Here is a 271,205-nt window from a genome sequence, read left to right as displayed (position 1 = left end):
TTTTTGTTTTTTAAATATAAAGAATCATATTTAATTGTTATTGAATAATAAATGAGAAATACCAGTTTCCATTGATGGAGCACCTAGCTAACGCCTTCTAGGTTTTATATTTTCTCATTTTGGTTTTTACTATTTTAAACTTTATCCTAAATATATCTGGGGTCAGCTAAATAAATTTTGCTCTCTCATTCCTCTCTATGAAGGACTATACAGATCATGAGTCATCATTTTTTTTTTCTTACTATTTTCATTCATGTCCTTTTAGAGTTTTTTACTTGAATTAAATTAGCCCTCATAACTTGTGTTGTTATAGAGCTTTTTACTTGAATTAAATTAGCCCTCAGAACTTGTGTTGTTATAAGGTGACGCTATACGTAATCATACCACTGAAAGTTATTTTTTCTCATTTTATCACCTATTAGAGTTACCTTTAAGTTTTCACGAATCTATTGATTCTCAATCTATCTTAGTAATTCATCCATTTCAACATCATCATGTCAGCTACATTCTTTTTATAAATTTGTTGTTTTGTTTATCGCACAATTTTCTATTCTATAAAGCATGGGTGGTCTTACAAAATGTCTTATAAAATTTCTCATTGAGATTCGTTGGTATGCGACCATTACATAATATTCTAGAAGCACATTTCCTTTTTGTCCATCCAACTCTAATTTTATAAGCAACATATTTTTTAATGTCTGCGGTCTTAAGGATTATCAACTCAATGTATCGAAAATAATCTCTATTATGTACTTTTTGGTCATCAATGTTAATTAATTCTTTTTGTTCCGCATTATTATTATTAAACTTGCATTTTACATGTTTTGTTTTGGTCTTGTTAATTTTAGAAGCTTAGATTCTAAAATATCTCGAAAGTTCTAACTTTGCGTTTACGTCATCTCTAGTCTCATTAATCAAAACTATATCATTTACAAATAATATATGGACATAGTTTCTATGTGGCCATCATGTATTCTAGAAATGCGGGCTTGGAAAATAGTATATTTTTTAAATATAATTTGAACCTAATTTTTAGAGGATATATAATCTTTAACATGGAGATCATGAATATGAAAAAAATTGAAAACTAAGAATAATAATTATATTAAAAAAACATTTGGACTGTTAGTTACACTTGTTTCTTGATGGACTACCTATTTGCATCCATCTTTAAGTTGAATGTTTTATTCCTTTGGACCGCATATTGTAGCAATGCGGTCCAGCCCGTATGAAACAATTTTTCATTACATATACCGTGGGATTCATCCTGTGCAAACCCAACTATTTTGTCTATCATCGAAGCAAAGAGATATAGGTTCAATGCTGACTTCTGATGTAGACTATTTTTCCACTAGTTGTCTTCACATTAGCTAGTGTTACATGGTACATACCCCTAACCACATCAATATGTTATTATGAGACTTCTTTCTTTTCTAGCACTTGTCTTATTATCTTTTTAGGTATCCTATCTTATGCTTCTCTAAATCAATGAAGAATATATATATGGAAAAGGTTTATATAAGGTTGCAACCAGTGTTTCAAAAATCGTCGATCCGATTCGGAATCAGGCGATCCGGATCGAGTATCGGTTATAATCGATTCAAATGCAGTATCAGTAAAACCGGGCGGTTCCTACTTTCTTATTTTTCAATCCAGTTTTCTTTTTATGAGCTCACCCTGGTTTTTTTTACGTGATTGCACGTTATTGACAAATTTTTGCCAGCTTAAAAAGTCTCAACGTACAATACGCACGCTTCACATGGCCAAGACAACATATAACAAACCAGCTCGTTGGGTTTTTTTATGGTATTCACTTTTCTCACATCACTTTGATGTGGGATATATATGTGAGTTGAAAAATTGCGGGCAAATATTATTAGCTTGGGATAAATTGCAGTGAGATAGTGTATGCGCGATGGTGTACGCATAACGATGTATGCCCGTCATGAATAAGAAAGTTGTATATCCGATTGTGGCAATGAAATTTGATGATAAAAAAAGAAAAAAATTATTAAAAATAGTAATTAGATGCCCATCACCCCTATCTTTCACCAAAAAAATTTAAATTTACTTAAAAAAAAAACATAAAAACTCTATTAAGCTACTATATTATGGTATTATTTCATTATATGAGTAATAATTAATTAATTAGTTAATTAGGATTAAAAAATTAGTACTAGCTCATAGGATAAAAAAAATAAAAAGTAATACAACAAGCAAAAAAAATGTAGTACATCTTCTTCTTTCGTCAAAAAAAAGAAAAAAGATAATCAACAAGTATCATATTTTTCTTGTTAAAAAAAAAAAAAAGATAACACAATAAGTATTTCTTGTCAAAAAAATAAAAGGTATTTCTTAATACAATCTAGGAATAAATGGTCTAATTATATTTTTTATTTTTATAACTTGATGGTCTTTAACATCAATTTAGTAATATTAATTTAAAGATAGGATTCATACAATGAGGCCATTTGAAATCTCTCTCTTTCTACTAATAATCTCTTCCACTAATTTATTCTAGAAACCTAAAAAATTAAAGAAAATTGGTACGCATTTTAATAATTTCTACATTGATAACCAAATCTTTTATTTTATTTATTAATTTTTGTATTATAAATCATGTAGTGTACTATTTTTCTTACAGTTGTCAATAATACATTTTAAATTAGATGATATTATAAAATATTTTGGATTTGTTATTATTTATATAATAAAATAATTATAAAATATTATTGGTATATAATATTATAATTAGTTAGGTTGTAATAATTTGGGTTTTTTTAGCGGATTAGGGTTTTCTGTCAATTCGAGATTTTAGTGGCCAATTTTTCATCGATTTAGTCAACTCTTTATTGTAATCCATATATGATTATATACTTAATCCATGATAATTCTATGATTTATTTTGTGTGATGTAAATTTAATGGTCAATATAAGTTCATACAGGGAAAGAACATCTCAATATTCATAAATTTATAAAAACAATGAAAGTTAATAATGTAATACCCTCATTTTTTATTGGATTCCTAAAAAGCAACATTTATAATGAATGTTAATACTTTTTTCGGAATTTTTTGAAACTTTAATCCAACTGATTCAGCCGATTCCCGATCCTGATCGCCGATCCGGATCGGTTTTTGAGGTGCCCGATCCGGGTCACCGATCCGCTTTTTAAACCATTGGTTGCAACCTTAAAATGTAGAACTCCGGGTACACTTCAAAAATCCATTGGAAAAGGTTGTTTTAATGTTGAAAAACCCTCTAATTGATCATAATCCTTAATATGGCTTATGGCTTATAAATAGACGGTCTAGAAAATAGATGTCCATTAAAAGGTTGTTTGAGAGGATATCCTAATTTTTAGAGGATATATAATCCATTTTTTCAAATGTATATAGATTTACTTGATTTTAACCATTTATGTAGTTTAAAATTTTATACTTGGATATGAAAATAGATTTTGAGATCATCCTAAGAATATTTACATCAAAATTATATGTTATGATAAAATTTAAAAGTGCACCTTAATTGGATTGTTTAAGGTTGGTTGCAACCTTATGGAAACACACTTTATATATATATATATATATATAAAAAAGGTTGCAACCTTAAACAATCCGATTAAGGCGCACGTTAAAATTTTATCATAACATTTAATTGTGTTATAAAAAATTCATAGTATTATCTTAAAATCTATTTCATACCTAATTAGAAAAATTTAAATTCCAAAAATAGTAAAAATCAAGTAGATCTATAAATATAAGAAAATCTTGAAAATGGACTGTCTAGATAATGTGTTGTAAGATGCATTATATTCAAAAACTTTTTTTGTTTTCATATTCATAGATTTCGATGTTGAGATGATTGATTAGAGGGCTTTTTAAACATTAAAACAACTTTTCCAATTTTGAGGTGCATCCGTGATTCTACATTTTAAGGTGGCAACCTTATATAAACTTTTCCCTATATATATATGTATATAAATGAATGCTGATTGCTACAGTGTCAGTCATTGGTTCAGATTGAATATGGGCCGATCTGACAGTCACAATTTTATTTTGTATTTGAATTTTTATTTTTTCTACAAATTCAAATCACTTGAAAATTTATGCGTACATTCTACTCATCAAGCTGTACCTAATAAAAATATAAAAATAATAATTTATAAAATACAAATTAACCAAAATACCCTCAAAATGTTTTGGGATTATTTTGATCAATTTATATTTTTTGAAATATTTTTTTAATATTTTTATTAGATTTTACTATTTTTTAATAATAGATGTTCAAATTTAATGTGATTTAGATTTGTATAAAAAAAATAAAAATTCAAATACAAATGAGGTCTTAACCATTGGATTGGGCCCATATTCAATCTAGGCCATTGGTTGACACTGTAGTTGTCATCCTGTGGGCTGACATGAGCTTCCCTATATATATACATATATATATACATATATATATATAAATTCGATTGTCTTTTTGAAGGTTGGTCTATTTTATTTCATCAGAACCATTGCATAGACCTGCTCATATGCATGCACATGTATATACATGTACGCGCACACAAGTTTTTCCATTGAGTTAATGATTATATATTAGACACAAACTCGAGTAATCTCCTCAAACAAGTTGCCAATCTCAAATAGAAAAAAGAGTTAAAATTAAATAAAAACACAAACTATGCCAACTTCACAAGTACGTGAAAAATATCGTAATATCGAATGTTGTCAATTGGATGGTCATATCTACGTTTTCAGTAACGCAAAATGATTTCTTTTTTGAAAATACTGAATTTCAAAGCGAAAACAGAAATAAATAGGGTTTTTGCTAGAGGGAGTAAGTGTTTAGTGTGCTCTTGTTGGAACAACTCTGTTTGAACGTGCATGCTTTTTGTAACTATTAGCATGCAGCACATTTATTGAAAGGATGAAAGAGAAAAGAAAAATTGTCACTGCAGCAGATTTATTTAGAGGATGAAAGGAAAAAGAAAAATAAAAAGAAAAAGGATTACTGTGAGAAGAAAAGTGTTTGGTGCATCAGAACCTATATAAGTTATTTAATGGCCACTGTTGAATTACATTGAGCAATATGGATTGCATCTGAAAATTTCCTTGTGATTTTCAAATGCAGTTCAACTATATTAAATCTTACAGATATTACAGGGCTTGCAGGTGGCAGTGAAGGATAGAGAGGCTGCATCCTTACTATTGGGTCTCTAGTCTAGGAATCGAATGTAGGCCATGAACGTGTCTATGATTTGAAAAATCAGCTGAGAATGTTTCTATTATTCCCGAAGAACACGGATATTATGCTCTCTCAGGAGCATAGTTTTCTTTTACTCGTTTGGTCAAAAGACTTACATGATTCTTCTCTAAAAAACAAATTTTGAATTTTGAATTTTTTAATGCTTAGGTCTCAACCTCTAAAATGGTTTCTATTGAATCGAGACATTATTTTTTCCAAGTGCTTAGAGGATATGATTAGGGAATTCTTATTGTTGAGGTTAATCTATGTGTTAAAGAGAGTATATCCCCAAATTTTGGTGTCCTAAAATTAATCAGAAGTGGGATTTTACCCAAAAGAGTAAATAGATAAAATACTCTTGAGGGAGTAGAAGGAGAAATTAATCAGAATTGGAACAGTGAACTTAATATTAATTGTAGTACTTAAAAGAGCACAATCTCCCACACAAACTAATTACTATTATATCTCCATTGAGGCTGGGTCAACCGCTTATCTAAGAAACCGGCATGCATCGGCGAATTAGCGATTTGGATCAATAGATTGGTCGGTTAGGGCTGACCCGGTCTTTACAAATTTCAAACACTACTGAAAAATCATTAAAATTCTTGCCTTTTGGGTTTTTATAGAAAATGTAGGTATTGCATTGATTTACCAAAACTATGTGAATGCTGAGAGTTTGTTTCCAATTTGAGTGTACTGTTGAACATTATATTATGTCAAAATGGTTTGTACAACTGTCGTCAATATGAATACATGGTCCACACTAGAGCATACAATTGTCAAGATATAACCTAATACCAAAACGAACTATGAACGGCTTCATAGTTAGTCGAATCCTGATCCTCACCACCATATTGTCGAGACAAGGAGCCTGGGGTTCAGATTCTTGAGAACTTGGATGCTATACGCACTCGAATGGTTTGTGAACTGGTGAGCTGCTTTTCTAACCCGAAATCCATAGGCTAGTTTTTATAGAAAATAAAGTTGAGAAATTTTTTTTATTTCTCAGTGATTTTGTCGTTTCTTCATACTTTATATCAAAATTATGACAAATATCTTTCATTTTTACACATTGTATTTCATCATAATTTCTATATAGAAACTATTTTTTTTAGTTTTACAATTTTATTTTTGTTCTTCATATTATACATTTTCTTTTTTATTTCGTTTTGCAAAAAATTCATTTTTCTTCATAGTATGAAGAAACAAATTTTCTTCCTCACAAAATCGTTATGAAATATCCTACTTTCCAGTATATTAAAATAAAATTTGATAAAAAAAAATAAGTATAGTTCACAAAAGCATCCACCGAAAGACCCTATAAATAAAAATCCCAAACAAAATTTCACATTGTAATATCAAAATATATGATTTATTTTAAAAAGGAATGTAATTAAAACCAGCAAGTGAAAATTAGATATAATTATAAAAGAAAGAAAAATAATAAATACCTTTGATGCTTCCAACATGAAATCAAATGAAACCTCTTATGAAAACTGTAGAACTTAATAAAAAATAATGCTTATAAAAACAATGAAAATTTCAAGAACCCTAAGAGCAAGAAAATCTCATTTTTTTTCGTCTTGGATCTACAGAAATTTACGGTTGGATCTATTAAATTGATTGAAAGCTTAAAAATGGATGCAAATTTGGTCGAAAATCGAAAAAAACAGGATGGAAAAGGTGAGTCCTATAAGAGTGAAGCTCAAATACCACAAACACTACAAATCTGAAGGATTTTTTAGCCTCATGATAGTCTTAACTTTGTGAAGAAGAAGAAGAGTTAATAAATCATTGCTATTATTACCATCAGGCCATTCCCATTTTGCATTTAGAAGCAAAATTCTCTTTTCAGTTATTTTTCTTATTATTCATGTTCCACCAATTGTTTTTTTTTTTTTAATGACATTAACACATTACTTTTATTAACTATAAACCAGTGAAGTTACAAGAGGATCCAAATACATAAAGGTACATCACACGAAATTGATAATCACTAATGAGGATTGAAAAGTACCAATTACCATCATCAAATAAAATTGTTAGGTATAGAACTTGGGAGTCCATGATTAAAGGTCAACTCATTACTTGATGATTCCTCTTTCAAGCTTGGGAAGTTTAATGGCATATTTATGGAAATGCATACCAAGAAAATCAATTTCTGTTGTGGCAAAGACGCATTTATTTTCAGAGAGCATAATTCCATATTTACAGTAGAGAGACTGGAAATTTTCTAATAAAAGTATATGACTATCAAAATCAGGGTAGAATAGGAGTATATCATCTTTGTATATCAGTGCCTGTGTTAAGATTGGTTAAAAAATGTTACTTAAAACTTTTTAAAAATATGTGGGTGCATTTTTCAAACCAAAAAAATGACTGTCCATTGAAAATGATAGTTTGTTTCCAAGAGAGCCAAACAACCAAGAGGAATATGGTATATTCGAATCATGAACAATAAAAGGATCACCTACAGGTTGGACCCAAATTTAGTGGTCCTTGGACTAGTTGGGGGTTGATTTGAAATGGGCTTTTGTAGCAGACATTGAAGCCGATTTACCTCGTGGCATGAAGCACAAATCCATGCCTAATATTCCAATTGCTTTTCTTGGGACAAATTCATAATTTTTTTCTGGAATCACATATCCTTGTTTTTGTAACTGTGCATTGCTCATGTCCCAATTTGGTTGTAGGAGAAACAATTCCCCAAGTTGAAGGGTATCAACTGCCTAGTCTGGGACAATTCTACTCCGGGGGTGGATCTTGTGGTAGCATGCACATTATGCTCTCTAATACACCCCTATGCTGATAACATCAGCTTTGGGTTAGTCGATTACCCGACTCCTCTGTATTTATATTCCTGTCGAGGTCGTGGTGCACCAAATCCACAGGTGCGATCAGACATAATATCAAGCCATTCCCATTTAGACTCGCACTCTGATTTATGCCGATCTTTACGAGAACTGATAAAATATGGATCTAACATTGTAAATCTCATCTTGTTCGATAAATATTATTGCAATATTTGTTTATTCAACAACTTTTCAACCATCTCCGTCAAGTTGCTAAGTCCTCGATATAGCTTGGCATTCCTAAGGCCATGACCTCCATGACTATCCATTATACTCATCAACTATTTTTGAACCATGCTCTAACACCAAAATGATGTGTAAACGGAGCGAGAAGCTAAATCCACCCTCTTTCGGTCCTGGAACGCGCACAACTTAGCAAACAAAGGAGAATTACAGCTGTACTCACAATAAAGAGAAGAACTCTTTCTTCCTTTTTCTTTTTTTGAAGATGAGAGAAGATTCATAGAAAAATTCTTCACCAAGAAACCAAGCCCCAAGGGTATGTCCCTCCTAAATACAAACTAAAAGAGATTAACTCCCAAATCCCTCTCACTTTTAAATACAAACTAAAAGAGATTACCTTCCTAATCTCTCTCTCTCATCCCTCATCTCCATCCAATGTTAGGCTCCTCCGAATCCCTTAAACTAGAATTCCCCTAACCGTTAAATCACGTCAAGCCCTCCACTTACTAACTTCAAACCACACCATCAAAATTGGAACCCCACGCCGCCATTTAAGGGAATAAAGAATCAGCCATCTATTTACTGTGATTTACATCATAAATCCTAGGTCTTAACCTAATCTGAAGACTTGCCATGTTCAAAGAGGCAAATGGGGGGTTGGTGATTGCCAGAACTTTTCTGGAAAATTGAATATCTCTGGTAAAAGCCCTGGTCAAGTGATGGCCTCTAATCCGGGAAAAATCCAGTCAAGAGATGATAAATTATCCGGGTCAAAGCTCTCAATATAAATTTGACAGAGAAATCATCTTCATTCCATTGGATTAAAGGCAAGAAAGAAAGCATTTACTCTTGCCATGCACACCTCAAGTCGGTCAATATAAAATTTGTACTATTTGTCCGCAAGCTCAAAAAAAAATTTCCCAGACTTTGAGTATGATCAGTGGTGAACTTCCAACACAATTTCATTCAGATCTATTCGCCAAGGGTGATTGTGACTCACTCCCATTATTGCTCTGAGAGATAGAGTTGTTCTTAAATCATTAGTCTTCCAAAATCATATAATTCATAAGACTTCTCAAAGGGGTGTCAATTCATGTCGTGCGCACAAAACCACAAACGTGATCTTGCTCTAAAGAAGGGGGTTTCGTTCAATGTACATCGCACATTCAATACAAAGTCAAAATTGCCCTAGAAATTTGTCTTAGTAATAAATTAACTAGGATCTACAAAAAGTTTATTATAATTTAAGCAGTGGTCACACGGGCTTTCACTGGCATTTGCAAATGTCTATTTAACATACTCCGAGTTTCCCCTCTGAGAATCACAATATTCCTTGAACTCACACCTGCATGGTCCTCTTCTGACCTGTCAAAAACAGGAGTTATGTTAGGCTCTTTCGAAGATTAAAGGAGAGAGAGAGAGAGAGAGGGAGAGAGAGATGTGCCATGGATTGATGGTATTGGGTTTTGACTCTCTAAACACCATAACCTGTAAGATATACCTTCGTCCATTGCTGCTCTACCTAATACTATATTCAAACTAAGATAAAGAGTCCTTAAGAATCATTAATTCAGACACGAATGCATAGTTCTCAAATGTTTTGCAGAAGCTTACTCAGTCGGTGCACTAACGGTTGGAGCAATGTTGCTCATTACCTCTCATAACCAACCATGAACTGGGTTTGGTTGGGATCTATGACTGATAAATTTAAATTGGGTAATAATAATCTAAACTCTTACGGATTTTGTTCGGTGTCCTAGCCTCTTTGCAAGGGCTTCATCTGTCTGTTTTCCTATTTAAAAATGAAAATATCATGTATCAATAATAAAACAAATAAAGAAGTCTTGACTGCATTTTACTACTGGATTTAGTAGGCAGGTACATCGAGGTTCAGATTCATGTACACTGACTAGGAAAATACAAGGGAAATTGATGTGTATCATGAGTTCATGATAGTCAATCTGATTTAACATATTTGATAACATTGCATGAAGTTCATTCATAATCTCAAAAAATGTATACTTACATGATAAAAGGATGGAAGAAGACCCCTCAAATTCTAGTTTCAAACATCCACAAGACACTGTATCCTAATGCATTTCATCAGAAATGCTCAAACAAATTGTGTTGTTCTATGATCATCTTTCTTTCTTCCTTCTTATTTTTATTTTTATTGTTTTTTGAGAATACTCAAAAATTTTAAATCAAATAGCAACAGAATATCGTTCAAAAAGTTTAAATCATATAGCAATAGGACATCGTTCAAGAGTGTAACCTTGCGAAAGGTGAAAGATACCCTCCTCGAACCTCTTTTAATCTTATTGCTATCAACAATATCAACCTGTCCAATATTCAAAAAAGAAATATCAACCTGTCCAAAGGACAAAGCTTTTCTGAAAATGATCCTATAACGATTAGAATATAGATTCATCTACAAATCCCAGGATTTGAACAACTAATATATGCAATGTGAAGCATTCAACACACTTGGGAAAAATCACATTAGGAATAATACCATGCAACTGAAAACATTAAACTGATGAGAGGAACCATCAAAAAACTTTATTAAATAAGAAATGTGCATCTTACAACAAAACCCCAGTAATATTAATTTATAAATTGGATTCTAAAGCAGAAATCTGCTTGATTAATACTATCCATTCTGATTTTCTTTTTATGGGTAATGGGTATGCAGGGTCTGCACCACAAATGCAAGAAGAAAAGCATCCTATGGACTGTTAACCAACTGAAACGGTAGTTCCTTTTGCTTTATTAAAGGAAAAGAAAATTAAAAATCCCAATGGAACTTGCTACATATATATTTCATTGGGAATTACAATCATTGAAATTATGCACAGTAATCAGGAGAGAGAGAGAGAGAGAGAGAGAGAGAGATCCACCTGAACAGAATATTTCTCAAATGGTCCATCCCACTCCATCATCACCATCATTTTAATGGATAGTTTTTTTTTTTTGGTTGTGTAAGTATTTCAATGGACAGAGATGACCCATTGGATTCTGGTCTTTCCATAGTCCGTCGGATTACAGTATACTCTCTCCCCCTTTATACTGTTCCTTTTTTATCGTTTTTTGAAAACAGTACTTTCCCCTTTTTATCATTGACTATTCTTTATAATTCAGAGGATAGATATAATTTCTATCACTGATATTTACCTCTAGCTTCAACCTAAGAAAGGCAGAGCTTAGAGTGATTCTAGATCTTCAATTTAAACTGATCCAATAAAGTTACATTATCACCCAACAAAAAAGCCAAATTTCTAGCATTAGAAGCAAGAGAAAAAAAGAAAAGAAGAGAAGAAGAACTGAAACGTTATGTATTAACTACCACCATGGAGTTCCTCAAAGCAGACTTCTACTGCAGATATAGAAAATGGAAATTTTACGGGCAAACATTTTTTTTTATGTTTGAACAACAAGGATTTCCAATTCATGTATAAGAAATGCTAATCCATTTCAGAGATATTAGTTCACATAATTATTTCAAGACTGACGACATCAACTCACCTATTGTCTCTGACCTGCTTTCAAGAGACTTCAGACATGAGATTGAGACTACACCAGCAAACATTTTGTGAAATTGATCTAGGGGCACTACCAGGTATGGTATGGTCAAGAGTGACAGATTCAATTGTACTTTACCAGAAGGATAGGAGCATCTTTTTTCCGAATACCTCAAGCATTTTATGCCTGCAAAGGAGTTATGCTTTCCCTTTGTAAAATGAACTCATTTCATATTTCTCCACACTGAAACTGTCAGCTGCTGAAAAATGCTAAGCTACAAATTTAAAGTTGACTCTCCCTCATTTTAGACAAAGTTCAACAATTTATATTATTGAAGCTCCGACATTTAATGATAAACTTTCCTTTTGGTAGAGAGATACATTACTATGTTTGGTTGAGGTCGAGGGCACCAAGTTCTTCCTGTCAACCACTTCTTCAACAGTCATTCAAAACTTTGCTCCTAGTCCTAGATTTGCCATTCAAAATGAGACATGATAGAGCATAAGCTTTGTGTGCAATAGCAAGGGAAGCAAGGAAACATATCTTAGAATAGGATGAGACCTTTACTAGAACAAAGTTGCATGCCAAAGATACTGGGTGGACGCATTTAGATATAGTTGATATCCAGCTGTTTTATGTGAGATAACTATTAGTAAACTGTCTTCTGGAGTTGGATTTGGACTGGCAGTGCTGTAGATTATAACATTGTAGTGGTGGAGGATTCACCATGTGAAGAGGTTGAGAACCTCCACAGAATAAGAAAGAAAAGCTAGAACCAATGGATTCATCCATGCTTCTTTACATGGGAGAGTTCTTGAGCTTATATCAATGCTTCCCAAGGCCCCTATAATATCTAGAAAATTGGCATTTTTACAAACAATAAATTTCTCTCTATAAATTTAACTTCCATTTTTAGAAATCTTGGTTAATATGGTTGATTTTATTCTGTGGATTTGTAATCACAATAATCAATCTATTACCTTGCATTTGAATATGTAATATGTGTATGCTATAGTAGCACTATAGAGTGAAACTCTTTTCCCAGCACAAGCACCAAGTCTCCTCTCATCTGTCACATAATTTGTCTTAATCACTATCACACAAACACATGGGGAAACAGAGTGCAACTTATGAGGATCATCATCATCATCCAATTTTTATCCCAATTATTTGGGGTCGGCTTATGAGCAATGAAGGAAAAATCGCTTGAAGCTATTATCCAGTAAAGCCATTGGGAGTGTCATGATATAAGGTCCGCCATCCTATTTCAAAACAAGAGATATAGTTTTACCTTTCGATGGGGGATGTAGTGATGCCAAGCATACCGAGCCTCGCCTGATAACAGAAGCATTGACCTTGAAGGAAGGAAAATTGCCCTCCTAATAGAATTCGACGTACAATCAATTCCATCTTTCTCCATTTGCTTACTTCCTTCCCTTGGAGGTACCCATGTAGCTTGAGAATATTTCCTCAACTCCATGATGCAAGGACCAGCTAATGACAGGCTGAAGATCGGTCCATCAAATGCTGAGTGTGTGTCAACGTGTGGAGATAACCCAACGCCTGGAGGATATTCATTGACCTGTATCATATGTAAACATTATGAATTTAGAGAAGACCAAGAATCTAAGATGCTAATACAATAGTCGGTACCGATATTAAGAGTCATAAAATATAGTTGGTACCGCTATTCAGTCCTAATATATAAGAGGGCATCGGCCACTTTATTTATGTGGACACCAATTCAAGAATCATTAACTGCAACAAATAGAAACTCAGTATCTATGAGGAACATTCACATACTTTATCCCTTGCAAGCCAAGTATACTACACCTTATTAAACACAAACACTCATAAGCAGATCCTGATATAAAACACATTATAACCAGTTTAAGGGTTTTGATTTGTGGCATTGATCTTTTTAGGTAGATTGGGGGTACTATTTTGACAAAAATACAACTTTGGAAGGATCGACCATGAAACTTTGGGTAGAGAAATAGGGTTTTTATCAATTTCAAGTCCTAAAAAAGTAATTTTTTTGGACGAATATCATTAAATATATAGAGATCTAGTCATATTTTCTTTCATCTTGTATTTTTGTTGCATTTTTTAAAAAAATCTGTAAACAAACATTTTTTTTCATTTGAATATAAATGAAAATGTTATCATACATGTCTACATGTGGGTAGTGCTTATTGGTTTTTCTTTCCAACTTGATGCCACTGGGATTTTTTTTTTTTTGGTTTTTTTTGTCTCCAGCATACTTACTTTGTTTCCAAAGTGACATTTCTCTTAAAACGAATCAGTAAATAATAATTCAGCTCGTGAAACATTTTTATACATGCCAGCATGTAGGTATCATTTATTGGTTTATTTTCTTTAAAATTAAACTTGATGATGCTAATGAGATGTTTTTGGCAAGGTTTTATGCCTCTAGCAAGCCTACTTTGTTCACTAACATGCCTCAAAAAAGTAGTAAAATATTTCTTTCCACATTTCAATGTCTGTGAAAATATATGTATACATGTCTGCATGTGGGTACTATTTGTTCGGTTTTTTTAAACTCGATGATGCTAATGTAATGTTTTTGGTTGCATTTTATGCCTCTATCATGAATTCTTTGTTTCCAAAGTAATATTTTCTCTCAAAAAATAATAAATAAACATTTTTTTAACATTTGACTGTATATGAAATTACTTTGATACATTTTTACTTATTATTAAACCTCGTACTATGTTGTGTTATTGTAGACTTAGGTTCAAAGCTGAAAGTTCAAGTAATATTAGATTCAGAACTTCAAGTTTTGGAAAATATTGAGGGAGGTTGAGGATCCAATGAGGCAGTGATGGGTGAAGGTGGATCCAAAAAGGTAGGACAAAGTTGAATATCTAATACATGGGAAAGAGATGTCTTGCAATATCAGTCACTTCAAACATCACCTAGCTAAAGTGAGTGTGAGGTTATGCCATATGGTTGAAAGTTCAAGTAATATTAGATTCGGAACTTCAAGTTTTGGAAAATGTCGAGGGAAGTTAAATATCGAGGGAGGTTGAGGATCCAATGAGGCACTGATGGGTAAAGGTGGATCCTTAAAGGTAGGACAAAGTTGAATATCTAATATGTGGGAAAGAGATGTCTTGCAATATCAGTCACTTCAAACATCACCTAGCTAAAGTGAGTGTGATGTGATGCCATGTGATAAATGTAGTATCAAGGGAATCACACAAGGTATGAAAAATAAAAATTTAAAGACCTCTTACACAAACTTTCATTTCACCTTGGGAACTCCTACTTTCTACAAACTATGTGAACAAAACTACAAGATACTTCAACAATAACAATGCCCTTATAAATTGAGCATTGCTTTTTACATCTCGAATGAAATAAAGTACATCAATATAAAGATAAAAGAAACAACGTGCATGAGTTTAAAATATACAATGGGAAGCCGACTTCCAAGTGATCAATGTGCGAACACAACGGTATAGTTACAACCCTTGACTATCACTCACTCTCGATAGTGCAAGAAAGGTCGGATTTCGATCTATACTTGGGAAGCAAATAAATCACCATATGATTAAATGTCTTTCACATAAAAGAGTCCAAAATAGGGTTAATATGGACTTGGGACTACCAAGCCAAAATGGGTGAGAAAATGGACTCCAAACAAGCTCCAAATGGTGTAATCTTGGCTCAAAGGTTTGGTACAAGGTTCCAAACAAGTATGGGGTCAAAGGGGATGAGCTAGGTGAATGAAACAAACTTAATGCTCACTCTTATGTACCATTACATGGCATTTCCAGCTGCATGAAAAGCACAACAGTTTGCATTCAATACTTTAGAAAATGCACCAACTAAATGCACAAGATCAACAGGAAATTAAAGACTATCATTACAACACATTACGAGAAGATGGGAGCATTTACCTCACTGTTATGATCAATTTCCAGCAGCATTAAAGGTCATAACAGTAGCCTCAAAACAATGGGAATGGCGTGGAAAGGTTTTAATGGACACACTTTCATCAAGGGTGAAAGGGGTGCATTGAAGAAGACAACTAACACAATATCTCAACAAGGAAGAGAGGCATTTGAGTGGGGCGTGGGGCTTTAAAGAGGAGAGGTAGGTGATTCAATTTAAAAGCATTCAAGTGCGAATTGAATGAGAGGAGGTCCTATTTATAGACATTTCATGTGGGATATAAAAATTAGATTAGATCTAAACCACCCATAGAGTGATCCAAGGGTTGAGAGAGGCTAAAGACCTAGCCTAATCAATCACCATTGATGGCTATCAAATAGATGGTGATGATTGAGTACACCCCTATCACCATACCCACATAACACCTCCACACATTTTCAATAATTTCTTAAATGCCCTTAATTTTCAAAAACAATTTCATCTTAACCATTGATTTTTCAATCATCAAATCTAAACCCTCAACAAAATATCTCCATTTCAAATTCGAATGGAGTGGCGTGCCACCCATGAGCTTCATTAATTGTGAAGCTTCCTTCACATATAAGCTTACTGTGGGGTCATTATCAAAGGGAGGGACATGACATCATCTTATGTCATGGTATGTCCCTTTATCCCCTTTACACCATTTAAAACTCTTCATTTCAAATATCTACGTGATAATCCAATCAAAAAATTAGGAGATTAATTAATTTTAAAAAATATAAAACCTCTACACTCCCACATGTGAACTCACATATGTCTCCACACATATGCTTCATACATGTGCCATAAAACACATTATATATAACAAGGTTATGTATCATATCCAAACAAAGGCTTCTACGCCAAAGGTTAGGGTTTCCATGTCATGCCCATTGGGTAATGACGTGGCTGTCCCATGGAATGCATGGCACACATTGGCCATTTGTGTGTCATATGCCACATGTGCGAGTGTCCTTAATCGGAATTTACACATAACAAAATTGTCACAGTATTTTAACTATGAAATAAAATATCCAAAAATCATCTAAAATCATGATAAATCATTTTTCATCATTTTTTTTATCAAAACATTAAGGTCTGGAACTTTTAATAAATATGGAGTGGAAAAACTCAATTCTACAGGAGGTTGAGCTGTATGGTACTCCACTGGGCCAAACCCAAAAACCCAAAATCCAATTTCTCAAACCAATCCAACAGGCCCCCTATGCATCACAGACTTCAGTCCGGACATGAGTGGACTTATCAAAACTAACAAATAGTTGGACGGACTCCAGAGTGTTCAGTGGATTACAGGTGCCCCCCAAGGACATGCATTCTTGCGGATGCGGGGGTCCTCTCTCAGCACACGTGCACAGTTCTAATAGGTGGATCTTAACTTATCATAATGGCTTCCCAAAATGTGATTGCCTGTGCACATGTTGTGAGCTAGCTACATATGTCAGGAATTTGGGCTTATGTCCTTTTACAGCCCAGCTACGCTCACATAGGGCTTCTACACAACATATCTCAAACAAACAGGATCCACTGATCCTCAAGCTCTGGCTCACACGACATGAGGCGATCTCAGTCATACCGACCCTGACTAGAGGAATACCCTAAAACCACTCAGTTCACAATGTGGTCCAAGAACCTGGCCTCAGTCAAACAGGGTTATTTTGGCTTACCCGATCCCAGTATGCAAGGTTAACAGCAGCCACCATGTTACCGGTCACTACCACTATGACTTTGAACTGTGCTGGTCGTTGCATATAAGGCCTCAAAAGGCCATATACCCAACAATAAAATACTTGTGAATGCAAGCAAGCAATGCCTGCAACCATCACATCAACAAAAGATAAGTAGGCACAAAAACACAAAATGGTGGAAGAGAGGAAGACAGTACTATGCACCTTCTTAAAAGGAGGAGGACTAGTCTAGAAGACATGTACCATCAGAGTACCACTGAGAAGCATAGTGATGTAGGGCACCCGAGAGATGGACCAAACCATGTAGTATTTAGCATTGGCGACGCACACTGAGGCTATTCACTCCAACCAGCATGTTTGAAAGGTAGAGATCTCATACTAGCTCTCAGCCTTCCCAAACTATACAACCTACCCGGCTTGCCTAGCTAACTCGGCTTGCCGAGGATCAAATTGACCTCCATTTGTCCAAGCCCCATTTTGAGTAAAGGATCCTAAAGTCGACATGGAGAAAGACAATTAGGAAGCACATTATGACGACAATTGCTATGATACTGTCATCCCATTCAATGAGGGCAATAGTAAAGATTATTAACCCATGATATCCATCGTTGCAAATGCAGGGGTGGGATTCAAGCCCCCTCCTACAAATGAGCTTGGTGGACCGCAAATGCAGGGGTGGGATTCAAGCCCCTCCTACAAATGAGCTTGGTGGACCATATTTGTGAGCTATAACGCAATGTATCATAGGGCATGGTTGACCAATGTCAGATGGCTGAAAGGAGATAAATGGAAGGACCTAATCAATTTCTTGGCATGTTGTCCATGAGGCATGGTCTTCCACTCTAGCGCAGACTTCTCCATCAAAATCAACAGCAGGAGTCTCCCAAGTTACTTGATCATGCAATGGAGGTTATTTGGGAGGAGCACATAGTACAAATAATAACTTATAATGCAAAAAACTGCATGAATGTAGGGAAGAAGCATATAAGAAAGAGAAGGATTTAGTTGGAGTCCACGAGCAACTCACTGTACTTACCTAGTGCCGAAGCAATTGGTGAAATAAATCAAGATAACGAGTATGTTGAGAAAGGGTACACAATCACAAAGTTCACATACAATCACTCATAGATCCTAAACACAATGTGCACATTAGCAGAAGGAACTTAACGAACAAGGCCAGCCATTACTAGATTTGCAACACCATAATTGAATATAGAGTCAATCCTCAAATAGTAATCAGGGTTGAAGAAGATGGTTGCCTCAGAGAAATGGGTAATGCCACCTATCTCAAGGACTTCGGCTGCAAGAGAAGTCAAAAGAGTGACTAATAACCGCAAGTTTAGGGATAAGCGTGAGCAAATTGTTAGTGCCACGAGTCTACTCGTAGCAGTTCTAAAGATAATTGATCCTCACAAGAAATCTGCCCTGGAATTTTTATATGAAGCAATGGACCATGCATAGCAAACCATTGAAGCCAAATGCTCTTACTACAAAAAAATTTGTGACATAATAGATGACAATGGAACATTCAACTGCAACAAGAATCCATGCAGTAGGTAGCATTTAATAATTGTTAAGCTGTGATTTGTGCCTTGAACTCTGTGGGGTTTGCTTTATTTCACAACTAATTTATGCTCATATTCCATTCATGGATGTATTTAGGCTTCTTCTTTAACCCTGCATACCACTATACCCTGGATCAAAGTGACCTCCCTGAGATCATGGACAAGTTAAAAAGTATTGTATATCAGAAGTAAATTATGGCTTTGAAGTAGGTGCAGTTTGATTTTATGAGAACCTGTGAACATCTTGCACTGCATAAAGCATCTTTGTGATCCATCATTCTAATATTCTTTGGTTTATTATTTTGTTCTTTTAGCTTGCTTTTAAACATGGATGCACAATGACATTTTGGATCGAGACAGCTCTCTCATATAGTCATGGACTCAAAGCATTCTTCCATTCCATTATATTCTGACTAGTGATCATACTCTTTGAGTAATTTGATTTCTCCCCTTTCAGAAAAATAGTGGGAGATTAATGGAAATGGGACCCCCCACCGGCAAAGAACTGCAATCAGAATCTTATGCCAAAAGTATTCTGCAGCAGGTAAATAAAACTAGAGTCAATTGTAGTAGATCCACAAACTGAGGATGACAGGTTTTGGCTACAGAGAAGTCCCACAAATTAGTGTACTTTGAATTTGAGGATGGCTGTCGAGGAGGGAAATGCAAGATTACAACCTTATAAATCTCGATTACATACACGCAGAAGATCTAGCAAACGAATGACCAACGAAGTGGGGAGAACCAATCCTCCACAAGAGGATGCTTGAAGAAGCAGTCGGGCCATTTGATGAGGAAGAAAAGGGGGGCGATCAGGAGAATCAACAAAAGGGATAAGGATGACAAGATGAAGATGGATAGGATGATGATTCCTCTGATAACAATGAAGAAGATGGTAATGGCACCTCCAGGGCCAAGGTGGAGAGCAAGAGAAGGTAAGCAAGAGGAAGGCAGTGGGAGTTGGATAGCTTTGGAGACTTCAGATTTGGGGCTAGCCAACCCACATATACCTAGGGCTAATATAATGGCAATAAAGACAATTATCATCTTCCACAACATTCTTTTCTACAAAATATTTTGACACCAAATTTTGAGCCACTCCTCTCTTAAACTCTCACCTATTAAAAATATAAAACAATTATTCTCAATAAAATAAAATGACCAAAATGCCCTTTAAAGTTTTAGAGGTATTTTGGTTATTTTATTTTTTAAAAATATTTTTAATATTTATTTTACGTGCATCCCCATTGACATGCTGATACCTACTAAATTTCATATTTATATAATTTGTAGAAAAAATAAAAAATAAAATACTCTAAATCGTTGGATCTAGATCAAACGGTCAGTGGATTGGACGACTGGATGGGGGGGAGTATATATCCACCATATAGTAGGGGAAGTATAGAAACCTTGCCCTTTTCTAATAGTCACAGTTTTAGTGAGAGTATCAAGCTCCATACGATTTAGAAATGTCATATTAAGCATGATCTTTGGAGTGGGCTGGCAATGTGTCTTAGTGCACCCAAGGGGACCGTTTGGATCCCTAGAAAATTTTACCAAGAAATAGTTCTCCAAGGAGATCGCTCATTCCTTCGCTCCCTATATCTACCATATTTTCATCTCTAGATATCCATTGCATTCATCCCCTTTCCATGGTAGAAATGTATCTTCCAAGGCACGTCTAGATGCTATCCAAACAACAAAAATCCACTTTATACGAAATATTTTTGCAAGAAATGTATTTCATAGGAAATAGTTTTTTCCTAACAATTTCCTCCAAGGATCCAAACATAGTCTAGGACTCTACCTTGGTTTTGGAGTCTTAAGCGTGGTTTTATAGTGTCGGATCTGCACTACAGGCATGGATTGGGCTTTTAGTTCCCAAGATGCATCTGCCGGAATGAGTTTTCAAGGGCGATCGTGTCCCATAGTAATTACGGTTTACCAACCAGTGAATGTATAGGCCACTATGTAAAGAATGACGCTTATAAAGACAAGGGTCTTAACCTCGAAACCATGATTCTCACGGCATACACACATGAATTCCGCATTATCTAGTATTGGTGGGTATTCTGGACTTGGGCATGTATATGTGTTGGAGAGAGCCCCCTTACTGCCTATTTTAGTACCTAAGACTAGTAGGCAAAAGTCATCACTGAATTTTAGCTGGATATGACTTGTCCCAGAGGGGAGCACGAGAACTTCTAGGCAAATTTATAGCCTATCTATTTCTTGGCTAGCTTTGATGACCAATCATTAGCCCCTTGCCCAAGAGAACTTGTGGGTCATGGGTCCATTAGTTTAGTTTGCAGGTAGTTATAGAATATGAGTGTTATCTAGGAGTGCCGAGTGGAAAATGAATTTTTCTTCCCAAGCATGCTCAATCTTCCAATGAAATATTTCCAAGCTTATTTAAGGCTTTTAAAGAAAAATAAAATAATTTTTGTTTTTCCAATTTCATTACCTCATTCTTGTGTAATTCGTTTATTAATTAATATCGAAAAGGACTTTTCTCTAGAAATAAACAGTTTGTTCAATGTGATGAGACTTGAGCGAGTCGACTCGGACTCAGCCTTGGCCAGATGCCTCGATTATCATGTACGCCTCCCTAAAAAATGGGAGGTTTACATTCTCTCTCTCTCTAACAGTGACAAAACTCTCCATCTCTAAATCCAGTCCATTCCTTCTCTCTCAGGCCATCCTCCCTCTTTCTAGTGCTATCCTTCCTGCACCTCCATTCCTTACAAATCTATTAATCTTCCTCTCCACGTCTACCCAAACTCTTGGGCTTCTACCTGCTCTCTCTCTCTCTCTCTCTCTTAGCTGCACTCTCTTCATTTCCTTCCTCTCTCCCTCCCTCTCTCCCTCCCTCTCTCCCTCTCTCAGCCTCTCCCTCTCTCTCTCGCTCTCTTCTCTTGCTACTTGCCCCTTCTTTTCCTCCTTTAAAGCCGCATACCCCATTTCTTTTTCCCTCTCTTGCCACCAGCCCCTTACTTTCCCCTATGGCTTACGTGGTCGATCGTGACCATATAATTTCTTTACCCCACTCTTTTCATTGTTTATCATCAGTCTTTTCCTCCTTTCTGTGAGTTTTCTGGCTCGAGAATAACTAAGTCACTCAGACTTGCTTGCGTAACTAGCCTAGGCCAAGGGGCGAGTTCCTTGGCTGCGGCAAGCTTCGACACACTGATTTTGTTTCATAAAAGAGGGCTTTTCTAATATTTTAAACATCATCATCATTATCATAGCCTTTTCCCAAATAATTGGGGTCGGATACACACATCTTGGTCCGCCATTCTGCACTATTAAAGACCATACCCTCAGTGAGGCCATAAGCCTCCATATCTTTTTGGACTACTTCCAAGTACATCCATTTGGGCCTACCCCTTGCCCTTTTCAATCCTTCCACTTGAACTAACTCGCACCTCCTAACAGGTGTTGTACTTGGTCGGCACCACACATGGTAAGCCCACCTAAGTCTACTCTCTCTCATTTGATCGCCTATTGGTGCCACACCTAAATTCTCCCGAATGAATTCATTTCGAATTATATTCCTTCTTATCCTACCACTCATCCATCTCAACATCTTCATCTCTGCTACACTCATTCTATGAGTACATTGTCTTTTGTCCCCCAACATTCAGCCCCATAGAGTAAAACTAGTCTTACAGTTGTCCTATAGAACTTGCCCTTTAGCTTCATTGATATGCAGCGATCACATAAAATTTTAAGTGCACATCTCCACTTCGCCCACCCAGCTCTAATTATGTGTACGACGTCTTCCTCAGACCTCAATCTCTCCATTTTCCTGGATTATCAACCCAAGATATCGAAAGTGCGGTCGTTTTTGTACTTTCTGACCGTCAATCTTAACTACTTCTTTGTCTCTACTCCTATTATTACTAAACTTGCATCCATATATTTTGTCTTAGTTCGGCTAATTTTAAAACCTTTGGATTCTAGAGCATCCTTCCAAAGTTCTAACCTTGTATTGATGTCATTTCAGGTCTCATCGATCAAAACTGTCATCTGCAAACAACATGCACCACAGTACCTCATCTTGTAGGTGCCTAGTTAAGTCTTCCATATTTGAGACAGAGAGGTATGAGCTCAATGCTGACCCGTGATGTAGACCTATTGTCACTTAAAACTCACTCGTCTCTCCACTAGTTGTTCGTACACTAGTTAGGGCTCCATCGTACATATCTCTCACCAAGTCGATGCAGTGTCTAGAGACTCCTTTTCCTACACCCACCAAATCAAATCTCAAGGTACTCTATCATAAGCTTTTTCTAGATCGATAAAGACCATGAGGGGGTCTTTTCCCTTCGCCCGAAACTTCTCAATCAGTTGTCTAAGTAGGAAAATAGCCTCAATTGTTGACTTTCTTGACATAAAATCAAATTGGTTTGTAGATACACTTGTTTCATGCCTTAGTCATTGCTCAATTGCTCTCTCCCCAAATGGGAAGATTGTTCGGAAGAGTCCTACAACGGATACGGTTGTGATTCCAACCGTTGCATCATGATGGCAGATCAAGGTTGACGACTAATATTTTAGATCCTCCCCTCTTAGATTTCCCACTTCTAAAGGAAGACAAATCCAGAATTCCAAACCAGTCCCTATACATGTCTATATAAAGGGATATCCACCTCTATTTGTTAATCATGATTGTTCCTTGAGAGTTTAAGACTTCAGAGAGTAAGAGAGAGGTGTGTGGAAGGCAGAGAACCTTAAGAGAGTTTTTGTGAAGATTTAAGGAGAGAAAGGTGAGGAGAGAGACGGTGGTGCATGGAGAGCAAGGAGAGTTCTATATGGGTTTAATATTCAATAATTCAAAAGATGGAGAAGAGAGAAACTTTTCTGGCCTGCAACCTCCATCTCTTTCTCTTTGGGTGTGACATTAGTCTCAGGAAACAATGAGAAGTGTAAGAAGTCCTAGGGGTTGACTGTAGGCACAAAACCAGATTTGTGTTTTTCTACAAAAATTCAGTTGTTTTGAAGCACTTCTTCAGCACGTAGTAGCAAGTTTCTCTGGAGCGACATATGCTTATTTTCTTTGTTTTTGGAGTCTACTTACTCCCTGTGAAATTTCAGAACAGGCTTGTGCATATTTTGGGAAATGTAGACACTTTATTAGAAGGTTCTGTCTGTTTTTACGCTGTAAACTGCAGAAATTTTTAATGTAGTAACTTGGGCCATCTATGATTTAGCACCCAAATGTGTCTTATTCTAGCAGATTTGGTATATGTCTTTGTCTATCTGACTCTACTAGTATATTTTGTGCATTTAATTATATGTCAAAGTTCTTCATATGGAATCAGAACTTGGAATATGGAATCACTTGAACTGAAATAGAATCATTGTTTGTTACTTATAATTTAATCCAGTGTGAGCCAAAAATGACAAAAATATCAAAGGCAACCCTACTATAATTGCAAATGAACATTTTATATTTTATTCCTTTTTCTAAACTTTCCTATTCTTTTTACTAATTTTTACTCCTTATTTTTCTTTATTGTTTTATGTTATTTTTTATGGGCAAGACTTGCCAAGTCAGCTCAGGACTTCGTGAGTTGACATGGGCAGGGCCCTGCATGGTTCATGGAGCAAGTCTAGGTTTTTTGACATGGCTTAACATAAAGAAAATCATTTAGTGACAAAATTCAAATAATTTGTGCATCCTATGACTACAATGATCAAATCTGACCGTATATTAGCAGAATTATAGCATTAAAAATAATGAGCAAGTATCTTAATGAGTAGACCTATGTAATCTAGAATGTTAAAATGGCCAATCTCTGGCTTATGTCATGCTTCTCTCACATAAAAATTCAACAGATGGTTTCAAATCTAGCATAGTTATGCACAATGTTTTAAAAATTGACGATCCGGATCAAAACCACCGATCCTGATTGAGAATCGGCCAGGCTGATCTAGACCCCACTACATATCGAGAACCAGCCGGTTCCCCCCCGTGAACCGTCCGATTCATGATAGAACCAGCCATATCAAAGAACTGGCTGATAGAACCAGCCAGTTCCACAAGGAATCCGCCAGATTCCCTACAAAAATTTTTTACTACTTTGTATTTTTCAAATTTGTATTTTATAAAAAAACACTTTGAGAAGCGCCCCTACCTCTATAGAGACATTTTTTTTTATGCCACTCTTTATTTTTTCTTTCAAACTTCATATCATATGATATACTGAACTTTATGAGAATCGGGCCCAGCACTTTAAAGAGAAGTCGTCCCACAAGCTTTCTGCACTCCCATCACTTCAATGCCCTTTTATAAAGACTTGCACCGCGGCGTCCAATATGGGATCTTTCTTTTAAGTAGTAGAAATGGTATTCGTTCCCACATAGCATGAAATGCGTTGTTGAGTTTCTTTGAGTTTCATAAGAGAAAAAAATTAGATTAAAGCATCACCTTAATTTGTATAAGAGGAGGAGCAGGAGGAGGGGGGGAGAAAAAGAGAGAGAGAGAGAGAGAGAGAGAGAGAGAGGATGAACCTAGCAAGTGCAATATAGCTAAATGATACCAAATTTGCTGTTTAATTTTGTTTTTTAGTCTTACAATATAGAAGTTTTTTTAATTATCAGATTTACTATCCTCCATATTGATATACCATTTTATTCTTAAGATGGACCATTTAGATGTCAAAACGAATATATTAATATATTATAGTTATACATTAATAATACACATCTTGTAATTTATTAATTTATGTTCTAAATTATATAATATATTATTTTTATTACAAATGTAAAAAAAAATTTATTAGAAGTTATTATAAAAAAAAAATTAAATTTATTCATATTTGTATAGTAAAATAATTATAACCTAATAATTCTAATTTTAGAATATAACATTATAGTATTATGGCATATATGCAAACGAGATTTGAAATTTTCAATATTAAGAAATAATGTGAATGTATGAATATAATGGAAATTATATTTGGAATGAAATTTTTAATGACGGTTAACTTAAATAGACCAATTTCCAAAATCAGTAAGGTGTAAGAATGGTGTCATCTTTCATTTTGGTATTAGGTTGTATTTTAATTTGTATGCTCCTTTTCTCTAGTGATGTGAATGTAGTGGTCAACAGACATCTAGTTAGGGAAATGGTGTTTCAATATTTATGTATGTTTGCAAAATAATTAAAATACATAATACATCACCCCAATTTTTTGAAAACTTTAAAAAATATATATGTAGATATTTTTAGTGATTTTTTGAAATGTGTTTTAAGGCTAGATCCAACCTATTCTCTGATCCGGACTGCCAATACACCGATCCAGCCCGGTTTTTCGAATGGACGACTTAGGTCACTGTTTTTTAAAACATTGGGTACACATGATACACTTCAGATAACCTCTTGAAGAAATGCAAAAAAGTTCTCCCACATTAAGGATTTGAAGTATGACCATAGAAATCTTGAATCCAACACTTTCAGTCAAACCATAGCAAAAGAGGCTTCTCATGGCCAAAAAGGATAGGAGAAGGGAGAGTAAAAGTTTCCAAAAAGAATTTATTTTGGAACCAATCTTGGCGTTCAGGCCATACACTACCAAACCCATAAGGCACCTGAGGTTCACCACATAAGAATACATAATCAAGAGTCCAGATTCCCATCCTTTTTTGCCAAAATACTGATTTATGTGTCGGTGAAGAGCACAGGATACTCATATTTTATTATAACTTTAGCACTTAAATGCATACTAAACAGAGGAAAGACAGAGAGTAAGCACTTCACACAATGTCAAAGAGAGAACCAACAAAAACCGAAGTCATTTTTTTTGGGGCCAGGCCTAAACAGCCTGAAGTCAATATAGGTCAAACCCCACTTAACAATTTTCAAGAGAAAAGACACAAGCGAAACAATTGTTCTCTCCAAATATGCCATTTTACAGAACAAAGTTTCAATACATTCCTAAGGAGGCCAAGCACCACCAAATTGCAACAGAACGAAGGAAATTGTCAATTAAAGTTCAGCTGCTCTTCAGTATAATTTCAGGACGCCCATCTTGTGAACCTTACAAGCATGTCAAATTGTCTTTTTGACTTTTAAGCATGTCAAATTGCCAATGCAAGGAAATTCAATAACATGCATGGGATAGTATATACAAGATAACAGCAACTGCATACAATTTGCATAAGCTAACATCATGAAACTAAATGCATAAATCAATGGCCAACATAAACATGCCATGTATACTTTAATGAGTAAATCATTCAGCAATTTTTGGTTCATCATTTTTACCTTAGAACAGTTGCCCACCTTCTAGTTAACTAACTATTAAAAGGGATTGTCTACAATGAGACCCTTTACCTTTGGAATACGGAGGTCACAATTATTTACAACCATCCGATGTGAAATCTGATAGCTTGGGTGTGTCACAAAGTTCGAGAAAAATTCTTTTGAATTTTGAGCTTGGTCAATGAAATAAATGCAGCCACTCAATCTCACATTCAATGGTCAAGCTTTATTATGACCACCTTGTACCAAAGATAAATGATCTCATTATAAACTTTCCCTTATTAAAAACAAAATGAAAATAAAAAAAATTGTCCAACTGAACACGAAAAATCTTCTACAAAGAAAAATGATTAGTTGCATACATACCGTTAGCTGATCCACATTAACCCTGTCATCCTCACTGAGATCAGGAAATGTTGCCACCTTCTCAAGTATGCGAGACACAAACGTTGGAAGCTTGCCTAGAAATTGTTTCGCATCTACATTCCTGGTCTATAAAAGGGTAAGGTAACGCAATTTTATTTGATCATGTAAAATATAGAATAAATTAATTTTCTTGAATGACCAGATACCATGAAACTCAAATTCTTCTTTTATAGAAAACGAGCAAAGACATTTTTAGCCTACTTTCTTATGCTGAATAGAAACATTTTGCAACTTTTAAAATGAATGTCACAATACAAGAATCAACAAATATTAGAACTCAATCTTGTGCCTCATTCTTGGCCAAGCCCTTGGCCATACATTGGATTCACCTTGAACCAGCTAAAAGGAGTTCTTTGGAGAGTTGGAGATCTCTATGACCACCTACAAAACATTCACCATACTTCATTCATATCCATAGTTGTCGGGTGCGGGTGCGTTCCAGGGAGTGAGAGCGGGCTTGGGTTCGCGGAACCGTGGATTGTTGGAAGCTCCTTGTGGTTGGGATCGTCGTCCGTACGATCCTATATCAAGGGAGCGGGAACCTTGTCACAAGGAAGCGCGATTCCATAGGAAAGGAATCGCAATAGTATGTTTTAAGGGATTAAAATGATGCATGGGTTCACAGTACCATTGGGCATAAAACTGAATCATTGCATATGAATCAGTGCCAATAGAGAAAAAATCATATGCACTGTCATACACTTGAGAACTGTGGTTCGAACCTGCTGGGAACGCGGATCACAATATATGGAACCGCGTTCCATCCAAGATTCCTAGCTGGAACCGCGGAATCGAGGTTCCGGAGTCTATGTTCATATCCCTAAGACCTCTGTTGATCACCTTAAGAGAATCCCTTCTAAGATTGGTGGATTTGGAAAGTCCAAAATGAAATTCCCAAACCCACTAAATAGTGCCTTGCCTCTGCTTTCATGGAGTTTATCATTAATTCAGTTCTCTAGAAGTTTGTCATGAATATTTGCTTACGCGACATGATTTGGAGGACGGCTCTACTCTGGAATAAAAGACAGCAGCAGGTTTTCCAGGATTTGAGTTATGGGGTCAATTAGGTGGAAGTTAAGGACACTTCACAACCAAAGGTAAATTGTGTGAATTCTCAATGAAAGGGCATCTTAAAATATTCAGTCAGAGAAAGTGGTGGTGAGGCTCCAAGAGTTGTGTTCCCAATGTTTTTATAGATTTGATGATGATAGGATTGCCTGGTTCTCCAAAGCTTTGAGGTTCCCTCCATTAGATCCTTCTAGTTTTCTTTTTATGGTTTTTCAATTGCATGCTACAACTGAGCCATGGAGGAGCTCCATTGCCCCCTCAAAGTACAGATTGATCCCAGTTACCATCCATGTTAGAGACGCGTATCAATTGTAACTCCAACAACAAAGGTTCCAGTTCTCAACATATGCATTGTGCATTGCAGGAAGAGAGAGAGAGAGGAAAATCCTTTAGTTCATAACTACAATACCACATGTCTATTGGGTTCCATTTATGCTTCCCGAGAACCATTCGGATAGGGTGTTCTTTCCTGGTTTTGGTGCAAGACTTGAAGGTGTTTGTCAAAGAGGAAAAAGGAGGGGGTATGCACCCTTAAAGCCTTTATGGAAGGTGATGACAAATTGCAATAATAGCATCTCAAGGAATGCCAAGAATATTGAGGCTATGCCTGAGCAGCGTATGGTGAGGATATGCGGGCACATCCACTTGCAGTTATAAGAACATCAAGCTGGGAGCCTAACGGAGACATGGAAAGATTGATGAAAATGAGCACAATCAACTTAGGAACTAATAGAATTTGCTTTCATTGAAAGTGAAAAACTAGTAGCATTTGCTTCGTTTTTCATTGTTTCTTTTTAAGAAAGGTAGGTTCGGGAGCAGTGTTGCTAGAAGCTACAGCGCCTAAAAATGGAGATCTTCATATATAAACAAACAATGGCTTACATCATAGTTGAACTCATAACCGTAGTGCTGAACTCTTCGCTTTGCCAACTTCTTCCAAGGTCTACTGTCCACTGCTGCAAGGAGTTCCTAAAGCAATAGAATAAGTCCAGTAACAAAGATTGATGATACTCAAACAGAGATTGTATGCCAAACATCGACCGAAATTGAAATCAATATTAAAGTAACAATTCACAAGTTTTTTAAAGCAAATATGCAAAAGACTACAAACAAAGTCTCTGAACCTGCTCTTCTTCATCGCTGATGAAATCGTGCATTAAGCGAAGTCCAGGAACCCCCAATTCAAAAGCCTCCAAAGATATTGGAATTGAATCACTAACCTGCATACAAAACAAGAAATAATGATGCAATACTCAAAGACATATATTCAGAAACATGTATAAAACAACTATATATATTTTTTTTAGGTAAATTATGTGAGAAACTGTATTTCTGTATATTTGGGCTTTAAGCCCCCATGGAAGATGTATTTCAGATCTTATCGAAGATGTGAACAAGAGCTCCAATTTATAGGGTTACAAAGCTGTGTACTACTAAAGAAAGTAACATATGCAATGAACCACCTTCCTAATGTAGGGTACACATAAAAAGAATGAAAATATTGCACCAAAAAGTTTCTATAATTTCCACACTCCCCCTCAAACTCAAGTTAAGTTAAGAGAGAGCAACTTGAGTTTTGACAACTGAAAGCAGGCCCTAGAAACAAAACAAGAACAGAAGAACCTCAGAAATCGACGCCTCGAACAGAGCAGTCTCCCCTCACAGCAAATCAAAGGAACAGACAGGATTGAGTAACGAAAAAAACTCGATCATCACACAGGATGGAGTAACGAAAAACTCCATCATGCAATAGGATTGAGTAACAGAAAACTCAATCATTAAACATGATAGAGTAACAGAAAACTTGATCATCAACAAGGATCGAGAAATTCGATCATCAATCAGGAGGCACTAGGAAGAGCCAACAAAAATCAACGACGGATCAACAAGCACACTTGGACCTTAGATTCGGAATTAAAAACAGTAAGTTCCAAAGCAAACCTGATAGTCGAAACACGACTCGGTGGCTATTTTGCAGATGTTGTAGATTGGTCGCTTTCAGAGGCCATTTTCAAAGGTGGATTTAGAGGCAGGTTTCAGATCTGGCTCACCAAGAGTTTGGCATCAAAGGGGAGTACAACAACAATGATTTACCTAGGTTTTGATGCCAAATGAACAAAGAGGCACAATCAGATTGAGGGCTTCACCAATCAGATAAACTAGAAACAGAGGCTCGATGCTTAAGAGACGAAATACCAAATCGTGACTATGCTATGATATGATTGAGTAACAGGACAACAAACTCGATCATACAAAGAACAGATAGGATCGAGTAACAGAAAACTCAATCATAAGAAAAGATCAAACGCCAAAAGACAATAGGCCACTAGAGATTTCAGACATATCTGGACCGTGAGATCAAGATCTAGAGGATTGATATCAAAGAGAGTTTCAGATGTGGTTTCTGATCTGGAGGAGGAACTTCAAATTGGGGTCCAGAGATTACGGAGACAAAGTGGGTTTTAGAGGCAATTTTTTGAGGCTATTTTTCATAGGCGATAGAACGACTATTCATAGTCAAGGCTTTTGTCGCTCTCTTGAAGACGTGAGCTTCACCTTTTCAAAATGGGAAAGAGAGACTAGTGCTTGACTTTTCAAAGTGAAAAGCATTTATAGAGAGAAACTTGAGAGAGGCAAAGCCTTTCAAAGCAAATGGGGGATCAAGATTGCAAGGACGCAACTCCAAAGACACGTGGGAATTACATGAAAAAATTGAAGCATGCAATTTATATAGAGGGATTGTGTAATCAGAATCAGATAGAACAAATTTTCCATATTCTTGATTTTTCCGTATTCTCCAAGAACAATAGGATAACCCAAGTTGATGGTAAGATGATGCAAGTCTCTCCTTGTTAGAAAGAGGCACCATCGATTGAGATCAGAGCTGCTAAATTCCATAGGTTCCTTCAACCGAAATCCTAGAATGGTGTGTATAGACTATGAAGAGAAAGAAGCCCTGATTAGGCCATTAGGGTGACTGCCATATAGAAGGAAACAAAGAAGAAACAGGAAGTAGCGAGGATGATAGAAGGGTTGTGGCAAAGTGAAGACTGGTGGCCTCAATCGATTGAGTCTTTACACAAGGGGTCAAATTGGGATAGAATCGAGTAATAACAGACTAACAGATTCGATCATGGATCATACAAGAATGGACACGACATGGTCTGATACCATCAGAGAAACTGTATTTCAGTATATTTGGGTCTTAAGCCCCTATGGAAGATGTATTTCGGATCTTATCGAAAATAAGCCCCCATGGAAAATGTATTTTAGATATCATCAAAGATATGAACAAGAGCCCCAATTTATAGGGTTACAAATGCGTGTACTACTCAAAAAAAGTAACATGAAATGAACCACCTTCCTGGATAGAAAGGAAGGACAATATTATACCAAAAAGTTTATATAAATTCCACAGATTAGAACCACTATACATTTGATCTCAAAGCTTCCATAATCATCATGCATGAAAAGAGAGACAGATTTGAAAAATGAAGCAAGTGTGCAAAACCTCAACCTCACCTTGCAAGGGGACCGTCGAACAGAGCAACGTATATGCAAAACACGACCACTGAAATCGGGACAGGAGCGCCCATTCCATGCTTTCAAGGCCTCTCGAGCAGCATTTTCTTCGGAATAAGAAACGATGACACGGGTTCCGCTTGCATCGGCAGGTTGGACTCCAGTAACAAGACCAAAGGTTTTGAATGCAGTTTTAATGGCATCAAATGATATCCCCACAGTTGGCCCACAATTAGCCACATAGAGGTGGCAACTTGTTTCATCTCCTGCGCGAGTAAAACCTTTTGGACGGTTTCCATGGTCCATCGACCTACAAGCATGAAGATTAAGATTACTGTTTCAAAAAAATAAAAATAGAATTCACTAAACGAACCGTGTTCTCTGTTGTTTCAAGTGAATCAAATGCCGCAGTCTGCATAAACCTCAGTGAGAACCAGACGAGATGATCCACCACATTTGATGGATTCATGAATTAAAGAATTAGAAATTGCTTTGTTGAAAGAGAGAGAGAGAGAGAGAGAGAGAGAGATTTGCTTAAATACCAAAAGGGGTTTGCAGAGAAGTAAGTAATTCCTTTCCTCTGTGTTTTGAATTGATTGCAGAGAAATAGATAGAAATTTCCTCAAATTTTTAAAATTTATCGGTATATAAATGGGGACGAGAGGCTTTAAAGTCACTCAATCACCGCCGTCCATAACACCAAAGGGCACATGATCGCCGCTGAAGTTGTTTAAGGCCAGGTGCATAGAGAATTTTATAAGACTACTAGCTTTATATTCTTTTTAAAGGGATTGAATTTTATATGACTACTAGTAGAAGAAGTAGAAGAAGATTATAATCATTTTTAGCCCTTAGATGTGAAATCTGGTATATTGAAATGTCCCACAGTGTTCAAGAAAATTTTATTTTATACTTCATTTTTAGTTGATGATACATCAATAGCCACTCGATTTCACATCTAACTGTCAATAATGATTGTGACATCTTTATACTAAAATTAAATGAGTTTTATTGTATAGGTTTCTTTTTCAAACTACCATTGATCTCGAACTTCAAGTTTCAAATAAGAATGTTGTGTTTCTTTATTTGAATTGTCACTTTGGAAATAGCTGATTTGCAAAGCAATCTGATCAAAGTTTGAAATTTTAGACTGAATATCCAATCAAATAATAGTTGTGGAATTTCATGTTTTGAACTCATGACTCGTGAAGGGTTTAGAACTTCAAATTCTGAACTAGTTAAGAACTTAATAGTTCTTAACAATTAACCAGTTTGGAACTTGAAATTCTAAACACGTGCATAAGCTTGGTTTCAAAGAATTTCATATCCGAGGCATTTTACAAATTACTAAGCATTCATGTCTACGTCTCATTTACGAATAGCGAGTTAAAAAGAAAAAAAAATAGTTCAGTTATGATGATCTTTGAAGAATTAATATGAACATTCAAAATTAAATTTTTCATACTCATGATCATGGTAGTCAAATGATGGCCTTGTCGCACTTTTTATTCAAAATCCATCTCTAGATGGATAGTGCAAAGGATGACTCACAACGAGTGCATTCCCAAACACACCTAAGGCCTGCCTCCTAAGTTAACCAGACCTATTTGGCAATCCAATTAATTGGATGCCTAAGAGTCCCCAACCTATATACCTATATTTATTGTTAAGGATAGTTGGGTTTCCATATATATAAAGGACGTTTCATTGAATAAAAATGGACCACTTTTTGTCCCCATATTGGTGCAATTAACAGGAACTCAGTTACCTTTACGTTGTACAACATAATGGGCATGCACCTGCAATCGTTTTTTTAGAATTGGACTGCCCACCTGTAGAGCCTACACCCTCAACCCCGCCTCTCGACTGAAATTTTAGCCAAGGAAATTCTCTAAAACTTGTAACCATGTATCCTAGTCATCTTTTTAGACCTAAAACGACTTAAAACCTACCTAATACGTCAAATTAGCACCTTGAATCTAAACAACACAGAAGTCTGACCCGAACACCAATTTGACACCAATATACTAAAAGCTTAGCCTTGTAGACCCCTTAAAATCAATTCAAATTGGACCGATCTTGACTCCAAATTGTAGAGGAGGTCGTAACATTTTCAACGGCCTAAGAATCACTCTAATTCAACATACAATTAAGGAGTTATGACCCGAACAAATTTGTTAAAAAAAATCCATTTTGGTCCAATTGCATGCGGCACATCATTGGCCAGCTATGCAAACTGCATCGTTGACAATTTGTCATAAAAACTATGCAAAAAATTATGGAGTGCTCTAGAGTCTCTAGAAGCTTTTGGATATTATGGGTCGACTCTTGGACAGGTTTTGACCAATAAAGTCTTAAAAATCAAATGAATATTCTTTAGAAGATATCTAGACCAAAAACCGATATAAACCTCCTGACTCTCCGCAAAAAATCATCCAAATAATCAGAAAAAAATATAGAAACTTCCTCAGAAATATGGAACCGAAAAAGCCTTTAAAAATATTAGAAAATTAGCCCAAAATCCCCATAAATTCTTAAAAATCCTTAAAAATCCCTCTAGGCTGGGAAACCCTAAGCCAAAATCTCTAAAAATTTCCCTCTAAAAATTCACTACAAATCTTGAATTTCCTAAAACCCTTTAAAGCCGATTCTTTAAAGGGGAAAGTGAATGCACAAAAGGTGTAAACAACCCTCGGCCTAATACGGATCACAACTCTTGGTTTTTCATGTAAGTTTCTCTCCTCCTTGTCCTTTCGTTTTAGTTTTTAGACAATTCCTAGTTCTTTTAGTTTATTTAGTATCTTTATTGCTTTCTTGGTTTATTTCTTTAATTTTTGTGCAATTTTCAAACCGACGCTATTAGCAATTCTCAAAAAAGGCTGATCTTTCAAGATTAGACCTATCTTTTGAATAATAATTTGATGGGCCATACCTAACTTTACTGAAATATTAATTGTTTAGTTGAAAGCATGAATCTTCTTGTGAAATTTTCGTAGATTCTGGCTATAAAAACTATCAAACCGACTATGTGACTTGTAGTTTGACCGTCTATAGAAGTATTTGGACCAAATTCGAAAAAAAATATAAAGAAACTAATTTAAAATACACAATCATCATCATTCGACCCTTATCACGACTATTTAGGATCGGTTACATGAATCATATTCCACCATTCCACTCCATCAAGGGTCAAATCTTCAGTCAAACTATAAGTCACCTTAACTATTATCACTACTCTCATTCATATCTTTTTGGGCCTTCCCATTATCTTTCTAGAGCCTTCACCTGGACCTAATCATACCTTCCTAACTAGTGTTGTTATAAGTCGATGTTGGATATGGCTAAACCATTTAAATCTACTTTTTGACATCTTATCACCTATTGGAGCTACTCATAAGTTCCCTCGGACGTACTCATTTCGAATTCTATGCTTTCTTGCCTTGTCACTCATCCACTCAACATCCTCACATTTATTCTATGGATATGTTGCTTCTCAATTAAGGTTAGTTGAGCGAAGGCAGATAGGTACTCAACCCATAGGGAATTGATTAAGAAAGGCTGGATAACTTTATTACAATATATCTTATTGTTTATGATGCAAAATAAGACAGATCCGAAAATGAAGATCGCTCGAATCTAACACTTAAATTAATGAAAATGAAATAGTAGAGAAGGTGGGACAAATTGAATTCAAATCTAAGGCTAGATCTACCTAGAAGTAAGAAGATCTACTCTCAGATCTGTGGCAAGGCCAGCATGATCCAAAAATATCCAAAATACGATTTTTGATGCAAATTAACCAAAATAGAGAATGCAAAATTAACCAAAATAGAGCATGCAAATTAACCAAAATATAGCACAATAAAAATTAAAGTAACGAAACACGAATAATTAAAAAAAAAAAAAAAAAAGAAGGAAGAAAGTGATACCGAACAGGGCTAGATGACCCGGGACGCCCAAGCCCTTTGGGGCCGCCCGTATCAGAACCGGCCATCTTTTGTCTCTCTTATTCGGATATGAGCCAGCAAGTCCCTTCAATGTAGGATGGTTGTGTCCTATTGATGGTTCTAGGTTCTCTCAGGTTTTAGGGTTGAAATTTCAGGAGGCTAGCTCTAAGGTTTCCATCTCATCTTTGAAGCTCTAGGATTTCCATCTCTATCTCTTAGGTTTTTTTTTCTCTCTCTCTCTCTCTTTTCTCCTCGAAATAATCCCGAAAAGATGTTAAAAAGGGGGCCAAAATTATTGAGAATGATATCCTCCTGCAATCAACAAATTCCCCCATTCAAAGATACTATTTTGGGGAGGCGGATGGGTGGCACAGGGCGTGTCACCCGGGTGGCACACCCTGTGTCGCCCAAGACCAGGCGGCACGTCCCTTGCTGCATAAACTAAAAATACTCTAAATTGAATTTTTTTTCTTTTCAAATGTGTTCCTCAGCCTCTTGTGAAGCTACCAGAAAAAATTTGGGTCAAAAAGGATTTTTTTTACTATTTTTAATGATTTTTTTGGTAAAACATGACATTTACAAAAATTTGGGTCAAAACAGTGCATCTGTATGGTACTGGGCAGGCAGATTGGTTCCGGGTCACAAGATGGGTTATGTGAACTATGGATTTGGGTTTACTAGGTTAAGTGTGATCCTAAAGGTTCAAGAAACCACAGAATTTGCCAGATTTAAAATGGGGTGTCTAAGTTGCCCCTCTTTGGGACTCCCTGTCCTTCAGGAGACAGGTGATTGGCAAAGAAGTAGACACTTTGGCGTTCCCTGTCCTTCAGGGGGCAGATAAATGTCAAAGATAAAACCGACATTTTAAATTTTGTCCTCAAGTCACGTGGTCAGGGGGCACACCAACTATCGCTCCAAGTCACTACGCTCACAAAACTCACCCACCTAGGGCATTTTTCCTCCTAGGGTTTCTGGCGTTGTCGGTGAGTTACATAAGCTTAAAACTCGAGTTGGATTTTATGGCTATGCCACTTTACTTCAGGGGTTTTGCAGTTTGAAATTTTTATCCATACCATTTTCTTTGATCTCCTTAAGGTTTTTTAAGACTATCTATAGGAAAAGGCCTTCTATAGGAAGAGACTTGTTTGGCCGAATCCAAAGTGAGAGACAAGGCAACAATGCGGCAAACACGGTAATCATCATATACGGGTGTCCAAGTTCCTTCGTTACCAAAGAAATTAAAGTTTTTTTAAAACGAAAGGCATATAGTGAAAATTTTGAAAAGAATAAGATGTTTCAAAAATAAGGTTGGTTTGCAGTTTTAACTCCTGCAACTATAGAGCCCTTTAAGCAGTTTAGCGTCATGCAGCAATGGACTACACACCCAATCCTTCTACGTCATACGGAGAGAGACGTTTGAATAAGGTGGTTGTGCCATGAACACATTGAACAAGGTGGTTGTGCCATGAACACATTGAACAAGGTGGTTGTACCATGAACACATTGAATAGGGTAGTTGTACCATGAACACATTGAACAGAGTGGTTGTGCTTTGAACACATTGAACAAGGTGGTTGTGCCTTGAACACATTGAACAAGGTGGTTGTGCCATGAACACATTGAACAGGGTGGTTGTGCCCTGAACACGTTTGACATTTATGTCATACAGGGCTAGACATTACCTACCTTGCTCTTTTACGTTGTACGAGTTTGACGTTGAACTGGATATACCCAACCTTTAGTGTCATACAGGGCTAGACGTTTGAACAGGGTGGTTGTGCCCTGAACACATTGAACAGGGTGGATGTGCCCTGAACACAATGAACAGGGTGGTTGTGCCCTAAACACATCTAACATTTTACGTCATACGGGGCTAGACGTTACCTGTCTCGGCCCTTTAACATCACACGAGTTTGATGTTGTCCACGTCTCGGCTCTTTAACGTCGCACGAGTTTGACGTTTTTTCATTGCAACAGGGTGGTTGTACCCTGGATTGGACTTTGGTTGGCAGTTTAGGCTCATGCCACCGAGGAGTGTTCTCTCTTGTTTATTTTTTTGAAAGTTTGGAAACTTGGTTGGCAGTTTAGGCTCATGCCACAGCGGAGCGTTTTTATTTTTTGAACTTTTTTGAAATTTTCTGGAAAATTGGTTGGCAGTTTAGGCTCATACCACAGAGAAGCATTTTATTTTAAAAGTTACTAAAGTTTTTTGAAAAGGATAATAAAAACCTTGACAAACCATGTTTGATCCTTGGAAGTCTCCAAAATTAAGTGGGGGGATTTTTGAAACTTATTTTTTTTTTTTTGAAAGTTCGGGAATAAAAAAAAAGAGGTTTTGACAAAAAAAACTTGGGCGACACCAGTGGTGTCGCTTGACACTAGGAGTGTCACCCATACACGTTGGGATTTAAATGGGATATGAGAGATGTGGGCGACACTAGGCGTGTCGCCCCAAAAAAAATACTTTATTATTGTTTTTTATTTTTTTTACTTTTGGGAGAATTTTGCCCCTGTTGGCAGGTCCTTTGCAGCCTTTTACTTGTTATGGGGAGTTTGAAAAACCCCTTCTCATTTTTAATTCCTATTTTTTTTTTTTTATTGCCCCTGTTGGGGATTCTTGTAGTAAGTGTGCATTTGATTCATTGAAGCATAATAGAACACTTTCCTTGCACACACTTCTCAAACTGAATTTCTTACAAACTCAGCCCCCCTAGTTGTAGGGTTTTTGTCTCGAATCTTCGGCTATCGAGCCGTCATACGCACATACGGGGATGAGCTTGCCTTGTTTTGCCTCAGGAGATTCAGTTGAGAGAAAAGAGCTCCCAGACTAGTCAATTTCATCATTGGCGAGATTCATCCATCTCCGATATGTGGTAGTTAGTAGTTATACTCATACAACCATGGAGTGCTTGGTTAGGTACAAGCCTTCATAACAGGCATAGGAAGTTGGCTTCGAGAGGGAGGCCAAATTGACTAACAATTTAGCCTATTGTAGTGATGGATTAAGTCCCTTATAAAAGGAGAAAGCTTTTGAAAATGGATGATTTTAACAATCAAATCGAAACAACATTTTCAAAAGGGATGGACCTTATAGTTTTTCCACCTGTGGCCCTTTTGGTGGTGATTTTTTTGGTTATATTTTACCCAGAGATGATGAAAGGATTCCTTTGCGGGATCGTGAGAACTTAGAATTCACGAATTTGTCTTTTTACCTTTGGAGCTTTCATCCTCTGCCTCGCGGATCCATAAAGAGTCCTCTGGATTCTTGTCGGGCTTTCCTCTTGGAGGGGGGCTCGACGTTTTCCAAGGTTCTTCAAAATCACTTTGGTTTTCCATTCATGTCACCCTCCTACATCTTTCTGAGTTGGTTCTGTTGAGAACCTGCAGGGTTTAGGAGGAGTCTTCATCCTTAGGGTCTGCTTGTGTAATATTATTGGAACTTGCAAGTACTTGTTTGTACTTGAGTGTTTTGCATCGAAAGCTCATTCTTGGAGATTTTATTCTCTCTTTTAACCATGATGCCTTTGCAGGTTTTTACCATGTCCATTATTATTATTATTTTTATTTTTATTTTTTTTCCTTTGTGATGCTTTTTCAGGTTTTCACCATGTTGTTTAGCCCGTTACGGGTAATATTTTCTGAGATACATCGCATTAATGGGGTCATTGAGTTCATACCCCTCCTGATTTTTTATCTTGTAAGAGTTGCCTGCATGCACTCGGGTAACCACGAATGACCCCTCCCAATTAGGTTTAAACTTGCCTAAAGGGTGTGGATTTGTAGGAGTGTGGAAGATTTTCTTGAGTACCATGTTTCCTTCTTTGAACTGTCGACGAACAACTTTTCTTTGGTATGCCCTCTCGACCCTACACTGATACGCAACGATATTTTGTGTAACTCGTAGTCGTCTTTCATCCAAATTAATGAGAGCAGAAATTCGTGCTTCGATCTTTTGTTCTTCATCTGAATTTCTTTGAATGAGCACTCGGAGAGATGTTATCTCAACTTCAATGGGTAGCACTGCTTCTATACCATACACTAACGAGTATTGGGTCATGCCAGTAGGAGTCATCTCAATTGTCCGGTAGGCCCATTGGGCGTCGTTTAGCTTTTCGTGCCAATCTTTGCCATCTTCTATTATTCTGTCTATTATTCTAAGCAGTCCTTTATTTGTGGCATCCGCTTGTCTGTTTCCTTAAAGGTAGTAAGGTGTGGAGAATTTATGCATTATCCCAAACTTTTTACACACCTTAGTGACCCTTTCATTTTTGAAATTGAATCCGTTGTCAGTAATGATTGACTCAGGAACACCAAATCTGAATACAATGTTGTTCTTTTTGAAACGGGCAACATGTTGTCCTTCTATTTTGACAAATGATGTTGTCTCTACCCATTTGGTGAAGTATTCTATAGCCGTTAATATAAAACGTTGGCCGTTTGAGGCTTTTGGTGATATCATTCCAATAATATCAAGACCCCTCATGGCGAAGGGTCATACGAGTAGTGTTGAGTTGAGTGAGTGGTGTTGAGTTGAGTGATATGGACGGTGCATGGATGAGGACTCCATAGAGTTGACATTTGGGACACTCTCAACGAACTTCCAGCAGTCTTCAGCTATGGTGGTCCAATAATAGCCCTGACGCCTGATTTTCTGAGCTAAGGCGACTGCCCCATAATGACCTCCTTTATTGTGCAACTCTGTTAGTACTTGGTCAATTTCTAGCTGATTGAGGCATCGTAAAATGATGCCATCGAAGGACTTTTTGAATAGGAGATCACTTTTTACTAAGAATCCCATAGAAAACCTTCGAAGGGCTTTTTTATCGTTTTTGACAGCTCCTTCGGGGTATAAACCATCTTTTAGCAGAGACAAAACATCGTGGAACCACCGTTTTGCTTTGACTAGCGAATCTGAAACCACAAAAGATACTTCCCTATTGTTCTCATTCTCTTGCTCTATTTCTTTTTCAATCCTCGGTGGGGAAGGGTCATGTTTGTTCCTAATATAGAATGGCAATGTGGTGATTTCTAAAGGAATATCAACCATCGAAGCAAGGGTTGCAAGGGTGTCGGCGAACTGATTATTTTCCCTAGTTACATGCTGAAAGGTGATTTTCTTAAAATATGGAATGATCTTTTCCACCTTTTCTTTATAGGGTTTGATTTTTTCTTCTTTCACCCTTCAAATCCATTGAACTTGGTTTATGACGAGTAAGGAGTTACCAATCACTCGTATTTGTTGGATTTTCATTCCCATGGCATTCTTGAGCCTAGCTATCAAGGCTTCGTATTCATTAATATTATTGGTATATGGGAAATTCAATCTGATGGTTGTTGGCATTAAGATCTTCTCGGATGAGCATAGTATGACTCCTATTCTTGACTCGTATTCGTTCTTTGCACCGTCGAAGTATAGCTCCCAAATCGAGTCCTCAATTGTAAAGAGGTTCTCATTAGGGAGATCCGTGTTAACTGGAATATTGTCTGGCAGAGCGTGTGTGGTCAGCAATGACTTGTCTTTTGACTGATTTTTAGTGACATAGTCGATCTCAAACTCACTCAATAGCATTCTCCACTTCGTCAAATGTCTGTTGAGGACTGGCCTCTCGAATAGGTACTTGAGTGGGTCAATTTTTTATATGAGTTTGATTGAATGAGATAAGACATAATGTCTTAGTTTCTGCATGGCCCACACAAGTGCTAAGCAGTGTTTCTCCACATCCATGTATCTTGTCTCATAGTCGACCATGGTTTTGCTGATATAGTATATCGTTTGTTCTTTTTCATGATCGTTATATTATCCGAACATTGCCCCCATGGTCTTGTCTTTCATTGACATGTATAGGAACAAGGGTTTATCTAGGCTAGGAGGACTAAGGATGGGAGGTTTGGTGAGGTACTCCTTGATTTGATCGAACGCTTCTTGGCATTCATTGTCCCATATGAATGGGGTGTCCTTAAGGAGGCTATTGAATGGTGCACACTTATATGCCAGTTGTGAAATAGAACGCTTTATGGCTTGTATGTGACCTTGAAGCCCACAGATTTCTCTGATGTTCCGAGGAGGATGAATTTCAATGATGGCTCATATTTTGGACGGGTCCACCTCCATGCCTCTTTGGTTTACTATAAAGCCTAGTAATTTGTCGGATTCAACTCCAAAGGCACATATTTGTGGATTGAGTTTGAGTTGATGTTTTCAGAGTCTTTCGAAAATGGTTCTCAGGTTGGTGAGATGATCAAACCTGGTCTTTGACTTGACCAGAATGTCGTCGACATAGTCTTCCATAATGGTATGCATGATCGTGGAAGATGTTAGTCATTGCCCGTTGATAGGTTGCTCTTATGTTTTTGAGACCGAAGGGCATGACTTTTTAACAGTAGGTTCCCCATTGCGTTATGAATAACGTCTTGGTTTGGTCTTCTTCTACGATAAGGATTTAGTTGTAACCCGAGAAGCCGTCCATGAATGACAAGATCTCGTGACCCGTAGTGTTATCAACCAAGGCATCTATGTTTGGTAATAGAAAATTGTCTTTGGGACATACCTTATTAAGGTATGTGTAATCGATACACACTCAGATCCTCCTGTCTTTCTTGGGTACGACCACTATGTTGACCAACCATTCTGAATAATCGATGGGAGTAATGAACCTCTCCTTGAGCAGTTTGTCAATTTCTTCTTTGATTTTGTGCTCGAGGTGGGTCATTTGACGTTGGAGTTTCGGCCTTACAGGCTTCGCCCCTTCATTGAATTTTAGGTGATGTTGCACCAATGTGGGATCTAGCCCTGACATATCATCGTATGACCAGGCGAAGACCTCGTAATATTCCTTGAGAAAGGGAATCACATTTTCCCGCTCCTTAGAAGATAAAGAGGTTCCAATCTTGGTTAACCTTGGGTCCTTCTCAGTTCCTATGTTTACGTCAATCGTCTATTCGATGATAGCCATTGGGTCACAATTGAACCTCTTCTTGAATTGCTCAACATGCGAAGTAAGTTCCTCAAGTTGAGAGATTTCTTCAGACTCTTGACTCTCGTGATCTTCATCTTGGTCGTCCAATTCATCGTCTTGGGTATTGTGCACCGTTATTGGGCTATCTTGAATGAGTGTCGTTTTTTAAAATTATTTTTCATTATTATCAGCTTTATCTTGTTTTGAATTTTCTACGATTTTTGAAATGTCGTAAGAAGTGTCCCTTATGGGACTCGCGAGAGAAATGTTGGGCACCGAACGTACAGGGTGGTTAGATGGCCACTCTGTGCCTATTCGGTTTTTGGCACTTCAGCGATTCTCGAGATAGAGGAGTGATCGACCAATTCCGTTCCTGAGTTTGAGTAGGTGGATGAGCACGCTTGGCTTTGTTTGAGCCGATTGTGCATACCTTCAAATCTAGGTTAGCGAAAAGGTCTTCAATTCCCAGTTCTTGTGTGTGCTGAGATGTAGAAGAAGAGTTATTCCATGTTGGGGAATCAAGGATCACCTTTGGCCGTTTTGAAGGATGGGCATCGAGAGGATCTAGGCTTTGAATGCCTCCAGATACAAAGCCTGGATAGCTTGAAGGCTTCATCCAGCTTTGAAATGAAGTGAGAGAACACCTGAGTCTTCTTCGATCCCCGTTTTCAGTTTTGGCTTGGGGTGATTCAGAAATCGCCTCCGTTACGCCTTGCCCATGACTCCTCAAGCCTTGACTTGGTTGGAAGCCTTGGGAGAGGAGCATGTGCCAAGCTTCGAAGGGACCCAAAACCATATCGATGTTGACATTGGATAATGTCCTCCATCAATGTAGATGTTTGCAAAATTTTAGGAACAGGGTCGCCGGCCTCCAGGCATAAGGTAGCACAATCAGCTTGCTTAAAGGAGGTGAGTGGGATTTCTTCAAGCTCGACCCCTACGCCTAGCTTCCCGTTATGTATGCTAGGATTGAGAAAAGCAGGGGGTGCATACCTTCGCAACGCTATTTTTCGTTGGAAATTTGAAGCATTGATGGAGCGTAGAGGCGACCACGAGGTTTTCGTACAGCCACAGTCTTCATAGAAGCAAGTTGAATGAAGGTTTTATGTCTAAGACATAAAACTTTATCACTTGGACGACCGAGCCGATCTTAAGTGTGAGAGGGAGTATGCCTTTAGTTTGTCTCTTAGTCCTGTCGTACGTTGATTGTGCCTTATGAAATCGTTTTCATAGGGCATATGTTTAAGGATGCCCCATTATCAATAAGCACTCTCTGTATTTCATATCCTTGCATGAAAATAGTGATGTGTAGAGGTTGGACATGAAAGCGATTGAAGCTGGGCGGGATGTCATCATCCGTGAACGCGATTGGCGGTGGTGCCATTAGTTGGTTGATCATACCGTACAACTCATCCGGTTGTGTGTTGCTCGGGATGTGTGTCTTGGCGAGGACCTTTTTTATCTAGGTCCTGTGTGCTGGTGAGTTCGCAAGTAGCTCCAAGATGGAGATTTGAGCCTGGATCTTCCCGAAATGAGCCGGTAGATTGTAGTTGTCTCAGATCCTTGAGTTTCTTGATTTGCGGCTCCTATTGATTGTTTGGCTTTTGAGGTGTTTCTCATTGTTTCATCGAGAGTGTCGGTCATCAGTTGAATGGGTTTAAACACTCGGTCTCTTATGGTTAAGGAATCAACCTCACCAGCCTGAAGCTTGATAGGGTCGGCCCTAGCAAGAGTAATGGGAGACTTTGGGGTGTTATCCTCTTGTTTAGAAGATGACATCTTTTCATTGGTCTTGACTATATCGATTTCTAGCGTATCATCTTCGTCATATTGATCCCATTTGGGCAGGTTGTCGAGATTCGGAGATGAAGGGCTTCCTCTCAAAAGGCTCAAAAGATCTTCTTCGGGCTTTTGAAAGTGATGATCACAAGTAAATATGAATTGGCTGGGATCATCTTCTTTGTCGCCATTCTCAATCATGTGAAGGACAACGTTCTCTTTTGCGTTGTCTTAAGCTCCCAATTTTTTGGTCGTTGTGACCATATTCTTAGGGAGAGGGTTTGTGAAGATACTCATCTTTTGATTAGGCTATTCGACGGGTTGATTTCTAAGTGCGACATTGATGTCCCCTCTATTGAATAACCCTTGAATCACCCGTTTCAAATACATGAAGTTTTGGGCGTCATGGGAGTTGGTGGCGGTAAATAAACCATGTTTCTTGTCAGGAGTAATTCCAGTATTTTTTCCAATGGGTCTTTGAGAGGAGTGAAATTATCCTCTCGCCTTTGGTTATTATTTCGAGTGTTGGCTCTAGGCTAACCCCTCCAGTTTTGGTTTTGATTGTTGTGCTGAGTGGCTGAACCTTGAGCCGGTGCATTAACGACAATCTCATTAACCTGACCAGACGCCTTCCCCTTGTTAGTGTTTTTTTATCTTATTTTGGGGAGTCGTTTTTAGTTTATTGTCGGGCTTGGCGCTGAGGGGTGTGCCTCTTTCCCTTTCATGTCATGTCACCCGCTCGATCATGGAGTTGAAGGAGTGGGGGATAAAATCTTAACTGAAAAAGGTCATGTATTCAGGAGCAGCATTCTCCAAGGCCATAGACATTTTGGCTGGGTCTGTCAGTGGGTATTTTACAACCAGAATTGCCGTCTCATAGAATCGACAGATGAAATCCTCGAAGGATTCTCTTGGATTTTGCTTCGTGGCATTGAGCTCGCCTAGGGAGAGAGATCTTGGTGTCGACCCACGGTAGTGAGAGACGAAGAGATTGAACATTTCGTTTGGAGTGATGTGCGGGTGAGTACATATCATTATTCGATACTAGTTCAGAGCCTCACCAAACAATGTTTGCGAAAATATGGCCTTCAGTTGATTTGGCATTTCTCACAAAGCTCTCATGGAGAGGAGATATGCATTGACGTGAGCATTTGGACCGCTCTTCCCATTAAACTTATTCTTAAATTTTGGGATAACAAATCCCAGGGGAAAGTCATCCATGCCTCCAAGGGTCTCTTGAACATAGGACTTTGGGGGTAGAATATCGTGCATGCCCATTCTTACGAGCATATCCTGCATCGCTTTTAAAGTGCCTTCTTGTTGAGTATTTGGCGTGACAGTAGGCCCACTGGTCGGTGGGTTCCCAAATGTGGATTGGTAAGTTGAGATTTGGGATAGATGTGGGCCGGTATAGGCCTGAGGTTGATGGGTCGCGGTCACCGAGAAAGTTTAATACATTTGTGCTTGAGGGTAACCCATAGGTGTCGCCACCGGTTGCGAAAATGGCACGGTTTGTTAGACCGGGTGAACTAAGGGGGCCGATTGAAGAATCGGCTGACTAGGTTGTGCTAAGGGATGACCTATACCACCAAGTTGGTTTGGCATCGACCTATGAGCTGGGGAATAAACAGTGTAACCTAGGTCAATCAGACTTTTAAGGCAGCTTAGACGCCCATCTCGCCTAAGGGTTGGCCTAGATTGACGCCTCTGCTCAGTATAATGTTAAGAACGTCATGAGCGGTACTATAATGGCTCGAGGTTGGGTTGGATCCCCTAGACCTAGGTGGGTCTTGATTCTGAGACTGCTACACCCCAGAGTTATATCGATTCGAGTTGTGGGAATTGGCATTAGATGCTGCATGAATTTCTTCCCCCACTCGACTCTTACTTTGGTTGCCTAAGACCCCCGCAGGAAAACTCTAGGTCGGACCCCTTGACTATTCAGAGTCTCTCGAGCTGAGCCAGCCTTTCGGATCATACCAATTTTTGGATTAGGAGTTGATGTTTGGGACTCTTTCTCTAACTGAAGACCTGGGCGCTGGATAATGGATTGGCCTGAGGTCTATTGATAATTTCAAGGGATTGCAACATGCTGGTCCCTAGGTTTAGGCAGGTTAGGCTTAGAGTCGGTCGTGGAGTGATCATCATAGTCGCTTTGAGTAACCGACATGGTGATTCTCTTTGACGAGGTTCTAGAATATAGACTTAGGTAAGATATAAACTCGACGATTTAAGGCAGACCTATCCTAACTCTAGGGGAAAAACCCTGACTAAGACTTAAGCTAAGATTAGACTGGAACCTAGACTCAATGGGTTCTGGTTCGAACCCTGAACTAAGGTAAACCTAGTCTAGCTCTAGCGGCAACTCTATGCTTAGACCTATGCTAAAACCTAGACTAAGATCTAAACTAGATGGTGCACGAGTCTCGGCAAGGACCAAGGGTGGGTCTAGGTTTGAACCGGGGTGTGATCTTGGTTCGGACCTAAACTAAGCTGGGTGCAAGCCTGGGCATGGACCTAGAGGGTTTTGAAACTCAGACCGGATATGGACCCAGACTAGATCAAGATTGAACTAGGAACGAGCCTTAAGCTCAGACCAAAAGGGGGCCTAGGTTCGGACCTAAGCGTGAACCTGGTTCGGACTTGGACTAGGCTGGGTATAAGTCTGAACTTGGACCCTGAGAATTTTGGTGATCAGACCAGGTGTGGACCTGGACTAGATCAAGGATGAGTTGGGAACAAGCCTTCGGCTTGGACCAAAATGGGACCTAAGTTCGGACCAAGGTGTGAACCTGGTTCGGATCTGGTCTAGGTTGGGTACAAGCCTGGACTTGGACCCAGAAGGTTCAGCTCGGACGAAAAGTGGGTCCGGTCTGAGATCTAAAATTAACCAACATAAATAAGCAAGCAAGCACAAGAAAACATTTGACCTAGTATAATGCTATAGGTAGGCTTGGCTTGAGAGTGGGTTCCTAACTATTGAAATGCGACTAGGCTGATATAGGTCCCCACATAGGTTATGACCTCCTGTTGTAGGATTTTGCTAGGTTCTACTATACACGGAGTTGCTTTGAGGCAAATGATTATGTAGGGGTGCTCACAGTTAAAGTTACGCGAATCCCAACCGCCTCGGCTCTCAATGCTAGGTTCTCCTCATGCCGTTAACGCAGATTTTGGGGGTTTTCGAAATATTTGTTTGTTGGTTTGCCAGGCATTCCCGGTCTGGTGTGTGCTGGAGTGTGTAAAGAAGCACGCAATCAAAGATAAAGTCATGCACACAATGCACGCAAAAGAAGCAAGACAATAAGTGAGCGCTTGGCACTGATCGTGCCTAGCGATGCGTGCTTCAAGGAAAAACTCGCTCGAAGCATAGTATAGATGGAGGGTTAAGCAACCCCTAAGAAGGTAAAGTCAGAAAAAATGAGACCAGGCACAGTCCGTACTAAGCCGAGCGCGGCCCAAGTCGAGAGTGGCTCGAACGGGACACAGTTCAGGGGGAAATAAGTGAGCGCTCAGCATTGATCGTGCCTAGCGATGCACACTTCGAGGTGAAACTCGCTCGAAGCACAATATAAATGAAGGGGTAAGCAACCCCTAAGAAGGTAAAGTCAGAACTATGAGACCAGGCACGGTCCGTGCTAAGTCGAGCGTGGCCCGGGTTGAGAGTGACTGGAACGAGACATGGTTCAAGACAGTGCAAGCAGCCCTCGATGTATATTTATTTATTTATTTATTTATTTTTATCTTTTTTAACCTTGGTGAATCACAGTTAAACTATAGTGAAAGCAGGGAAAACAAAACTTAGATGAAAAATAACAAACTAAAATAAAATCAGATAGCCAGAACAGAGCAAACCTATCTGAGGCAAAATATGTTTTTTTTATATTTTTAAAAAATTTATTTTGAGCCAAAATTTGATGAACAAGCAGACCAAAGGCTTTGGAATAGGTTTGTGGGGTCCCAAAATTTTTCTGGAACCTATGTGAATGGGCGGCATGGACCGTGTCGCCCCAGCGGCACGTGTCATGTCACCCAAAAAAAAATACTTTTATTTATTTTTATTATTATTATTTTTCAACCTTGAAGAAATAAGGCTACAGAAACTTGCAAAATTAGAGAAATCAAGCTTTTTGATGAAATAAAATTAAAACAAAGTGAAACAGAAGAACAGTGGATAGAACAAACTTGTATCAAGCAAAATAGTTTTTTGGTATTTTTTAAGATTTTATTTTGCTTTGAAATTTTGTGAACAGTCACAAAAGGGACCTAGGACCCAGCTTGCAAAATTATAAAAAAAACTCTGACTTGGGTGACGGGGGGCACCAGAGGGCGTGTCGCCCTAGACCTGGGTGGCATGCTTCGGTCGCACAAGGCAAACAGGGTCGCCCAAAAAAAAATTTATTTTTTTATATTTTTATCTTTTAATATTGATGAAATAAGACTATGCTAAACTTGGAAGAAGAGGGAAAAAAAATATATTTTTGATAAAATAAATTAAAACAGAGTAAATAGACAAAAGTAGATAGGAGAGATCTGTATCAGGTAAAATATTTTTTTGGTACTTTTAAAAAATATTTTTTGCTCTTTTTTTGTGAAAAGTCACAAAAAAGGCCCTAGAACAAATTTTCAAAGTTTCAGAAAATGCTGAAACTTTCAAATTTTGGGCGACACGGGGAGTGTCACCCTGGATCTGGGCGGCACTGGTGGTGTCACCCAGATTAGACAGGGTTTCGGAGCACTGAAACCCTGGATTATAATCCCCATAGATTCCTGGGACTTTTTGTGACTGATCACAGTGAAAAATAGTGAAATAAAACTGTACTTTGGCGCTTGGATCAAGCTCAAAATGCCTCACGATGGCCAAATTGTTTATGATGTAAAATCAGACAGATATTGAAATGAAGATCTCTCAGATCTGACACCTTAAACTAATGAAAATGAAATAGTAGAGTAGGTGGGACAAATCGAATTCAGATATGAGGCTAGATCTACCCAGAAGCAAGTATATCTACTCTCAGATCTGTGACAGGGCTGGCAAGATCCAAAAATATCCAAAATACGATTTTTGATGCAAATTAACCAAAACAAAGCATGCAAGTTAACCAAAATAGAGAAAAATAAAATTAAAGTAACGAAATACAAATAATAAAAAAGAAGAAGGAAGAAAGTGATACTGAACCGGGCCAAATGACCCAGGACGCCTGAGGCCTTTGGGGGCCCCGCCCGTATCATAACCAATCCTTTTTTGTCTCTCTGATTTGGATATGAGCCAGCAAGTCCCTTCAGTATAGGATGGTTGTGTCTTATCGATGGTTCTAGGTTCTCTTAGGTTTTAGGGTTGAAGTTTCAGGAGGCGAGCTCTAGGGCTTCCATCTCATCTCTGAAGCTCTAGGGTTTCCATCTCTATCTCTCTAGTTTCTCTCTCTCTCTCTCTCCTCCTCTAAATAGTCTTGAAAAGATGCTAAAAAGGGGGCCAAAATTGTTGGGAAGTATATCCTCCCGCAATAAACAAATCCTCTCAGTCAAAGATACCATTTTGGGGAGGTGGATTTGGGCACGCCTTGTGTTGTCCAAGGCTGGGCGGCACACCCCATGCCGCACAAACTAAAAATACTCCAAATTGAAATTTTTCTTTTCAAATGTGTTCCTTAGCCTCTTGTGAAGCCACAAGAAACAATTTGGGTCAAAACGGATTTTTATACTATTTTTAATGATTGTTTTGGTAAAACAGGGCATTTACAGAAATCTAGGTCAAAACAGTGCATCTGTAGGGTACTGAGCAGGCAGACTGGTTCTGGGTCACAAGATGGGTTATGTGAACTATGGATTTGGGTTTACTAGGTTAAGTGTGATCCTAAAGGTTCAAGAAACCATATAATTTACTAGACTTAAAATGGGGTGTCTACACTTATATTTTAAAATAGAATTAGAGCTAGGTGAAAATAATATCTGAGATAAAGAGGTGGAGATACTAAAGGGGGATTTTGTATTGGTGACAATGGAAGAGGAGTTTTCAAATTTATAAAGGTGTTTTTATGATAGATACGAAGAGAGGATAAAAAACAGAGATGTCTTAAAATTTAAGGGTATCGTGATGGTAGAAAGAGAGAGAAATCATAAAAAGGAGAGAAAGGAGTTTTCAAATTTAAAGGCATTTTGACGTGTGAATAAGACATAAGGATGAGGATATTGGAGAGAAAGTTCAAATTATGACTACATGATTAGGTTTTTGAGTAATGAGGGATAGAGTAGCGTCCAAAAAAGCTAAGAAAAAATAATGGTGGGTTATCTATACTACATTATTACGTCAAAATAAATAGTTGGACACTTGTAGCGAGAATAAGAAGGGAACTACCTCTAGAGAGATTGTATATATATATATATATATGGAAGATGCTACGGTATGTCGATTCGTGTACCGCCACAGTAAATTCCGAATGCCCCAGATCGAATCTGGACCGATCTGACGATCACGGATGTCTGGTAGTATTTTATTTTTCATTTTTTTTCTATAAATCAGAATGATCTGAAATTTTGAGCGTATATTCATAAAATATAGGCGAATCTATGGAAAATATCAAAAAAATATTTTACATGAAATAAATTGATCAAAATACCCCAAAAAAGTTTCAAGGGTATTTTGATCAATTTGGTTTTTTGAATTATTATTTTTTATATTTTAGTTAGGTGTGCCTCACTAAGATGTATACACACTCAAATTTCAAATTATTCTGATTTGTAGGAAAAAAAATTAAAATTCAAACACTCTCGGACAAGCGTGACCGTCAGATCGGCCCATATTCAATTTGGGTTGTTGGGCATTTACTATAGCGGTACGCACATGGGCGTATAGGAACTTTTTCCATATATATATATGAGAAATGACCTTGTGAGACCCTCCCACACCCATGTGTGTAGAACCTCAAAGGATCACCATTAAATTTGACACATATCTCTTAAAAAATCAAGTCACACACCCATGTGCTAACTTTTCCAAATATCTATGCCAAATTTAATGATTATCCTTTGGGGTTATAAGCTCAACGGCCCAAATTGAATCTGGGCCGATCTGACGAACATGGATGTTTGATAATGTTTGAATTTTAAATTTTTTTCTACACATTCAAATCACTTGAAATTTTAGGCATGTGTTCTTCTTATTAAGCCGTACCTAATAAAAATATAAAAAAAATAACTCACAAAAATAATTGATCAAAATGTCCCCAAAATATTTTGGGGGTATTTTGTTAATTTATTTCATGTAAAATATTTTTTTGATATTTTTTTAATATTCACCTATTTTTGATGTACACACGCTCCAAATTTCAAGTGATTTGGATTTGTAAAAAAAATTAAAATTTAAACAGTGCCGGACATCCGTGATCGTCAGATCGGCCCAAATTTAATATGAGCCGTTGGGCTCATTTTTTCCTGTGAGCTAGTGGGATCACCCTAGCATATATATATATATATATATATATATATATATATATATATATATATATATATATATATATATATATATATATATATATATATATATATATATATATATATATAGAGAGAGAGAGAGAGAGAGAGAGAGAAAGAGAGATTTTACAATATTTTTATGGTTCTCTTTTTCATTTTAAATTTTTTTGGTTTCGTTCCTATTTCATAAGAAAATCACATGATCTCTATTTATAGGAATTTTTTTTTTTTTTTTTTTTTTGTGATAACTTCGAGTGTTTAGAGTTTTATCTTAGAATATATTTTAATGATAACTTTATGTGAGATCTATATATTTCCCTTATTTTTTTATGAACTTTAGGTGTACATAATTTTATCGTCGCACAAGGAGGTGGCCGTGTTTTTCATGTGTTTTATAAATGAATAACATGATAATAATTAATACAATACAAATTAATATGCATTGTTCTTCTTTCTTGTATTGATTGTAGCTATTTATTTCGCTTATGACGGATTGTATGTCGTGACCTCTTGAGTTTAACCTCTTTATGATAAAAAGAAGTAACCAATTAATTTTTTAAAATAAAAGAATTTGGGGAATGATTTCATGCAACGGTTGTATAGTAGTATAATGTAATCATCATCAAAAACCATGTTAGAGACATTTGTTTGATATGAGTTTTTAAATGTACACTCTTTTCATTCTGAAGAACAATCACAAAAAAGAAAATTTTGAAAATTTTTTATAGAAATTTTTCATTTTAGCCCAATTAATATATACCGTCCATTTTATTGAAATGGTTAGATATAGGCCTCAGAAGGATTTTTTTATTCTCAAAATTTTTATATAGCGTTATCATCATTAGATTAATAATGGTAAAGAAGAAAAAAGTGATTTTGAATTTGTTAATGCCTAGATCTTGAAATTCATCAAGTGGATGGTCGAGATCAGTGTTTAAAAAAACGCCGAGTCAAACCGAACTCGCCCCGTTCGACTCGGGAATCGCCATGGACGGATCGAATCAGCGAAAAAAACGGGAATCGTCTGGTTCTAGAGAGAACCGGACGATTCTGTACAGTGACTCGCCGATTCACTGTACGGAATCGGCGAGTCCCGTAAGGATTTTTTTTTTTTTTTTTTTTTTTTTGTTTTTTTTTTTGGAATTCATGATAGATTTTTTTGCAATACTTGATCAATTTTTTTGTAATCCATGATCAAATTGTTTTTTTTTTTTTGTAATCCATGATCGAATTTTTTGTTTTTTTTTTTTTTTGTAACCCATGATAGAATTTTTTGTAATCCATGATCGAATTTTTTGTAATCCATGATCGAAATGTTTGTTTTTTTTTTCTTGTAATCCATGATCGATTTTTTTTTTTTGTTTTGTAACCTATGATAGAATTTTTTGTAATCTATGATCGAATGTTTTGTAATACATGATCGAAATGTTTGTTTTTTTTTTGTAATCCATGATCGAAGTGTTTGTTTTTTTTTTTGTAATCCATGATCGAATTTTTTGGTTTTTGCTTTTTTTTTAACCCATGATAGAGTTTTTTGTAATCCATGATTGAATTTTTTGTAATCCATGATCGAATTGTTTTTTTCTTTTTTTGCAATCCACGATTGAACTTTTTGTTTTTTTTTGTTTGTTTTTTTTTGTAATCCATGATCGAATTTTATGTAATCCATGATCAAATTTTATGTAATCCATGATCGAATTTTTTGTAATCCATGATTGAATTTTTTGAAAATTTGTGATTTTTTTTTTTAATCCATGATCGAATTTTTTTTTGTAATCCATGATAGAATTTTTTGAAAATTTGTGATTTTTTTTTTAATCCATGATTGAATTTTTTTTTGTAATCCATGATAGAATTGTTTTGAAAATTTGTGATTTTTTTTTTTAACACATGATCGATTTTTTTGAAAATTTGTTATTTATTTTTTTTAATCCATATTATTCAAAGAGAAAATGAGAGAGATGATGATTCCGAGGCCACCCTATCCCAGCCATATTATTCACATATCGAGTCCCAACATCAACAGTGTAGGGATGAGCACGACAGTACAGGTGAGCATGAAGGATGGACAATCTTCGGGGATTTTAGATTGGGAACACAACAAAACACTAACACTCAGGAATTTGGGAATAGTCAGACGCCTGCTAATATCGATGATTCGTTTTTAGATCGAATCAATGAATTGTTAAACGAATTCAATCAATGGCACCAGCGTGACCAAGAAGAACAATAACGTCGTCTATCATTTTATTTTTAGATCATATATTACTAACTTTATGCTTTATTGTAGTCCATGTATGTTGATATACTTATTCCATGATAATTATATGTTTATCCTTTTGTGTGATGTAAATTAAATGCTGAATGGCGGTTCATGCAGGGAGAGAACATATCAATATTCACATATTCATTCAAAAACATGAAAATTCTTAATGGGGTACCCTCATTTCTTATTGAATTCCTAAAAAACAATATTTATAATGAATTTTAATATTTTTTTCGGATTTTTTTTAAGTTTTATTCTGATTGATTCACCCGATTCCCGATCCGGATCGTCGATTTGCTGATCCGGATCGGTTTTTTGGAAGCCCGATCCGGGTCATCGATCCGTTTTTTAAACCATTGGTCGAGATTCATTATTGGATGGGTACTAATTTTGACCATATCTAAGATACAAAATGATTTTTTGTTTTTATAGGATTGATTCTGAGGAGGAAGAGAATGTGTATACAAATTTTAGGGTCATACAAATGCCAAAAATATAGTTTTCTAGAGGTGTGGTTGCATTATATTACTATACAACTATTGCATTAGATCATTTCCCAAAGAATTTTGGGAAAGTACGGATATTTCACTTTAGTAATGTCTATTATGTGAAAATTAAAAATAATCAAAATTGAAAAGCGTTGAATTTGAAAACATTACCAATTTAAGATTTGATTATGCGCGACTAATAACACTTTCAAATTTGTTTAGAACTTTCTGACATAACTGTGGAACTTCATAGAGTATTATTTTTCTTTCAATATGATATCTTAATGGTAATATAGTTGGTTAATTTAATGGTAAAAGCTTAATTTAAGATCTCAACCTTATATCATAGAAATAAGATATGCCTCAAGAACCCAACCCAAAAAGTTGTTATGATGTTAGAAAACCATCTAATTGATCATCTCAATCTTGAGATGTATAAATATGGAAAATAAACATAAAAATTCAAGTCCCATAAATAATGCATCTTGTAACACAGTTCATTTTCAAGATTTTCAAATATTTATAGATCTACTTGATCTGCGTCATTTTTTGAACTTTAAAATTTCATAAGATGATATGAAAATTGATTTTTCAAGCTATTGCAGTGGGCTTTAAGCAACAAACCTACATCCTTCGGCAAGGTTTGGAGGTGTGAATTACCTTATTTGTTTATCGCACTCATAATGTTATTATTCTATCAATATAAGCCCCTCTCTCTCTCCCTCCCTCACCCACGCACATATCAATGCCAAGCAATTTCTATGAGCTATTTCTTGTATAATATGATTATATGGTCATTATAATCCCATGACGATGAAGTTATTAATCGACTTAGATGATGGAGGGAGAGTTGGAATGTAAATTCCATTAGACAAATATATAATAAAAGTTCTCCATCATTTCTACCCCATCCCATTGATTTCACTACAATGAACTACATAATTAAGGTTGTTTACTGTAACCATATGGTTCATATAATATTTTTTCTTCCATAATCTTAGTTAATATTGGTTGTGTTTATACTTTAGAGGTATAGAACTATATAATTTCAGTTTCTGCATTTTAAATATCCCTTAATATTCCTAATAATAAATTATTCCATTGAGCCATTTTTATCACACATATGCTCATCCCAACCCAATGACCATGATGTTAACATTTGGTATTATCTTATGTAACATTACTTTTAGGACTAATAATCAAAAAAAGAATTTCTTATAGGTGCCTAAAAAACAATGATGTCCTAAAATTGAAAATAAAAATGAATTTGAGCTACCTCGATATCAATAACAAGAAAAAGAAGAAGATAAAGTTATCCCCTATGACTTCTATTTTTTAAAGAAAAATATCTTGTTTTACCATCTTAAACTTTTTTTTCGATAGGAATTTAGAAATTTTTATTAATAAAAAGTCAAAAGGAAATTACATAATGAGAGACATGAGTCTCAGTTAAAGCTACGCTCCCTTTGGCAAAGAGATCCACCAAAATATTGGACTCACAATAAATATGCACAAATGAAAAATTAAAAGGTCTAGAAATATCCTAAATTTATAGCAAAGCTTATCTAAACTCCCAATGCGCTTTTTGTTCCACTTTACACCATTAACATTCAAAGAATCACCTTCCACAACACAATAAGATCCTAAATTCTTTGTCACAAAAAGTTTTAAGCCATTAAGGAGAGCCAAGAATTCTGCAGGGCTTGTATAAGAGACGACTACAAATACATTCCAATCCCTTACCACTCATCCATAACCAACTAAACTCGAGTTCCCTATTGAACTGTCATCAAAATTAAGTTTAAAGACCCCCTCCACAGGCTGTGATTGTCAGATCACCCTAGATTCATCTAGAAACATTGGGCTCACACTATTCCATCGGCCCATGGGATAATAGGCAAAAATGAGCAATGTTTTTTCCTATAAGCTCAGTGCTATCCCATTTTTAGATGCCATTGATAAATCTACTACACCGAACATGTTATATCTGTTGTTGTACGGTGCGTTCGATTTTTCACTCGAAAACAAGGGAAAGCGCAATGGCTCTGCAACTTTTCAGGCAAAACCGCAAAGGCTATACGAGAGTCGTTGCGGGGCGAATCACTATTCAATTTCGTCCTATGGCATTTTTAAGTATTTTCCATTTATAGGGGGGAATCTCAAATCCGCCCACTAGTTGACAATTACAATAAGTGCCCAATGGCCCATATTGAATCTAGGCCGATCCAATAGCCATAATTGCATTTTGTATTTGAATTTTAATTTTTTATTCAAATCCAAATCACTTAAAATTTGGATCGTCTGTTTTTTAAAAATAAGATAATCTAATAAAATATTAATTTTTTTTTTTTTTGCAAAATCAAAATAGAGTTTTAGGGGTATTTTGATCACTTTAATTTTTACAAATTATTTTTTGAATAAAAGAAATAAAAGAGTGTTTAATGGGGCAAATATGCATTTTGAGAGACTTTTGGAAAAAATATTTGACTTTCGTACTCAATTACAAAAGTTGGGAAAGATAATTTAGAAATGGATGTTAGGAGAAACTTATCGAATCTTTTCCAATTGGGCTCTATTAAATGCATGCCTAAGGGGAGGGGGGTACAGCCTGTGGAGGGGCTCTTTAAACTTAATTTTATATAGCCCCTATAGATAGCCCCCTCCACAGGCTATATATATAGGGTGCAAATTGGATTTTCTATATGGTCAAACTCATGTGTATCACCTTAAACTTGTAAAACCTAACAAGTCCTATTCTAATCTTTTTCCTTCACTAAGTATCAGCGTTTTAAAAAATGCCGAGTCGAACCGGACTCGCCCAGTTCGACTCGGAATTCACAAAAAGGGACCGGATCGGTTGAAAAATCGGAAATCGTCCGGTTCTAGAGAGAACCGAACGATTCCGTACAGTGACTCGTCGATTCACTGTACGGAATTGGCGAGTCCGAACAGTGAATCGGCGAGTCCGTACGGATTTTTTTTTTTTTTTTTTTTTGGTAATCCATGATAGATTTTTTTGTAATACTTGATCGATTTTTTTGTAATCCATGATCGAATTGTTTTTGTTTTTTTGTAATCCATGATCGAATTTTTTGGTTTTTTGTAACCCATAATAGAATTTTTTGTAATCCATGATCGAAATGTTTGTTTTCTTTTCTTGTAATCCATGATCGTTTTTTTTGTTTTTTTTTTTTTTTTTTGTAACCCATGATAGAATTTTTTGTAATCCATGATCGAATGTTTTGTAATACATGATCGAAATGTTTGTTTTTTTTTTGTAATCCATGATCGAAATGTTTGTTTTTTGTTTTGTAATCCATGACTGAATTTTTTGTTTTTTGCTTTTTTTGTAACCCATGGTAGAGTTTTTTGTAATCCATGATTGAATTTTTTGTATTCCATGATCGAACTGTTTTTTTCTTTTTTTGTAATCCGCGATTGAATTTTTTGTTTTTTTTTGTTTGTTTTTTTTTGTAATCCATGATCGAATTTTATGTAATCCATGATCGAATTTTATGTAATCCATGATTGTATTTTTTGAAAATTTGTGATTTTTTTTTTTTAATCCATGATCGAATTTTTTTTTGTAATCCATGATAGAATTTTTTGAAAATTTGTGATTTTTTTTTAATCCATGATCGATTTTTTTGAAAATTTGTTTTTTTTTTTTTTAATCCATATTATTCAAAGAGAAAATGAGAGAGATGATGATTCTGAGGCCACCCTATCCCAGCCATATTATTCACATTTCGAGTCACAACAGCAACAGTGTAGGGATGAGCACGAAATACTGTAAATTAAATGATGAATAGCGGTTCATGCAGGGAAAGAACATATCAATATTCGCATATTCATTCAAAAACATGAAAATTCTTAATGGAGTACCCTCATTTTTTATTGAATTCCTAAAAAACAATATTTATAATGAATTTTAATAATTTTTTCGAATTTTTTTTAAGCTTTATTCTGACCGATTCACCCGATTCCCGATCCGGATCGCCAATTCGCCGATCCGGATCGGTTTTTTGGAAGCCCGATCCGGGTCACCGATCCGTTTTTTAAACCATTGCTAAGTATATTATCTAAATGAATGGTACTTGTTGTAAGCTTAATTATGGTTTAATATATGTAGGATATATAAATAGAATTCAAAAAATTTATAACAAAACTACGTAAATTAGGTTTTAATAATGACATTTTTTAGGAAAAAGAATAAGTTTGCATAGCCATAAACGATTTTTAAAAAATAAGTTCAAACTTATAAGTTTGGAAATTATTTTGTAGTCACAATGAATTACAATATGTTAAAAAAATCAAATTGTTTTATGGTGGCATAAATTACTTAACAATAACAGAAGCCATACTTAACTTAAGAAGTTATAATATAAAATATTTTAGCTTCTTTAAAATTTTACAAATTTTAGGAAATGAGTACTTTGTTATGATAAAAATTAATTAAGAATAAAATGAATAAAAAGTATATTTAAGAGTATAAAAGTTATAATCAAATAGCAAGTAGAGCAGTTTAATTGAAGCATTTTTGTGATCCGATAATTTGCAAGCTTATGATTCTTGAATCTCAAGGTGAACTTAGTAATCTTTTAGCATCTACGATATAAACTATTTGACATTTTTCCACTTTGTTTTGATTTAATTTGAAAAATACCTATAAAGTGTACATGATCATAAGTTGATAGTTAAAAATGGGTGAAATGTAAATAGTTAATAAGATGGGTGTAACTTGAAAAGTTTCCCTAAAATTTAATGTGCTTTTGAGTAATAATTTGAAAAGGAAATAATGAAGCTCCCCTAAATTTTAATGTGCCTTAGAGTAATAATTTGACAATGGAAATAATGGACCATCTAAATTATGAGGAAGTTTATAATGTATGCAATTTTTATCATTTTAGTTGATATGTGGAAAAGTAACTAGAAATTGATTTGAAACACATGATGCCCTTCTTTTATACATATAAAAAGAAAAACTAATTACTAATTTTATTGAAATTAAAACATTTTATTGAAGTTTATGGTAAAACAAGTTAGCTATTACAACCAAAAAAATTAACTCTTCATAATAATATTTGTAAAGAGACATCATAATTATAGATGATTAACTAAGATTCAAAGTTTAATATTTATTGTTAATTTTGTTGAAATCAAAACATTTTATTAAAGTTCATGGTAAAACAAAATAGCTATTAGAACTAAAAAAATTAACTCTTCATAATAATATTTGTAAAGAGACGTCATAATTATAGATGATTAACTAAGATTCAAAGTTTATTATTTATTGTTGAGAGTACTTTGTGGGCACTCATCTTTTTAATTATTGCTCTTGATATTGAGCTTACGTACTCTGATCACGCAAAATGATGGGTAGAAAATTCAATATCCGATTGTATACTCCTCTTAAATTCAACAGGCTTCCAAATGTGGGACTGGATAGGGACATCATTTTGATTCAATTTTGGGACAACAGCTGACATTTTTGTTTAGAGAGAGAGAGCAGGTGATCTAACCGTTAACCACCCGGTTGGATCGGAACCGGCCAGTTTAAAAATAATAATTAAAAATATATATATATAATTCCAGAATTTATATATATATATAATTCCACAATTTGATTTGTAATATATTTTTCAATATTAATATTAGAAATTGTTTTGATCATTAATACTCACTTTTATACTTTCCTATCTTTTTCCAAAATTTTTAAAAATACCCTAAAATTTTTAAAAATAACCTTACTCACCTTTAAAATCCATTTTTTTCATTAATTTTCAACTTCATTTCAATATTTTTTGGTTTAATCATTCTTTATATGCTTTTCATATTTTACAAGATTTTTTTTGTATTTCTTTTATTTTTGCAACAATTTTTTGACCGCCATGAGACTTCCCTAGTTAGAACGGTTGAATCGGCCGGTTTACCTGTAAGGCCGGTTAAACCGCTTCCGGCCCCATATCCGGTTAACCGTCCCGGTTTGATTTTGCGAGAGAGAGAGAGAGAGACAGAGATTCCCTTCCAAAACATAGAAGTATTGAGACTACCAGGTGGGCACCTTAAAACAAGTAGCGACTGAAGAAGGTCAAACAGTCAAACAGACAACAAACAGGACCATATTTCTCAAATTTATTTATTTTCCTTCCCTTTCCCGGCTGGCCCACAAAAGTACAAATTAATAATCTTGCAAACAGATAATAAAGTAAGAATCAAGAATACAATGAACTGACTCGTGCCTACCAGTTCCATGCTAGACGTCCTTAATCCACTCTCAGTGCTCGACTGATGAGAAAGAAAGCTCAAGAATACGACTCGGTAATCCCTCAAGATTCAAATACTATTCAATAAGAAAAATAGTACATGCATACAACCCCTCATAGACAGAGAATAAGCTTATCTAAATTCATGGTAGCTCTTCCTGTCTATGAAGCCAAAATAACCTGCCATTAATTGGAAAGAAAAACTACAATATTCCAAAATCTGAAAAGAAAAATCTTCCCTTTTCCAATTTATGTCATTCCTCCTTTATTTTCTTTGAATGGAATAATTGTGGGTCCAAATCTACCAAGGAAATATTTGGTGAGGGTAAAAACAAAAGGAAAAACGATATACTAAAGCCAATAAAGCTTAGGAAGGGGGCAATCAGGCACAGAGACAAGTCAAAGTGAATAAAGAACAAAGAAGCATGGAACTCGCCAAGTAATAGAAATGGCATCATTGATAACAAGTTACTAAAACAAAAGTAAAAATCTTAGGAAAATAAAGAAAAAGAAAAAGGACGATAAGACGACAACAAGAGCATGAGATACAGGTAGTAATTGTTCCAATGACAGAGAGAGAGAGAGAGAGAGAGAGAGGGGGGGGGGGGGGGGGGGGGAATTTCCTATTCGCAAAGTCAACGCATTTTAGTTGCAGGTATATTTCATTTCATTTCCGGACTATGTGCACTGACTATTGCTCCTTGAAGAAGAGTAAGCAATCTCACTACTTGAGGAAACATATCAGAATGCATAGGGATAAATTGAGTTCTAAAATCCTGGAAGGACATAAAAGACTTCAAAGATATTTCTAACGCAAATGCAACCATCTGTCGTAGTAAAAATCCATAGCTTATCATCCAAAAAGACTCATAGAAAGGAACAAAAATAGTTGGACAATAGAGAAAAGGGAAAATGAACACATCAGTACATAAAACATTTCATAGGACAAACTTCAAAGATAAAAAATCTCACAGATGCCTGGACATTGATTGAATTTTTTTGTGGCATGCCCTTAAACATTTAAATGCCTAGAGACTCTAGAAATAAATGCATATAACAGAAACTTTTTGTAACTCTTTTACATTTGACAATTTAGCTCTTTGGCATTTAATCTTTTATTGAAGAGCGTGTGATGAGGCTGACAGAAAAAGACATGAAAAGGATAAAAAACTCAAAACCTTCGATTGGTTGTAGATGACGAGGGTGAGAGGAAAAAGATAAAACCCTGGGTGGAGGAAGAACATGAAAGTCCTAACATACAATTTACCTGAACACCCCTTTTTGTAGTATACATTTTTGTTTTTATTTTTTCTCCATAAACTAATTATTAAGAGGCAACATACAATTTACCTGTAACACCCCTTTTTGTCTTAATTTTTTCTCTATAAATTAATTATTAAGGGGCAACATAGTGAATATAACAGTTTAATAAATCTGAGAACTATAGACGCTTTAAGAACTTTGTTTTGAAAATCATTTTTTGGTTCATACAATCCCATGTCCCTGCAATGAATAATATTTCTAATAGAAGATATATGGTCACTTATCCAAGCATTTGTCGGAGCTCCTATGCTTCTTGAGTACGCATGCTGTGCCAGTTTTTTCATGCACTATTGTGTCTCATTTTCCTCAAAGAAAATTAGCAAGCTTTGAAAATTAGCTATTTTGTTATCCAAGCACACATACGGTTAGTGCTTACATGAATAGAACATCTTCAAAATATGAACTTCATGAGAAAGCCAACATACCTCTCTTGCATGCCTCAAAGGTATAGACCTTGTTACTTGGTTAGCACAGAAGGCAAGAATGAGACCTCAGTCACAGTAGATAACTGTCTAGAGGCAAGATCATGGTAACACCTGTCAAACAAGGAATTATCAAAGTGTAAGATGGTAACAGACGTCTTACGTTGATCAAAATTTGTAAATGCAGAATGTTCATCAAGAATTAAACAACTAAATAGATAAGCTACAAACCTAAACAATCCTTTAAAAGACCACTATATCCCAATCTACATATTATGGCAGATAAGTTGATACTTGAAACCAAAATCCAATGGTTCACATAAGTTCTTCTTTGTCCAGATCAATGAGTCGGCGTTCAACCTGTCTATTGCAATCATTCAAATGGCCCCACTCTTGAACCACATGGAACTCCTGTTTTTCTGTTTAAATGTTAATAAAAGATCTGTAGAAAATGTTAAAAAAATTGGCTCAAAATAGTGCTATTGTTAGCATTCATAATTGTCAGAATGTGATATTATAATTTCCCTCTTTGACTTGTTTTAAAAGACACTTGATTTCACTGTTGCAACACTAAATAACAAAAACAGAACACAACAATAGAGCATAACGCACTGAGACCATAACCATTCCATTAACTTTAAGAGGCACATTGCATTAACAAGAAGAAACAAATGCCCTTTCCTAGGTGGTACAAGGCAAGGCAGATGGATCAGTGGTTACAAATTTTCAGAGCCAACAAAGAATGCAGATATTGAGGTGTGGGTGCCAAGTTGGCTGCCACATTCCTTTTCCCATTTCTTGTTCTTCCTTTTTTTTCTTTTTGTTTCTTTTCTGATTGCTTGGCACATTAAGCAATGCTTCCATGTCTATTAATGCTCCAGAGGTCACCCGCCAAATTTTTTTTTGATTGATTGCATGCACGCCACATTAAGAAATCCTTCCATATTCGTTTCTTCCGTGAGCTGTAGGTGGAATAGTGGTAATTGGATGCCCAGCTCTTCGCCCTACAACACAAGTCACTGAGAATTATGCCTCTACTACAAACTAAGTGCCAAAAAAGGCACCGAAAGGCAAAGAGATATATTTGAATTTTGAAACAAATTAAATTTTATGAGAAGCAGCTGGCCATTAGGAAAACAACCCTTTATCTTGTTACTTGAGTATGAAAAGGAAGAATTTGATGATACTGCAGAACATGATACTGGACACACTAGCCAAGTATGATATGATACTACACACATGCACGCACGTGCGCACACAAACGCATACATGTGCGCACGAACACAGGGAGAGAGAGAGAGAGAGAGAGAGAGAGAGAGAGAAGGCCAGGACAGGAAACCGCACATTTGTGATCATGTCTAAGTATCTTTGGAAAATAGTCATTAATGAATACAAAAACAAATTTTAGACAATTCTGAATATTTGACCGAGTATAAAAATATTAAAGCCTTTGGGAAGTTGTGACCTTCATAAAGGTTTAGTTAATGCTATAAAAAGCATGAGAGATGTAATCTACTCAATATATTAAAACAAGGGGCAAAAAGAAGCATTTAATTCCCAAAGCACTCGACTTAAATCGATGAAAACAACCTGTTCATATACAAGGTAAATGTCTCAAATTGAAGAACTCGTGCAATTTAGTTTGTGAAGCAATAGTTTATCTTATCACATAGAAGAAGAAATGTGCAAGTAGTTACCCCATGATGTATCGTTTGCAAAGGGACTCCTTCCAGGGGATTGTGGGCCTACAGAGGCCCAGCTTGGTGGGCCCCTTAACTGTATCCTTTCGTCAATAGCAAATGGTGGATTCAATATGGGCTGGTAATGATGGCTTGTTTGCTGTCCCAAACGGCTTGGGGAATTATGAGGAGCTAAAAGAGGCATGTGATGTAGAGGCTTTGAATTTAGATGGCCATAACCAGCTTGCATATTGTAAGGAAGTGGAGGAAAACCCTCTGCATAGCCATAAGCCTGGAAAGGTCCATTTGCTCTGACAGAAGGTAAAAAACATACAAAATATGGTAGCATTTATTAGAAAAAGAAAAAATGTCATAAAATAACAAATATTTTAAGAGACAAAGGGAGATAAAATGTGCGTCATGCTATAATCTCCTTAATAATTATCAACTCATAGATAATCATGCATATATTTGCTACAGAGATAAGCAGAGCAGGTCCGCATTCAGAATAGGACTCCTGAACAAGATCAAATGTCATGAACATTGTTGAATCGGCATATGTGCATATGATATGCACATCAGTCATCCATAATGAATGATAAACCATGCAGGGTACCAAACCTATGATCCTGGTATCTGTATCTGAGATAGCAAAAGAGACCCCAAGCTTGCTCCTAGAATTCTTCCCAAGTGTAGACATTTAAATGAACAGTTACAAAATACATAGCTGCTGAAACAATTTAGTACAAAGTTACTGGGAACAAATACATCAAGTGACACCAAGAATCACAACTCCAACAAGACAGGGGTGCATGTTTTGCTGAGTCAATCAATAATAGTCAGGGATGTTCACTGTAAGAAAATTAATAAGTCCTTTTCATTTGTAGGAAAATAAAAAATCAATGAATAATTTTAATAAGAACATACCTTTGATCAGGAAAACTGGAGCTTGTACTTGTTGGTGGGTGGTTGCCACTGCGGTGAGGCCTGATAGCTCCAGTTAGAAATGTAGAGCTCGGAGGATGGCTAGGGCGCCCACCAAAAACAGGTGCAGAGCTCAAAGAGCTTGAATCAGAACCTTCCTCTTGCAAAAGCAGATCATCACTGAACCAAAAAAAGAAACATATAAGCTGCAACAGTAGATAAAGAATATTTGTAACATTTTGCACCACTACCACACTCTGGATTTAGAAAAGAAAGTTTTACTGTTCTTGGAAAATGTGAAGACTACCGTTAAAGACAGCAATCATAAGAAGCAAAATGTTCATCTTGTTTTCTGTACAAAATTTAGGTTGTTGGGAAATACTTTTTCACATTTCAATTAAATCCAGAATAAAGTATAGCATTCAATAGAATATAAATCCCTGCAAACCCTAGAATATGCATAAGGGCAGTACCCTGAAAATTGATGGCACACCCATGTGCTGAATAGAAATCATTTACCAACATTCATGAGAAATGCAAGTTAACACTCCAAAAAAACAAAAAAAAACATACGAGTTAAAGACCGACAATAAGTCTATTTTTTCACCTTCTGTCTATTGACGTACAGCAATAACGAGGCAATTCATTATCACCACATAGGGAAAACTGGAAATAGTTCTCCTCCAAATAGACACATTCTAGCCATCCATGAAAGAAAGATACTGCTCTAATATCATGGAGATTTTCTTAAAACAGACCGATAAATAAATGCAAATTATTTCACACGCTCGCAGTTGCATGCAGGCGCAATGGTGTCCATATAGAAACCATACCACACAAAAAAACTAAATGCAAAACCCTAACATGTAGCAGTTACATTTAAGGGACTTTCACAAGAATGGAATCATAAATCGAATTGGCAGAGATGTAAAAGTCAGATAAAGACGGAACTGATATAATCAGATATATCAGAAGAAAAATCAGACGTCAGGTCTTGATAATAATCTGTATACATATAACCCGCACAGCAGAAGGGGTTCTCACATGAAAAGATACCTATCCAAATCTTGATTATGCTCATCCCTGACAAGCTTTTAGTAATTTTCCCTATTTCCTGGAACTAAACCATAAATTTTTAGGGTTCCAACTAATAGCTAATTAAACAGGAACTACATAAGCAGTGTGTGATGCGCAGGCAAACACAGAAAGAGGTTACAAGAACATGACTATTCAGTCACATTATGATCACGATCGCAAACTTACAAACAACATGAAGAGGTAGATATATTACGATAGAAAACTTATTATATTCATGGGTGTAAAGCACTCCGAGAGAGAGAGAGAGAGAGAGAGAGAGAGAGGGAGGGAGGGAGGAAGGGGGTGGGGGAGAGAGAGAGAGAGAGAGAGAGGAAGGGGGTGGGAGAGAGAGAGAGAGAGAGAGAGAGGAAGGGGGTGGGAGAGAGAGAGAGAGAGAGAGAGAGAGAGAGGGAGGGAGGAAGGAAGGGGGTGGGAGAGAGAGAGAGGGAGGGAGGAAGGGGGTGGGAGAGAGAGAGAGGGATGGAGGAAGGGGGCGAGAGAGAAAGAGAGAGAGGGAGGGAGGAAGGGGGCGGGAGAGAGAAAGAGAGAGTGAGGGAGGAAGGGGGCGGGAGAGAGAGAGAGAGAGATTGCTTTGTAAGAGTCCTAGAAAGTAGTGATAACTAAATTTTTCCTACTTTGTAAAGGGGGAAGACAGGGGGGGAGGGAGGTGAAGAGATATTACACTTCAAACTTCTTTTTGAAGAGAATGTACGTAGAGGAGTGAATTTTTGGGACAGAACAAATATGGGTTACTATTTTCTGTTCAAGAAGATAAAGATATTTGATGCCGTGCGTCAATACTATATAGCATGGAATGACATACAGACACACAGCGCTTTATAATATAGTATAGATTCCACCTGTTGCTGTAGGATTAATATAAAAAATGATTAGCCGAAATGATTGTCAATTATTTAGTGATCTGGAAACAACCAAAACAGTATAATATGGCAAAACAAACAATTTTAAAGGCAATTACATGTTCACAAACAATAACTCAGACACAAGCTTAGCTTCTAACCTGTAATTGGGATCCCAATCACCAGGATCAGGAGGTGGTGAACTGCTTTCAGGCTTATCACAAGATGCCTCTGAGGTAGGCGACAATGGCCCATGAGAGACAAAGCCACATGACAGTGGCGGATTTTGATGGCCGAAAGAAGTGTGTCCTTGGGAGAACCCATTTGCTCCTTTCTGCAGCCTCAAGCTAGAAGCAGCTTGCATGCCACGCGATGAACCTATATATGCCCTAGAAGAGTTTCCTTCCAAATGACAATTTGAACCATCACCAAGGGACATAGTTCGATGCTCTTGAGGAGACATGCCCATATTGCCCTGATAACCCAAGCTTCTTCTCCTGTTATACTGAGCAACGGCTGCTGCCTTGCCTAAAGGGGATCCATGGACACCTCCCCTTGCTGGAGAGGTGGGGCCATATCGACCAGGAGAACAAGCTGATATTTGCATTGCTTGCATTTGGGAGCTTGGTGGAGTAAACTGAGAGGGGCTCACCCCCAAAGACATTGGCCTAATATTCCCATTGCCTGGACTGATGCCCAAACCAGTCCCATGAGGAACTTGGGACATTCGCCACCTAGCATCTGGGCTGGCACCGAGGATTGCTTGCCCTCCTTGAGCCTGGTTATTCAATCCAGATGGACGAAAAGAGGAATAACCTATATATATAGCATTGTCCCCATAGCTGCCGTAACTACTACCAAGATTACCACTCTCATTATAGCTTCCGTAGCTCCCAACACTGCCATAGCTACTGGGATGGGTAAACAGTGCTGGTTGACGGTGCGGGCTGTTGTGCAGGGGACCCTTACTTAAGGTAGAGACCTGCAAGATTTAGAGTGGGACTTGTTATGATATATTCTCATGCAGATGACGTGTATATATATATATACATATATATATATATATAAAATACTGGCGTAAGCCCACTATCCCACAGCTATATATGAACCCAATAGCCCAGATTCAATGTGGGCCAATCCAATGATCATGATTGCATTTCGTATTTTAATTTTAATTTTTTTTAATATAAATCCAAATCACTTGAAATTTTGGACGCGTGTTCTTTAAAAATAGGAGAATCAAATAAAAATATCAAAAAAATATTTTGTGAAAAATAAATTAACCAAAATACCCCCGAAATGTTTCAGGGGTATTTTAATCAATTTATATTTTGCAAATTATTTTTTTACTATTTTTATTAGGTGTGCCTTGCTTAGAAGAATAGACGACTAAAATTTCACGTGATTTGGATTTGTAGAAAAAAAATTAAAATTAAAATATGAATTAAGGTCGTATTCATCAGATCGGCTCAGATTGAATCTAGGCTATTGGGCTCATATGTAGCGGTAGGCTAGTGGGCCTACGCCAGGATTTTCTATATATATATATATATAGTTTGTCTAGAGTTAACAACCCCTCAAAATATGATGGGTGTATATATCAAAACAATAATTACTTTTTCATTCAAAAATTATTTAAATAGAAAACTTTACATTAAGCAATGGCAAATTGGAAATTTTTACAAAAATAGAATGGCATTTTGGAAGTCAGTGTCCTGGAACTTTATTTGTAGAGTGCCTTTGTCTTTTAGTTAAAATTTCAATTTTACCGTTTATGGAGATGACAAAAATACCTTTTGTCTTGTAATAATATTTACAAATTTGCCCCCACAAAAGTAACTTCATTAAAAAAATAGACAACCAAATTAATAAATCCACCCTTCACAACTCACTCTATCTTGAACCCTTGTAATTTGAAGGGTTGTGAAGTTTAGAATATTCCATATATATATATATATATGGTGTGGTGCAAACCCATCAACCAGGCCTTCATTTGGGTACATGCATAAAAAGTCGTGCTTGAGAAAGCACACTACACATAACAAACTATGAAACAACCAAAAATGTGGAACCAAGCTCCAAAAGATAATATCAATCTTTGTGGTTATAGATTGATATTATTACAAAGCCCTGTTTGGTAGTGGAACATCAAAATCAAATATCTAATACTTGCAACAAAAATAGTATAAAGAGGCCATCAGTGCTTAATGTGCAAACAAAAAGGTTCTAAAAAGGAGCCGCCTGGCCGGCCTTCCTGCCCACCTAGGGGGCTAGGCAGGGTGCCTAGGCATTATGTGCCAACGAACCCGCCTAAGCACCTACCTCCAGGCAGAGTCTCATGACCTACGGAAAGAGGTAGGAAATTTGCCTCTGCCAAGGGCAAAAGGGTTTAGGGGCAGTTGCAAGCCCTCCCAAAACCTGTTTTCTTGTATTTGAGAGAGAGCTCCCAAAACATAGATTTTGAGATTTTCTTAAAGATTGAATTTTTTTTTCAAAGTTTTTGATTTCGCAGAAGTAATCAATGCAGTACTTTTTGTGGGTCAATGTGGTTGTGAAAGAAGACTTTTGGCTCTCACTGGTCACCTATTCAAGCCAAGATCTAGTGCATATTAAAAGGTTCGTAATTGAAATCCTTTTGTTTATGGTTTATATGATATTCATGAATGTTTGGCTTAGTTTTTAATTTTTTTTCTTGTTCGTTTTTTTTTCTTGTAAATTATTCCAAGTTTAGGATTGGATTTGTGGCCCATATTCTTGATTGAAAAAGGACCAATAATATGAATTTGTTTTCTGTTTTTTTTTTTTTTTTTTGGTATTTTATTTTGAGTTTATGTTTGGATTTGTGCCCCATATTCCATAGTCAGTTTTTGTTTGTGTTTAATGTCCATAGTCAGTTTTGGTTTGTGTTTAATGGCATTTTACTAAGATTCGATAAACTCAATCTTATAAAAAGCTCTGAAACTTAATTGAAATGGTTTATTTCTATTTTATTTTTTTGTTTGGGTTTTTGTTCTTGTACTCTCTTTTTTTTAAAGTTCGTGTTTCAATCTGTGCCCCATTTTACATAGATTTGGATAATTCGATCTTATTTTCAGAGTTTTTAATAAGTTTCAGAGTTTTTAAAAAGAAATACAAGAACAATCTGTGCCCCATTTTCTTTTTTTCGTTTTTTTAAGTTTATGTATGGATATGTGCCCCATTGTGGGATTTTGTTTGTGTTAGAAGCATTTCACTAAGATTAGGCAATCCAATCTTAGTAAAATCTCTGAAACTTAATGCAAATGGATTGTCGCTATTTTCAGTTTATTGGTAACCCAATCTTTTAGTTTTGTGAATTACTAATTATTTATCTACGTTTGGTGACATTAGTATTTCAAATGTCATTGATTTATTTAGTGTTTTATCCTCGACCAATTGCTTGAGTTTTGCAAATCATTGAATACTATAATTCTAAAATTATCAATTACAAAGCAATTCTATTTTAATGAAGATTCAATTTGTTTTTAGGATTTGATTATGTGAAAACGTCTTCTTCTAGTTCTACCAAATAATCTGATACGTAGAATGTTGATTTTTTTTTTTTTTTTTGCATTGGCTATGACGAACTGATAATGTTGAATGCTGATTCAGGAAATGGGCATCTTTTGATCTTAGTATTTGAATTTTAGACTCCTGAGTAATCCAATGGCAAATTCAGATTTGATATATGTATGCAATATGATGGATCATGGACTTATGTGCTCTGTTTGTATTTCTAAAAAATTATAGTTTCTAAGATCAATTGGAGGCAACCAAACCCCTTTTAAACACCTTTCATGGGGCCCAGACTCCCAAATTTCTTAGACGATCTGCCTAGGCGGCCAAATCCGCATTTTTCAGCACTGCCAACAAGAGACAAAAGCTCACCTGTGGAGAGAATGCAGAATCAAACCAATGCCCGGTTCCCTGAGTGTGCCCCATTCCCAAGGCCTGACAAACAGGCTGCAACAAATAAAGAGGGTTAGGTGTGAGAAGGAAAAACTAACATTTGTGCAATTAAGACTGGATCAGACCAGCTAGTTTAGACCGGGAACCGATGCCTCAATCAGTTGTTCGGGGGTCCCAAAAAAGTGGAATACTAAATCGGCATCGAACTAGAGAGTATCCACTTCGATGCCAACACCAATTCGATCAGTCCAGACCGAACCAGTAGCAGGTCAAAACCGGTCTGAATTCAGCCATATAGACTGGCCGTTTAGACTATTGAACCAATCAAACTGTTGTGATCTGGTCTGCTCCAACCGGTTTTGACCAAACTCTGTTAATTTTTACTTTTTTTGTTTATATTTTAGATCAGCCTGACTGGTGAATCAGCCAGTGCAACTGTTTTGGACGAGAACAATGCCCCCACTTATTCTATAACCGGTGGGTGATTCTGAAAAGTTGAGTATCAATCATTGTAAACAATCAAGAGCTTGCACAAAAACTATCTGCACCAGATGAATCTCTTATGAGGTATCATGAAAAGCAAGGCTTTCAGGGGAACGCAATTCTGCTAGACATTAAAATCTTTGCTTTCATGCAATTACATTACGGGGTAGCAAATGACTTATCCTCCCTAATACTTTAAGGAATACACAAAAGGGAAAAGGTGTCACAGATTCTATTTGCATTTTACATGAGAAAAAAAAAAAAAAAAACAAGAATGCATAAAAACAGGAAATAGAAGAATATGCAAGTAATAAGTAGTCAAGCCAATGCAAGCACACAGTAGGCTAAGAGAAACCCAAACCAAACGATTCTAAAAAATGATGGTACAGAATGCAGAAAAATGTATTATTATATACCAGAGTAAAAAATGACTCATCAATATAAACATACTATGCGAGGAGATTCTGGTGGAGGCTTGTATGGGCATGTAAAAGGTTCTTCTGTCAAGAAGGGATGTAGCACAGCCTGTGTAAACAAAACACCTCAAGCTCCAAGCAATTTTGAAAACTAATATAACTGTTTGGAAGTCAAATAGAAACACTCACCTGTAAAGGTGTCCACCGTTTGACTGGATCAAACTCAACAAGGCCCCTCAAGAAGTCGATCAGTGACAGACGTGCCAACTTTTCTGTAACATTCAGGTTGGCCAATCATAACAATTCAACAACAAATAAGACATAAATTGTTACACATCAAAAGGCCATTTACCATCATACAACTAATTTCTTTATTAGATTTTTGTAACTAACAAACTCTTTATTACACATCAAAAGCCTATCATAATCATAATAGTTCATTCTCAAGGAGGTCAACACTGAAGTCACAACCAACCTCGGGAGATATCTTCCTCAGGCATGTTCTTCCTAAGGGGGTATCTATTAACGATGTCCTTAAGCTTCACATAACTGAAGTATTGCTTCCCCAATACCGGTCTTTTAAGCTCCCTCTGAAGTAGATCCCATAAACCAAAACAGAAAAATCCATAGACAGGTAGGGGTAAATAATAGACACAAATTTCTTAATTCAATAGAGTTTCATCTGCTATGTACAACACCGCAACCAAAAGCATATTTGCCTGACAAGAAATAACTTTATAGTACAATGATACATATGGCCACACTCACTGCTTCATACTCTTCTTCAGTTAAGAGTCGATATCCACTCTGGCTTCCGTGATTGGCTTCATCATCATCGGGATAAGGAAGGCAACTGACGTACTTGAAGAGCTTGTTAGTGTTTTTTGAAACACCTAACATATGATCAGGGGGCTGTCCCCTGCATAAAAATAGTCATATAAAAATAGAGCTAAAGCAAAACTACAGCAGTTCTAAAACAAAGGAATAAATGCAACAATAGAACACAGCAGTTTCTCATTCATGACATAAAATCATAAACTCAGAACCAAGAACTTGAAGTATCAAATTACGTTAATCATTTTTGGAGTATCAAATTACATTCTTCAATTAATCATTCGTGAAGTCACATACACAGCTGCAAACTATACTTGCTTATTGATTAGGGTTGCTTAAAGTTCATTATACTTGCTTATTGATTAGGGTTAGGGTTGCTTAAAGTCATTCAGACCCAGGTACGGGTTTTCAAATTCCTTGTGCCATGAAAATAGGATTCGTAGACATGGTTATATCATAAGGAGGCAAAACAAATCTGACCTTATTTGCTAGTACTCCATTTCATGATGAGTAGTGAAAAATAATAATAAATTAGGCCATGCTTTTGCTAATCCATAAACGTTTTCAATGTTCAAACATGCCTCTAAGAAAACAAAAGAACATTACAAGTCTCTATCTAAAGTTTCCAATGGTCAGTGAAGGAGAAGAAGAACCCAGAAAATTGTAGTATGGTGTCGATGTGAGTGCAACATGGGTAACGCACCCAAATAGAAGAATCCATGTAATATAACCTGGGCTGAAGGTGAGCACATAAGGGGCATCAAAGAGTGTTTGACATGAACTTGACTTAGATATGGCGACCGGTCTTACAGGGTAGCTGGAGAGCTAAAGTGTTTGCAATGGACAATCACAAATCAAGCAATAATTAAACTGCTTATGACCAGGGAAAGTACACGAATAATTCCAATTTTCTACCTCGGTATTTATTGGGACTATAGGATTATTATTATTATCCACCCAAAGGAAAGACAAAAATTAATATCCACCACAGCCATAGCTGAGTGAAGAGATTAAGGAAAATTATCACTTTCAGCCAAGATGGATCCAGCCCAGAAACATATAAGAGTATTTCATTTAATATTTATTGCAAATATGCAAAAAAATATGATAGACAAAAAATTATCGCAAATATGAAAAAAACCAGTTAATATGTATTACAAATATGCAAAAACTTATGATACATGCAAGCACACATACGTGTCGACACACTCATGCTGACACAGATTTGCATCAGATGTATTTACAAGGCATCTCATATGTCATATCATCATGTTTGCAGTATTATACACATTTAAATTCATGCCATAACTCCACATGCACCTCCAGCCAATCACTATCAATCAGTTCATCGCTGCAGATAAAAATCACTTGGTGGTTGTTCGAGCTCAAAACTACAATACAGGAAACATTAACCAAGGGGTACAATCTTGTAGCTTATGAGTTCAGCAACCAGTTCGACTGTTAAATTTTCATCAAATGTTGATTGATTCAGGAAATAAACGAAAAACCATCTCATTTTTTGTAGAAAGAGTAAATTAAGCATCGCGGATTTCACCACAGGATTTGCCAATGAACGACGCTTTATTTCTCACATTCCACGGCAAACAACCTTGGCCAGCATTGGAAATATGTTGTAGCAAAGCACTTCAGAATGAAGACAGAGAAATGCATTACACACTTGTGTTGTAAAGCACTTTCTTCAGCACATTATACCTAATGCTTCATGCATCATTTGAAAAGTAACACAACTCTAAAACCATACATAGGACTACACACTACCAGGGGTTACTAAAGTTACAAATCATCATCATCGTCGAAGCCTATTCCCAACTAGGTCGGCTACACGAATCCTGGTCCGTCATTCTGCTCTATTAAGGGTCACAACCTCAGTGAAACCATAAGTCCCTATATCTTTTCTCACTACTTCCAACTATATTCTTTTGGGCCTTGAACTAACAAGCACCTCCTAACAGGTGTTGCACGGGGTCTACGCCACACATGGCCAGCCCACCTAATTCTACTCTCTCTCATCTTATGGTCACTAAAGTTACAAATAAAAATAAAAATTTAAGAAACTTCCAATGCAAAGAACCTATATATACACCAAAAAATTGACAAAATAATGAGCTTTTAGGCCTGAAAACTTTCAAAAGTTCAAGATATATAATATATAATATAGAAACCTTATCAAAATATTTACACGTGTTTTATTGTTTATGCCTAGCAGTTAACAACTGCGAGAATAGAGAAATCTATCTTCTTTTAACATTTAAAACAAAAAAGTATACTACACAATACAATACATTTTAAAAGAAAAAAAGCACATGGAGAGGGATTCGAACCTCAACCCTCATAGGGAAGAACAAAAGCTCCAACTACCAAAACCGTTTGTGCTTGGCGTTACTAATTCCATGCATTACTTATTAAAACTAAATGAACTGCTGATTCAGCCCAAGAACTGGAATGTTCTTGGGTGATTTCCAATCTGGATCGGAGATTTGTGATCCGGATTGGAAATTTTCTTAACAGTGGGCTCCATGAACACACTCCATCAAAAGTTTTCCCTCTAAACAATATGGACAATGTAGCCTTCAACATCTAGTAGAATTGAGACGATCAAGTACCTCAGGAAAATGATAATGAAAATCTATAGAGAAATATTTCAACCTTGAGAATGAGTATGGAAAAGCTCACAGATTAAGCCATGTTGAACCAAAATCAACCAGCCCTAGTTCTCATTTAAAATAGTTGCTAGCTGAATAAGACTGAAAACTTCATAGAAAATAAAGAAAACGACGACTGAACAAAAGAACCAATATGTCCTAAGAAAAGCATTTCTCATTCAGAAGCTCTTTGCCAAAAGAAAACTCTGGAGAAGGTATTGACGAGAAACAGGGAAACTATTCAACCAAAATCTACCACCGCATCAATCCTTGGGAGTTCTTCTCAAGCTGCAGAGTTTCCGCAGATTACCACCTTCCATGAACTGATTAGTTATTATATTGCAGCTTCTGGTCCCGACCAGCGCATGAACACTGCAGATCATGCATACCTTCGACAAAACAATCACAAAATTCCTCTAAAAGCCAAAGTCCACTTCCCTGATAGTGTAAATGAATCATTCTGAATCACAGAATGTCATGTACCATGGAAACATTAATGGTAACAAGCGGATCTTAAGACCTAACTTCCCAAGCGATAAATGAATAATGTCAGATGAAGAGCCAACCAAGTTTGATTTTGAAAAAACAAAAAAATGCAAAAACAAAAGTGTAATCACACATTTCCAATGAGTGATGGCATGATGTTGTCAAGGTCAAATAAGCATAAAATACTTTTCTAACGTTTGACTATAATTCACTCGCTAGTTTGCATAAATAAAAAAGGTAAAGACCTCTATCCAGGCATGTAAGCAGATAATATACTTACCCAAGAGTCTCTATCATTCGCTTGATAAGATCATACTCGGAAGCTCCTGGAAATAATGGCATCCCTAAGAATAATTCTGCAACTATGCAGCCAAAAGACCACATGTCAATGGCCGTAGTATATCTGAGCAACAAGAGTCAAGCATAACACAATAAAATCCCAAAAGATGGACACTACTTTTTTCTTAATAGCATATATATTAACCCAGAATTAACCAAAAATAAAGATCAGATCCACCTTTTGATATTTTCATAAAACCCGACAACAAGTTTATACTTGTGTCACTGAAGCCAAAAAGTAGGGAGAATGCATGCATCTGAAGATATACTCATAACTAAAATAAGATACCAAGTTCTAGTATCAACCAACGAATAGTGTATTAACAGATCAAAATGACTTCATTTAATGCACCAAGGATACTGATAACCAAGAAGAACTTCCGGAGATCTGTAGTAGCGGCTCTGCGAGAAATGGAGGCATTCAGTCATAAACCAACTGATCAAGAATCAAGATAACATAGGAGTGTATGAGTGTGTCACCTTAAAATTCTAGTTCAGAAGTATGGAAAGTGTATCAAAGTTATGCTAACCTGAATATAAGAGTAAACAGTCTGAGTCTCATAGCAGGCTGACCCAAAATCAATAAGTTTGATTGCTGCTTGCAAGCTGCTGCAAAGTCCAAGAGACTACCGATTCAAGTTTAAATGCACAGAAAAGGGCCCGACCACATATCCAAAATAAATATAACAAGTGACTTACGATGTTGACACAAGTATATTTTCTGGCTTCAAATCACAGTGTATGATACTAGCATCTTTCATTACAACCAGCGCTTCTAATATCTGAGCAACAAATAATAATGCATTCTCTTAAGACAATGAACAAAACTTCAATCACCGCTGCTTTCGATTATAAAAGCCAACGAGATCTCAGGCAATGAGAGCATTTATTGTACCAGGAAATGAACTAATAGAAAATGAAATACCTGTTTAGAAAACTCCCTCACAATGGTCAAAGGTAACCCTCTGTATTGGTTCATTTTGATAAGTTCAAATCTGTCAGGTCACAGTGGTATATAGGAAATCATATAATGTGGATATGTGCATAATGATAGTCCACAAATGCCAAATGGTATAAAACAATCGCATGCCATACTGGCATCCAGTGTTTTAAAACTCGGGATTGCGACCCAAATCTCCCTTCTGGTGAACTTATCTGGATCAGGACTCTGATCTGGATCAGCCATTTCTCTAGGGTCATTAAAATATTTTGATATTAAAAAAATTACAAAATTAAGTTTGGTGGGAATCGCCCAGTTATCTGACCCGGATCGCAGGTTCTTCTAACCCAATCACTAGGGTACTCTGACAGAACCAGCCAGTTTCTCCAAATTGGACCGATTAGCCAAGTCTCAATTTGCACCTATTCCTGTCCCGTAAGGGAACTGGGTCAGTTCCTTGCCAATCCCGATCAAGATCGGCAATTCACAATCCGTATTGGCGATTTTTAAAACACTGCTGGCAGGAAACAACTACATTGTAGTACTCAATTTCACTATAAAAAAACAGAAAAGCTATAAGCTGATAAGAAACTACAAGATGGTAGCTTACAGATTAACCCCAAGCATTTCAAAAGAAATGCATAAATGACTTTGATAAACAAAACAGTCAAGCATGCGAACAATATGATGCTTATCATCAGGATCATATCTGTCATTTAGCTGCAGAAGTACAAAAAGATTCCAGCCAGTGAAAAGGAAGAATTTGCTGCCACGAATAATACATGTTTGACCAATATAACATTTGAAGGACAAGTAAACATAACCATATCTTACCGATTTCAATATGGCAACCTCAACAAGTGCCTGGTGGTAATATGCAGGCTGGTTCTTAATAATCTTAACTGCAACATAGCTATTGGTCTCAGAGGCCCAGCACTTTGCAACTTGTCCAAAAGTTCCCTGGCCAAGGATTTCTTTGACTATGTACCTACTATGCAGGCAAGGGTCTTATATCATCAACTAGCAGGACCAGAAAGAAAAAGCAAGCAGACAATGTTCTTATGACTTTATTACTTCACTTTGCATGATCAAACTGAATCCATAAAAGAATGATTCTGTTCACACACAAACAGGTCAATAATTAATTTATTACTATATGAATTCATTCATAAATCAATTAATTAGTATGCAAAATTCGTCATCATGATAAACATTTGCAAAACTCAGACCAAGTTGTAGGAAGTCTATTGAAACTCATTAAACAAAATTATAATCAGATAATGTGATCTAATAGTAACAAGCCTAACAATAAAGGAGATAATGCTGCTCATACACACGCACAATCATCATGGTCAATCCATAAGAAATAAGAAGTTCAATATCACACGCAGTGAACCACACAATGTGAGACATAACTTCTTCACTAAATAAGAAAAGACCATGCGATATTCCCCGCACTCAAAGTAACGCAATACCAATCTACGGTATGATACAAGGAGACAAAATAGTCTTCCCTGTGAGAAATGTAGTTAATGTGACAAATTCATTTCACGTTAAGTACCAGGACATCTGCTTAGCTTCTGGAACAATATTTATTTCATGACACTAACCCCACCACTTCCCCATGTTAATTGTGACATGCAGGAAGGCCATGACATCTCCATAGCATCTTCTGATTCTCTAAAGTTCCAATGTTACTTTAATCATGTAAGAGTATGGCGCACAACAATATAACCTCAAGAATATATAATTAGATGGCATATTTAACAATAAATTAACACTGCAATTCAATAAACAAAGCCATGGATCCCAAGTGATCTGAAACTACTCTGTGAGGGAACCATAGTTGTTGGAAACGCCTAGGAACCCGAATCATTTTAGGAACCGGAATTGCTAAATCATGGTTGGCTAGAAGATTCCTGTTTTAGGAATCGTTGTCTGTACAATAGGAATCGCGGGGAATGAGATTCTTGGTTTTTGAGAACCGTATTTCGATCAAAATAGATCGAAGTTTCTTCCACATATGGAATCGAGATTCCGTCCTCCTTGGAATTGAGATTCCCATCCCCCTAGAATCGACACCCCAGGAGTCAAGATTCATTAATATGCGAAATCGAGTTTCCGACATCTTTGGAATTGAGTTTCTGACATTTGTTGAACATAGATATGCTATTTTGAATCATGATTCTAAAATATTTGGAATCAAGTTTATGAAGTATATGGATCAAAGATCCATGCCAGTGTGAAATAGAGATTTACAATAATATGGACTGTGGAATACGTTTGGTAACCACTACTAGGAATCAAGATTTCATTTTTATGGAGAAGGAAGCAACAAGCACATCATGAGCCTCATCAACTTTAGAATCTACATTGGATGTCTCTTATTAAAAGGTTCCCCAAATTTTAAAGTGATTGTGTTGACTATTGAACTTACGGTGATTATATACAAAGACGAGTATTTCTAAATTGTGATTTAAACTTCATTATTATAAATACAAAATAGAATTTTGTCTATGCCATGGTTTTACTTTTAATTGTATGTTTTGCATTTACCAGTTATATTTTAAATTTAAAATAAAGGTCATCCAGGGTGGCACAACTAAAAAATGAAACCTTACAACCACTAGAAGCATTTGAAGGAAGATTTCTACTCCAATTGACGTGGAATCAAGATTTAATCCTCGCTGGAATCCAGATTCGATATATTTGGGAACGTCTACCCACAATTAATGGGTTCAAGTTTCTAAAGATGTGTTGGATCGAGATTCTGAAATTAAGGAATCGAGCTTCCTTGGTTTCGATAAACGGTGTTGAATCGATATTCCAAAATTCAGGAATCGAGTTTCCTTGGTTTCGAAAAATCGTTTCCGTGGAGATTAAATGCAAGGTCGATGGAAAGATTCTGGTAACTATGGAGGGAACACTCGGTACTTAACTATGCGATGCGTAGGAGTTATGGTAAAAAATAACGCAGGTGTCATATAGGCAGCCTTAGCTCCAACTAGTCAACTTTTAATCATGTAAACATATCTGAATACCTTTTGCTGTTTTCCACAAGCTAGATGTAAACCTAGAATGAAAAACCTCTATCCCGAATTCCTAATACCACCTCATCATGATCATTGACTTCTTTTCTTGGACAATATTCAATATGTATAAAACCAGAGAAGGAACTTTACATAGTCATAGAAAAAAGGCAATCTACAGGAATACTGCACTTGACAGTCACGGATAACCGGATACCCAAGGATGGGGTCTATAAGATCCCCCAAAATCAGAAAAGATGGGTCTGGTGGTCATCTAGATAAGAAAGAAGAAAAAAAAATGGGCTATCCAGTCCCACGACTACAAAAAATGGTGGGAATATGATCCTCACAGGATGACAAAAGTAAGCAAGAGCTAAGTGACACCAGCGGGTCACCCTGAAGCGCCCTCTTTGGCTAGAGAGTCAACAATCTGGTTGGCCTCCCGCCAGTTGTGTTTGAAACTGACCGTACGTGCCAGCAAAGGTAAAATACATGCTCAAACAATGGGGTAGTCTTCAGGGACATTGGGCTCTTTTGGACATACATAGCATGACATACATTGAGCCTCCCTCCACTACATGGGAATTGCCATAGCTCCCGCTTTGCTAAAGACCCTCTACGATCCTTCGAGCAGGGCGGTGGTATTAGTCATTGCTGAATCCACAATGCCAATGTATCATAAGTAAGACAAAATTGTATTTCCATGCCTGTCTCTGAGTCTTCCATTGAAACCAGGTGGTCTAGGGTTGCTGAGGGAGAACCTGTCAACATTTAGCTTGGTGGACCCTAGTCTGGGGAGACTCCATAACCTTGATCCTGGGATAGCTGAGGATCTGAATGAGAGGATGCCCCTCCAATTTGTTGAAAGATCAGCAGCCACCAAGGCATTAGTCCAAAAAATGGATGATTTGATGCGATTTTCGATGACATGGAATCTGGACTCTTTGCCCTCGAAGTACCGCCAGTTCCTTTCCCACCATATGGTCCAAAATCATAGTTGATGGGATCTGGAATAGAATAAGGAACGGGATGGGGATTGGGATTAGGAATCAAGAAGGCTAGAAGATCCCAACAATTGAAAGCCCTCTCATACAAAGCAATTTTAGGGATCGAGAAGCGATCTCGATCCCAATCCTTTGGGGATCTCAATCCTGACCTTTTGGGACATCCATCCCAATCTTTTCCGGATCTTGTTTTTCAACTCAAAAAGTGTATGTAATAGGGGTCGCTTTATTTTTTTTTGAAGGATTTCACTTTATATTTATATATAGGTATACAAAAAATCTCGTGAATTTGAGGCAACCACACACTGATGCCTTGTACAAAATGAACAAATATGAAATGTCAAAAAACAGGGTCGGCCACCCACACATCAAGTGCTCAACCTCAAAATATCCAAAAAATCACACGTGTGGCAGCCCATAGGCCGGGTGCTCAACTCACACACTCAGGGTGGCAGCCTACAAGCATGGTGCTCTCACCCAAGAATCAAAAAATTGGTCTGCAACCAGTAGGTGGGGAAGGGAAGAGGGAGAGATGGGGAGAAGAGAGGATAGAGCAGGGCTGGGGGGACGAGGGGCAGAGAGAGAGAGTTTGAGACATTGAGAGCGGGAGAGAGAAGGCAGAGAGAAGGCAGAGAGAGAGATAGATGGGGAGAGAGAGCAAGAGAGAGGGGGATCAAGAGTGAGAGATAACAACAGAGAGAAAGATTGAGAGTGAGAGATAGCATGAGAGCGAGAGGACAGAGAAAAAAAGAGACTTTAAAGAGAAGAAAAATGGATAGGAAGAGAACAAATTTACCAAAAAAAACATAGATCAATAGACTGAACATGGGCTCTTGCTTTTCTGAAGCGGCAGGCAAAACTAGCAGCATCACCCTTCCCTTTGCCAGAACATCTGCTGTGGTATTGGCCTCCCTCCAAATATGATGAAAGCCTACTCCAATAGAACTTATTCTATACAAAAGCCACCAAGGGTCAAGAGACATCCTCTGAAACCATAGAATAACATTTTGAGTTTCCTTCCACAATCAGGTTCTGCCCCCAAGAAGGGTAAAACCTTGAGAGTCATTCCAAAACTGCCTGAGCCTCAATTAGAGTCACCATGTACGACAGGACCCTTAAATGACAACAATATATTAGCCTCTACATCTACGAAGATACCGCCAAAGCCATAGGGACCATGGTTACCCAAAGAGCGGCCATCGAAGTTCAGTTTGATATAGTCATGGACCAGGGAAGACCATGAGGAGGATCCAGACTGCCTGGTCGGTCTGAAGTTGAGAATGTCCTTCCAGTTTGTCATAAAGCCAGACCTAGAGAAGTGCTTGAGGAGCTTGTGATTGGAAGCCCAAAAGATAGTTGTGCTACAGATTTTGTCCAAGACCCCAGAAATTGGTTAGTGGATACCTTGGAAGGTCCTAGAATTACTTTCATTCCAAATATTCCATTAGGTGGCCAAAATAGTTGCTCTCCATCGAAAACTGCCCGCCTTAAGATAGGGAGTAACCCACTCCCAGCTTAAATCCCTAAGATAAGAAGCCCAAATAGTTCCAGCAAAGGAGCAGTGCAAGAAAAGATAACAATGGGATTCCTCTAACCTCTAAACAAAGGCAGTAGTAGTTTGCGAGAGAGAAACCTCTCCATTAGAGTTGATCAATGGCTAAGACTTGGTTACGATTTGTAAGCCATCCAAAGAGAGTTGAGGGTGGAAGTATTGCTAGAGTTGTTTACAAGGGCCCCACAAAAGAAGCTAACATTGAAGGTTCCTAAATAGGAGAGCGTCCATATGAGCCTGTTAAGTGCAATGGTATTTGTGTAAAAATTCAAAAGGAGCCTGTGGAGAACTAAGAATTTGTGGTTTCAATATCATTGAGGGAACCTTCGAAAAGTTGGGTTCCACAGCAGCAGTTGATTAAAGGGTTCGAAAAATTGAGCAACACGAGCTATTGGCAAGTTGGATATCAAATAAAGCTGGAGCCACCTGTCTTTAAGGGGACAATTTCCAATCCAAAGGTCACACTCAAACAAGACGCTATTTCCACGATTCACCTTGAAACTAGCATTGGAGAGAAGAAGTTGGTGAGAGTACATAGATGCTTTTATAGAAACCCGAGGACCTAGAAGTCACTCTGCTCTGCGAGAACCTGGAGACAGAGTTCGTGCGTATTTTTCCATATTGACACTCCTCCACATAGACTCTGAATTAGTAGCATAGCACCACTACCACTTCCCAAGACAAGCCAGGTTCATGAGCCTAAAGTTTCGTTTCCTTGACCACCTTGGTGTTTCGGGGTGCACACAAGATCCCAAGCCACAAGATGAATATTCCTATGATGCTTGTTACCAGACCGCAAGAAGGCTTTCATAATATTTCCAAAGAATTAACAACACTACTAGGACTGAAAAAGACAGACATGTATTAAATGGGTAAATTGGAGGGGATGGCCCTAATAAGGGCCATAAATCCCGCTAGAGATAAGAAGTGTCCTTCTATGTATGTTTTCAATGACATGGTCCCAAAGAGACTTATTAGGCTTGCCTATAAAATGGGGAGACCAAGCAGTGAGTCCATAGTGCATTGTAGCCTGGAAATGAGGGCCAAAAGGGTGTCAGGGTGCACATGGATCCCCATCAGTTTGGAATCATCTGTCTTGGTCGACATCCCTGTGGAAACCTAGAAGCATTTAAGGAATATAACCAAAGAGTGTCCACTTCTTAAGGAGAGGCATCACATAACACAAGGGTATCATCAGTGTACTCATCATTGTCAAAGTCTTTTCCCAACTAATTGGGGTCGGCTACACAAGTCCGGGTCTACTATTCTGCTCTATTAAGGGTCATACTTCAATGAGGTCATAAGCCCCCATATTTTTTCTCACTACTTCCAACAATGTCCTTTTGGGCCTACCCCTTGCCATTTTTTAGCCTTCCACTTGAACTAACTCACACCTCCTAGCAAGTGTTGTACTGGGTCTGCACCACACATGGTCAGCCCACCTAAGTCTACTCTCTCTCATCTTATCAACTATTAGTGCCACAACTAAATTGTCCCGAATGTATTCATTTTGAATTTTATCCTTTCTTGTCTTGCCACTCATCCATCTCAACATTCTCATCTCTGCTACACTCATTTTTTAGGTATATTATTTTTTGACCACCCAACATTCTACCCATTAGAGCAAAGTTGGTCTCACAGTTGTCCTATAAAATTTGCCCTTCAACTTCATTAGTATTCGACGATCACATAAAGTTCCAATTGCACATCTCTACCTCGCCCACCCAGCTCTAATTCTATGTGCTATATCTCCCTCAATCTCTACATTTTCCTAGATTATCCACCCACTTTTTCGTATTTCTTAGCCGTCAAGCTTAACTACTTCCTCGTCTCTACTCCTATTATTACTAATCTTGCATTCCAAATACTTTGTCCTAGTCCGGCTAATTTTAAAACTTTTAGATTCTAGAGCATCCATCCAAAGTTCTAAGTTTGTGTTGACTTTGTTTCGAGTCCCATCGATCAAAACCATGTGTCATTTGCGAACAACATGCACCACGGTACCTCATCTTGTAAGTGCCTAGTTAAGTCGTCCATAACTAAGGCAGAGGTACAAGCTCAATGCTAACCCTTGATGTAGACCTATTGTCACTGAAAACTCACTCGTCTCTCCATTAGTTGTTCATACACTAGTTTGCGCTCTATTGTACATATCTCTCACCAAGTTGATGTAGTATTTGGAGACTTCTTTCTTTTCCAACACCCACCAAATCAAATCTAAAGGCATTGTATTATAAGCTTTCTCTAGATCAACAAAGACCATGTGAAGGTCTTTTCCCTTCGTCCTAAACTTCTCAATCAGTTGTCTAAGTAGGAAAATAGCCTTGATTACTGACCTCCCTGGCACAAACCGAATTGGTAATGATGCATTCATTTTATGCCTTAGTCATTGCTCAATCACTCTCTCCCAGAGCTCCATTGTGTGGCTCATAAGTTTGATTCCTTACTAGTTCGCACAATTTTGTATGTCTCATTTATTCTTGTAAATAGGTACCATAGTACTTTTCCTCCATTCGTCTGGCATTTTCTTTGTTCTCAGCATCTTGTTGAACAACTTGGTCAGTTAGTCAATTTCAATCTTCCCCATGCACCTCCAAACCTCTATCTGGATACCATCTGGTTCTAAAGCCTTTCCTATCTTCATCCTTTTCAAAGCTTCTTTCACTTTTGATATCCTAATCCTACGAATGTATTTCTGACCTATGCCCTCATTTATGCCCAACAGTTCCTTCTGCTGCTATGTTCCTATTGTGTTTGTCATTTAATACTTTTTTAAAATAAACTCTCCACCTTTCGTTGACTTCTTCGTCCTTCTTCAAGACCATTTGATCATCACTCTTAATGCTTTTAATATGGTTTAGATCCTAGCAATTTTTCTCTCATTTTTGCCAATTTGAAGACATCTTTTTCACTTTTTCTTGTTCCCAGTTTACTATATAGATTATTATAGGCCTTAAGTTTAGCCTTACTATTTGTTTAGTGTTTTTCTTAGCATACTAAAGATGGGAAATGGTGCTCCCATTCCTAGAAAAGTGAAAACCCTTCAAGCGAATCCTTTCGTAAAGCCTAGAGATGGATATACTGAAGACCTCAGTTATAATGGTCAAAAGAAAGGGGAAATAGGATCCCCTTGTCAAAGCCCAACGGATGAGCTGAAGTAACCACTTGGGGGCCATTGATCACCACCAAAATAAAGCCAATGATAGTGCCATGAATCTAGCATCTGTAGGGATTTCCAAAGCCCCTGAATCCCATTACATATCAAGAACGGACCAATCGTCATGGTCATAGGCCTTTTCCCAGTCAAGTTTAAAGATAAGACCAGAGTTTTAGAGAGATTGCACAAATGGGTAATCCCATGAGCTACCAAGGCCCATTGAGGATATGACGGTTATGAATGAAGTCACTCTGATTAAGGGGAAACAATGTTGCGCAAAACCAATTTAAGTCTAGAAGTCCACACATTCGTATGGATCTTGTAAGAGGAATGGAGAAGATTGACAGGATTCTATCATGGCCTAGGTTTGAAATGGCCTTACAAATTTCCAGGATGAGGGGGACTCAAGATTATCCACTTGAGTGTGGGAAAGAGAAAGAAAAGAAAGGTGCGACATGACAGACCGAGGCCTAGATTGGGCCGAGAAAAGGCTTTAGAAATAAGAAGAGAAGGCTAAAGCAATTTTGTGGAGTTCCAAACGAGATTTTTAGTCCACGGAGATGTTATGGATGAGACTTCCATGCTGTCAAGATATGGCCACCTTATGGAAGAAGGTGGTATTCGTATCACCAGATTTGATCCATCTAAAACGTGAGCACTAGAACCAATAAAACTCTTCCTTCCTAAGAAGATCATCTAAGGATGAGTGTGCCTCAAACCTGTGGGCGACGGCCATCTCATCAAGAAACTCAGATTCTTCAAGAGAATCAAGGTTTTGGATTTCCGCCAAAAGAGAGTTCTTGGAAGTGAAGTCAGATTAATGATTTGAGCTCCAGGATTTATTGGATTTTGAGGAGTTGAAGAGTTCTTTATCATAGAAAGCCTTGCCAGCCAAACACTGAGAAGGAATTCCACCAATCCTTGAATGTGGACACAAAATCCAGTTTTTCAAGCCAAGCCAGCTTGAACCTCAAAGGCCTAAGGCCAAACATGGGTGAGTTGATTTCAAGAAGGAGGGGTTTGTGGTCAAAGGTTGATTAGAGAAAGCTCGAGAACGGTTTCTAGGGAATGACGTCTCCCATTCCTAGGAATCCAAAAAGTGATCCACCTTAGTTAGAGTTGGGTCGACAAAGTTGTTGTACCATGTGAAAGAGAAGTCCAAGAATGAGATTTTCAAGAGATTATGTCTAGCGATGAAATCTGAAAACTCTCATAGAGGGGGAAATCCTAAAGGTTCTGTTGGCTTCATGTAGACAATGAATAGTGTTGAAGTCTCGTCAAATCACATAAGGATCACGAGGCTAGGGTGCAATCTCACTAAGTACGTGGCAAAAGGATTCCCTACGAGAGGATCTATTGGGACCATAAAATGCATGAAATCTCCAATGAAAAATCATCCAACAACCGAGAGAGGAAGATGGAGACAAATGAGGTCATAACAATGACAGAGGAAAGAGAGTGCAGGGAGGGGTCCCAAATGAACCAGATACCACTGGAGACGCCAAGGGCTTCCAGTGCTTCCCATTGGCAAGGACGTCTACCCCAGACACCACGAATGAGGGGGAGATAGGGTCGGAGAATTTGGTTTCAGGATAGCCAACACCTCTGCGAAGAGTGGCATAAAAAGGAGAGGATAACCCCCTTATGTGAGGGTCTCCAGCACCCCTTATTTTCCAATTGAGGCACGTCATTGAGAAGCATTAGGGACAAGCCAAAAGTCCAAGAGAGCATCTAATTTGGTAAAAGGATGGGGTAGATTATGGGCATCTAACCTCGGAGAGGAGTTGTTGGAGACGAAGTCCGAGGAGAGGTTAAAGAGTTCACAAAAAGCTTCGATAGTTACTTACAGGCCACGGCACAGAGTTGATCAGTTGTAGCAAAGGGAAACCCAGCCAGTGTTTTAAAATGCGGGATGCGGTAAAAAGCGGTGAGGGGGCCGATGCGGCTCGATGCGGTCCGGATGCGGGTGCATCGCGACGATGCGGCCAATAAATATAAAAAAATTCTATAAAATCTACAAAAATAAGTTAATGCATAGAAAAAAAATATATAGGTGATATATGTGACAGTAGGTACTTTAGTTTAATGATTAACTCCAAAAATATTAGCGGTCAAAGATTTTGTATCCACTATCCCTTGATAGAAACTAGAAACTTGAAACTAGCTTCATAAAACATTCAACAATCAACAACCATAAGCACAAATTTGCAACCACAAGCTTTAATGTTACAAAATAATGATACCACAAACCAAAAGTCCATGTCACCATGAAGATTAAAGAGTTTTGAAGTCAAGCTCAAGAAGAGTTAATAGTTAATACAATCATCCTAGTCAATTTTTCAAATATTAATCAGAGAAGTCATCTTGAGAGTCGTCATGTGCATCATCAATATCACCATCGGCGGCCTCCACATATTATTCGTCCTTGGTCTCCTCTGAGTCAGCCTCCTCCTCCTTGACCTCTGGAGCTGATGCGTGAGTGCGACTAGACCCAACTCCTACTACTCCTCTACTCCTCTATGCTATAGTGTTAAGCCAATCTTCTTCATTAGCCCCTGTTGCTAGCGCGACATCGAGCCATGTAAGATCCTCACCCTTAAGCACTGTCCATTTATTTTGACTCCATTATGCTTTGACCATTTACTTTGACTCCATTGCTCTAAAGCAAACATGGTCCTCAAGGCACTTTTTTGTTAGGCTAGGCTTCGAAGAGTGAGAAATGACATGGCAAATCTAGTGATGCCCAGTCTCACTAACTCTCTCTTCTTTGTAAAAAATCTCATCATGCTTAGGACTATGGTGTGATTGTAAATAAATCCAACCATAAACATAGCTCTTAAAATCACTCCACTAAATAAAGATGTTGTACCCATTTACTTGAGCATAAGATTAACACAATGAGCTGCGCAAGGAGTCCAAAACATATGCGCCCTTTTCAAAGTCAAGAAATGCCCAGCTGCCGCATAATTGGTACCATTGTCAGTGACAATTTGTACCACATTTTTTGCTCCAACAAACTCAACAATCTTATCCATTAAGCCACATAAGTATGTAGTATCATGTGACTTGTCTGATGCATCAACAGACTAAACAAAAAAAGTACCTGTTGGACAATTAACCAAAAAATTAATGAATGCCCTCGACTTCCCATCGAACCAAGCATCACACATAATAGTGGCCCCATATTTCTCCCACCCCTCTCTTTGAGAAATCAAATTTTATTGACATCAAATACAACATCCTTCAACAAGGGCTCCCTAACCTCATGTAGTGAAGGAAGAACAAGTCCTGGGCCATACTGCCCAATTGCCTGGACCATAAATGCAAAACTATCGAGAATTATAGCATTAAAAGGAATGTCAACCATGTAAATCCACTTTGCAATCCACTTACATACCGACTTCCTCTGTTCTTTCTTGTATCTATTTTCAATTGTAGTTTATTTTGTTTTTCTTTCTCCCCTGAACCACAATTTCGGGGCAAGGAGTGAAAAAAACATCCATTGGCCCCTTAGAGAGAGGTGTTCTTTTCTCAACACTACCACCAATATTCATAACCCTCTTTTGAGACTGGAGTTCGAGTACCCTTTTGCCTCATTGCAACTTCAGATATATGATCATCATCATCATCAACATCATCATCAAATAATTGCATATCATCATGTAATTCTTTTCTTTTCATTTTTTTCTTCTTTTTATCTTTTTTCAATCTATCCATGTATTCTCTAATCTCCTTTTTTATTTTATCGGTAGCTTATGGGCATGCTCTTACATTCTTAGAAATTCCGGCTAAGTGTCCCTTTTATAGAAAAATACCATCCTTATAAGTATTTCCACAGAGCATGCAAATCACACAATTTCTATCTTTCAAATTCTTTAGTTTGGCATATTTTCAAGCCAAATCCTTATTATTAGAAGATTGGGAAGAGGACATTGCCCCAAAAATAAATATTACTGTACAAGGAATAAAAAGTTACCGGTTCTTGAAGCAGTGCTCGATTTCTTCACAGCCCTTGATACCCCCGATTTCTTGTCACAAATTCACCTAACCTTCCCCAATCAACAAGCAAAAGGTTCAAATCAAGATCCAAGTATCAAACAATACACAAATCCAAGATCTCCCATATTATTTTTTTTTCCTCGATTTGATCCCAAAAAAACCACTACAGTGGCTGTAAATGATCATTTAGGGGGTTTAATACCCTCCAAACTATTTCCCCCAAGTTTTGATGGTAAAAAATGACCATTTTACCCATCTTGAGGGGCACAACTGAAAAAAAAGGCGAAAAATTATGCGGGCATATGCAGTAGATGCGCTATGCGGCTCTGATGCGCTATGATGCGACCGCATAGCTCCAAACTGCATATGCAATCTTTTTCAATGCAGTGTTCACCGCATACCGAATGATGCGGCAGCATTTTAAAACACTAAACCCAACAAAGGAGAAGCCCATGTCATCCAGTATTTCACCAATGTGTGACGCTCCATGGTCGAATCTTTGTAGCTCAAAGGAGAGAGACAACTCCAACCGTGCAGCCTCAAGGTCACTGAAGATGCCTCCAGATTCCGAGTGGGTATCGCTGGTAGACTCCGAATGTGAGGAAAGCAAGCATGCCCCGAAGGACGTCGTGAAAGCGAGGAGGATGAAGGAAGGGGGTACTAAATGGTAGGAAGTGAGGCAGGATGGGGATGGGAACCAAAGGTGGTCAGTGGAGAGCAGGCGAAGATGGGCAAGGAAAAGACGAATGGGGAATAGGGATGGGGCCAAAGGAGGAGCGAGAAGATGATTAGAGGGGATTGGGCTTGGAAGTTCGTAGGGGAAGGGGGTATGGTCTAGGAAGAAGAAGAGCGAGGAGGTCTAAGAAGGGCTCAGAACATCAAGAGGTAGAAGAGGAAAGGATGGATGTATGGTGGTGATGTGGTGGAGGTGGTGGAGAGATAAGTTAGAATGTATCATTCTTGGTGACAAGAAACATTGAGCCAGGTGGAAGTTGGATATGGCAGACTTTAATTCAAGGGGGATGACGGATCAAGGAAACAAGACAAGATGATCCGATAGAGTTAAGAAAACGGGGGGGTCAAAAGGTACTGAGATGAGAACAAAATGAATCGACGTTGTGAAGGCGAGGAGGATAAATAATGGTTGGAAGTGAGGCAGGATGGGGATGCGAACCAATGGTGGTCAGTGGAGAGCAGGCGAAGATGGGCAAGGAAAAGACGAATGGGGAATAGGGATGGGGCCAAAGGAGGAGCGAGAAGATGATTAGAGGGGATTGGATTTGGAGGTTGGTAGGGGAAGGGGGTATGGTCTAGGAAGAAGAAGTGCGAGGGGCCCCAAGAAGGGCTCAGAACATCAAGAGGTGGAAGAGGAAAGGATGGATGTATGGTGGTGATGGTGGTGGTGGTGGTGGAGAGATAAGTTAGGCGGTATACTTCTTGGTGACAAGAAACCTTGATCCAGGTGGAAGTTGGATATGGCCGACTTTAATTCAGGGGGATGAGGGATCAAGGAATCAAGCCAAGATGATCTGATTGAGTTAAGAAAAGGATGGGGTTCAAACGGTACTGAGACGAGAACAAAATGAATGGCTAGTGGAAAAATACGAAGATGGAGGAAGGAGTGGGAATGGGAGGGAGGTGGAGATGGGGAGTGGAGAGGGGGCCGGGAGAATAATTTGTTGGAACGTCTAAGGAAATGGTTCCATGGTGGAGTGCGAATAGTGTGGCGGGAGTGTAGTCAGAATGGGGCAGAATGGGGTGAATGGGGGTGGGGTAAAGGGAGAGGAGGAAGCCTTTGGGACGGAAGGCGGTGGGAGAAGTAAGAGGGTTTATGACAGAGATGACGGTTGAAGTCAAGTCCTCGGGAAGCGAAATGGTCACCTCAATCTGAAAGCATGTGAACGAAATACTTGGAGAGAGAGAAGGGTGGATAAAGAGAGGAAGACAGAGAGAGAGAGAGACAGCGGGGTGAGCTAGGAGAGGGGTAGAGAGGAAGAAGGCAATGCGGAGATAGGGGGGGAGAGAGAGGAAGGTGGTGGGGTTAGAGTCTGGTCATCTCGAACCCTGTTCGAGGAATTTAATGCCTCGCACTAGGGCCTCAGGCATCAGAAAGACAACTACCTGCAAGGAACGTAGGGAGGCACATGATGGTTGCAAGATGACCTCGAGCAAAGGAAAGATGGCTGCTGACAAAGGCAAGACATCAATAAGCACAAGGAATTGAAGTGCGCCTCCAGGGCAGAAGTGGAGTAGTCATGTCGGCTAGCGTCTCGAGGCAAAGGATCACCGAGGGCATCCTCCTTGCAATGATGACTTCCTTAAGGAGGCGGCGACGGTGAATAGGTGACTCATGGGGGAGGCAATACATTGGCGGGTTGGTGCGGGAAAAAGGCCACATTGCAGGGCCTAGAGACTGAGAAGAAGGGGACTAAGTACATGGCAATTGATTAGGAGGGCTATCACTGAACGTGCAATCAGCCTCAAGAATTGAAGCCGAGGAATTCAAGGAGAGAGGAGGACAAGAGGGAGCACCCTATCTCTGCCAATCGAACAGCCCAAGGAAGCTTGAACAATGGCGCATTAGTCTAGTCCACCCCTCAGGATCATGAACATGAGTAGGATGGACCGCATTATAGTGAGCCGAAGAAAGGTTAGCTACTCCATGGTCCCTAATCGTGACACATGGGGTCGAGGTTCCACATACTGAGGATGCACAAAGACTTGTAACTAAGATCCCCAACCCTAAGGAAAGTAGACATAAGAATGCACTCAATTGAGAAAGACTGAACCAGGATGGATGTAAGCCAAGGAAAAGGACCCGAGAAGAGCGGCTCAAAAATCCCCCACACATAACCCCAATAGCCTAATACATCGTCTGGTGACAAGCATGAAATGGCATGTTATGGACATGGATCCAAAACCTAAATTGGGAGCATGACAAAATCCTAGGGCCACAAGATTTGAGAATCAATGTGGCGCTCTTGAAACAAGCTTCTCAAATGCAAGGGCTCCATCGCACAACTCTTTGGAAGTGAAAGACGGAAGATGAGTGCCATTAGAGAGATGTTGGCAAGGAATGAAGTCAGATCTCCAGAGGGACTTCGCTCATCTGAGGATATTCTTAAAGTCATGCATGGGGGGATCAAACACTATATCAAGGAGTTTTAGTTTTTGAGACGGTCTAGTCTCTCCTAAATAAAACTACCCTAAAAGTGGATCTCTTAGACTGCTTGCTCTTGGAAGAAAGAGAGTGCAGCAAGAATGGATAGGATCTAAATTTTGAAAAATGCATTGTCGCCCTGGGTAGCATGTGTTGAAACAAAAGGTTTGGAAGAGTTAAGTGAGGCTGAAGAGTTTTTACAATTTGAAAGCTGGATTGAGGTAGCAGGGGGCTTTATGCTCAAGCCAATTTAAGTGTATATAGTTATGGCATAAAGGTGGAGGGACGGAAGCAAGAAGTTGACTTAAGAGCAATATTAAGTATGATAGGTGGTTGGGCGCACCTATAATAATGGTATAAAAGAGGGGGGCAAGGCTAAGAGGGCCCGGATGAGGAATATTTCTAATAGATTGGTTATGGATCAGAGATCCACCCTCCCCCACACACCAACCCCCCCCCCCCCCCCCTCCCACTCTCCTCCAACCCCCCAACAAAACATCCTAGGGGGGGGGACGGGGGGAAGAGGCCTGCGACAATGGGAAAGAGGTAGACAACTTACCTTGAATGAAGAAGCAGAGATGAAAGAAGAGGCAGAGATTAGGTTCGTACTAGCTTAGATCAGAGATGATGTGTTAGCATACTTTTCCTACCCTACTTGGGAAAGGGCCTTAACATAGTAAGGGAACATTGTTCTTGTGAAAACTGAAAAGATCCCAAGCAGAACGTTTTACTTGAAGATGACTAGTAGGATTCTCTTTATCTATATCCAATACGAACACAACTATAATAAAATATAGTTGCATTGCTTGATGGCTATAAAATAAAGAAAATCGCAAGTATTTAAAGTGCACATCAAGACCCCAACGATGCGCATCAAGATCCACAATAGTAGGCATTGAGATCCCAAAATTTAAAAATCGAGATGCATTGAAGAACCCATGCCAAGACCATCAGAGCAAAATTTATAGCAGGATTGCCACCAAGGTTGGGAGATCCTAGCAACCATGATCCAAGTTGTAGCAAGCACTAATGCTCACTATAGGAAGGGGCCAACTGCGGCTCGTCACAGGAATGGGCCAACTGCAAGGTGGTGAGGGTGGGGGTTTTGGGTAAGCGGGATTGTAATAATTGGTGTCTCAAACTCTAACATCATCCAAACCCAACCAAAAGATTGTCAGGGTAACCCACAGTGGGGTCCCAACAATACAGTGAAAAAATTGGTGTCATTTGTTTCTTTCGACATTTTACACATGATAGAGCGGTTTTGGGAGTTGATATTCCTCCTTTGAAGGTGATGGGTGATCGGGTGTGAGTGCTCTATTAGATACCACTATACCGTTGAAAGGTTGGATTTGTTGGGGAATAGTGACAATCAGACTTTGTTTGTATCGGACAAGGGGTTTTGGTAGGGGTTAAGAACAAGGAGACTACCAAATGTTAGAGCTCACTGAGGCCCAAATTATTCCATCAAGACCCTCCCAAGGTAGAAAGAATCTTGAAGAAACTCGAGCATCGCAGCTAACTCTTGGATTTCATCATCACTTAATGGCCTTAAAAAAATGGGAATCCAAACAGTACCCCTCCAATGGCCTCAAATGAGGGGGAATTTATGACGCTAGAGTTGTTTGGACATCGAGTCCCCAACGTTAAGTCGCAAACCCATAGCTCCTTCCAAACGTGAACCATGTCAAACGCGCTCTTAACTTTGAATCTGACATTCTTCATGAATTTGGAATGGCAATGCTTTCTAATCTCCCAACACTAGGAGTTTCATTAGGGAACCAACCCTACTAATTCAATCTGTCTGTAAGGCAAACAATTGATTACCAGAGTTGGTCTTACTGCGTCGCAGAAAGCCACCACTATTTGCCCAAAAAGTGTGGTTTTACAATCTCATAGTTTCCTAATCCCCAACCCTCTATCTATTTTGGGTGTGTAAGCCTTTTCCCAACCTATGACCTTTTCCCAACCTATGAGATGGAATTTTCCACCTTGAACCAAAGGGACTTCATCATATCTTTTCTGTTAGTAGTTGACTTGTATTAATATCTATAGTATATTTAGTTAGTTATAAAACACCATTGAGTTGTACGTCTCAAAAAGGCAACCCACAAATCGGGTACTTGGCATATACAAAATCTGGGAAGTCCCGGTGCATAAAAGTACAAAGTGGAAGAGGGAGAGTTACTAAACTAGGGATGGTCCCCAACCATGGTGACGTACGAAAGATGATAGAGGGGATAGAGGAGAGAAAAGGTAGTGTGTGTAGAATAAAGAGGATGGATAGTGCATTAAAGAGGAGAGGATAAAGAAAATAGAAGCTAGCTGCTCATGGCCATCTTCGTAATAGTAGCATGGTGCTACTTCAACTGTGCTGTAGTCAGTGGTCAAAAATTCAGATCCAGCCACCTAGGTTGTTGAAGGGCAGTAGATTTCCAAGGACGCCCAAAGGTGCAGCAATGGGGTGAGGACAAAAGAAGAAGAAATGGCAAGACTACAAAGGCACTTCATTTAAAACAAAATGTTCTTTTTTTTATACATTGAGAAATTTTAGGCTTTTTTTTTTATGTTGTTAACTGTTGTATTAAAAAGACTGGAGTTACAAGAGGTATGCAGAGGAAGCCCACAGACCTGGCCCCATAGCAAAAAGAATAGACTACCCCAAAGGGGCAGCCCTATACAAATAATGGTTCGGGCCTAGTACCAAACCTGATAGGAGACGGTATCAAAAAACTAAAAGTCGGCTAATACATCTGCCCTGTACAACTAGGAAAATTAAGGAACCCAAAAAACAATCTATGAAAGACCCGCACTGCTGGATGACGCTCCCTCTTTAGCCAGTTGATCCACCAGGGTGATGGATTCCCTCTAGGTATGCCTCCATAAGACAGCCATAACCCTGCAAATGTGATTAATCTCATCAAAAATCGAAGCCAGATACCACGGTGGGGATGTCGAGCGTGCGGCCCAGGTGATAATGTTTCATGCATCTCCCTCCACAATTTGTGGTTGGGCCCACGTGGGGTCAAAGAGCTTTAGGCCGGTGAGGAGTGCCATAGACTCAACGTGTTGGGCGTCAGCGCGGCCAATGTTCTTGGAGAATGAAACCGAAAAGTTGCCAAGGTGGTCTCAAAAGACCCCACCGACTCAAGCTGAACAGGGATTTCCAAAGGAGCATCGGTCGAAGTTAAACTTTGTGAGGCCCTCTGAGAAGGAGGACCAGTTGCTTGATCTGGATACCCGAGGCGATTGGGTGTGGACGATGTCTTTGCAACGGTGAAGGAAAGTTGTGGGCGAGACGCCTCAAAAGGTCTTGTGGTTGGAGGCCCAAAAAATGAGGTGATTCTATGGAATAGGGACGGAGGTTCGCACTTGTTCCCTCGGAAGACCCTCGAATTCCTCTCCGTCCAAATCACCCAAATCGTGGCCACAACGGAGATTTTCCAGAGAAGCCTACCAGCAGTTGGCCACAGAGCGTCCCTTGAAAGAATGAAAAGTATCGATACGGAGGGAGGAGTGACCAGGAAAAGCCAAAGAGACGGAGGAGTAGACTCCAAAGCTCGTGGGCCTGTCTGCAAAGTATAAAAAGGTGGGGGTTCGTCTCTTTCTCACTGGTACACATCACACAACGATTAAAGATAGGAAATCCCCTCTGTTGGAGTTGATCCACGGTGACGGACTTTTCGAAGCATGTAATCCAATTGAAAGCTTGCACTTTAGGGGGGGGGCAATGGATGACCAAACCTGGGCTACAAGTGATTTCGAAAAATGAGGAAAACTGGGGAGTAACAAGAGTTTTTTATAGAAGGATGCCACCGAGAGGCACCCCATAAGAGAAGGGCTCCGCACTGAGCGATCGAGTCCATAGAGGGCTAGGAAGTTTGAATGCAGCAAGGAGGGTAAGGTGAGGAAGTCCGTGGTTTCGTGATCTGTAAGAGGGCGTCTAAAGGACTTGTTGGTTGCTAGGGGCATCTCATCAGCGATTGAAGAGGACTTGTTGGTTGCTAGAGTGAAAAGAGAGGAGAAGAGATCCCTGAAAGGGGTGTGGCCCAGCTAGAGGTCGAACCAAAAGCGGATCTAACAGCCTTTCCTAGGGTGGAAGCAAATATTTTTCTAAAAGAGAGTGAGAAAGGACAAGAAATATTTCCATTGCCCTGATGCTCTGCTCAAGGTGCCCCCTTCCAGCAGCCAATTGATAGAAGGGCTCTTGTATTTGCATCGAATTACTTGGGACCAAAGTAGGTCAGTTTGTGCAGCAAGGTGCCACCACCACTTGCCGAGCAAAGCGATGTTCTGTTTTCTCAAGATTCGGATGTCTAGTTGGCCTGAGTGTTTGGGTTGGCAGACTTTTTCCCAAGATATAAGGTGATATTTCTTAGCATCAGCATCTCCTGTCCACAGGAAGATCCTCATCAACTGTTCTAAGCAGCTGGTCATCGCCGTCGGCATGTGGAACAAAGACATAAGGTACACGAGAGTACTGGCCAGGGTCACCTTGATGAGTGTTGATCTACCTACAAATGAAAGGAATCTTCCTTTCCACCCGGCGAGGCGTTTATCGACTTTGTCAATAGTATGGGACCACTGCCTCTTTTTAGGTTTGCCGAGGCCCAGTGGCATGCCAAGGTAGCTGATAAGAAGGTCTTCCACTTTACAATCCCAATCAGTAATGAGAGCTCTTGTTTTTGACATAGTGAGAGCGACCCCATGATCGATTTCTCCATGTTGACTTTGCCCGTTGCAAACTTAAAGCATTTGAGAAAGAGGAGCAAAGTTTCTGTTTCTTGCGGTGCCACATTTAAGAAAACTAGGGTGTCGTCAGCGTACTATAGGTAAGAGACGATGGGACCCCTAGGGCAGCTCTTAAAACCTGTTAGGAACCCGACTGGTACATATGGGTAATTGATTGGCTAAAGACCTCTGTTGAGATTGGGAAGAGTTAAGGGGATAAGGGATCTCCTTGTCAGAGACCTCTAAACGATGGAAAATAACCTTTCAGAGTTTTGTTGATGAGCACAGGGAAGAAAGGCCAAGGATAGCAGCTTCTCATCCACCTTCTCCATCGCTCCCCAAAACCCATCCGGGTCATTGTTTCGTCTAGGATGTAATAATCGGTCGGAAGCCCTTGAGTTCTTCAGCACCTTCAATTTTGGTGACTAGGGCAATAAAGGTTGCGTTCATAGCTTTGTGGATAATTCCACGATTGAAGAATTCTTCGAAAAAGTCTAAAAAATCAGATCTGAAGGTGTCCCAGAAAACCGTGAACGGGGCCAAAGGGAACCCGTCTGGGCCCACGACTTTATCTTGACCCAGGACAGCTAAAGCCACTAGGATTTCAGGTTCATAAAATAGCCGTTCCAACCATTGAGCCCAATGGTCTGGATCAGAATGGAACTGTAGGTCAGACATCCTGGGATTGGGGGGGTCTCGAAGGAGCAATGTAGGTTTTGAAGAAGGAGAGAATGGCTTCTTCAATCTCAGAGGGCTGGTCAAGAATCCTATTTCCGACCTCGATGATAGAAATGAAATTATCCCGGCGACGGCAGTTGGCTATCCTATGAAAGAATCTCGTATTGTGGTCACCAAAACAAAGCCACTTGACCCTGGACCTTTGGGACCAGAAAATCTCATCCTTTTTAGGGTGGCTTAGTATTCCATTTTGTGATGATTTTTGGGGTTTGTTTCAGAGGTCGAGAGTGTATGGATTTCTTCAATGAGGTCAAGGGACTGAATAGCTGAGAGGTGAGAACTCTTGAGGTGGGAGACGTTGTTGGAAATGGTTTTGCTCCAGGCTTTGAGAGAGGCCTTTAGGAGCTGAACTAGTTTGTAGTTTGTACCATGCCCTACCCGAAACCAAGGGAGAGAACACTCCTCACATTTAATGTGGGACATTTAACATATTTACATCCGCTCATTCTTCTACTTTAATGTATCTCTCCTTATCTCTCTCCTAATTTAATGCATTCTCTCACCACCTCCTCTCATGCTTCTTCTTAATAATACCCCATTTCCCTCTTTCTCCTCACATTTAATGCAAGTCTTTCTCTCCAACCGTTTATAATGCAGGAGAAAACACTCTCCTCACATTTAATGTGGGGCATTAACATATTTACATCCGCCCATTCTTCCTCTTTAATGCATCTCTCCCTATCTCTCTCCTCATTTAATGCATTCTCTCACCACCTCCTCTCATGCTTCTTCTTTAATAATACCCCCATTTCCCTCTCTCTCTCCTCACATTTAATGCAAGTCTTTCTCTCCAACCATTTATAATGCAAGAGATGGACACCGACGCAGTCACCATCACTCATTCTTCTTTACCCACTATCCCAATAAGTCCCCCATAAATTGTGTACACAGGTTTCCTAAGGAACAGCTGAGTTTAACTTCCCTGGTTAGAGTGGTCGTTGTCAAGCCCTTTTTCCGTAAGCCGCATGTAGTGCATGCAGCCTGACGCACGATGTGCTGGCAGCCTGGTGCGTGCAGTGTGGAAGGCCTTGTGCGCATTGCACAAGCAGCCTGGTGTGTATGTTGCAGCTAAATGTACGGTTTGTGCATGGAGCAAGCCGACTGGCAGCACGATGCGTGTAGTGCAGGTCAAGTGGTGCATGTTGTGCCTTGATGGCTAAGGATTGGGTAACGCCTTGGTACATCATGCAGCACACATGCCATTTTGGTAGAGCAGAGCTACAACTCATGAAGGTCTTATTCTTTGTGCTTACAACCATAGTTGAGAGAAGTGTGTGACCCTCTCCCTTGACCCACGTGAGGGGCCATGGTGTGCAACACTAGGAGCATGGTGCAAGCATAGACGATTGGTTGGTCGCTAAAGACCCTTGGTGGGAGGACTTGGGCAGACGACAGCGTGGGCTGGTGTCTAAGAGGTGGCTCGACCTGACAAGACATGGCCAAGAGGGTCGTGTGCAAGAGGCAAGCCATACACCTGTAGGCAGGTGTGTGAGGCGACTATAGAAGTTCAAAATTATGTAACTGCCCAAGTATGGGCTTATCTAATGGCCATAGGCCTTAATGCGTGAGTGGTAGTGCATTTATGTGAGTGGACCCTATAACCGATGCAGGCAGGTGCATGGCCAATCAACCACTAGAGTAGTGGGGTGACTAGGCGTAACCGACCCCCTCCACTTAGGAGCTAGAGGGCATGGATTGAGGGAGTGGGGAAGGTGGGCATAACGGTCACGATGCATGGTGGGCAGTTATGCCTTGTTGGCACTACACATGGGACATGGGACATGGGCGGTCAAAGTGTAACCAACCCATGCAGTGGGCGGCCAGGTGGCTGACCCAGAGTGCATGGTGGGCAGGTGGCCTCCATGCAGCGGTCATGGTGGTGGCATGACCGCTATGGCAGTGTGCCATTTGAAATTCAAATGTAAATGAGGGGGTTATAATTACCCCTTGCCCGGCCCTCAGTGAAGGGACCGTGGCTGTATACACATTGCAATTGTATAATGAAATACACTGAACCGAGGGCCTTTAGCTATTCATAGCTATTGTGTGTGCCCTTACGTGGTTGATTGACTCTAACTCTCTCTTGCCCTTATGCTAGTAGTCCTTGAAGCAAGAACGAAAGGAGCAATTCTTGTCAGGCAATGTGGTCTAGGTGGCTAGAGAGGATTTGAGAAAGCTTCGCCAAACAGATACAATGCGCGACTACGTGAGTAAGTTCGCGTCTCAGATGCTGGACACACGGACCATGCCTGAGGGAGCCTAGACCGAGTTGAGGAGGCAAGGCGCAAGACTTGCCCACTGCTATGACGGCAGCTAAGAGCCTAGCAGATCTTAACCTTCATGGGGCAGTGGAGTCAAACCACGAAGATGGGCCATCAAGGGCGAATGACGAGAGGGTGGTGCACGAAAATGGAACTAGACCTGAGAAGGGGGTAGCCAAAGAGAAGGGGGTTGCCAAAGAGAAAGTGGCACTCCGGAAGGCTTCTCAGGTTGTTTCATATGTGGAGGCCACCACCGAGAAAGCGATTGCGGATTGCCCGCAAAAGCCAACCCTTAATGCAGTGAAGAACCTCATGCAAGAGGATGAGGACCCAGTGCAATTGAGTTTATTGCGGTTGATGAACGCCGTGCAATTGCATTCGACCAAGGCACCAGCTTGGGAGGAGGCTAGGTCGTGCACGGACTCTGAGGAGTCAAGTGATGACTCAAGTGAGGTCATCAAGAGAGTTCCATCAGTGATGATAGTGGGTCAATGGAAGACATCCTCTGACTCAATGATGGGTGAGACATCTTCAGCTAGTGGGAGGCGTGATGGAGCAGGCCATCAACCAAGCCCTAGTTGTGCCAAGACGAGGAGATTTGGCCACCGGCACGCGTATCACAGGCATGAGAGGCCAACCTCTTGATGTCGCATGAGGCAACATGAGGCATGGTGGCAGCAGCAGAACTGGCCACACACCCATGCACATGGTGGCAGCGCGAGGACCTAACCATGGCATAAACAAGGGACTTGGTGACAGCAGTGGACCTTGCCAAGTGAGTGAACAAAGTTCAGTGGCAGCAGTGGACTTGGCCAACCGAATGAGCAAGTTACTTGGTGGCAGCAGCAGACCTAGCCAAGTGAATGAACGAATGAGCAAGTTACTTGGTGGCAGCAGCAGACCTAGCCAATTGAATGAACAAAAAACTTGGTGGCAGCAAAGGACCTAGCCAAGTGGGCTAAGCGGACGCTTGGTCGAGCAAGCATCGGTGTTGTCTAGAGCTGTGGTTTTATGGAGACCCAATGAAGGGCAAACGTCCGATGAGGTCGTCAAAGTTTTAGGTAACAAACTTGGTGGCAGCAGTGGACCTGGCCAATCGAATGAGCAAGTTACTTGGTGGCAGCAGCGGACCTAGCCAAGTGAATAAGCAAAAGACTTTGTGGCAGCGAAGGACCTGGCCAAGTGGGCTAAGAAGAGGCTTGGTCGAGAGAGCATGGGTGTTGTCTAGAGCTGTGGTTTTATGGAGACCCAGCGAAGAGCAAGCGTCCAATGAGGATGTCAGAGACCCATGTGATGCATGCAGCCTGGTGCACAATGTGCAGGCAGCTTGGTGCGTGCGGTGTAGGCGGCCTCGTGCGCATGGCACAGGCAGCCTGGTGCGTATGTTGCAGCTGGATGTGCGTCTGGGGCATGGAGCAAGCCAATTGGCAGCATGATGCGCATGGTGCAGGCCAAGTGGTGCATGATGTGCCATGATGGCTACGTGTTGGGTAACCGCTTGGGGCATCATGTAACACATGTGCCACTTTGGCAAAGCGGAGATACAACTCATCAAGGTGCTGTTCTTTATGCTTATAACCATAGTTGAGAGGAGTGTGAACCTCTCCCTTGACCTGCGCAAGAGGCCATGGGTGCAGCACTAGGAGCATGGTGCATGCACAAGCGGGTTGGCTGGTGGCCAAAGACCCTTTGTGGGAGGACTTGGGCAGAGGACAACATAGGCTGGTGGCTAAGAGGTGGCTTGACCTGATGTTACATGGTCAAGAGGGCCATGTGCAAGAGGCGAGCCATACACCTGGCTGGGCAACTGTGTGAGACGGCTATACGGGGTTCAGAATATGTAACTGCCCAAACATGGGCTTGTGTAACGGTCATAGGCCTTAATGCATGAGTGGTAGTGCACGTGTGTGAGTGGATCCTGTAACCGTTGCATGCAGGTGAATGGTAAGTCGACCGCTACCGTAATGTGGCAACTAGGCGTAACCGACCCCCTCCACTCAGGAGCCAGAAGGTGTGGATCGAGGGAGTGGGGAAGGTGGGCGTAAGCCACCATGCATGGTGGACAGTTACGCCTTGCTGGCACTAAACGTGAGACATGGGTCGTCAAAGTGTAACCAACCCATTGTGGTGGGTGGCCAGGTGGCCGACCAAGAGTGCATGGTGGCAGGTGGCCTCCAGGCAGCGGTCATGGTGGTAGCATGACTGTTGTGACAGTGTGTAATGCAGTCATTGACCACTTGCACTAATTCATCTCTTGAAAGCTCAACAATTTCTCTCAATCAGGAATTCTCCGTCAATGCCTTACTCAAAATTTGCCCATTCAGAACAAAGGCACTCTGATTGGGGGAGATGACATGTTTGAGTACCCTAAGTCAAGAAGTTAGGCCCTTGACGATCAGTTATGGGAGTTGTTCAGGAGGCAGATGGGGCATACGCCATGGCTTCTCCACACCTTCAACTTTGTGGAGCAAGATCAGGAATGTGGAGTTCATTTATTCGGCAAACTCATCAAAGAAAGCGAAGATATGTGGGGCTAGTTCTTCCCAGAACCCATTGAAGATGGCCACTGGGACTCCACCTGACCGGTGCTTGCTATATTTCTTTAATAAAGAAAGGTCTTTCAATCCATACCACCACGTATGGAATGAGAGATTGGAAAGAGAGGTCGGCCATAAGTTGATCCAATTGTCTATATATTCTAGCAGGTCCAAGGTTTTACGAAATATGCTATTAGAGCGATAAGAGCTTCTAGCTTTGCCAACATACAAATGTTTTCGTATTCTAAATGTGTTGTAAATTGAGATATTAGTGAGAAATTTGGCCTCCTTTTATAGTTAACAATCTCATTGATATGGAAAAAGCACTAATCAAGTTGTGATCAAATGGCATATATCAATATACATCACATACAGCAATATGAAGCCTGCCACGCCTTTGCATTTGCCTCCCTATGCACAACGTCCAAAAGAACTTCGCGCAAGGGGATAATATCTTCCATAATTTCAGTGTCATGCCATGGATATAGGGACTCCCCTGATGCCCAACAGATGATATTAATTTTGGCCTCCTCAGTCAATGTCCTCTGAGATCATGAAAAGAAGGCATTAGTCCCTGAGGATTATGAGATCTTTATGCTTCATAGGATGGACACAGTAACAGCTGAACCAAATGAAGTCAACACTGGAGTGCCTTAAATCTCACTCCAATGACATTGCAACCTTTGATTATGTTGGAGGAATGGTATTAGTCCAACTACTACAGGATTCAAATAGTGCTGTGAGCAATAATGCAAGGCCTTTAAGATGAGATGGCATGAGCCAAAATACTGAGAAGCACGATAGATAAGATTCTCCCCATCCATTGATCTCAGGATCAGGCCCACCATTTCTGACTTCTTTCCTGATGTATGGCTTCAAGCTCAGCTGGAATCAGCAATAGGAAAGATCAGCCTTTAGTACAGAGAGACTAATGAGGTGGAAAAGATTGCACACAGAAAACTACAGCAGTTTTCTCTCAAAAAAAAAAAGATTGCACATAGCAGTATTCAAGCTGCAGCAACACTAGCTCATCCAACTTAAAATATATTAGCATTTCAGACTATCCAATCTTAAGGGGAGCAAGCAGTCAGCCTCGGAGTTCGCTTCCTGGACACATGAGAGAAAGCAATGAATCCTTCCTCAGAACATACAATATCCCTTCCATGAGTTTAGCGATTTCCCATAGATACTACCTTTCTGGCCTAATCTGTTGTACGACCATGAGCTAATGAACCTTCACCAACATGGCACTGAGACATGATAGGACTCCCACTTCTGTTTTTGTACAGTCAGAAAACTCAATAGGACCAGCAAAAATTCAAGTGCACTGACTTTGATAATCTCAAAGTCAACCCCCCACTCCTGCTGATTTATGCCCAAATTATTGAAGTTGCGTTCCAAGGGATCATCCAATGTCTTGACCCGCATGGCATGATTGTCTAGAACAACTGTCTCTGCAAGGATAAATTCATGGTTATCCAGAAGCAGTGAACAATCTCTATGTAAGTTCTGTGGTTTTCAAGCAAGTCGTTGAATGTGAAAGTTCCTTTCTCAGCTTGAGGGATTGATTTTCATGATGATAAATTGATATCAAAAAGGGCAACCTTGCCCCTTGCCCCTTGCCCCTTGCCCCTTGCCCCTTGCCCAGGCATTTACTCCACAAGTTACTTTCATTTTAAGCCCTCATAAAAATGGCATTAGCAACTCTAACACGCAATCCTTCACATTCCAATCCCCATTTTTCCCAATATCACACAAAGCGACAGTGATTGGGTTTGGCCATCTTGCCCTGCTTGTATGCTTACTGCAACAATCTGCAAGTGCAAGTGCAGTTAAATATCTTAATGTACACATGCACATAGCATACTTCTAGTTTCTCCTTCACAAGAAGTGCTTTAAAATGTCGGATGCAGCCCAAAGTGGTTGGGGGGCCGATGCCGCTCAATTCTGTCCGGATGCAGGTGCATCACGACGATGGGGTCAATAAATACAAAAAAAATCTAAAAAATTGAAAAAAAATAGGTTAACGCATAGCAAAAATATGGAGGTGATATATGTGATAGTAGGTACTTAATTTTAATGATTAACTTCAAAAATATTAGTTGTCGGTGATTATGTATCCACTATCCCTTGATAGAAACTAGAAACTTGAAACTAGATTCGTAAAACATTCAACAACCATAAGCACAAATTTGCAACCACAAATTTGAAACCCCCGATTTCTTGTCACAAATTCACCTAAACTTCCCCAAATCAACAACCAAAAGGTTCAAATCAAGATCCAAGTATCAAACAACCCCCAAATCCAAGATCTCAATGAAAAACAATTTCCACCTTTTTTTTTTTTTTTGCTCGATTTGATCCCAAAAAAGCCACAAAAGTGACTGTAAATGTTTGTTTAGGGGGGTTTAATACCCCCAAACTATTTTCCCCAATTTTTGATGGTCAAAAAGATCATTTTGCCCATCCCTGAGGGGCACAATCGAAAATAACATCGCGGAACAGTATGCAGGCAGATGCGCTATGCGGCTTTGATGCACTCTAATGCGGCGCATATGCCCCCGCATACCTCCAAACCACATATGCGGTCCTTTCCAATGCGGTGCCCACCGCATATCGCCTGATGCGGCCGCATTTTAAAACACTGTTCACAAGCCTTTATAATTTGCTCAATACAAACTTTTCGTGAGTCAAGATTACTCTGCATAGCAAATTGCATGGCAAATTTAAATTCGCATGCATGAACACCAACCAATGAAATCTGCATAATTTTTACAGACTCATCTAGAAGACCAAGTACCCACAAAAGCTCATTGAGAATGCAAGTGTGTTTCCATAAGAAATGTCATCTTAAAGTACATATTCCAGTATGTTGTGTAACAATGAATATCTAATTTGCCTCTACAAGAATCACTGTAGTAATCTCTCTCCATCCTACAGTGTATGAGAGTGACTATGCATGTTGCCCTTTCACCACTCTTGTTCATCCTGCAAGTGGCAGATAACTTTTCCTAATAATAGAAACTTTCCTATTTAGAACTTGTTAAGCTTCATCATGAAAGTTTCATGCAGTGGTCTATAATACAAGAAATTTCCATTTAGAGGTTGGTAAGCATGGTTGTTATATATACGCATGAATGTTATCCACGTTACCCCCTTTTTTTTTGGAAAATTTAAGGTTACCATTATTTAGTGCTACGATTATACATAATCAAGTTTTTCAAGCTTGAAAAATTCATTTTTCCCTTCTTGAGCAATCTCTCAAATACTGTCAATATGAAAAGAACTGAGACATATGCCAAGCCATCTCTGGGTATAAACGTAAGAAAATATATATTGATTTTAAGAAATAGTAAATGGTACCACCAAGTTACTGAATCAAACCTTCTAGACTCTGAATTGATCAGCACCAAATTCACGAACAATATTAGATCAGAATTTGCATTATCAAAGCCATCATTGAGAACTCCAGTTGACGGATTTGTAAGGTACCGTTTCAGATTGAATGATACACAATATTTGAACGTAGGATTACATAGTTGATAAGTCTCAACTAAGTCCTTGGTCAACCTGACAACCAACTGTAGTGCCCAAAAGTCAAAACATGCCAGCCAGCAATGGAACTCCAAATCAGAATATACAAAAGTCATTTTTCACAATTCAGAATACACAGAACTTGAGGATTATATTATGTCATCTTCGTAGAAAAACACTAGCAATGGCCTCAACATCATAAAGAATCCAATGGCTATTAACAACACTTTCAACAAATTGATTGCAGCATGAAGCTAGTTTATTGATAGAAGGTGCATAAATTTGAATAAAGTGGAGGGGACAACAATGTCAGTATTCATTTACTCAAAAAAAAAAACAAAAAATGTCATCATTCAAATTGTTTTGTTCATCTACAAAAAGCATACAGATTCATATAAGAGTGAATCTTGAGAAGTTGTTACCTACATCTCTTTGTACTCTTGGCTATTTTTCTTATTCCCCCAAGTGTTGCCAGATTCAAGCAATTCAATTTTCAGAGGGAAAGGGGCTTTACAAACTGTGATAAACGTAAAATTTATGTGACAAAATGAGAGCTAAAAGAGTCCATGTTCAGCAACTCTAGAAAAACACCATTAAGAAAATATCAGTTTAACCAAATCCAAACACTCAAAATTAGGACCTCAGCTTTGCTACTAGCATTACAATGAAATTCTATGAATCGTGATGAGCTTCTGGGTCAGATTCTTTAGGATTTTTGTTGTCGTATGTGTTAATGCCGCTAAACTATCAGTTCATGTGTAGCTGAAACATGTACTGAGAAAAGAGGGTTGGTACAGTATATGGGCCCCTTGCCAATCTAGAGCATAAGAGAAACAATAGGATTCTCATTAAGGTAACATGGTGACAATGATTGTCATAGGAATTATGCAAGCTTCCACCCTTAGGGCAATGATAAGCATAGAGCTTCCAGGGAAGAACTGAGAATTAACAACTTGAAGAACCAGAAAACGTATTTTGTTTACCTTCTATTTTGATAGATAGCCACATGTTCATTTCTTGGGAAACATCTACATCAAGCTGTATTAAGAAGTGTGATCAAAATCAGTCCAGACTGGCCAATCCAATAGAGATTGACAGAACCCAACCTAAATTCATCTGGTCCTCTAACACTGAACACAGTTAATAAACAGTCAGACATGATCAAAATCAGGTCTGACTGGTCGGCTCAGCCAGTTCACCCCGTTCATTGTGAACCAGAACAGGATGAACTAACAGGTCAAATTCACTTTTTCTTGACCTTTATGGGCAACTTTTTTGTTTTTGGCTCTCCTTTGTCTATTGGGAAATTTCAGCCAAGCTGCACATCTGTCAATAAAAGGCTACATAATTAATTTTCACAAGTCAAATTTGAAGTTTTACATTGTGGACTTCATTGAAATGCAAGCCATACGGCTGAATCCCTCTACCTCCTATTTCCCTCTCTTCCACATGCAAGTGTAATATATCTGTCCCTTTCCCCATATTCATGATCTCCATCTCTCACTAGAATGGTTAAGAACCGTCTCTTATCTCCAGTTTCCTTTTTTCAAAAGTATTTATATTTTTTCTACTCTAGCTTGCTTTCCATTTTTATTCCATTTTTTAAGATTTTTAATATTATTTTGCTGTTATGTGCCTTTAATTTTTATCAAATTTTGCTTACTTTGTCAATGAAAAGTAAGCCTGGCTTGACTGGTTATAACAATGTATTAAGAACAAAGATAAACAAAGATGTATAGAACATGAAAACGTGAGAGAGAGAGACACACACAAAGATGTAAAGAACATGAAGACATGAAGTATAGAATATGAAAGACATGAAAGAGGGAGAGAGAGAGAGAGAGAGAGACAAACACACACGCACATGTATAGAACATGCAGACATTAAAGAAAGAGAGAGAGAGAGAGAGAGAAACATTTATAACGCCCAGATTGGACACTTTTCCAGTTCAATGTTCGGTTCCAATAACAACGTATTAAGAACGAAGACAACACACGCACATATTTATAACGACCACATTGGACACTTTTCCAGTTCCATATTTGATTCCAATAACAAAGTATTAAGAACAAAGACAAACAAAGATGTATAGAAAAATATATAATAAACACACACACACACGCACAGACACACGCACACGCACACGCACACGCACATGCACACACACACCATACAACCAGATTGGACACTTTACCAATTCAATGTTTGGTTCAATAACAGATTAAGAACAAAGACAACCCTCATGGAACTAAATAACACTACTCTCATCCCTCTCACAAGATATCTACTATTTGTATTCATACTCCTTAAGTCAATTAAGACCTGTATATAACTCAGATTAAGGATGGGGAAGCTCCCCGTAATACGAGTACTCTTAACATTCAGTAAGGGCAAGTAAGACCTCTGAGTCTTGCCTTATGGAGGAGCAGCTAAGAGCTTCTGGAAATTGAAAATGTAGGGATCGTTCGTTGGGCTTTGAGGGACATCTAATTTTTCCCTTATCAAGCAAGTCACAAGCCGTAGGCCTTTACTGTTATGGCCTCCATGTTCAGACCCTCAGTATCAGTCAGCGAGCACAGTTGATAAACGAACTACTTAGCAAAAACGCCTGCAAGTAGGTTGAGAACTACACAAGCTCTTTTGAGAGTGAAACGTCCTTCGTCCTCCACTTGTCAGAGACTATGGGATTTGGAATTGGAGAACACTGACTGACGACACTCAACTAACGGGACGTTGAGGCAAGTATTTGACCGTATACCTATATTGACGAAACAAAGGCACGAGGCCAAGACAGAGACCACAACTTGAGCTAGTACGAACTATACCACAAGCCATTAAGCATTGAGAAGGCCAAGGAGCTCTCTCAAATAGGGAAAAACTCGAAACCGTACCCTAACACCAGCTTCCTAAAAACCAAGTTTTTTTGCCCCTTACAACTCAAATAGGAAGTAGAATTCCTATATCGACAGTGAAAGCACTCGTTTATGTAGGCTCGCTACTTAAGAAGCACCATGCCGCCTAGAAAATGAAAAGCCCATTTTCAAAAGCCTCAGCCCAAAAGCGTGTTCCACTCAAACAGTCCTCAAACCGAAAGCTCAATCCCTATCTCAAAAGTCCGAGAACTCAGAGGCCAAGGAGAACTACAGAAAGCACACTCGTTGAAGGACAGCGGCTTGAACTTTAAGCAGAGAGAGATTGGGCCAAGAACTTGAAACCCTAATGGCCCTATCACCTAGAAACTAGAAAGCCATAGAACAAATATATCCTCCAAAGCCAAGGAGGCTAAAAGGCCTTCAAAGGGAAGGAACCTAAAGTCTATTAGCAACCATCCGTAGATGGCTTGGCGCTGCTATCACACAAAAGGTTTTGTGTGAAGCAACTATTCCTTACCTTAAATGCAGGTTTGCCTATCCCGGAACATTGTCCGACACCGGCACCCTGGCCAGTAAAGAAAATGACCTTAGAGTTGCGACCTCCGTATGATCCAGTCTGCACACACTCCTTTCTATCCGTTTTGCCTTTGCAAACAAAAGGACACTTGTTCCTCTAATGTATCACTTTATAACCTCTTGCATTAGAATGTCTGCTCTTTATATACTTACTGGCTTCTTGTTTTTCATACACCATTGCGTCATGCAGTATTCAATGAATCATTGCCCTCTTATGTCACTTGCTTGCCCCTACAACAATCCTCAAAAAGGAAGCTCAATCCCTATCTCAAAAGTCCAAGAGATCAAAGACCAAGGAGAACTACAGAAAGCACACTCGTTGAAGAGCAGCGGCTTGAACTTTAAGCACCGAGAGACTAGGCCAAGAACTTGAAAGCCTGATGGCCCTATCACCTAGAAACTAGAAAGCCATAGAACAAATATATGCTCCAAAGCCAAGGAGGCTAAAAGGCCTTCAAAGGGAAGGAACCTAAAGTCTATAAGCAACCATCCGTAGATGGCTTGGCGCTGCTATCACACAAAAGGTTTTGTGTGAAGCAACTATTCCTTACCTTAAATGTGGGTTTGCCTATCCCCGAACATTGTCCGACACCGGCACTCTGGCTAGTAAAGAAAATGACCTTGGAGTAGCGACCTCCGTATGATCCAGTCTGCACACACTCCTTTCTATCCATTTTGCCTTTGCAAACAAAAGGACACTTGTTCCTCTAATGTGTCACTTTATAACCTCTTGCATTAGAATGTCTGCTCTTTATATACTTACTGGCTTCTTGTTTTTCATACTCCATTGCGTCATGCAGTATTCAATGAATCATTGCCCTCTTATGTCACTTGCTTGCCCCTATGCTGCTCACCTTCCATGACATGATCGCTTTCAATGCATTGCCCAGATCATGCTTGTCCGAATCGAGAAAGACTATCATAATATAATATGGTTCTTTCCCTTTCTTTAATTGATATTGGTTGTATAGAAATTATTTCGTGTTTGCTTGGGTTAGCGAACCGATCTTAAGCTAACGTTTCATCGTTCTATCCATTCGATTGTATAAGTTAAGTGTGTCCTAGATGACAGATTTTTGTTCTCTCAATCGTGCTCTCCTTTCCATTGGGTCGTTGTCAAAGAACACATCGGTTGCATCGCCTCTTTCAAGCATGTGGAACCACATAATTGAAGAAAAAAAAGAAATATCTATACATATTTCCTATAGAACCCTTCAGTCCCTCTCCCTCTAGTCAATAACTACTATTACTATGCAAAAGGCCCGGCAAATGCCTAGGAGGCACAGCCAAGGGGGTAACGATCCTTTATATTGTTAAAGGGTAGCAACTAGGATTTGCACATCATTACCATGTCTCCCAAGGAATTAAGGAAGTGAAGTTGGGGATGAGGAAGGAATGAGGAACAAAATGGAGAAGGATGGGAGAACAAGATAGTTGCATAATGATTCAAAATGCACCTGGTTCAGATTGCTTGAATCCTTCCATTGGAGGTAGAAGGAAGCTTTTCCATCTAATGAACAATGTAAGTAATGGAGCATATATTGACACATCTGTTTATAGTAGAAATATTGTGAAGGACGGTTAGTCTATAACTAATGAGGGTGAATCCATATACAAGGAGTTGGGTAGAGGTATTAATAGCTGCTATATTTAGAAGCCTACGAACTTCAAATTAGGAGTTGCTAACAAACACTTGAAAGTATGTAGAGTGTTTGTGCGTTACGAATCGACAAAGACTATCATAATTGTGTCAATCTGCATCAAATTCCTTCTCTTTGGTTCATCCCCTTCGTCCGTCCGGTCTCACCCATTAAAGGTTGAACAACTCCAGCTCCGAGAAAGGCCCTTGTCAGCTATTATGGTATATAAGACCTAGTAGACCAGTTGTTATTTCCATGCGGATTTATGGCCACACCATTGAGATCCTCTATTTTTTATATTATAATATGTAATTTTATTAGTATATTATAAAATATTATATTAATATATTATAATATCATAACTATAATTATATAGATTCGCATATAATTATCCATTTTTTACAATACAACTCATCGATAATAATTAATTCATAAGAATTAGTATATCCATTATATTAAGTATTAGTATTTGTATTTATGATAACATATTGGAATGAATGTAAATATAAATCTAATTATAATAATTTGATAAATAATATAAAAATTACAAAAATAACCAGAATCCTAATTGAATATTATGAGTATGTTATTTTCATAGAAGTATAATTTTAAATTATATAATAATAATAACAACATTAATAAATAGAAATAAAAATAGTAATAATAGTAATAGTAATAATAGTATTAGTAATAGTAATAATAGTAATAGTAAATGCAGGAATGTCTCTTGGTCTTCGACTAGGAGGGAGATTCAAAGGATTGGAAAAAGAAGGGTGAATCCATTAGGCATAGGGAGTCATTGTGAACCTCGAGCATCATCACCATTTCAATGGTGTCCCGCTAGTGGCTCCCCGAGTCATCAAATCTCTTCATAAACTCAGCTACCAGGCTGGGGGCACACATAAGGAAGAAAAATCACACCTATTGGGAAGGGTTAATAGGATCAACTATAATGCCCCGCACTCACTAGAGGGTTGGGTTGGATTTGATCAATCCCCCATTTAAAAGTCGTTAATAAATTATACGATAGGCTAAGACGGGTTGAATGCAACCAAGGCCATGAATCCTTCACTCCGAGATCTACCTATAGGTGATACTGCTTGGGTAGGAACTTCTAGATGTAAAAGCTCGAAATGAATAAATAACTAAATCGGCGGAAAGGGGAAAGGGGAATGGAGTAATTATAGGTCAGCTAGAAAGCTCGAATTATCCCTAAAGAGGTTCAAACTCCAAAGGTGCTCGCATTAACAAATCTTTCTTCCCAAGGGGAGTTCCCTACTCTATTTTCCAAGATAAGGGACTCCTTCTTTAGTTCTGCCTCAAATGTTAGAGCTGGCATTGGTAGCCGCCAAGAGGGGTAGCCTCCAGAAAGGGAAGAACATTATCCATCTAAGGTTGAAAGTAAAGGATTGAAAAGCTAGGTTCAACTCCTTCCATATCTCTTTGGCGGGTGAACTTCGTCGCAGGACGGGGAATTCAATCTTTAGTGAGGAGGGTAGCCCAATCACATCCATTCGGAAAGGCATGGAACTACAGCTCGAGAAAGAGAAGAGATTCAAACATCAAATCTCTCGTATCCTTGTTGAACAACTTCTTCTGAATCTCATAACCTCCACTGGATGATCTAGCTGCATAGGTTTGATTCTTTGTATTCCATGCCTCCCAAATCTATGATTAAGGTTATGACGTATAAGTGCCAAGCTCAGGCAGGTCTAAACCGGGAGCAGCAATGGCAAAGCGTCGAATCTCCTAATGATTCTTATATATAACTTGTTAAGGCTCAAGGAAGGCATTTCTTTCTTCCTATTTACTCCTCAAACCAGGAGGGGGAACATCCATCTCTCTTCAAGTATGGGGTTTCATGAATTCACTTCTGATCCAACAACAGGATTCTTGTTCGTGGGGAAGGGAGAGCTTCCCGAACAATGCCTCTAAATCCCGCATTCGACTAAGAACTTCGGAAGTCAGTAACAGCCCAAATCGAACTTCTGAGCTATAGATGGCAGCAAAGAGGATCCTTTCCCAAACAGTCTCGAGAACCACCCAATAGTTGATCTCAAACAAAAGGAACTTCATTCAGCATCTATCTCACACATCAACAATGGATTCCTCTTTCCAGGTCTATCATTCAAGAAGGATATTCTCGACCGGTTGACTGAACGACGATTGATCAAGGGGAAGAAGTTGTTGATCTATCCTCTTCTGAGTCATCCATCCCAACTGCTAACAAAGGAGTAGGGGAACCCATAAAGAGATGAGTTTGCCCCAAAATGAAGCAGCAAGGGAACCCATAAAGAGATGAATTTGCCCCAAAATGAAGAAGCTTACGAAAGGGACATGCTCTTGCCAGAATTAGGTCATGAATGGAATTTGAGATGCCTACCTTTCCTCCTCAACCTCCGAATCCTTTTCATTTACGTCGATCTCCAGGTCGACCAACTATGAAAAGGCATTCCCATCCTATCCTAGACGCGATAGGAGAGATAGCCAACCCTTAAATCGACTAGGCAGCGCCTATGGACCCTACTTACTTCAAGCATCTATTCCTAAGTCACTCCATGTCCCACCTACTTCAGGTAAGGAATGAACCACCAATCCACCCTTGACATATATGATGTATGGAATTCGTTTGCCCCCTGGTGAAATGATGCCGCCAGAAGCAGCATCCCATTCTCCCTTTGGCGATCCCCACAATATAATGTAGGTTTTCGGGCGAGGGGGGATTCCTTTTTCCATCAGGGAAGTGGAGGAGGTTAGGTACTATGTTTTGAACGACCACATTCTTAGCGATGACACTCGATTGAAAGCCATTAGCTCTAATGTAGAGCTAGGGGCTTCTAAAAGGTTCCGTACTCTCTCCTTCCAATACTATTCTATAGACTGAACTTTCAAAACTACCTTAATTAAAGAAATGATTCCTCCCCCTCCCTAAAAATGAGCTAGTTAAAGAAAACTAAACTGGAAAGGAGACGAAGTCACTTAGTTCTATTATACGAGACGAGTTGTTTAGTCAACCTCTCCTTTCTAGCGAAGCGGCCGTTTTGTTTGGAGGGCACTAGGAAAGAAACTAGCCAAACTAGGAACTTTAGGCGGGGACAAGATTCGAACTTGTAATTATCAAACAATGAGCCTGATGAGTTCACCAATTACTCCTACCTTGCGACTTCTCTTTGTTTCACTATTCCCACCACTCATTCAATCACTTGCCTTTCCTTTTCCTTCATTATTTCCTTGATTCCACATTGATTCCTCTTCCCTTTATTACCTTCTTCATAAAAAAAAGCCCCCACAAAAGAGAAACTAGTGTCATTTAGTATGAGATCGGTTTACAACTTGTGGCGCTTAAACATCTCACATATCAAAGTTCTATTCAAAAACCTCGTACGAGAACTTGTACAGAGAAAGATTTCCAACGTTTACGACAACAAGTGACTAAACTTACGTGAACTCCTCTCATTGCTTTAAGAGTGAATCTATAGCTCAGCTCAGATGGAGCACAACAATTCTTCCATACCAACTTAGCTGCCTAGTGCTGCTATTAGCATGACACCTGGTACAACATAGCTTGGCCCAAAATAGAACTATCTCACGATGTTCTAACCCAACTCACATACCACTTAAATCGACGAACAACCAAACCCTTGGGACCTTCTTCAACCCCAGGATGTGATGAGTCGACATCGAGGTGCCAAACAACTCCGTCGATAAGAGCTCGTGGGAGTCATCAGCCTATTATCCACAACGGACCTTTGATATGTTGAGCGGGAGCCCTTCCACACAGGACTCTTGGATCATTATGGCCAACTTTCGTCTCTATTTGATCAATCGAGCTCACAGTCATGCAAGCTTATACCATCACGTTCACAAGTAGAATCTTAGCTTGAGCTTACCTTTGCACACCTCCATTACTCTTAAGGAGGCATCCGCCCCAAATAAACTATCCACCTCACAGTGAAATAATGATCTTTTAGGATTGGAAAATCTATGTCACCACCTCCCACCTATCCCACACATTCGATCAAGGTTGTCACTGCGAAGCTATAATCAAGGTGCACGGATCTGACCATCTAGACATTGGTGTTATGCATCTTCACAGAGAATTCAATTTGATTGGGTCCATGTCGGAGACAATAGGGCAGGGCAGTTGTTACACCATTCGTCCAAATCGCTACTTATGCAACAAGGAATTTCGCTACCTTAGGACAGGTAGAGTTGCTATCACCATTTATCGGGGCTTCCATTCAAAGCACCGAGGTTTTCATTCAAAGCTTATAAGAATTCTCATGACTCCTGGGAGTCATCAGCCTATTATCCACAACATACATTTGATCTGTTGAGCGGGAGCCCTTCCAAACAAGACTCCTGGATCATTATGGCCAACTCTCATCTCTATTTGACCAATCGGGCTCACAGTCATGCAAGCTTATACCATCATGCTCACAAGTAGAATCTTAGCTTGAGCCTACCTTTGCACACCTCCATTACTCTTAAGGAGGCATCCGCCCCAGACAAACTATCCACCTCACAATGAAACAATGATCTTTTAGGATTGGGAAATCTGTCACCACCTCCCACCTATCCCACACATTCGATCAAGGTTGTCACTGCGAAGCTATAATCAAGGTGCACGGAACTTACCATCTAGCCATTGATGTTATGCATCTTCACAGAGAATTCAATTTGACCAGGTCCATGTCAGAGACAATAAGGCAATTGTTACACCATTCGTGCAGATCGCTGTTTATGCAACAAGGAAGTTCGCTACCTTAGGACAGGTAGAGTTGCTGTCACCGTTTATCGGGGCTTCCATGCAATGCACTGAGGTTTCCATTCAAAGCTTATTAAGACTTCTCATGTCTGATGAGATCATTGTCTCCCTCTATACATCAAGAAGATGAAAAAGAAGAATATGGCCTCCAAGTGTTCGATGCAAGGCCTGAAACAGAAAAAACATAATACCAAGACAAGTTAAACAGGGCTTCCCACCTGGTTTTTTGGCCACCGTAATCTTTCACTTTTAAAGTTCTTTATCTGTTTCTGAGAGAGAAAAACCATAAGATCAAGACAAGTTACACGGAGGTTTCATGGATAGTCATCTCAAATTTCAAGTGGGCTCCAAAAAAAAGAGTGTCTCCATGATTTAGTTGATTTTTGCGATTTTGGGGTGGGAGGTTTTTTGGGAATTTGGTAAGGTTCTTGTTGTGGTTTTAGAGAGGAAGTTTTGTGGAAGCAGGCAAGGGTTTTGATGTGCTGGGGAGGGATATTGGAGAGGAGAAAAAAAGGAACTTTTAAAACATTCAAACAACTCGTAAGGGTACGGGGGAAAATCTCAAGTTTTTTGAACAATGGGCTTTTCTAATTTTAGATCCAACATAGCCCTAATATTTCATGGATTTCAAGCCCTTTTTTTGTGGATTTCAGGCTTTAACACGTGTTACTATTTTGATAGAGGAAAATCCTCAAAGAAGAAAACTTAATTGTCTTTAGATCATGTTTACAAACATGTTAATCATCTTAAGAACATAACCATTTATGAATATGTGAGAACATGAAATTGAATAATGCTTCAACATTCAACACAATTGATGACAAAAAACCATTTAGAGGAAAATAAGGTATGCAATGGAGAAGCTAACAAGCAGCTAAGAATCTGCCTAGTCAACCTTCCCTAAATCATCACAATAAAGAGTGCTCTAATGATTTCAAGGAGATGTCAGATTGTTTCGTTTTGCTAGATGTGAAAGGATTACAAGAGGTCCAAGACCCTTGAATTTCTAAATAAACTCAAACGACTACTTGACCTTGGCACTAGACTTCCAATGAATCATGTTCTAGAACTGCTCAAAGTTTTATGTACACCCTATCTTTGGCCTTTGTACGATATATCTCGTACGGCCATAAATTGATCATCAAGGAAGCTCATAGAAGATACAGACCCAGAGATCGATATCACAATTGTCAACTCCAATGTAATACAAAAACAGCCCATGAGATGGCTCTTTATCATTAGAAAACAAAGGCATGAACGACCGTATAACTTATACACTTATGAAAGAAACTACTGAAGAAGTGGCAAAACTAGTATGGAACTAGAAAGATGTCCAAGACATGAGCTCCAAAACTCTAGGTTCCTTATTGACTTGCAAGGCAACTGAAAGCCTAAGAGCATAATAGAGCAAAGCACTATGAATGGCATATCTCAATGATCATTCTATGCTCAATTCCCATTGTGATACACTTTTAAGGAGAATTAGATCTTCTTCTTAATTTTATTCTTCCCTGATCAACAAGGCAAGCAGATTCATGACTAAGGCTACGTTGAGGCAAGCGGATTCGTGACCAAGGATAAGTTGGTAATTTTTTAAGGGAAAGTATCTCCGTACACCCTAATTTGGTGAACAATATCCCAGTCTCCCTCAAGTGTGAGAAATATCTAGTGGCATCAAACATTCCAAAAACATTCTTCTGACCTCCTAAACCCTTTTAACCACAACCTTCTACCGTCCTAAACAAGCTAGTTAATGCCAAACACACCCACCCTCTTTTTTCCATCTCGTCTCGTCTCATCTCTCTCTCATATACAACCTCTCCCTGCAAACTCTCTCTCACATCCTCTCTCCCCTAAACCTACCTCTCTCTCTCTCTCTCATACACCCTCTCTCCATGCAAACTGTCTCTCTAATGCCCTCTCTCCCCTAAACCTCTCTTACATACACCTCTCCCTGCAAATTGTCTCTCCTCATGCCTCTCTCCCCTAAACCTCTCTCTCTCTCTCTCTCTCTCTCTCTCTCTCTCTCTCTCTCTCTCAAAAACCCCAAGCAGAAATGCATATTTTTCTGATGTGGAAAAAATAGTTGAGCCTTCATCAGAGCCCATACACTTGATTGTTGTGCTCTGATTGGGGTAACAGAGGAGGTTTTATAAGCCAAAGTAATTTGGGTTCCTAATGGGGCTGATAAAGTGGGTTTGGTCGTTATTGAAGACGTGATGAGCAAAACCAGTAAACAGGGAAATAATGGAGCACATTCAAACCAGAGTTGCAAAGGAGCATGGGGTTACTGTATCTTCTGTAAAGTTGATCAAACCTAGAAAAATCAATAAGACCAGTATTGGTAAAATCAAGAGATTTGAGCGTCTTAAGCAATTCACTGATGAACCCCTAAGCTTAGTTGCTGACCCCAAGCCCCCTAAGAAGTTTATGCTTCAATCTTTCACAATTGGTGCCAACTTCAATCTTCCACCTAAGAGACAAGAACAAAGCTTTCTGGAATCATTGAAACCCCACGAGGAGTAACAAAAGAGCCGGAGAGAAATCACAGAGTTCTTGATTGGCCTCGTGGCCAAGCAGGCAAGCATCCCATTAGAGAAGATTTCATAACTAGATAGCCTGGTTTCTTATGGGATTGATTCGATTGGTGTGGTGAAAGCTGCTCAAAAACTTTCTGATTTTCTAGGAGTTCCAATTGGGGCAATTGATATTTTCACTACAAAATGCATTCTAGAACTGGTAAGCTTCTCTAAAAGCCTTATCTCTGAGGCAAACCCACCTAGTTCTCTAGTGAATTTGCCTGAATATGATGACAAACCAGTCTTTTTAGTAGTTTAGGTATCAAATCTCCACCATCTGGGTATTGGGTATTTGCAATGCCTGGTCCTCATATACGTTGTCGCCATCTTAGTCCTACCTGCCTATATCTCTTGCTTTGTTTCCATGGACATTTTGAAGTGGGTGTCAAGTTCTTCATGGGTTTATTATCTAGTTTATGCCATGGCTTCGTCTTTGATCTAGTATCTATACATGCTCTTGACTAGCATATGCATATCACTATTTGGTAATTCTTTCTGAGGCCAAACATTGCTTCGAACTAGGAGATATGGTCCAAGGAGTTTGTTGGATGGTGGGCCATGTATAAGTTGCGAGAAATGACAAGGAAAATAATATCAGTGCATTTGCAGGGGACCATATTTTTGAATTACTAGTTCAAAGTGTCGGGAGCAATGGTTTGGTCTGAAGTAATAATCAAAAAATGGGGGGGAGAGGAGAGAGAAAGAGACATAGAGGGTTTGGGGGGAGAGGGGGAGTGAGAGAGAGACGTTTAGAGGAGAGAGGGGGTGAGAGAGAGAGAGAGACAAAGGTTGGAGGGAGCGAGGGCATATGAGAGAAAGAGAGGGAAATGAGAGGAGATGGATGATGTTAAGGGAAAAAAGAGGAGGGGTGATCGGCATTAGCTAACTTATGACGGTAGAAGGTCGTAAAAAGCAAAAGTAATGAGTTAAAAGTGTTTACGGGGTCAGAATAAATTTTTTAAAAAAAATTAATGCTGTCAGATATTTCTCACACTTGAGGGGATAATGGGATATTGTTCACAAAATTAGGGTGTACAGAGACATTTTTTCCTTGTTTTATTGTTCGGCCCAGCTTGGGATGCATTCTCAGCACCGGTGGGCTATCTATATATTTTTTGCTTTTTTTTATTTCTCATTTCTAGTGATTATTTCTTTTTCGATGATACAATTTTATCAAAAAAACTCATAAAATCCTAGCTCTTCCTTCCTTCATAGGTCTTTCTCCTCTTTCAAAGTATATCAAAAATTAAATAATTAGGCTTCCAAAACAATAATGGATTTCTTCTCTATGCAGGGTCAATGACATAGATACACGTTTAAGTAACTATGAACATCAAGAATTGGTGAAAAATGACATCGAAGAAGAGAGCATGATTCTCAGCATCCATTAATTTAAAATGTACATGGCCAAATCGCTCCCGCATGAGCTTTACAATGATATGGATCAATTCGACTTACTCATTCAGTCATACCCATTAAGGATGGCTTTATTAACATGATCAGATGGTTACACAAGACAGTATATAATATCTTGCACACATTGTTTATTTGCAATGGCAGATAAGCGCAGATATTAATAGAAAAATTTTGTTATTTGCTTATGAGTTTACTTACATTCACAAAAATTGACTAAATATAAAATTGTCAAAAATAACTAAAGAAAAACATATAGGGGAAGAACAAGATCAAATTACGGGGCAATTCACCATCATTAAAGAAACCTGTCATTGAATACTAACTGAAGAGAATGCAGGAAAGAGCCACGGGGCCACCAGAGAGAGGTTCAGCTGCCTTCTAGAATCTAGCATGATCACAGAGAAACCATCCACTTGAAAAGAAGGTAGCAGAGGTATAGAGAGAGTGTGTAAACAAGAGAGCAGAGGCATTTGATCTATTTCAAGTCCATTGCACATCTCAATAAAACGTTATATCTATCAGAAAGTGCAACCTTCAGATTTAGGAATGAACCTTTCATCGATCAAAATAAGAGAAGTGATGCATGATAGAGAAATAGAAAGATATACACCTCCATAAGTAATATTTCATCAATGGAAACGCGAGAAACAAGATGGATGAAAGAGGCATAGAGCATTGTAGGTCAATAAGTGATCCTGCATGCATCGGTGAGAGAACGAGTAAGGCAGGAGAGATGCGAGAGAGTCAGAGACTTACTGGTCTATTCACCACCACACGCAAGTTTCCAGGCTTCTGCAAATTCTTAGAAGAACTCTGAGCAACATATGGCCGGAAAATTGCCTGCTTAGGGTTCCACGAACTCTTTCTGGCACCTTCTCGGCCACCTGATTCATCTTCCCTGCAAACACTGGCCTCCTCCATACTCAAAGCTCAACTTTCAGGACGAGCTCAACCTACCTCTCGACCCACCATTGCTCGTTTCCCCAATTAAACGCTCAACACATAAAAAACACCGCAAAACCAATCCAGAAACACCTCAAAATTCACCTCAAATAATTAATCAACAGAAACGCTATAAATCCCCATCAATTGTCCCCGGCCAAAACATTGTCCAGAATTCCGACCCATCTCCAATTTTCCAACCATTGGATCAATGAACAGGATTAATTAGATGAATTCAACGGCTAGGGTTTCCGAAAAAAAGGATTCCGGCGGATCATCCGGCAAGAAAATGCCGGAAGTAGATGCAGAGGTAACCGGAATTTCGCCAGAATTTTTTGGTTCTGGTTTTCCGGGATGATTCTTCTTGAATGATTTATGCGTACTCCTTTTCACATTGCTGCCCTTTGAAGTCCGCAATTTATAGGTCCGGCTTAACCATGGTTAGTACCCCGGGTTAATCCCACGGTACTTAGGTCAAGATTAAATCGGCGATAATTGATAATTAGTCGGAAGTTCTGGGGATTTGTTAACTTTGAGAACTGAAGCTTTACGAACGAGTGTGTGTTTTACGTTACCATGGGCGGGGTCTTAAGTGCGTCGGCGGACGCACCCATTAAGTGTTGTCTCCTTTAATGTCCATTCAAAAGTGGGTTTTCGCCGATCATCAAATGTGCAATATTTTATGCGCTAAAAAATCAAATTCTAGAGCAAAAATGCATTAGAGTGACTTAAAATGTGTTTTAATTCTATCTCTAAGATGGATTTTCCCAATGAGGTCACATTTGAATTGGACCTCATTTAAACTTTGGACATGGTTTCTAGGTCTATGTAGAAATGATTCCCCTCTTAAAAATCTACTTGTGAGATCCAGTTTTGGACTCAATTATTAAGGACATATAACCTCTAACATGGAGATCATGAATATTAATAAATAAATAAATTTTATAAATTAAAAAATGATAATTAAAAAACATTTGGATTAATAATTTCAACTGTTTTTAGATGGACCGCCCATTTGCATCCATCTTTTAAATGAGTGCTTTATACCTCAAGGGATGCAAATGTAAAAATACATCCCCCAATTCATGAAACAATTTTTCTTAAACTTTTCTCTTTTACATTGTGTAGGAATAAGGTGCATCCTCATCCACTCTTTCTTCCAAAATCTAAAGGTCTATCTGTTCAATCACCACCATAGTGAATACCAATAACAGCATTGTAATCCTTAAAATTGGTTTCTTGTATATTTTTTAAAACATTCATTTCAATTTATTTAGAGTCATCAAATCGATATTATTTTTTTAGCTCCAAATTTATGGATTTGAAGCGGAAATTAATTTGCAGCAATTCGAAATTTTCTTGATATCCTAAAACTCTAAAAAATAGAATAGACCCATGAGTGGGCACACAAAAACATATCTTTACTTTTTCTAATACCTGAAATTTAAGAGGATATTTGATGGAAAAAATTTAGGAATAAGATCTCAATCAGGTATATACAATAAAACATTATCATGATTATGTTTATGTTTGTTTTGATGGTGAGAATTTTGTTATAACTTGTCTCTCAATCATTTGGCAAAGATTGGTGAAAATATGAAGAGTGTTGTAAATTTTGATTACAATTTTAATCATCCTCATACAATATCTTGCACATTATCAAGAATTAGTGTGCTCTTCCTCTCATGTATGTGAGCTTGTGGGGTTTTATTGAAATTGCACCATTTTCTTTATGAGCTTAGAAGAGGAGCAACTCGCTGCTAAATATTGGGTGTCAAGGAATGGGATATAATGATTTTTTACCATATAAGGTTTTTAACCTTTTCATTCCCTAACCTACATATTTAGATTAGAGGTATGAAATTGTCACACCCCAAGAATTTACAATACTATTATTTCTGAGATGTAACAGACAAAACATATATACATCTATTGATAGGACAAATTTACAGTGGCGAGGTCTTACATAGTAAATAAAGAAAGCTAGCACAACAACAGTATCTTCCAAGGTTGATCTTGACTAGCACTCAAAATGAATCCGTAGTTATCCTGAAAAATATTTACCATAGTTTGATGAGTTTGGCTACTCAGTAAGTGATCATCATAATCCTAAAAATAATCATGATTGAAAGATATCAATATTTTCCAAAATGAGATCTATTAACAGAAATGCATCAACAGTTTCACTTTTAATAATTGCATAATTAAATATAATCCGAGTAATTGAAATGTTTATAACACTTTTAACGGCAGTACATAATTCAAAGGATTTCACAAAATACCCTACTGGCGTCCCAAGTAGGTCACCTATATACCCCATCAGCGTCCTGATGGGTCCACTTAATCCCTATCGACGTCCCAGATAGGTCCACCTAATCCCTGCAGGTCCACTTATACCTCACCGGCGTACCGGATGAGTCCACTTAATCCTGATCGGCGTCCCAGATAGGTCCACGTATACCTCACCGGCGAACCGGATGAGTCCACTTGCATACTTAAATTATTTCTAAATCTCTTTAAACATTCGAAAGCAGCAATATCATGTACTCAACATATCGCTGAAACCATTAATATGAATTTCACTTAAACCATTAATAACAGTCACTCTCTATAACATTTCAAAAATAACCAATCAAATATTTTGGGCTCAAATTTAAAAAGGTAGCAGTTTGTAAAGGCATTCTAGCATAATTGCCAATTTAATATGTATAGAAAAACTCTTATAAAAATTCAAGAATACGGAATTATCACAATTTATGGAATATCAATTCACAAATAAACATTTCACAACAATACTATAATCAATTGCAAAAATGTCAATTTTTAAATAATAAGGCAGTCATTTGCACATGAATTTTACAATGTCTAAATATTCAAAACAGTAGAAAGAAATATCACAATTTTACTAAAAGCAGAAATATCACATTTATTTCTAACAATAGACAAGAAAAATAAATAAATTTATTTTTCTAATTTACAGCATTCAAAATTTCTAACATAGATAAAATATCACAATTTTTATTAAAAAGATTATTTTTCAAGATAATGAGGTCACGTGCGCATAAAATTTATCGCGCCTAGAATTCATGCTAATAAGCAGAAATAATTATTTCATTTTATTTTTAAAAAGAATGGATTATTTTTCGAGACAATGAGGTCACTTACACACAAAACTGATAAAATAAAGATCCTAGACGGAAATATCACTATTTATTAAAAATAGACTATTTTTCAGAAAGACGATGTCACTTACCCACAAATGTTTGGGAGGGAGCTTCCGATAAAAAAATTCGGTTTGAGAGAGGAGTTCACTGTGTTTCGACCAGAGAGAGAGAGATCTCAAAATTTTGTTTTAGGGTGGGAGTGCTCACATCCCCTATTTAAATTCTTATAACGTATTATTATATTATTTTATTACGCTCTACCTCATACCTGAGGTGTCGCGTTAAAAGTCTGCTTTTAACGTACGAAAACCACGTCCGCTAAAGGACGTTGCCAGCTGCAAGCAGAAAGCAAAAGCAAGCAAGCAAAACAGGCAAGCAAAAGTTAAACGAAGTAAAAGTTTTTGAAAATAGTGATGGTCCCCAAGGACCATCATACTCAAACAGGCCATCACCTATTTAAAAGCATCTTTTCTCCTTTTTTTTTTTTTTTTTAATTTTAGGATTGTTTCAGAAATCTTCTAAATTTAAATATTACCATTAAAAATAGAAAAATAGTTTGATAGGGCTGCAGCCGTATCAAAATAATTAAAGCCTCTCTTTATAACTCATCAAAAAATGCAATTCAAGCATTAGAAAGCCTTTACATTGATCATATGGATTGAACATTATGGTTGAAAAAAAAAAAAAAAAATGATCACACACTCTAAAAATAGTCTATATTGTAACAAAATTATCTAGACCATCATTTTGCGCTAAAAATAAGTCTCCATAGATCCGCAATATCTGTATTATTTTTTTAGTTTTGAATTTGATTGTCAGCATTGGAAATTGATTTTAGAGCCATTATAGAGATTTATGTTGTCGAAAGTGCTTTCCGAACGAGGAATTGAGGTAAAGCTTTATTTTATTTTCATAAAGCCAATGCCTTATAGAAACCTCATCTTTTTAAAAAAAAAAAAAACTTAAGATACAGGTATTGTTAACCATCAGAGCACAGAGAGAGTTGGGAATGGGGCTGGGGTCATGGTGGTAGCACCCCACATCCTGGGCACCATATTGTAGTTTTTATTCCCACCATTAACATCACCCCACGAATGCCTAAAAAAAAAAACCTAACTCCTAATCTACTTAAAAATACGGGTAGGAGCATGTCTTCCCCTCTGAATTGCCCAAAAAAAAAAAGTGTAAAGAGTGCTTCTTCATCCGTCCATATTCAAAACTTCATAATACATATGCCTCTCTGTGTTTAAAAGTTTTCATAGTCGACTTGCCACCTAACCCTCTCATTTACCCCATATCTATCCCTCACTCCTTTCTTTACACGTCTCTTCTTTTCGATGTCCTTTCTCTCTCTATCCCTCTCTCTCTCTATGCTCTCTCTCTCTCTCCCTCTTTCTCTCTATGTTCTCTCTCTCTCTCTGTGTAGGGCCCTACTCAACCACACAAACACAAATAGCTCCCCTATAATAGCTACTCCAACTTGCTATAAGGGAAGACAAAAGGTTTTCCTTATTTTTATAAAGTCAAATAATAATGTAGATGAAAAGGAATAATAAAATATCAATTATCTTAAAGAAGCAAAATACCAACGCCAATAAAGGGTTGGGAAGAACCTTCAAAATCTTAGTGTCTAAGGTGTTCATTATCCAAATGTGCATCAGGCTACTTGTTTTGTCCCTTCTTCCAACATTTGGATATCATTGTCATTTCTTATCCACTTTTTGATGTGTTGTGCATACACAAAACTCTAGATGCTCCCTCACTTCTCCGCACCTTCTCTTTGCCGGTGTCTGAGATAACTCTCTCTCTCAAAACACAAATAAAAATACAACTTTCATGTTTTCTTCTCTTCTCTCGCTTTCAGGAACAAAAATACAATTTGTATGCCTCTTTCTTTTTCATAAATACAACTCTCATCATGTTAATGTCTCCATTAACTGGTTTTCTATCTCTCCCACACTCTCTCTCCTACATAGATGTTCGAGGTATTTTAAGTTTTCTCTCCTATGTTTATCTTTCTTTTGTCTTAAACTATGAAGAGTACATTGTAGTATGGTATATCAGGTTGGGGATAAGTTTTGATTCAGATAAAACAAAACCGAAACACCTTTTGGGTACATTTGTTAATAGAAGATGTAGTTTTCCCTACTCAAAAGAAAATAAAAAATAAAAAAGAGCATGAAACACTTTGATGAACAAACCAACCTATGATTGTATGAAGATTGAGGGCTTTTTATTTTACTATTGGATTTGAAAGAGTACAAATGACACTTAAGATTTTTGTTATATTCCAATCACGTAAATATGGTGGAATACCCTTTTGATCTGGGTGTACAAAGCTTTAAGGGTCAAAAGAAAAAGAAACATACATACACTAACCGAATAACCTATAAAGAAATGGTATACCTGGTTACGTTATAAGTGCGTTGAACTACTCTCGTTCTTCAAGTACTGTTACTTTGCTTCATGTTTTAAATCTTTGGTTTTTCTTCTTTTGGAAGTTCTCTATTCAGCCTCTGTGTTCACAATGATGCTGTGAATATGTTTTGGTAAAGTTCTTGCCCCAAGAATGATCTATTATTCTCCAAAATTAAAGTTATAACCCTTCGAACAACTTACAAAGTTGGTTGAGGAGATGATGGTGATTTGATTGATGAAACATCTTCCTTTCCTCAGCCGAGCCACTACATGATAGAGGAGTATCCCTCTTGCACTTATTCAATTAAGATTAGATAAGTTCTAGATTAAAAAAAATATTTGTTGCAATCATAACTGCAACAACAATTGATCAATATCTCAAAATCATTGCTAAATGTTGAATGTTTTAGCCTCGATCCTTTGCTAGGTTGATTGGCCTCTTATGTGCTTCAAAATCCATGCAAAAATCTTAGGGAATAGCAATTGAAATCAAGACATATTGATGTCTTAAAATTTTGTCATTGTCAAGCTATGAATAATAGTATCTTGTGGATTTTGTCTCTAAATCTAAGTTTATCTTTATTGAATCAATCCATATTCATCCAAGTTTATCACCTTAAATTTTGAGTTTACTTGTCCCCATGCATATTGGACAATTTGGATTAATTTAAAAGGCCACAATATTATACTGATAAGACTTGATCTTGAATTTTTTTAAGATTTATCAAGTTTCAAGGCTTTTAATGGCTAATATTTTGGACAAGAATTATTGATTCCTATCTAACATATGTTTATAAACGGCTACTAACTTTTCACAATCGAATTTAATGCAAAATCTCAGAACTCGAGAATTCATCGCGGTCACGTGCATTGGCTAATAGTTGAATGCAACAAACTTTTGAAGTATCAAGAAATGAAGCCCAAATGCTATAAAACTTAACATGCCCCCCAATAAATCAAGAATCACTCTGTCAAAGTTCTAAGTGATCATGGGATGGTCTATCAATATTTTCAAAATTTTACCTCGGTCATGAGATGGGCTTGTAGTTTGACGTGTATGAATTTTCAAACATTCATCAATTTTGCTCAATCTTTCTTAAGATTAACATAGAAGCTTACATGCATCATATAGCCATTCCACCAAATTTCTTATCAAATGGGCATAGTTCAATCGTATTTCTAATTCAGGAGCAGTCAGGTCTTTCATGGCCAAGTTTGGCCGAGGTGAATTTTCAAATTTGCCTCAACATGGATCCAATAGGATGAAATTTGAAATGCAGCCTCCCGATGTCTAATGAACTATTCTATCCAAATTGTGATTTTGAGATGAGTAGGAACAACTATAAAATTATATCTCAATCAGGGGCCTAATATGTGATTTATGAGTGGCAAATTCTTAAACACATCAAATGGAGTCCAACTTTCTTGAAAACTTTTAGAATAGTTTCTGAGCCATTATCTTGCTTAAACATGGTCAGGCATTCCATGGTCACGCTTGACCACTACAAAATTTATAGTATGCCTTAGACATGACACAAACACCATGAGCACAGCCTTGTTAGAACATTACTGTTTTTCTTCCATGTTTCGAGTCACTTGGAGGTCAATAGGGTAAGTTTCTAAGTTTGCATCTGGTTAAAACATATGAAACATATTTTGATCACAACGAACCCATTCTTGATGTTTTATGGGATATCTCATTGAGTCAAATCCATTTATTAGACTCAAAGTGATTATTTTTATGTTGTTTCCCAGTCCTTGTGTCTCATGATCAACCTAATAGCTATTTACCCCAAATTGTGTTAACGTATGGATATGTATCGTATTAGTATTGATATACATCATTATGGATAGATATCAGTATAGATGTATCTGTATATGTATATATCTCTTGATAAGATTAGGTTTCTAGGCATCTCTTGCTTATGATAAGATTAGTTAGTAATTATCAATAATTGTTGGTATCTATCCCAAACTATTACAAGTTGTATATTTATACGGGTGTTGTATATTCTTTAACAATTAATATACCGAGATTTTTTTTATAGTATTCTGAGATTTTAATATGGTATCAGAGCCATAGAATCCTTAACTTCATATCTAAGCTCATCAATAACGTAGCCTCCCTAGCCTATCCACATCGATGCCTCAGATTCATTCCAGAAATTTCATTATGTTTTCAGTAAACCTCTGATTTGCCTTTCTGTCGAGTCGTGTTTCGACTCTCTGCAAAACATCCACCCGTCATTTGCTTCCCCAAGCAAAAAATAAAAAATAAAAAATAAAAAAACAAATATTGCTTCTGTTTTTCTTCAACCTTGCGTACTCCTTTGCTTCCGTTCAAATTTGCTTCCCTTGCTTCTGCCTTCGCCTCCCTTGCTTCCGTTCAATTTGCAACAGGTGTACAACACGTCCACTGCAATCTCCTTCGCCCTTTTTGGTCCCATGGTCTCAATAGGGACATCACGAAAGCAGTAGTCTCCTTTGCATCACTCGTCAATTTTTTGTTTCCGTTTTATTTTGAATTTTTTGATACTGCAAGCCCTCTCTCTACATGGTGCAAATAAATTTTGTACATGAGATTTTGTGAATTGATGCTGCAAGGGGGAAAGTAGAGAGAGAAAAAGTTGCTATTGATTTGGTTGAAGCCAATTTGGTTAATGTCATGTGCAAAAATTCAAACAATGCTCTCTTAAGGCAACAATTTGCATGACCAATCAAAAAGCATGCTCGCAGGGGATCAGGCATCCATAAATGCCGACAGGGAAGTCGCAACTTATATAGAAGTTTTTCGAGGCACCTGCCCATTGTCTTGATAATTGTTGTTGCATTCAGAAGATTTTCGAGGCACTTTGCGACTAGCAGATCGGTGAGCACGAGATGATTGGTGCATGTCATTGTCACATTCTCCACTGTCACGAAACATTTTTACTACCGGACTCTTGTCTAATGCCAGACCATTATTGAGCCGGATTTGAAACCGCCTCTAAATCCACCTCAGATATGGCCGTCTATTCCCAACGTCGTATGTTTCTGATGCTTGTTGATCCGCGTTGTTTTGCCTCCGATGAAGATATGGAGTTTTTTGTCTGATTGCTCAAGCTTATTCTGATATGGCCGTCTGTTCCTGAGACCGTTTGTTTATGAGGCCTGTTATTGCTTTATGTGCTTGTTATTCAAGCAATCTGAGCATGAAAACCACTGCTTCTATCGCTCACGTTATGCACCTGAAGAACTGAAGATCCAACTTGTTTGTTTATGCAAACTTAGTATTGTTCAAACTCCAACTACTTTGTGTCAAAGTATCTTGAGTTTGAGGGGGGTGTTAGCGTATTGACATGTATTGTGTTAGTATTGATATACATATAGATACATATCAGTATGGATATGTATCTGTATGGGTGTATATCTCTTGATGAGATTGGGTGTCTATGCTTCTCTCGACTATGATAAGATTCATTAGTAATTATCAATAACTGTCGATATCTAAAACACGACCCATACACCCCTATGAAATGGGAGAAAACTAGGACGCCCGGAAAAATTGTGGTATGGAACCCTTGTTTGGGAATTTATTTGTTTGTATTAGTTATGGTAATCTCCCAAGTTTGATTATTTTGTTTTATGGATATAATAATTAAAAGGAATATGAAGAGTAAAACGTTCATATAAGGTTGCAACCTTAAAATGTAGAATTACAGATGCACCTAAAAAATCCATCAAAAAAGGTCGTTTTAATGTTGAAAAACTCTATAATTTATCATCTCGATATCGAGATTAATGAATGTGAAAAAAAATAAGATTTTGAGCACAAAAAATAGTGCATCTTGCAACACATTATCTAGACCGTCCGTTTTCAAGATTTTCATATATTTATAGATCTACTTGATTTTAACCAAGTTTAAAATTTTATAATTAGATATGAAAATAAATTTTCAGATATTCCTAATAATCTTTTACACCAAAATTATTTCTTATGATAAAATTTAGAGGTGCGCCTTAATTGGATTGTTTAATGTTGCAACCTTATAGAAACCACACTCTTCTTTTTTTATAGATGTTTGTTTTGTTAAGGGTGAGGTTTCCATGAGGTTGCAACCTTAAGGTGTCCCTTCTTTGTGAAGAGATGCAAATTTGGTGTCAAAGTTTATAAGATGGCTCAAAAATCTTTTATAGTCTCTATTTATAAAATTTTAGACTCTAAAACTAGTTCAAGCATATCTATGAATGCATGTAAATCTTGAAAATGAATGGTCCAAATACTTTATTGCAAGATATTCTATTTTGGGACTTGAATTTTTTTCACACATATTCATTCATCTCGATATTGTTCTCGATATTGAGATGATCAATTAAATATAATTTTAAAGTCAAAATAGCCTTTTTCAATGGATTTTTGAGATGCACCTGCTTCAATAATTTAAGGCGTCAACCTTACCAAATTTATGCCTCAGTTAAAACAAGCATCGAGCTTTGGGTGTCAATGGACCAGACCCAAACCGGGACCCATCGGGTATATTTCATATGGGTCTAGATATGGGTCCAACATTTAGACCCGGTGGGTCGTACCTGGGTCTAAAACCTGGACCCGACTGTACCAGTTGAATATTTATCAATGATAGTATATAATAAAAATTTAGTCATTAATGACAAATCAAATAGCTTAAAATCTAATGTCTTAAAAAAAAAAAAAACTAAAAATAAAAAATAAAAAATAAAAAAACAATGAAAGTCGCAATGGACTCTAACTAAACCAAGTACCGATGGGATAGATCCGAAACTTTAGCGTATCCTCTTCCACGTCCGCAATTGAAGGCCTCCTTCAGCGTCGTCGGTATGTATGGTCCAACTTTTGGATCTGACAGGTCGGGCCGGGTCCCGACCGCATACCCGATCCGTTGCCACCCGGACCGCTAGAAGCACTGGTGGTTCGCCTCTGAAGAAAAAGGGTGCAAGGGTGGTTCGTCTCTGAAGTAAAAGGGCAGAAAATGGAGCACAAAATGAAAGGAAAAAATGGGTGAGAAGCTGAGAGGATTTGGAGAAGTTGTGAACGGAGGGAAAGGGATTGAGCTCCATAGTCTCTGCAACAATTGAGTACTGAGAGGGGGGGGAGAAAAGGGGCAAAAAGGGTAATATACAGCACCTTTTCCAAGGTTATCCTAGGTTGTGCAAAAACTTGCATTTGTTTATTCCATCTCTTGATTTTTTTTTTGTTGTTATATTGGTGCTTAATTGATATTTTCATGGTGTGGATGCTTGAAATTTGTGGAAATGTTCCTTTTTTTTTTTTTCTTGTTTGTGCATTTTTTGGAAAAGAATTTGTTTACAAATAATATATGAACTTTAGACAAAGAAAATCTGTATTAACTGTTTTGTAACTTAAAAAAAAAAGTTAGCAGCTGGATCTGGTGTATTTCTTAATAAGTGCATTTTTTTGGATAATTAAACCCTAAGTTTTCAGTTCACATCTTTACTTCAAGAGAAAAATTTGCATTTGTTTCAGTTTTTATTGAAAAGTTTTGCTTTATTCTGCTAGGTTTATTGTTATTTATTATCCCTTCTTCCTTGGATCGTTTTCGGGACTGTTGAGCTTTTCTGAAGAATTCAAGTTCATATCTTTGTTTTTTTTTTTAAATGGTAATTCAAGTTAATATCTTCTTCCCGTCCATATCTAGCAGCCCTCTGGGCCCATACGGTTCCTTTGGTTATCTATGATAACAGCCCCTATGTATGTTGATATTACCGCTTTGGTTGGATTGCTTTGAAAAAGAACCATAATTTTGAGCGGTCCTGTGTGAAACTGAAGATGGGTCTGCGTTGTTTTTCCTTCTTTTTTCAGAGTGCGAGGCCCATTATTGTTGTTTCTTCGTCAATGAAAAGAGGCCCTAATATTGCTACTTTCGTTCATCTATTCTATACCCTTTGAAAATTACCACAGTTTTTGAGCAATTCTTTCAAGAACTCGAGATGGGTTTGCTTTGTTTCCCCTCTTTTTTCGGAGTGCTAGGTGGCATTCATGAATGAGCTAGGTGGCATTCATGAATGAGCCATTACTGAGCCGTGAGTTTGTTACTTTGGTTGAATTTTTGTTTATAAAAACCATCAGTTTCATACTTCCTTCATTGCCTTGGAAAAAATCATAATTTGGCTATTTTAGTTGAAATTATTTTGAAAGTAACCAGAGTTTTGGGCAATTGCTTGTCTTGCTGGCTGGATGAGATGTTTTATGCATAGTATATTTGGCCAAAATGCAGCACTGGTGATCTTGAGAAACATGTATGAGTAGGTGAAGACGGTGAGCGCTATAGTCTAGAACACACAAACCTTTATCTTAGATATACCTATAAACACTCTCGAATGCATGTTTATCCATGTCTACGAATATACGGCATTGCAGTAATTCCTACCAAAACTCCAGTTTGAGAAAAAAAAAAACATTTAAGAAATTTGTTTGAAAAAGAATTTAAGAAACTTGTTACTAGTTCTAAAGTTCAACTTACTAAGGTAAGCAGCTTTAGATAGCCCGAAATGGATTGAGCGTTAAGTGAAGGCCTGCATTTAAGAAACTTGTCCATTATTCTTTATCTTCTTTTGTTGCTGAATTGATGACCTCTTGATGATTTTCTCTGATTTTTATGAAGTCATTTTTTGGATATGGATTTGTTCACAAATCATTTATGGATTCTACTAGTTTTTTTCAGTGTTGATTGGAATTCCATGGGTTATACTAGTTCTTGACATGAAGTCCTTACTGTTTTCACTGATTTTTTGGGACGTCCATGGGGCAATATGGTGTCACCATTGCCACTGTGTTTTTTTTATTGAAATGTTTACTGCTGTCATCTTCTTTTGTTGCTGAATATGATGACTACTTGATAATTCTCTCTAATTTCTATGAACCCATTATTTGGAGATGGATTTGCTCACAAATCATGTATGGATTATAAACACAGAAATCACAATCGAGTTATTTCACTTTCTCTCTCTGCTTGGAAGAAGAAGTTCCTTTTCTTTTTAGATGAAATTCCATGGGTAGAATTGTTTTTAACATGGAACATTTACTGTTTTCACTGCTTGTAATTGGATGATCAGTGGTTTGAGATGTTGTAGGTATTACAGCCCTCGTCGGTATTCAAGTTCAAAGTTCATCTTCTTCTTCTTTCCTGTGTTGTCATTGTGGGGTTTGCTTGCTATAATAGATAGTGCTTCCAAAGAATAGATTCTTGGGCAATAGGTCCAAGTTTCCAGTGTGTCATTTCTGTGGTTCTTCTTTGCTCAGTTTAAATTTTGTTCAAGAGTGCTTCCCTAAAGTTATGTAAGATATTTGCTAGTCGACAGCTATCGGACTTCTTCAATCTGTCCATATTTGAACTTTTTGGAATTCCATAACTTGACTTGTTAAGGCCATGCCTTCTTTGAATTTCCAATCTGTTTCTATCTTATCATACATATGAAAATCTTTAGGTATGGATCCCCACCATCTTCCTTCACCCTGAGAAGAGAAGCCATGATGGGACCACCCATCAGGATGACTACTCTGTTGAGCTTATGCTTAGTAAGGTTGGGCAAGGTAGAGGGCCGGGGGACTTTCCGTGAAGATACATGGAATGATTTGGGGAACTCAATGAGAGCTAAATATGGGTAGTTTTTTTTTTTGTTTGGTTTTTTTTCTTTTTTGGAAGGGGATAAACTAGGCCAAGAAATAGACTGAAAGTGTTAGATGGGTCATTGTCCTGCATGAAACAACTCTGCCAACTGTTTGGCTTTGGGTGGAGTGAAGAGAGAGAGATAGTAACCGCTGAAGCGACAGTTTGGAGATAGTAACCGCTGAAGAGACAGTTTGGAGGATTACATATTTGTGAGTCTCCTAAGTTTTCTCGTATGTGCTTCTATTATCTTTATATCTGCCATCTAGGTATATGTGACAAAATTCTGTATCTTTAAATACAAAGGGACACTAAGCAAGTAGCGTCACCCCTGTTTCTTGCCCTTCCTACTCCGTAGTCCATTGTGTATCCATAGTCCCTCAGAGCTTCACCCCACTTGTTACCTCCACTCTTTTATCAAACCCACCGGTAAAATGTCATTTTTCCAACAAATCTTCTTATTCAAGCTTCCAAGCCTCTCTCTCTCTCTTAAATTTAGGCTATTATTCCTCTTAGAACCTTTTGATCTTCCCTCCAGGAATCTGCATGCGTCTCTCTTCCTGACTACCTGCTAATTCATGCAACTTTTGGGCATATTAATTAAGTAAGAACAGTGCAGTTTCTCTCTCTCTCCCTCTCTATTTAAAATCTCGGTTATTTTTCACATGTTCTCATCATTTTGTTAATTTATATACAGCTTCAAGGTTTGTCTTGTGGCATTTTGAGACATTTCAATAAGATATATGCCCTAAAATTGATCAGATCAAATGTAATATTTTTGCAATAAATTTCAGTGGCCTTAGTGCCTTATAATGATCTTTCAAGAATTTCCTACCATGTTTTGAGTTTCCCTCTTCTGTGTACCATAAAATAACAAGAATCATTTCTCCATGATTGTATCAGGATATATTGTTTCATGAACCTTCATATCCATGGCATCAGAAAAAGGAACTCCATATGTATTTCAGTTGTCTCCATTAATGGAGTTAGGGTTTCATTTGATCAATGGCCTTAGTGTTTGGGCATCTCTCCTTTTTGCTCAGATTATTAATGGCTGGACTCTCACCACCCACCCTCTGCAAACCATCTTTATCTTGTGGGTAACTATCTCCTCTTATAATTGGCCCCACCTTAGACATTTTCTCTCACATTTTCCCTAGTAGTCTAGAAATTTAGCAATTTTCGTTAAAGTTTCTCATATTATCGTGTCTGTGAAATGGTTTTGCAGTTATTTGAGAGCCCCATCGTGATATTGGGTTTTAGTCTGCTTTCTAAAAAACTGGAGCATTGCTCGGTATGAAGCTATATCCATATGAATCTGCCTGGCTTTGTTTCATATGTGAATGTATGTAAAAAAAAAAGAAAAATTTAGGAAGGCATGGTAAATTGATAATGCGATTCTATGTAACAGTTGAAATGGGCAATCTTGCGTGGACTCTTAGGCCTCCCTGCTGGTGAGACCTTTAATTAATCACCCCTCCTCTTCTTCTTTGCCTCTCTCTGGGTGTTGTATGCTTCTGTATTACTTCTAAAGGTTTCTGATTAAGTTGCTTATTACTTATTAAATTTACAGCGTTTTTGCTATCTATAAACTTATTTGTGTGATTGTTATTTTTGAGGTAAATTATAGAAGTGCAAAATTTATTGTGCAGGGGCTCTTGTCAATGCTTTTGGAGCTATCGTTTTTGGTGCGCCGGTTGGGATTAAGTAAGTTCAAAAAAATGTGAAGAACTTTCTCATGGGAATTTGATTACTATCCTATGTCGTTGATTTGTATGAGTTATTTGATATCGTTGATTTGTATGAGTTATTTGAAAAACAATTTGCTTTGGCTTATTGGAAAGAGATCCTTGGTGGTGAAAAAGCACCTGGATAGTACCAATTTCTTGTTAGTCCTTGCCAGTGAGCTTGTGCATGAATCAAATCAAAATTTAAACTAGGAATATTTTTGAGATTCCAAATTTTATGGATGTGATCTCTAGAACCCGACCAACCTCAAAGAAAAAAGAAAATTTAACTCTCATTCTCTGTATGTCAAAAGGAAATTTGGCATCCCAAGATTGCATTAGAACCATCTAATTTGGGAATGATCTAGATGTTCAATAACTCAATATTCAAAATTTTTTTCCTTCGAAAATAATCTAGTTGGAATTAGATGGATCCTAAAATTTCGAAAAAAAAATAAAAATCTCCCTAGTATTTATTTTACCCAAGGGAGTAAATGTATGGTATGCTCCTGGGGGAGCACTTATATAAGTGCTCCTAATTGTTTACTATTTTATTACTTTGAATCTATTTCTCATTTTACTATGTAAGTGTGTTTTCTTGCCCCTTTAACTATGTAAGGTAATATTGCTAGGAACTATGAAAAGTTAAGTTTGGTAGAATTTTTTCTTAGATATCCTATGATAGCATTTACCATTCAGTTAATATGGTAAATTTATCCTCATACTGTCCATTGCCCATTTTCAACAATGAATGGTCAAGTTATACTCCACTGAAGTCTTCTAAGTTTTGCTTTATGGACTTGAGTGGAGTAATTTTACATCTCAACTGTTTGGTGTCAATGATGGATAGTTGAGGATTCATTTACCTGACAATAGTAAGTTAAATGCAAATTGTTTTTCATGGACCACTCAAGTATGAATCATTGCTATTTATTCAGCAACTCTATATATGCATTGATGCAGGTTTCTCACAAGGACTGTGAACTGGGCTCTTCTCATGTCATTGTTGACTGTAAGTATTACCTCGTATTTTTTTCTCATTCTTTTTTTGCCCTTTTTGTTCTTGCCTTTTCATATCTGAATGAATGTACATATATAAAATATAGCAGCTACTCCATTATCTACTAACAAAAAAGCCCCAGGAATGGCATGTGTACTATCAGGTAGCAGAGTAGCAGACAATGTCCAGCATGATTTGAGTGGTTGGATTAGTGAATGGGGATCATCATGGGGTTGTTGCCTTCTTGGTGCCAGATATCTGTTTACCTTGGGTTGTTTGCTGGAGAGTTCTGAATAGATGGGGTGTACCACCTGCATTAGTGGTGGAAATGGCCGATGTTGTTTTCCTACATCGGGATCTTTTCCCCATATGAAATTGATTATTCTCTAGGCAATTGATGGGGATTTTCTTTTTGTTTTTGATGGTTCACTGCTTGTTATTGTCATGGTTTAGATGTTGGATGTGGAAGAGGTCGCATGGGGTTCCTTGTCAAATCAAAGAATGCTTCAAGTTTGGGACCTTCTATGCAACAATAGGAGGGGAAATAGATAAACCAATTTTTAGAGGTTTGTGGAAGGAAAAGCTTGTTGGTTTCTTCAGTCTGATTTGATGTGCTGCGGGAAGTTTGATGCCACACCTAAGAGATATAGGGGAATGAGGTCCGGCCATGGTGGTTAGGGGGGCAGATCCTCAACATAACCTCTTAGGCTCCATTGCCACCATTAACACTTGAAAAGAATAAATAAAATGTTTATAGGTAACGAAGGGTCTTTAGTGGGATCATGGGTCTAATTGAGTTTGTAATAGGTTCTGGAGGTGTTTGTTGAATTGTTGATGCAGAAGGTAAGGGGAGGCAGGGGATTGGATGCAGGGACGCCTCAGAGCAGAGCTTTCTAAGTCAATCCATAATTTTGTATGGTTATATAAGTCTGCATTTAGGAAGGAGGCGCAAATCTCATATCTTTCATTTTTTTTTTAATTTAATAGTTATTTGGGTAAGCATGGGATACTATCCTCAATCTCAATGATTGAGACAGGAGCTCCATGTCACTTACCTAGCATTGCATGGACACAAATCTTGGTTATGTTAGATGGTACTATCAGAAATAATAGCTAATGTTATGTCACTGAAAGCAAACCAGCAAAATTTTCATCCTCTTAATCTTTGTCTTCTGTGCTATACTATTGCTAGCCTCAATTCTGATCATGTTGAGGATTTTGTTGCCGCCATCATAGAAATTTTTTATAGGAAGAACCTTCTCTTTAAGACAATACCTTTCAACTTCCTCAAGGTGACTCAGATCTGGAACAGGGCAGATATATGTACCTTACAGGTACTTGGGCTGGTACTTTAGAGACTCAACCTTATACTATTAAACTTGGGTGACTTGCTGAGTTTTGTGTAAGGGTGTGGTTTCTATAAGGTTGCACAACCTTAAACAATCCAATTAAGGCACACCTCCAAATTTTATCATAACATGTAATTTTGATATAAAAAATCCATAGGATTATCTTAAAATCCATTTTTGTATCTAATTATAAAAATTTAAACTCCAAAAATGACTAAAATCAAGTAGATCTATAAATATATGAAAATCTTGAAAATGGACGGTCTAGATAATGTGTTGTAAGATGCACTATTTTTAGGACTCAAAATCTTTTTTTTTTTTTCATATTCATATATCTTGATGTCAAGATGATCAATTAGAGGGTTTTTGAACATTAAAACAATATTTTCCGATGGATTTTTGAGGTGCATCTGTAATTCTACATTTTAAGGTTGCAACCTTATATAAACTTTTTCCTTTATGTAATGCTCACCCAAATATTGTAAAAGAGCTATTTAAAAGAAGGGTGCGGTTTGTATAGAGCACAAGCTCTAAACAATCAAAGTAATGCAACACCTTCAAATAGTATCGAGAAATGTGGTTTCAATACTGGAAATCTTTGTGATATTCTTAAAATATATTTTCATCTCTAATTATAAAATTTAAAACTTAAATAATAGTGTAGATCGAGCAGGTCTATGAAAACTCGAAAATCTTGAAAATTGGCGGTCCAAAAATGCATTACAAGATGCACTATTTCCAAAACTTGAAATCCATTTTTTGTCTCATTGTCCATGCATCTTGAGGTCGAGATGATCAATTTGAGGATATTTGGGCATCGAAACAACCTCTTCTAGTGAAAAATTTGAGATGCGCCCTAATTTTGATTGTTTCGAGCCTCACATTTATATAAACTTTTTCCTTAAAAGAACGAGGACCGTTTTTTTATTTTTTATTTTGGGGGGGAGGAGGAGGGAGTGGTTTGAAAATCCACCATCGTTTTCCCTTTTCTTCAATTTTTTGAGGACTGGGGATATGATTTTGAGCCCATTTTTGGAGTACAAACTTATTTTTACCTGATTTGTCGACTAGGTAGATCACACTTGAGAAAAAAGCAAGAAATTATATGGATTTGAGAGATTAAACATTTTGGCCTAGGTTTTGCCCAATTTTAAAAAATTGTATTTCTTCACAATGGATGGTTGATCTTCAGTGAAAATTGATCCTTGGAGCTATTTTTGGGTTCTTTGTCAAATGATAAGCTTGAGATTTGTGAGATTTCAAATTCAGATTTACTATTCATCCAAAATTTTCAAGGGTTCAGATCTCCTACATGCGAACTTGAAACCCAAATTGGGACAAGGATTGGAGGCCTTGAGTTGCTCTAAGCGCGAAGATTGGGTGATGGGCCCCAAATTTCGGGTGAAGTTCTTTTTCTGATTTAAATTTATGTATTTATTTTTCACATGGTATCAATTATAATTGATTTATAACTAGTTTTGTATAAACTTTTTATGTTTTTTCTCTCGTTTTGCTTGGATTTTTCTAAATGTATTCCAAGCGGTAACATCAAATATGTCCCATATTTCATTTTGTATATATTTCTTTTGATTTTGTATTTATTTTTGGATTTGTACTCTCTTTTTTTCTATTTTTAAGGGTTTTTTAAGCGTTTCCTCCCCTCTTTTGGATTTCGTTTGGGGCTTTTTTGTGTGCTTGGGCCGAACTCGGGCAAGTCGATTTGGATTCTCTTGAGTCACTTGGCTTGCCCGTGGGGCGAGTTCCGAGCCTAGGCCGTGGAATCAAACATTGCTTTAAAAAAATAAAGCAAATATTCAAGGCAAATTAGTTCAAGAAAGCATTTCATATTTGTCATGGTGTCGTGACAGGTGGTTCCCACAGCTTCAGTTTATGGGTCCTCATGGAAGGATTGGCAGCGCCTATACGCACATTCCAAGTGAGAAACTGTATCCTTTCTTTCTTCTTTTTCCTTAAGAGTATAAGTTAGTCTTTAATAGTATAAATTTTGATCTTTAATAGTGCTAATAGGCCTCCATTCTCGGTCTCTGTATTTTCTTTTAGCACAGTGTTATTATAATCCTTGAAGGTCTCCTTGTTGCTACCAAGCCCTACTTAGAAAAGTTCTGTGACTATTCCTTGAATTTTCTGGCTCCTCAATCTATTGCATGTATCACGGAGCTGTTTCTTTCAACCCATTTAAGTTTTTTTTTTCCACCTCCCCCCTTTTTTTGATTTTCTTTTTTCTGATGCATGTAAGCATCATTTCAGATAATAAGTGAGTAAGAAGTGACATAGGGCCCTTCTGATTAAATAGGCTCTAGATTTCTAAAAGCCATTTAGTTGAATGAAATGCTCCTGAGAAAAATCACATAATTTATTTTTGTAGGCCAATCACCCCTATTGACTATGCAGTCTGTCTACCAGCACATGGAGCTGTTATTGGGGCATGGTTTGGAGCTTGGCCCATGCCACTAGACTGGGACAGACCTTGGCAGGTGGTGATTTATCTATTATAATGCATGCTAATGTTGTTGGTTATTTTTTTGTTTCTTTTAATTATAATAAGATGAATGAAGGGTTGATAGTTGATAGCATGTGAATAAAATACCAGTAACCAAGGGGGCCCAGCATGTCTACCTATGCATAGTTCTCTAACACCAGACTCGACCATAACTTGATGGGACATTGAAGTCAAGCTTTCCCAAGATTCTGTTATTTGGCTTGCAGCGTCATGCATGAACATCACTTGAATTACATATTAGAAAAAAAAAAAAAACTGAAGTGAAGAGATATACAAGAATGTGAAGAAATAAAAAATTTGCTCTTACTTAAAAAAAGAAAAGAAAAAATGCTCAATAATTTTAGTTTCCAAACCCAATGCACATATTTGTAGTTTTGTATTAGTGCAAATCTACTTTGATTTATTGGACCTACCTTGCGTGGAGCATGAGTCAGTTGTGATACTCTGGTGTCCAAAATTTCTTGTTCTTGACTAAAAAAATCCACTAGAGGTATCTGAAGAATGTGCAGGAGCCAAGTTGGCTCCCCAGCCAACCACCCCTATGTTCTCCTAGAAAGATTTGGGGTATTGTTGTTTTCAGGTGAAAGTTAACGGGGCGTTCTTGTTGAATATGCAAGGAACCTTAATACTTTTATGTAGGGGGACAAATGGGTACTTAAGAGAGATTCATGGCCTCTTAGAGAGAGGTGGTTATCCTTTGGGTTTTTGGGTTGGTTTAATTTTCAATTCTAGAGCAAGTGTCTCTCAGTTGCTCTCAATGTTTTCTTTTTTGTAGCAGTATAGCGGTAGGGCAGATGGAGATTGATCAGCGATGTTACTTGGTTGGGAGAGCCGGTCTTGAAGGAAAGATTGGTGAGGGTTTTGCCAATATTTTGGAAAGATGTATCTTTTGCAACCCCTTTTGTAACCCAATACTTATAATCTTCATTAATAATGGATTCCGACCTGGCGAGGCTGTGGATGTAGTCCCTTTTAGGTGAACCGCCTCAGTCTTATATTGTAGTGTTGTGCTCATGCTGCTGTATTTTTCTCTTTTATTATTGTACTCTCCTATTTCGCATTTAGCCTATTATGTACACGATCTTGGGTGGGATCCTAGTAATTGGGTATTTTATTATGCAAAATGGGGTTCCAAAGGATTTTAAAATTGGTATTAGAGCACAAGTTGTGCACACACCTAAGGTTTGTATTTTTGGTTGAGAAAAATACACGGGGAACTTAGATGTATACATGGTTTGAGCTGTGGAGAAATATGGAGGCAAAATATTTGCGAAAGTTCCATGCCAAGTCTTATTTGCAAGAGGGAAGGAATGACGAAATCGATCCAATGGAGATGTCATCAAGGAATACATTTGTCAAGGTGGAGATTGTTAGGATTGGTGATAGCTAATATCACCCCTCTTATATTTGCTTTGAAGATTGGAATTATTATGGACTTGGGGCAGCAGACAAGGGGGTTTTCTTTGAGAGCAAGAAAGAAACCTAAATGATTTCTATATAAGGATCAATGTTATGCTCATCCTTTGAGGCGTCCCCATTTTCGCAAAGAGAGAGAGAGACATGACGTCCTAGAGAGGCAATTTTCTCAAGGGGTTTGGATTTGTTCAACCTTCAATGCTGAGCAGTGAAAGTCTCTCATTTGCTCTCAAGGTTCTATTTTCAATAGCTATGGGAAAGAGGGAGGTTGATCGACAGTATTGTTCCGTTGGGGAAGTGGGTCTAGAAGGAAAGAGCAAATAGGGTTTTGCTGATGTTTAAAGGGATAAGATATATCTATTGTAACCTGACATTGGAACTCATTTCTTATGGGGTTCAACTTGCCAAGGCAGTGGATATTAGCCCCTACATGGCAAATCTCATAAAATTTGTGTTATTTTGCTGTAATCATACTTTGCTTTATTTTGGCACACATTTTATGTATTCACCTATGTAGTATTTAGCCGACCATGGACATAATCTTTGGTGAGATCTTGGTCATAGTTGTTGGGATCTCCATACCTAGGAGGCGGCCCCACTTGAGAATCTCATCATGTCACATCTAGTCCCTTCACTTCAGAAAGGGGACCTTCTTTTAAATTTTGGGATCTCTATCCCCACCTTAAACTGACTTTTTATTTATTAATTGCTAGCTAGCAACATAACTATAATTCGAATATAGTTGTATTGTTGGCTATAACAAAGATATCCCTACTTTAAAGAGTATATGTAGTCCTAGAATATATATACCCTTTAAGGTGGGAGCAAGATCCCCACAGGTTGGGATCGAGATCTCTGACATATGGGGATCTTGATCCATAAGTAACAAATGCATTGTTTGAAAGACACTTCCAACCAATAGGGATATTTAGCGTTTTACGGTCCCCCACTCCTAATCCTACTCCCGATCCCAACAACCATGATCTTGATATTTGGGGTTCCTAGTTCCACAAGCTAGGGTTTCCTGAGGACTCTTTGTGACTTCGGGGATAGATGTACATAGGTGGTATTGGATATCATTGTGAAATGTATCTAATAAATGGTTTTCCACTCTGAAATTGGATGTCATAACTTTTGATTAAATTTCAGCTATGATGCTCCCCACATAAGGAGAGAGAGAGAAAAAAGAAAAAAAAAGAAGAGAAAAAAGAAGAGGGAATGGTTATTGTTGCTTGGATATGTTTTCGAAGATTAATGCTTGATTTTGGTGCATGACTTTTGGCTTGCAGGAGTGGCCGATTTGTGTGACTTATGGGGCCATAATTGGACATACACTTGGAACGGTAGCATCTTTCATAGTCATTCTCTTGCTTAGCAGACGGCAGCGTATAAAGAGGGATTGAGTGCTGAATAGTTGAAAGCAATTTCCTTTTCTTCTGCCAAATGAGTCTCTCTCGTCCTCTTTTAAGTAAACTTTTCCAGTGAGCAACTCTTCAACTTTTGACCTTTTCTGTTTTGCGTGTAATTTTTAGTGAAGTTTTGCCATATTGTTTGCTCAAAAGCAGGAGAGGTTGGATCCCTTGTTCACCATTTTGTTTTTCAGTTGCTAATTGAAAATGTTGAGCTCGTTTGTTGAGGAATTGGTTTTAGCTTATCCACGTCATGAAATTCATGAATTTAATGCAAGCAATAGTGTTAAGTGCAAGTTTGTATGGAGTTACAAAAGCACAAGTTGGTGATTTTGATTGAAATTCTGGCAGCTTTGTGGTGTGTGTGGAAGAGAGAGAGATTACGATCAATTTGGTTCGAGATCATGGACTTAATGTGTAGACATTCTATCTTGTTTAGACATTTGTCGAGAGGGAAACGGTGTGGCAGATGCTTTAGTTAGGAAAGGTGCTCCCTTTCAATCGTTGATTGTATCAGATAGTTTTATTGCTTAATTACCTTGGAATAATTTACAATCAATAAAATTATGGAATATTGTAAGAGAGAGAGAGAGAGAGGGAGAGAGATTATGTTGAGCAACAAGTTGGATTTTTTATTTTTATTTTTGGTATATCGGTGGGGATTCGTTAGTTTCAAGTGGTTTTAGATGGACTACCTATCTGCATCCATCTTTAAGATGAATGCTTTATACCTTGGGATATTGTAGAAATGCGGTCCAACGCGCATGAAACAATTTTCCAAAAATAAATGATCAATTGTTCATCTTGCTAATAATGAATTCCTTGCAATATATTCCTTTTTTTTTTCTGGGCAAATCAGTCTCAACCAAGCGAAGTTCTGAACTTTTGGGGGATAGGGGGCTTCTATACTGCAGGAAGACTTGGTTGTGTTTGGATGTTACTTCCAGATTAATTCACTCCTCTTTTAGGGCAGAAGAGTTGAAGTAAACCACCAGATTAATTCACGCCTCTTCTAGGGCAGAAGAGTTGAAGTAAACCACTTAATTGAAGCAGCTGATTGATCACCACATTAGGCCATCTATTATACCTGTAATTAATGTTCTTAACCGCGTTATATCAACAACTTTAATGATGTAAAAGATAACAAGATTTAAGAATAGGGATGGTAATTAGTGCATAAAATCTGAATTGTGAACCACAAAATACAGGAATACTGAAAACAGAAACAATACGATGTATATGCAATTGACATCCGCGTATTTAGCAATTATTGATAAACATATTTACTTCTTGAGTGTTGGATATGTTAATCTTTTCACCTCTGTGTAAACGCCCTTGCCCTTGCCCTTGTTGAACCTTCGAATGCACGAACGCACAACATCTTTCAGTATTTTTTGTTTCGTGAAGAAAGAATTCAACTCGCTCCAATATTCTTCTCAATCTCGCCCTGAATAATGGCCCGGCCATGTGGCATTAAAGCGTCTCACTTCACTCCTTTGAACTTGAATAAGACCAAGGAAAAAAACGTTTATATAAGGCGTCAACCTAAGACACCTCAAAAACTCAATAGAAAAGATCGTTATGACACGCAATAACCCTTTAATTGACCATCTATCTCCATCATATTGATGTAAAAAGGGTTTTAATTCTTCAAAATAATGCATCTTGTAATACGTCATCTCAATTATCCATTTTTAAGATTTACAAGTGCTCATAGATCTGTTTGATCTACTATTTTTATTTAAATTTCATAACTAACTTTAAAAATAAATTGAGGCTGTCACAAAAATTCTGGTGTTAAAACATCTTTTTGCATGTGCGTTTTGATTGCTTACGGTCCTCAAAAGGAAAAAGTTTACAGAAAGCGTCAACCTTATACTATTGAAATAACGTGCATCTCAAATCCTATACAAGATAATGCTACTTGAAAATCTTTCAATTGATCCTTTCAACTTCAAGATGTATAGATATGTTAAAAAAGAACTTAAAATCTTAAAAATAATACATCTTATTTATTTCGACCGTTTGTTTTCTAGATTTTAAGTATTTATAAATTTACTCAATCTATGTCATTTTTTAAATTTAAACTTTATAACTTGGAATGAAAATACACTTTCAAGCCATCATAACATTTTCGACGCAAGAATACATCTCCAAGTAAAAGAAATTCAGAGGCATAGCTTGGCACCCAATATAAACCTCACCCATGTAAAAAAATAACTTCTAAAATGGGCAAGGTTATGGTGTAGCCGCACCCCTTTGTGCCGTCCAATAAAAAATATGACCGCACAAGTTATGCCGCCATATCAACGTCGGCATATCTTGCACCATTAAATTTTCATCACACAGCACAAAAAAAAGTTGCAATTCATGAAAATTGCAACCGCACAAAAACATTTTCAATTGAAATGAAAATAATGAGCATGCCTAGTAAATGGTACTTATATTATTTCGAAATAAAATATTATTTTTATACAATAATTCTGACAAGGAGGGGGATAACATCTTGCATTAGTCTCACTCCCTCCCTGAAATCTCATGGACAAGCACTAGTCTCCTCCCCCAACACCCTTCTCCATCTACAAGAGATTCTGACTTGTTTGAAAGGACATGGATCACCTCCAATGTATCATCACCATTTTCTCTACCAAACACCATCATGTATGCTCTTAAAACCAGAGGTATAATCATTATAAATAAAAAAATCAGTCACCACCCATAGCCTTCCGCTTGATGTTGGCGAGTGAGGCGAAGAACATCTTATTATAATTTCTACTTTCCATTTTTGTGATCATTAGCGAAGAGGAGATCTCACAAGAGAAACACCGCCACAAACTTCTCCACTGAATTCGTTGGATTCAGGAGAGTGGTCTCCATTTAAGTGATTGACAAGGGATTCTTCTCCCCTATGATATTGATGACCTGCTTCAGTCACTGTACTTTCAATCGGTTTATTATCATGAGTTTGGTTCGTTTGGGGCTTGAGGGAGCTCTTAACCATGTCATCTTCTTGCAGGATGTCTTCAATCCTTGAGAGTATGCTGAATGCCAAGCCTTCAAGGACCCTGGAATAGGCTTCTAAAATGGAATGCCCAATATCCTGAATTCCGTGAAAAAAAAAATATTATGAGGTCTTCGGCAGAGGAGAGAACGCAAGAGAGTGAAAAATAATGAAGATGACATAAGACTGTATAAAAATAGCGAGACAATAGGTGCATCTCTCAAGATGTACAGAGCACTGATTTGGGACTTGGCCGAGGAGACTCGGCCTCACCCGAGTTACTTGGCCATGGCTTAAGGGCGAGGCCGAGTACCATGTACTCTGATTTAATATATATTATATATATTGAACTGGCTTTTTGGCAGTTATTGAAGCCTCAACAGTCTCCTGTCCAAGGTTCGAATCCTGTGCAGTGTTATCCAAAATTTTGTATAAAAAATAGGCATTTCTTATTTTATTAAAAAATAAAAAGAAAGCACTCTCATTTTTAAGCGTATTTGAAAACTGGGCTATTTTGTTAGAAATAAAAAAAAGCACTCTCGTAACTTGGCTGAGTTACTCAAACTCAGCTGAATAACTCGCCTCGGCCAAGGTTCGAGTACCTTGGCTGAGTCGATTTTTTGAACATTGGTACAGAGAGTACAAAATAGCAAGGCATTATGAAAGATAGAAACATTCTAAGGGTCCATGCATGCGCTGTGTGTGTGTGAGCGAGAGAGAGAGCTTACCTTATTGTGCTGGACCTTGGTCATGTCAAGAAAGGTCTGTGGCATTCTTTGGAACTTGCGCTTCAGATGATACATAACAGCTTTAGCCCTCTCTAAATACACTTCCTTCTTATCCAATTCAGCCTCGGAATCTCTCACTAACGACCAAGAATTCAGAACACCAACCTTTCCCTCACTGGAAGCTGATGTTATCCGCTGTTTCCACATTAGAATGGCTGTCTGCAATCTGTTTGCTGCCTCTAATGCCCCATCCTCGGTTTCCATTTCTCGCAAATTCACCACTTCTTCAGGCCTGCATGGCTCTGTGCATATGGCTCTGTAAAGAACTTCTCCAAGGCTTGTCCTACCTGCCTGTAAATGATAAAAATGATTAGCTTTATTGGAAAACTGAAAAGACTAGAAAAATTGATGGATCTAATTAGATATTAAATGAATGGTTCTATCATTTTGCATATTTCCTCTAGGTGGTTTGAATCTTAGATGATGTAGCAGAAACAGTTCTAGTGATCTTCAATTTGGTTCATTAAAGGAGTTCCTCAGATGCATGTCCCATCCATGTGGGTTATGTGCATTGTTGAGTGCCCTTGCACATAGGTTGGAACATGTACTTTGCATACGCATTTTGTAAATGTGCCCATGCATCACGTGCGTGTGTGCATATGGTTCACTGAATTTTGCAGGAATTAGTGGTTAACTGATTATTTGGATACAAGAAATGTATATCCCCGCATGCACATGTCTGAGTGAGAGAGAGAGAGAGAGAGGGGCTTTTGCGTAGTTGCAAGAGAGAGAGAGGCTTTTGCATAGTTGCAAGTTAATGTAATCATGTAGCCCAGGAAAAGAAAAAGTACAGATGGCAACACTCATGTACATGAAAACACAAGATTATTCAACATGATTTCTCTCATTTTCCTTTGCGGGATATTAATGCTGTACACTAAGGTATACTATAGGCGCTTCCATAGTTATTTCAGCAAAACAAGAGTTAGTAGAATAATAAATAAATGGTTGTTGTTGCACTTGAATAATTACCTTAGGAAGTGTATCCAAGAAAGCTGGTGGAACGGGCATTTCTAACAAGACCTGCTCGTTTATGGCTTTTGCAGCTTTGAACACTTGACTAATGCAGTTTCTCCTAAACCCTAATTTTTTCCTGGCTTCTGGTGATAGACCAGATAAAGGGACTCTTGGAAGAGGAAGCCACCATTTCATACTCGTTTTCGCACTCCTGCTTCTGTTCTCTCTTCTGCTCCCTCCTTCCGCATACCAAAACTCTGTATCTACCATTGCGTCTAGTGTTTCCTGTGCAAAACATTGTTATCAATCCTTTCCCAAAATAAAAAAATAGAATACAAATTGAGAATGGCTTGGGGCCTTGACAGTAGTATTGCTGAGCCCTATGGTGAGGTCTCTGACTCCATTCTCACCTAAGGGTAGGGGTCCTAATCCCCACTGACATACCATTTTTAGAGAATGACCTAGGTCTTGGTGGTAGTATTGCCGAGCCCCTTAATGAGGTCTCTGACTCCATTGTCACTAAAGGGTAGAGGGCCAAATCCCCATTGACTAACTATTTTTTTTTTTTACTTACCCAAAAAAAATCCTTTCCCAAAAATTGCATTACACACCATTGGTTGCTCTGGTTTTTTGTTGGATGGGAATCCTACAACATTTAAGGAGCACCTATATAAAGCATGTTAGCTCTGTGCATTTATTCCTTCCCAGTAGGAACTTCTTAGCTGTTATCTTTGTGCTATTGAGTTCAGATGTAGAGGGTTGTCATATAAAGCCCATTTTTTGGATTTTCCAGCATTTTAGTACACTTCAATTTTGTGTGTTTATAGGTTTTCCAGCATTTTACTATATATATGTTTTATTTATTTTTCTTTTTATTTTCTTTCTTTTAATTCAGGCTAGTACTCTCTCCTCCCCCCACCCTCTGCCTCCTCCCCCTCTCTCATTTCTTTGTTTTCTTTTTCCCCCCCTTCTTGTTTGTTACTTTTGATTTGCCAAATGCAGTTTAATTATCGCTATGTAATCCCCAATAATCAATAAGAAATGAAGAAGAGAAATCTGCACAGGAGTTATGTCATACAATTGATTTTCCACTTACAATAAGCAGGGAGTCGAGCTTTCTCAGTGCTGGAAGAGTCATGTGGATGTCTGAACGAGCACGAGGGGTCATTATCTGCACATCACCAATACACATACACAACAAATAAACACCCAGACTACCTTTCATCTTATCATTCAGCATATCCATGTTGCCTCATGGTTTAAGTTTGCGTGATGCTTGCGCTGAATGGGCGATGCAGTAAGTTCCAAATGGTAATTGTCATGATAAAATAATGTGTTTTATAGTACCTCAAGACTTCGTCCATTTGCATCACTTTGCTTAGCAGGGACCAGTTCCACCATGTAACTAGCTGGAGAGAGCAACCAATCCATCTCCTTTACCCATTTGGTCTTCCTCTCTTCAGATAATGGCTCCAATTTCCATAGTTCCCCAAAAGTGGAACCTGCAATGTAGAAAAGAGAATAAAAGGTATAATTAGTCAACAAACCTGAATACAAATCAGGAAGGGAAATCAAAATATCACAAGTAGTTGAAAGACCTGAGGAAAGTGAGACATCAGCTTTGAGAAGAATAAATTGCTTTCAGTTTTTTCATTATCTTGGATGCATGGCACAATTTGAATGAACAGATGGCAATCATGAATATATATGCGTCCTCAGGAATATGTGCTGATAGAACCATTATCCAAGGCTTATTACCATATAGCAACACATAAAATAACAGAACACAAAAAATTTATTATCTCGCACTTAATTACTAAATACATGCATGTGAGAAATATCAATGTGAAGTTCATGGAGTTGGTTGAAACCAGGAAAGAAGGATAAAATTTTACTACTATAATGCAAATGGGAAAATGATCACAACAAATACTAAGTTCATTGAAAATTGGTAGGCCTACCACTAGAGGTGTCCCTTCCTGTACAAGGAAACATAAGAAAATCATGGAAATAGTAAGGCTATATATCCATGAGGAGATTCATGCTCCCCCGTCACACAAACACACACAGAAGCAACTAGCTACATACATAATTCTCAAGAATCTAAAGAGTTTCTTTAGAAAAAGGACAATCATATCCCTTTTTCCAAAATGCCCCATCAGTTTATCAAAATCACTGCCTCACAAGAATAATCATAAACGAGAATAAGTGGTGCCTATTTTTACCTGCAAGGTTTGTTATGCCATTTGATAAAGCCGAGGCAGTGTTGAGTCCTCTGCAGCCTCCAGACATGTCTTCACCCAGTAAAAGCTTAGCAAACCTTTCTTTCATGGTCTCCACATCTATAGTTTTCGTCATATAAGTTGGTTTTTGTGAAATGTTCAGACTTCCTAGACCATGACATGATTCCCAATCATCACTCCACTTTTCTTCCTGTTTACCCAGCAACCAATGAGATGAGAAGGATCCAAAAACATCTTTGCTTGAAGAACAACTGGAATCATCCTCATCCAAAGAGTCTGTACAAAATCCATCCCCTCGGCTTGTGCCACTCTCATCATCAAAACCGTAACTGCTCCGGATACAGCTCTCAAGGCCATTATATGTCATAAAACCTGCAAAAAGGAGGGGAAAATATAAAGGGGAACAGTTTATCAAGGCATCAGGCAGTATTTCCTAGAGAAACGTATACTAGAGCCCAATGCACTTTGGAGAAATTATCCATTGGGTCATCACTGTCCATTGAAATGATAGGTGTTATGGAGAGGGGGAACCTTAACTGATTTTCATGCTATAGTGGGCTCTATAGTCCATCCATCATGGTACATCATTTCAATGGACAGTATTGACCCAAAGAAGTATGGTTTCTCACTAGTCCAATGGATTATGGTATATTTTTCCTTTCTAATTAATTTTACACATATATGCATGCATGTGAGCCATCTGAATGATTATCATGCCCAGAGATTAATCTTTCAATACTATGACTAGCATTCATACCACACAGTACACACTGCAAAGCAAATCACAACGTTTTTGTTACCTTTCTCCTTTTTTTTTTGATAATGAACCTTTCTCCTTTTGCTAACAAAAGGATTCCATTAATTCGTAAAAAGATGAGCAAAAGAAGAGGGGGTGGGTATTGGGAATGTTCCTCTTGACCTAAAAAAAACTCAAAAGTATGAGTAAACAGACAGCCATCCTTGCCAGGTAAGATTACCATTCTACATGAGGCAATATGAATGACCAATAGAGATTTATCCACATGCAGAAGCACCAAGGATGCAAAAGTTCTTCATTAGAAGAAAATTCCTTTAAATTCTCTTTTTCTTTTAGGTAAATAAGCTTGGTTTGTATGAGGTGCATCTCAACCTCTTTCATATGATACAGGTTCCACACCACTGGACCAGAAGGCATAGAACAGAAATAAATCAAATGATTAATGTAAAATGCCAAACCTTTTCTTATAATTTAAAGTTTTCTGTGACATTGGATGAGTTATATTCATGTTGATCATAACTTCGATTATCAAACAATCATAACTCTGAAGCTCAGCTAACTTACCCTCATGTACATCAAAGTCTATACTAATCCCCTTTTCACGGTGACAGCAAGCCAGCCTTTTCATGAATGCGGACCTTTGAATTCCTCTTGCAGGTGTATCCAAAAACGGAGATGTCCGCTTATTGTGTCGTTCATCTAATATCTTAAGAGACATCTGCAGGAGAGATAAGCAAGGTTCTTTCAATATTAGCAAATAATTAATCCTTCATCTAGGAAAAAGAAGAGGGAAAAAAAAAATTTCCATGACTGGGTTATTGAGATATGGAAGTATATCATTTTGTAAAGTATATGCTATTTTACTTGATTTTTCATATAATTTCCAAGAAGCAAATATGCATTCTTAAATATGAAATATCAATAGGAAGGAAATGAAGTATGAGCTGGATTATTTATAGAAAACTTGAAAGTGAAATTATCCTAATGCAGGGGAACAGTGATATGATCTCACATTATGGATAAAATAAAAATCAAAGCTGGGGAAATAATCCACCCACTATACTTTTATCAAAGAAAATTCAAAATGGAAAGTTTTGGTGAAGGTTTACTTTGGCTGCCTACCTAACACAACCTAGCTAAAGGAAATTTTAAGGTCTTCACCCTTCTTAGACAAAAGAAAATTCAACTAGTAACAAATGGTTGAATTTATTTAATGTCGTTTTGTAAGTTCCTCAATAAATTGCAAAACACAGAACTCCTAATCAATGAAGAGATCATCAAAAAGCTCTAATCTGATCTATTTGTCTATGAACTTGTAAACATACATTGGTTGCCACACCTTTGATACTTCCAAGTTCAAGAATGCGACGCAACAAAAGCTCCACCCCAGGCTTGGCGAAGGTAACAGAGAAATTGCATACAAATAAATGCTAAGGGTAGAGCAGCGGTGATGGATGAACTCTTTAATTGTCTTCTGCTCAGTCAAGAAAGCAAAAAAAGATTATAAAACTCAAGAAATCTTAAAAAAGATAAAATTTAACAGTATGATTTATGCAAAATAACCAAAAAGAGGTCCCTACAAAGTCCCACTTCCTTGTCAAATACTGATACAACCACAAGAGATTAACTTTGTTAACATTCGAAGCATAATTTATTGCAGTTTCCCAAAGTTTGAAAATTTAAGTAATTTTGAAAGCAATGTAAGGACAAGATAACTTCAGGATTAATTAAGGAAAGAAGTAGAAAGTTTTGTGGCCCACCCGTGAATCCGATGCTACAACATTAAAATAATTTCATTCTTAAGTTCATAACAGAAAGCTAAGCTCTTGAAAACGGAAGCAATAATATTTTTCCTGAAGCTCATTTTACCAATCCTATTCATTCTGCTGGAATAATATTTTATAAGCACTGAAAAGAGAATGTTTATTTCCATAAAGAAATGTATTCCCATAAAGGGAAATACAATATCTTTACTCAGTTCTCCAGCTAGTATTCTAAGAACAGATCAGTATGTCATTGCCTACCAAGGTTAGAATATTCCAGTGTTATTTTAACTCAATTGGTAAAACATGAAACTGTGAGCCATGTCCAAAAAATTTCGGAAGAAATTTGTCCAAGGCTATAAAATATAGTACTAGAATTGGAAACTGTTATCAAATGATTGGCTGGATGAAATGGAACTACATTTGGTTTACTAAAAAGGTTGACTTGGAGAGGCAGGTCTCAAGCAAGAGGCTTCTTGCTGGCAGCACGTATTCAGTAATCCACCCTTGGCAAATTTTGCTTCGTCAAACCTAACTTTGTAAGAAAAAAAAAAAAACTGAATTTCGGAAAATGTCTTCTTATTAGAAGGAAGGATTTTAATAAAATTTTAAAATTCCCATTGCTGTTATACCCCATATTATTTTCAGTGAACAGCACAGGATGAATGCCAGCCACAATCTAAAATGGTGATACCTACCAACTGAATTTTTTTTTTTTAATGTTTTTTGATGTTTCATAGAAAGACCTAATAATCTGATTTGTGTTTTCCTGTTGCAGAAGTAATCCTTTATATCCAAGCCCCACTTGAATAAGAAGCATTTAAAAAGGACCCACCATTAGGTAGAAAGATTGGGAAGTATAGAACTTCCTCAGGTTAGGTGAATTTATGACGATTTTGACAAATTTCTTTCAACTAAGCTTAAAATCCTCTGTGCTTGGTTCATAAACCTTTAAAATCTTAATTTCAAAATTTTACTTCTACAAAGTTTTAAAGCTGTAAGGCTTTTATAAATAAGGCCATAAATAACAGTGCTCGGAAACAGAGAAAACAACTGAACACCGTCCTTTTAAAATTAATTTGAAAATTTGAATATATTGGGATTTTCCAGAGAAGCTCTTCCCTTGCTGCTCTTAAAAGTAATAATTGCCTCTGATTCCAAACTGTTTATGATTTGAACAGAGACAAAAAAAAAAAGTAAAAAATAATATCAAAAAGTTGATTCTTTTACTTGCCCACAAAACGTTGTTCTTTATGTGGAGAGAGAGAGAGAGAGAGAGAGAGAGACTCACTTCATCTTTTAGCTGATTCAGGAAGTAGGACCCATTATCCGCTAGGGTTTAATCACCTGCAAAGATGACAGAGAAAATGAATCATAAGTATAACATTATTCCCCTTTTAAGATATAATTACACTAAACTTATCGAAAAATAAAACAGCAGAGTAGCAGATTTAAAAAATATCCCATCATTCCACTGGATTGAATCTACAGAAAAGGATCAAGAGCAAAATTTCAGATATATTACAGGAGATGGTGATAAAACAAAATTCAACATTATTCCAAATGATTACAGTTTAACAATCCACTAAAACAAGTCGTCACATATAAAACTGATCTCCAACTAGTTTATGATCTAAAAAAAGAATAAAATATAAGAAAAAATAATCACCCGTCAGTTTAGGCCACCGTTAGTCCTAGAAGAAAAATGTATGGTAGTTTTTAATAAATAATTTCAGAGAAAAGTTATATTTTGAGAAGCAAAAGGCCAAAAGAGACAGGTTTTGTTTTCCCGTGAAAAGGAAAACTAAATCATATTTTAAGATTTGATGTTCAGATGGAAGAGAATAAGTAAACACTTGCTCTAACTAGGGGGATTTTAGGATGATTTTCAACTGTTCAGAAACTGAAGGAAAAGTGATAAATCACTGTATCCTTCAGTAACTTCTTTGTTTTCACGTAGTAAGGAAAGTTATCTCAACTTTAAAAGGACAAGTTTCAGCTCAATGTTGGATAAAAAACCAGAGGAGAAGGATAAAAACTGCAAAAATTAATGAGCTCTTGGACAGATCTTTCAGCTAAAGTAGGATCAAAACTGAAAAAAGAAAAGAAGGGAAAACACTCCGGTATTCCATAATTGCTTCTTTGATCTTAGAAGGAATAATAAGGCGCCTCTGAACAGAGTTTTCAGTAAAATGTAGGATAAAAAACAGGAAGTAGAAGAGAAAGAAAACCCAACACACTCGTCCAACCGATCCATCTTCCTCGCAGTTCTCAGTAAAATAAAGGAGAAAAAAAAGATCATCTATACGCCTATTTCTCACCTGAATTCACTATTAAAAAGCCGAGAGAGAGAGGAAAAAAAACCTCCTCTGAAACTCCTTCTGCACCGGTGATTTTGAGTGAAAACAGCTAAAGAATCAGTCTTTTGTCTGCTTCAAATAAACAAAAAACAAAAAAAAACAAACAGAAACAATAAATGATTTAGGGTTTTCAAGTGCAATGGTTGAATTCAGAAGCTAAGCTTGTGACTGGAGTAAATGAGTTGAAGGAAGGATATTTATAGGCTAACTACTCCACGCTCTGACACTTATTAGAGACCGTACACTCCCTGTATATCGAAGACTTTAGGCTCCCCAAAATTTAAATTTGAATAAATGAGAGAAAAAGGGCGATATGCTTTTACCTGAAAAAAGGCAAACAATAACTCCAAATTCTCAAAGGGGACCATTTTCCCCCTAATGACCAATCCCTACCAATTTTATCTATGGTTGGAGAGGAGTATTGGTCATGGACATGGGAAATAGATGGATGGATGGATATTGAGAGAGAGAAAAGAGTATCAAGTGACCGGACCACAATATATGGCCTAAGGAACAGGCTAGGGCAGGTCAATCACAACCCAAAGGTAGGTTAGGCTCGCCCCGGTTTGGCCTCGCCTTATCATCTTTTTTTTCATTTTTTCCTTTTATTTATTATATTTATTTGACCTTATTGGTCTTATTAGGTCTAAGCCAAGCATGGGCCAGCCTTGGGCTTAGGCTGGCCCTATGGGAATTAGGGCCAAGCTAAGGTTAGGGTTGGTCCAATCCGTTGTGAGCACTACTATTAATGGAGGAGAGAGATCATACGGGCAGTTGCAAGATCAGGTCAATGTTAAAACTTCAATTTAGTCTCTCTTTTTTTGATATATCTTAATTTTCGTTTAATAGGAAATTTTTTTTTCAACTTTCGTAAACCTTGTCTATACATTCTTTCTCAATTTTGGTATTTTTTTTATAAAAATAGTCTTCACTGTAGTTGTATTCCCAGTAGTTTTCCAATAACATTTTAGGACTTACGATCTTTTAAGCATCGTAATGACCAGGCTAAACATTACGGTACTTTAAAGATTGTAATGCACAAATTTCCAATCATTTCGGTACTTTAAAAATCATAAGCACAATGTAATGCTCAAAATTCAAATTAGTTGAAATGCTACAAAGTACTCTTAAAACTTGCTCAAGAAAAAAAAGTACAGGGAAAGATTTCCTACTTCAAAAGAGAAGTTTGATGAGATGTGGCAAATGAGAGAGAAGAGACCCAATAAGCATTATGGTTTTTAAAGTACCATAAAACTTAGCATGGTCATTACAGTACTTAAAAATATCGTAATGCTTAGCCTGGTCATTACGGTACTTAAAGTATCATAATACGGTAGTCATTACAGTAATACGACTATCGAGAATGCTATTTTGGTAAAAAAAATAAAAATCAAAATTGAGAAAAAATGGTGTGGACTAAGTTTATGAAAGTTGAATTTTTTTTTTCTAATTAAACGAAAATTAAAATACATCTCTAATAATTTTCTAAAAAAATATTAGCATGACGTTTGTTTTATGAAAATGAATAAATCTACATCTCAAATCTATTAAAAAATTGCATTGTTTGGCAGTAAGAATCCTCAAGTTGACCCTGATAGTTATAGATTGAAATGTGATTTTGCAAAATATGAGGTGAACGGTCGGCTTCCAAGTGTTTACAAAGCTCTAAATTTCATAAAAGTAATGAAAACAAACTTTGGGGCCTTTCTAAGAATTTCATTTTAGACGCATAAATTGCGGCTTCACTTTTTTAAGAAACCCTGTCACTGTGAGTCATTACAAGAAAAGAGAATGGTAATTATAGTTATCCTCGAAAGAAGAAAGAAAGGCAGCGCTCCGCCCGCGCCACCCGCGGCATGTTACACAGATCCCAAATACTGCTAAGGGAATTTTTTTGCCCCCGCGTCAGCATACTATCCATCTACTTACTCAGGCAAAATTGAGTACTTTTTATCTCCTAAATTTTTTTTAGCTCCCAAAGTTAGGGGATGTGATCTCTAGAAGTGGGTAACTAACGTTACTAAAGAAAAAAAAAAAAACCCTCTTTAAGTGCCTAAGAAAGATAATAACCCGATATTGAACGGGAACCATCCAATTCTAGACATTCAATAACTCAAAGTTTTATATTTTTAAAATAATTATCTAGTTAGTTATAATAAGATGGATGTCAAATTTCTAAATCAAAAAAATCTCCAAAGTGTTTTACCCAAAGGAGTAATATGAATAATATGCTCCCAAGGGAGCATATGCTCTCCGCTTTAATTTCAGATTTCAACTTTTTATTCCAAAAATATGATTCGAGTAATTTTTTTGTAGTGTTATAGAAAGGACAAAGTTTGTATATGTCCACCGACTCATATGTAGATGTGAGTCCTCTCACCATGATCCATTTTTGAAATGGATTTTGAACTCAATTGTTTGAGAATATATAATATCTAACATGGAGATCATTAATATATAAAAGTAAATTAAAAAATTTAAAAATCTGTTTTGAAAAATAATTTTAAGAGAAATAATCTATAGGACCCTCCCAAATCCATGTGTGTAGGACCTCAAAAGATCACCATTAAATTTGATACAAATTTATAGAGAAGTCAAGTCGTACACCCATATGATAACTTTTTTAGAGACCCGTACCAACTTTAATAGTGATCCTTTGGAGTCCTACACACATGAGTGAGGGAAGGTCCTATGGGATCATTACTCTAATTTTAAACAGGAAGTTTTATTCTTTTGGTAGGACCACCACTCTTTTCCATCCATCTTTAAGATGCATGCCTTGTGCATCAAGGACGCTAATGTGTCCCCCAATTCACAAAATAATGAAAATGACCGTTGAACTCTACATTTTACCTTACGTCTCATTTTTTCTCTTGTTTTTCTATTCTTTCCAAAAATGAAAAAATGTTATATTGAGCTGAAGCTCTAAACAATCAAATTAGAGCACACCTCAAAATATCACTATAAGAGGTTGTTTTGATGTCCAAATATCTTTAAATTGATCATCTGCACATCAAGATGCATGGACATGAGAAAAAAAATGGATTTCAACTTTTGGAAATAGTACATCTTGTAATGCAATTTGGATCGTCAATTTTCAATATTTTAAGTTTTTAGAGATCTGCTCGATCTACAATATTTTTGAAGCTTTAAATTTTATAATTAGAGATGAAAATTTATTTAAAGACTATCACAAATATTTTCAGTATTGAAACCATATTTCTCGACACTATTTGAAGGTGTGCTCTACTTTGATTGTTTAGAGCCTCGACTTTATACAAAACACACCCTTTGTAAGGAATTAAAGCAGTATGGAAATTAGAATTAATGTTTTCTAGCCGTTTTTATTTCTTACAAAATGTACAAATTAATGCGGTTCAAAACTATTGTAATGAACCAAAGTAGTTTGAAACTAATCAGACTGATTTGATTCCTTACAAAAAGTATAGATCAAAGGGGTCAAGAACTACTAGTTCTAAACCACCGACAATATTGATCAAAGTGTTTTGGAACTAATACTTTTGAATTAGGGGTATTTTGGGGAGATAAAAATACAAAAAAAGAGACATGGATATTAAAATATGGGTGCGGTTTGTACAGGGCCAAGGCTTTAAAAGATCAAAGTAAAACGCACATTCAAATAGTGTCGAGAAATGTTGTTTCTAATTGAATGTAGAATGTAGAATGTTACATAAATAGGAAAGTGTATATTGCATGTAACAAGATAGGAAAGTACATACTACACCATTGTATTACAATTATACATACAATGAAAGAACCACCACAAGAAATTGCGTGGGGTACAATTATTTCTCAAAGAGTTCCTCTCATCCTTGTTTTCTCTCTCTACCATACCACCAATCCTTGGTGCCGACAATTTCTTGTGGTGGTTCTTATATCATGATAATACTGTAGAGGTAGTTGAAGATCTTCTTGGATACACCCATAATAGCATCCATATTGACCATCCATTTCTTCTTGGATATTTGAAAGAAACAATACATATGCAACCTCATCCTGGGTTTTGCTATGACAAGTCTATAGTATGTCACTTGAAAAAATCCTTGTTTGGTTTAAAATAAGCTCCAAATGCTTGGTGTGAATAATTTCGACAGGTCATGTTCTGAATGCTGAATTGAAACAAACTGCGCATGACTATTTGTTATTTACTCACCATTGTTCTTCAGGGATAGGAATCATTCTCTTATATGTTGACAATATTCTCATTATAGGAAAAAACCTTGATAACATAAGACACTTGAAAGGGCTTCTTAGTCACTCATTCAAAATGAAAGATTTGGGTATGTTAACTTATTTTCTTGACTTAGAGATTCATTATTCCCCTAATGGATATATAGTCAACCAAAATAAGTACACAAAAGACTTGATTAAACTGGCCAACTTATCTGATGATAAACGGGTGGATACACCAATGGAAGTGAATGTAAAATATAGAAAGGATGATGGCGACAAACTTTCAGATCCCAATCTTTATAAACAACTGGTTGACAGTCTACTTTATCTCACTATGACTCGTCTTGATATATCTCATGTAGTACAGGTCGTCAGCCAATTTATTGTAGATCCCCGTTGCATCCACCTCTCGGCTGTCCATCGTATCATTCGTTATATGCGGGGTACATGCCATAGATGCATATTCTTATCATCTAACTCTTCGCTCCAATTATGAGTTTATGCTGATGCGGATTGGGCAGTCTGCCTAGATACTCAACGTTCAACCACTGGGTGGTGTATATTTCTTGGAGATTATCTCATATCATGGAAATGTAAGAAATAACAAACTGTGTCAAAATCTTCTACAGAAGCTAAATATTGAGCCATGTCCTCAGCTTGGGGTAAAATTACTTCGTTGAGAGGTCTTTTACATGACCTCAATATTCTTCATCGAACTCTTATACCATTGTATGCTGATAATATGAGTGCCATATGCATTGCATCAAATCCAGTGTTACACTTCTATTTATTACCTCACAACAATAACTTGCAGATATTTTTACTAAGGCAATGACTCGGGTTCGTCATGACTATCTCATTAACAAATTGATGTTGTTCAACCGACTTCAGTTTGAGGGGGAGTATAGAGATAGTTGAAGATTTTGTATTTATTTTATATATATTATGTACATGAAAGTTACTTACTGTAATTTATCTTGCTGTGCAAGTTAGCCTACAGTGCAAGTTACCTCGAGTTATATTATATATACATGTTGATAATGGTTATTGGATGATAGTTTTCCCTCAGCCTCTTTGTGTGTTTTACAAATACAATGGTGTAGTATGCACTTTCCTATCTTGTTACATGCAATATACACTTTCCTATTTGGGTAACATTTTACATTCTCCATTCTATTAGTTTCAATACTGGAAATCTTTGTGATAGTCTTAATATATATTTTCATCTTTAATTATAAAATTTAAAGCTTAAAAATCATGTGGATTGAATAGATATATGAAAACTTGAAAATCTTGAAAATTGACGGTCTAAAAATGTGTTACAAAATGCACTCTTTCCAAATATTGAGATCCATTTTTTTCTTATGTCATTGTATCTTGATGTCGAGATAATCAATTTGAGGACATTTGGTCATCAAAACAACCTCTTCTAGTAAAATTTTTGAGGTGGGCTCTAATTTGATTGTTTAGAGCTTCGTCTCTATATAAACTTTTTCCTTAAAATATATGGGACATTTTTTAAAAGGAAAAATTTAAATAAGGTTGCAACCCTTTTTTTTTAAGGGAAATTCAAAAGTATTATTAGAACATCAAAAAAATTACAACAAATTAAGATACTACATCATCAGAGACAACCATCTCTGCAATCGCAATTCCCTCCTTCGCAAGACTATCTGCCAAACTATTTGCCTCTCGACACACATGAATGAAGGAAATAGTAAAGGAAATTGAGAGATCAAAAATTTGTAGCAAAATTGATAGTAGCTCCCAAGGAACTTTTTTCTCTTTGTTGCACCAATTGATAACATTCAAGGAGTCCCCTTCAAAAATATAACTAGCTCCTAAGAATTTGACGATAAGAATCTTTAATTCCTGAAGTAAAGCAACGATTTCAACATGATTTGCTGATTTCACTCCCAAAGGGCCTACGTAAGTAAACAGAATATTCCCATCACAATCCTTTGTAACTCCACCAAAACCCGCAGGCCCAGGATTTCCTAAAGAACTTCCATCAAACTTCAATTTAAGTACCCCACTTGGCGGTGGAGACCACCTATTCCTAGGCCTGCATTTTCGAACACCCAATTAGAAAAGGTTACAAAGGTTATACCTAACATCCACTTCCACAACATCCTTCCCCATTTTGGAGATTGATAAAAACTCCCAAATAGAGTGCAAAATTTTCTTCATCACTTTATTTCAAGGCAGACAACTTTCTTCAAACAATCGTCTATTTCTTTCTTTCCAAATCTCCCAAAGAATTACCCCCTAGCAATTTGCCAAATAACCGAACCAATTTGAGGAAGCGAAGGAACTGAAAAACGCACCCAAAATTCATTTGACAACTAGAGGTATAATCAAAGGCACGCGAAGCTGTCAAAAAAACCATTTCTAAATCTCGTTAGTGAAAGGGCAATGAAGGAACAAGTGAGCACCTGTTTCACCATCATCTTTACACAACAAACAGACATTAGGCAGGATCTTACCTCTTTTGATAAGATTATCAGTAGTCAACATCTTCTCTTGTACAACCAACCAAAGAAAAGCCTGAACCTTCAATGGTAAAGACCATTTCCAAATCATAGCAATTTCCAGCATGGACCACCGCCATCGATCGTGGAACAATATGTGGTACATAGCTTTAACCGAGAAAACCCCAACCTTGGATAAATCCCACACCACCTCATCCTCTACCATATATGGGATATAGAGTTCATTAAGTGCTGCTAGTAATCCAGAAAATTGGAGGAATAATTCATTCAAGATTCTGTTATAATAAGATTAATCTGCCATTCAACCTTATCCCCTCTTTTGACAAATAGATCCCGAATGACAACATTTGGATTTTCAACCTTTCGGAAAATCAATGGAAAGACGTACTTCAAAGGAGAATTATCTAACCACTTATGGTGTCAAAAGGAAATATTTCCCCCACTACCGACCATCCAACAAATGTTCCTATGGAGTAAGGACTTGCAATAGTGTATTGCTTTCTAACACAATGATGTTCCTCTATTATGGCTACTCCCTCGCACCCACATCTTGAATCTGTCATCCCCATATTTTGCAGCAATCACTTGATACCATAACTGATTTTTGAACGTTAAGTTTCTCCATCACCATTTATATAAAAGAGCCTGATTGATTAATTTAATTTTTCTTAATCCCAAACCCCCTTCCCTCTTTGGTGTGCAAACCCTATCCCATCGCAAAAAATGAAACTTCTTGGAGTCACCCAAAGAACCCCACAGAAATTTTCTCATTAGGCTTTCAATTTTACGAGCAACCGAGTCTAGAATTTGTAGAATAGACATTTGGTAAATCGGACGATTAGACAAACAAGCTTTAATCAAAGTGATCCTACCCCCCAAAGAAATAAGGTTGCAACCTTAAAATGTAGAATTAAATATGCACCTCAAAAATCCATCATAAAGAGGTTGTTTGGATGTTTGAAAACCCTCTAATTAATCATCTCGACATCGAGATGTAAGAATACAAAAAGGAAAAAATATTTTGATTCTTGTAGACACCTCATTTAAATATGACAAATTCTATGGTTTTCTGAACCCTTAGGACTACATTATCCTAGTAGATCCAAGTTAATTACCTTAAAACTACCCAAATCCTATCCCAATTTGAAGTAGAGCCCAAGAGCTTTCCAATGGTTCAAGAATCGTCTGAATCGGACCTACATATAATAAGATATAACAAATGATAATTTAGTCCCTGTGAGACCCAACTATCGGGCCGCGAGTCGGGCTGTAATGGGCTCGACATGCCCAGACACGAGCTGATGAAGCAGTCAACGCATCTGATGGAGCAATAAATGCTTTTTTTTTAATTAGATAAAGCTAAAACTTCAAGATAAATTCAAAAAATTCGGAAAAAACTCCAAAAAGTTTAGGAAAAATTACTAATTTATTCTTATAATTACCCCCTCTCCTTAACCTAAAAGGAGAGAAAAAAAAAGAGACCAAAAAAACCTTAGAAATTCTCGAAATTAAGAAAATTATAAAAAAATACAAAAAATAGGAAAGACCCTTAGAAAATTTCCAAAGATTTAGAAAAAATCGCCAAAAATCCAAAAAAATTAAAGAAAATCTCAAAATTCATATTCAACATCTGGAGACCACAAAACCCTTAGAAAACCAAGGAAATTCTCCTCCAGACCCCAAATGGAGATCACAAACCCTTAGAAAATGAAGGAAATTCTTCTTCAGACCTCAGAAAGACTGACAGCTTTAGAAATATATCTAGATTGAAAACCCTAGAGAAGATAGAAACCCTAGCCTCCTGAAGTCCTAATCCCAAGACTGAAAAAACCTAGACGTAAGGAACAAAAATCTAGATCAAAACTAGAATTAGGGCACAACACCCTAAATCTGACCTTTGTACCAGAGATCTGCTGGTCAATATCCGAATCAGAAAGGCAAAGATGACTGGTTCTAATACGGCGAGCCCTCAAAGGCTTGGGAATCCCAGGCCAACCGGTCCGGTCCGGTTTGGTATTATTTCTTCCTCTGTCTTTCTTCTTCTTTTTACTGCTTTTCTTCTTTTATTTATTTTTTGTTTATTAACTTGTCTTAAAATCGCATTTTAATGCTCTGGATCATGCTGGCTTTGCTACAGATCTGGGAGTAGATCTGCTCGTTTCTAAGCAAATCTAGCCTCATAACTGAATTCGATCTGTCCCACTTTCTCTACCACTTTATTTACATATTTTTAATTAGTTTAAAGTGTTAAAATTCAAGAGTTCTTCATCGGAAGATCTCTCATATTTTCATCGTAAACAATTATGCAAAATATTGTATATTGCAACATATTATTTGGACCGTTCACTTTCTAGATTTTCATGTGTTTATAGATCTTCCTGATTTGAACCATTTTTATAGTTTAAAATTTTATAATTAGAGATAAAAATAGATTTTCAAGGCATCCTAAGAGTTTTTTATATCAATTATGATAAAATTTAGAGACGCACCGTAATTGGATTGTTTAAAGTTGCAACCTTATGCAAACCACACCATTTTCTAAATATTGTTACTTAGGGATACTAGCGCAATTTCCCTCATTTATAATGCTTACCCCTGAGTTGATTATTTTCTTTGGTTAAAAAACCAAAATAAAATTCGCATAAATTTCTAACAAAACTTAATTAATGGATTATGTTTTGGTCCATGTCGACTTGTCATTTTGACATGCTGTTTCCTTCAAAAATCCATCTCAATGATGGACAAATCCAAAGTTTATCCATCTTAACAATGGATTATGGGAATTTAAATTCAATTCGCCGCTTATCTATTACACCTTAGGGTATGAGATATATTTGGTTACACATTAAAAGAACTATCTGCAAGCATCAACATTACTTTCAACCATGTGTATAGAGAGGCTAATACTTTGGCAGATGACCTTTCTAAGAAGGGGGCATCTTTTCCCCCGGTAAGGGTTTCACATTATTTATTCTAATGTTGGTTTTTTTCTTGTTTAGTTTAGTTTAGTTTTGTTTTATTTTTTATTTTTTCTTTTTTGTTTTGTTTGTTTGTTTTTTTCAGTTTCTCTTCAGTAATGGTTGTAATAGCTCCATGATTTAAATAATATTCACCACTCTTGTAAAAAAAATATATGAATTCATTGATAGTACATCCATGATCATGCATATAAATAAAAAAAAACTTTGGATCTTAAGAATAAAATGATTTTGAATAAGTTTTTCACGGTTCATTTCAGTTCTTATAAAATAACTAATTTTAGGTTTTCAATTTTAATTATTTAAATCGTCATGTTAATAGTCAATGTTATTGATGTCTAGAATTTTAAATTCAAAATCTATCTCTAAAGTGAATTTTGAGATTTTACATTCAAAATCTATCTCTAAAGTGAATTTTGAGGTCTTCACAGTTATATAGGGGTGGCAACGGGTTGGGTCCGACTGGTCCTGATCCGGACCCGAATGGTATTCGGGTTCATAACCTGGACCAGGACCTGACCTTTCGGGTCCAAAATTTGGACCCATACTCGGACCCAAGGTCTGGTCTACCCGTCGGGTTTCGAGTTTGTTCGGGTCCATTGCCACTTGATATGAACCTTTTTTTTTTTTTTTTTCTTTGCCCTTATTTTTACTATCACATACCCATATTATTAGAACATTTACGATATTGTATGAATACTCACATATACCCCACATTCCTTACTACTTTACCATCGCGTACCTATATTATTCGTAACATTTATGAATACCCACATATACTCATATTATTTTTGAGTCGGGTCCGGGTTGGATCTGATTGGACCCTGACCCAGACCTGAATAGTATTTGGGTCCAAGTTTTGGACCCAAACCCAGACCCAGACCTTGACCCACACCTGATCTTTCGGGTCCAAAAGTTGAACCCATACATGGACCCGAGGTTAGGCTTACCCGTCGGGTCGCAGGTCTAGTCGAGTCCATTGCCACCCCTATTATCAGTTATATTATTGATTTATGGAGTTTTAGATCCAAGGTCTATGTCAAGTAAAGTTTTTTGAAGAGGGAATGAAATAAATCATAAGGTAAGATTGTGCCATCGAGTCTTCGTGAAATATACTCATTTCAAACATTAAATAATATAAATTTTAAATGATAAAATTTTTTTAAAAAAGTTTATATAGAGTCGAGGTTCAAATTCTGAAAAAAAAAAAAAAACAGAGAGAACCCAAAGATCTCCACTCAATGGAATGAAATAAATCATAAGGTAAGATTGTCCATCTTGGAATAAGAGAAATTCAACAGCAGGGATACACAACCTTAGAGAAAACCTCGTAGAACATATGGAAAAAGTGAACATTCGATGAACCAGAGACTAATAAAGGGTAAGATGATAGGAAAACACATAAAAAGTAAACATATTAAAGAGAATCACCTTGATATGAAGTTGAGAGGAGAAGTGTGTGGCAATGGAAATATTTTCAGGAAAACATATCCTGTAAATTTCTCTGCATGCCTATTGCCCTTTCGAAAATTCTAGGAAGCAATGAATCTCTCTCTATATGTCCTTGTTCCTCTCCATCTCTGTTTCAATCATTGTTTTCGTATATATAAATGAAGTAATTCCCATATGAATTCCTAACATTTGGGAGTTCTCTTATTTTCTGAATACCATACCCTTAATCTATGAATCTTTATCCCATATTGTCTCTTGCCATAGTGCCCCTTCTATTCTTGCATCAAATATTCACCCCGTAAATATGGATTAATTTCATAGTGTAATATCTATTTACTAGATACTTGTTAGTAATAAAGAAGTGGTTTGCTTCCATCCAATATTTTGCTTTTGTTCCTCAGTGGGCAAAATTAAAGCCGTTCTTTGAGATTATGCACTGTGGTTTATTTTTATTTGAATGCTAACCTTTCTTAACTTAGTGTTGAAGGGCTTTTTCTGATTTCAGTATTGTAATGGTTTACTTGAGCAGTTAGAATTACTTTCTCTAATTTGTGAGATTTCATGTTCGAAAAATCATTGGTTCCTATGGCCAAACTCGAACATGCCATTGTTCAGATGAAGGGAAGCCTGCATGCAGACATTTAGTCCTAAAGACCTGCTTCTTCTATTCAGCATAACGAGATGTCTTCCACCTTGAACCAACCATGGAAGTGCAATTTATTCATGAAAATTGGAGATTCCATTTCAATTCTGCCTAGACAACATTACAGCTTTTCCCATTTAGTAGTTCTAGATTATTGTCCCACTTTGAACCATGGAGCCACAATGAATGCATAATATGTTGGCTTATTTGTGTTCATTGTGCAGAGCCGTATGAAAGGAGACTCCTCCCTTACCTTGCCACTAATGTCACCATCCTCTTGAGCTCTCTCGTGAACCTTGGCATCGCAGCCTCGGGCAAGCAAATTGGAATCACCGTTCCCTCCACCCCCTGCATATTTTTAAAGGCCATAAAACAGCTTAAGATCCCAGGAATCGCCCCCACGCCAGCCTTGGCGAGCCCCCCATAAACCGCCTTCCCCCACCCAAAATCAACCTCCCTGAGCCCTGCTCTCCTTAAATCAGAAACCAAATATGTATTCACTACTGTATAATGTGGCCTGCCTCTCATTACCATCAATGCGGCCACCGACCGCATATAGTCATCACTAACCTCCTCCTGCGCCTTCCTTACAAGCTCCAACGCATATCCAAGAGGGTTCTTCCTCATCTTTCCTACCTTGCTCATGGCCATTGTGAAAACAGCCGCATTCCCGTAATAACCATGGGGTAGTGATGGCCTTAAAGATGACCTCATGTTCATAACAAACTAACTGTCGCGCATGTCACAATCGTCCAAGGTGAGAGACATCGTGCGACACTTCCATAGACACGCAGCAAGGAGTTCAAAGCTAGAGGACTTGGGCAAGTGAGGGGGGATTCGGGATCGGAGGGCAGCAATCTCAGAGGGTCCAAAGAAGAAGGAGCGATGGACCATAGCATCGAGGGGCATGTCTGGGACTTGATCATACTCATGGTGGGCGTAGGTGATGCAGGGGGGGCGGGGTTGCGGGCGTTGAGGAGGTGGCGCTGCCAGACGGGGGTGATAGAGGGATGGGGGAGCCCACGAGCAAGCTCACCAATTGTGCTCATAAATTGAATGATGCCAGAGACATTGCACATTATGTGGTTGAAACCCAGGGTGAAGATGAAGCTCCCACAAAGCAGCCGAGTTACCTGGTGTAAAACAATATTAGGGTAATAAATTAGGTTATATACCTACTACATTAGGCAAGATAATTTAGAGCATATAATGTTCTAGTAATTACATATGGGAAAGATTTTTATGCTCTTCCTACAGCATAGAAGTTCTATCCCCTTCCTACCATCCAGCCGTCCAATTTTAATCAAGAGAGCCATTCACCATTTGATCTTAGAACCGATGTTTCAAGGTATTTTATTTTTATTTATTTTTATACAAATTGTATGAATATGAAATTTCGTACGTGCCATCTTCTCATTAGGGCGCACCAATAAAAAATATTAAAAATAATTTTTCGATAAAATATAATGATCAAAATACCCCTTGAAACTTTCAAAGGTATTTTGGTTTTTTTATTTTATTGAAAATGTTTTTTGTATCGTTTTGCTAGTGCGAGTTTAATAGAGGAAGGGACTCCAAAATTTGGTATCAAAATAGTTTATAAAAAAAATTAAAAATAAAATAGTATAGAGACGTGACATTGTGATTGGGACAATCTTAGCCCTCCATTTTGAATGGACGGTTGGATAAGGGGGAGGATAGAACTTCTATGCTCAAAGGGAAGCATAGAAAGCTTGCCCATTAGATAATACCGTTATACCGCTCAGGTCAATTAATGATTTGTTTAATTATTTTTAATTAAATTTCTAATAAAATTGATAAAATTTTCATAAAGAATTTAAATAACGCAACAATTATATTATTATAATCCAAATATAGATATAATAACTATAATTTTCCATTTGTAAAGCATTTATAGTAAAACGACTATCATTGTGCCACTTATTTGAATAAACCTTTATTGAATGTTTACTACGATATAAACATTCATATTAATATTTTTATTGTAAGAAAATTAACATTTGCATGATGGTTATATATATTAACAAATGTTTATATTAAATTTTACATAACAATTACTGCATAACCCATTAATTTATTGTAGTGATATATTATAGTTTTTATTAATTATATAAATCCAAATGTTAATAAGACCAATCATTATATGATCTTTATAACAAATATATCTATCTATTCTCTATACTACATTATTAAACCAGAGTTAAAGGGTGGACAAATATCACAATAATAAAAAAAGGTCTAAATGCTATAGAGATAGTAGGATAGAAACTCTATTTATACATTACATCTCCATCTTTAGGGAAGAGAGAGAGGGGGGAGAGAGATACCATTTTGTGAGAGAGAGACGTTGGAAAGAGAGAGATGAGGAACATATTTTTGAAAGATAATTTTATAGATATAGAAAGAAATTTTATTGGGTATTTATCTATTACTCTATTATTTTTCTCAAAATCTACCGTCTTTTTCTAAACGGTAGGAAATTTTTATGGTATATATTTTATTATAAATATTTTGCATAGTGAGAGAGGTTTTACTAACAAAAATGCCTCTCTCTATAAATCTCTCAATGAAATCTCCTAAATCTCTTTGTCTATCTTTAATGGTTTATTTGTTCTTAACTGTTGAACTTTTTAGTTAAATGATGGATATCGGTAGCCGATAAATGTCAATTTGATAGATATCTATTACTCTATTATTTTTCTCAAAATCTACCATCTTTTTCTAAACGGTAGGAAATCTTTATGATATATATTTTATTAAAAAATAAATATTTTGCATAGTGAGAGAGGTTTTACTAACAAAAATGCCTCTTTCTATAAATCTCTCCATGAAATCTCCTAAATCTCTTTGTCTATCTTTAATGGTTTATTTGTTCTTAACTGTTGAACTTTTTAGTTAAATGATGGATATCTATAGCCGATAGATGTCAATTTGATAGATAGATATCATTCTCTTTCTTTCTAAGGTTAATGCATAAGCCCCCTAAAGCATCTCTCTCAATTGTTTATTTGTTCAAAGTATTTATTTGATTTTTCAATATTTTCAATTGTTCATGTGTTTTGTACTATTTTTATATGTAAAAAATATATATATTCTCATATGACATTTGGGAATAGATATGAATCTGTCACCTCGCCTTCTTGGTTTTATCTAATCGTCTCCGTGGGACTTTTTCATATGTGCAACCATCACCTCGTTTTATTATTCATCTGCTCATGTATATTTTTAATTTAAAGGTGTTAGATAGAGCTAACAATATCTATTAATATTTATGTGTGTCTAAAAAATTGGACAAATATTTTTAATTTAAAGGTGTTAGATAGAGCTAACAATATCTATTAATATTTATGTGTGTCTAAAAAATTGGACAAATATCAAGGTTGATAGCAATGGTTTAAAAAACGGATCGGTGATCCGGATCGGGCTTCCGAAAAACCGATCCGGATCGGGGAATCGGCGATCCGGATCGGGAATCGGGTGAATCGGTCAGAATAAAGCTTAAAAAAAATTCGAAAAAATTATTAAAATTCATTATAAATATTTTTTTTTAGGAATTCAATAAAAAATGAGGGTACTCCATTAAGAATTTTCATGTTTTTGAATGAATATGCGAATATTGATATGTTCTTTCCCTGCATGAACCGCCATTCAGCATTTAATTTACAGTATTTCGTGCTCATCCTTACACTGTTGCTGTTGGGACTCGATATGTGAATAATATGGCTGAGATAGGGTGGCCTCAGAATCATCATCTCTCTCATTTTTTCTTTGAATAATATGGATTAAAAAAAAAAAAAAACAAATTTTCAAAAAAATCGATAATGGATTAAAAAAAAAATCACAAATTTTCAAAAAATTCTATCATGGATTACAAAAAAAAAATTGATCATGGATTAAAAAAAAAAAATCACAAATTTTCAAAAAATTCAATCATGGATTACATAAAATTCGATCATGGTTTACATAAAATTCGATCATGGATTACATAAAATTCGATCATGGATTACAAAAAAAACAAACAAAAAAAAACAAAAAATTCAATCGTGGATTACAAAAAAAGAAAAAAACAGTTCGATCATGGATTACAAAAAATTCAATCATGGATTACAAAAAACTCTATCATGGGTTACAAAAAAAGTAAAAAACAAAAAATTCAATCATGGATTACAAAAAAAAAAAACAAACATTTCGATCATGGATTACAAAAAAAAAACAAACATTTCGATCATGTATTACAAAACATTCGATCATGGATTACAAAATATTCTATCATGGGTTACAAAAAAAAAAAAAAAAACAAAAAAAGCGATCATGGATTACAAGAAAAGAAAACAAACATTTCGATCATGGATTACAAAAAATTCTATTATGGGTTACAAAAAACCAAAAAATTCGATCATGGATTACAAAAAAACAAAAACAATTCGATCATGGATTACAAAAAAATCGATCAAGTATTACAAAAAAATCTATCATGGATTACAAAAAAAAAAAAAAAAAAAAAAAAAAGTCCGTACGGACTCGCCGATTCACTGTTCGGACTCACCGATTCCGTACAGTGAATCGGCGAGTCACTGTGCGGAATCGTCCAGTTCTCTCTAGAACCGGACGATTTCCGATTTTTCAACCGATCCGGTCCCTTTTCGGGAATTCCGAGTCGAACCGGGCGAGTCGAGTTCGACTTGGCGTTTTTTAAAACGCTGGTTGATAGCATTTAGATATGAAACCCATGATAAAGAGTAGTAAACATTTAATTATTATAAAATTAATGATTAAAAATTGTATAATTAATAGAAATTAATCAAATTATAATTAAAAAAATTAAAACATAATATTTAAAATATAAATAGTTTAAAAAAAGTATATTAAAAAAAGACTAATTATTTTTTTGACGAATTAAAATTTATGAATAATATTATACGTAATAAAAATATGAGTATTGAATATAAATTTCTTTTAAAGCATAAGAAGTCCTAAAAAATAGTATTTAAAAGCATAAAGAAATCTAGAAAACTATTTCACAAAAAACAAAGCCTAGGGTAGTTTAGTCTCATTGTTGAATTTTGCATCTATATCTTGAGCCGCCAAAACCTACACAAAACTTAACATTCTATTATTTGGAGATAGAATTAGGAAATATAGTTGAACTTGATGAAGAAGATAATGTACTATAGATAAGGGCAATACATCCTTCTCTTTTGATTTTGTGGCTTTCTCTAAGGCTTAAGCGTGCATATCTTAAAACCAATGTCTCTACTTTTTTATATTTCGATTATTTTCTCTCAAATCCAAAGAGGTACAATTATTTTCTTGTTTCTTCTTTATTTTTTATATTCATACAACTCCATTTGGTCTATGGTTTATAAACATGATTAAGGGACAACGTAGATTGTTTAGTTTCATTTTTCCTATATGTTGTTCACCATTGCTTTAACACTAACACTTTTGTATGGTTTGTGTATTGACAATTAGATTTTTATAATTTATTTTAAATATTTATTATTACTTTATGCATAACATATTAATAATACATCCATTGCAGGTGCGTGGTATTGTCTATACTATATTATTAAGCCAGAGTTAAGGGATGGATACATACCACAAGAATAAAATGAGATCCTATGGTTAGAGAGAAGATATGGTAAGGAGCCTCAAGAAGTTGGATATGGTTTTAGGAGGACGTTATAGAAAGTCATAAGAGAACCTAAATTTGAAAAAGAGATTTGGTCTCCTTTTCGTAATTTAGAGAAATAATCTTTTAAAAAGAATGCATAGGTGTATATCGAGAGAAAGAGAGAGAGCTTCTAAATATAGGTGTATATTTAAAGAGATAGAGAGACTCATCCATCTGAGGTATCTCTAAAGAGATACTTCCTAAAAATATCGTATATAGAGATATAGGAAAAGAGCGAAGTGAAATCTTAAATTTTAGAGAGAGGCACCATTTCTTTTTGTATCCTAGTGAATAAGAGAAAAAAAAGATACGATAAGTCAAACTCTTCCAAAATTTTGCATAAATATTGAATGTGATATTTTTAGAGAGAGACATGAGACGTAGGTGTTAGATGTGCTACAAGAAAAATTAGAAATGCTCTTTATTCTTAAAGAAGAAGAACAACAAACATTTGTTGGTCCTACCTTTCTAATGTATTGTTGCTCTTCCAAAATTTTGCATAAATATTGAATGTGATATTTTTAGAGAGAGACATGAGACGTAGGTGTTAGATGTGCTACAAGAAAAATTAGAAATGCTCTTTATTCTTAAAGAAGAAGAACAACAAGCATTTGTTGGTCCTACCTTTCTAATGTATTGTTGCTGCATTGTTCTCTCCAAATAGGTCATAATAGTTGATATGGTGATATCCAAAAGCACCCAACTAAGAAAGTCTCTCCAAATAGGTTATAATAGTTGATATGGTGATATCTAAAACCACCCACCTAAGAAAATCTCATATTATGTGAGATTGAGATTGATATTGATAAATTTTTTAAAGGAAATAAAAATCTAAAAAGATTAAGAGTCTTGGATATATTTCTTGGTTTTGAAATATATGTAACATCTATGAGAAGTTTACTATTTGGTATGGGTTCCTAATCTTATATATATGAGATAAAGATGACAGAATAGTGTGCCCTATTTGCATCAACATATGAGAAATGTGGCTTCCTATAAAGAGAGAGGTTGGGCCCATCTGCATCATACGCAAGGCCTCCCTTAGAGAGAAGAGAGCTTCATTTGGAGAGAAACACCATGGATGTGCCCCATGTAGATTGAGAGACTGGTTTATTGTAGAGAAGAGATTCTCATGAAGATTTTTTATGGTTTCTCCTTTTAGAGAGAGAAAGTCTTAGTTGTTCTCAAGGTTATTCTTCTGGACAATGGTTTAGCTATGGAATGGAATTGGTTTATTCCTGGACAATGGTTTAGCTGTGGAATAGAGATGAGAGATCAACAGGTCGTACCGATCGGGATTACAGGTCTAAAAGGGTTTGCTCGACCCTTGTCTTGTCAAGGGTTAGAGAGGTAACTCTCTACGTCTCAGAATATATGATGTAACTTTCATTGGTATAGTAGATTTCAGTTTGCCGTACTCGTGGATGTAGTCCTCTTGGGGTGAACCACGTAAATCTTTGTATTATCGTGGCGTGTGTATTTCATTCGTGCCCTTTCTTATTTTACTTCTCGCTAGATAAGTACATGATGTTGATGGAATCAACCTTTTAGTATTCTTGTTTCTGCATCTAGGAGGGTTCTTAAATCTTAACAATAATAATGTATGATGGAATATTACTTTGTGTTGATAAAAGGTATGTGGAGTTCCCCTCTTTCACCATCTCTCCCTCTATGAATTTTTGTTTAAAAAGCCTTTTCGGATATGTTGGCATATCTTCGAACATTTTCAAAAGAAAAAAAAAGAATAAAATGAAAGACAAAAAAAAAATGCAATTAGTTTGCATTATCATGTTATGATAAAAGGTCGGTGGAGTCTCATTCTTTGAATGTTTGTTTGAAAACCCATGTTCATTAATGAGTTTGTGTTCATTTTGACGTATGGTTGCTTTTCATTTTGTTATTTCTTATGTATCTCTCTACGTTTCTATCATCTCTCCCTGTAGGATCTACTTTTTTTTTATATTTTTGTCCTTCTCCAAATCAGATTTCCTAGATGACTCTATAGGATATTTAACAATCCCTAAACCATTCCTGGTTTCAAATAAGAGAGATCTATTGATCTAATGAAAATGGTCATGGAGGATGAATGAGTCGTTGGGTAAAGTTAACATGATTGATTTACTTTTTTTCTAATTATATTATTAAAAAATCTATTTGATTAAAAAGAACCGTTTATCAATGTGATATTTTGTTAATAACATGGTTCTCTTTTAGCCTTTTCAATATTTAAAGCAAACACTTTACCTTAATTAGAAATAAATAAATAGGCAAGTGCTCAGTTTCTCTCTTTTTTTAAAAAAAAGTGCTTTAATATATATATATATATATATATATATATATGTGTGTGTGTGTGTGTATGTGTGTGTGTGAGTGTATTTGCTTCAAAAGTAGCTTATGATCAATTTTATGATTTTTTAATTATGAGCTTATAGTATTTTAGAAAATCGTGCCTGTTCTGTCTTCTTCCTTCAATCTTCTTTAAAATAAATCATGCTCTCTCTCTCTCTGTTTTATAAATATATATATCCAATTTTAAATAAATAAATAAATAAATAAATAAATAAATAAATAAATATATATATATATATATATATATATATATATATATATATATATATATATATTTGCTTCAAAAGTAGCTTATGATCAATTTTATGATTTTTTAATTATGAGCTTATACTATTTTAAAAACTCGTGCCCGTTCTGTGTTCTTCCTTCACTCTTCTTTAAAATAAATCATGCCCTCTCTCTCTCTTTTATAAATATACATATCCAATTTTAAATAAATTTTTATTTTTTATTGACTCTTTTTTTAAGAACTTCTAAAATTGATAAATGTATTTTATCAAAATATTCATTCTAGAAAATTTGTGACCAATTTTCACATCTCGCATAACCAAAGTTTAAATGCTTTACTTAAATTAAGTTAACTTCTCTAAACACACATGATCGCTAATATTTTTGGTTAGCATAAAAAATGAATCACATTAAATTATAATAAAATTACTTATAGTCGTAGTTCTAATGGTTTTATATAGATGCAATGGAATTTCATAATTATTTTGAGAGGCATTATTGAAATAATTTTAAATCGCTATTTTTATTCAGCTCTCTCTCTCTCTCTTTCTATAGATATGTGCATGTGTGTGTGAAACTATTGTTTTCTTCCATCTTAATACCAAAAGTAGGTTTATTTCTATGAATTTCATTTTATAATTTCCATGATTATACTGTAGGTTTATTTCTATCAATTTCATTTTATAGTATCCATGATTATACTTTTTTGACAATTTATTTAAATTACAATAGTATAGCATTCATGGGAGTATTATATTATGCAGATAGATGTGACACTCTATACTACATTATTAAGCAGTAGTTAAGGGGTGGACTTGTATTTCAAGAATAAAAGGGGACCCTATGGTGAGAGTAAAGATAGGGTAAAGAGTCTTATGGATTTAGATAAGCTTTCCTATAGTTGAAAGAAATCCTCTAATTCTAAAATAAGGTAACAAAGGATAAAGAACTTTACGTTTTAAAAAGAAATCACTACATTAAGACTTAAAAAGCTATAATTATCAAGCCTATTTAACAGAGTGATATGAGGTTTGTAAAAATATATGTGCTATCATTATGTATCTATTTTTAAACAAAATTAGTTTGAAAGGAAACTCCATAAGGATAGAGAGAAAATACAACACAATATTCATCTTGGAATTCTGAAGTATGAGTTATTTTGTGATGTGTATGTCTCTTTATTTATTTCTCTGAAGAAAGATATTATGTGGGATTCACACCATGATATTGTGATTTGGTTGTGATTCTAGTTTTCAACACAAAGGATTTCAGGAAGAAATTCTTTGAGGTTTGAGACAAACAATTTTTTATTGAGAGATGCTTAGCCTGATCTTTTGTTAAGAAAAATGCATTGTGATGTAACAAGTCACTCAAAGGTTGACAAACTAAATAGTGTGATTTGGGGATGGAACTGAGCACAATTTTAATTTTTGAGTCTATTTCAGTATTCAAAAGGATTTGGAGAGAAACTCTTTACGAGTTGAGAGATATCATATTTTTATCATAACATGCTCATGTTCTATTCTGCAGTAAATTAAAAGATGTGGCATGTTAATGTACATCTTTGGATTCCCAGTAATGAAGACCTTGTTAGGGCCCATTTAAAAGGGGTTTTATAGTGTGTCATGCATATGGTTTATTATATTAAAACTTCAGAGAGAGGTTATACAGAGCTAGCAATGTATGACACACTATATGAAGAGTGTTTGATATGGAACCAACAAAAATAAGAAGAAACACAATACCTATAACAGCATCTTGGTTTCTTCGAAATGAAGGGATACATAGGGAGGTTTTAAGGTAGCAAAGAAAAACTAAAGATCAGTAGGAGAATCAAATTTGTGATATTTGAAATGATGGGATGAAGAAGATTTTTCTTCACAGTGTGAGAAAGGGAGAATCCAAGTGCCAAAGAGATTGCACACCGTGATGTGCTCTTGCAACATTGCCAAGCGATTGTAAAAGCAATGAATCAAGAAAGCCTAGGTACCACACTACATGGTTTTGATGTATTAAATATATTCCACATTACATGGTAAAGCCATATAGGGAAAGATGATTCAGTTACTTTTTATATGCTTTGGTTATATTTTGGCTAATTGTTTTATGAATATATATGTAGTACATGGACAATGAGGGATATGTGCTAACAAATTTGAAAAAGCATGTTTATGAATACCATGTGTGCTAAGAGTACAAACTACTTTAGGTAGTGATACACATAGAGATGTGATTTGATCAAGGGCTTTGAGTCCGTATGAAACACGAGAGATGTGTATGACTCATTCAAATATGTAAGCACAGAAGGAGTGTTCTAATGGAACTCGGTCTTAGTGACCATCCTCCCAATAACCGATAATGTCTAGTAATATGATGTGTTGCATGTGATGATGATCTCTTCATAAAGTCTCTATATTTGCCAAAAAATATTTTTTGTCAAGATTTTGATAACCATTATTTAGTCATGTTTTATTTTAGATAAAATTGTAATATGGACTTTATGACTTGTTTTTGTAGCTATAAACATGACTTCGTAGGTGACTGCGGTAAAATGAATTTTAAGATTAAACTTATAATATAATATTAAATTGGATGTTTTGAGAAAACCTTATAGTTATATTAGATCCACTAATTCTTTATGAAAAATCATTTTATACCGTCATATTATTATCTAACAATTGCTTGTGTATACCAAGTCAATTTTTTTAAAAGGGAGAAAACCATTATACCTTCAAAGTATTTATAAAATTGAGAGAAAGACTGTCATGCATAGATTTTTTTTTTTAAATACTCATATGACTTGACTGATGTTTGTAGTTATTTAGAATCCTCAATTACCTAAAACCTTGAACCATATGGAATGTTGTAGAAAGACTATATTGCTAGGCTTCCTTGACACATGTTATATTGATTAGATAACTTGGTTTGTATGAATTTACTACCAAGATGACTAGTGTGGTTGAACCTTTGTGGTTTATAAAGGCTTTACATATTGTGAAACCAATGGGCATTGAATTACTTATTGCATGAGACTTGTTATGCTACCTCATGATATAGACATAAGAATGTTGAGAATGTATATATTGTATGTGAAATAATTGAGTGAGAGCTGCTACAATCCCACCCTTTTTTTAGCTGCTTGGATATTTAGATGTACAGATGTACGCTATCTCAAGGATTCAGATGAAGTGAAATTTACATCTGGATACGTATTCATGCTTGGAGAGAGAACAACTACTTGGAAATTAAAGAAATAGGATGCAGTGGCATTGTCCATCCTAGAGGCAGAATACGTGGCGTGCTATTTGGCGGCCAAGGAGGCCATATGGATTAATAAATTTATTAATCGACTTTACTTTCAACCCGTGCGTTGTGAGACAGTGAGGATTTTCTACGACAACACGGCGGCGATATGCATGTAAAAGGAAGTCACGATTCTATAATAACTCCGAGCGTATAAAACTAAATATTCCAGTGGGAGCATCTAGTGTTTGACAGGTCAGTTGGAACAACAGACTATGGTATTGTTCACCTATAGAACCCAGATGTGTGGCCCTGGTTGTATGGGTACAGAAAAAAGTGACTTATTTGAAGAACTCCTTTAAGCCAATGCAGATATGATCCCATACGATAAAGATACATAATGATTTTATGTGACAGCATCTCCATGATTCGTGATGCAATATGAAAGATGAAATACGACCACTTTTAAGATAAAATCCGACCAGCAAAGAGAAAGAGGCGTCGCTTTTATGAGTCATTTTGTGAAAAGATTGATGATGAAAGTCATAATTAATGTATTGAGAGAGATTATTATTGGGAAAGATAGATGGGGATGAGAGAAAGTGAGGAAGAGAGAATGTAAGGCTTTCAAAGGCCAAGTGGGAGATGTTGTGTTTATGTGGCTTTTAAAGGCCTTATGAGAGCTTGTATAAACATTTTATATAGTAGAACATAAACTTAGTGGGAGTGTGGTCCTTTTGTGAACCATACTAGGCAAATGTTATTTGTTGATACTCAGACTAGGCTCGAAGAGCTTGGCCAGCCGAGGTTTGGAAAAACCCAAGATACTTGGGCATAAGGATCTACCGAGAAGGGTTTAGTGGGTTATCCCTTGATGAGATCAGAGTATGCCCAGATGAAAGTCAATGGGTTGTGTAGCCCTTGCGTGTGATGAATAGTCTTTAGAAATAAGGCTAAAACCTCATCGTTATATCATCACACGACATATACATAGATAGTTGTTTTGAGATTTACCAATGAAGGTAAAGCGTGTATAAGTGCGAGAGATTACCTCTATGCACCATAGAGTCATGGTGGCATCATGGTCTGGAGGACCATGATTTTTATCTTTAGGAGAGAACCTGAAATCCATAAATTGATATTGCGTCCCCTAGTCTATTGGCTAACGTTGGTGGTCCAATCATGAACCCTTGCAATGGATTGTGGGTCATAAGAACTGCTGGGTCAGTTTGAGAAAGCTAGACGGATCGTGATTCACGGTTGAAGGTGGAGTGCTCTCATGTATTGATAATTTCCTAGATCTAACGGATCCGATTCCCACCAAAATTAATTAAGTTTATGTTATGTTTATTTGAATTTTTGTGAATCTTCTGATATTTTATTTTTGTCATTTGAATAAAATATAAGATTTTTTTGAAAAAATTTAAATATGAAATAAAATATTTTCTAAAATATTTGGGACCTCCATAAAATACGGGGCCCAAAATTTAAAAGGATGTGGATTAGGTGGGGCCCACAGGTGGCCACCAAAAGGGTGGCACGCCTCCACCCATTCACCTATAGGAAGAATGTTTATCCTCTTGATTGACTTATCTTTTTAGGTATAGCCAACGTATGTGATAATGTTGAATATTTTAGATATTTACTAATTATTTGAGTCAATATTGATTGATCAAATAAATAAGGATTTGATATATTAAAATATAGGCTTTCATTATTTGATGAGAATAGATTTAGGAAAGGAGTATAAAGCTCTAGCTCATCTCTTTGAATCTTGATGGTGGATCAAAGAGATGGATGACTCAAATCTCGCACCCCACAAGTCTTCTTAAATCGACGGTTGATATATGACCCTACGAATTGAGGTAAAATCTATAACATAAAAAATATATAAAAGGAGGTGTTCCCTCATAAAATGAGATACGTACTCTCTTCTCTCTCTTTAACAATTCTCTCTCTCCCTGCCCAAAATTTAGTTCTATCTAGAAAAGGCCTTGGATTAGTTCTCTCTAGAAAGGGCCTTGGATTACAAAAGGGAGGCACGTCTCAATTTTAGAGCAGACCCCAATTTTATTTATATATCTCTCTCTCCAAGTTGTCAGATGTACTTTTTCTTTGGGGAATTCTCTTTCGTTGGCACGCCTAAGCCTAGGTGGTGTTTTATTTATGGGTAGCAAAGGGGTGGAATCCCTTGCTAGTAGATCTCTCCCTCTCTCTTCATATTCATCTCTCATCTCGTTAAAATCAAACTAAGAGGCTTGATCAAGATTAAGTCATTGAGTGAAATTTTACCATAATAGAGAAATCAAGATACCGATCATAGATCTCGAGCATCATCGGAAGGAGGAGATTCAATGTGGAGTGTACTAAATCCGGTTGAGGTAGTTTCCGACAATTTTACCTTTTTAAATAATTACTTCTCTTCCCATAAAGCAATAAATTCTAGTTTTGTTTCTTGAATAAAGACTTGTATTTGAAGAGGTAGTAATTGATAATCGATTTTATTTTATTTTATTTTATTTATTAAGAGTAGTTTGAGTATAGTTGGCCATTGTAAGTGATCTCGCCGGTGTATAGGTAAATAATTTTTTTCAATATATTGACACCGTGCTTTATTGTAAAGTTCTTTCAAAGAGTGCATCAATGCAACTAGGGGATAAGTAAAACGTCTATTTATATTTAATGAAACACTTTTTTGATTGTTATCTTTTTTTTTTTTGGCTTTTTCTTAATGCTATGTTGGATAACTGTGATGCTATGCTAGAGATTTTTTTTTATTTTTTTGCCTATTTTTGTCTCTTGAATAAATGAACTATTTGGAGTAAAAAAGAAATGTGGTTTTCGATGGTGATGCCATCTATGATTTGAGTACAATTCTAGCTTAGGTTGTTTTCCTTTGCCTGATTGGAAGATTCTAAAATTGAGAAATATGGAGTATAATGCACATTTATCTTTGTGACTAAATATATGAAATATATTTTTATACATTAAGAGAGATACAATGCAACAAAAAAAGGGGAGGGTGACGGTTAAAGGGGTGCTGGGGGATGGATTATTCACTATAGATATTATTTGAGAAAGATCAAAAAGAAAATACTTAAGTCTCAAACATCAAAGAAGTGAAAAAAATCCAGTTGAGCTTACTGAATATTTCTTTCAAGTTGGTTTCATTCATATTTCAAGAAAATAATACATGTGCCTATTTTTTTAATTTATTTTTCTTTATATATTTTTTTATCTAATTTTTTTTTGCTTTTATGTTTGATGATCGATGCTTTTCAGCACGTGCAACGCCACATACTTTTTATTAGTTATATATAAAGCGAGATGGGGACCTCTCTTAGTCTCATACCATTGCCTTTTTATTTCCAAATATAAGTCTTCTTATTATTTAAGTTATACCCATTTTAACTATTTTTTGTTTTTCTTTTCATGGTTCACCCGAAAATTGTTTCATGCGGGCTGGATCGCATTTCGACATATGCAATGTAAAGCATCTATTTTAAAGACGGATGCAAGTAGGTTTTCCATCTAAAAACAACAAAAATCAACAGTCCAAATGTTTTCTTACTAGAATTATTATTCCTAATTTTTAAAATTTATTTATTTATTTCATATTCATGACCTCCATGTTAGAGATTTCATGTCCTTAAAATCAAGTCTTAAAATCTCTGAAAAATAAATTTATTAAGAGCCCTACATATGATGACTTGGCCGCATGGAAACCGGATCCTTAACTCTATTCATTAAAATATAACATATTAACATATATTGTCTCTCTTTCCCTTCATTGTACCTAACGTTCTTCTCTCTCTTCTGTATTCTCCACATCTTATCTCTCTTCATTTAAAATTATATACATCCTCTCTCTCTCTCTCTTCATTTACAGTTATCCTCATATTTTTTAATAAAGCTATTAAAATTGGGGAAAAGTTTGTATAGAGCTGAGGCTCTAAACAATCAAATTAGAGCCTACCTCAAAAATTTCAATAGAAGAGGTTGTTTTAATGTCCAAATATCCTCAAATTAATCGTCTCGACATCAAGATGCATGGACATGAGGAAAAAATGGATTTTAAAATTTGAAATAGTGTATTGTGTAACTCAGTTTTGGACCGACAATTTTCAAGATTTTCAATTTTTCATAGATCAATCGATCTACACTATTTTTGAAGCTTTAAAATTTATATATAAAGATGAAAATATATTTTAAGGCTATCACAAAGATTTTCACTATTGAAACCACATTTCTCGATACTATTTGAAGGCAGGGTCTAATGACCGTTTAGAACCTAGGCTCTATACAAACCGCACCCTTAAAAATTTTATATTTTAATAAAGCCATCTCTCTCTCTTGATTTATTCTTCATCCCACATTTTCTCCACATTCTCTTTCATCATCTCTCTCTTCATTTATTTATTTTACTTTCTCTCTCTCTCTTCATTTAAAATTATTCTTTTCTTTTTTCAAGCTATTAAGTTTCTTTTTAATAGATGTAACTCTATCTCTCTACATTTTTTCTCCATCTCCATCCTATATTTTCTCTTTATTAAATATATTATTTATTTATTAAAAATGTATATATTTACTAAAAATAAAAATTACCCAAAAATGTAAATATTATACGTAATAATTTTATAGGTTAAGAAATAAAAAAATATAAAAGTTATAGATAATAACATCTGTCTCCATTTATTTGTTTAACTCTCTCTTTCTCTTCATTTAAAATTATTATCCTATCTTCTAATAAAACTATTAAGTTTCTCTAGATGTATCTCTCTCTCTCAATTTACTCTTCTTCTCTATCTCCTTCCCACATTTCCCCTTTACTAAATGTATCATTTATTTATAAGCAAATAGATGATAATGTAAAGATAAAAAATATAATAAATTTTATAAGTAATAATGTAATTAAAATTATATTTTACTAGCAAGAAAGAATTATTTCATGATAAATAATATAGTTTGAAATTATAGCATTTAGTTTACTATTTTCCCTCTATATGTTTATTACACTCATACAAAGATAATTACATATTTTTAGGTAATGATTTTACAATTACGTTTGTTCTATTTTTGTAATAATGTGTGTTTGACAAGGGAATATACAAATTTAATAATGATTGGAATTATGTAATAATAATTATATTATTACCATAAATATAATTCAATAATATTTTTATTTTTAATGGATGTCAAATTATTGTGGTTTCTTAATTGTGTTCCAATCAATTTTTGTTCTTTTTTTTTTAAATTAGATTTATAGATTTTTCGTTTACAAAAATTATTAATAGGATTTGTTTAATAGGAAAAATAATACCAAAAATTGAATTATTAACAAAAAATTATTCTATTAATTTTTTATATTAAATAAGAATAATATGTAACCTTAAAAAGTTATAAATATCTTTATGATGTAATTTTGAAGTAGGTATATTTAGTGATAAAAATTAAAAATTATTAATTGAAAATTAAAAGAAAAATAACTTTGTTCTTTTTCCGTTTATGATTAATTATATTTTCTAGAACAAGACATAGTATAAGTGAATAAAATATTACTAAATATAAAAAACATGACGTTAAATGAAAATCATATAGGTAAATAGAGAATGCAAGTTGCATTAGCAAATATAGAGTAATTAAAAGTATAATATTATTATAACTTTTTTTTTTTTACTAGAATACTGAAGATTATTAAATCAAAGGAGCAATTACAATGATAAAGTTAAAATAAATGGGAAGATACAACTAACCATAATAATAATGATAATGATAACCATAAATAATAATGTATTGTTTTTAAAATTTTGATTATTTTAATATTAATGAATTAGTTTTCAATTTTAGTTGCAACAATCGACTACAAATTTCAGGTTTAGCGCAACTAATTTTTATTGTCTAACGCTATTTTTTATATGGTTTACCTTTCATGGCTTTTTTTTTTTTGTTTTTTTTGAGTGAATCTTTTTTTTTTTTGTTTTTTTTGAGTGAATCAATGGGGAGAGGGCACCTACTTTGATAGGGATTGAGCTCTGGAGGTAGCGTTGCAAATCGTCAAGTGCTAACCAATTAAGCCCGAGCTCTTTTTGTACCTTTCATGCTTTTTTTTTACGTTGGCAAATCATACAAGTTATCTTTGGGTTAACAAAGCAGTGATGTCATTTTCATGGTGCTTTAATTTACTTAACTAAGAGGTGAGTTCCCTAATTTTTTTTATTTCCCTATTGTCTTCCAATAATAGGCAATGAATAAATTTTCCCTATTACTTTATCATTAACTTTTTATTCACTATTTCTACGATTCTTAATATAGTAACTATCACTTTCATTCTCTAATTTTTTTTGTTTGGAAAAATAGGAAATGATTAACTAAAAGTTACTAATTATATAGGTTAACAAAATAATACTGCTACAAAGAAAAAGAAATAGGAACAATTTAGTATCTATTAGTAAATGCAAGCTCACCTTGAACTAAATCGCACCTCCTAACAGGTGTTGTACTGTGTTTGAACCATACAAACCAGCCCACCTAAGTTTAATATTTCTAATTTGATTGTCAATTGGTACCACGCCTAAATGTTTTTTCAATGCATTCATTTTGAATTCTATCCCTTCTTGTCTTGCCACTCATTTATCTCAACATCTTTGTCTACGCTACACTCATTCTATGGGTATATTGTTTTTTGACTGCCAACATTATGCCTACATAGCAAAGCTGATCTTATAGCTATCCTATAGATCTTGCCTTTCAACTTCATTATAAAAATAAATGATTAACAAATAATTAAAAAATTAATTCATATTTATTGAGAATTATGTTAACATAAAAAGTTATAAATATAATTATAATAATCATATCTTAAAGTTTTTGTGGCATGATTTAGAAATTACAATTACTTGAAAGAAAAATTAATATTTTACTAACTTTTTTATTTTTTGAATTTTAATTTTCACGTATTTTCATGAATACATTTATACGAGTAAATAATCTACTTACTCAAAAGATACAAAAAAATGAAATACATTTTCTCTAATTTTTCAAATAATATATGCTTATAAGTAAATAATATATTTAGTAATATAATTAAAAATAATTTTAATTAATTTAAAAATTAATATAAATGAAAGCAAACAAATTATACTTATATTGGTAAATGTAAAAAACATAATAATATAGGCTAATAATATATTAGTAAAAGAGAAAATAATTAACCAAAAATACAAATTATATAGGCTAAAAATCTATTATTTTCTAAAAAATATAATACTTATATTGCGAAATGTAAAAAAGAAAAGAAAAAGATAATTCCCTCTCTTTGTTTTGTTTTTTACCTTTTTTTGGTTTTGTCAAAATTTCAAAATAGTACTCACTAGTATTATGAATAGTTTATATTCAAATAGGAAACAACTATATACAATTACATGTGACAGTAATAAATAGTAATTATTTTAATTATGTGATGTATTTGCTCAGGGATTATGCAAATTCAATAATATTTGATAATATCTATAGAAATTATATTATATTTATAAATAGAATTTATTAATAAAATTTATTTAATAAGTGACATAATACCTAAAAATAAATCATTAACAATCTTTTTTGTTGTTTTTTTATATTGAATAAGAATTATGTTTAACATCAAAAAGTTATAAATATAATTATAATCATATCTTGAAGTTTCTGTGATATGATTTGATTTTACAATTACTTGAAAGTGATATTAATATTTTATTATTTATTTAATTTTTTGTATTTTGATGTTTCCAAAATTTCATGATTATATTTACATGAGTAAATAATATAATTACTAGCAAAAAAATGTAAATTATTAATCAAAAGATACAAAAAAGAAATATAGCTCACCAAGAATGCAAACTAATTTGTCTAATTTTTAAGAATATTATCTACTTATAAGTAAATTATATATTACAAATATAATTAAAAATAATTTCAATTATTTTAGAATATAATATAATTTAAATAAAAAACTGAAAAATAATTAATGAAAATATAAATTATATAGGTTAATAATATATTACTATAAAAAAGTAGAAGAAAGTAAATATTTATGTTGGTAAATAAAAAAAAAAGAAGGGAAAAAGATAATTCCTTGTTTGTTTTTTTGTTATTCAAAATTTCAAAATAGTACTTTTTATAAGTAAATAATATATGTAAAACTAATTTCTTTTATTTCAATGAATGATATAATTGAAAATGGAAAAAAAAAAAAAATCATTGTAAATACAAATGAAAGAGGTGAATAATACTATTGAAATTCATCATTATCAGCCATTCTTATCCCAACAATTTGGTTGGTTACATGAATCTTGTTCTGCCATCCTGCTCTATCACATGCCTTACTATCAATCAGACCTTGAGTCACACCATATTTCTTTTCACTACTTCCATCCACATAATATAATTGAAATTATTTTTAGAAATATAATTACCTCAAAATGCAAGTTATAAATAGAATTATAATCATATTTGGAGTTTATGTGATATATTATTTGTCAAAAATGAAAAATTCATGTGATATGTTTTTGGATTTTTTTATTTTTCAGAATAATATTCAGTTATAAATAAATTAAATATTTATTTATATAATTAGTAATAATGTTAGAGTAGGTTAAAAAATAATATAATTGAAAATGTCAACCCTGTGGATGGATACCCCCAAGAAAAACATCGGTAAACTTAATTTTGATAGGAGTGTGAGAAATGGTGGACAAATTGCAGGGTATGGAGATCTACTGCGAGAAAGTAATGGAGAGACTATGTGGACTTACTAGAGCTGACAATATCCATGTACTGCAAATGAGGCGTGATCAAATTGAGGGAATTATTATTTAAGGAGATCCGGCTAATGTTATTAACAGGTGCAAGAGTATGAAGAAGATCCCTTTGCTTTGGAATCAAATTATGGATGATATTATTTTGGGTATCCAAGGAAGAGAAGTGTGCTTCAATCATGTCAACATGGGACGAAATGGAGATGTGATGTCCTGGCAAAAGAAGCAACAATAGTTGTGATCTAAAGGCTGCTCGGCTCGCTTTCCTTTTTACTTTATTTCTTCATCATCGTTTTCTCTTTCTTCCTTTTTACTTTTGTTGATGTACTCTTCGTAATCTCAATAAAATCTTGTTAATATATATAAAAAAAAAAAGTGGCCCATATTATATCTCACAATAACACATACAAAAATGTGAATAACAAAGACAAATCATAGTTACAAAAGTAAAAGTAATGAAAGGAAAATTTTTATATAAGGTTAGAAGTACGGTGCACGTAAAAATCTAGTAGAAATGTGTAGACACCCTCTCAAAGTTCTCACTAAGGATGCTCCTAAACACCTCGAATTTGAACCCGAAGAACCCTAAAAATTTTAGTAGACCATAGGACATCTAGGCCCAATATAATTGTCCTAAAACTGCCCAAAACGTATCCTAACTGGAAGTAGACCCCGAGAGCTTTCCATCAGTCCAAGAATCGTCAAAATCGGACCTACGGATAAAACGATCCAACAAATGACAATTTAGTTATTGTGATACCCAAGTGCTGAGCCGGGACGTGCCCGGCAGGCTCAGATGCAGCCTGATGATGAAGTAAACATGTTTTTTTAATTAGATAAGACCAAAACTCTAAAATAAATCCAAAATTTTTTGAAAAAATTCCAAAAAAATTAAGAAATATCACCAATTGAATCCTATAAAATGCCCTCTCCATAACCAAACAAGAGACCAGATCACTTTAAAAATTCTCGAAAATAGAAAAACCTTTAAAAAATTATTAAAAAAAATAGAAAAAATCCCCAAAAATCATAGAAAATCGCAGAATTTATATTCAACTTAGGAGATTCCAAAACCTTTAGAAAACTAAAGAAATTTTCATCAAATATCAAGAGATCCCAAAACCCTTAGAAGACTAAGAAAATTCTCCTCCAATCCTAAGAAAAACCTAGGTAGACCCTATCTAAAATTCTCAACTTTTTCCCCTAAACCCTAGATATAGGACAAAGAATCTTAGATCTACCAGTTTCAAAAAGCAAAAGCATCCAAAAAAGGAGATGGTGACACAAATTAGAACAACGACCTGATCCAAGCCCGAAACTCTGGGTTTCGGGTTTTTAGAGGTAAGTCTTTCTTTCTTTGTTTAACGTACTTAGTTTAGTTTTCTTCATTTTAATTCTCTGTTTTATTTTATTTCTTCTGAAGATTCATTTATTATTAGATTTAATTAAATTTAGAAACGTTTTTTAGGTCAAAATACAAATTTGGAGCTAGCGCTACCAATGGACTCAGAAAAAGACCGAATCTATATAGATATAAGATTTTTTTGAGCTCATAATTCAAGCAACCCCACTTTCTCTACGTTGTTTTAAAAAATAACCAGTTTTGCTAAGATTTGAACCAGAACTCATCTCAGAGGTCGGCGCAGATCCAAGCGTAAACAAAATGGAATACACTTTATACTATAGGGGTGTGTTTGATAACAAGAAGTTAGGGGAGGAAGAAGGAACTCCACTGTACAAGTTCCGTGTTTGATGCACAAAACTTATACTATAAAGAAATTCCACCTAGAACTTCCTTATTCCCTTGCTCTTAAGAAAAAAAGTTCCATCCAAAATGATTGAACTTAAAATAGGAACTTGGTTCTTCAAACCCTTTTCTGCCTCCCTCCTTATATCTATATTGTTAATTTATATTTGTATTTGTATTATGTTATATATATATATATATATATATATATATATATATGCAAATAAATATTAATAAAATAATTCATTATATTATATATTATATATAATACAAATGTATATTAATGAATTACATATAAAAATACACAATATTATATATTTTATAAATAATATATAATATATTTTATTATATATGGTATATATATTTATGTATATAATATTTTTTTATTATATATATTTTATTATATATTATATAATAAAATAAATATAAAATACACTATGTTTATATATTACATTATATAACACACAATATTATATATTATATTACATTATATATAATATATGTTTTATATTTTATTGCATAATATATAATATATTTTATTATATATGGTATATATATTTATGTATATAATATTTTTTATTATATATTATATAATAAAATAAATATAAAATACACTATGTTATATATTACATTATATTACATATATTATATATTTATGTATTATAATATATTTTATTATATATTATATATTTTTATTATATATATAATATATATAATATATATAATATATAATAATATATGATATTTTATTATATATAGTAAAAATAAATATAAAATACACTATATTATATTTTATCTTATAAATATCATGTATTTATATTTAAATTATTACCATATATTTGTTTTATACTATTATATATAATATATTTATTTAATATAATATAATATATTCCATAATATAAAATATAATATATTTTTTTGTATAATATATTTTATTTTTGTAATAGATATTTACAATATACATTATGTCTAATATAAAAATAATATTTAATGTATAATATTTTACTAATATTCAAATAAATAGAAAATTGCAAAAAACCCCAAGAGAACACTTTCTATGCAACTTACCCCTAAACTAAATTTTTCTCTCACTTTTTTCTCCAAAACAAACTTTCTATGCAAATACCCCCCAAGAGAAAAAGTTCATTTTTTAAAACGAAAATGCCCTTGCCATACACAAAAATCATCTTGGACAGATTTGACGTTGACTTTCGGACCCAGCACATTGCCGGAACACACCATCACATTGCCAGAGCGCACAAGTGCTAGACCGCCCTTTACAACTGCCGGACCACCCTTTGCAATTGTTGGACCACTTTTGCAACTGTCGGATTGCCTTTTGCAGCTGCCGGACCGCCCTTTGTAACTATCGGACCGCCCGCACTTTACATAGTACTAGAGCCCTACTGCCGAACCGTACTTTACACAGTGCCGGAGCCTTATTGCCGTACCAAACTTTAAACAATGCTGGAGTGCTACTGTCGGACCGCACTTGTACGGTGCCAGAGCTCCCTATTTTGGTGAGATAGAGGAGAGTGTGGCCTGGGTAAGGTAAAAGTAAGGGAGGGTAGTTTAGGTATTTTTGAATTTTTATTTTAGTTGGGGGTTTTTGTATAGCAAGTATTTTTTGGGGAAAACATGAGAGAAAAAGTTTGGTTGGGGTAAGTTGCATAGAAAATGTAGTTTTGGGTTTTTTTTGTTGTTGTTGTAATTTTCACTTAAATAAATATGACTTTATATTTTATCAGGTTGTCAAACACATGTACCTAGCACTTATTTAATATTCCAGCAAATTATCAAGCATATACACTCATAACTTCTTTAAATAACTTCTTTCTTCCCAACAAAAAATAACTTCTAATTTTGAGGGGACATTACCTTCTAGTTATCAAATAGGCCCTAGAAGTAAGGTGCACCTAAAAAATCCAATAAAAATGAGTGTCCCTATCCAATTGATCATCTTGATACTGAGATTTTTCAATATTAAAAAAGAAGAAGAAGAAGAAGAGAATTTCAAATCCTAAAAATAATACATCTTGTAACAAGTTATCCAAACTGCCTATTTTTAATATTCTCAAGTGTTTATAGATCGACTTGATCTGCATCATTTTTGAAATTCTAAATTATATAATTAGGTTTGAATATGAATTTCCATGCCATTGCAAGCCTTTCGACACCAAAACTAATAGATGCCTGGTACAATATAAGCCTCTTACAACCCTCACTCCAAACCAAATAAATACACCACCTCCTCAAATCGTACCGATCCTCCAACGGAATCCAAAATGGAGTGAGCAAAATCCTACAGCTTTCTAAAGATTTTGAAAACTAAACAATTTACCAAAATAAATATGGAAATATAATGGAGACTCACGGGTTTTTAAGAAGCTATAATGTAAAATAAACAAGAAAATAAGAATTAACTTGGGAGGAGTATGCATGATGAAATTATGAAATAAGTAATTTGAAATAAGCGTGAGAGACTTCCATGGTAAGCACACACCCAAACTCAAACCAAATAAGATTTAAGGGCAGTGTTCAACGACTCGATGGTTCCAAGGGCAACTCATCGTTGTTAAAAGTGACTAAGACTCCTAGAAATGTTTAAAGGATGAAGCTTTTGTAAGGCAAGGGCTTTGTAAAAACGGAAAAAGTATACAATAAAAAGTATAGATCTATGAACACTTATTTTTAGGCTAAATAGATGGTTTAGATAATGTGTTATAATATGTATTGTTTTAAGGCTTAACTTGTTTTTACAACCATAATTGTCAAGGCTGAGATGATTGATTTGAAAGTTTTCGATTCTAAAAGTGTTTCATTGAGTATTGACGTAAGGATTTACTTGTTTTCATAGGGTTGCAACCCTATGAAAACATTTTCCAAGCTTAAAATATCTCTAATATATGATTTATAAATATATATTTTCCATGATTTATATGGTTTTTTATGGATAAGTTGGAAATTCTTCCTATTACATGCACCAATTTTTTATTTTTCTGAAATATTTCAAGATATAAATCACACGTTTTAGTAATCTATCTTTTATATACATTTTTCATACTTTTGCAGATTTTTAATGATTTCTATTATGTATACATTTTCACTATATTTAATTATTTTTATCAAATTTTTTTTCCAAACTTTTCTGGTCTTACATAGACTCAGCCAGCTCTACCAGTTACTCAAGTTGGAGCTAGGGCCAGGTCCAAGGCCCGAGCCCTTTAAAAAAATAGCATTCTTGAAGGGCTTCATACCAGCCTACAAATTCACAGTTGATTTACCCTAATCTGATATTTGGATCGAGAGCTACAAAACTCAAACGAAAAAGAGATACCACTAAAGTTGTTTGAAGATCTAAACAACATTGAGAAGATCGAGCTCGAAACCATATGAGAGAGAGAGAGAGAGAGAGAGAGAGAGAGAGAGAGAGAGAGAGAGTACCTGAATCAAGAGCAATGGGCATCCTGTAATGCCATCCGAACCAGGCACATGAATCAAAAGCTTCTTCCAACAAGGAAAAGGAGGCTTAAGAGCATCCCCAAACTCCTCCAAACTCACCTCAGCATCCCCCTCCACAAACAAAACCCCCTCTCCACTGCACTCTACACTCAGCTTCCTCTTCTCCCCCTCTCTCAACCTCCCAGCAAGAGGACAGTAATAAACCAATGCCTCAGACAACGCGTCCCTCACGACTTTTGCAGGATCTCGACCGTCCATTTTAGGGCTTTTACGATAAATTTGGATAATTGGAACTTGGAAACGAAAACCTTCTTGATCATCAATGTCAGATAAATGTTTGATTTCATATGGTGTGGGTCTTGATGGAGTTACTAGTATTGGATCACTTGCACTTACCGAGTACTCTAGAGTTTTAGGGGCCATTTTTTGTGTGCAGGGTATGTAAAATTTTTAGAAATCCAAAATCGTAGTAGGATTAGGAAATGGATGGAAATTAATGTGGAAAATTTGAGGAAGGGTGAGGAAAATGGTAGGAGCAGAGGGTATTTATTTTATAGAGAGGAATAAGGATGGTGGCTAGGAGTCTCTTCATTAGGAGATGGCAAGTAACTTGCCATGAATGCTTTTAGAGAAAATCAATATATCAGATTTGCTTCGGTTCGCTTCGACCTACCTTTGTAGATAAATTTGAATATACCTATAGCTATTATAGGTTTCTGGTGCATCAATTAATTCAGTTATACAAATAGTGTACCGTTTCATCGAGATAAGGAGGAAGCACGCATGGACCCTATTTGAGTATGGAGTATGGACCCAATTTGAGTCTGATTGAAAAATTTTACGTAAGATTGCAACCTTAAAATGTAGAGTTAAAAATGGACCTAAAAAATCCATCGGAAATGGTTGCTTTAATGTTAAAAAGCCCTCTAAATGATTATCTCAATATCGAGATGTATAAATATGAAAAAAAAAAAAAAACATAAATATTTTGAGTCTCGAAAATAGTGCATCTTGTAACACATTATCTAGACCGTCCATTTTTAAGATTTCATATATTTATAGATCTACTTGATTTTAACTATTTTTGAAGTTTAAAATTTTATGATTGGATATGAAAATAGATTTTCTGATGAGGGTGCAGTTTGTATAGAGCCTAGGCTCTAAAAAATTCATTAGAGCCTACCTTCAAATAGTGTCAAGAAATATGGTTTCAATACTGGAATCTTTGTGATAGCCTTAAAATATATTTTTATATTTATTCATAAAGTTTAAAGCTTCAAAAATAGCATAGATTGACAGATTTATGAACACTTGAAAGTATTGAAAATTGACGTTCCAAAAATATGTTACAAAATACACTATTTTCAAAGCTTGAAATCCATTTTTTTTTCTCATATTTATGCATCTTGATGTTGAAATGATCAAATTGAAGATATTTGAACATCAAAATAACCTCTTCTAGTGAAAGTTTTGAGGTAGGCTCAGATTTGATTGTTCAGAGCCTCGGCTCTATATAAACTTTCCCCTTTAGATAATCCTAAGAATTTTATATACCAAAATTACATGTTATGATAAAACTGCTATTTTAGAGAGGGAAATTTAGAGAGAGAGAGTGCAACATGACCTTCCTCCTAAACCACTTATTTAACTTTGAGGTAGGCTCGAATTTGATTGTTTAGACCTTCCTCCTAAACCACTTATTTAACTTTGAGGTAGGCTCGAATTTGATTGTTTAGAGCCTCGGCTCTATATAAACTTTTTCCTTTTAACTTTTTATCATGGTGCTGCCTAATCATGACGTGACCTGGCATTAAGATGTGATATGTATGTTACCTTGATTTTATTTTAGAGATCGATTTTGGATTCAACATTTTAAGAACTGAATCGTCTGTAGACAGTTTTTGAGTTGTCCTATCATCTATATAATTTATTTAAATGTAGTTTCTCTCCAAAATATATTTTATAGATTGATCTTGGATTAAAAATTTTAAGAAATGAAAAAGTCGTAATGAATTTGAACATTAAAATAAATTTAAAAATAAAAAATTGAATTTTTGGATGTACTTCTAACCCCATCAATTTGAAACTTAGATGGGACATTTCAACATCAATAAGATGCTTCTTGCGTCTGAGTGCGTGTTCTCATCTTCTAAAGTTCCTTCCCATGTATTTTCTTTGCCTTGAAAGGTTGATATAAAGAAGAGTAATTTACGTACGAACCCTTAAAAAAAAGGGAAAATACAAAATTCTCCTTTTATAGCTGGAAGAACCCTTAAAAAAAAAAGGGAAAATACAAAATTCTCTTTTTATAGCTGGAAATTACAATGAAAATCGGTCAACCCATGATATTTTTATCTCAAAATTGCTCCTCGGTTTGAGGATGCTATCCTCGGATCGAATTGGAAATTATCTTTTTTAGCTTTTTCTTTAGTAGGGTAATGCCCCAAGTTTTAGGGGTAGTGCCTAGCCGGTCCAAGGTTACAAATGCTCGGATTGATCCTCCTTTTTTTTTTTCTCAGAAAAAACAACGTTCGAGAATGGGGACCTCGGACAGCTTGCTGAATTGAGCGGAGCTCAATTTTAGGGCAGTCTAAGGTCTACATCCTCGCACCGCTCCTTATTTTTTTTTTTTATAAATAGTGGTTCGAGAATGGTAACCTCGGAACGCTAGTGTCTCCCCACATTTATTGTGCTTCCTCTTGAAATGCTTCTTTATCGCCACTAAGTTGATAAATAAGCATTTTAGGAGAAAGCATGGTTACTGTTGGGGAGACAATAGCGGTCCAAGATTCCTATTGTCGGACAGCTATTTCTTTCAAGAAATAAGGAGTGGTCCGAGGATGGGGACCTCCGAACGCTCTAAAATTGAGCTCCGCTCAATCCATGGGACGGTCTGAGATCCCCATCCTCGGACAACTGTTTTTTCTAAAAGAATAGGAAAAGGATCCGTTCGAGGATTCTAACTTTGAACCGCGTCGGCACTACCTTACTAAAGAAAAAAAAGTAAAAAAAAAACAAAAACAAAAAAATTCAAATTCTGTCCGAGGATGCCATCCTCGAACCGAAGAGCAATTTTGATAACAAAAACATCATGGTTGACCGACCTTCTTTATAAGTTTTTACTATAAAAGAAACATTTCATATTTTTTTTATATTTTTAGGGTCCATATGTAATTGCTCTATAAAGAAAGAAAAAGATATAGATATAGAGATATATAGATGAATGCAATGAAAAGGGTAGGGAGATTTGTTTATTTTTAAAAAAAGGAGAGAGAAGAGAGAGAGAGGGAGGGAGAGGATAATTTCATTTCTTTCAAGTCATTTTGATGCTTACTCTCAAAAGGAGTGAATCAAAGCTTCTGATTCTCTCTTAGAAGATGGAGATTTTATCTTTTGATGCCTAACTCATAAATGCCACCATCTGTTGCCTGACATTGGGGTCATTCGATAGCACAATTCTCTCCTTCACTATAGAGAATCAAATCCTCTTATTCATATAGGGAGAGAGTGTTTTAGTTACAACATATTTAGTCGGATCTTTTATGCTATTTTAAGAAACAGCTATCCAGAGAATTTTTAAAATAAAAAATTAAAAACCATCAAAATTTATTTAAAAATTGTTTCATCATTTAACCATCAAAAGTTAATGAGTGACGATTACAGGAACTGTTTCGTGGGCTCTCCCTAGATATCTCTCTTCTATCTCCTTAAAGATAATTATCTAGACAAAGGTGTTATTTCGTGCAGATCTCTAATTTCCCATCTTATTTTACAGTAGACCTTCTTTTAATTTTTCTTTCAAGCGGCATAAAAAAACGCTCGAGTATTTCACTGTAACCCCTCATCTCTTATCTCCAACGTTTATTCACTTTTGGCCACAAAAGCTAGTCTCAACAAATTGTTTTATTCTATCTCATTTATTTCCAACACCTTTATTTCCAATAAGGTTAAAAAAGCTTTTGGATTGAGAAAGAATAAAATAATTTGTTGGAGATAGTTTTTGTGGCCAAAAATGAATAAACGCGCAAGAGAAGAGATGAGGGGCTACGGTGAAATACTTGAGGAGTTTTTTATGCCACTTAAAAGAAAAATAGAAAGAGGGTCTACTGTGAAATAAGATGGGGAGTTAGGGGTCTGTACGAAATTTTTCCCAAAAGAAAATGATACAAAGAAACCACCTACTTTTTATGGTAAAATTATGTCCATACCATTTTATTTCACCGTAATAACGAAAAGGCTCAAAATACGTGGTATTTACGTGGAAGGACTATCCTCTCGTACTTTTTTATTTTTTTTCAACTTTGCCTCCAATCTGATGTTTTAAACATGGGACCTCTTGATATTTTTCATTTCGGTTATTTTTTTATTTATAAGGAGGTTCGATTGTCAAAAAAATCAAATAAAAAAAAAGGCCTTGGTCCAAGCCCGGCCCTAGCCCTAGCTCGGCTTGGCTATGTAAAATAGAATAAAAAAAACAAAAAAATAATATAAGAAAAAGGTGGGTTGGGCCGGGCCGTTGCCCATCCTCCTCTCGAGCCCTATAACTTTTCAAGGAGCTATCATTTTGTTGGTCATGATATAGTGTCGGAAGGGTATAGTGATGTGAGTTAGAGCACAGAGCTTCGAGATTTACTATCATTAACAGTTGGATGTGTTTTCACCATAGTACGTGGAGCAATATCATGAGACGTGGAGCAAAATCAGAGTTTGTGACATTGGGTTTGTTTATAAGAAAGCAGAATGGTAGACAAACTTGCTTAATGACTATAGACATCCCCTAAAAATTAGATTTATTCATGAATACTTGAGCCCTGAAGCACACTAGCCGAACAAAGCATACCATAGGACATGTTAAACTATAGTCCAGGCCCAGACCATAGTTCAACCTTAGAATAATCCCTAAATATCCCATTTGGAAGAATATCACCCCAAAAAAGGTTGATCCTACGAAGAGAAAATGTTTGAACTCTGAACATTGGTAAAAAAAGCAAATATTTAAACTCGACTTTGTAAAAAGAACAAACAGTGAAAAAAAGTAAAAAAGACAAATAGGAAAGCATGGAACAAGTCGCACTATCTCAGACAGAAAAAGAGGTAGTTTTGGTATATATAGACCATTTTCCGTACTTTTTAGGATTATTCTTCCAGACAGAAACCCTACTCCTAGCCTCTCAGCCTACAACCTTAGACAACTACAACAAAAGCCTAGATGACTCAGATGTTCAGGTTTCTTCTACATTGTCCTTTAGGGTATGGAAGTTGTAAATGCCCGCCCTGAAGGATTTTCATATTTCCCTATATCTTGGCTAACCCAGTCGTTGATACAAGAGTGACCCGACCGATCAAGATTGCGTTGGTTTTCTACTAACTCCTCAAGGAGTGTACCCTGGCTATTGAGTGTGCCATGTTGGTGACCATGGTGTCTAGAAGTAATTCCATGTGGGTGGAGGTTGATTCCGCCACTATTGCATTCATGGGTCAGAGAGGTGTGGTACCCCTTGGATTGGCGGGTTGCTGCCCCAAGCTTGGACAGAGAAGAAGCCATGGGCTCGACATATGAGCCGGGCCACTCCCGGTTTAGTTGTGACGTAGCCTAATCTAGTTTAGTCTAAGCCGCCGCCTCCGCCACCACCACCGCCACCGCCGCCACCACAAGAAAGTGTTAGAAATAAATTTTGACCTAATTTTTATCGGTGGATGGTTCACAGTGAAGTTCCAAGCGAGTGAAAAGAGAAAAATGTGGCTCAGGTGTAGATACACCTACATATGTCTAAGCTTGCTATTTAAGAGACTCAATCTTACCGTTGTAGGATGCTCTTAGGGCCAAGGATTAAGGATTATGGAGTGGTGCTAAACTCAGGGTTGCACAAGTCCGAACCGCCTCGTCTCCTAGGAGCTAGGTCTCTCACGATGTTCATGCGGAGTTTGGGGGTTTTTGAAAAATTAAAATAGTTTTCTGGATAAAACCGCTAGTTGCTAGTAGTGTGCAATTGCGTGTAAAAGAGCACCCAGTGGATGGGTGAAAATTTCTGGCAACTCACAATCAAGGAAGTAAATATTCTATCTAGCTAAGATTTTGCAAGCAAAACCATAGGCTAGGTAAAAATAAAAAATGCACATACTCTATTCTTATTTATTGTTTATTTACTAATTTTTTGCAAGGTTAATTTGTGGAACATAAAGAAAACAAGGAAAAAAAAAATATGTTGAGTGAGATAGAGAGAGAAAATAGGGAAAAATGCACCCCAAAATAGATTTTTTACGCACTTTACCCATCCAACTTTTTTTTTAGCAAATACCCTTTTATACAAAAGTTCATTTTTTTTGGACGAAAAATACCTTTACCTTACATAACAAATTATTTTCATTGGAGAGGGCAATCCGACATTTAGAGCAGGCGGTTCGACGATTATTTTTGCTGGAATGGCCAGTCCGGAGTTCCATGGTGGCAATTTGGCGTCTCATGGTGGTAGTCCAGCAATTATTTTTTGTTGGAATGGGCGGTCCGGTATTTTCAAGTTGCGGTCCAGCATTTTGTAGGGGCAGTCCGATATTTTGATATGGCGGTCCGACATTTTAAAAGGGTAGTTCGGTGTTTTGAAGTAGCGGTCCGGTGTTTTGAAGTGAGCAATCCGGTGTTGTACAAGTGCGGTCCGGCGTTTCCTTTTATTAGGATCCGAAAATGATTTGTTACATGAGGGAAATGTATTTAAAAAAAAAAAAAAAAAACTTTTTGTATATCTGGAAACATGATTTTTTATAAAAAATTGTTAAAAAAAGTTGGGTGGGGGTAAAATGCATTTAAAAGTCCATTTTGATAGGTTTTTTATAATTTTCCCTAAAAAATATAGGAGCAGGCCTAAATAACTCTAGAGTTGGAAATGTTCAAAGACGCACCGTGCGTCATGCGAATAGACTACCCTTAAATGTTCAAAGGCGCACTATGCGTCAAACGAATAGACTACCCTTAAATGTTCAAAGACGCAGTATGCGTCATACGAATAGACTTCCCTTATGATGCAGAACGCGTCACAGCATCAGTTTCCCTTCGGACTCCTTTGTTTCTAAAATATCAGGTTGAAGTGAGGTTTAGGGGTTGTACTTGTGCGAATTTCACACTTAACCATGCTCGATGGTCCCATGATGGGTCTAAACTGTTCACACGCAATTTGAGACTGACCTAGCTAATCAAAGGCTGATGTATTTGACATCGTGACCAAACTTCAAATCTAAAGACCTGAAAAGAGGAAGAGATGGAAAATATAGGAGCATGCCTAAACAACAACCTGGTAAAGGTGATCTGACGATGTGAGAGGCCTGAACCAGGAACCAGTAGGCGTCTGGAGCTAGAAATGTCCAACAACACATTGTGTGATAAGAATAGACTGCCCTCGTGATGCACAACGCGTCGGGGGACCAGTTACGCTTTAGACTTCTTTGTCGAGTATGTACTCGTATTTTTTGTTTTTAAAATATCACGAACAACCCCTTTAAGTGAAGTTTTGGGGTTGTATTTGATTGAATTTCACATTTAACCTAAGTTTGATGGGCCCCACAGTGGGTACTAAACTATTCAGACACGATTTTGAGACAGACCAGATTTATCAAAGCACTTGATCGGTTTGACATCATGTCCAAACTTCAAATTTAAAGAGTTGAAAAGAGGAAGGGATCGAAAATATAGGAGTAGGCCTAAACAATAGCCTTGATTGACTGGTATAGGTGATCTGACGATACGAGAGGCTTGAAACAAGAACCAATAGGCATATGGAGTTAGGAAATGTTCAACGATGCACTGTGACATAGGAACAGACTATCCTCATGATGCACAACCAATGTACACAAAATCGAACTAGAACGGTTAACCAGACATGGGCCTGGAAGCGGTTTAACTGGCCTAATCGGTAAACTGATCGATTCAACCGTTTTAACCAGGAAAGTCCCTAGCGGTAAAAAAAGTGTTAAAAAAATAAAAAAAGTTAAAAAAAAAAACTGCTAAACTATGAAAAGCATATAAAAAATAATTAAAACAAAACACATGCAAATGAAATTGAAAATTAATGAAAGAAATAAAATTTGATGAATTAATTTTCCAATTAAAGTGAGTATTAATGAAAAAAATAAATTTTAATCTTTACCATAATGTAAAGAATATTAAAAAATACATTACAAACCAAATTCCTTATTTTTGAGAATTTATACATTTTTTTGATTTTTTTTTAAATACTGGTCGAGCACCAAAACCGCCCAGAACTAGAACCGACCACCGGCCAGTTCTAATCTAACAGGGCAGTTAATGGTTAGATCGCCTGATTTTTCTAACTATGTGCACAATATATTGTAGGACCAGTTGCCCTTCAAACTCCTTTATCGGGTATGTACTCTTATTTTTCGTTTCTTAAATATCGCGAACAGAAGTGAAGTTTAGGGCTTGCACTTGACCGAACTTCACACTTACCCCAAACTCTTCAGACACGTTTTTGAGACTGACCAAACTAATCAAAGCCGGATCTATTTAACATCTTGTCCAAGCTTCAAATTTAAAGAGTTGAAAAGAGGTTGGTTCCGTCAAATTCAAATCTATATAGAAATCGGTCTAGAAGTACCTATTCCTTGCAAATCCACGACTGAGCTAGCTTGGTTGTGTGACATTGGAAGAGAAACGGAAATAAAAGGAAATATGAATGAAAGGAATCAAGCAATAACTATCTTTTCAAAGGGAATAAGAATGAATATCAATGAAAGCAAAGACAAAATACTAATTAAACTAAAGAAATTAAGAGAAGAATAATATAAATGAAAGGAAAGCAAACATAACTATGAAAATAAAACTAAATAACTAAAAAAATTAAAGAAAAATAAAAAGACGAAAAGGAACTCAGAGGGATGGGTCCATAGGCCCGACACCTCAAGTTGGTCCGGATCAGACAATGAAGACAAGTGTTTAGTCCTTGATCTTCGAGATTGATGATCCCGAATAATTGATTGTACTCTGAAGAAGGAGCGGGATGCTTGGGAATTTTACATCTAGGGATTCGAATGACTAAAAAGGGTTGTTTTTTTTTTAGGGTAAGTCAGTGGGGGAGAAGGACCCGTACCCGATTTTTCATTAATTAATAGAAAAAAGAAATACAGTTATTTTACAGTCCTATCAAAGGACAGTTGCGCCAGATCCTGAAGTAATAAAAAAGAAATAAAATTAGGTGGGCGACAACCAAATAGTAATACCGAGACCTGTAGATGCTCTCTTAGCGAAGGCATCAACAACCATATTTGCCTCACAAAAGACATGTGCAATGGACCATCTATGAAGAGAAAGTCTGGTACGGCCATTATCTGCAATTGTTTGTAGCCGCCATGGAGCACGTCATTGGTTTTGGATAACATTCACAAGCAGGGTTGAGTCACTCTCTATCTGGCAATTCTTCTGAAAAGCTAAGTGAATGCGTTCTTCAAGTGCCAAGAATTCTGCATGGTTATTAAAGCTAATATCAAAATTCTTAGCAAAGGCAACAATAAACCCTCCATCACTATCCCTGATAATCCCACCACCACTTATTAAACCAGGATATCTCAGGGAGGCATCATCAATATTGAGCTTAAAATTCTAGCCCTCAGGAAATGAGCAGGCTACCGGAGTGAAGGATACTGGTCTCTGTTGACGCCACATTATCTGAAGGTTACCAATGGTTGCCTTTTTTGAAAGATGAAATGCCCACTTCTTAGTCTCTGCAAGCACCTGAACATGTAAAGTAATACGCTTCACAATCTATTCTCTTCTGGTGGATCTTGACTCAAATGCTCTCTTGTTGCGCTCATCTCAAAGCAACTAAATAGTAGTGAAAAGGATAGGCGTCCAAACATGAAGTAGTCCATGGGATTTGAACCCGAAGAGTAGCCATCTCCTTAGCATCTCAGGAATGGAATTGCCAAGAACAAATTGCTTTACACATCGCCAAGTTAACGATCTCTAAACACTCTATGAAAAAACACAATGAAACATAAGATGGCATAGACTATCATAATTGTTCATACAAAAAGGATACATAGAGTCGATCTGCCTGCCTCACTGTTGCAATAAAGATGGTGGGTAAATGATTGTGCAGGGCCAACCATGAGAACCATTTAGCCTGTTGGTGGCATCTAGAGGATCATAGGGCACAAAATAGAGGCTGAGATGATCCCTGATACCAAATAAAGGTCCATGCAGCTTTGATCGAAAACAGTCAATTCGCAGAATGAGTCCATACCAGTGAGTCTTCTTTGAGCTATAATAGGAGAGACTCTCGGCCTCCCTCCACATATCTCTCACATAATCAGAAGTGGTAGGGGGCATAATCTAAAGTTTAGGTAAACCACCGATAAAGTTCGAAACGCACCGCCTAATCAAACTACATCCATGTACTCAAATGAGGTTAAACTATGGGCACTAAAATTTGGCAAGATCAAATTGAGCGTATTATGGATCAACAAGATCTGGCTAATGTTATTAACATTTCACACAATTGAAATAATTATCAATCAAACCATAGGTCACCATATTTCTTCTCACTACTTCCATCAAACTATCATGACCTATGGTTTGATTGATAGTTATATCACTTACGTGATATGTTTTTTTTTTTTTCATTTTTAAATTTTAGAATAACATTTACTTAAAAGTCAATTATATATTCAACTATATAATTAATAATAATTTAGAGTAAGTCAGAAAATAATATAATTACAAACCTAAACCCTCCGGATGAATAACCCGCAAGAAAGTCTTGAGGTATCGATGGGAGTATGAGAAATGATGAATAGATTGTAGGGTATGGAAGTCTAATGCGAGAAAGTAATGAGAAACAATATGACGTTACTAGGGCCAACTACATGCATGTACTGCAAATGAGGTTGAACTAAATTGAACGTATTATGGATCAACAAGATCTGACTAATGTTATTAATCACTAAGACTCTGAAGAAGATCCCATGGCCTTGGAATCAAATTATGGATGAGATTATTTCCGGTCTCTAAGGAAGAGAAGTGTGCTTCAACCATGTAGTGATTGCCTTTTGCTCAACTTGCTTTCCTTTTTTTCTTCTTTATCTTTTTCCCTTTCTTTTTGTTTTTGTTGATGAATTCCTCATAATCTCAATGAAATCTTGTTAACATTAAAAAGAGAAGAAACCCATATTATATCTCACAATTATAGAACGCATACAAAAATGTCAATAACAAACACAAATCATCTTTAACAAAAGAAAAAAAAAGAACCAAATAGGAACAGGAGAATTTGAAATCCTAAAAATAGTTCATCTTGTAAAAAATTATCCGAACTATTTAGGTTGATAGTTATTGGAACCAAATATTAAGTTTCATATCTTGTATATTACAAGATATTAAATTTCCTATATTGAGTTTATTGAGTTTCTTATTTTGTGGGATTACTATTGTAATGAGATTTATTTCCTAAAAGGCAAGAGTTGTAACTCTATAAATCTCTGGTAAACCAGAGTAATCTCCATGAATGAAATACTGATTTACCCTCTGCAGATATATGCACTTTTGCTGAACTATGTATATTTTAGGTCGATCTATTTTCTCTCTGCTCTTCTCTATTTTGTTTGTTGTAACTTTAACACGGTACCGGAGCAAGCCGATCTATTTCTAGCCGTTGATAGAGAGTCCATTACATGCTTCACCCATCATCCATTTTGATGTATTGTAGCTCGGACGGGTTTCCCCAGCGTCTCTTTATTCATGTTTACCTTCAACAAGTTTTTTAGTATTTGCAAAAACCAATTTCCTTGTGGGCCTTAGACGACCACTTATTGTCAAGACTTGCATTTGACAAGAAACAATTCCTCTCATACCAATTGGATGGAGCCATCATCTCTATTTCCTTTTTTTTTAAAGACATCCAAGAATTTTATTGATTACTAGAACGAGATTACAACATTAGTGATAGTAAGAGAGGAAAGGAAAACACCATCCCTGGCTAATGTATCAGCAATACCATTAGCCTCTCTGAATACATGAGAAAAGGAAACAGAATTAGCTGAGGAAATATCTAAAATCTTAAGCCATAAGGAGTGGAGTTCTCATGGAATCTGCTGGTCCTTTCTACACCAATGAATCGCATTAAGAGAATCCCCTTCAATCAAACATGAAGAGCTCATGTTCCTTTCAATGAAGATCTCCACCCCTATAAGCACAACCTGTAATTCTGCCAAATTAGCCATAGCCACTCCAATTGGACTTGCAACGGATAGAAGGATAACAACAGAGGAGTTTGGAAACACCCCACCAATACCAGCTGAGCTTAGATTTCCAAAGGAACTCCCATCAAAGTTCAGCTTAACACAACCCAAAGGTGGAGGAATCCATGAGCCTTTTGGCTTACATTTATGCAGACCAAGAAGAAACAAATTAAGGAGGTTTACCATCACATCCACTTTAGAGATACCCCATCATTCCTTAGATACTGAAATACTCGACCACATAGCTAGTTTAATTAGGTGAAGCAAATTGTCAAAAGACGAAGCAACCCCTTCAAAAGTCCTCATGTTTTTTTCCTTCCACATCTCCCAAAGGATCACACCCTTTGCGATTTTCCAAATTATACTGCCCACTTTAGGCAAGAAAGGAGGAGAAAACTGATGGATACAGTTAAGAACATTCTGCGGAAGAGCAAATGACACACCCACCAAACTCATCAACCAATGCCAAAACCTTGAAGTGAACGGATAATGAAGCAAAAGATGGTTGACCGAATCCCCATCTTGTTTAAATAATAAGCAAATGTTTGGTAGAATTTTTCCCCTCTTGATGACATTATTAACTGTTAAGATTCAATTTTGGGCAACCAATCAAACAAAAACTTGCGAGATTGGCCACTTCCATACTTGGCCAATAGAAGAAGAAGACCATCTCCATTGGTCATGGAAGAATAAATTTTAGCACGATTTAACTAAAAAAACACCATCCTTTGCCATTTTCCAAATCAACAAATCATTAGCATCATGTGCAATATAGACCTCATCCAAAATTTCCAATTATGTACACCATTGTGATAATAATACATTATTCAGCTGTTTATACATAAGAGGAATGGTCCAAGAGATCCTAAGGTCTCTTCTTTCAATCGCATCAGAAATTAAGATATTTGGATTTGAAACGACTTTGAACAACTCGGGGAATGCCACTTTCAGTGGATAGTCCCCTAAATATTTATGATGCGAAAACATAATATGTCTTCCATTACCAGTGTTCCATCTAAAGTAGCCAGATCTCATAGGCCTACAATTAAAGATACTTTTCCAAATATAAGAGACTTTGCTACCTCTACCACCACCAGGCCAAACACCACGTCCGTCCAGTCCATACTTGGCCACTAGAACTTGGCACCACAGGTGATCCCTTAAATGAATACTTCTCCACCACCATTTACATAACAAGGCAAGATTGAAATTCCTAACATTGTGGATGCCTAGACCACCTTCAGACTTGGGGGTACACACTCTATCCCATCTAAGAAGATGAAATTTTCTGTTTTCACCATGTAAACCCCATAAAAAATCTCTCATCATCATTCTTTCAATTCTCTTAGCAACGAGGGATGAAATTTTAGTCACTGACATCTGATATACAGGAAGATTGGCTAGGCATGATCTAAGACGAGTGACCCTACCCCCCAAGGATAAGTATTTACCTTTCTACAAATCCAGTTTAACTTGTATCATGTCAATCACCCTATCCCAAACATCGATGGGGAATTGTGAATCCAAATTCGGTAACCCCAGGTAGGTAATGGGAAAGGATTCAACTTTGCATCCCGTTACAAGTGCCAAATTCTTGGCATTCTGCTCATGACAATTGATTCTTACCAATGATGACTTGTGGAAATTCACCTTAATTCCTAGCACCACTTCACATATTTCCAGGAATCTTGCAACAGTTCCTAGCTGTACATCATATGCATCACAAAAGATAATAATATCATATGCATATAGTAAATACAAAACAATAATATTAGAATTTGCAATCTGAAAGCCCTTACTCAACATACATGAGTGAATACACTCTTGAGCTACCAAGACACTATCAGTAATCTGATGGTCTTGGATAAAAGCAGATTGTGAGGCTGAAATAAGAGAAGGCATGACTCCTTTAAGAAGCTCTGCTAAGACCTTTGCAATAATTTTGTAAACACTTGAAAGCAAGCTTATTGGTCGAATGTTAGATAACCCACTGATCGTAGATTTTTTAGGAATCAGAGCTAGAAAAGTAGAGTTAACTTCTTTAAAAAGATGACCTCTATTGAAAAATTCTTTCACCATCGTTAGTAAATCATCCTACACCAAATCTCAGAATTTATGGAAGAAGGCTAGGGGGAAGCCATCCGAACCCGGTGCTTTGTCTCCAGGCAATGCAAAAACTGCACTTCTAAGTTCCACAATGGTAATGTTCCTTCCAATGTTACTATCTGACTGCTATCGAGAGTTTGGAAAGGGACATTATCAAAATTAGGCTGAAAGGTCACCTTCTTAGTAAAAGCATTCTTAAAATGTTGAATGACCCCTCCTTCCATCGCCTCACTATCATTCGGATCAATGCCAGGAATAGAAAGGCCCGAAATATCATTTTGTCTTCTTCTGGCACTAGCAATCGAATGGAAGAATTTCGTATTCAGGACACCTTCTTACAGCCATTTGTTCCTAGATCCTTGTTTCCAATAGATTTCCTCAATTCTCCGCGCCTCCTCCTATTCTTGGATTTTAAGACTATGCTCCGAAACCAACTGTTAAGTTAGAACACCACTCTCTTGAATATTTTGATCTAGCAATTCAATCTCAGCAACTAGACCATCAATCTTGGCTCTAAAACTCATATGGTTCTCCTTTCTCCACTCCAACAGTTTGTGCTTTAAGATCAGCAACTTTTTGTGGATTTGGAAGTCTAAGGATTCCAAAACCACAGTGGCAGCTCACATTCTCTTAATAAGATCGACCACCTCATGGTTCTCCAACCAGCTTAATTCGAATCTAAAGGGTTTGGGCCACTCTTCTGACTCCCGGTATTCAAAAGAATATGAAGACGGCCAGAGGAAAAATGCACCAAGGATTTTACATTAACAAGGGGGAAGACTTCTGCCCACTTTGTTGCAATAAAAAACCTGTCCAATTTGGGCATAGCAAGATTCCCAACACTATTATTAGAACAAGTGAATCTTAATCCAACAATCGGTGGGTCTAAAGAGGCATTATCAATAATAAACCTATTAAAGAATCTCATCATAGAGTTAATTGGATGGCTTGCTAAACATTTATTAGGCAACCTTATAAGATTAAAACCCCCCCCCCCCAATAACAACAGGAAAAGAAAAATCCCTAATGATTGATGACATTTCCTCAACAAAAATATGCTTCAAAGAACAAATAGCAGGGCCATACACATTCTTAAAACCCCAAGAAAAACCCTGAGTAGGCCCCAAAAAATCCAGAAGTATGAAGTTATCTTTAACAACTGCAACAAATTTGCTAAGCACCAATGGGTCTCATAAAATCCAAATCCCATCAAAGTTTCCAAAAGAATCAATACCATAAAAACAAAAATCCCCTAAGCCCCAAACTTCCCTTGCCATAGAAAGAGAAGGACAAGGAAGTTTGGTCTCTTGTAAAGCCAAAATTATAGATTTGTACTTAGAAACTAAAAACCGAACATCTTTTTTACGCCTGGGGTCACCCATCACCCTAACATTCCATGAAAGAAAATTCATTAAAATTAGGGAGTAGAAGATGAAGAACCTGGTCCAGAAGGACAGACCCCATGACGAGCATCCGGCGCCACCATGGACTCCCATTCATCATCATCAGTCGAAGAGAAAGAGGATGAAGTACTGAGATCCACCAGCTCAGGCTCACGGAAAGTAATTGTAGCATTCAGAAAGCCTCAATAAGTTAACAAGTGCAAAGGGGAGTCCACCGTGCAAGAAGTTTTTTGGTTTACAACCTTTGGCAAAGTTTTGTGGTTTAGAAAGTTTTGTGATTTGCAACGTTGACCTCCTTGCACAGGATGGATATGCAAGGTTTTGGTTTGCAAGAAGCAGGATGGATATGCAAGGTTTTGGTTTGCAAGTTTCTTGATTTGTAAATTATTGGATCTTGGTTTGTAAATTATTATGAGGGTAATTTTTTTTTTTTCAGCATGGTTACTAGTCCAATAGTTGTAAGATCCGATTTGAAAAGAAACACAAGCTGTTAGAAACATATTGGTGATTTCTAGTGAGAAACAATAGTTCTTATTGAGGATTTCAGTTGGTTCTGATTGAGGCGTCTTCTATTCTTTTATCACCCTTGCCATGGATCAGGTCAGTGTTATGGTTCTTGTCATCTCTTTATAATGGCAGATTCAAAAAATAACTCCAGCATGAAACTTAGTATTGTTCCTTTGAATAAAAATTATCTTACTTGGTTGAAAGTTGTTTCTCATTTTCTCTTTGAAAAATCTAAACTTGGATACATAATTAAGAAAAAAATCATGAATCTTGGTTTTGAAACTTTTAAAGTAAATGTTGAAAAATCTCCCCTGGATGCTAATAATGAGAAATATGAAACAAAAAAGCTTCAAAATAATGGTGGAGGTAGCGGCCCCAACAGATCTACTGCTCAAACTGTAATCATTCAAACTCATCACTATAAGTATGATCATTATCAACAACTAAGTAATAACAATGTCTGTTCCTCCAAACAAGAACCCTCTTATCCATGCCCAAACACAAGTAACCATTCTGCTTCTATATCTTCTTGTGATACTTTTTCTTGGATAATAGACTTAGGGCCCATATATCATATGGCTGTCAATTTACAGTGTCTATCCAATCTTAAAAATAATGAAAATATGACCCCTGTGTCTATTGCTAATGGTTCATTAATTCCTATACATGGTATTGATAAGACCTATTTCTTCTTCAAATTTGAAAACTCTGAAGTTCTTTTTACACCATCATTTTCCTCTAACTTGATGTCGTTTAGTAAAATTACTCAGAGCATGAATTGCAATGTTATTTTTTCTTGCAACTCTGTGACTTTCTATGACCAGGCCATGGGAAGGAAGATTAGTGAAGGAAGATTGTCTGATAGGCTGTATTTATTCCATCAGAAGAATAAGGCTTTGGTTGCTACTTAAGATAATTTCAATATTAACAAATTGTGGCATAGGAGATTTGGACACCCTTTAGATAAAATTTTGAAAATGTTAATGCCCTTTCTATCTTTAAACTCTCATTCTTGTGATGTGTGTAAATTTTCAAAACAGACAATACTTCATTTTCAACTTCTATACATATTTTAAAGGAGCCCTTTTTTCTGATGTGTGGGGACTATCCTCAGTTGATTCTTATGTCAATTTTAAACATTTTTTTTTTTTTATTGATGATTGGTCCCATTCTACTTGGGTATATGTATTGAAATAAAAAACAAAAGTTTTTCTTGTGTTCAAAGAATTTTCTAAACTGATTTCTACTAAATACAATGGAAAGATTAAAATTCTATGGGTTAATAATGGCACAAAGTATGTGAACAAAGCTTTTGCTGAGGATTTATTGAATCTTGGTATTATACACCAAACATCGTGTGTTGGAACACCTCAGCAGAATGAAGTTGCTGAAAAGAAAAATAGACACCGTTTGAAAACTACAAGGACTTTGATGTTTCAGATGCATGTTCTAAAATTTATTGGTCTGAAGCTATTTTAATTGCTTGCTATCTGATTAACAAACTTCCAAGTAAATTTCCTAAGGATAAATCTCCCCTTGAAATTTTGAAAAATAGAAAAATTGATTTGTCCCATTTGCGAGTATTTGATGCGTGTCTTATATTCTTGTGGCTGAGCACAACCAGAGAAACTTGACAGACGTTCAGGTATATGTATCCTTCTTGGATACTCCTCTACTCAAAATGGATACAAATATTATGATTCCACAAAAAAAAAAATGCATATTTCCAAAGATGTTCAATTTTCATGACACATTGGAGAGTGATTTGGAAAATAGGACTCAGGGGGAGTGTTCAACAGGTTGTTTGCCTTTTCCTAATATTAGTATCAATGATGTGTCAATATACATGGAACAAGTCATGATGATTAAGCCAAAGTTGAAGATACCTCTAAAACTCACTAAATTGGTTTAGAAGAAGAAGACTCTGCCGTGGCCATGGCCTCACCTGATCCCCATTACGTAGGTCTTCTCATACCTCTTAACCTTCGTCTAGACTTCAATATTTTTATACTTATCATGCACTTTCTTTTCCTTTCAAAATTATATTTCCTATGAAAATTTCACTCTTGGTTATTTTGCTTTTTTGAGATCTATTTCTAACAATCTGAGCCATCCAATTTTCAAAGTATTATTTCTCAACCTGTGTAGAGGAAGACCACGAAAGAGGAACTTTAAGTACTTGATAAGAACCATACTTGGGACATTGTCAAGCTACTTAAGGGGAAGAAAGCAGTTGGATGTAGATGAGTTTATAAAATAAAATATAATAGTGATGAGTCTATTAAGAGACATAAGGCCAGGTTGGTGGCCAAATGATTTACCCAAGCTTATGAAGTCAACTATAAAGAGATTTTTGTATCAGTTGCCAAGATTAAAATTGTTCATGTTCTTTTGTCTATCGCAGTTAATTGTGGGTAATCTCTGCATCCAATGGATACTAAAAATTCCATCTTACTTAGCGACCTTGAAGAAGACTTCCTCCAGGTTACTTTAAAGAAAATGTGAAAGGTCTTGTATACAAATTAAAGAAGGTCTTGCATGGACTTAAACAATCACCTTGCGCATGGTATACCAAATTCAGCTCTGTTTTGATGAGTTTCGGAGTTCTTAGAAGTTCAGTTGATTCATCGATGTTTATAAAAAATGGGATTTCAGATTCAACAGTTATACTCATTTATGTTGATGATATTATCGTTACAGGTGATGATAAGAAAAGAATCATGTAGCTTAAAAATTATGATCTTACTGATCATTGAACACTGACAATAAATTAATTTCCAATACTGATAATAAAATTTGAAACTAAAAAAATAGTACGGATCTTACCGATCATTGAACACTTACCGATCATTGAACACTTTTTTTAAAGGCAAAATGGATAGTCTATATATTTTGTTATAGGGTGTAGTTTGTATAGAGCCAAAGCTCTAAACAATCAAATTAGAGCCCACCTTTAAAGAGTGTTGAGAAATGTGGTTTTAATATTGAAAATATTTGTGATAGCCTTAAAATATAATTTCATCTTTAATTATAACATTTAAACCTTCAAAAATAGTGTAGATCAAGCAGATCTATAAAGACTTGAAATTCTTGAAAATTGACAGTCCAAAACTACTATTTCCAAAACTTGAAATTCATTATTTCTCATGTCCATGCATCTTGATCTTGAGATAATCAATTTGAAGATAATTAGATATCTAAACAACCTCTTCAAGTGAAAATTTGAGGTGGGCTCTAATTTGATTGTTTAGTGTCTTGGCTCTATATAAACTTTTTCCTTTGTTATAATATACACTATTTGTAGAGTTTGAAATCCTAATTTTCTTTTCACAACTATAATGTTCAAGTTGAGATGATCGATGTAAAAGTTTTTCCAACACTTGACTTTCTTTTTTCGATGAGTTATGAAATAAAGATTTACTTATTTTGATAGGGCTGCAGCCCTATCAAACCATTTTCCTTTATGAAATGAAGTATTTGTGTCATTAGTGGGATAAAATAGATATTAAAGGAGCAAACTTGTTGCAATTTCTTTGTGTTTTGTGAGAAATCGATAGAGGCATTCAAACCGGTGGGGCACACATTAACCGTATTCACCTCCACACACTGCGTGGCTCCACATTTTCTGTCTTCTTTTGGTACTTCAATACATGTATTCCTCAAGAAAAGTATGACAGGAGCGGTTTCAACGTTCTTTGCAATGTCTTTTTCTCTTCAGTCTTCACGCTTTCTAACTTTCAATTGTTTTTTAGCAGGTATGCTATGCTCGGTCGGGTGAATAGTTTACAAAAGAAGGTGGATCTATCCGTTTTTTCTATATTTTTTAGAAGTGCCCCTCGGTCAAATCGAATTTTGATTTTTTTTTTTAAAGTATTTTTTAGTTTTTTTATTAGTAGGTACTTTAAAACTTAGGGTACTGCCTAAGTTAGGGTACCTTAAAACTTTTCTTTAGTCTTTAACCTTAAAAGTTAGGGTACTGCCTAAGTCTTTTCATTAGTAGGGAAGTACCTTAAAACTTAGGGGATTGTCTTACTAATGAAAAAACTAAAAAAAAACTTAAGGGAAAAATCAAAATTCAAACGAAAAAAAAAAAACTTCACAGAAAAATCAAAATTTGAGTTACCAAAGGAACAAGTTTGAGAAAAAAAAAAAAAGAAAAATGGTTTGACTCTCTGATTTCGGCCTGTAAGAATAGCATTTTCTATTTTACCTAAAATAGGATCCGTATGTAAATTACTCTAAACAAGATGCTTTGGAAGTTATAAACCAGGTCCCAAGGAAAAAGCCCATTACAAACCTTCCTCTTTCCCTCTATAAATACACCCTCCTCCTACCATTTTCCATTACCTTTCGTCAAGTTGCCACCATTTTCACTCCTCAATATCCAGCCATTTCCGAATCCTATCGCCATTTCTGGCCACCAGAACCAAAACCATAGAAAATGGCCACGAAAACTCTAGTGTTCTCAGTTACTGTTAGTAAACCAATGCTTGTAAGTCCATCAAGACCCACACCTTATGAAATCAAGCCTTTATCCGACATCGATGACCAAGAAGGCTTTCGTTTCCAAATTCCGGTGATCCAGTTCTATCGTAAGGACCCCAAAATGGATGGTCGAGATCCCGCGAGAGTGGTGAGGGACGCGTTGTCTGAGGCGTTGGTCTATTACTATCCTTTTGCTGGGAGGTTGATAGAGGGGGAGAACAAGAAGTTGAGTGTGGAGTGTAGTGGAGAGGGGGTTTTGTTTGTGGAGGGGGATGCTGAGGTGAGTTTGGAGGAGTTTGGGGATGCTCTTAAGCCTCCTTTTCCTTGTTGGGAGAAGCTTTTGATGCATGTTCCTGGTTCCGATGGCGTGATAGGATGCCCATTGCCCTTGATTCAGGTACTCTCTCTCTCTCTCTCTCTCTCTCTCTCTCTCTCCCAATCTTTTCATTTCTTGTTTTCTAAATAGCTCTCTCACTATAGATAGAGCAATGTCCCGTATATAGGATCAGTGTTCTAAAATACGATTCGGCCAAAGTACTTGGATCTTGGTGGAGGCGAGTTACTCTGTTGAGTCTAAAAACTCCTCGAGTCGTGAACATAGTTACCGGGAGAGGGAGCAGCTCCGGTTTCGGGAGTGGAAGCATCGGATCGATGGCTGCCGGAAGCTCCGGAGGTCGGGGAGCGCGTTCCGGTGAGGGTAGAAGTTATGGATCGAGATTCGGTTTGAACAAGGAGCGAGATCCCGATACATTGGGATCGAGAACCCTATTTAACGGGAACACATTCCATGTATTTACAGAACAAGATCCCGTTTGATTAGGGTTGAACAGGGAGCGAGATCTTGATACATTGGGATCGAGATCCCTATTTGATAGGTACACGCACTCCCATATCTATTTGGATCATGCTTCCGTCGACAACAAGAACGAGGTCCCATTTAATGTTGAGTCTCGCCCCCATCTAAACAGTACCACGATCTTATTTGGCTAGGATCGAGCTCCATTCATTGTAGGATCGCGTTCTACACAATGGTGGTCCGCACCCCCATCGTAGAACTCCACTTGTACGAAGAACCCAATTCCATTACACATGGATTCGTGCACGCACTAAGCACGACAACACGTTCCCATACAAATGTGATCTCAATTTGGTTAAATTTAGAAACCATTGTTTTATCTATCAATGGCGCATGCGGCTAGATCCATGCACAACCAATCCTAGATGTCCATGGATTAATTAAATCCCATTAATCTAGAATGAAATAAAATCTTCTAATGCTATGAACTATTAATGTTAGTATTGTTTAAATTCACATAAATGATACGAAAATGAGCTTACATTGGCATTCGTATACATGGAAATATATTGTCTAGGATTTGGGTACCATTTGGATGCAACCTAAGCATATATGGCTCTTGTTAGGCTTAAATTCGGGAAATGTATCACCGTTATTTTTTGGTAGAAATAGTTATATGAAAATTTATTAAAAATATAAATTTTTATATTTAAATGTTAATTTTATTTAAGAAGTTTCTTTCAAAAAGTTATAAAATGGTAAAATAAATTTATTCAAAATTTCAAAAAACTTATTGTCATAGAAATAAAGGTATATATATATATATATATATATATATATAGGAAATGCCTATAGGAAAAAACTGAACAGTGATTTCGCATACCCTCATCACCGTCCAAAGTTCATCCTACGGTCACGATTATTCGATAGTATTTCATTTTTTATTTTGTTTCTACAAATTGGAATGACTTGAAATTTGGAGCGTGTGTTCATAAAAAATAGGTGAATCTACTAAAAATATCAAAAAATATTTTCCATGAATAAAATTGACCATAATTCTCCTAAAATATTTCAAGGGTATTTTGGTCAATTTATTTTTTACTTATTATTTTTTTATATTTTTATTAAGTGCTCCTCATTAAGATGTATATACGCTCCAAATTTCAGATCATTCTGATTTATAAAAAAGAAATTAAAAAATAAAATACTACCAGACAATCGTGACCGTGCGATGGACTTTGGACGGTGATGAGAGTAGACAAAATCACTGTTTATTTTCACCTATAGGTATTGGGAAGACTTTTCATATATATATATATATATATATATATATATATATATATATATATTTATTTATTTATTTATTTATTTATTTGGGAACTCATTTGAGAATTATTTAGTATTTTATAAAATCAAAGATATAGGAAAAGGTTTATATAAGGTTGCAACCATAAAATATAGAACTAAGGATGCACTCCAAAAATCCATCGGAAAAGGTTGTTTTAATGTTGAAAAAGTCTCTAATTGATCATCTCGACATCAAGATGTATGAGTGTATAAAAAAAATAAAAAAATTTGAGTGCTAGAAAATCAAGATTTACATAGGCTTAGGGATCTACTTGCTTTTAACCAGTTTTGGAGTTTAAAATTTTATAATTGAAAATAAAAATAGATTTTAGATAATCTTAAGAAAAAATTACATCAAAATTCCATATTGTGATAAAATTTAGACATGCACCTTAATTGGATATTTTAAGGTTGTAATTTGTAACCTTATAGAAACCACACCCTATACAAAATTAAGCTTTCTTTTTTTTTTGGAATTACCAAAGGCACAATTAAATGCACATTGTAGGTATGAATCACCGACTACAATGAACAAATAAATAGACATGGAGTTAACGTCCGAATTCCTAGGGGTCGCAATCCGAGATTTCATAAATCGAGAACCTTATACTTTCAGGATCGGGATCCACTTTCCTTGTGAGTGAGCTCCATAGATTATAGGATCAAGGGCACAACATTGTTAGGTTAGGATCTAGTTCTGAGAACGTCGGGATCACAATCTTAAAATTTTGGGAGCGAGGATCTAATTTGTTCAGGAACCACATCTATAACGTTATGGAATGCATTCCGTGAGACAATGCGAGCGAGATCCATGAAGTAGAGGGAGCGAAATTCATTGCGTATGGGATCGAGATCCGTGCTTTAGTGGGAGCGAGATCCGTTGTGAATGGGAGCGAGATCCCTAAATTACCGGGAGCGAGCTCCGTTGTGAATAGGATCGAGAATCCTAAAAATTGGAGCGAGATCCCAAAATGATGGGAATGGGTTCTAAGCGAGATCCTGGCTCCGAAGCGAGATTCTGGAGCCCAGTAACTATGGTCGTGCACAATATTTTAATAACAAAAAAAATTAAAGATTATATAAAGGTAATTTGGAGAACATATCTGTTTTCCAAGTTGCAAGTTCCACTCTTCACATCGTCAAATTTTTTTATTTCTTTTTTTTTTTTCCCAAAAAATCAACCATCTTTTTCACATTTTATTTTAAGGTATCAAGGGAGTACCACAGGCACAAATGAAAAAAGGGGTTGTATCATTTAACGAAAAGACTTGTGCTACCTCTTTTGGGTTCCTTTTGTTTTTTTTTTTTATTTTCTTTTCTCTTTTTCTAAAAAAAAATATTATGGTTCATTTTAGTCTAATTTTATTTCCTGCGATATGATATAATTTTAAAAAATATTAAATTAGAGGAACTAAAGTTGATCTATGTGCCATGAAAAAGAGGGACAAATATACCTCATTCTAATCAAATAGAAGGAACGTACGCATGAGGATGGTGGGCCTGTGAGACCTCCAAAATCTTTTTCCCGGTAGGATACTATATATTTACTCCCTCGGGCAAAAGACTTACTTAAGAGGAATTTTGTGATCCTAAATTTTGATAACCACCTTATCATTAATAGATGATTATTTTCTCCAACACTTATATCTCACCCTTCAAGAATTGGATAGCCTCTATTTTGCCAAGGGGCATTATTTTTTTTGAAGCACATAGAGAGTGTGATTTGGAAAATTTTTATTAAGGTTAGTCTATAAGTTGAAGAAATTACATCCCAAAATTTTGACGTCCTAAAAATACTCTAGATTGAGTTTCATCTAAGGGAAAAGTTTATGTAGAGCCTAGGCTCTAAACAATCAAATTAGAGCCTACTTCAAAGCATTCACTAGAAGAGGTTGTTTTGATGCCCGAATATCATCAAATTGATCATCTCGATATCAAGATGCATGGACATGAGAAGAAAATGAATTTCAAGTTTTGGAAATAATACATCTTGTAACGTATCTTTCGACTGACAATTTTTAAGATTTTCAAGTTTTCATAGATTTGATCGATCTACACTATTTTTGAAGCGTTAAATTTTATAACTAAAGATAAAAATATAATTTAAGGCTATCACAAAACTTTCTCGCATTGAAACATATTTCTCGATACTATTTGAAGGTGGGCTCAAATTTGATTGTTTAGAGCCTCGGCTCTATACAAACCACACCCATTTGAGGATATTTTGGCATCAAAACAACCTCCTCTAGTAAATTTTTTGAGATAGGCTCAAATTTGATTGTTTAGAGCCTCGGCTCTATATAAACTTTTCCCTTTAAAGAATATCATTTCCTAATCGTCAGTAATAAATATCCAAAATCTCCAAGCGTATTTGATAACAGGAAATTAGGGGAGGAAGAAGGAACTTCCCCATTATTATACACGAAACTTATACAGTAAAGAAGTTCCATTGAAAACTTCTTTATTCCTTTGTGCTTTAGAAAAAAAGTTCCATCTAAAATGATAACTTAAAATAGGAACTTGGTTCCTCAAACCCTATGCCTCCTTCCTTATATTTTTTTTTGTTTGTATTATATTATATTACATTATATTATATTATATATATTATATTATATATTTTATTTTTGTAATAAATGTTTACAATACAATAAATATTATATATTGTTTTATGCCTAATATAAAAATAATATTTAATATATTATATTTTAATAATATTTAAATAAATGACTTTATATTTCAAGAGGTTTGTCAAACACATGTATTTAGAACTTCTTTAACATTCCAACAAGTTATTAAACATATACCCTCTTAATTTCCTTAAATAACTTCTTTCTTCCCAGCAAAGAAGAACTTCCAATTTTCAAGGGACATTTACGTTCCCGTTATCAAACAGGTCTTTTGAGATTTAGAATCTAGATCATGTATATATATTTTGAATTAATCTCATGATTTAAAAAGTAGATCGGTGACTTGGATCGGGCACCCCAAAAATGGGTCTAGACCGTTAAATCGGCGATACGGATCGTCTTTTTTTGAGCAAAAAAAATAGCGAACAAGTGAAAAAACATGTGAAAACTACGGATCTATCAAAAAGTGATCCGGATCGATGGAATAAACGGTTCAGATCTTCGTTTTACTATAGCGAATCGTGGTTTTGCGGTGCGGAACTGCTAGTTCCGTTCTAGACTCAACCGTTTATCTATAATACACAGAACCTGAACTGGTAACCGATTCTTGGGTTAGACCAAGCGATTTTGTACTGACCTAATGCTTTTTAAATCACTGGTTTAATCTAAAGCACAAGTGGGACCAAATTATCAAATGCCCTGGCTGGTTCTAAGTTTCTAACTTGAACAAATGCTTATATTGAAAGAATCACATCTTCTTCATTCGAAACCCTAAACAAGCAAGAGTAATTATTTGACCGCTTAAATCAAATAATTTAAATACCCCCTGAGTTACAAAGGAAACAAATGATTCTAAGTTAAAGAGAGAGGTCAACATCATTGCTTCACTTAAGTGGAGCCCTAATGTTCAAGATTCCTAAAGCATGATATAAGCATTTTGGGCACTTTCAAAAAAAAAAACAATTGAAGAAGCGATAAAATGGTCATTTCAAAGTAACCACTTTTTTTCTTTAATCTCTTTGTTCATCAGGGTTAAGTTTTCTACCTATAATAGGAAGGGAAAAGTTTATATAGAGCCGAGGCTCTGAAACATCAAATTGAAACCTACTTCAAAAATTTCATTAGAAGAGATTGTTTTGATGCTCAAATATCTTCCATTTGATCATCTCAACATCAAGATGCATGTAAATAAGAAAAAAATGGATTTCAAGTTTTTGAAAATAGTGTATTTTGTAATATATTTTTGGACCGTCAATTTTCAATATTTTCAAGTTTTCATAGATCTGTCGATCTACACTATTTTTGGAGCTTTAAACTTTGTAAATAAAGATGAAAATATATTTTAAGGCTATCACAAAGATTTGCCGTAATTGAAACCATATTTCTCTAACACTATTTGAAGGTAGGCTCTAATTTGATTGTGTAGAGCCTAAGCTCTAATAGGAATAGATTACGATAGCCACTTTATTTGATAAATTTTATTGATTTGACCGCTTCAATTATTACTCAAAATAATTCATTTTTTGTAGTTTCGTTTACGCAATACTTGTAATTTCTCTCTAATTTCCAGGCCAGAAAAACTAAGAGAAAGACGATGTACGCACGATTTGATTGTAGAGAGAGAAAATAATAAATAGTTGTTAGGAGAGAGAAAATCGAGTTAGTAAAAAGGTTAAAGTTTGGTGGTAAAAAGCTCCTTAAATAGAGTGTGAAGAGGCACTTGAAAGTGGTAGTTAATGCCACTGTTCAGAATGCCATGTGAGTGCTAGGTTTCCAACTGTCACAATAAACCCAACCGTTACAATCCAGCTCCTTGGACGGGGTAGTTAATAGGAATCTTCACAATGCTCTGTGATTGCTAGGTTTCTAACTATCACAGTAAACCCAACAGTCACAATCCAGCAGTTAACAACTATTGAGAGCCCAACAGTCACTATGTGCATGCCTCTTCAACCTCAATGGCTAGTTCCATAGCCATTGGATCGCACATTCGCATGCACACAACCATCTAATGCATTGTTTCAGTCTAGATTACATTATACAAAATCGAGGCAAGCCTTGAGCATGACCTGTACACGTATTTGATAGAGGGGCGCCTGGCATCGATGTGAGTGTGCAAAGTGTATCATTAAGTGTCCTTGCGTCCTCGCTCTTGTGCCCTTATGTTGCACGCTTTGAGTGCTTCGCACAATTGCCCATACTCTTTCCTTTATTTCATAAATATAAGGCATGAGAGTGTTCCCATATTAATACCACTAGTTTCATACTCCGCTCTTCAATATAGGACTAAAGTCCACTACTTTATGTCTCTATTGATTTAGAACTTTGAAAAGAACATAAGTAATAATATTATTTTGAAATATATCATAGTATTTTATTACATTAAAATACTAACATTTCCTCCATTATTTCAGAAAAATATGAAAAACAATAGGCATCTGTATAATATTTACAAACCATACAGTTATATTTCGATTTGAACATTGTCTTAGAGTATACACTACAAAGTCTATCAATCTCCATGGTTACTTATAATCTTGAACCACATAAATTATCCAACTGACCAGGAGTATAACTCATAAATATTATATGGTCTTGTTGTCTTTAACTATCAGCATATTTTGAGCCTTGCTTATATCTCAATTTCATAAGTGCTCTGGAGCCTATTTCATAGGAAGTTGCATCACTTCAAGACTAATACAAGTGGATCTATCAAGAGTACCCATGTCGTTAAAATACTCTATCTTATAAAAAGTCCATTGACATCATTAAGAGCTTAACTCAATCTACGAAAATACAGGTCATTACTAGACTTATCCACCATATAGATTTCATTAGATTGGATGCTTAAAATGAATTTTCGTCTAGTAATCATACTAATCATATATATAACTTGTTATTACAACATTCAACCTAGAATCATGAGATTACAAGAGACTAGATTGGTTTTTTCTTAGGGATAATTCGGTGGGGAAGACATGCCCCAACCCACTTTTTTAAATAGTTTAGGAATTAGTCTTTTGAAGGTTCAAGTGAGGTGGTGTTGTGGCAATGGAAACCACAATGTGGTGACTAGGGTGCGGTGGTACTAACACCATGGCTCCAACCCCTTTGATTGTAGATGATTATTTTATGGACTCTAGCCCCATTCTCCTTGACATTTTACCCATATCATCCTTTGCAAGGCTTTTAGTCGATGAATTGACCAAATTTTCTTTTGACTTCATAAATTCAAAACTGACCACTTCATCTCTTATTAATTTTTGTTTAATGTTAGGTATTGCGTGCAATATGTCTAAATTTACCATTATGTGCATCATTATATCCTCTATATCTTGTGACTGTCAGTATCAGTTATAGCCACATTAGTAAATCATATAAAACATTATTAAGCCATTCTATTTCTTCACAAGCTAAATCTAAAGCAATAAATTCTAACTCCATTGTAAAGCACGAAATACAAGTTTGCTAAGTTCACCCTCCATGCTATTGCTTCCCCAGCTAAAATAAAAATCCATCCAAATGTTAATAGTGAATCTTGAACTTTCATGTTCCAATTTACATCAGTACATCCTTCCAACATCTAAGAATAGACCCACATAATGTATGTCATAATTAATAGTTCCTTTTAAACATCTTAATACTCGAGAGATTGCATCCCAATACTCTCAAGTTTGCCCACTGCATATGTAATGTTAGGACTCATGTTGCTCATTGCATACATTAAACTACCAATTGCTCTATCATGCTCTATTTGAGATACACATATCCCTTCATTTTTCTTTTACTTTATATGAGGATCTATAGGCATAAAGACTAGCTTACTATCAATATGCTCAAACATATGAAAATATTAACTCTTTATTTATTTTTAACTATTTTGATACCTAGTATCACATCAACTTCTCTTAAGTCTTTTTTATCAGAGTAAGATATAAGGAAGCATTTAGTTTCATCCACTATATTCAAATTAGGGCAAAAAATTAACATATCATCTACATATAGATATATATTGACACATAGAGTTAACTACTTTAGGATACACACATTTATCTACCTCTTTCATCTTAAAACTATTGGATATTGATACAATATCAAACTTCTTATGCCATTGCTTTGATGCCTTCTTTACTTCATAAAGATATTTTATCAATTTATAGACTAGGCATGACAAACACTTTATGATGTTCAATGAAAATTTCTTTATCTAGTTCATCATTTAGGAATGCAGTTTTTACATCCATTTGGTAGGTTTATATATGGGTATGCAGTTTTTAGGAAAATAGGGTATGTCAAAATAGTCTATACCCTCATATAAAGTAAAATAGTCTATACCCTTATATAAAGTAAAAAAAATAGTAAAAATGAAGTTAAAATAGTCTATACCCTCTTTGTGTTTAAAACCTTTGGCTACCATTCTAGCACTATACTCATTAATTGACCCATCTGCATTAGATTTTCTTTCAAAGATCTATTTACATTCTAAAGGTTTAGAACCTGATGGTAGGTCCACTAATTTCCAAGTGTTATTAGCAAGTATGGAGTCCACTTCACTGTTATTGACCTCTCTCCAAAATGTTGTATCATGAGATGCCTAGGACCTATTGAGGAAGGATCTTACTCCACATGTAAAGCAATAGGTACTACATTTTCTTTAATTTAAGGTGAATATAAAAATTTGAGCCAAAATTATATTTTGGATCTTATTTTGCTCTTTTACTCTTTCTAGGTTCTATTACCTCTTTATTATTTTCTATGGGTATAATATGAGTATTTTGATTTTCAGTTTGCTCTTTACCTGTTGGTAGAACATTAGTATTTTCAGGTTCATTTTTGATGTATTAAATTTTAAAAGAATTGTGCTTCTCTTGATTCTATTATCATATTTGTACTAAGTTTTAAGAACCTATATACTTTACTATTTTAAGCATATCCTACAAATACGCACCTAGTGATTATGAGTCAAAGTTTATATCTTTTAAGATCAGAGAGTCTCACATATGTTAGACATCCCCGTACTTTGAGAAAATTTAATGAAGGTTTCTTTATTAAACCCCCTAAATTCAAAGGTAAACCAGATTTATCAATATAGAATTAACCATCTCTACTAATAGTCAATTTTTTCTTTTTGCTAAACCATTTTATTGAGAGGTGTATGGAGCAATGAATTGAAGAATTATACCATAATTTTCTCAAAAATGTGTAAATTCAATAGACAAGTATTCTCCACCCTGATCACTCCTTAAAATCTTTACTTTATTATTAAGTTGGTTTTCAACCTCAAGTTTAAAAATCTTAAATTTTCAAAAGCTTGATATTTAGGTCTTAACAAATATACACATATAAAACTAAAAATCATCTATAATGAAGTATCTTTTTCCACCTCTTGTGAGTACAGTATTCAAGTCACATGTATCACTCAGTACAAGTCCTAACAATTAAGTATTCTTTTCCACTAAAGGAAAAGAGTTTTTAGTTATTTGTGTGATTGGATACATCATCATGTCTCATCGGAGACATCCGATAAAATTGGAACGATACAGAGAAGATTAGCATGGCCCTTGCGCAAGGATGACATGCACAATTAGAGAAATGGTCCAAATTTTTTTGAATTACCCAAAAAAAAAAAAAATCATCACCACTATCAAAGGCAAGGACTTAAACATGGATTTTATTACAGAAAAATTTAAATGTCCTAGCCATAAATGAAAGACCTCACAAAGTAACTAGACTCATGCTTCATGTCATCGATCAAATCAATGGGAGATAACAGGGTGCCATCTCCCTGCTGAATTGCAATGCCACCTGATTACAATGGTGGCCTATCTGCCACATTTTCTTTTGCCTCTTGAAGAAAGAAAAGGTAAAAAACCTCCCATGAAAATCATGCTATCAAAAACTCAAGCATATACAAGAATAAGAATCCCAACTCGTAAGATACAAATAAAAGGCTACGAGGAACACACCTAAATTCTTCAATCAAGAGAAAGGATACAATCAAAGGCACACAGTGTCTTGTCTGCACCCTTGATGAAGTCATGGTTTTCATTATAGATGAGGTTTGTATGAGGTGTGAACGTTATATTATTGAAGTAAGGCACGCCACCTCAAAACTGAGCTGAATGATGCAATTTCGGTGTTAGAAAGCTTTGTCATGGCATGAAAATCTATTGTCACCCCTTATTATGAAATTTAGAGCTTTAAAAATGGCGATCGAAAATCTAAAAAATGGATGGTCCAGATGTGTCAAAAGACGAACTAATTTTACGATTTCAAATCCCCTTGTTTATAATATCTATCAATTTCAAAGTCGAAATGATCAATTTGAAGGTTTTCTAGCGTCGGAACAACCTTATCTGAAGGAAAGACTTATGTGATCTTTTGCTGGAGAAATACAATTTTTTTTGTTTTTTTTTAAAATAATAATCACCCCTTGTAATTTTGGCAACAAGATCACTCACAAAGGGTCTTGTTACAAATAATAGAAATTCCAAAAAAAAATAACACATTAAATAAATCTCAACTACTTGATGTCATTCATACAACCTATTACTGTGCTTTAGAATGTAAAATAAAAGAACTAACCAATAAAAGAAAAGATGCCGGAGATTACCTCAACCGGCTTTTTATACCCCACACCGAGTCACCACATCCAATGGCGCGGGATCTGTGGTCTAGCTTCAATCTCAAACCGGCATAGCTGATTTCGGTCAAACTAGGTAACCACCCCTTAAAATCTCTATTAAAACTTTAAACCCCAAAAATTAACTTAGGCCTAGAGAGGAGAGAGAGTACCACCTAAAAATCTCTACTAAAACTTTAAACCCCAAAAATTAACTTAGGCTTAGAGAGGAGAGAGAGTACCACCTAAAATTTGGAGAGAAAAAATTAGAGAGAGAAAGATGGAGGAGAGAGAGTGGGACATACCCCTCTAGTAGAGAGAGAGAGAAGAGAGGTTGTGTGTGTAGAGATTAGGGAAGAGCACCCCTATTTATAGTGTATATTTAGGTTTAGGGTTTTTTAGGGTTTTTCCATAGTTTGCCTTTTTCATGAGATTGAAATCAAGACCGCTGATCAAGGTGACTTGTGGGGTGAGAGATCTGAGTGGGCCATCAGTATTATGGAAGGTGCTTGAACCATTATCCCCTTTTCCTTAAATCATTTTCCCATCAATATATTTAAATGAAAAAAATATCATGCATTCCATAAAATTGCATGATCCATGTCACATATTCCATAAGGATATGTCAAATATTATCAAGTAAATAAATACTATTAAATATAAATAAGATAAGGTCAATATTTACTATCTATTTAAATTGACCATATCTCTTTAAAACAAACTTGCTATAAAACAAATAAAGCCATGGTCAGTATTTCCCTTCCAAGATTTGACCACATGCCACAAATCAAACTTACCTTAACTTAAAAACTTGAATATAAAGCAAACAAGAGAATCCAAAGAGGGTGGGGAGTGCCATCCTTTTGTGGCACATGTGGGCTCCCACCCACATGCCACATGGCGGGCCTATGTGCACTTTGGGCCCCCATGAAATTTTATAAAAAGTATTAAAATTAAATTAAAACTAATTAACATATATTTAAATTTTTTATAACTTTGTAAAATCAATAACTGTATTTTTATAAAACCAAACATTAGAAATAAAATATTGAGAGATTCATAAAAATTCAAATTATAAAACTAAATTCATTTTAATAATAAAATGAACACAATTAAATTAATATGATGGGAAAATGATACATATGGTTTTAAGAATTCAATCTGTAAATATGGGGTACTCCACCTCCAATTGTGGACTACAGACCACACTAGCTTTATCGAACTAACCCAGTGTTCCCATGACTCACAGTCCAAGCAGGGGCTCATTAGCGGGTCACCAAATTCGGGTCGATGAATCAAGGGGTCGCAATCCTAGTCTGTGGATTACAAGTCGTCCCTTAGAGACAAGCCAAGGTCACCACGACCTGATGCAACCACAACTCTATGGTGCATAGGGGTATCTCTTGTACATGCATACGCTTCACCCAAAGGTGGATATCTGGCTTTTCCGAACGATCTATCGATATGCATGCCGTGTGATGGAACATGGATGAGGTTTTGGTCCCCATCTCAGTAGGCCTACCATCACACACAAGGGTCACACAGTCCCTCGGCTCTCTCATCTAGGCATAAGCTCCGACCTCATCAAGAGCTAACCCAAAACCCTCCTCGGTTAATTCTTTATGCTCAGGTACCTAGGGTTTTCCAACCGTTTGGCCTAGATCGATGAGCACAGTCCGGTATAAGCAAACATCATTTACTTAGCATGGTCATCGAGAGACCACACTCCCACTTAGTTTATGTTCACTATAATGAAAGCATTTCAATACACACCCTTTAAAGGCCTCATAAATCTAGCATTCTCTAATGGGCTTTTTTGGTGCATCTCACTTCTTGATTGTAAAGTTAGTATCTTACATAAACTTTTTTCTTCTATTGTAAAATTTTACAAAATAAATGAAAAACAAAAACAATAACCCAAATATTATTTTGCGAAGTTATTACAGATAACAAGCCAATAGAGAACTAACATAACAGTATTGTCTACCAGGTAAACCGCCTGCATTGTGGATAATTTAGGATTTCAAACACTAATTTTTGTGGTCCAAACTCTAATTTTTTGAGGCTGGCCGACCGGCCCAAGGCCGCCCGCAACCACACATGGTGACCCTTGGATTCCTCGCTCCTTTATTCCTTGAGAAACGTGGTGCAAGATGCAAAGCAACAACCACTACAGTTTCTCACGTACCTCATTTATGCGGTCCGCGGATTTGTGAGGTCCGAGCGCGCGAGAGAGCAGACAATCCAGTGCCCTTTTAGGAAATGAAATATGTGTCAAGGTCCTGCCTAAGGATGAAGTAATACTGCCTAAGGATGAAGTAATAGGCTTTGGCTTTATGAAAACAAAATAAAGCCTCATCTCAAATCCTTAACTCGAAAGCACTTTTGGCATTGAAAATTTTCATAATCGCTCTAAATTAATTTTCAACACTGATAATAAATTTTAAAACTAAAAAAATAGTATGGATCTTGCCAATCATTGAACAATTATTTAAAAGGTAAAATGAACCGTCTAGATATTTTGTTAGAAGGTGTGGTTTGTATAGAGCCAAGGTTCTAAACAATCAAATTAGAGCCCACCTTCAAATAGTGTTGAAAATTGTGGTTTTAATAATGGAAATATTTGTGATAACCTTAAAATATAATTTCATCTTTAATTATAACATTAAAGCTTCAAAAATAGTGTAGATCGAGCAGATCTATAAAAACTTGAAATTCTTAAAAATTGACAGTCCAAAGATACACTATTTCCAAAACTTGAAATCTATTATTTTCTCATGTCCATGCATCTTGATCTCGAGATGATCAGTTTGAAGACATTTAGACATCTAAATAACCTCTTTAAGTGGAAATTTTGAGGTGGGTTCTAATTTGATTGTTTAGAGCCTCGGCTCTATATAAACCGAGGTTATTTACACTATTTTTAGCCTTTGTTATAATATACGCTATTTTTAGGGTTTCAAATCCTAAATTATTTTTTTCACAATTGTAATGTTCAAGTTGAGATTATCGATGTAAAAGTTTTTCCAATACTTGACTTTCATTTTTCGATGAGGTATGAAGTAAATATTTACTTATTTTTGATAGGGATGAAGCCCTATCAAACTATCTTCTTTTATGAAGTGAAGTACTTGTGTCAATAGTGCGGTTCGGTGAAGGTCATGGTCAAGCGAAGAAAGGGATAAAATAGATATTAAAGGATCACACTGGTTGCAATTTCTTTGTGATTTGTAAGAAATCGATAGTGCATTCAAACCGGTGGGGCACACATTAACCGTATACACCTCCACACACTGCCTAGCTCCACATTTTGTCTTCTTTTGGTACTTCAATACATGTATCCCTCTATAAATACACCCTCCTCCTACCATTTTCCATTACCTTTCCTCAAGTTCCCACCATTTTCACTCCTCAATATCCAGCCATTTCCTAATCCTAACGCCATTTCTGGCCACCAGAACCAATACCATAGAAAATGGCCGCAAAAACTCTAAGAGTTCTCAGTTACTGTTAGTAAACCAATGCTTGTAACTCCATCAAGACCCACACCTTATGAAATCAAGCCTGTATCCGACATTGATGACCAAGAAAGCCTTCGTTTCCAAATGTCGGTGATCGAATTCTATGGTAAGGACCCCAAAATGGATGGTCGAGATCCCGCGAGAGTGGTGTGGGACGCGTTGTCTGAGTCGTTGGTCTATTACTATCCTTATGCTGGGAGGTTGGTAGAGGGGGAGAAGAGGAAGTTGAGTGTGGAGTGCAGTGGAGAGGGGGTTTTGTTTGTGGAAGGGGATGCTGATGTGAGTTTGGAGGAGTTTGGGGATGCTCTTCATCCTCCTTTTCCTTGTTGGGAGAGGCTCTTGATTCATGTACCTGGTTCCGATGGCGTCATAGGATGCCCATTGCTCTTCATTCAGGTATTCTGACTCTCTCTCTCTCTCTCTCTCTCAATCTTTTCATTTCTTGTTTTCCAAATAGCTCTCTCATTATAGATAGTGTAATGTCCTGCATATTTCTCACTTTGGTTTTTCAGTTCTTCTGTTCTACGTAGCTGTCTTCGTATTAGAGGGAGAGCTTGTTTACCTCTAAGATTTTTTCGTTCCTTATTTTTCATATAGGTGGATCAGTGTTCTAAAATACGACTTGGCCCAACTACTCCGATTTTGGTGGAGGCGAGTTATTCAGTCTGAGTCCAATAAACTCCTCAAGTCGTGAACAATATTGTAATAAAAAGAAGATTAAAGATTATATAAAGGTAATTTGGAGAACTTTTCCAAATGGGTTAAGGCAGTGTTTTAAAAATCGTTGAGTGGGCACGGAATCGGTCGATTCAAATCGGGAGTCGATCATCCCGTGTCGGTTCTTAATTCTTCTGTAAAGAAGGGAATCATCCGGTTCTAGTGATTCTGTATAGTAAATCGCTCAAGAGAATCGCTCGGTTCTAGCGATTCTGTATAGTAAATCGCTCAAGACCCGCCCAATTCTTCTTACAGTCAAGGGCGTAGTCCTGATTCTGTATAGTAATGGTTCTTCATTCTTATGTAAAGAAGGGAATCGTCGGATTCTAGCGATTCTGTATAGTAAATCACTCAAGACCCGCACAATTCTTCTTACAGTCAAGGGCACAATCCCAATTCTGTATAGTAATGGTTCTTCATTCTTCTGTAAAGAAGGGAATTGCCCAGTTCTAGCGATTATGTATAGTAAGGGAAAATTCGTCAAAGATTGGAGGGGGGGGGGGGGGGGGGGGGGGGGGGGGGGGGAATTTTGAGGGCATTTTTGTAAATATCAAGAAATTTCGAGGGAAAATTCGTCAGATACCCGGAAGACAGTTAAGGGCATTTGCATTTTTGTAAATATTGGGGAATAATTCGTCGCATTTGCATTTTTGTAAATATCGGGGAATAGTTCATCAAAGACGGGGGGGAATTTTGAGGGCATTTTTGTAAATATCGGGGCAAATATTCATTGGAGACCGGGAAGCGCCCATCGGGTCAAAGACCGGGGGGAATTTTGAGGGCATTTTTGTAAATATCGGGGCAAATATTCATTGGAGAGCGGGAAGCGGTCAACATGCGAATGGCCCCATGGGGAATTTCAAAGGCATTCTTCTCCATGCACGTGTGCTCACGATCCACAAGCTTCGCGTGATCTCATTGCTTCGCACGCGCTACAAAAAGTGAGTACAAAAAACTATTTATTCACAAAATTTGTTTCTCTCTCTTCGATGTGGGACTATGTGAAAAGGTAATACCTTAAAACATTCATATATTATATTTTTTTTTAACGGTTTTATTAAATCTATGTTGCAAGTACTATACCGGTTATTGTGTGCGCTCAATGTATGGACTGACGCGGGTTCGATTCCTCTCGTTGAAGAACTGTATTTTTACCTCTTTTTTTTGTCAAATTCCTTTCTTATCAAAAAAATTAAAGATTTTTTGTAAAAAAATAAAAATAAAAGGTTTTTATCAATTTCACTTTTTGTCAAAAAAATTTCTTCTCAATAAAATAAAAAGTTTCGTATAAAAAAAATGAAATTTTTTGTCAACTTTTTTCTTATAAAAAAAAATTAAAGGATTTTTCTAAAAAATAAAAATAAAAGGTTTTTTTTTATCAATTTCGCTTTTGTCAAAAAAATTTCTTATCTATAAAATAAAAAGTTTCGTATAAAAAAAATGAAAGGATCTTATCAATCCTTTTTCTTGTCATAAAAATAAAATGGTTTCTTCAAAAAAATACAAAAATAAAAAGTATTTTGTCAAAAAAATAAAAAGTTCTTATAAAAAAAAATAAACAAGCATTTTTGTCAAAAAAACTCATTTCTTATTTTTATAAAAAATACAACAAGGATTTTTGTTAAAATAAGTTCATATACAGAAAAAAAAAAACTCAAGATTCATATATTGAAGAAAAAATGAAAATTACTAATGTAGTGCCCCGATTTCTTATTGGATTTTTAAAAAACAACATTATAATAAATTTTAATAATTTTTTTAGATTTTTTTTAAGCTTAATTAGATCGATTCAGCCGATTTCCGATCTGGATCGTCGATTCACCAATTCGGATGGGGTTTTGGAGTGTCCGATCCGGGGCAGCGATCCTTTTTTTAAACTACTGGGTTAAAGTAACAAACTCATGATTCTCTGATTTCTATGTTGCATGTTCCACTTCTCACATCGTTAAATTTTTTTATTTTTGTCCTAAAAAATCAACCATATTTTCTTCATTTTACTTTTAGGTATCAACAGAGTACCCCAGGCACAAATGAAAAGAGGGGTTGCATCATATAAAGAAAAGACTTGTGGTATCTCTTTTGGATTCCTTTTTTTTTTTTTTTCCTTTTTCTAAAAGTAAATATTGCGGTTCAATAGTCTAATTTTTTTTTCCGACATAATTTTCAAAAATATTAAATTAGAGGAACTAAAGTTGTTCAAAATAAAGAAAACGAACATGTGCCATGCAAACAAGGGACAAATATACCTCATTATAGTCAAATAGAAGGAACATACGCACAAGGATGCTGGGCTTGTGAGACCTCCAAAATCTTTTTCCCGGTAGGACACCATATATTTACTCCCTCGAGCAAAAGACTTGCTCAAGAGGAATTTTCTGATCTTAAATTTTGATAACTATCTTATAATTAGTACATGATTATTTTCAAGAGCAAGAATTTTTTGAGTTATCTGACACTTATATCTCACCCTTAAAGAATTGGATAGGCTCTATTTTTCCGAGGGGCAATATTTTTTTGAAGCACATAGAGTGTGATTTGGAAATTTTTTAGGAAAAATTACAAAAGAACCCCCTCAAAGATACTACTTATCCAACTTACCTTCCAGCTAACCTTTCCTCACTTTTTTTCCCGCAACTATCTTTCCTCACAAACCCCCCCAAATCCAAAACAAAAAAAAAAATCTCCTGGTGGCTTTTACCCATGACTCTCTCCCCATGCGCTCCGGCAATCCATTTAAATGCTCCGGCAATCCATTTAAATGCTCCGGCAGTGAAGACAGGCGCTCCGGCAATGTAAGGACTCGCTCCAGCAGTACACCTTCTGGAGCCATAGCACTCTAGCGGTTGAATGGGTTGCTCTGGCAATGAGGACTCATGCTCCGGCAGTACAAAGACACGCTCCGATAGTACACCTTCGGTGCCACATCGTTTCGGCGGTTGAATAGGTCGCTTCGACAATAAAGACAAGCGCTCGAGCAATACAAATATGCGCTCCAGTACACCTTCTGGAGCCACATCGCTCCGACGGTTGAATTGATCGCTTCGGCAATACACTACTTGAGACTGTCAAATGACTTTTTTTTGTGGAGAAAAGGTATTTTCGCCAAAAATATAACAACTCTTTACTTTAGGGGGGTTTTTGTGACGAAATATGATTGTGGGAAAAAAGTAAGAGGAAAGGTTAGCTGAGGGTAAGTTGCATAGATAATATACTTGAGGGAGATTTTTGTAATTTTCTCAATTTTTTTAATTACATCCTAAAATTTTAGGGAAAAAGTTTATATAAGGATGCTACTTTATAATATAGGATTATGGATGCCCCTCAAAAATCCATCAGAAAATGTAGTTTTAATGTTGAAAAACCATTTGATTGATCATCTCGACATCGAGATGTATGATTATAAAAAATAGAAAGATTTTAAGTCTCATAAATAATGCATTTTACGACATATTATCTACACCGTCCATTTTCAATATTTTCATATGTTTATAGATCTATTTGATTTTAACGATTTTTGAAATTTAAAATTTTATAATTAAATATAAAAATAAAATTTTAAATTATTTTAACAATATTTTACATCAAAATTATATACTATGATAAAATTTAAAGGGTACCGTACCTCTAAACCTACGGAGGTGGAGGCGTCCGTAGGCCAGCAGCATCCAAAGTCTAGAGTCCTAAAAGTACTCTAGATTGAATTTCATCCAAAGGACCAGTATACTCTCCCAGTAGTATGAAATTTTTTAACTTTGTTTATGCCGGGCAACTCCTTTTCCAAATGCGAGTCAAAACAATCTCATCCGCTCATTAGCTCATTGAAGTTGAATGTTGGATGCCTAGATTTGTCCCCTGGGAAAATATCTCCAAAATCAATTCAAAACGCTTGTGTTGTCAAATAAATAAGATAGTGTTTATTTTTAAGAATATCGCTCGTCAGTAATAAATATCCAAAATCTCACGGCAAATTTCATAACAGATACGGTACCAGTTCTGTGATGGGCAAAACTTACATACTAAAAAGCTCCACCTAGAACTTCTATATTAGTTTGTGCTTAAGAAAAAAAGTTTTCTAAAATAATGAAACTTAAACTAAGAACTTGGTTCCTTAATCCTATTATGGCTACTTCCTTATATTTATATTTATATTTATATTGTTAATTTATATTTGAATTTGCATTATATTATATATATTATATGATACAAATAAATATTAATAAAATTTATATTTATATTATAAATTATACTATGTTATTTATAATATATGTTTTATATTTTATAGTATAATATATAATATATTTTATAGTATAATATAGAATATATTTTATTTATATAATAGATATTTAAATATTATATATAATAAAAATTTATATTAATAGAATAAGTACAAATTACAATATATAATATGATGTATTTTGTTATATATATTATATATTTATATTTTAATTATTAATATATTTGTATAATATAGTATATACATGTAATATAATATATTTTATTATGTATTATATAATAAAAGAAATATAAAAAATACTATATTATATATTATATTATGTTATATATATTATATATAATGTATATTTATATATCTTATATAGTTATGTAATATAATATATTCTATTATATATTAAAAATAAATATAAAATACAGTATATTATACATTATAATATGTTATAATTATCATATATATATATATATATATATATATATATTTAAATTATTCCATATGTATATATTTATATATTATATATTTATGTAATATAAGATATTTTATGATATATATTAAAAATAAATTTAAAATACACCATATAATAAAATATATATTTTGTATTATATATATTTTAGTATGTTATAAATATCATATATTTATTTTAAATTATTACCATATATTTGTTTTATACTATTATATATAAGGGCAGTGATTTCATACAATAGTTGTATGATAGTATAATGCAACGACACTTCTAGAAAACCATGTTTGTGCTATTTGTATGACCCAAAATTTTGCGCACACACTTTCTTCATCTAAATAATCAATCTCCCAAAAAAACAAAACCTTTGAAGCCTAGATATGGTCAAAATGAGTCCCCATCAAAAACGAATCTAAATCATTCATTGGTGAATTTCAAGATCTTAGCCTTTATAAACTTAAAATTCTTTTTTTTTCTTTTTTAAACTTAAAAAACCTTTTAAGGCCTAGATCTAAGCATATCACCAAAATGAACAGCCTATGTTAATTGGACTAAAAAAATACTTTTGAAGTTGTGTTTTCAAATTTTTCTTTTTTGTGATTGTTCATTAGAATAAAAAGAGTGTATATTTTAAAATTTAGATCAAACAAATGGCTATAACATGGTTTTTGAAGGTTGATGCATCATATTACTATACATCTGTTGCATGAAATCATTGCTCTATATATAATATGTTTTATGTATGTAATAGATATGGGCAGGTGTTCTATGCTTCCCCTACAACATTGAAGTTCTATCCTCCCCTTTATCCAACCGTCTATTCTAAATGGAGGGCAAAGATTGCCCCAATCACAATATCATGTCTCTACACTATTTTATTTTTAATTTTTTTCTATAAACTATTTTGACACCAAAATTTCGACGTCCATTCTTCTATTAAACTCGCACTAGCGAAAACTACAAAAAAATTATTTTCAATAAAATAAAATGACCAAAATACCCCTGAAAGATTCAGGATATTTTGGTCATTATATTTTATCAAAAAATTATTTTTAATATTTCTTATAGGTGCGTCCCAAGGAGAAGATGGCACGTACCAAATTTCATATTCATACAATTTGTATAAAAACAACTAAAAATAAAATACTTTAAGACTTTGGATTTAAGATCAAACTTGGAGTGGCTAGATGGTAGGGGGAGAATAGAACTTCTATGTTGTAGGAGAAGCATATAAACTTTTTCCAATAGATATTTACAATACAATATATATTATATATTGTTTTATGTCTAGTATAAAAATAATATTTAATACATAATATTTTAATAATATTTAAATAAACATGACTTAATATTTCAACAGGTTGTCAAACACAGGTACCTAAAACTTCCTTAACATTCCGGCAAGTTGTCAAACATATATACGCAGAGCTTCGTTAAATAACTTCTTTCTTACGGCCAAAAAAGAACTTCTAATTTCCAATAGACATTTACCTTCTAGTTATCCAACAGACCCTTTGAGATTTAAAATCTAGAACATGTATATATATTTTGAATTAATCCCATGATTTAAAAAATGGATTGGTGACCTTGATCAGGCACCCAAAAAACAGGTATGGATCGTTAAATTGGCGATCCGGATCGTCTTTTTTTGTGCAAAAAAAGTAGTGAACTAGTGAAAAACCGCGTGAAAAATAGTGGACCGGCCAAAAACCGATCCAGATCGATGAATAAACGGTTCGGATCTTCGTTTACTATAATGAATCGTTGTTTTGCGGTATAGAACTACCTGTTCGGTTCTAGACTTGACCGTTATTTTATAACACACAGAACCCGAACCGGTGACCGATTCTTAGGTTGGACCACGCGATTTTGTACTGACCTGACTATTTTTAAATCACTGGTTTAATTTAAAACCCCAATGGGACCAAATTATCAAATGCCTTGGCTGGTTCTAAGTTTATAACCTGAACAAATGCTTTTATTGAAAGAATCACATCTTCTTCATTCGAAACCCTGAACAAGCAAGAGTAATTTTGTAATTTGGCTTTAGACCGCTTGAGTCAAATAATTTTACCCCCTGAGTTACAAAGGAGACTTATGATTCTAAGTTAAGGGCGAGGTCAACATCATTGCACCACTTAAGTGGAGCCATAATGTTCAATATTCCTAACACATGAAAAAAGGGTTTTGAGCACTTTAAAAAAAAAAAAATAATTGAAGAAGCGATTAAATGGTCTTTTCAAAGTAACCGTTTTTTACTTTTTTTTACCCTTTGTTTTTTTTAAAAATAATTGAAGAAGCGATTAAATGGTCTTTTCAAAGTAACCGTTTTTTACTTTTTTTTACCCTTTGTTCAACCGGGATCAGTTTTCTACCTATAATAGGACGGGAAAAGTTTATATAGAGTAGAGGCTCTAAACCATTAAATTGAAGCCTACTTCAAAAATTTAAATTTAACTAGAAGAGGTCGTTTTGATACTTAAATATCTTCAAATTGAACATTTCAACATCAATATGCATGTACATAAAAAAAAAAAAGATTTCAAGTTTTAGGAAATAGTGTTTTTTGTCACGTATTTTTGGACCGTCAATTTTCAAGATTTTCAAATTTTCATAGATCTGTCGATCTACACTGTTTTTGGACCTTTAAACATTGTAAATAAAGATAAAAATATATTTTAAAGCTATCACAAAGATTTCCAGTACTGAAACCACATTTCTCAATACTATTTGAAAGTAGGCTCTAATTTAATTGTTTAGAGCCTAGGCTCTAATAAGAATGGACTAAGATAGCCACTTTATTTAATAAATTTTATTGATTTGACCGCTTCAATTATTACTCATAGTAATTCATTTTTTGTATTTTTGTTTATGCATAATAATTTCTCTCTAATTTCCAAGCCACAAAAACTAAGAGAAATAATGCATCGAAATGGACAGGCTGAGAGTACCAACCTATTCAAAATAAAATATATCACAAAAAAAAAAGATTTTTTTGTTCTTTTCAATATTAAGGTTTGAAAATGTTGCCATCCATCTAGGTACCAATTTGTGTTCACCTGCACAGTCACAATATGGAAGCACACAGTATTTAGTCGCATACTACTACTATATTATGTTGGAAATTTAAGGTGGGTGAAATGGGGCTAAAATATATCTTCACAGATATGTGTGAAGCGGACATTTTCTTTAAATTGATTGGTTTGAAATTTTAAATCTACAAAATGATTGGCTTTGATAAAGTAGAATATCTACACATGTGTGAGCTTTGCCAATTATTTCTTTGCTTTTTAGCCTTTGTGGTTATCTACTCTAATACATTATTAAAAAAAATTAAGGGTATTTTTGTAAAGTCATATTGGATACAATTAGAACAAAAGCATGGGCCAAGGACAAAATGGTAAAGTGGCATAACTATTAGGGTGAGTGATAATGGTATCCCTTCATCCTAGTGGTTGGATGGGGATGGGTGGCTAGGTATATTGACCTCTGATGTGCCTTTGGATTAGTGCATCAAGGGTGTTGATTGAATTCAAAGTTACACCTATGTTATAAAAGCACATCATGAGATCTCAAACCCTAACTATCTCAACTCTTGAACCATTTTGGAAAATTATTGCTACCCTCTTTCTTTTAAGGTTTTGTGAGAGAAAATTGAAGAGAGAGAAAGCTTTTAGAGTTTCATTAATTGTGATCTTGATGGTGGTCCTCCTTTCTTATGCTTAAGTCCATAATGTGTATTTATCAAGGTAAACTCCATTGAATTTTCTTTTCTCATAAGATCAAATCCTTGGAATCTATAGTTGTTGGAGTTTTGAATTTAGAAAAGTTTCATTGATCTTAGAATCCTCATTGGTCGTCTTTTTCATCATGCTTATTCATAGTGTGGTTCTTCATGAGTTATAGCTTATATGCATGAGAATCCATGATCATGCATAATATCTATTAATTAATTTGCTTCAAACCCGTCAAATAATTTAGTCTCATAGTGTCACTCCATTTTCATAACTTTTGCATCACATTTTTACCTATGGGGGTTCCTAATCTTTCCATACAAGACTGTTTTGGTGGTCCGAGGGACCACTGTGTGTAGTTTGGCCATAACTCTCTTGTTCTTTATCCGATTCGATTCAAACCTTTTTCATTCTGTTTTGGACGATAATGATCTTAAGAAGTTATTTTAGGGTGTGTAAGTTCTTCCCATTTGGGTTAAACACTCTTATTAGATTGAACTACTTTTGTATAATCCGAAGGACAAAATTAAGTTCTTATAGGGCCCGATTGTGTGGCCCCGGCACAAGGGGTTCGAAACATGTCTTCCCTATTTTAATTTTGCATTCTAATTCCCTGCTTAGTTGATTTTATTCTTTATAATTTTGCTTAGATTAGTTGTATGATGTATTGAAACTTTGGAACATAGTTTATATAATTTATGTTGTGAAAGTGTAATTCATAAGCTAGTCTTGCTTTATATGTAATTGCCCCATAGGAGGTTGGTATTTGAGTTTATTTTCAGTGGTTATATAAGGTTAGAAATGGTTGTAATTGTTATGTAAAAAGATTGTAACTTATTCACTTAGCTTGGGTTTTAGCAAGTGGCTTGTTGAAGGTGTCCATTTTGCCTTGTTTTTCGGCTTGAAAATTTTCTCTACTCTTTGTATTCACTCTCAATTTTGAGCCTCCTTAAGAGTGGCATGTAATTCCTTAATCATGAGGTCCCGATCTAACAATTGTATAACGGTTTGAAATCAAGCGATGCCTGGAATGTATGTTAGCAAGGATGGTGGCGACCTGCCATAAACCACTTCAAATGGAGTTGTTTTGATCGCTGAGTGCCTGCTAGTGTTGTTACATTACTCTGCCCAGAATAACCACTTGCCCCATTCCTTAGGATTTGAACCTGAGAGACACCTCAAATACATCTTCAATATACAGTTAACAACTTCACTTTGGCCATCCGTTTGAGGGTCGTAAGCAGAGTTATAATTAAAAATTGCACCATTAAGTCGAAATAACTCTTACCAAAAATTGCTGGTGAATGTGGGATCTCGGTCACATGCGATGATTCTTGATTAAGTAAATATTTTTATATGAATTTTTTCATTGCCTCATATCATGAAAATTTCATAGATTTGAAATTTCCTCTTTTTTTTCAATTAAATTAAAAAATACCGAATATTTTTTTATGTTATTTGGTGCGTTTGAAAGATGATCGAAGCTTTTACAATGCATGTATGTTTATTTGTTCGATTACCCAAACATTGAGAGTCGTTTCTTGCTCGAAATATTGCTTGATTTTTTGGGTTTTTGAAAAGTCGATTTTTCTAAAAAAGATATTTTGTTTAATAAAATATGTTTTTTGATGCATATGGGAAGTGTTTTTTTATTTTGCTTAGTAAAATTATTTTTAATAGACTTATGATTTTTAATAAAATTTTGTTTTTTTGATGAATATGAGAAGTGTTTTTCTATTTTGCTTAATAAAATTTTATAATAATCCCACGAGCCTCCAAGCGAGGCGAGGATCTAGAACCCCTAGCCTGATATTGTTTTTGTTTCTTCTGCGCCTTCAATTCTTTAGCCGGAGTCTTCACCTCTGTAGACGGATTCTTATCCACCTTCACCGAGGCCTCTGCTGCTACAACCTCAATTTTCTTCACGGCCCTAACTTCCTGAGCAAACACCCCTGTGGGGATGTTCACGTCCATGCCCATGTCGTTAGCAATCGCTGCAACCATCGTTGCAATATGAGGTCCATCCTGTTCAATAGCAACAAAAGGACCACCACCAGAAAGCAGAGGGGGATTAGCCTCGTCAAGTCGGATAGAACTCAGAGGGGTAGCCTCTTCGACCGCAGCCAGAGCCATTGTTGGATAAAAGTTACTCTCCTCCTCCTGACTTCCCTCTAAATCTTCCTGCACACCCTTCTCTACAGCAACCGAGTCATCTTCATCGTCTTCTTCAATCTCCATTATAGCCAAGGGTGTCAATGGATAGGGGATCAAACCTTACCCTCTGCCTTTGGGGCTGGCCCTTGATCGCAGCACTCCGATAAAGCAAAAGGTACATATCTCTCCACCTCCAAATTGGAAATAGAGAGAGCCACACGCGAAACCATGACAGGAACCTAGCAGCACTCTGCAATAAGCAAGTAGCCACAGCAAGGGAGCCCCATAGTCCTTCTTGTTGGTTTTCTATTAGCAACCTCACCAGCCACCATAGTCCTCCTTTCCGGCAACTCCTTTGGATGTTTCCTATGTGTAACCAGGTTCCACTCAGACTCACGACCATTGACTTGCGCCGGATCACGCTTGATAATCTCCTTATCACACCCTTTAGAAGAGATAGAAATTAAGAAGAAATCTTTATCCACTAATAAATTAATTTGATCTGGCAAGGAATAATAGCAATCCTTCCATATTTTCACTTGCAAGGAACCGCAATCCGCTCAAAGAAGGGAATCCCAGTCTAAATCAATGTAAATCCTGCAGCAATTTGCACGTTTTTGAATTACTGAAAGTTTTAGAACATGCAAATGAATGCTCCACTATCTGATCCGAACTTGATCGGATGGTTTCCAAAAATCCAAAGACAGAAGGGAACCTCTGAACCTGCAAAATCTATTATGCAAGGCATTAGAAACATCCACCTTAGAGAGCAGTTTGAAAACAACCTTATTACCTCCCACAGATATAGAAAAGGGAGAACCAAAATAAAAGGGTTGATATGCACTCATAAAGAAACAGCCTTATTTCATAGCTATGACATTATCGTAAATGCTAAATATGCCAGGCTTTGTTTGGGCCAAACCTTATTGGACCCAAAGAGACATTTTGACATTATAGTAAGTGCCAAATAGGCCAGGTTTTGTTTGGGCCAAACCTTATTTGATCCAAAGAGGCATTTAGGGTTTTTCCGGGTCAGCCCGTCAAAAGCTCTACCCAAAAAGCTCTGCCCAGGCCAGCCTGATAGGAGCCTACCATCCGGGCCAGCCTGTCAAAAGCTCTGCCCAGCCCGATAGGGGCCTACCATGGTGGTGACCCAATCCATTTCGGATCGGGTACAACAACGAGATCCATACGATTCTCTACTCACACACTCCCACCATGTGGCCACGAAGAACAACGAGATTCATACGATTCTACACCATGTGGCCACGAAGGACAACGAGGTTCATACGATTCTCTACTCACACTCCCCATAATGTGGCCACGAATTCAACCGAATACTTATCATCTTGGATTGGCTCGATTGTTTTATGTGCCATTTTCTCTCAACCGAATACTTATCATCTTGGATTGGCTCGATTGTTTTATATGCCATTTTCTTTCAACCGAATACTTATCATCTTGGATTGGCTCGATTGTTTTATATGCCATTTTCTTTCCACATCCCTTCGATGTAGGACACTTCATTCTCAATGAACTTCCAAGAATAATTCCCCCATCGATTCGGTGTATTGTCCTTCCCACACCATCGGTGATCGTATATTACGTGGGTGTAGTGTGGTATACTATTAGGGAAGGGCGCTTCATGAATAAGAAGGTGTACGCCCGATTGTGACAATTAAATTATATGATAGAAAAAGAAAAAAATTATTAAAAATAATAATTGGGTTCCCACCACCTCTATCTTTCACCAAAAAAAATTTAAATTTGCTTATCTAAAAAAAACATAAAAACCCTATTAGACTATTATCTCATTGAATTTTTTCATTATATGATTAATAATTAATTAATTAGTCAATTGAGATTAAAAAATTAGTACTAGCTCATAGGATATTAAAATAAGCAAAAACATAATACTAATACTAGTTTATTGAATATTAAAAAAATATTATTTTAGAAGATATTTTAATAGAAAAAAATAACACTAACTCATACCACTTTAGAATTGATTTCAAGTTGCGTTATCAATTATCCCATATTGTAAATATAATTTTTTTTAATTTATTAATAACCGTATTTTATTTATTACTTTATTTATATTATAAATTTTGCAATATGTTATTTTTTATTATAATTGTAAATAATATTTTTTTAAATTAGATGATATTATAAGATATTTTATATTTTTATTTGTATATTAAAATAATTATAAAATATAAAGTTATAAACAAAAAACTTCAATTTCAATATTTAGTATTATAGTTAGTTAGGTTGTAATAATTTTGGATAAATAAAACGAATAAATAAATGTTTGATACTTTGATGTGATACTAATTTATGTAAAAAACTATTATTTTTAATCTTATAATATAGAAGTGTTTTTTAATATTTTTAAATTATTTTGATATAATATTATAATACTATATTACAATTAATAATTATACAGACATTATGACAGGAAAACAACATCTCAGTATGTACCTATTTTTATAAAATAATGAAAGTACATAATGCATCACTCCTAATTTCTTTTAGAAACTAAAATAACACTGTTTTTAGATATTTATAGTGATTTTTTGAAAAAAAAAAATTAAAGATAAAAAATGCCAAAAATTATTAAAAATAATAATTAGTTGAAAAGACCCACCACCCAATTCTTCTCCAAAAAAATTTAAATTTACTTATCCAAAAAAAAAAAAGGCTAATATTATTAGGCTATTAGCTAATTGGGATTAAAAAAATTTGTATTAGCTCATAGGATATTAAAAAAAAGCAAAGAATATTACTAATGCTGGTTTATTGAACATTAAAAAAAATATTAGTTTGTGAGATATTTTAATAAAGAAAAATAACACTAGCTCACACCACTTTAGAATTTGTTTCAAGTTACTTTATCAATTATCCCACAATATAAATATGAATTTCATTATTTATTTTTGAAATTTCATTAAAATATGATTGCAAATTTATGTTACTAAATTCTATATTTCTATCAACACTAATTATTATACATTAGATTTATTTATTTGTGAGGGTCGTACTCTTGTTTTTTTAATCACGTTTATTATAATATTATAATTAATAATTATAATAATTACAATGATAATCAAATCTTATATTTTATTTATTAATTTATTTACATTATAAATTATGCAATGTATTATTTTTTGTTATAGTCGTAAATTAGATGTATTATTTGTATAGTAACATGATGATAAAATAATAAAATACAAACCAATAATTCTAATTTCAATATATAATATTGTATTTAGTTAACTTTTAATAAATGTTTTATGAGAATCTTCATACAGGGAAAGAACAAATCAATATTAGCATATTGTTGTAAAAAAATAAAAGTTATTAATGTAGTACCCTCATTTTTTATTGGAATCCTAAAAAACAACATTTATAATGATTTTTAATAATTTTTTTGAATTTTTTTTAAGACTGAATCCGACTGATTCAGCCGATTCTCGATCCAAAACGTCGATTCACCAATCTAAATGAGTTTTTTTGTTAGGTGAGACTTGATGAGAAAATAATGGATGCCTAAAATTTCATATGATTTGAGTTTGCAGAAAAATATTTAAATTATATAACAGAATGAGTTCATGATTGTCAAATCCTGGACAAATACTACAGCTGTTAGCTAGTGGGCTACCTTCAGCTTTTCCCTATAATTTATTTTGTAAGACTAAAAATTGCCCTTAGTCTTGTGCTTCATCTTTGCTGAAAAGACATTAAATTGTGAGGTATGCCAAAAAAATTATATTTGTAAGAAAAAAGGGAATAAAAAACGAATGAAAATAAAAAAAACAAATCATTAGAACTTGAAAAGACAAAACACAAAATGACCAAAACTAAAAAGATGAAATTTTTATAAAGCCCAAACTTTATGAAAACAAAATAAAACCTCACGTCAAATCTTTGTCTAGAAAGCACTTTCGGCAACGAAAATCTCCATGATGGATCTAAGTCAATTTTCAACACCAAAAATAAAATTTGAAACTCAAAAAATAGTACAAATCTATGATGCTAGATCTATGAACACTTATTTTTGGGGTAAAATGGACTCAAAATCTTAATATTTTTTTCACAACTAATCTGAGATGATCGATATAAAGGTTTTCCAATGCTTGAATTGCAATTTTCAATGAACTCTGAGGTGAAGCTTCACTTCTTTTGATAGGGCTACGACTCTATCAAACTATTTTCCAAAAATAAAAAAATAAAATAACCATGAAAGCGTGAAAAGAGTGACGACACAATATGACCAGTTCTAAAATGATGAAACTAGAGGGAAAACCTAAGTAACAGGTCCAACACATGGTGAGCCTAGCATCCCATGTCGATATCTATTTCGTGAAATACGTGCGTGCAAAACGTACAACGCCTTTTTTTAGTGAACCACGCGCCACTACTTTCTCACCGACGCTTGTCGTTTGTGCGGTCCCATAGAGAGAGAGGGGGAGCGGGAAATCGAAAGTGTTTTTTAACTTTTTTTTATGAGAAGGGTGAGCCGAGCCTCTAACCAATCAATAAAACACACTTTCAAATAGTATCGAAGAATATGGTTTCAATACTAAATATCTTTGTGATAGTCTTAAAATATATTTTTATTTTTAATTATAAAATTAAAAGCTTAAAAAATAGTGTAGATCTATGAAAACTTGAAAATCTTGAATATTTACCGTCCAAAAATACGTTACAAGATGCACTATTTCCAAACGTTGAAATTCATTTATTTTTTTTTCATGTCCATGCATCTTGATCTCAAGATAATCAATTTTAGGATATTTTGGCATCAAAACAACTTGATGAAATTTTTGAGGTGGTCTCTAATTTGATTGTTTAGAGCCATGGCTCTATAGAAACTTTTTTCTTTAATAAATGAAATAGTGTGGTAGGCCTGTTGGGTCAAGGTCATTCGCATAGTTAGCAAGTCCGAGACTTTCAATAAATCGGTTTATCTTAAAATCGGAAAAATTCGTTTTTATATTAAAGAGTCGAATGAAAAAATTGAATAATAAATACGGATCGGCAAAAATACTTCATGTAAAGATATCGCCAATACGTTAGACTAGGCTAAAAAATTCGGAGTCAAAAAATCGGATAAATATATGTATAATTTGTATTATAGTTTTCTACCATAGTAGCTTAATAATAATCCCAATAACATAAAATAGAATGGTGGCTTAACAATAATCCCAATAGTATTTTCATGTACACGTACACTGTGATCTTTAGAGTATGTAATTTTTGTTGTCCTCATTTATGTGAAATGAGTAATAGAAAAAGCTCATGCCTTCTCATACAATGTATTAAAGAAGCTTAAAGCAGGGCTCGGGCACAGAAACCATTGACCTTCGTTGCTCTGTATGAGGGTGAGAAAGAAACCTTAACTAGGATGGGACAAATTTTGGGAACATTGTTTTATAGAGAAAAAAAATTTTTGAGCTCGAATAAGATTTGGAAAGGCCAGAAGAGATGGTGGACTTGATTTTAGAGATTTTAGAGAGAGAAAGAAACCTCAATCAATGCTTGCTTGTAGTGATTTGGGTATTTTTTAAGCTACATCAAGATTTGAAATGGCAAGAAGATGCTGGAGCTGATTTTAGAGAGAAAAAAAAAGAGGTGATTTTTTATCTTTTGTAATATGTAATTTTTCTTTTTAAAATAAGACCATTTTTTCTTTTTCTTGACAGGTGCTTGATAAGCCATTAAACCTAGTAGGCCCAAAAGGGCTAGTAGCATTTGATGAATGCAAACAAACATTACAGGGAATTAAACTGCCAATTAAAGCTCAGTGTTTACAATTATGAGAACAACACTGTCTTCCCCATCCCTCCCATGAAAATAGAGCTTTAAAACATCTAAGCTTCATGTTCCTCATGAACGTTCTTTTTATAATTATTATCTCCTTTGGATCAAAATTCATAAGAAAATAATATGCATCCATAGACGCTCCATGAATGAATCAGCCACATAAGTACCTCTCCCAGAGGTTAAAAAATAAGATCATTTTTTCACAAAGGTTCTAGAGAGAGAAACATGGCTTTTTTTCATTCTTTTGGGTTTTTCTTTGTAAAATCAGGAAAAAAATTGTGGTTAAATAAGGATTTTCTCTATTGCATGTTTCAAAAGCTTGTGGTTCTAGAGAGAGAAACATGTCTTTTTTTGTTTTTTTGGATTTTTTTATGTGAAATCAGCAAGAAAATGAACTTTTTTTTAGTCTGTTTTATTCGTTCTCCAAAAAAATGCGTTTTTAACGTTATTATGAAAAAAAATGTGTTTTTTTTACGAACTTTTAAAAAAAAACACCATTTTTAACGTTTTTAAAAAAATCGGCGATTAATAGCCGATTTGCTAACTACGGGTCATCGTCATGCTTGGAAAGAAATAAATGTTGTTGACACTTGATGCAGTTTCTTCCCGGTTAGTGAGAAATTAATGGATGGCTGATAGTGACTTGTGTGAATGTTAAAAAAAAAAAGGAACAAAAAATGGATGACTCTTGGTGCAGTTTCTTTGTGTTTAGTGAGAAATTGATGGAGGCATTCAAACTTCAAAGGAATGCATACAACTCTTGATGCAGTTTCTTTGTGTTTAGTGAGAAATTGATGGAGGCATTCAAACTTCAAGTTAATACATGCAACGACAAAAATTCAGAGTAACAATTTCTTTGTGTTTTCCTCAAAGCGACTCTCTTCCCGGCATCGCTCTTTCTGTCTCCACGTAATTTACTCTAATGGCCCTCGTTAAATCTAAGCCGATTCAATAATGAGGATTACATTTTATGTTTTAATTTAAAGTTTTTTCTATCAATCCAAATTATGTAAAATTTTGAGTGTCTATTGTTTAAAAATATGAGAATTTAATTAAAATATTAAAAAAATAATTTGCAAGAAAATAAATTAATCCAAGTACCCTTGAAAAATTTCAGGGGTAGGTTGGTCAATTTATTTTTTATGAATTATATTTTAAATACATTTATTAAGTGGGCATTGATGAGAAGAACGGAAACCTAAAATTCTTTCCTTTTTTTTAAAGAATAGACGTTCAAATTTTCAATTGATTCAGATTTGTATAAAAAAATTAAAATTCAAATACAAAATGCAATCGTGACCATAGGACTGACCCAGATTCAATATGAGCCATTGGGCTAACACTGTAGTTGTTAGCTAGTGGACTAACAGTATCATGGGCTAACAATATATGTTCCTTATATATATATATATATATATATATATATATATATATATAGGCTCAATGCCTTAGATTCAATCTAAGCCGATCTAACGGACACAACCTCATTTCGTATTTTAATTTTAATTTTCATTTTTTTCTATAGATCCAAATCATGTGAAATTTTAGGCGTATACTTTTCTCATCAACACGCACCTATTAATAATATTAAAAATTTATTACATAAAATATAAATTGATCAAAATACCCTTGAAATGTTTTGGGAGTATTTTGATCAATTTATTTTTCACGAAATATTTTTTTGATATTTTTATTGGATTCTAATATTTTAAAGAACTGACACCCAAAATTTCAAGTGATTTGGATTTATAGAAAAAAATTAAAATTAAAATACAAAATACAATTGTGATCATTGGATCGGCCTAAATTCAATCTAAGAAGTTAGGCCTATATGTAGTTGTAGGCTAGTGGGCATAAGCCAGCATTTTCCTTGATATATATATATATATATATATATATACAAGTTTTTTTTAGCAATGGTATTTTTCGTCATTAAGAGAAGTATGATAGATATTTTATAAAAAATTAATGTTATTTAATGTTATATTTGGGATGTCACACCTTATGTGGATATCATTCTCCATCATGTTAATAAATGTTCTTTTTTCTATCATGAATTTTTACTTTATCTTTGAAAAAATACTTAAAATACCCCTAGATAAAAAGTTATTACAATATGGGGTTAAGGGCATTAAATATCTAAAAATGTTTAATACATTGAGTAAATACTTACATATATGAATACACTAACAAAACCTATATATATATATATATATATATATATATACACACACATGTGTGTGTGGTTTGTATAGAGTGAAGGCTCTAAACAATCAAAGTGAAATGCACCTTCAAATATTATTAAGAAATATGATTTCCATACTACAAATCTTTGTGATAACCTTAAAATATATTTTCACCTTTAATTATAAAATTTAAAGCTTCAAAAATAATGATCCATGAAATCTTGAAAATTGACTGTCCAAAAATGCATTACAAGATGCACTATTTCCAAAACTTAAAATCCATTTTTTTCTCATGTTCATGCATAATGTTGTCAAAATGATCAATTTGAGGATATTTGGGCATCAATACAACTTCTTCTAGTGAAATATTTTAGGCGTGCTTTAATTTGAAAAAGTTTATGTTAGCTCATGGGCTAATTGAACAGTGTAAGCCCAACGGCTCATATTGAATTTTGGCAGATCCAATTATCACAATCATATTTTGTAATTGAATTTTAAAATTTTCTCTACAAATCCAATTCACTTGAAATTTGCAGTTTCTATCCTTCAAAAATAGTGGAATGTAACAAAAATATAAAAAAACTAATTCGCATAAAATAAATTGATCAAAGTACCCCTTAAAAGTTTTAGGGGTATTTTGGTCAATTTATTTATATAAATTATTTTTAAAATATTTTTTTTAAGTGTGCTTTGATGATAGGAGTTGACACTCCAAATTTCATGTTATTTAGATTTATATAAAAATATAAAAATTATATTATCGAAATATAGTCTTGACCGTCAGATCGACCCAGATTCAATCTGGGCCGTTGGGCTCATATTAGTTCATCAACTAGTATATATATATATATATATATTGAGGTCCTACTCATATGGGTGTGGGAGGGTCCCATAGTATTATTATTATTATTATTATTATTATTATTATTACTATTATTATTATTATTATTATTATTATTATATATATATATATATATATATATATATATATACTTACACATATTATTTTCCCATGTTTTAAATAAATAGAGAGAGAAAATAATGGCTTTTTTGTCTCACAATGAAAAGTGGAGCGTGAAATTAATGGTATAAATATAAAAAAATCACATTTTTTATGCGGAGCACATGTATGCACCCCTTGCCCGAGTTCGGACTCGGGGCTCAATATATTTTTGCGTGACATGACTCGTGCCCACAAATGTGTGAGAAGGGGTGTGAGCGTGGTGCATGCAAGTTCCAGCAGCAAGTGCAATGATGATTACTGGAAACACAACAATCATTGGGGTTAGAGCAGTGGTTTAAAAAACGGATCGGTGCCCCACATCGGGCACTCCAAAAATCCGTCCGGATCGGTGAATCGGTGATCCGGATCGGGAATCATCTGACTCGGTTGAATTAAGCTTTAAAAAAATCCAAATAAATTATTAAAATTCATTATAAATATTATATTTTAGGAAACCAATAAGAAACAAGGGTACTACAATGTTAACTTTCATTTTTTTTCATCAATTTGTGAATATTGAGACGTTCTTTCCCAGTATAAACTTATGTTAACCATTAAATTTACATGACACAAAAGAAATATCATAGAATTATCAAGGATAAAATATATCAATCATACATAGACTACAATAAAGAGTAGACTAAAAATGATCACTAAAATCTCGAATTGGCGGAAAACCCTAATCCGCTAAAAAAATCCAAATTATTACAACCTAATTATACTCCATAATTATTATAACCTAACTAACTATAATATTATATACTGAAATTAAAATTGTTGGTTAACATTTTACAATTATTTTATTATACAAACAATAACAAATCCAAAATATTTTATAATATCATCTAATTTTAAATGTATTATTGACAACTGTAAGAAAAATTGTACATTATATGAGAAAAATAGTACATTATATGATTTCTAATGCAAAAATTAATAAATAAAATAAAATTTTGGTTATTAATATAGAAATTATTTGAATGCGTATCAATTTTGAAATAACACTTCAATTTTAAAAAATTTTAATTTTTTAGATTCTAGAATAAATTTAGTAAAAAAGATTGTTAATAGAAAGATAGAATTCCAAATGGGATAATTTGTTTTTTAACAACATTATTTTATGCTTGTTTTTTATTTTTTTCACTACAAAATTAGTATATTACATGATTTATAATCTAAAAATTAATAAATAAAATAAAAATGTGGTTGTCAATATATAAATTATTTGAATGGGTACCAATTTTTGAAATAACACTTTAATTTTTCAAATTTTTAATTTTTTAGATTCTAGTATAAATTTAGTAAAAACGATTGTTTATAGAAAGATATAACTTCAAATGGAATAAATTTTTTTTTTTAACAACATTATTTTCTGTTATTTTTTAATTTTTTTTTAGCAAAAAATTATTTATTTTACAACAAAAAAATAATAATTTTTTTTACAGCAAAAATAAAATAATGTGATGCGCCCGTGGGGTTCAAACCTCAGCTGTCCATCAACTAAGAAGAAGCAATGACCACAAAGCCATGTTGTGACATGTGTATTCACTTTTCATTTAATAATACTTATTCAATGTCTATTTTAATTTTAGTGCACGTTGTGGGAATTATCCCACATCCGAGAATGAGTATCAAAGTTTGTTGTATAAATAGTTTCGTTGTACTTCCCTGAATGTACTCGTGAAAACGCAAGGCTACGATGTTGTGGTGTCTAAGGTTTGCCACGTGTGCGATGTTGTGGTGTCTAAGCCTTTTAAGGCTTGCCAGATTGAACCAATAAAAAATGTCATGTCTGACTAAGAAGGCTTGCCACGTGTGACTGAGGTTATAAGGCTTGTCATGTATGATTAATTATAAGGCTTGTCATGTATGATTAAGAACAGTAAAAAATGTCATGTGAGATTAAGTAGGCTTGCCACGTGTGACTAAGGTTAATAAGGCTTGTCATGTAAACGCAAGGCTACGATGTTGTGGTGTCTAAGGTTTGCCACGTGTGCGATGTTGTGGTGTCTAAGCCTTTTAAGGCTTGCCAGATTGAACCAATAAAAAATGTCATGTCTGACTAAGAAGGCTTGCCACGTGTGACTGAGGTTATAAGGCTTGTCATGTATGATTAATTATAAGGCTTGTCATGTATGATTAAGAACAGTAAAAAATGTCATGTGAGATTAAGTAGGCTTGCCACGTGTGACTAAGGTTAATAAGGCTTGTCATGTATGATTAAGAACCGGACTGAAACAGGCTTGTCATGTATGATTAAGAACCGGACTGAACTAGTAATAAATGATGTCATGTGATTGGTTCTCCTTAGTTTTGTATAAGGCTTGTCATGTGTGACTAACAGTAAAAAATGACGTATAAGGCTTATCATGTGTGACTAAGAACTGGATTGAACTTTTTTTAATGATGTCATGCGACTGGTTTTCCCTGGTTTATGACAAATGTCATGTGTGATTAAGAAGGCTTGCCACGTGTGACTGCGGTTATAAGGCTTCTCATGTATGATTAAGAACCGGACTGAACTAGTAATAAATGATGTCATGTGATTGGTTCTCCTTAGTTTAGTATAAGGCTTGTCATGTGTGACTAACAGTAAAAAATGACGTATAAGGCTTATCATGTGTGACTAAGAACTGGATTGAACTTTTTTTAATGATGTCATGCGACTGGTTTTCCCTGGTTTATGACAAATGTCATGTGTGATTAAGAAGGCTTGCCACGTGTGACTGCGGTTATAAGGCTTCTCATGTATGATTAAGAACCGGACTGAACCAGTAATAAATGATGTCATGTGATTGGTTCTCCTTAGTTTAGTATAAGGCTTGTCATGTGTGACTAAGAACCGGATTGAATCAGTAAAAAATGACGTATAAGGCTTATCATGTGTGACTAAGAACTGGATTGAACCTTTTTTAATGATGTCGTGCGACTGGTTTTCCCTGGTTTATGACAAATGTCATGTGTGATTAAGAAGGCTTGCCACGTGTGACTGAGGTTATAAGGCTTCTCATGTATGATTAAGAACCGGACTGAACCAGTAATAAATGATGTCATGTGATTGGTTCTCCTTAGTTTAGTATAAGGCTTGTCATGTGTGACTAAGAACCGGATTGAATCAGTAAAAAATGACGTATAAGGCTTATCATGTGTGACTAAGAACTGGATTGAACCTTTTTTAATGATGTCATGCGACTGGTTCTCCCTGGTTTATGACAAATGATGTTATGTGACTGGGTTCTCCCTTTTAATGATGTCATGCGACTGGTTTATGACAAATGATGTTATGTGACTGGGTTCTCCCTGGTTTATGACGTCGTATAGGCAGCTTATGGTTTAGAACCGACCGCCACATGTGACTGAGGTTTAGAACCGACCGCCACGTGTGACTGAGGCGCAAGGCTTGTCGTGTGTGACTAAGAACCGGACTAGGTGTAAGGCTTGCCATGTGTGACTAAGAACCGGACTAGGTGTAAGGCTTGCCATGTGTGACTAAGAACCGGACTGAACCAGTAAAAAATGACGTATAAGGCTTGTCATGTGTGACTAAGAACTGGACTGAACCAGTAAAAAATGTCATGTGTGACTAAGAAGGCTTGCCACGTGTGACTGAGGTATAAGGCTTGTCATGTATGATTAAGAACCGGACTAAACCAATAATAAATGATGTCATGTGATTGGTTCTCCCTAGTTTAGTATAAGGCTTGTCATGTGTGACTAAGAACCGGACTGAATCAGTAAAAAATGACGTATAAGGCTTGTCATGTGTGACTAAGAACTGGACTGAACCAGTAAAAAATGATGTCATGCGACTGGTTCTCCCTGGTTTATGACAAATGATGTCATGTGACTGGGTTCTCCCTGGTTTATGACGTCGTATAGGCAGCTTATGGTTTAGAACCGACCGCCACGTGTGACTGAGGTTTAGAACCGACCACCGCGTGTGACTGAGGTGCAAGGCTTGTCGTGTGTGACTAAGAACCGGACTAGGTGTAAGGCTTGCCATGTGTGACTAAGAACCGGACTAGGTGTAAGGCTTGCCATGTGTGACTAAGAACCGGACTGAACCAGTAAAAAATGACGTATAAGGCTTGTCATGTGTGACTAAGAACTGGACTGAACCAGTAAAAAATGATGTCATGCGACTGGTTCTCCCTGGTTTATGACAAATGATGTCATGTGACTGGTTCTCCCTGGTTTATGACGTCGTATAGGCAGCTTATGGTTTAGAACCGACCGCCACGTGTGACTGAGGTTTAGAACCGACTGCCACGTGTGACTGAGGTGCAAGGCTTGTCGTGTGTGACTAAGAACCGGACTAGGTGTAAGGCTTGCCATGTGTGACTAAGAACCGGACTAGGTGTAAGGCTTGCCATGTGTGACTAAGAACCGGACTGAACCAGTAAAAAATGACATCATGTGGCTGGTTCTCCCCGGTTTATGACGTCGTATATAGGCAGTTTATGGTTCAGAACCGACCACCACGTGTGACTGAGGTGTAAGGCTTGTCATGTGTGACTAAGAACCGGACTAGGTGTAAAGCTTGCCATGTGTGACTAAGAACCGGACTAAGTGTAAAGCTTGCCATGTGTGACTAGAACCGGACTGAACCAGTAAAAAATGACGTCAAGTGACTGGTTCTTCCCGGTTTATGACATCGTATAAGCAGTTTATGGTTCCGAACTAACTGCCGGTTCTGATTTAGAACCAACCGGACTTAACCAGTAAAAAATGACGCCATGTGACTAGTTCTCCCAGGTTTATGATGTTGTATAGGCAGTTTATGGTTCAGAACTGACCGCCCGTTCTGATCTAGAACCCAGACAATATATGCAGTTTATGATGTCGTATAGGCAGTTTATGGTTCAGAACCGACCGCCGGTTTTGATCTAGAACCCAAGCGGTTTTCGGTTCTGCGATGTAATCAGCACGGGGACTAAGAACCAGACTGGGTGTAAGGCTTGAACCGGACTGACTCCGTAAAAAATGATGTCATGTGATCTGTTCTCCCCGGTTTATGACGTCGTATAGGCAGTTTATGGTTCAAAACTGACCGCCGGTTTTGATCTAGAACACGGGCGGTTCTCCCCAGTTTATGACGCCGTATAGGCAGTTTATGGTTCAGAACCGACCGCCACGTGTGACTGAGGTGTAGGGCTTGCCATGTGTGACTAAGAACCGAACTACCACGTGTGACTGGGGTGTAAGGCTAGCCATGTGTGACTAAGAACAGGAGAACCGGATTACCACGTGTGACTTAGGTGTAAGGCTTGCCATGTGTGATTAAGAACCGGACTGAACCAGTAGAAAATGACGTCATGTGACTGGTTCTCCCCTGTTTATGACGTCGTATAGGCACTTTATGGTTCAGGACCGACCGCCACATGTGACTAAGGTGTAAGGCTTGCCATGTGTGACTAAGAACCGGACTACCGCCACGTGTGACTGAGGTGTAAGGCTTGCCATGTGTGACTATGAACCGAACTAGGTGTAAAGCTTGCCATGTGTACTAAGAACCGAACTAGGTGTAAGGCTTGCCATGTGTGACTAAGAACCGGACTGAACCAGTAAACAATGACGTCATGTAACTGGTTCTCCTCGGTTTATGACGTCGTATAGGCATTTTATGGTTCAGCACTGACCGCCATGTGTGACTGAGGTGTAAGGCTTGCCATGTGTGACTAAGAACCGGACTAGGTGTAAGGCTTGCCATGCGTGGCTAAGAACCGGACTGAACCAGTAAAAAATGATGTTATGTGACTGGTTCTCCCCGATTTATAACGTCGTATAGGCAGTTTATGGTTCAGAACCGACCGCCGGTTCTGATCTAGAACCCGGGCGGTTCTCCCCTATTTATGATGTCGTATAGGTAGTTTATGGTTTAGAACTGACCTCCGGTTCTGATCTAGAACCCGGGCGGTTTTCGGTTTTACGATGTAATCGGCACGAGGACTAAGAACCGGACTAGGTGTAAGGCTTGCCATGTGTGACTAAGAACCGGACTGAACCAGTAAAAAATGACATCATGTGATCGGTTCTCCCCGATTTATGACATCGTATAGGCAGTTTATGGTTCAGAACCGACCACCGGTTCTAATCTAGAACCCGGTCAATTTTCCCCTGTTTATGACGTTGTATAGGCAATTTATGGTTCAGAACCGCCAGTTCTAATCTAAAACCCGAGCGGTTTTCGGTTTTGTGATGTAATCGGCATGAGGTTACTAATTTTTGTGCCCACTCGGGCGAGTCCATTGGGACTCGCCGAGTTTTTAAATCATTGGGTTAGAGTTTCGTGGTGCAGCAAGTTCCAAGGGCTAGTGCGGTGGTGGTTGTTGGAAACACAACTGTCACTCGTCCTATGAACATTCGCATTAGTTCCGAGCGCGAAACACAATAATTTGTCTTACAAAAAGTCACATTAACAACCAGTAGTATATTTTACCCGTCGTTTTTAATAACCTTTTATTATTTCAAATTCTTTCTCTCTCAACATTTTTTTATGGTTTTTATCTCTCTAAATTCCAAGCAAGGTGCTAAGTAAATTTTCCTATATTGTACAAATTAAGTGAGTATCATCAACTTTCTGTTTACAGATATCCCGATTGATTTACTTTTTTATACATTATTATTTTATAATTAAAGAAACAAATTACAGTTTTGAGAGAGCATTGTTATAAACAAAAAAACTCCCTTTATTTATTTTTCATCTTCCTTCTAATCCCCATTTCCCCCGGCTCCAAATTTTCATCAATGGAAAAATGCCACTATGAACTTGGGAAGCACATCCGTTATAAACCACAGCATGATCGGGACAAAAGAATATGCTACTTTAATCGAGAGAAAAGCAGATACTAATCCGCGTCATCACTTTATGGAACAGACCTTGAAATATTGGACCTCTGTCTGACAAGGGAAAGGAGTATGCGAATAGGAGAGATTTCAACAAAAAGGAAACAACAAACCCTGAATCGCACAAATTTAGTATAAACTTTATATAAAAAGAAAAAAAAAAAAAGCATTTGAAAACCATTTTCTCAAAAAAAAAAAAAAAAAAAACACAGTAAATCAAATTATATTAATATAAAATTTGAAATGATTATGTACTCCTAAATTTCGAAGGGATGGGGACGAGTTGAGCAAAGCTTCCCCCCAGAGCCCAAGATACTTGTGCGAGTCCGAATTGATTCACCCAAGTTGTAAAACATGGGTTTTAGATATTTAAGAGTCTCGTTAATTTGTATTTTCTTTTAGTAAGGATAGTGTTTCAAAACGTAGATAGATGGGGCGAGTGATCCACCTAGAGATTTAGATCGGTGATCAAGATCACGTCTGGATAAGTCTGAATCAATTATTCAAAATAATAAAAAATAAATTAATAAAATCAAAATCAAAATAGGGATTCATAGGATTGGGCTTTAAAGGGATTTAAAAAAAATATTAGATAAGCTCAAAAGATATATATATATATATATATATATATATATATATATATATATATATATATAAAAGGGGTTTTAGGGGGAACCAAGTCGAAACCCATGTCATCCCAGATTTGATTTAGTCCGAAACGATTCCCATTATATTCAACGATCCAAATCATCAGGTTTTAAAATACTCATCAAGGAGAAATTTTCCTGGTTAACCTTGCACAATCCAAATCATCAGGTTTTAAAATACTCGTCAAGGAGAAATTTTCCTGGTTAACCTTGCACAATAAAATAGGGTTTAGGCCTACATTTCTTCCCACTTCTACTATGAAAAGGAAAAGAGGAAACGAATATTTCGATGAAGTGACCCCATCAATCATTCTTTGTAGTTTCTTCTCCTTTCCATGTCTTTTCCCTTCTCCCCTTTCTTCAGGGTCACCTTCCTAACTTACCCAGGAGCACGTATACTATGGTCTTTCAAGAGCCTAGTTTTCTTCTACTCCATCGGTCAGAAGATTTGCTTAAGACGATTTTGATAATTTAAAATTTTGGGAATTATTTAAGAATTATTATTCTCAACAAAATAAATTAAAATTTTAAATTTTTTAACACTTAGATCTTACCATTTAAAAGTTGGAAGGTTTCTACTCAATCTCGAGACATTATTTGTTTTCAAGTGCATAGAAGATATAATTAGGAAAAAAAATTTATTGAAGTGAAGCTATCCATTGAAGATGTTTCAACCCCAAAATTCAGGTTCCTAAAAATTAATTCTTGGTAGGGTTTAACTGAGGGAGTAAATGGATATTCTACTCCCTCAGGAGTAGAATATCTTTTGGCTTATTTTTATGTGTGAGTTCTGGTGTCCACCTTATAAAATTGAAGTTAGCCGCACTTCAAATCATGCCGAAAGATGCAGTTTGGGAGTCAAAAAGCTTTGGGATGGCATAAAAAAGTGTTGATACCCTTAATTATGAAATTTAAAGATTCAAAACTTATATTGTTCAAGTCAATCTATAAACACTTCAAAATTTTGAAAATAGATGGTTTAGTTAACACGTTATAAGATGCAGTATTTACATAACATGAATTTATTTTACTTTTTATATCCATACATAACAAGATTGAGATGATTAAATTGAAGGTTTTCTAACATCATAATAACCTTGGCAAAATTACAAAAACCCCCCTCAAATTTATTATCTATGCAACTTCCCCCCAGCTAACCTTTTCTATCACTTTGTTCTCCACAACCACATTTCTCACAAAAACCCCCCAATCCAAAAAAAAAAAAAAAAAAGACTAAACTACCCCCTCTCTCTCCTCGTGACTTTTACCCTCAACTCTCTCCCCGTGCGCTCCGACAGTCCATTTAAACACTCCTGCAATGAGGACATGTGCTTCAGCAATGCAATGACTCTCTCCGACAGTATACCTTCTGGAGCCAAAGGGCTCCGACGGTTGGATAGGTCGCTCCGGCAATGAGGACATGTGCTCCAGCAATGCAAGGACTCACTCCGGCAATACACCTTTTGGAGCCACAGCGCTCTAGCGGTTGAATAGGTCGCTCTGGCAATAAAAACAAGCGCTCCGGTAGTACAAAGATGCGTTCCAACAGTACACTTTCTAGAGCCACATCACTCTGGCGGCTGAATTGGTCGCTCCGGCAATACAATACTTGGACCGCCAATTGACTTTTTTTTTGTACGAGCAGGGCATTTTCATCCAAAAAATAACAACTTTTTACCTTGGGGGGATTTTTGCGAGAAAAGATGGTCGTGGAAAAAAAGTGAGAGAAAAGGTTAGCTGGGGGTTAAGTTGCATAGATAGCATACTTGGGGGGGTTTTTGTAATTTTCCCAACAACCTTTTCCGGTGTTTGTCTTACTCCTTATTTCAATAGTATAAATCGGCACCATATATAAACTTATTCCTATTATTACACAATATATCTCATGTCTTTGTATATTAAATACCCTTTTGTGTTTTCTTTAAAGATTTCTCTCCAAATTTAACATCCACGACTTCCTCGGCTCCAAGCCGAGCCTAGTCAACAAGCCAAGCCCATTTACTACTGACTTGGACCCTTCAAGTCAAGATATTGTTTTTATTCATGTTAATTCCTAAGCATTTACTTGCATTATTGTAAACAAGTCTTTGGAAGTTGTTAGCCAAGTTCCAAGCAAGATCTCCATGCCCAAACCTTCCTCCCCTCTATAAATACCCTCTTCCCTCTACCATTTTCCATCACTTTTCCTCAAATTCCCACCATTTTCACTCCTCAATATCCCTGCCATTCCCTAATCCTATCACAATTTCTGCCACAAGAAGCAAAAACAGAGAAAATGGCCACTAAAACTCTAGAGTTTTCAGTAACTGTGAGTGAACCAGTGCTAGTAACTCCATCAAGACCAACACCTTATGAAATCAAGCCTTTATCTGACATCGATGACCAAGAAGGCTTTCGTTTCCAAATTCCAGTGGTCCAGTTCTATCGTAAGGACCCCCAAATGGATGGTCGAGATCCCGCAAGAGTGGTGAGGGATGCGTTGTCTGAGGCGTTGGTCTATTACTATCCTTTTGCTGGGAGGTTGAGAGAGGGGGAGAACAGGAAGTTGAGTGTGGAGTGCAGTGGAGAGGGGGTTTTGTTTGTGGAAGGGGATGCCGATGTGAGTTTGGAGGAGTTTGGGGATGCTCTTCAGCCTCCTTTTCCTTGTTGGGAGAAGCTCTTGATTCATGTGCCTGGTTCCGATGGCGTCATAGGATGCCCATTGCTCTTCATTCAGGTATTTTGTGTCTCATATCTTCCATATTTGCGCTTCAATCTTTCTATTTCTTGTTTTGCGAATACCTCTAAACAGTTCTCTCCTTATCATAGAGAGAGCAATGTCCTGCATACTTCTCACTAGTGGGCACGAGCAGATTCGGTTTTGGCTGGGTTTGGTGGTTAGGTCGGGTATTTTGAAAAGGCTTCAAAAAATATATAAAAAATTCTAAAACATAAAGAATTTGTTTCTGATCTGTTTTTGGATCTTTTTATCATTTTGAAAAAGATTAGAAAGAGTTTTAGGCCATAAATATTTATTTTTATATATTTTTTATCTTTTTTTAAAAAAAAATTTGAAAATAGCTTTGAGCAAATCGATTTTTTAGAATCTATTTTTTTTCACTTCATTAAAATCTATTTTTTTTTCACTACTTTTCAACTTCATTTAGAAGTGTTTTGTTTAAGAGTGCCTTAAATATAATTTTTCAGATTTTCTTTTAACACATTTTGAACTGGGCAAAACTTGCCCGATTGAGCTACTTTAACGGTTACTCAAACCCGGCCCTTAGCTCGTTTTCGAGGCCGGTTCTATTTTTCAAACACTGCTTCTCACTTGGATTTTTCAGTTCTTGTGTTCCACGTAGCAGTCTTCTTATTAGAGGGAGACCTTGTTTTACTCTTCAATTTTGATTCCTTATTTTCCACATAGGTGGGATTGAGTAGCAAGTCCTCTCTCTCTCTCTCTCTCTCTTACAATCAACCTTCTATTACCTTATCGTAAAGAAGTCAGCTTTTCCTTGCTTCTCACTTATTTTTATTTCTTTTGTCCTAGAGGAATCAACCATCTTTTTTTTTTGCTTAATTGTTCTTTTTAAAATTTCTTGCGGTTTTTTATCACGCATCTGATGAGCTTCAATGAATGTTGAGTAGGTTAATTAAGTACCTGTGAAGAGGGAGTGGCCCGAAATCTTTTACTTTTATCATTTTCATTTTTGTTTTTGCTTTAATTCTGTCATTTTTTGGTAAGAAAATGGTTTGATAGGGATGTAGCTCTGTCAAAATGAGTAAAGCCTCGACTCATAACTCATTAAATATTGTTATTCAAGTATTGAAAAACCTTTACATCGATCATGTTTACTTGAACATTATTATTGAGAAAAATTAGAATTTGAAACTCCAAAAATAGATTATATCGTAACAAATTATCTAGACCATCCATTTCACCTTCAAAATAAGTATTCAAAGATCCACTAGATTTGTATATTTTTTTAGTTTCAAAACTATTGTTCGGGTTAGAATTTGATTTTAGAGGTCATCTGGGAAACTTCATCATTTCCCCATAAATGTGCCAAAAGTATGTCGTTAGGATACTCTGTACTCCCTCAGGCACAATACTTGCTTGGGAGTAATTTTTTTATTTCAAATTTAGGAACTACCTGATAATAACAATTAGTAAATGATTGTTTTCCAAAGAAAGAGTTTGGAATTTGAGTTCTCTAGTCCTTAAAATTCACCCTCCAGCAATCGGATGGTTTCAATTCAACCTTAAGATATTATTTTTTTCAAGCACATAAAGAGTGTGATTTGAAGAGGTTACATCCCCAAATTTTAAGATCTTAAAAATACCCCTAAGTCTTACCCAAGAGAGTAAATATGCAGTATACTCCTGATAGCTTTTGGTTTAATTTCTAGCACTCTTCCGACAACCAAATGCCAGTGTAGCATAAAAGAATCTCATCCACAATCTAGGCACAGTGAAGTTGTTTGTCGGATACCTATTCCCACCAATACGCATCCTTTTGGAAAATATTCAAAAATTAATTCAAAACTTTTTGGGTGGTGAAATCAATAAATTTATTAAGATAAAAAATGCCCCGAGGGTCAAAAGGAAAAAAATTTATTTTAGGTAAGGGAGAGCTCAATGTCATTGTGCCACTTAAGTGGAGCCAAATTACCCATGATGTTCAAGATTCCTAATACATGATAAAGACCTTTCGAGCACTTTCAACCACTTTTTTTTATTATTTATTTATTTATTAGTTTGGTAGTTCAGTAGGGAATTGTCTCCCAAGTATAGTAGGAATTAGGAATGGAACAAAATAGTCACTTTCTTTCATAAATTTTATGAATTTGACCGCTTCAATCATTACTTTGAAGTCATTAATTTTTTTGTACTTTCCTTTTCGCAATGCTAGAAATGTTTTCTCTAATTTTTACGCCACATAAACTAAAAAAACAGTACATCAAAAAGGATAGATAGAGAGTGCCGATAAATTAAAAATGTTTTTTTTAGGTAATGCAGTGGGGAAGACAAGCCCCTACCTTTTTTTTTTCAAGTGGATTAGGAATTGGTTTTTTTTATAGTGTGAAAATGTTAATTTATTGAATGAGAGAGAGAACAGACCAGAAAGAGACTTGTAACATGTTGCCATCCATTTATTTTTCCCACCTGGATGCCAATTTGTGTTCAGTCCTAATATGGAACCACATATTATGTAGTTGTTTGAATAGGAGTATATAGCTATATGCTATATACGACTACTACATTGCTGAACTTTGTGAAAACTTTTGTTGCTGTTGTCCACCATTAAACCTTGGAGACTTGTTCTTTTCAATAGGTGGGAAGAGGGGCCCATCTCCCTGCTGGATTGCAATGCCACTTAATTGCAATACCAGCTTTAGGAAAGAAAACGTAAAAGCTCCAATCAAAACCATGCTATTAGGCAAGGGGTTGGGTCGTGGTGATAGCACCCAATACTTAATTACTATGTTGCAGTTTTCCATCCTAATAACACCGTACACTAATACTTTCAAAAAGTTAACTCTTAATCTATTTGAAAGAAAGGGGTAGAGGCCTGTCTTCCCCACTTAATTACTTAAAAAACCAAACCATACCGTGGCTATCAAAAACTCAAGCCTGCACTACAATAAAAATCCACCTCATAGATAAAATAAAAAGGCTAGGAGGAACACTACATTCTTCAATCAAGAGAAGTGCCTTGTTTGCATCCTTGATGAAGTCATGGTTTTCATTATGGATGAGGTTTGTATGCGGTGTCAATGTTTTACTATTGAAGTAAGACACATCTCAAAACCACGCGGAAAGATGAAATTTCGGTATCGAAAAGCCTTGTGATGACGTGAAAATCTATTGTCACCCCTAATTATGAAATTTAGAGTTCCAAAAATGGTGACAATTAAGTAGATCTATAAATACTTGAAATTCTTAAAAATAGATGGCCTAGATGTGTTAATTTGAGGGTTTTCCAAGCTTCTCTACTGGGCTCTTTAGCTGCACCTTACTTCTTCATTAAAGTTAGGACCTTAAATAAATTTAATTTTACAAAATAAAAAAAAATCCAAATTTCTTTTTGTGAAAGGGAAAATTACAAAAAAGAAAATTGTTTCATGTGGGCCGGACCGTATTTCTACATATGCGGTCTAGAAAGTGTAAAGCATCCATCTTAAAGATAGATGCAAGTAGGTGTTCCATCTAAAACAAATGGAAACTAACGGTCCAAATGTTTTCTTACTAGAATAAATATTTTTAGTTTTTAAAATTTATTTATTTATTCATATTCATGATCTCCATATTAGAGGTTACATGTCCTTAAAAAATTAAGTATTAAAAACTATCTCAAAAATATATTTATTAAGAGGTCCACATTTCTATATATGCAGGCTTGGCCACATAGAAACTGGGGCCTTACAAAAAAACCCCTCCAAAATAAGACTTTTTTAGAAAACCTACCCCTAATAAAGTTTTTTTTAGTAACTTTTACCTCAAATTAAACTTTTCTAGCAAATATCCCTAAGTCAAAAAGTTATATTTTTTTTTATGAAAATGCCCATAGTGCTGAACCGCCCCCATTTTGTGCCGGACTGCATGCCCAAAGTGTCAGACTGCCCCTATTTTGTGTCAAGACCGCATGCTCTCCAGAAGCCCAAAGTGTCGGACCGCATGCCCAAAGTGTCGGACACCTATTTTGTGCCGGACTGCATGCTTTCGAGAAGCAAAGTGCCGGACTGCCCCCATTTTGTGTCTGACTGCATGCCCAAATTGCCAAACCACTACTATTTTGGGCCGGACCGCATGCTTTCCAGAAGCAAAGTGTCGGACCGCCCCCATTTTGTGTTGGACCGCATGCTTTCCAGTGGGTATTTTGGTCTTCATTTTACCGTTTTATGACTTAGGGGCTATTTGCTAAGAAAGTTAAATTTGGGGTTAAAAGTGATAAAAAATTTGATTGGGGAATGTTGCATAGAAAATCTATTCTTGAGAGTTATTTGTAATTTTCCCCTTGTGAAATTACTACAAATCATAAGTCAATAGACATCTAACATAACAATGTTGTCTACCAGGTAACCCGCCTTCGTTGTGGGGGCTTCATCTTTGCCCTGCGTCTCAACCACACAATGAGTGATGCATCTGGCCTTGTCCAATTCATGAACGGGGTTGGCGAGCTTGCGCGCGGTCTCCCCCGCCCCTCCATCTTCCCCGTTTGGCAGCGCCACCTCCTCAATGCCCGCAACCCTCCATGTGTCACCTATGCCCACAGGGAATACGACCAAGTCCCCGATACCAACAATACCCTCATGCCCCTTGATGACATGGCCCACCGCTCCTTCTTCTTCGGCCCTTCTGAGGCTGCAGCCCTGCGTTCCCAACTCCCCCCTCATTTGGCCAAGGCCTCTACCTTTGACCTCCTTGCTGCCTGTCTATGGAAGTGTCGCACTACGGCACTTACCATGAACAATGATGAAGATGTGCGATTGGTGTGTATTGTGAACGCACGGTCGAAGTTCAGGCCACCACTGCCCCAAGGTTATTATGGGAATGCATTTGCGTTACCTATCGCCGTGAGCAAGGCAGGAAGCCTGAGGAGGAACCCATTTGGATATGCAGTGGAGCTTGTAAGAAAGGCAAAGGAGGAGGTCACTGATGAGTACATGAGGTCAGTGGCCGACTTGATGGTGACGAAGGGTAGGCCACATTTTACAGTAGTGAACACTTTTTTGGTTTCAGATATAAGGAGGGCGGGGTTCGGAGAGGTCGATTTTGGGTGGGGGAAAGCAGTTTACGGGGGGGCCGCCAAGGGTGGGGTGGGAGCAATTCCTGGGGTTGCAAGTTTTTTCATTGCATTTAAAAATGGGGATGGGGTAGATGGGACTGTGATTCCGATCTGCTTGCCTGAGGCTGCGATGCCCAGGTTCACTAGAGAGGTTAAGAGAATGGTGAGCGGCGGTGGCAAGACTAAAGAGGTAACAAGGGAGGAGCCTCCTTTCATTTACTCTGCACTGTGAATACAAATGAGGAAACGGTTTGTTAGTTGTGAGCCAAATCAGATGCCATGTAAATGTGAATGGATTTTGTGTGAGACGAGTATGTTTAGATTTGAACAACTTTTTAGGGGTTTTTGTACTTGCCAAATACTTTGTGCATCAATTGTGCCTCCATAGTTTAAACTTCAAGGGCTTGTAGTTTCAAAAATAAAAACCTTTAAAGGCTTGTTTGGATGTACTCCTTAGCATTGATAACTTACTGTTTCAATAAAATTAATCATTATAATAAATCATCTTCTATTTGACAATGTGGCTCAAAAAATTATATTAAGACCAACTTTTAGGGAATTTTACACACCAGTTTTATCTTTTTGAAAAGTTTTTTGACTTTATAAAAAGCAATATGTTTAAAATCACATATATTTAGCTTGAAATAACAAAAATAGCTTAAGATCATTGGAAGCTAAAAATATTAGATATTATTATAATACAGAGTATATACCAAACAGGTAATACAATAATATTATCGAGTATATTAATTTCAAATAAGATAGTTTACTTCTGATAAGATTCAATATCATCCAAACAACCCCTAAATGAGAGAAACAACACATATAGAGTTCGAACACTGACTTTAATTGCGCTAAACATTATAGGACAGCTCTCTGTCTAGACTAAATGGTCTTGCCCTCATCTCGACACTGGCAAATTTTAGCCTTGGCTTCCATGAACTAATGAGTTCTCAGACTGACGTCCCCAAGAATCACAAAATTTCTTATTTCGTTCAAATAAGTGATTACAAAATTTAGTTTAAAAAGGGTAATTGTTCAAATGAAAAGCAATCTGGGATGCACAATCTCATTAAACCACACTTACTTTGGCAATTGAGATGCAAGAGTTGAATGAAAGCATGATTTTCTTCTTCTTCGTAACAAAAATTTTAGTAGTCCTGTTTGTTGGGAAGCAATTACTTCTTCTCTATGTGTAAATAAAAGATAAATATTTTGTCTTAAATATTTACTAAAAATGACCAACAAATAAAATTATGGAAATTTTACAAGAAATTAAAAAACAGCCATGACACCAAGATTTACATAGAAAATCCTATATAGAAGAAAAAAACACGGGGCACCACAGATAAAATTTATTATGCAAAAAAGAACTACAGTTCTCCTCAAATCAATCACCCATAGCCTGAGGATATGTGATGAAGAAAATAGAAAAAACACATGCTCACCTTCAAGAGATTAATTTCCTTCTTGTTCCTTTTCTCAAAGAATAGTCAATACCGTATTTTTAAATCATGTTGGAGAATGCCAACTTCATTCTTGTAAGAAGCACCAACCTTTTGAGAGTTGTGGAATAGAAGCCCCCCGAAATTTTTTCAGTACCTTAAAAACCCATTTACAGAGAAACAATGCACTCACTTTATTTATTTATTTATTTATTTTGTTCACCTATCTCTCCCAACAAACGAAAACGCATGAGGACTACCCCCACTTAATGGATATTGTGCTCAACGTACATGCGTGCTTAAGTAGCACTCATGCTTACCCTGTCCTTACAAGCTCTTGCATTTAGCCAACCTATCGAGATATTGAAATCAATAATGATTTTATCTGTCCACATTAACCGACTGTCTGAGACGTCCTATATCCAATAAAAGCAAACATTTATGTGGTTTGTCCTGGCATGATGTGTCGCATTCTTGCTTTTAGGTCTATAGGGTAAGGGCTCAAAGTAAAAAGTATTTTCTCTCCTCTCTCTAGGGTTGAAAACTTGAAATAGAATGCAAAAACACAAGCTCAGAGAGTTTTAATCTCAACTTAACCAACTTTTCAACTTAAGGTTACAAATGAAGTAAAAGAGCTTATACAGGGGTTACAACAGAACAAAGGAGGAAGAAAAATCGTAAGGATCACAGATATGTCATTGTAGCCGGAGGGTATATTTTGGACTCACAGGCATGTGCTTTGCCGTTGGTGGTGATGCTCGTCGGTGATGGGGGTGGTCACCGGTGGAAGCAAGTTGCTGGAGTGAGCTACCAGAAGTGAAGATGGTCCCCAGTGGAGGGTACTTACCGATGGAGATGCTCACCAATGGATGAAGGGTACTCACCGGTGGAGGGTGTTTGCTAGTGGCGATGGTCACCGATGAAGGTCCTAGCCCGTGGATAGAAGGTACTTGACAGTAGAGAGATTTACTTCTATTAGGCCTCTCACTTTTACCTTTTCTCTCTCCACCATTGCCCCTCTCCCATTCTTTCTCAACAGTAGAAAAATCCCCTTTCTGTGAACTTCTGATGGCTTCCGATGGGAATCACATCCCTGGTGCTATGAAATATGCACCAGTCTCGGCTCATCAAGACAAAGCAAAATTCGCAAACTACTCAAAATAATCAACATAGAAACAATAGCATTATTAAAAGCTCCCACATTGGGCCTCGAACAATATCTTTGCTACAAAGAGGGGATATACTCAATTACTGAAAGTTAGGTGCCATTTCGAGACTTGTATTTCTATTTCAGGAAAATAGATTTCGAGGAAATATGTCTTTTCCAGTTTGGGTACCCACAATGCAGGAAATGAAACACATTACCTAAAGTTTCTCACCCCCATAGCTAAAAAATGTATTATGAAAAAAGACAGGTAATATCAACCAAATGGACCTCCTAAAACAGATTTAAGTACCCCCTTATAAATTTGGGGTCCGCGTTTGACCTCTTCTGTCCCTATGTTCCACCTCTCTCTCTCTCCCTCGCTCCCTCAAAAGACTCTTCCTGGTGCCTGCAATAATATGGCTTCACAAATGAACAGAACAATAAGAGCTTTAGTTCAGGTTTGCATGGAAACTGAGATGTACACGTTAAATCCAGGTCTTTCATAAATCTGATCATCCAAACTAGACTTCTAAAAGTTGAATCATCTCAACAAGGGCTTTAAAAGATCTAACCCCTTATTTACTTCTTAGAAATCTCAAATCTGGAAATGAGTCGACTACTAGATATCCGGCTGAGATACAATTCTAGATCCTGGAAAGGGAAGGTATAGGATAAAAAAGTCACAATCACCATCAACTGTTTGATGTTAAATTGGATGGTTAAGAAGCTTCCATTAACAGCTCAAATTCCAAAAGAAATTTTTTTGAGATTCATAACCTACCAAAAGCCATTGATGGCATAACCTCTAAGTAAATGGTCTCCTAGCATGCAATCCCTTATTGGAAAAATGCTTTTTTAGAGAACATTTGAAAGGAATCCCTAGTATATCCATTTTTGGCTCACGAGTATTTTAAACCCGGATTTGCTAATGTCATTCTAATCTCAAGTTACAAAAAGGTATATAGTTTTTTGTCTCTTCTCGTTATGTTATATTTATAACGCCCTTTATTCTCCCACAACTAGCAGGATCCATCGTTTATTTATTTATTTATGAATAAAGTTTATATAAGGTTGCAACCTTAAAATGTAGAATTACATGTGCACCTCAAAAATCTATCAGAAAATGTTGTTTTAATATTGAAAAACTCTCTAATTAATCATCTTGACACCGAGATGTATGAATACAAAAATAAAAAATAAAAAAGATTTTGAGCCCCAGAATAGTGCATCTTGCAACACATTATCTAGACCGTCCATTTTCAAGATTTTCAAATGTTTAAAAATCTACTTGATTTTAACCATTTTTGGAGTTTAAAATTGTATTATTAGATATGAAAATAGATTTCAAGATAATCCTAAAAACATCTTATGCCAAAATTACATATTGTGATAAATTTTGGAGGTGTGCCTTAATTGGATTGTTTAAGGTTGCAACCTTAAAGCAACCACTCTTTATTTATTATTTATTTAGATCATTATGCTGTAATTTTATTTTTCTTCTTTTTGAAGATCCATTATTTTTAATTGAAACTGTGAAGATGGGGTGGGCTATGCGCTGTAGGTAACAGTTTGGACCAGAACTAACATCTGATCTAGTAATCTGGGTTAAGGTTCAATTAAGCCAATAATATCTTCATAATATGGTTTTCATAAATCACGCTGTAGAAATCCGAGAGCGTGGCAGACAAGAAGTGTTTTAACAAATCAACCTCTACAAAGACTCAGGGGAGAGTGACAGTGAGCGAGGGTTTTCAGAGATTTTAGAATTGGTAATAAGGTTTACATCGAAACCAATCGTCTCAGCGAAGGTTTTAATCAATCTTTAATATTTTCAGCTGCAGTTTCACAAATCAGGCTGTAAAGACTTGGGAAAAAGGCAAGAGAGAACTAGGGTCTGCAGAAAAGACAGCCTCAAGTTCTTTTAGAATCGAAAGAGAGAAAAGCAGCAGCTTCAAAAAAAAATAGTTTCTAATACAAAAACACTTGTGCACAAGAATAAAGAATAGAGAACCTAAATAGAAGTTGTAAAAGACAATAACTACAATCTAAACTAAAGAGAAACCCAAAACTGATCAAGAATGGAATCCAAAGGGCCTAAAACTACCCATTTAACTGTAAATGGAAGTGCGGAGAATAGCTTCAAGCTAAACTAAACTACCATTCATATGCATGCAACCAGTGATTCAAATTCAAGAAATTCAAAAGATCAGGCCCTTTGATGAAGAAACAGTGCACTTAAACCAATGAAGCACATTGCAGTCTCAATTTGAGTCAATGAGAGAAGAGATCTGTTTTGTTAGTCTATTGAGCAGCAAAGTTCCCCAGCATTCAAATTCAAGACCGTGAGATATCTCGCTGTAAAAGAAGCTCAATCTTACAGTTTCATCTCTCCTTAGGACTTGTGACTGTTCGCGAAAAATACATTTCCACATAGAGATCCATGGTTTTCCTCTCAGTGCATAAGAATTCCAGGTTCCTGTAACTATAAATCTAAATAGACAGTCCTCATTCCTTTTAAAGTAGGTACGTAGCTATGCAATGATCTGAAGAAATCAGGCTCAAACACACTTCAAATAGAAAGAACAAGATTCACATAGAAATGAAAGATCAAAGAGAAAAATCATGGGGTAAACCTAATCCACCAAACAATTAAGGAACCAATATTCGAAAATTCGGCCGCCCGACCGCCTAGGCAAAAAAAAATTTAAAACGCCTAGGCACAGTCTGGGCAGGTAAATCTAGCGTTTTTTCTTTTGGGCGCCTGCCTAGGCGGCCTGGGCAGCACCTAGGCGCTATTGCCTAGGCGGCTCCCCGTGACAACTTGCGAGCAGCAGAAAAAACTCTTAGGTGAGAGTAAAATATGTAATTTTTTCCCCCTAAAATGAGGGGAAAAAGGTTTTAAGGGGTATTCTAAACCCCCAATAGAAAAACTGTGGCATTTAGGGTGAGAAAAACCATCAAAAAATACTATTTTGTAATTTTTCGAAAGATCGATAAATTTTTTATTTTTTTGATTTCTTCTCAAAATGAAGGCAATAATCCTTGAGTGGATTTGGATCTTCCAATAGTTGATTTTAAAAACTTTTGACGACCCAATAAACAAAATTTGCACCAACATCGATTTGATTTTGATATTTTAAAATATTATCATATTTAAAAGAGGGTTTTGATGTTATTTTACTACGACACATTATGTTATGAATCACGTGTTTTTTCTTTTACTTTTTTTTTGAGCCTCTAAA

At 36.1% G+C, this 271,205-nt stretch overlaps 9 protein-coding genes, 1 non-coding gene and 1 pseudogene across 109 annotated transcripts; 5 read left to right on the top strand and 6 right to left on the bottom strand.

Moving 5' to 3' along the window:
• Positions 1-9,354: 9,354 nt before the first annotated feature.
• Positions 9,355-32,924, bottom strand: TRM9 (RNA-binding (RRM/RBD/RNP motifs) family protein). 34 transcript variants are annotated; one of them, XR_016051162.1, is made up of 10 exons: positions 32,845-32,924; positions 32,303-32,612; positions 29,905-30,000; positions 29,663-29,749; positions 27,653-27,778; positions 13,096-13,386; positions 12,785-12,873; positions 10,558-10,623; positions 10,022-10,074; positions 9,355-9,647 (listed from the first exon to the last, which is right to left on the bottom strand). XR_016051162.1 is itself a non-coding variant. In XM_088860690.1 (9 exons), the coding sequence occupies exons 2-8, from the start codon at positions 32,606-32,608 to the stop codon at positions 10,039-10,041; spliced, it is 1,008 nt and encodes a 335-aa protein (XP_088716816.1). In that variant the 5' UTR covers positions 32,609-32,612; positions 32,676-32,924; the 3' UTR covers positions 9,355-9,647; positions 10,022-10,038. The 34 variants fall into 34 exon arrangements, 24 of the variants coding, with proteins under 24 accessions (XP_088716816.1, XP_088716829.1, XP_088716820.1 ...); XR_016051159.1 differs by lacking the exon at positions 10,022-10,074 and having other exon boundaries at positions 32,725-32,924; XR_016051166.1 differs by lacking the exon at positions 10,022-10,074 and having other exon boundaries at positions 27,653-27,773; positions 32,725-32,924.
• A 30,758-nt stretch (positions 32,925-63,682) lies between these two features.
• YAK1 (YAK1-like protein 1) lies at positions 63,683-122,737 on the bottom strand. 9 transcript variants are annotated; one of them, XM_020668496.2, is made up of 18 exons: positions 122,159-122,737; positions 107,400-107,596; positions 78,682-78,838; positions 78,458-78,567; positions 77,833-77,902; positions 77,607-77,689; positions 77,438-77,516; positions 77,269-77,309; positions 76,849-76,971; positions 73,354-73,504; positions 73,061-73,175; positions 72,775-72,857; positions 72,620-72,694; positions 71,666-71,740; positions 67,921-68,741; positions 65,826-66,002; positions 64,917-65,209; positions 63,683-64,223 (listed from the first exon to the last, which is right to left on the bottom strand). In XM_020668496.2, the coding sequence occupies exons 1-18, from the start codon at positions 122,321-122,323 to the stop codon at positions 64,147-64,149; spliced, it is 2,892 nt and encodes a 963-aa protein (XP_020524155.2). In that variant the 5' UTR covers positions 122,324-122,737; the 3' UTR covers positions 63,683-64,146. The 9 variants fall into 9 exon arrangements, with proteins under 9 accessions (XP_020524155.2, XP_020524161.2, XP_020524165.2 ...); XM_020668502.2 differs by having other exon boundaries at positions 77,438-77,513; XM_020668506.2 differs by having other exon boundaries at positions 77,833-77,872.
• A 10,279-nt stretch (positions 122,738-133,016) lies between these two features.
• Positions 133,017-145,290, top strand: LOC18422713 (phosphatidylinositol-glycan biosynthesis class F-like protein). 50 transcript variants are annotated; one of them, XR_016051140.1, is made up of 12 exons: positions 133,017-133,055; positions 136,476-136,672; positions 136,801-136,866; positions 136,984-137,026; positions 137,225-137,279; positions 138,263-138,311; positions 140,945-141,049; positions 141,517-141,584; positions 142,035-142,143; positions 142,750-142,855; positions 142,945-143,021; positions 144,875-144,998. XR_016051140.1 is itself a non-coding variant. In XM_088860650.1 (11 exons), exons 2-10 carry the CDS (start codon positions 136,505-136,507, stop codon positions 142,972-142,974), a joined length of 690 nt encoding a protein of 229 aa, XP_088716776.1. In that variant the 5' UTR covers positions 133,017-133,055; positions 136,476-136,504; the 3' UTR covers positions 142,975-143,021; positions 144,875-145,290. The 50 variants fall into 50 exon arrangements, 37 of the variants coding, with proteins under 37 accessions (XP_088716776.1, XP_088716775.1, XP_088716793.1 ...); XR_016051147.1 differs by lacking the exons at positions 140,945-141,049; positions 142,750-142,855; positions 142,945-143,021 and adding exons at positions 135,391-135,784; positions 139,536-139,633 and having other exon boundaries at positions 144,875-145,290; XR_016051141.1 differs by lacking the exon at positions 140,945-141,049.
• Positions 145,291-147,418: 2,128 nt separating this feature from the next.
• ROPGEF14 (RHO guanyl-nucleotide exchange factor 14) lies at positions 147,419-157,415 on the bottom strand. 7 transcript variants are annotated; one of them, XM_088860646.1, is made up of 11 exons: positions 157,187-157,415; positions 156,825-156,932; positions 155,795-155,850; positions 154,080-154,214; positions 153,305-153,458; positions 151,966-152,355; positions 151,088-151,242; positions 150,837-150,911; positions 149,756-150,025; positions 148,724-149,074; positions 147,419-148,094 (listed from the first exon to the last, which is right to left on the bottom strand). In XM_088860646.1, the coding sequence occupies exons 5-11, from the start codon at positions 153,456-153,458 to the stop codon at positions 147,789-147,791; spliced, it is 1,701 nt and encodes a 566-aa protein (XP_088716772.1). In that variant the 5' UTR covers positions 154,080-154,214; positions 155,795-155,850; positions 156,825-156,932; positions 157,187-157,415; the 3' UTR covers positions 147,419-147,788. The 7 variants fall into 7 exon arrangements, with proteins under 7 accessions (XP_088716772.1, XP_011623986.1, XP_006878646.1 ...); XM_011625684.3 differs by lacking the exon at positions 157,187-157,415 and having other exon boundaries at positions 154,066-154,214; positions 156,825-157,033; XM_006878584.4 differs by lacking the exon at positions 157,187-157,415 and having other exon boundaries at positions 156,825-157,033.
• Positions 157,416-168,672: 11,257 nt separating this feature from the next.
• Positions 168,673-194,799, bottom strand: LOC18422689 (benzyl alcohol O-benzoyltransferase-like; annotated as a pseudogene). The gene is made up of 2 exons (XR_016051137.1): positions 194,124-194,799; positions 168,673-169,755 (listed from the first exon to the last, which is right to left on the bottom strand). The product of XR_016051137.1 is annotated as a benzyl alcohol O-benzoyltransferase-like (transcript).
• An 11,426-nt stretch (positions 194,800-206,225) lies between these two features.
• Positions 206,226-206,570, bottom strand: LOC148782891 (uncharacterized). Its single transcript, XM_088860401.1, has one exon. It carries the CDS (start codon positions 206,568-206,570, stop codon positions 206,226-206,228), a length of 345 nt encoding a protein of 114 aa, XP_088716527.1.
• Positions 206,571-207,839: 1,269 nt separating this feature from the next.
• Positions 207,840-208,463, bottom strand: LOC148782890 (uncharacterized). Its single transcript, XM_088860400.1, has one exon. The coding sequence runs from the start codon at positions 208,461-208,463 to the stop codon at positions 207,840-207,842; it is 624 nt and encodes a 207-aa protein (XP_088716526.1).
• Positions 208,464-214,691: 6,228 nt separating this feature from the next.
• On the top strand, positions 214,692-229,455 carry LOC18422685 (benzyl alcohol O-benzoyltransferase). 3 transcript variants are annotated; one of them, XM_088860644.1, is made up of 2 exons: positions 214,692-215,282; positions 215,389-216,181. In XM_088860644.1, exons 1-2 carry the CDS (start codon positions 214,842-214,844, stop codon positions 215,578-215,580), a joined length of 633 nt encoding a protein of 210 aa, XP_088716770.1. In that variant the 5' UTR covers positions 214,692-214,841; the 3' UTR covers positions 215,581-216,181. The 3 variants fall into 3 exon arrangements, with proteins under 3 accessions (XP_088716770.1, XP_088716771.1, XP_011624423.2); XM_088860645.1 differs by lacking the exon at positions 215,389-216,181 and adding an exon at positions 229,365-229,455 and having other exon boundaries at positions 214,712-215,282; XM_011626121.3 differs by having other exon boundaries at positions 214,712-215,282; positions 215,366-216,181.
• On the top strand, positions 225,160-225,262 carry LOC148782889 (U6 spliceosomal RNA). Its single transcript, XR_016053143.1, has one exon. It is a non-coding gene; the product is annotated as a U6 spliceosomal RNA (small nuclear RNA).
• LOC18422711 (benzyl alcohol O-benzoyltransferase) lies at positions 229,365-230,555 on the top strand. Its single transcript, XM_006878578.3, has 2 exons — positions 229,365-230,194; positions 230,396-230,555. The coding sequence occupies exons 1-2, from the start codon at positions 229,799-229,801 to the stop codon at positions 230,465-230,467; spliced, it is 468 nt and encodes a 155-aa protein (XP_006878640.3). The 5' UTR covers positions 229,365-229,798; the 3' UTR covers positions 230,468-230,555.
• A 29,223-nt stretch (positions 230,556-259,778) lies between these two features.
• LOC18422709 (benzyl alcohol O-benzoyltransferase) lies at positions 259,779-265,872 on the top strand. The gene is made up of 2 exons (XM_011625675.3): positions 259,779-260,318; positions 264,662-265,872. The coding sequence occupies exons 1-2, from the start codon at positions 259,878-259,880 to the stop codon at positions 265,601-265,603; spliced, it is 1,383 nt and encodes a 460-aa protein (XP_011623977.1). The 5' UTR covers positions 259,779-259,877; the 3' UTR covers positions 265,604-265,872.
• Positions 265,873-271,205: the final 5,333 nt, after the last annotated feature.

This window comes from Amborella trichopoda, chromosome 3 (assembly GCF_054954075.1).
Source record: "Amborella trichopoda isolate Santa Cruz 75 chromosome 3, AtrichopodaSantaCruz75HAP2 v2.0, whole genome shotgun sequence".
Lineage (NCBI taxonomy): Eukaryota > Viridiplantae > Streptophyta > Magnoliopsida > Amborellales > Amborellaceae > Amborella > Amborella trichopoda.
The sequence above is the reverse complement of the archived record's forward strand: the minus strand, read 5'-3'. Positions and strand labels throughout refer to the sequence as shown.

Bases quoted from the DNA above. Each gene is read 5' to 3' on its own strand.
- TRM9 (XM_020668657.2), bottom strand. From the start codon at position 32,771: ATGAATCCATCAAATGTGGTGGATCATCTCGTCTGGTTCTCACTGAG. The intron at 32,613-32,724 runs GTTTATGCAGAC...TCATGCTTGTAG, and splicing joins CTCGTCTGGTTCTCACTGAG to GTCGATGGACCATGGAAACC. The intron at 27,779-29,662 runs GTAAGCCATTGT...ACCCTTTTATAG, and splicing joins GTTATGAGTTCAACTATGAT to ACCAGGAATGTAGATGCGAA.
- YAK1 (XM_020668496.2), bottom strand. From the start codon at position 122,323: ATGGAGGAGGCCAGTGTTTGCAGGGAAGATGAATCAGGTGGCCGAGAA. The intron at 77,517-77,606 runs GTAAGTCACTTG...TGGACTTTGCAG, and splicing joins AATATACTTGTGTCAACATC to CAGCTTGCAAGCAGCAATCA. The intron at 68,742-71,665 runs GTGAGCTTTTGT...TAAATCTTGCAG, and splicing joins ATTCTGCATTCTCTCCACAG to GTCTCTACCTTAAGTAAGGG.
- LOC18422713 (XM_020667678.2), top strand. From the start codon at position 136,505: ATGGCATCAGAAAAAGGAACTCCATATGTATTTCAGTTGTCTCCATTA. The intron at 136,867-136,983 runs GTATGAAGCTAT...TCTATGTAACAG, and splicing joins AAAAACTGGAGCATTGCTCG to TTGAAATGGGCAATCTTGCG. The intron at 137,027-137,224 runs GTGAGACCTTTA...TTTATTGTGCAG, and splicing joins ACTCTTAGGCCTCCCTGCTG to GGGCTCTTGTCAATGCTTTT.
- ROPGEF14 (XM_088860646.1), bottom strand. From the start codon at position 153,458: ATGTCTCTTAAGATATTAGATGAACGACACAATAAGCGGACATCTCCG. The intron at 150,912-151,087 runs GTACTATAAAAC...GGTGATGTGCAG, and splicing joins CAAATGGACGAAGTCTTGAG to ATAATGACCCCTCGTGCTCG. The intron at 150,026-150,836 runs GTAAGTGGAAAA...TGTTTTGCACAG, and splicing joins AGCTCGACTCCCTGCTTATT to GAAACACTAGACGCAATGGT.
- LOC148782891 (XM_088860401.1), bottom strand. From the start codon at position 206,570: ATGGTAAACCTCCTTAATTTGTTTCTTCTTGGTCTGCATAAATGTAAG.
- LOC148782890 (XM_088860400.1), bottom strand. From the start codon at position 208,463: ATGGTGAAAGAATTTTTCAATAGAGGTCATCTTTTTAAAGAAGTTAAC.
- LOC18422685 (XM_011626121.3), top strand. From the start codon at position 214,842: ATGGCCACGAAAACTCTAGTGTTCTCAGTTACTGTTAGTAAACCAATG. The intron at 215,283-215,365 runs GTACTCTCTCTC...CTCTCACTATAG, and splicing joins GCCCATTGCCCTTGATTCAG to ATAGAGCAATGTCCCGTATA.
- LOC18422711 (XM_006878578.3), top strand. From the start codon at position 229,799: ATGCTTGTAACTCCATCAAGACCCACACCTTATGAAATCAAGCCTGTA. The intron at 230,195-230,395 runs GTATTCTGACTC...TTTTTCATATAG, and splicing joins GCCCATTGCTCTTCATTCAG to GTGGATCAGTGTTCTAAAAT.
- LOC18422709 (XM_011625675.3), top strand. From the start codon at position 259,878: ATGGCCACTAAAACTCTAGAGTTTTCAGTAACTGTGAGTGAACCAGTG. The intron at 260,319-264,661 runs GTATTTTGTGTC...GTTGTCTACCAG, and splicing joins GCCCATTGCTCTTCATTCAG to GTAACCCGCCTTCGTTGTGG.